This window comes from Podarcis melisellensis (assembly GCF_964234715.1).
Source record: "Podarcis melisellensis genome assembly, chromosome: 10".
Classification (NCBI taxonomy): Eukaryota; Metazoa; Chordata; class Lepidosauria; order Squamata; family Lacertidae; genus Podarcis; species Podarcis melisellensis.
In genome coordinates, this window is record NC_138542.1 from 22,947,598 (window position 1) to 23,235,955 (window position 288,358).

At 42.5% G+C, this 288,358-nt stretch overlaps 3 protein-coding genes and 2 long non-coding RNA genes across 7 annotated transcripts; 2 read left to right on the top strand and 3 right to left on the bottom strand.

Annotated features, from left to right (window-relative positions):
• Positions 1–409: 409 nt before the first annotated feature.
• Positions 410–28,545, bottom strand: TES (testin LIM domain protein). The gene is made up of 7 exons (XM_081929016.1): positions 28,388–28,545; positions 17,279–17,364; positions 12,475–12,727; positions 10,524–10,859; positions 7,947–8,162; positions 6,121–6,279; positions 410–2,057 (listed from the first exon to the last, which is right to left on the bottom strand). The coding sequence occupies exons 1-7, from the start codon at positions 28,412–28,414 to the stop codon at positions 1,866–1,868; spliced, it is 1,269 nt and encodes a 422-aa protein (XP_081785142.1). The 5' UTR covers positions 28,415–28,545; the 3' UTR covers positions 410–1,865.
• A 27,311-nt stretch (positions 28,546–55,856) lies between these two features.
• Positions 55,857–178,398, top strand: TFEC (transcription factor EC). 3 transcript variants are annotated; one of them, XM_081929022.1, is made up of 8 exons: positions 55,857–56,016; positions 145,757–146,002; positions 147,172–147,267; positions 159,675–159,789; positions 161,731–161,787; positions 163,655–163,730; positions 173,878–174,025; positions 176,260–178,398. In XM_081929022.1, the coding sequence occupies exons 1-8, from the start codon at positions 56,011–56,013 to the stop codon at positions 176,635–176,637; spliced, it is 1,122 nt and encodes a 373-aa protein (XP_081785148.1). In that variant the 5' UTR covers positions 55,857–56,010; the 3' UTR covers positions 176,638–178,398. The 3 variants fall into 3 exon arrangements, with proteins under 3 accessions (XP_081785148.1, XP_081785147.1, XP_081785146.1); XM_081929021.1 differs by lacking the exon at positions 55,857–56,016 and adding an exon at positions 144,985–145,259 and having other exon boundaries at positions 161,737–161,787; XM_081929020.1 differs by lacking the exon at positions 55,857–56,016 and adding an exon at positions 144,986–145,259.
• On the bottom strand, positions 80,133–92,358 carry LOC309379678. The gene is made up of 3 exons (XR_014172589.1): positions 92,068–92,358; positions 88,472–88,619; positions 80,133–80,781 (listed from the first exon to the last, which is right to left on the bottom strand). It is a non-coding gene; the product is annotated as an uncharacterized lncRNA (long non-coding RNA).
• A 23,437-nt stretch (positions 178,399–201,835) lies between the features above and the next one.
• LOC309378935 lies at positions 201,836–223,682 on the top strand. The gene is made up of 3 exons (XR_014172300.1): positions 201,836–201,908; positions 221,050–221,125; positions 223,577–223,682. It is a non-coding gene; the product is annotated as an uncharacterized lncRNA (long non-coding RNA).
• A 15,045-nt stretch (positions 223,683–238,727) lies between these two features.
• LOC309379660 (uncharacterized protein) lies at positions 238,728–261,191 on the bottom strand. The gene is made up of 5 exons (XM_081929055.1): positions 261,131–261,191; positions 256,598–256,761; positions 254,283–254,383; positions 251,960–252,087; positions 238,728–239,180 (listed from the first exon to the last, which is right to left on the bottom strand). Exons 2-5 carry the CDS (start codon positions 256,668–256,670, stop codon positions 238,988–238,990), a joined length of 495 nt encoding a protein of 164 aa, XP_081785181.1. The 5' UTR covers positions 256,671–256,761; positions 261,131–261,191; the 3' UTR covers positions 238,728–238,987.
• Positions 261,192–288,358: the final 27,167 nt, after the last annotated feature.

A 288,358-nucleotide genomic window follows, 5' to 3' on the forward strand; every position in this document is an offset into this window, starting at 1 on the left:
GGATGTAGGACCCTCACCTCTTGGTAGATGTGTGAAGCACCACGCCTGGTGCGAGAAGAACACGGGAAACCTACTAGGTATGCCTATTTCTGAATATATGTATTAAAACCACTGAATCATTGCCATGGGTCACATTTGCTAACACCACATACCCTCGAAGAGATTTTAATGCAAAGCTTCAAGAAACAAATTTACAGAGCTAAGAGTCTAATGCCCAGTTTTATCCAGACAGGCCATTAAGCACTTAAATCTATGGAAGAGAAAACACTGGTTTTCTTCGCAACTGTATTATCGAAAGCTTCAAATTGGTCAGAGCGCTTTTTTTTTTGTCTTTGAAACTATCACCCCCTTCTGGAATAGCCTTGCCATTACAGTTACCAAGAGGCAAACGAAAGATTTCAAGCTAGCAAACCGTTTGGTAAAAGTTTTATTTGAGAGCATGAATATAAGTTTACACATTTCTTTAGTCTTAGGAGAGTTGAATGGAAAGAGTTTGCATAGTTTACAAAGCCAAGAGCCCACATTCCTTTGCTTTGTACCTTCTTACATTCATTATAAAGAAATTTCAGCATCGCAATAACTGCACTAGTTTGCAAGCTGCCTTATACAATATCAAACCCATTAGCCTATATACTGTTTGCTCCGGGGTTGACAACCTGTGGTCTCCAGGTGTAGCTGCCCTGTATTAGAAATCTCATTCATGGGCAGAGGCACCGGCAAATTTAAATCTTTCCTATTGCCTATAATTCTGGACAATACATAAAATGAAGAGACAAAATGGACACACTTGATAACAAGCTTGATTGAAAGAGGACAGAGAAAGAGGCTCGGAAACTTCAGATTAATAGAGAGCAAGTCACATTCTAAGCACCAAAAAGTCCACAGCTGCTTTTTTAAAAAACAACAAAACAGTTTAAACCTAACAAAGAAGGGAAAGTGTTTTAATGCAAATATTAAAGGTTGGAGCCAAAGCTTTGGGGCATTTGCTTAAGATGCTCAGTGGAAGCAGGAAGGCTTAAAAATATTTATTTCTGCCTAATTATGTTTGAGGGCTGCTGTACAGAATCAGCAGGCTAACAAATATGATCTGTGGTTGGTCTTGTAATGCTTCAGGCTGAAAGTGAGGAATTCAGATGTTTGAATACTACTTTGCACATTCAAAATCTCACCTCAGATATGAAGCAAGCATGTCAGGAAAAGGATTCTAGCTTAGCATTCCCCCCCATATATTGTGGTATTTGTGAGATTTTTTGAAATGGTAGAACCCAAAATATGTGGCCTTCTATTTGTTGCTAGACTCCAACTCCCATCAGCTCCAGACAGCATAGCCAATGGTCAGGGATGAAGGGAGTTGTAGTCCAGCAACATCTGGAGTATGGTACAACATTTACAACAGTGCTTCCGAAACTTGGGTCTCCAGTTGTTTTTGGACTACAACTCCCATCATCCTTAGCTAGCAGGAACAGTAGTCAGGGATTATGGGAACTGTAGTTCAAAAACAGCTGGAGACCCCAGTTTGGGAAACACTGATTTACAACATACCAAGTCATTGTTTTATTTTTACACAGTTTGTTTAAAAATGTGTATAAAAGAAGACTTTAGAGCATCTAGTCTTTGAAATACACCAGGAATATCAGGCTCCCTATATGTGAGTAACATTTGCAACAAGTAGTAACAAAGTAGTAAGAATACAGAAGCGCTGGAAGTACTTAATCAAAAGCTATCAAGTTAGAAATGTTAAAAAAAATCTTTGGAATTTGCCATTTAGTACGTTCAATTTTGCTTAAAAAACCACCCCAATACAGTAGAAATGCAGAGGGTTCTGAAGTAAAGCGAAACTTGGCTTGATCCGGGTTCTCTTCCCATTAGGACATCATCTTTTTCTTACATTCCACCGAGCAGAAAACCATTCCTTCTACCGGCATAAACTTCTGGCCAATGAGACACTTGCTGCAACAGGAGCACAGAAAGCACTCTGTGGTGGCATGCCAGTTGAAATTGTTGTAACTCACACGTTGAACTTCAGGGTCGATAGCATTGTGGCAACCCTGGCAGACCTAGAAAGGAGATGAGAGAAATGAAAAATGTGTTTGTTTCCACCTTGATAAGACAACGAAACCCAGCATATTCAATACAGATGTTATGACTTCGGCTCAGCATTTGAAATTCGCCAGGCGCATTTTGCACCAGGCTATCGGCCACTTAAAAAGCAGAGACATCACCTTGCCAACAGAGGTCCGTATAGTTAAAGCCATGGTTTTCCCAGTAGTGATGTATGGAAGTGAGAGCTGGACCATAAAGAAGGCAGATCACCGAAGAATTGATGCTTTTGAATTATGGTGCTGGAGGAGACTCTTGAGAGTCCCATGGACTGCAAGAAGATCAAACCTCTCCATTCTGAAGGAAATCAGCCCTGAGTGCTCACTGGAAGGACAGATCGTGAAGCTGAGGCTCCAATACTTTGGCCACCTCATGAGAAGAGAAGACTACCTGGAAAAGACCCTGATGTTGGGAAAGATGGAGAAGGGGACGACAGAGGACAAGATGGTTGGACAGTGTTCTCGAAGCTACCAACATGAGTTTGACCAAATTGCAAGAGGCAGCTGAACAGAGGAGTGCTGGTCCATGGGGTCACGAAGTGTCGGACACGACTAAACAACAACAAATTGCCCACTTGTGACCAAGTAAAGATGCCCGGGTGCCAGGATGGTGCCTCCACCACCTAGAGGTACATGCCTAAGGTTCCTTCAACCTTGACTGTTTTCACAGATTGGCAACACATCCTATAGAATCCTACCTGTTATATTTTATCTGCACAATCAGAATGATTTTCAGGAACCAAAAAATTGCTTTGAAAAATATGACTTTCGAGTCGTCTTGCCCCAAAATGACTAGGGATTCTGTAACCCTGGTTTAAGGAGTCATTTGGCGCCTAGCTTATATATCCGAGTTTTTAACACTGCTTCAGTTGTAACATAATTTATCACGATGACAACATTACTCAACATCCTTGGTTTCTCCTTTGTGCCTTGAAATTGCCTGTGGAATGTAGAAAAGGTAAAGGCTGAGGACTGGATTTCCCCTCGCAGAAAGGGATCCTCTGCAGGCAGAAAAGTCAAAGCCTACTGTTTGCCCATTCTGTGGATCTGGCCTGTTCTTCCTTGAGGCAAGAGCAGCTATACTGAGTGCTTTCCACAGGCCTCCACTTGGTGGCGATATTGTGCAAACTGCGAACACTGTACTGCGGATTGATGAACCAGCCTGTCTATCCTACAGGTGAGGAGCCGTCAGATGCAAATTCCTACAGTGCTAAAATAAGCACACTGAAAACTCACAGGGATGGATGCCTCGTTGAAGGATCATGAAAGCAGAGAGAAATATATTGATAGCAAGTCTACAGACTGAGTTGAACCACCTATTCATAGAATCATAGAATTGGGAGGGACCACAAAGGCCATCTAGTCTAACCCTCTGCAACTCAGGAACCTTTTGCCCACCTTGGGTCTCAAACCCAGGATCCTGAGATTAAGAGTCTTATGCTTTACCAACTGAACCATCTCATCTCTGCTTACAGGTAAGTCTGTACATATATACTGGACGATAGCCAATGTTAGTCACGCTCAGATCTGACCCACAGAAAGCAATAGACTTAAGTAACTAGTCTAATAAATTTCAGTAGGTCTGTTTTGAGTATTACTTCATTGGATATCCCCCACCAAGTCTCAACAACCCTGCTCTTCCTTTCCAACCAGTTGTTAATCAGCATGGAATGATTTATTTTACTATACGGACCTTTGCCAACAAAGGTCCATATAGTAAAAGCTATGATTATCCCAGTAGTGATGTATGGAACTGAGAGCTGGACCATAAAGAAGGCTGATCACCAAAGAATTGATGCTTTTGAATTATGGTGCTGGAGGAGACTCTTGAGAGTCCCATGGACTGCAAGAAGATCAAACCTATCCATTCTTAAGGAAATCAGCCCTGAGTGCTCACTAGAAGGACAGATCCTGAAGCTGAGGCTCCAATATTTTGGCCACCTCATGAGAAGACTCCCTGGAAAAGACTCTGATGTTGGGAAAGATGGAGGGCACAAGGAGATGAAGACGACAGAGGACGAGATGGTTGGACAGTGTTCTCAAAGCTACCAGCATGGGTTTGACCAAACTGCGGGAGGCAGTGGAAGACAGGAGTGCCTGGCGTGCTCTGGTCCATGGGGTCACCAAGAGTCGGACATGACTAAACAACAACAAATGGAATGATTGTGCCCAAAAGAGCTCCCATCTCTCTGGCATGCTAGTTTTATACATGCAAGACTTTGCGCTTCTTGTGTTTTTGTATGGAGGGTTATTCAATTATGCAAACTCCCCCCTGCAGTGGTACACTCACTGCTTCATCTACTGTGAGAACAAGGCCACCCCTTTTGCAACTTCTTAAATTCTGCACTTCTCTATTTTAATGTGAGTCAGTGAGTGTAAGATTTTCCCCCCAAAGTTCTTGGGGGGAAAAGAAATAGATGCCGTGAAGAAACACAAAGAAGTGTTTTCCAGTCAGTTCATTTCAGATAACGGTCGGAACAAGAGAGGAGACAGAGTGTCCTGATGAATAACTGCTCTATCAGTGGGAAAGCTGAATTTAAGAACTACAGATTAAGAAGCACACACAAAAAAGCTAAGCGAAACTACAGACAGAAAACACTCATTAAGAGAAGGGAAAACCAAACAGGAACAATAATAAATAAATAAATAAAGCTACAAAAAGCCACATTGTACGTAGAACAAAGGAAACCCAGGAACCCAAATGAGGAAGTAATTAACTTTGGACTAACTGGTGCAGATGCTAAACAATGTTTTAAAAACATTTCATTCTTTGACAATGGATTTTAAAGAATAATATTTATAAGACTGCACACTGAGATACTCTCCTGGTGGTCGTGCTGTGTGGACTTCACAAGAAATACAACGGCTGTCCACGATTTTGGACAATGCAGTGAAACTGACAAAAACTTCAGTCTAGAAGATAGCAGGAGAGTCACTGCTCTATGAAAGCATTAGACAAGGACAGTTGCCCCAGGGGTTTTATACCCAAGGTACATTAGGTCTATTCAAATGAAATTAAATCCCAGCCCCCTGTTGTTTTCTGTCTGCATTTATTCAGGCACCAGAGCAAAGTTTGACATGCAGATCTCTAGTACAGTTAGAGCACTGGAAGTCAATAATGATTCCTTCGAATCGAGGGCGAGCAGGTGCAATGAAATATGAACATCATGCTCTCCCACTGGCCTAAACTAGCAATAGTACTTCTGCATTCTGCAGAAATCGCAAGTGATGGAGGAGCACCCCTGGAAGCTCATAAAAGAGCCATAAAAAACCCCACGTCTCATGGGAATGATCTGGGAAGGAGACACAGTGGCAAGGTCAACTTTGGTCAAGCAAAGGGATAGTTTACACAAACTGCTCAAAGTGGTCAAGGATGATGCACAAAATCTTTACTTGAACTTGGTTGCTCTTCAACATGCAGGACAATGACAAGAGGATAGGGTACCTTTATACAAACTTCCCTTCCTTATTAGCGTAATCTCAGTTTCCTACTCTGGAACAAAACGGGAGTAGCTGTGTGTCACCAGCACATTTCTGATATTACCAGTCTTTTTGCCTAAGCTGGCCATTCCCAAGAGTTTGTGTGTAGATGCTGAACAAAACATGTGATAAAAGAAGTGGACCTTGATGGTGAATGAATTGCTTACAGGAAACACTATCAAAGACAAAACATTGGGTGATATTAAACCAAGTTGGATTCAAGAGTATGCATCAATAAATCAACATCCTTAAACATTGACATTAACATTGCAGGGGGTCTGGGCTAGATGACCTTCAAAGTATCTTCTAACTTGACAATTATATGACTATGTTAGGTCTATTAATTTCATTAAGTCTACTCCGATTAAAACTTAGCTGACAACCACCAGGCTGGGGTGGGGCATGGATAAGCCAGTAGTTTTTTGTTATGGATAACAGTGTTTTAAGAAACCACTGTTCTAGGCAAGATATGGGAAAGCACATCTGGGCACATAACTGTACATAGTAGTTATGCGTCACAGGCAAATCATGACTCTCTTACCACGGCATGATTCTTCACGTAGCACGGTTTGCAGACAGGCTTTTCGTTTACCATGACGTAGATCTCCCCAGCCAAGACACAGTCGCAGTCAAAGCAACAGAAATGTTTCAGATGCCAGCTTTGACCTTCGGCCTGGGTGTACTCATTGCTGAATATAAGCTGAAGGGATACAAGGAAGGGAGGTACACATTCAATACAACCACCCCGGTATTTTGTTCTAGAATGCTAAGGAAACACATATTTTCGGCCATATGAAATAGCTCCACCGAGCATTTCAGCTTGTTGCTTTCATCGTTCCGTTCCCCACCCTTTTCACCAGGGCCTCTTGGAGATCTCTGTCAAAAGCAGCGAATGCAAAAAAGCAGAGATTTGACTCTCCCAGAGAAAAAAGGAATGGCTTGTTGGCTTCCCATGGGTATTCTGTGAGAACAGGATGATGGACTAGATTAAGGTTACCTGACGTCCCCATTTCCTGGGGACAGTCCCTGGATTTACAAATCAGTCCCCATACAACAGGTGGCGCTGTGGGTTAAAGCCTCAGCGCCTAGGACTTGCTGATCGAAAGGTCGGCGGTTCGAATCCCTGCTGCGGGGTGCGCTCCCGCTGCTCGGTCCCAGCGCCTGCCAACCTAGCAGTTCGAAAGCACCTCCGGGTGCAAGTAGATAAATAGGGACCGCTTACCAGCGGGAAGGTAAACGGCGTTTCCGTGTGCAGCTCTGGCTCGCCAGAGCAGCGATGTCACACTGGCCATGTGACCCGGAAGTGTCTCCGGACAGCGCTGGCCCCTGGCCTCTTAAGTGAGATGGGCGCACAACCCCAGAGTCTGGCAAGACTGGCCCGTACGGGCAGGGGTACCTTTACCTTTACCTTTACCTTTACCCCATACAAAATCTATTGAAGTTGAAAACTGTCCCTGGATTCATTGAAAAAAATCTGGTAACCTTAGACTAGATGGGCCTCTGGCCTGATGAAGAAGGGATACTACGTCCTTATGAATGCCTTCCAGGTATTGAGAAAATGAGGGTAGTGTACAAACAGTGTAAATGGGACACAAAGAAAGAGGCTCCAGGGGTTGTGGCAAACCCTCGACTGGAGGACGCACAAGCTGAGCTACAGGTAAAAGGAGTTATAGCTCCTGCACAGCTCGGGACTAAGAGATGCTGGTGAAGTGCTCCTGAGCAAAGCTCAGAAAAGAAATCTGGGGGTTCAATTCAAGCTCACCTCAAAAGGAGAAGCCAGCTTTAGAAGCTGCCAAATTTATTTCCCCCTCAGATTAAAAACCAGAGCGGGAAAAGAATGGATGACTTTCCCATCCTCTCTGCTTTGGGTAATGGAGTCATGTCCCTGATGTATACTTTTTAAGCCAGGTGCTACCTTTCACTACCATGCCCTGCTTGTTAGTGAAATCCTAATGCTGGGCTAAATGGACAGCAATGGAAGAAGCTACATACAGAATCAGGCCATGGGTATATCTAGTATAATCTATAGCAGTGTTTCTCAAACTTGGGTCGTTGGGACTACAACTCCCATGATCCCTAGCTAGCAGCGCCAGTGGTCACAGATGATGGGAGGTGTAGTCCAACAAGAGCTGGGGACCCAAGTTTGAGAAACGCTGGTTTCTACAGGATTTCAGGCAGGGATTTCTCCCAGCTCTTCCTGGAGATGACGGGGATTGAACCTAGGACTTCCCATGTGGAAAGCAGATGCTCTCCCGGTGAGCTATGGCCCTTCCCTTGGTCTGGTCAAAAGGCAGCAAATCTTTACAAGCAGGTCTTTTCTCCATGGCCACTTCCATGGATGCAGAGCAGAAGGGGGACCTTGCTTACCTCATCGCAGCCAGCGCAGCGGGGCTTCTCACTGTCACAGTAGTGTCGGCCACAGTACAGCTTCCCATTCTTCCAGAAGTAGATCATATCCACAAGGAGCTCGCCGCAGGTGCAGCAGACAAAACAAGCCGGATGCCAGAGTTTGTCATAGCCGGCCCGCTCGGCGTAGACAGCCGGGTCCCCTTCCTTCATGCTCAGTTTGCACCGGAAGCAGCACTGCGAGGAGGTCAAGGGATTTTAAAGTTTATGTAGAGAGCTTCTCCAGACTTCCACTTACCCCACTGTGCCAGAAGTGCTTTAGTTATGCTGGTTACATGATCCAGAAAGCTGTCTGCAGACAAACGCTGGCTCCCTTGGCCTGAAACTGAAGATGAGCACAGCACCCCATAGTCAATTTCGACTGGACTTAACCATCCAGGGGTCCTTTACCTTAACCTACCCCATGGGAAAAACCCAATCTTGACTGCTAAAGCGGAGCAAATGTAATTCAGATTTCTGCAGATTGATGTTTGCTCCAACTCAGTGCTAAAAAGTGGGTTTTCCCAGGGAAAGCAGTGAAGGCAAACAGATCCGTCAGACAAGCCTTTTCACAGCAAAAACTATGCCTAAGGCAGCTCACAAAAACCCGCACATTGGCACCTGCATATATAACATTTGGGGGGGATAGAGGGAACCCAAATGCACAATACAGTTTGTGTCTCATATTGATTTCACATCATTGTGAAATCACCTTTGCATTTTACACATCAGTACATTCAAACAAGGTAAAACAGTGCCTAATATAGGCTTAATGTATGGCAAGGAAAGCACTAAATGAAAACCAACTGCCCCCAGAATAAATATGTAAATATAAGGTTAGATATGCTAGTCCTGGCCTTTCGGGACCCCAAAAGATCACAGCAGCCTGGCTTAAATACAGTCCAGTGGGGGTGGAGTCTTCTCAGTAGTGTGGAGTATTCACAGCCAGCTCCTTCTAACTCAGTCTTATAAGTAATAAGTGGATCAATGCTGTTTATATGGCTTAATACTTTCTGCCAACGGTAAGTGAAGCCATGAGATGTCTGCCTTTGTATTTATTAGTTTGATTTCAAGCAGAGGCCTTTCCTCATTAAACTTAATTGGGGATGCCATCTCCCCCCCCCCCCCCGCCGCCGGCTTCCACTTAGGAGTCCCTCCCTCTTCATCTCGGGAGTTTTTTCCTTTTCTGTACGGTTCGTCAGTTTTCACCTTGAAAAGAAACCCACAACACACTGCTTCTTCCAAGAACTAATGGCTCTCGTTTAAATATAGCAAGACTCTCCGGCCATCCCAAGAGACAAAAAATATTGATCTTCATGCAGGTACTAAATATAGCATTTTAGATCTCGGTAGAAGCTGCACGACTGTCATGTAGATGATGGAGCAGGCTTGCTCCAGATTGAAGGAGAAAACACATGGGTGGAAATTAGGCAGGCTTTGCCTAAGTATTAAGAAGAAACGTCCCAAGGAGAAGAGCTGTTCAACAGAGAACCCAGCTGGTTCAGGAAACAGCGGGCCCTTCATCACAGGAGAAATTTAAGCAGATGTCGGACATTGCAGGGGGTTGGACTAGAGCACCCTTGGGAGACCCAACTCTACGATTCCATCCTTTTTGGGATGCTGTGACTGCAAGATTCCTTCACTGAGATGTGGGGCATAGTAGATCAGGCTGGCTTGTTGTGGTCCAAGGGATGAACTCGTGACCAATCCTCCGAGGGTCACATGCCCATGTTGGCTGTGGCCCAAAGTAGGCATGGTCACTACCCAGCCAGATGGGTGGGGTATAAATAATAAAATTATTACTATTATTGCACACTCTTGAATGCACACAGGCACATGCACAGTGCTCAGGTGAGCTGAGAGGTGCGTGCATGCATTACCACTCACTCCCCAGTCGCACCATGACCAACAGGGGGATGGACAGGTTTAAACTGGCTTGCCTACCCTGTGCTAAGTTCCATTTTCTTTTCTTTTTGGAGCCACTGCCAAAATCATCTGGGGTGAGGAAAAACTGCTGGGTGGAGGGGAATCATGCTTCTGAGCTGCAGTTAGCCACCCCTGGCCTAGATGGTGTCTGAGGTCTGTCCCAGCTCGGGGATGCTATGCTTCTATGTCAGTAGAGCACAAGACTCTTAATCACAGGGTTCGAGCCCCACGTTGGGCAAAAGATTCCTGCATTGCAGGGGGTTGGACTAGATGACCCTTGTAGTCCCTTCCAACGCTACAAATTTTATGATTTCCATGTTTCTTTACCCAGGAGTTACCTCCATGGCCCAGAACAGTCACCTTTTAGCACGTACTGTGTTTTCCTTAGTGGAGGACCCAGAGGCTTTTCCCTTCTGCCCCTGTTGCTCTTTGCAGGCTGAAACAGTCAATAGTTTAAAAAGACTAAAATACTTAATAAATAAACCCTGTGCAAAGGATGCCGCAGCGTGAAATACCAGGCTAAACTAATACAAAACCCCATTGTTTTGCCACCCTTTACCGACAGTTCTGCTCCTGTTTGCAGCACACAAGACACACAGAGACGAAGACAAATAGACATATATGCCCACTTACATATTGGGGTGTCTTTGGACCAGCCAGTTTGTCTTCCATGGCTCCTACGGTGGCCGGGGTGCCTCTCTCCCCATTAGTCGGCACATCCTTCCCGGCAGCTTTGCCTTCCACTTCGCTCGGCAGCTTGACATCTCCCACCCCGAGAGCCTCGTTCTTGTATTTCTTCACAAACTGCTCCATCTGCTTCACCTCGTTAGGACTCAGCTCGTGGCATTTGGACGGATCCTGATCGTGTGCGGGCAGCTGCTTGGCCAACTGCTTCTTCCTGTACTGAGCACCTTCCGAGCCAGCCACGGGTTGCTTCTCCTTGGGAAGCATCTGCATATAATGTCTTGCCTAAAGAGTCCAGAGGGATTGCAAGAATTAGTTTATCAGATGCCCTTGGGATTCCTGCTTTTATAAACGGGGAGGGCGGCAGTGGGGAGGAAGGCAACCAAGGGGAGATTAACAGGGCTTAGCAGAAGTTGTTACTCTTCGGCGCGAACAGATACCAAGAAGTGGACAGCGAAACTGAAGGGATGTAACTCGGACTGAGAGTCGGAAGCTCACTGCAGGCGCATGCTTTTCAACAAAAAAATCCAGCCATTTACTCTGCTGCAGTAACAGCTTGAACAATGTTTAGCTAACACTGAATCTTTTCAGATCCTGACATTGCAAGAGCTTTCAGACTGCTAACTGCAATCTTTCTCACAGAGGGAAACCAGCATGTGAGGGTTGGAACTGAGACCGAAGGCTTTTTAGCTGGTTTAAATAACTTAAAATGAAATAAGGTACTGCAAGATATACATGAAAAACTGAAGAAAAATTACTTCTGCAAGCTGGAGTCTCTCCCCCCCCCCTTTGAAAATCCCTAAAACCCTCTTATGATTACAAAGCTGCACACACATCTCCAGCCTTCTGTTTTAGATCAGCCAGCAAGACACTACATAAACTTGACTCAAGATTGAAACATGCGCGGGGTTGGGCTGGGTGGGGAAGCCCAACAAGGCTATCCAACTATCGCATCTCGATGAGCCATTAATAAACCAAGGGGAGCTTTTCGCTTGGATCCCAGCTCTGAATTCGTTCTGACCATATACAGTAACAGAAATGTGCAAGCTTGAGTGCTTTTCTTCAGCTTTTAAACAATGACATAAATTGTGCAGGTTTTCCAACGCTATGTCCTGTTTCTGGAAGTATTCTTGAAAGGGCTCGTCTGGGAAGTCGTAAATCATCCTAAGTGGTGGCGAACATCTCTAATGCAAAGCTTTATCCTAGCCATTAACACGACCTCTTTCCTCCACCTCACCCCTCTTGCTTCCACAACCATCCTATTTCCATTGTGTGACTATTTTATAGCAATCAGAGACTTGCAAGGGGAGTTGACCACCAGACCCAACTTCATTATGTTTACATGGCTTATAGCGGGGAAGGAGTCCAGGGGCACTGGACTACATTTCCCATCTTGGACCACTGGCAATGCTATCGAAGGCTGATTGGAACTGGAGGGGTACCAGGGTTACTGAGATAATAATCCCATTTATATTTTCCTGTTGTTTTACATCAAAATATGGCCCCAATCCTGGGTGTTCTATACACTCCAATCCACCCCTCCCTCCATTTAAAGCAGGATTTCCCAAACTTGGGTCTCCAGCTGTTTTTTGGACTACAATTCCCATCATCCCTGATCACTGGTCCTGCTAACTAGGGGTGATGGGAGCTGTAGTAAAAAAAAAACATTTGGAGACCTAGGTTTGGGAAACCCTGGTTAAAAGGATACTATCTAGCAGTGGCGTAGCATGGGGGTGCAGGGGGGGCCGGGCACAACATCTGAGGGTTAGGGTTAGGGGGCGCAAATCCACGGGTTAGGGGGTGCAAATTACTTGCCTTGCCCCGGGCGCTGACAACCCACGCTACGCCACTGCCATCTAGTTTTCATAAAAGCTACCAAGACTGTATCATGATAGCTCACCAGGGTTTGATTCTGAACAGGAGGTGCCCATTCGTAAGTCACAGTATTGATGGACACGTTCTTCTTGGCAGCCACTGGATTAGTCAGTATCATAACATTGCGCTTATACATAGGGATCCCATCCGATTTCAGCTTTGCAATGAGGGTTGTATATTTTGTATCCTCAAAGAGCTTCCCCACTTTGCGGTCATCCTCGTTACTAGTGGGAACATCATGCTCCTCCTGCCCACACTTGCAGTTTCGACATATTTTCCTAGTGATTCAAGAGAAAAAGCACTGATTAGGCCATGTTCATATAAGTAAACAGAAACTGAGTGATCTCCTGCTATAGATATCATTCAGGAGGGCATAACCATAATTCTGCGAAAGTGTAGACTCAAGGAGAGGAAACCGCAGCTGCTTTGCTTCTCTAGGCAAATGCTGAGCTGTAAACAAAGAACCGACCTTGGTTGCAGCTCACAATTGTCTGGAGCGAGACAAACCACAAGCCCAGGTTCTGATGATGTGCTGAGCCAAACCATGGCTTAGCTCACAGAAGCAGCAAGACCAGTGAGGAGGAGCAAAAGGGCTGCAATCTCTTCTCTTGGCTGAGTGCTACACGCAAACTGGGTCACTGTCTGTGCTTAGAAGTAATTGCCTCAACTGTCCCTTCCCTGCTGAAAATGGAGCTTAGTGAAGTCACATGATGAATACGACAGATTCCTTTGCTGTATCATTTCCTAGGAAATAGCCCTTTTCTCTGAGGGACGGAAGAGCATTCTGGGAAGGTGGGCAGCAGCGTCAATATTACTCTGGTAACATTGATGTGAACAAGCAGCTCAACAGTGTGCTGTCCTTTGTTTTCATGAATACATTTTCCTCTTCCCTCCTTAGTATAAATAATCTGGGAGCAAAGGGGGCAGATTAATATCCTATATTCAGAAGCAGTTCTAGTTTTAAGACTATGGACCAAATGCTCTTATGCTGCTGCCTCTTTATAGAACAATATGCACTACAGTACTTCACTTACTTACATATTTGGGAAGCCCAACCCTGCTGTGTTTGGGGCCCTGGACTTCTGCCCTGGAGATCTACCCTGATGGCCTCAACACCTTTCTTTCCTCTGACTTCCTCAGGTTGCTGCATGTGGGTCTATCTTCACCCAATTTAGCCTCTCAACCACTCAAAGACACAGAGAGACTGCCTGGGCCATGGCCACCCAGTTTACTTTGTGGTCAAGTGGCAATTCTATCCTGGCTTTCCCTGGTTCTAGTCCAGCACTTTAACCACAACATCTCTCTGGCTCTTACATTACTAGTGTGGCATGTCATAACTCAGAGACAATACTGAGCTGGATAGATCAGTGGTCTGCTGCTTCAATACAAGATGGACATATCACGTGGGAGGTTTATCCCTCAGGACTGTGCCTCTCTGGAAGAAATCTGCACGGTTGCACAACCAAGGGCCTATAAACCAAGCTTTATGAGGAATAGTTGAGGGAGTTGGGTATGTTTAGCCTGGTAAAAAGGAGACTAAGAGGAGATATGATAGCCATGTTCAAATATCTAAAGGGTTGTCACAAGGAAGATGGAACAAACTTGCTTTCTCCTGCTTCAGAGGGTAGGATCTGAACCAACTGCTTCATGTTACTGCAGAATAGGATCCGGAACCTTGCATTAGATGTGCCAAGGTCACATGCAATAAGAGACTATCATAGCCATAGTTTTTACATAGTGGCAATATGAATTTTCCGGCAGGTATGTCAAGAATGCTCCAGTGTAACAGATTTCCACTCACAGCTGGCTTTATATTCTCACAGATGTTACACTCCCATCTAGTGGAAAAGAACATAATTGTACTGCAGACCCTAAAGGCATATTTGTTTTGCAGAAAGCTTTTCAGAGGCTTTTGTGCATATATATTCACTGGGTCATCTATCTATGGGGGGGTTGCAGGGGGGAAAGTCTAGGTTGGGTCATTCTGAAATTCCTGACAAACTACCTTCACAGTTAGAGAAGCTAACAGAGAACTTCTTTTAAAAATATGTCATGTATAAATACATATACGAAGAACCATAGAATTGTAGAGTTTGAGGGTCATCTAGCTCAATGTCTGCAATGCAGGAATCCTGGCCACAGCCAGCCCTGGGTGGACTTGAACCACCAACCTTCTGGCCACAGTTTATCTTGAAATGGGAAAGGTGGCAGATTCAGCAGAGCTCAACCTGGGATGCACACCAATTCCCAGCCAATGGCTTTATTAATCTGAATGGGGAGTCTTGTGTTTATTTAGTCTGCTGGAATAATGCTGATGTTGATTCATGTATTTTAAAAAATATGTACCTTCAGTGGTGGGTTTATGACCTGTGGGGTCCTTTGTGCAGACCTTTCGGGGGCCCACACATTAGTTTACCTTAATAAATGCGACTGTCTCAAAATTAGAGGAAATGATAATTATGTTTCTGCCTTTGCAGTGTGCTCCCTGCTCCCCAGACAACTTGGGAACACTTCTTGCTGTTGCCCAGACAGGGGGAAAAGATGAGGACAGGAATGGTGAATCTGAAATGGGTGCCCCCCCCAATAAAAAAAAAACCTTGGGCACAATCAGGAAAAAGAAGATGAGGATTATGGTGATGACCTGAAAGATCATCTCACTGCTGATATTCCCAGCTGATCACTGCACTCTACAGGTGAAGGCCTCTTGCAGGTACCATCTTATCAAGAGGACCAACCACACAATATACAAATCGGGCCTTTAGCGCTCTCACACCTACCCTTAGGAACTCCCTCCCTGTCAATATTCGACAGGTCCTGCTTCTGTTCTCTTTTTGGCACCTACTGAAGACTTTCTTCTTCCAACATGCCTTCCATTAGTTCAGGCTTTTTCCGCAGCCTGCACCTGTATTGGAATTGTCTTAATTTTTTATTGCTTTGTCGGGTGTTGTTTGCCACCCTGGGCTTCTTTCTGGAGGAAGGGCAAAATATAAATTTAATATACTAATAATACCTCTGCCAAGGGGTCCCCCTGCTCAACAACTTTGGAAAAATCTGACAGTAACAACAGTGGTGGTAACCAGTGCTGTTTTTCTAGAAAAAGAGGTGCGGAAACTCACCACGAATGCCTCCCTTGTTTTCTTATAATGACAGTGGTGCCCGCCTGAGAGATGGAACTGGTGGTAATAATGACGATGCAATAACCCACAAAAAGGTATGTTATTTAGAAAGGAATCTATTTTATTTCCTTTTTTCATTATTCTCCCTTACCTCTTATCCTTAATGGTAATAAAGCTTACAATACAACTTAAAGGTAAAGGGACCCCTGACCGTTAGGTCCAGTCGCGGATGACTCTGGGGTTGCGGCACTCACCTCGCTTTACTGGCCGAGGGAGCCGGCTTACAGCTTCTGGGTCATGTGGCCAGCATGACTAAGCCGCTTCTGGTGAACCAGAGCAGCACACGGAAACGCCGTTTACCTTCCAGCTGGAGCAGTACCTATTTATCTACTTGTACTGGTGTGCTTTCGGACTGCTTGGTTGGCAGGAGCTGGGACCGAACAACGGGAGCTCACCCCATCATGGGGATTCGAACCGCCGACCTTCTGATCGGCAAGCCCTAGGCTCAGTGATTTAGATCATAGTGCCACCCGCGTCCCACAATATAGCTTACAAGCTGTAATTAACTGGAAGATGGGGTTCATACACCACAAGGATTTGGTGCCTATATAAAAGATAGTTCTTCCACACACACACTTTGGAAAGGGAGACAAGGTAGCCCAGCAGTGGTCAGGGGAGCGACACAGCATGCAGTAAGTCCCAGACTGCTCAATCCATGGCATGCAGTATCAACACATTTGGCTCCTCAGCTAAATTCTATAGCAACACCAATCACCAGTAGCATTTCTTCACGGTACAGTCAAAAGTGTAATCTCATTGGAAGCAAGCCCAATAGAAATCAGCTGACTTCTAAGTAAGCAACTGTATAAAACATTAAATTGCCTCAAGGCTGGCCCAAGACATTTTGGCATCTTAGGCAGACCTCAAAATGGCGTTCTCCCTCCCTACCTTCCTACCAGGGAGGAAGTGGGTCAGGGAAGAGCCACATCAGGAACAAGGGTGGGTGAGGGAAAGAAAGGAAGATCGACAATGGGATTAGCTGCCCTGGTAGACTCTGCCGCCTGGGGCAGTCTCAACTCTCCTCATGGGTGAACCCACATTTTATTTATATGCTCATAAGACTCTGAAAGCTCTACTGTAGGGATCAGCAAACTTTTTCAGCAGGGGGCTGGTCCACTGTCCCTCAGACCCTGTGGGGGGCCGGACTATATATATATATATATTTGGGGGGGAATGAATTCCTATGCCCCACAAATAACCCAGAGATGCATTTTAAATAAAAGCACACATTCCACTCATGTAAAAACACACTGATTCCCAGACTGTCCACGGGCCGGATTTAGAAGGCGACTGGGCCGGATTCGGCCCCCAGGCCTTAGTTTGCCTACCCATGCTCTACTGCATGGGACCAAAGGTCCACCTAGCCAAGTATTCTGTTCTCATAGTACGGTAGCTTGTGAAAAGCCCACAGGTAAGATGTATGCACGATAGTATGGTGTCTTTCTCATATCCTTGAAAATGCTAGCATAACTCACGCTTGCTGCTCTAATCAGAATCAATTCCTTCATGTGTTAATTTTCCCCAATTTTGTCCATATATGTGATGTAGTTATGTCTGAACGAGTCAGTTTGCAGCCGAATGAGACCTGTGTTGTGCAGATACGCTTATCTGCAATAGAAATGTTTCAGTAAATCATGAAACCTCTCTTCTTACCTCCAGAAATGTAGCTCAAATCCTTCACATTTGTCTTTGCACTTCAAGCAAGGGGCCCCAGATCCTTCCTCATGTCCTAAGCCCATCTAGAGAAAAAAAACCCAACAGAGTTAAAAATATATATTTCCCAAGGAACATAGTATTATTTTTAAGAGTGCTTCAACTGGCAAACTTCCAAAAATCTATCTAAGATATAGGCAGGGGGAGATATCAACTTTCAACAAGATAATTCACTTGAAGCTGCATCATGGAAGCTTCACACCTTTCTTCCTAGCCCTGTAATTTCTAAATAATAGCTGGCTCTTTAATGCATTTGGCTTTGTGATAGCGGTAGTGATAGCAGGACACTGAAATAAGAAACATATGATTGGACCAGGGCTGGGTGATATATCAATATATCATCCAAAACCAGTTTGAAGTCCATATTGTGGTATCATTGTCATAGTTCTTGAACTGGCAATATATTGCAAATCAAGATGTGGGTGCAGGTGTGGTAGGCAAATATCACAATGTGGCATAAACCGTGAAGCCAGCCAATGCCTCTACAGAGCTCCATCCTTATTTCAGACTTTGTGATATATCAGTATATTGCGATGTTTAGCTGGTGATACACCACAAAGTTGAAAATAAGGTCTATCCTTATTTCAGACATTGAGATATTTCAGTATATCACACTGTTTAGCTGGCGATATATCACAAAGTTCAAAACCAGATATCACCCAACCATACCATTCACCTCTACATAGTTCCATTCTTATTTCAGACATCGTGATATATTGGTATATCACAATGTTTAGCTGGTGATATATTGAGATGTTGAAAACCAGATATTGCCCAGCCCTACTGAACCAGCTTCCCCCCTCCAGCGGTTTAGCAAGCCACTATGTAACACCTCCTGCCTCTGTTGAACAGCTCGCCTGGGCCACCTGCCACCAGTGGTGCTTGCTTGCTTGCCTGGCACACATTTGTCCTGCTGGAGTTGATGTGGCCACCTACTGGCTACTAGGCAACAGCCTGGTGTGACAACAGCCTTATGTTTCTATCAATATAGAAAGAAAAGACCACATGAAACTTATGTTCTGCAAGAGTGCTTCAGCAAGCAGAATTGTTGAGCAGAAAAGAAATGGCCAGTTTTCATGAAAATGAGTAATGGGCTGTAATGGTTGCCATCAATTTGATTTGATTTTAATTAATTTTTATAATGAAATGTTTCTAGAATGTTGCACTATTTTATTGTTGTTAGCCGCCCTGAGCCCAGCTTCGGCTGGGGAGGGCGGGATATAAATAAATTTTTTATTATTATTATTATTATTATTATTATTATTATTATTATTATTATGCCTTTGGCTGGCTATTCATGAGGGGACACAGGCTTTTGCCCCTGCATAAGTAAAAGCAGCAAGCTTCAAGGTGAAAGGGTCTCAGACATAATATTCATAATTATCATTACCACTTACCCAAAAGTGTATGTTGCAATTGCTAAATAATGCTTTACACCTGTGTGGAATTCTGACTGAACACCAAGCTCGCCTTTCAATACTCAAAAGTATAAGAAATCTGCCTGCATGCTTTTTCTTCTTCTTTTTTTTAAAGAGGATGGAATCAATTTATCCATAAATGGAATCATGGAAGAAAGTAAGACACATAGGTCATTTGAAATGTAGCCAAGAAGAGGTTTCTGGATGTCAGTTGCTAAAAATTCTAAAAAAACATCTGGCATTTCAAATACGCCCAGTTTGATTTCAAGGCAGTCTGCGAACGAAAAGCATTACAAGTCTACTGATTGAAGTCATCTGCTTCACAATGCCTTCACGACTAAAATATTACTTCAGAGCAAAGTGTTATAAATGGTTGCAGGCCAGCCTCATGTTTGAAAAAGAAATCTTGCTTTAATCAGCTTGGAATGTTTCTAGGGACTCAAAAGCTGGCTCTTTTTTATATTAAAGAGCACTGACCAAACCTCAGCTTCCTGGCTGCTGCCAATCAAATGTCTGGGGAAACAGAAGTGCTGAATATCATCTCTCCCTCTCAAGAAGAAGAAGAAGATCTGCACCATCAAATAATGTATTCATATGCTGCATGTTCTTACTGGAGGCTAAGATTTGAAGGGGAAATTACTGGGTGGGGAGGAACAAATTCTGAGAGGAATTGTCACCTGTCACTTAATATAATGGTGGCCAACACACAGAATGCAGCCACAATGACAGTGTCACATGTCCTGCTGCAAAAGGACGTGGTGGCATCATATGCTGGCATCCTCGTGTGGCTACACAGTGCTACAGAGATGCAATGCCAATCAGGTGTGCTTCTAGACTCTTAGAGACACAACATCAGGAATATATGATCAGGTGCCCACAATTCCTCTCGCTCCTGGCAAATGTCCCTGGCCTGAGGAGGACTGCCAGTAGATCCAATCTAGTGTTGAATCTTGAACACCCACGGGCAGTGGTGAAGAGAAACCAAGGCAAAGATGCACAACCACACAGCTCACACAGATGCCTTCAGATACAAGCAAGTGGATATTCTTTGTTCTTTTGGCCCAACACCAAGATCCAGGACCGAGGGCCTTCTGGTGGTTCTCTCACTGCGAGGAGCGAAGCTACAGAGAGCCTTCTTGGTAGTGGCACCCACTCAGTGGAACGTCCTCCCATCAGATGTCAAAGAGACATGTAGCTATACAATCTTTAGAAGACATCTGAACGCCTGTATAGGGAAGCTTTTTAATGTGTGATGTTTTACTATGTTTTTATATGTGCTGGAAGCCACCCAGAGCAACTGGGGCAATCCAGTCATCTGGTACTACTATCTTACTTGGCTACGAGTGTTTACCAAGAAAGACGACGCCTACAACTAGTAATAATAATGGGGAAATATACACAAAGAGGTTCCCCTTTTCAATGCCCTGCCAAATGCACAGATGTTGGAAGGGAGTGGAGTGGAACTGACCTTCTGTAAATCACATGTACAGTGGTACCTCAGGTTACATATGCTTCAGGTTACAGACTCCGTTAACCCAGAAATAATACCTCGGGTTAAGAACTTTGCTTCAGGATGAGAACAGAAATTGTGCTCTAGTGGTGCAGCGGCAGCAGGAGGCCCCATTAGCTAAAGTGGTACCTCAGGTTAAGAACAGTTTCAGGTTAAGAACGGACCTCTGGAACGAATTAAGTACTTAACCCGAGGTACCACTGTATATTCTAACACTTAAGCGGCTGTCGGAACCAGCAGCTGTTATGCGCAGGAGATTTTCGTGCAGGTGAGCCTCAGTGTGACTGTGGCCTTAACCAAACCCTTCTAACATTTATCCGTAACAAGACCATATGCATAGCTAGCTGGCACTAGACCATACATGTACTGGCAACATGGACTGGCTGAGGGAGTCAGGGAACAGGAAGAAGCCTCAAATTCAGCAGGGAACTGCTTTTACTTAGGCTTCACTTTTTCAGCATTCTTCCAAACAAATGATATATATAAAAAAGAACGCTGTCAGGCATCTTAAGCCCAGTATCTCTGGTCCATGCTTTCTGAGTGCACACAAATCCTGGTGGGGCTTCCCATTGACTTTATTTGTGGAAATAGGTCTGCATAAGCGACAGGGATGCATGCAAATATTTGTTTCAGGCAAAGAAGCTGAATCCCATGTGCACCTCAGGCCTGGTGCACCACATTGGGAATGAGTGGGAGCTATGAATTGGGAAAACTCTGGTTCAAACCTGCGCTCAGCACTGGGAAAGCCTTGGGCAAACCACCACTTCTCAGCTTCATCTATAAAATGGGGATAACCATATTAGCTTGTTTTACAGGGCTGTTCTAAGGGCTACCGAGGGAATGTATATAAAGCCTCAATAGGTGTATTAAAATCATATATTGCAATGAAACACAGCACCAATGCAAGAGGTTAGAAATGTTTCTAACGGACAAAAGGCAACTATTAAGGCCTAGTTGGTATTAAAACGTGTTATTTAATTTTATTGCTTTACATTTTGATTTTGTGACTTTATGATTCCTACCCCCCTGCTGCCCCACACAGAAAGCTACCCAGGCCATCTTTGAGAGAATTCCCACACATATAAGGGAATTCTGGTCTATCTTGCTAATGAGCAATTTTGACAATTACAAAATATAGAATTAATTTCGCTGGTACAAAATTACCCGAATGGCTAAGAATGTTGTCCTGTTATAAAAAAAAACCCAGGACTTTTTCCATTTTGTCCCATTTTCAATTGGTCTGTTGAACTGGGAAGATTTATTGAAATGGTGACTGGATGTTGATTTTCACTTTGAACTGGTTTCCAAGGCAGCCGCCGCAAAACAACAAGGATCAAGAAATGCCCTGCAAGAAATGCCAAGTGGCATTTTGCAGTAAACAAACGGAACAGAAACTTTTACTTCTGCATATAAAGTGAGTGCTGCTTGCAATACAGGATTTTTAGCAAGTTGTCTCATTGCCTATTTTCATTGTTCAGGCACATCCCAGAATTTACCTCCTCTCAAAAAAAAAACCCTTTTAAAAAAGGCAGACACATACCATTCTTCTTTAAAGAGTCTGAATGGGAATGTTCCCCCCTTATTTTCCAAAAGGACGCAAATTTCTCTGCTTCAGTGCCAGCCTCTCCTTTCCTGAGGCAAACTATGTGATCACAGCATGCAAATGGGACCGCGAGGCAGTGACCTACTGACACGTTTTTATGGAGTTCACCAATGTCACAGACAGGGCAGAGCGAATTCTAACTCGGAACAAAGGTTTAACTAACAGGGGCTCAATAAAGCACCAACTGTATAGCTCTCGGCATCTCCATGGTGAAGTTAATGGGAAAGACAGACACTGGGGAAAATCACAACCTCCGTCAAACACATGGAATTATACGCAGAGATTCCTGCATTGCAGGGGGTTGGACTAGATGACCCTGAGGGTCCCTTCCAACTCTGCAATTCTATGATTCTATCTATAAAAAGAGATAGAATCAGGTAGCAGCTGTATATGTGGGAGAGATTAGCCTAATGTTAAAGGCACATGAATGCACTCAGTGAATTAGGCATTACGACTGTATTTTGCAATTACTCAAGCTCTAACCTCTGAGGCACTCAGGCTTTGGGAAAGAGAATTATGAGCAATTTATTCTGGGCAGGCAGAAGAAGATTTTCCCAGAGATTGTTTATTTCAAGCTCATTGTCAAGAACCAAGAACCCTTCTTTATGGGACATGAAATCTCACACAGATGCTATGTATATCATCTTACCTCCCTATCTCATCCCATTTTACCACATACCCAAAATAAATATCTTGCCATTTCTCTTCGCTGCATTATTCACCTACAGATGAAATAAAGACAACCCAAGAGGCCTGCCTTTAGTATCTAGGAGTTCACTTCTAACCTTTCTGCTTCAGGTTAACTTTTCAATGCAAGCATGGAGACATTCAAGGAAATTTGGCTGCAATCCTATTTACCTACTTACCTCAAAATAGGCTCCACTGAACTCACTGAGACTTCTGAGTAGACATGTGAAGGATTGCAATGTTAGAAAGTTCCTTTCTGGGATACAGAAGGCCTACGAATCCTCAAATCAAAGGGAGATAATGTGGTGCTGCTAGATGTTGTTAGACTCCAGCACTCATCGACCTGTCTGATGGTTAGGGATAATGGGAGTTATAGCCCAACAATATCCGAAGGGTACCACACTGGCTACCCATTCTTAATGTTTCCATTTGCATCTTGAGTTTTGTGCAGGTATTCCTTGATCCCTCCACAGGAAAGGTACCTTACAGGAATACATTGGAACAACTTTTTTAAAAAATTAAAAAGAGCCAGCAAGGAAGTGACCAAACACAAAACTTATATTTATTCATTTGTATATTCAAGGCAGCTCAGAAAATTCTTTAAAATGTGATCCCAGGAAACATGAGAAGGGAAATAATAAAGGTTGATTGCCTATATATCATATAATCTCTTTACCACTGAATCCTTCTCAATTCCAGCTTGGTGCAATGTCTTCAACAACTGTTTGAAGAGCGACAGGGAATTATGCTCCTAATTTCTCCCCTGCCGCATTACCGTCTTCCCAGCTACTTTTCTCTTGTTCTTTTTTGTGTAGAACCAGAAAGTCTTGATAAAAAATGAAGCATGCACCACATCTATAAAGAAGTAGTCACCTTTGTCTGCAATGTCATTTTTGAAAATGAACATGCTCTATGAAGCAATTAAGAGCTATAATAGGAGTACATTCTCATTCAGCTCATAGGCTGGCTTTGAATTAAGGTAAAGTATGTTCCAGTGAAAAAACCAAGTTATGGAATTTATGAAGAGAGCAAAGCGGCAGCTTTCAAAGATGGGAGAACCAGATGGATGTTTTTCAGATGTACTTTTCCACAGGTCTTCAGATTTCACACAAGATCAGGTAATGAGAAGAAGGTCTCAAGCCTGATATTTATGTTCACCATTGCATCAGGAAGCCTGAAATCACAGAGCATCAAAGCTCTCTGTTGGCCACAGTTAATGGAGTCAGTTTTCACCAGGACAAAACTACCAAAGAGCATCACTGAGATCAAAGGGGATGCACAGTTTTGCCTATTAGGATGTGCTCAGTTGCCAGGACTGGAACGGATTAATCCACCTCACATTAAATTTCTTAAAATTTAGTAAGTGGGTTGGTTCCAACTAATGGCAGGGACAACGTTTACGAAGAAGAGTTTCCTACCAACATACTACATGTTCTCTTCTATTTTTCTGGCCTCCAGATTACAGCGATACTTATACAACTACCACATAGCTTATGCCAACACTGGCATGTGTTTATCCTTACTACATTTTATCTTCTTCTGGAACGGGATCTCTTAAATCTTTCATAAACATTTATTTCCATTTATTTCTAAACAAAGAGGTTGCAGATGGCTGCGTAAGAGAGTGAATATATCATTCACAAATTTCTGTTCCTGGCCAAGGCCTGGACACAGTTTCTTGTTCTCCACAACAACAGCTATTCTTGTACAGTGGTACCTTGGTTTACGAACTTAATCCGTTCCGGAAGTCCGTTCTTAAACCAAGGCATGCTTTCCCATAGCAGCAGGGGACTCAATTTAAAAATGGAACACACTCAACAGGAAGCGAAACATATTCTTATTCCAAGGCAAAGTTCACAAACCAAAACACCTACTTCCGGGTTTGCAGCATTCTTAATCCAAGTTGTTCATAAACTAAGCCGTTCTTAAACCAAGCTACCACTGTAGCCTGTATAACACACTCCTGCAGGTAACATACCCACCTGAAAACATTTTCCAGGGTCTCAACAGATTTGTTTAAATGACAGATATGTGGTCTCTTATAATTTTCTGTAATCCCAAAACCTAACTGAAAGAGTCATACTTCCTCTAAGTGTGTGTGTGTGTGTGTGTGTGTGTGTGTGTGTGTGTGTTAACAAAAGCTGGACAACAGATTGACTACTTCAGCCCAATGCTTGCTAATTGTAACATCAAAGAAGCAAGCATACATTTATTCTTCCATGTAAAATATTCTGAAGATATATATGATGATGGAAAGAGCTATGTTGCTAAGCTATCACTTTCAGTTTTAAACTGCCCTTTAAAGTGGCCTTTTGGGCAACAATTAAATATACAGTACCTTTATGAAGTGTCACAAAAAAGTTGGCTTGTAGCCATAGACACTGGAAGTTGAATGCAACACAAAAAACATCAGCAAGTTTCCTGGAGTTCCTTTCACTTGTGTGACACTGACCAATTATCTGAGACCTCTTTCATATACTAAAGGAGAAGCAGTGACATCTGAAAAACTAATATGGAGCAGATTATTTACATTCTTGAAGAAATACATGAGTATAAAGTTGAATCCATTAACTATACTCCTTCCCTGATCATGTTTCCAGTGAATATACATTCCTTTTTGTGCAAATTTACCACCACCCTACATGAAGTTCTGGCTAACCAGGATATTAAGAAATTTCCCCTCTATTTCATTTATTGAGATAGCTCACGCAGATTCAAAGTATTTATATTGAAAGTTCAGATGTGAACTGGATGGCGTTGGTGCATATGGAGTTCTACAGGTGTGTGACACAAGAACTGTTGCATTTATAGACTGGTAGCTCAAGTTCATGCTCTGCATGGACTCATTTGGTTTCCCTGGAAAAACAGTCACAATCTGGCCTATTTCTAGTGCTACAATAAGTATCCACACAAACCCCTGTGTTGCAAAAGAGAACGTCAACAATGTTTAGAGAATTCTTTCAGACAGTAACAAGTTCAATGAATATATACTGAGCAGTGACTACAATATTACATGAGCACTGCTCCACAGCATTTTATATTTTCATTCACATATCTTCATTCGAAATAAGATGGGTTTATGAAACAATCTTATATGCTCCCACCACGCCGATGAAGATCTACAGGACAGCAGTCAATATCCGGAATCTCTGTTCATTATATTACAAAGTTGGAATTTATGTTGGACATTATATTACAAAGTTTAAAGGCTTTCAGAGACTTTGAGTCTAAGATTTCATTTTGAACTTGTTATTATTTGAAAGAATTCTATAAAGATTGTCTATTATGTATGTATATGGCCATCGTGTTGCCCAAACATTGTTGACTATTTCTAGTGCTGCCAGAGCCTGGCATTGGGACCTGAAACTCATCCTTCACCCAACCTGATGCCCTTCAGATGTTCTGGACTGCAACTCCCATCAACCTCAGTCAGCATGGCCAATGGTCAGAGATGATGGGAGTTATGGCCCAAAACATCTGAAGGGTGCTAGGCTTGGGAAGGCTGTTCATGCAGCCTGGGGCTCAAGCACTCAGGTTCCCTTCTTTCTTATATTCTCACTCTTCCAAAAGAAATAGCAAAATAAGACTGCGCAAATAGACTATTAGCGTACATCAACAGTGCACACCAACATCCAATCTATTCACCAGCTTTCACTGCTGTGGGCTACAAAAAGTGAATGGAAGAACTATTTGAGCACCAGGCCATGAACCATTGTTGTTTCGCTGCCCTGGAGCAATTGTAGGTTCTGGTAGGCTCCCCAGGTCTGGAGCTTGTAAGGTTACGTATTTCACTGGCAGACTTTGGGCTCTCAAATTTCAGTGGTGCCCTGTGCGATGCTGAAATTCGGGCCCTCCAGCACTTGCACCCCATTCTATGCGCCCCCTATGGTCGACCCATTCATGCCACCCTAAAACCGCCTCTGCTTACTTCATAGGAATGTGATATAACTCCACAGTAGGTTGACTTCAGTGTGTAGACCCTTCCTTCTTTCCTCTGATAATGTGTGCGGTTTATCAATAGGCTTTTAAACTTAACAGAGCAAAGAGTGCATGCTCAGGGTGCATAACAGCTAAGGTGTGCTCTTTTATAGAAAGGTTTGCTGCTGATGGCGATCACGTTAGCACATGTGGGGATCCACTAAGAGAAGGTCAGCAGTGCACCCAAGTGGATTGTGTAGCTGAATGAGAATTAAGTAAAAACAGAGGTACCTCGGGTTACAGACGCTTCAGGTTACAGACACTTCAGGTTACAGTTCTACGCTAACCCAGAAATAGTACCTCGGGTTAAGAACTTTGCTTCAGGATGAGAACAGAAATTGCGCAGCGGCGGCACAGCCACAGCGGCAGGCCCCATAAGCTAAAGTGGTGCTTCAGGTTAAGAACAGTTTCAGGTTAAGTACGGACCTCCGGAACAAATTAAGTACTTAACCTGAGGTCCCACTGTAGAATAAATCAACAATAATAAGAATGTTAAAGGAACATTTTAAAAAGCATTAAAATGTTTTAAATAACATTTTAAATAACATCACAGCACCGGAATGTTCATACGTTCTGGCCCTCTCTAAGGTAGAACCTATCCCAGCAAGAAGTCAGAGATGAATTCCTGTCATTAATGACTAGAGCAGAAATGTCTCTATTTCCCCATCTTCTACCTTATTTTGGCACCTATGCACACCATAAAATTGAATAAAAGCGTGCAACAAACCTACTTCAGTTGAGCACATATTTTGTTCCAGCTTTAGAAAATGCCTACTCAGTTAAGACTTGGCTTTTCTAAAACAGCCTGCCTCCTTCAACAATTCTGAGTAACCAAAGCAGAGTATTTCGTTCCAAACAGCTCAGGTGCTGCAAAGATTCAAGTTTCCGTCCTAAACTTACAGAATAAAAATGGTAAAAGAGGTGAAAGCCTTAGGGAGTTGCACTGCTTCACATAACTAGAGAACACTTAAAAGAGATCTGCTTGTCCCTACATATAGAACTGTACACACTAACGCAGAATCCATCACAGCAAGCACAGATTAACTCCTGTTTGGTAATATTTGGGCATATCTAGAGAACAAAGAATCTGAATTTTGGGGAGGGGAAAAACCACCTGGAAGGACTGGCGGAGTGGGAGATTGTGCTAGGGACAGGAACCTAACATTTTCTTCATTTTCTCTTGTCATTCAGACTTTACTGTATACTTTTGGTTTTATTTTCGGCACAGATCTCCCAGACTCATAGAATCATAGAACTGTAGAGTTGGCAGGGACCCGGGGCTCATCTAGTCCAACCTCCTGCAATGCAGGAATCTTTTACCCAACCCCTGAGCCTGAGCTTCAGAGTCTCATGCTCCACCGACTGAATGAACGCACTTTTACCTACTTACTAGGGAGTACGCCCCATTAAACACACAACGACCTAGTTTTGAGTAAACGTAGGTAGGACTTGCCCTGCCAGGATTGTGGAACCTACCGGTAACCACAGTCTCAGCCAAATCCCTCCGGGCCAATGCTTTTAAAAACAAAAACAAAAATATTCGCATAGTAGCAAAATAAATAAATAAATAAATAATAATAATAATAATAATAATAATAATAATAATATCTCTGCAGCAGCGCCCTCTCCCCTTCAATATTACGAAGGAGGCGCAATCTACTATCCAAGGATGAACTTGAGACGGAGAGGGGTGTGTGGGGGGCGGGAATAGGTTTGGGATCTTACAAACCGAGGAGGAGAACAATAGCAGGCAGCCAGCAGGAGTGTCAGGGGCGTTGGCCAGCGCGGACAGGTAACTTTAGCCGCCCTCGCTCCCTCCGCGCCCGCGCTGAAGTTGCGCGCTGCTTCCTTACCTTCTTGATCTTGCTTTCCAGATCCATGTTGGATCCGCAGCGCGCACACGCGAGATCCGGGGCGAGGGAGACACTCAGAGCACAAATGCCCTCCTCCTCCCTCCTGCTGTTGCTCCCTGACAGTCGGATGTGGTTAGAAAGGAAATGAGCGCAGGGAGGCTCACTTCGCTGGCTCGCTCGACCCGGGCAGCTCCAGCTGCAAGCGAGCGCGCTCAAACTTCCGCTCTCCTGCGGCAGCGGCGAAAGGAACAAAGGAGGCCCGGCAGCCAATGGGCGCGCAGCTGCTCGCAGGTCCGAGAGCCAATCGCGACGCCCACCAGCCCCAGACCTTTGCGCCAGAGAAGGGGCGGCTCTTGCGCGGACGCGCAGCCACCCGGGCGCAACTGGGGCTGCAGCGGCCCCTTCCTGATGCGTGTAAGCGGAACTCTTTGGCTTCGCTGCCGAGGCGTTCAATGAATGAGCTGCCTGATCAGCTCACGGCAAAGGTATTTGCTGACGCAGCCTGCCAAGGGCTTCCAAGCCTCAGCCCTCTCTGTCTCTCGTGGGGTTAAAGGGCGGGAGAGCAGTTTATTACAATTATGAGCTGGTGGCTGATAAGAAGATAATCCCCTTTTCAAAAAGTGCTCCCGGAGGCTCTGTGATTTATAGCGTCTGGGAAATGAGTATGTTTTGCTCTCACTGGAAAAAAACAAGTAAAAACGTTTTTACTTATTTTTCCTCGCTTGAAACTGTCTGCAGGAGCAGTAGGCATCTAATTTTTATCCCTGAAGCTCAGTGGTATATGTGTGTGTGTGTGTATAATATATACCATACTTTTCACTCTGTAGGACGCACTAGATGATAAGACGCACCTAGTTTTGGGGGGAGGAATACAAGAAAAAAAATATTCTGAATCCCAGAAGCCAGAACAGCAAGAGGGATCTGGTTTCTGGGATAGCCTCTTGCGGTTCTGGCTTCTGGGATAGCCGCAAGAGCTGCGCGAAGCCTCCACAGGGCAGCAGGGAGCCTTCATCCCGCTGCCCTATGGAGGCTTCAGGGGCTATCCAAAAGCCAGAATAGCTAGAGGGAGTGCAGCTAGCTTCGCACGAAGCCTCTGCAGGGCACAGGGAGCCTTCATTCCCATGCCCTCCGGAGGCTTCGCAGGCTGTCCCAGAAGCCAGAACAGGGAGAGGGAGCACTGCGCAGTGCTCCCTCTCCCTGTTCTGGCTTCTGGGACAGCCTCCGAAGCCTCCGAAGGGCAGCGGGATGAAGGCACCCCGCTGCCCTGCGGAGGCTTAGCCGTGCAGCCTGCATTCACTCCATAAGACGCACACACATTTCCCCTTCCTTTTTAGGAGGGAAAAAGTGCTTCTTATAGAGCGAAAAATACGGTATATACATACATACATACATACACACACACACACACACACATATGTTGCATGCACAAGGTCCCAGGTTCAATCACAGGCATGTTCAGAAAGGGCAAGGAGAGTAACTCTTCAAAATCCTGGATAGACACTGTCAGTCAGTGTAGACCACCAGCGGTGAATCTCCAGACCAGCACGGATCTTGCTCAGCATTTGAAATTCACCAGCTACAGTCTGCCCCTGGCTATCAGCCACTTGTGTCCAAATGAAGATGCCCAGGTGCCAGGATAGCGCCTGACGTCTCCACCATCTGAAGGATCCTTGGACCTGGACTGTTTTCACACACCAGCAACACATCCTATGGAATACCGTCGGTTATATTTTATCTGCACAATCGGAATGAATTTCAGGAGCCAAAAAGTCATATTCAAAAATATATGACTTTTGAGCAGTCTGGCCCAAAAATGACAACTAGGGATTCTGTAACCCTAGTTTAAGGCACCATTTGGCACCTAGCTTATATATCTCAGTTTCTAACATTGGACTCTTGCTGTCTGTAAGGCCATTCAACACTACCATTACCACCTGATGACATCCGATGCGGAGGAGGTTCAGACAGGGACCAGGTTATGAAAGAACAAGAAGGAGCTTAATGCGAGCTGCTGATTCTTCCTTTGCAAGTGGGGTTCCTTGTCACTACTGCAGACCTGCTAAACTAGATGGACCAATGGTCTGACTCAAGATAAAGTGGATTCCTGTGATCCTGAAGCTGCAAAGTCAGCCAGTTTAAGTTCCTATTTTCTTTCCCTGCTCTGCCTTACAACAGGATTCCATGCATGTTTTCACCAAAGTAAGCCCCGCTGGCCTCATATGTGGGTAACACTAAACCATGGTTAACATGAAACATAGTTAAATGTTAGGTGCCTGGCAGACTGTAACTCAGCCCATGGTTTACTATGTCACAGAATAGTTAAAAGCACCAATAAGAGCAGCTGAGCCTTAAAAGTGGTTTTACTTGTGGCTCTAGCATTGTGGCAGTGACAGCTCCTTAATCATAGATTAGGAGGACTGGGCTTGAATGTACTGCTAAGCTATGGTCAGTATTGACTAAGATTTATAAACCAATGATAAACCTTGGTTAGGATCATAGAATTATAGAGTTGGAAGGGACCACAAGGGCCATTTAGTCCAAGCCCCTGCAATGCAGGAATCTTTGCCCAATGTTAATAAACCACAGTTAAGCTGCTGAGTTGGGTTCACACATAATGCTAAACCATAGAATAATCAATCATTTAGCATTATGTGCAAACTAGGCAACATAATCCCAAATGAGCACACAAAAGTAGAGGCTGCAAAACAAAGCATGCTTTTTGAGGAGTAAACCCCAGTAAAACTTATTTTGGTTTGAGTTGCCTTTTGGGGCTAAAGAGCTAGACTTGTTCACTGGCAGCCTTTTCCTGAAAGATAATGGAAAGTGACTAAAAAGTGATGCTATTTACATTTTATTTCTGTTTAGAAAAGAGGTGGAAGCAAATAGCACGGCTAGGAAGTTAATCTTACAGCTGGATCGATAAAAAGCATTGTTACAAAACCAGTCTTCTGATTTATGTCCTACAAGACAAGGTAAATTCTCTGGCCTTTACATAATTTGGTATGCTAACAACCCTTCCCAGGCATAAATACTACCAAACACACAGCTGTAGGGTGTTAAAAGTATTAGGAAGGAATGTACAAATTACATCTACCAACTTTTGGGGAAAACTCCAAAACTCACAGTTGGGCCATACCTTTATTAGGCATTACCAAATTGTCAAAATAGTGGCAAGCTTTAGTGGTCTCTAGAGGTCTCCATCAGGCAAGATGCAACAAAATGTGGGGGGAGGGAAAATAAGGAAAAACCAAAATTATTTTGTTCCAATATGAAGATAGCAAGCTGAATAAATCTCTGCTAGGTGCTGCAGATATCAGGTTGCATACCTAGGATTCTGGAATAGATGAGCAATGGTCTCCTCATTTTTTTAAAAAAAAGAATAACTGTATCTGTGAAAGGGATCGCCCAATTGTGGATTTCTTTTTATTTTCTTATAGGCCAACATTTTTCTCGTGGGCCTTTGCTTTTTAAGAAACTTTTTGAAGTAAGCCCTACTACTCAAATTCTGTATTGTGCTTGTGTCACTGAAGTGTCCAACACAGAGATGATGTGATGGTTTTGGAGTACAGTACAGTGATACCTCTCGATGCAAACGGGATCCGTTCCGGAGCCCAATTCGCATCCTGAAGCGAACGCAACTCGCATCTGTGCGGGTCGCGATTTGCTGCTTCTGCACATGCTTGTGACATCATTTTGAGCGTCTGCGCATGCGGCGAAACCCGGAAGTAAAGCACTCGCTGCGGAGCGCAACCCAAAAACGCTCAGTCTGAAGCATATTCAACCCGAGGTATGACTGTATTCAGCTGCTTGAGCAGAGAGCAAGTCATCCACCTTCTGTGACGGAAGGGAAAGTTGTCAGTTTGGCTGATATTAAAACCTCACACAGGGGAGCTGAGAAGAGGTCCTGAGAGGCAAGAAGGCTCAAGAAACAATATAGACACACACACACACACGAGAGAGAGAGAGAGAGAGAGAGAGAGAGAGAGAGAGAGAGAGAGAGAGAGAGATATGAACTTGAGGAAAAGGTCAAGGGTATTACAGAACGGAGTGGGGAAGAAGCTAATGAGAGAATAGACTCTACAAGTAACACAACAGTTCATGGTGCAGAGGGAGGCTAACCAGAATGTGTGAAGGAAGTGGAGTAAAAGAGGTAGTGGTATGAAAAGCAAGAACCTGTGTAGGCAATAGCTTCCCACTATGTGGGCAGGGACTGATTCCAAGACAGCCAGCACCTCCCCCCACCCCAGCATTGCTCTAATTCTGTAGAAAGAACTGTGCAGTCAGTCCATACCCACATGGTTGGATCATTTAAACAAGAATGGGGAACCTGTGACTCGCCAGATCCTGCTGCATCACAACTCTATGGGCAGCTTGAATGTAAATCTCTGACCTTTGGTTATGCAGACTTGGGGGTGATGGGAGTCAGAGTCTGAAATATACTCGGAGTCGAGTGTGGATTTCATGCTCTTTATTCAGCTCATAGTAGTGAGGAATGAAAGTTTCCCCCAAATATCTGCTTTATATACATTATTTACACAATGGGCCGCACGTGATTGGCTAATTCTGGGATTCTCCTGTAGGCAAATCAGGTTGCGGATTCACTTCCACCTGGAGTTGGATTGGGTGGCTCCTGTGGACTAATCATACTGCTGCATTGTTCTAGGACCAATCAGACTGCTGCATTCTGAATCCTATTGTTCTAGGACCAATCAGACTGCTGCATTCTGGGGCCTATTGTTCTAGGACCAATCAGACTGCTGCATTCTGGGGCCTATTGTTCTAGGACCAATCAGACTGCTGCATTCTGGACCCTATTGTTCTAGGACCAATCAGACTGCTGCATTCTGGACTCTATTGTTCTAGGACCAATCAGACTGCTGCATTCTGGACCCTATTGTTCTAGGACCAATCAGACTGCTGCCTTTTGGATCCTATTGAACTCAGTACATAACAGAGTCCAACAGCACCCAACAGGTTCCCTCTTCTTGATTTAGATGCTAGGCCAGCTGTACAGCATCTGCTTGTGAACAAGCTGCTTTGGCGCAGTTGGGATAATAGCTAAGAGGCACCTTTGAGTGTTGAAGACGGAAGAATATGGAGTTGTGGGAAGTATGGCTGCATTCAGGCAGCACTCCCTCCCCCCATTTTCCTGACATTCCCTTACCCACAATTTCCACATTTCATGTGATCTTTTACTTGATGTAAATGCTACATCTGGAAATCTGGTTGAACTCAGGTGGGTAGACATAAGCTGAAAATTAAGGAACAGGATGCCTCTGAGCCTAGGAATTTGTGGCTGGTGCCAGAACAAAACTAACAAGTCCTTTCAAACAAAGCACATCCGCCTCCCCACATTGTCCCAGCAGCCTGATTTAATGCAGGAAAACCTTCGGTTGTTGCCATTGCTAAATAATTGGGAGTCAGAAACCCTTGCTGATCTGTGATGAATCACTCAGGTCAGCATCTAATGCAGTAGCTATTGATCTTCAGCTCTCCCCTGTTGAACAAGATTACACCCTCCATTCATTTGTTTGTCCCTCCGCTGCAAGACTCTTACAGCTTTATCTGCTGCTTGAGATCAATCCATTTCCCCACCCCTCTCCTAGTGAAACTTTGTCGTGTCAACTCCATGTCAGGAAAAGCTTTTAAGCCAGGGGTGCCTAAGCTGTGCCCCTTCCAGATGTTGAACTACAGCTGCCACCATCCTTTGCCGTTAGCCAATCTGGATGTGCCTGGTGGCAGATGTAGTTCAGCAACATCTGGAAGAGGTCCACAGGGTAACCACTCCTGCATTAGCTGTTAAATTTCTACACGCCACGCAGCCATCGGAGATCTTTCAAAAATGAGCTCACAATCCTGCTCTCTGAACAAGTAAACAGCTGGAGAATCTGAGTTCAGGCTCACCAATGCTATGGTGTTAAGGCTTGAAATATACTCAGAGTCGAGAGTGGATTTCATGCTGTTTATTCAGCTCATAGTGGTGAGGAGGAATGAAAGTCCCCTCAAAGTATCTGCTTTATATACATTATTTACACAATGGGCTGCATGTGATTGGCTAATTCCAGAATTCTCCTGTAGGCCAATCAGGTTGTGGATTCACTTCCATCTGGAGCCGGATTGGGTGGCTCCTGCAGACAGATCATACTGCTGCATTGTTCCAGGACCAATCAGACTGCTGCATTCTGAATCCTATTGTTCTAGGACCAATCAGACTGCTGCATTCTGAATCCTATTGTTCTAGGACCAATCAGACTGCTGCATTCTGAATCCTATTGTTCTAGGACCAATCAGACTGCTGCATTTTGGATCCTATTGTTCAAGGTCCAATCAGACTGCTGCATTTTGGATCCTATTCAACTCAGTACATAACAAGGCTGCAGTTGCATAAATGCACACCTAATTTGCAATAAGTCCTATTTGAATTTGGTGGGACTCATAAGTGGGAAGAAGGCTTTTGCATCCAGGCCTTTGTTTTTAGGCTTCTCACAGGCATCTGTTGGGAACCATGCAAAGAGGAACCTGACCTATTGGATTGATCCAGCAGGCTTCTTAGTTATGAGTAAAGGTGCTAGGATGAGGCCATCATACTGTTGTTCTGCTGGTGCTATTGATGTGTTAATTGTGCAACAAGTAAAAAAAGCGAGAGAGAGAGTTGGTAATAAAGTGCAAATGAAAGAAGAAGTGAAATAGAAGCAGGTAGCATTTTAACATGATAGAAACCAGAGCAGGCTGTGTTTATGAGCACCAAAGTGGGAAGATCTGTATTGCTCTGTTCAAAGAACCAGAAGAAACTCTAGAGCAACTGCAGAGCTCTCAATAATTTGACTCCATCGAACAGCAGGAAAAGAAACGGCATTCAAAAATTATCAAAGGGGAGAGAAAGTGGCCATTTTAATTCTCATGTGTGGAGTGCAGGGTGTATGAGCTTATCTTACCTTTCAAGGGGCTAAGAGGTGTTTAGCTAGTCTTTATTTATTTCTAGACATTACGGTATCTCACTACTGATCTGCACTCTTCAGAGTTTCTTAGGTGCCCATCATTCAGTTAAAGTGCACGGGAAGACACCAAGAGGTAAATATTTTCATGGGCACCCCCTAAAGGAGCATCTGCACCCCCCATTGTTCAGCCCAGAAATGGAGACCTAGAACCAAGGGCTTTCTGGTGGTTCCCTCACTGCAAGAAGTGAGGTTACAGGGAACCAGGCAGAGGACCTTCTCGGTAGTGGCACTCTCCCTGTCGAACACCCTCCCATCAGATGTCAGAGAGATGAGTAACTATATAACCTTTAGAAGACATATGAAGACTGCCCTGTATAGGGAAGCTTTTAAATGTGCAATGTTTTATTACATTTTTCTATATGTTGGAAGCCGCCCAGAATGGCTGGGGTGACCCAGTCAGATGGGTGGGTTCAAATTATTGCTATCGCGGGCCATTTTAAGATCAGGAAGCTCGGGCAGTTAGAGAGGTTGCAGAGCACTGGTGAAATATATACTGGAAAGGAAAATATACACACCATCCTCAGTCACCCCAATTATAAGTTCAGCGGCCCACAGCCACTGAAATCCTGAAGAGCCCTGGGATTGAGACAGAAGAGTGGAAGCCTCTTTCACAGGAAAAGGCAACTTTGGACAGATTGTGGTCCGGCACTGTTTGAGTCAGAGAGACACAAGACAAACTGAGGGGGAAAGGCAGAGAATGGCCTTTGAAAATGGACAATGAAAATCGTCCTTAGTGGTAGGTACTTCCCCCTAAGCCTAATGGTGACATCAGGCCACAGTTCACTTTGCAATTGCAGTAAGGAAGGGAAGAGTTAAAACTTCCTCTGTGCTGTGGTCCCAATGAAAATTCAATCTCACACTTAGTATTAAAGAAAACCCTCTCTGCGTATTGGATTTAACATCTAGTTATACTGTAAGAGTGCCCCTCCGGCAGATCTGATATGCATCAGTAGATGTGTTGTTTGCAGCAGGGCTATTACGTTATGTCTCCACCTAGGCTCAACTTGTACATTTTTAAACAAATAAGTTCAAATATTCCAACTGTGCCTTATATCTCTCATAATCCCTAAAAGAAGCCATCTCTCTGCTCAGGGAAAGGAGGACCGCCCTAACAATGTAAGCAGAATTTTTAAAATGCTAGCAATTCTGAGAACGTCATAAGCTGCCAAGTACCAAAATAAAAGTTTAATTTGATTGTTATGGTGCTTGAACTCTGACCTCGCAGTCACGACTATCCTATTAGTAAGATGATAGATAGGTGCATTAGAAGAGGGCTGGGGAACCTCAAGCTGGGGGTGGGTGGGGTAAAGGTGGCCCTCCTGGCCTTTCTGCCCGACCCTCAGTGGTTTTCCTAGGTCACACCCCTCTTTGGCTCTGCTTTGCATTCCAAGCGTTTTCCCCTGGGTGAAATGTCTCCTGACAATGTCTCTTGCTTGACCTGGATAGATGAAGCACAGGGGTCTCTGTGTGTACAGAAACTAGCCTAATATGCAAAGGTAAAATTCACATTAAATGCTCTGGCCTCCTCCCCTACTAGGATGCGGCCCCTGGAAGGTCGATCAGACTGGAATATGGCCCTCAGACTGGAAAATATCCCCCACCCTCGTCTTAGGTTAGCTAAAGATATTTGTGAATCCAACTAAAAGCGCAAGACTGGAGGAGATTGTGAGAAAGATACAAAGCTTAGCATTCCTCTCCAAGTAAGGTGACATTTATTACAAGGGTGATATTTTATTGGATACACCAAGTGCCTTGTGAATATGGAACCGAATTCCTTTGGCAATACTGTTTACTTATAATGTAAGTAAAACTATACTTATATCGTTAGTTTTAAAAGTGCAACACTGTATTTGGGTTGTTTTGTTTTTTTAAAAAAAGAAATAATCTTAAGTGTAGAATAAATACAGAAGTCTGTTATGCACCACTGCTTTAAAAGCATATTTAGGATTCAGACCCCAAAAGGATATTTTTTTTAAAAAAATAAATCTGTTCCAGTACAATATTCCTGAGAGCAGCACGAGATTCCTCAGTACTGGACAAAGATACTACTGTCACTCATTTATTTCCCCCAGACTTTCGGTTTTGACCCCAAGAGTGTGATCCACAAGTCCAGGTATTTAGAAGTATTTGGGGAAAATCAAGTTTTAGAAGCATCGTAGTTTACTTCAGATAAACACGGCAAGTTGCTTAATACCAAATAAGGCCAGATAACATTTCTTGGCTCGGCGAAGAAATTGTGCAACAAATTATCATGACATCACATTCCTCTGCACTGTCAACGGAAGCATCTGCCATAATAAATGTGAGAAATTATTCCAGTGAAAGGCAACGAGGCTCGTGTTTGTAAAAGCATCTCTTGTTGCTGCTTCTCTTGTTTCTTACACAATCCTCTTCCATTTTCCCAGTACCCGTGCCAGCGCTGCAGGTGGTGCTTAACAAACAGCTACCGTACCACTTCTGTTGCTGCTACTGCTGCTACAAGATGTTCCCGGCTTGCCTCTTCCCATTTTTTGAGTCTGTTGGGATGGATGTGGCAGCAGCAGGCAATGCATTTCTTGGAGGCCGGATCTGCCGCCCCGTGGATCTTTGCTGCCTGAGGCAGTTGCCTCGCCTTGCCTCATGGGTTGGCTGGCCCTGGGTTGAGCCTAGGTTTTGTAGTGGGAAGCCCTGCTGGGTGAGCCTGGTGGATTTGGGGCCCAACAACACCTGGAGCATAGCTGTCAACTTACAGATTTGAAAATAAGGGACCAGCAGCCAAAATAAGGAATTTTCAAAGCACAGATATGTTCAGCTTCTGAGCCCCTCCGAGCCAAAGGCAGAAAGCCCAGCCAGCAGCCAAACAAAGCCTTAAGCGGTGGTTCCCACAGCGCAGCAACCCGGCAAAGGAGATGCAGCAAGGAAAACCACCGTCACCTCTCTGCTGGGAAGCGCTGAGCAAAGACGAGTCCCCAGGCAACACGGCTGATTTGATCGGCACAAGGCATGCAAGCTCCACCCCCCAGTCGTTCTTAGACTCCTTATTGGGTGAGCAACGCAGCCAAGCAACACAGTTGGAGCCTCCCTTCTCCATGGCCGGCAGGCAGGGAGGGAGAGGAGCTGCTTCCTTTGAAACCTGGGAAATTTAAGGGACATCATCAATAAGAGACAGCAGCGGGAAACGGCGCTGGGATAAGGGACTTTCCCACCAAATAAGGGACGGTTGACAGCTATGACCTGGAGGTTCCCCAAACCTGCTTAAGGTGGGGGGGGGGGAGAGAAGCAAATGTCCTAAATTCTGCTTCTGATACAGGCCATAGAGCTGGTTTCCTTTTTCGCAGAAGCCTCCCATGGCACTTCAGAAAATGTAATTTTATTTAGTTGTGTGGTCTTCCGGAGAGTCTGTCTGGAAACTTAAAATGGCTCCCACCTGAACTCTCCTCACAGAAGAGCATGTTGCTGACTGGCCCAATAACTTCCAGTTTATGAATAGCCTGCACTCCCTGTTGGGTGCTGTAATAACCACAGCTATTTTCCTGGAGCTACTTAAAAGCAGATTTCAATAATCGCTAAAAGTGATTTACTCTGGCACAATCAGCAAGCCCTCGCTTTAAATAATGCGGGGAAGAAACAAACGGCCCCTGAGCATCATGGGAAATCTCTGAGTACTGACATAACCGAGGGGAAGGTATTTCCAACGTCTGGCACGAAGGCGCCCTGAGACGACGAAGGTTTCGCTTGCTGGACCCTGCAATAGAGACATCTCTCATGATAGGATGCTTGAAGGCAAAGGCTTTTTATTGTAGACAGTGTAAGCTCCTTTAATGCACTCTCTGGCTCAGTGAAATATTGAATTCTTAGACTTCTATTAAGCTTCTCTTGGGGCTCTGGAGAGGATACATTTCTCCACAGTGAGCTGCCTAAGCTGCTTATCAGGCTATGCCTTCGTCTATCCATGTCATTTTCGAATGATATTTCCATTTACTTTTGTGTGCAGATGAATGAATTTAAAACCTCCCCTGTGTTCTTGTAAGCAGCGCTCTTTTGAATTCCGCTCCCCCCCCCCACTTCTAAAAAGTTGGCTATTAACTGTGGCTCTCTAAGGCTGAAAACCTCCTGTGCATACCTAACTTTGCAATCGATGGGACTTGCTTCTAAGTAAAGCAGGTTAGGATCACACTTTAAAAGGGAGGGGGATATATAGCCTTTCCAAAAATAAAAAAAAGAACAAGGGCACAGTCTGGAGTGTGTATTTTTGGCTGCAGTCCTAAAAACTCAGGAGTATGTTCCGTTGAACTAAGCAGGAAATCATGTGTAAATGTGTAAAGGATGGTAATATAAAGCCCCTGTTTGGCCCCTGTGTTTCAGTGGCGTAGCGTGGGTTGTTAGCACCCGGGGCAAGGCAAGTAATTTGCGCCCCCTAACCCGTGGATTTGCGCACCCTAACCCTAACCCCCAGATGTTGCGCCCGGTGCGGCCGGCCCCCCCTGCACCCCCACGCTATGCCACTGCTGTGTCTGGAGGGTGCTTTGGTGTCATTTGATGTTCAGAGGCACCAAAGGACTAAGGAATGGTTCTTCTGTTCCTTAGATCAAGCTTCTTCCACTCCAGATGTTGGATTACAAATCCCATCACCCCTGAACTTGGGTCATGCTGGCTGGACTGATGGGAGTTGGAGTGCGCCATGTTAGGTTGAAGGACCGTCTCCACCGCCATCGTTCTGGACACTGAGGTCCAGCGCCGAGGGCCTTCTGGCGGTTCCCTCACAGCGAGAAGCCAAGTTACAGGGAACCAGGAAGAGGGCCTTCTTGGTAGTGGTGCCTGCCCTGTGGATGTCAAGGAAATAAACAAGGAAAGACTTTTAGAAGACATCTGAAGGCAGCCGTGTTTAGGGAAGTTTTTAAAGTTTGATGTTTTATTGTGCTTCTAATATTCTATTGGGAGCTGCCCAGAGATGGGCGGGGTATAAATAAAATTATTATTATTATTATTATTATTATTATTATTATTATTATTATTATTATTTCTACTACTACTACTATTAAAACTGTGTTCCTCTTTCTTTGGCAGCCAGACCATAATTGGGAATCTGGTCTCCCCTTTTGGAAAGACATTCCTAAAATAACTTGAAGTTTGTGCTGGTTATTAAGATAACAGATTGCCTCTGTTACTGTTTTGACTGTCAAAAGAACACAAATGATGTACTGCATTTTTAATTTTCTGTTTAAAAGCATGACAATATATATATATATATTTCTTTTAGGCCTTCAAGAAATTATTTTTTGTTATACAGGCAAGAAGTTTTATTTTTTACCCAGTTCTCCTGTTAGTGTTGCTTTTTTTTGGGAAAAATCCAAAGTATAGGGCATGTAAATTGTTATATTCCTTTTAAGGTTTTTGTTGTTGTTGTTTTTAACGCAATAGATAAAGTTTTTCAGCAACAGCTTATTAGTTCTGGACTATCAGGTTATGTAGTTTAACAGATGTGAGAAACTTTTTTTTAGCACTAGTGCTTTGACAAGGTTTTTTAAAAAGATGATTGTTGTATCTGTGAATTGGAGAACAGATGGTTTGTAGTGCTACTCAGCGAAGAGACGCTTACCTTAATTTATGGAGGTATTTCTGATTTATTTCTGCATTTTCCTAGCTCCCCCCCCAATAAAATAAATATTCTCTGTTCAAGTATTGTTTGTTGAAAAGGAGGAAGTGGGACAGAAGTAAGAATCCTGAACTACATAAAAACAGGAAATCAGTAGAAATCAAGGTGTCGGAAGCATCTGTACAAGAAGCCAGGAAATCATAATTTTACCCCATACAGACAGAATGCTAGTTATTCTGTGGGCCAATCCATACCGTATATTTTCTAGTTAGGAGTTTCCACATCTGTTTTTGTCCTACATGGAGAAGAAAAAAAATGTGAAAGGTCCCGGATTCAATCTCTGGCACATTTCCAGGTAGTGCTATGAAAGTCGTCTGTTTGAAAATCTTGGGGAGCATTGCTAGTCAGCGTATACCATATAGAGAGCTCAATGGACCAGTGACCAGACTTGGTCTAAATGGCATGTTTGTTTTGCTGAAAGAAAATGGGCCAGGAAGATGAACCGCAAAGGGACCATACCTGTTTAGGGAAGAGGTCATGTGTGAAGAGGTTAACATGCTTCCTGTGTTTGGTGGTCCCTGGTGGCTCAGAGTCACGACTTGCAATTGCTAAAAGCTGTGCTTTCAGTGTTAGAGGGCCAAGCCTGTGGAACTCCTTCCCACTGAGATTAGACAGGTACTCTCCTTGCTGAAATTCAGGAGCACAATTAGGAGGCAATTTAAGGTCGCATTTGGTGTTACGAATTTTTAAATTTTATTTTCTGCTCTTATTCAGTAAGGAAACAGCCTCCTTTTAAGCACCAGGAACAGAGTAGACCCATTAAAATTAATGAATCCAAGTTGGTCATGTCTGTCATTCCCAATGTGTCTACTCTGAGTTCGACTAACATTTCATACAATTCTCATTTGGGATGTGAGCACCTCTAGTCCTTTCCCCTGTGCATTCAAGCGCCATTTTAAAGAACCTTCTTTATCTCTCCCCTGCCAATACAATATAAAGGGGTGGACATGTTCTTAATAGCTGCCCAGAATGTCCAGGGACAACCCAGTCAGAAGGGTGGCATATAAATAATAAAGTTGTTGTTGTTGTTGTTAACACCTGTTTTCTTGTTGGCATTTTTCTTACATGAACAGACCGAAGAATCTTTATTTGCATCAGCCACTAGCCGTACAGGAATAGACAGCTCTGTGTTTGGCTCTGTAAATGGAAAGCCCTTGATTGTTTTAAAGTTGATGTTGAAGTTCTCTGCCTATACTGGTTGCTAACAATAAAAAGCAAATAATCACATACAGTGAAGTCCTATGTGGAAATTTGACCCACTGAGTTTGTCCCACACATCATTTTGTTACCCACAAACGACTTGATCGCTGCTTTGGCCAGAGATAAAATGCCAGAACTGTTAAAAATGTCTCTTTAGCAAGAACCTTTCTCCTCATTTATTTGCAGGTTGGAAGGGGTTGAATACCTTCTACAGAATGTTTTGAAAAAACACAGATTTCCTGAATGTCGAACAGAAAGCATATGCTGCCACCCAATGGACAATTAGGGGAACTTCTGCTTTGCACTTGAAGTTTGTCGGGGAAAGAAGGTCCCTGTCAAGTGAGGATAACGCTGAATGCGTTTGAGGAAGTGGGCTTTAGTCCAAAAAGTATATGCCATAGCAAATGTATCCTTCTTTTACAGTGCCAGAAGGCTCTTTGTTGCGTTATCGTATTTATTGCTAAAAGACCAGCTGCGAACTGCAACTAATACTAGGGAACAGAGTGATACGTTTGGCATCAGCTTCGCTGCAGGAGTTGTTGGAAGTAGGTATACAAAACGCCATCCATCTGTCCTGGAGACTCCTCTTTGCTTTAGTGTAGTGTTTACTCCTTGGTCTTTTCTTCTTCCAAATATATCCCACAAGGCAGCCGAGATTTAGGACCAGAGTTTTCCTTCTCCTAGATGGGCTACCTTCCCAGGTTGACAAGCCTCATCTCGTCAGGAAGAACTACCTGACAGTAAGAGCTGTCTGACAGTGGAATTTGCTGCCAAGGAGTGTGGTGGAGTCTCCTTCTTTGGAGGTCTTTAAGCAGAGGCTTGACAACCATATGTCAGGAGTGCTCTGATGGTGTTTCCTGCTTGGCAGAGGGTTGGACTAGATGGCCCTTGTGGTCTCTTCCAACTCTGTGATTCTATCTGTCTCTCCAAAGCACATGCAGAAACTGCCTTCTTGACCATTGGAATCACTATTGGGCTTGTCTACTCAATCTGCTGGAACAGACCAAGGCATAGCTCGGTTGGTAGAGCGTGAGGGACACGGGTGGCACTGTGGTCTAAACCACTGAGCCTCTTGCACTTGCCGATTGGAAGGTCGGCGGTTCGAATTCGTGCAACGGGGTGAGCTCCCGTTGCTCGGTCCCAGCTTCTGGCAACCTAGCCGTTTGAAAGCACACCAGTGCAAGTAAATAAATAGGTACCCTTGTGGCGGTAAGGTAAACGACATTTCCATGCACTCTGGCTTCCGTCACAGTATTCCATTGCGCCAGAAGCTGTTTACTGGTCACGTGACCCACAAAGCTGTCTGTGGACAAACACCGGCTCCCTCAGCCTGAAAGCGAGATGAACACAGCAACCCCATAGTTGGCTTTCACTGGACTTAACCGCCCAGGGGTCTTTTACCTTTTACCTTTACCTGGAATATGAGACTTTTAATCTCCAGATTGTGGGTTCGAGCATTGGGCAAACGATTTCTGCATTGCAGGGGGTTGGACTAGAGCAGGCATGGCCAACTCGGCCCTCCAGATGTCTTGGGACTACAACTCCCATCATCCCTAGCTGTGATGGGATGATGAGCTGCTTGTGCGTAAAATGCAAGTCCCTCAGAGTTTGATCAGGTTTTCAAACCTCTGCCTGTAACGGAGCCCCTCCAGCATGGCTGCGTCAATCGCTAGTAGAATCCGAAAGTGGTTGCTTTCGGAATCGTTTCCAACATAAAAGCTCTTTAACGGAAACACGTCTTCTGGACTCTCGGCGTGACAGTTTCCGGCGAGGAGTGGGTGTCCCTATAGGAGGTCCTGAGACCTCCCCACTGTTTTCGCTGGAAGCGTCTCTGAGCCATCCCTCCGACTCACTTTCCCTTGGAGTTCTTGCTCGCCCTCTACTGGTTCCCTCTTCCGCTGCTACTTCTCTCTCAACCTCAATGAGCCTTTGCACCTCCGGTTCTTTGGATGGCAGTTCCCTGACATCCACCTCCCCTCCAGGGCCCCCTTCACCCCCTCCCGTCTCCTCCCCTACGGGCGGTGAGGAGGTAAAACCCCTGAAAGAACCTCCCTCATCTTCCGAAGTCTCGAACACTTCCCTCCACTTGTTGCTGTCCCTGGTCTCTCGGTACTCTTCGTCCTCGGAGTCCACTCCCTCTTCCAACTCCGACTCCGCGAACCCTTCCAGTTCCTCTTCCTCGTCGGTGGTGCCGAAATACTCCCTCCTAAACCTTGCTACCGGCTGAGGTTTCCTCGGGAATCTTTGGTGGAACGTTTCTGTTAAAACCTCGTCATTGACTTCCTCTGCAATCACCCAGGTGTTTGCTCTTTCCGCCTGCCCGTTGGTTTCAGGGTGCCGGGCAGTTGAAAAATTGACTTCCACGTGCAGCAAGCTCATGAGCTTCCTCCAGAACCTGGAAGTAAATTGTTTGCCGCGGTCTGAGATCACCCTCAAGGGAGCCCCGTGCAACCTAAAGATGTGTTCTACAAACAACTTCGCTGTTTCTTCCGCTGTGACTGCATGTGAGCATGCTACAAAGTGGCACATCTTAGTTAACAGGTCTACTACTACCATGATGGCTGTTTTCCCCTTGGACTTCAGCAGATCCGTCATAAAATCTATTGATACCGCTTCCCAAGGCCGTTCTGGTGTGGGTAATGGTTCTAATAACCCTGCCGGCGCCCTTCTTTCCCCTTTGGCTCGCTGACATTGGTCACACCCTCTTACATACTCCCTTACATCTTCCCTCACCTTGGGCCACCAAAATTCCCTGGTAACCAACCACATGGTCTTGTGTTGCCCAAAATGTCCCGCCGTGGGGCTATCGTGCAACTGCTTGAGTACTCTCCCCCTCAATTCACCTTCGGGTATATACAGTGCCCCTTTGTAATACAATGCCCCATTTCTTTCCTCAAAACCTCCGGGGCTCTCGCCCTCCCCCCTGAGACCTCTGAGCTTATCCTGGGCATATTCATCATTTTCCGTTTCCTCTACCAGTTCTCGTTGCCCCACCAGCGCCGCCCCACACACCCAGCGGTCCTCAGGGATGACATGTCTCTCTTCGATCGCCCCCTCCCCTTCCCAATACTCTGGTTTGCGTGAGAGCGCGTCCGCCCTGACGTTTTCTGGGCCTGGCACATAACAAATTTCAAAGTGGAATTTGGAGAATTCCTGTGCCCATCTCACTTGTCGTTGGTTGAGCACTCGAGCTGTTCTCCAATACTCTAAATTCTTGTGGTCGGTGCACACTTGCACCTTGTGTTGTGCCCCAATTAATAAATGTCTCCACCTCCGGAACGCTTCGTGAATGGCAAGTAGTTCCCTGTCATACACCGTGTAGTTCCTCTCGGATTTATTCAGCTTCCGCGAGAAGAAGGCACACGGTCTCCACTCCGACGTACTCCTCCCCGGTTGAAGAAGTACCGCCCCTACCGCCCGGTCGGATGCATCGGTTTCCACTCTCATGGGTTTTCGTAAATCCACATGCAGAAGTTGTTCTTCCGAGGCGAAAGCCCTTTTCAGTTCTTCAAATGCTCGCTCCGCCTCTGCCGTCCAAACAAATTTCTTCTTGCTGCTGAGGCAGTCGGTGATGGGCGCCGTCAAGTGGGCAAAGTTCTTGATGAACTTCCGATAAAAGTTCCCAAACCCCAAGAATCTTTGCACATCCTTCTTGGTCTTCGGTGTCTTCCATTCCAGTACCGCTTGGACCTTGCCTGGATCCATGGCCAATCCCTTGTCTGACAAGCGGTACCCCAGGAATTCCACCTCCTTGGTATGAAACTGGCACTTCTCCAGTTTCACCCACAGCTGGTTGGCTTGCAGCCTGCCCAACACTTCTCGAACGTCTCTCACATGCTGCTCCTCATCTTCCGAATACACCAACACGTCGTCTAAAAAGGCCACACAATTCTTGTAGAGCAAAGGTCCCAGAACGTGGTTAATAAAAGCTTGAAAGCACGCGGAGTCTCCTTGTAGACCGAAGGGCATAACGAGGTATTCAAAGGCTCCCAAAGGGGTGAACATGGTGGTCTTCCATTCATCCCCCTTCCTTATGCGTATCAGATTGTACGCCCCCCGCAGGTCCAGCTTTGTAAAAATCTTTCCCTTCCTTACCCTGGTCAAAATGTCATCAATTCGGGGCATAGGGAAAGCCAGGGGTTCCGACACTGCATTCAGGGCCCTAAAGTCACACACAAGTCTTGGCTTATCTGTGTTTTTTTTGTCCACAAAAAACACTGGGCTGCCCCCCACCGCTCGGGACTCTCTGATGAAACCTCGCTTCAGGTTTTTGTCAATGAACTCCCTCAGCTCCTGCATCTCCCTGTCTGACATGGCGTACAGCTTGCCCACTGGGAGTTGGGCCCCAGGGAGTAGGTTGATTTGACAGTCAAAGGGTCTATGCGGTGGCAGTTTGTCTGCTTCCCTTTCGCTGAATACGTTGCTCAGATCTGCGTATTGCGGGGGCACCTTCCCTTTGTCCATTACTTCCATCCCGGCTAGGGTGACTCTGGCTCCTCCCGGAACCTTCCCCTCCTTGCAGTGTTCTAGGCAATGCGCTGACCCAAAGGAGACCACCCTCTGATGCCAGCCCACTAGCGGATCATGTAGCGCCAGCCAGCTCATCCCCAAAATGATGGGAGCTCCTCCCAAGGTGGCCACATTAAAAGCTATCCGTTCGGTGTGCCTTGCCACCCTCATTATCATCGGGACAGTCTGTTGGCTAACTTCTCCCCCCAACAGCTCTGTGCCGTCAATCGTAGTCACCTGCAAGGGGTTACTTAAAGGGATGGTCTGTATCTGGTGCTCAGCTGCAAACTCCTTACTCATGAAATTACAGGAGCTGCCTGAATCCAAAAGCGCCTTGATCTTTAGTGGGTGTCCGTTTGGCAGTTCTAGTAACACCTCTATCACTAAAGCAGGTCTGGGAGGTTCCGGCGTGGGCACTTTCACTGCTCTTTGGCCTGGCTGCTGTGCCCCGACGGTGGCAGCCAGGCGTTGGCTTTTACTTGCTCCTTGCTTTCCTCTTCCTTTTCCCCAACAGCTCCTGCCATCCCTTGCCATTCCTTTCTTTGTGGGCAGACTCTGGCAAAGTGCCCTGGCTGTTGGCAGAGATAACATCTCTTGGCGCTCTTTCCCTCCTTCTTCCGCCCTTCACTGGGATTTGAAACTGCGCGCGCCCGCGCTGTTCCAACTTCCATCGGCTCTGCTGGCGGGAAAGGTGGCTCTGGAATGTCTGGAATGCGGAGCTCCCTCCAACGGTCTCCTTTCCCTTCCCGCTTTTCCAAAGCCCTCGCCTCCTGGCGCGCTCCTATGGACAGCGCAGATTTGGTCAGCTGATCCATAGACTCCGCCCTGGGTCCCTGGGAAAGTTCATCTTTGATGGCCGAAGAAAGCCCCTCTTCGAAAAGCATCTGGATGGGTTCCGCCGATAGGTCCCACCCCAATTTATGAATCAGCATAGTAAACTCAGTCCAGTACTCACGGACAGATCGGCTTCCCTGCTGGCAAGCCATTAACTGCCTTCGCACCACCCCCTGCTCAATGTCGCTGGAAAACATCAGGTCCATGGCACGAAAAAACTTCCTCGTGTCCTTTAGGATCTCATTATTCGCTGCCATCAGGGGTCTAACCCAGTCCTTCGCCCCCGATTCGAGATGGCCAATTACAAAAGCCACTCGCGATTCCTCGTCGGGGAAGTCATCAAACTGCAGGTTGAGAGCGTATTGCATCTCTGTTCTAAAGGCATGATAGTTCCTGGGATCCCCCCCGAATTTCTGCACCAATCCTGGCACCTTTCTGGCGAGCGGGGTGGTTTTCTCCTTTCCCTTTTCTGCATCCTGAGTCCTCCTCTCCTCAAGCCTCGCCGTTTGCAGCGCCAGCTGGATCTCCAACGCCCTGTACCTTTCTTCCAGGCTTGGACCCCCTCCAGCTGCTCCTCCGGTTCCGGCTGGGTTGCTCATGATGCCTCTCCCTGCACAAGCTGACTTTCGGATTGCTGTGATGGGATGATGAGCTGCTTGTGCGTAAAATGCAAGTCCCTCAGAGTTTGATCAGGTTTTCAAACCTCTGCCTGTGACGGAGCCCCTCCAGCATGGCTGCGTCAATCGCTAGTAGAATCCGAAAGTGGTTGCTTTCGGAATCGTTTCCAACATAAAAGCTCTTTAACGGAAACACGTCTTCTGGACTCTCGGCGTGACAGTTTCCGGCGAGGAGTGGGTGTCCCTATAGGAGGTCCTGAGACCTCCCCACTGTTTTCGCTGGAAGCGTCTCTGAGCCATCCCTCCGACTCACTTTCCCTTGGAGTTCTTGCTCGCCCTCTACTGGTTCCCTCTTCCGCTGCTACTTCTCTCTCAACCTCAATGAGCCTTTGCACCTCCGGTTCTTTGGATGGCAGTTCCCTGACACTAGCTAACTGCGGTTGCAGTCCCAAAACATCTGGAGGGCCGAGTTTGGCCATGCCTGGACTAGAGGAACCTCGAGGCCCCTTCCAATTCTACAATTCCATGAAAATTCAGCCTCCTATATACAAGGGTAAAAATCTAGCTGTGCAAATTACCCTCAACAGCATCGCTGAACCATACCATCTTCTCCACCTAGGTTTGTAGCTCCCATATCCCCCTTTCAGCCTTCTATGCGCACACTGGATTTGGAACCCTTTTGGAATTGCATCTATGCTGCAATTCTATATCCATTTATCTGGGATTTGCATCTCTGCTGTTGTAGGCAGCATGCCTCTTAGTCTCAGGGTGGTGATTCGAGTCCCATGTTGGGCAAAAAGACTCCTGCATTGCAAAGAGTTAGACTCGATGTTCCTCATGATGCCTCCCAACTCTACAATTCCATGATTCTCTCATTCTATCGTGACCATACCCTGCTTGTGGACTTCTGTGAAAACAAAATGTTGGCTTAGATGGGCCTTTGGTCTGACCCAGCTGTGTTGTTCTGACAAATAAGCCTTGGGAACTCGACAGCATTTTGTTTTGAATAGATATATATAGGGTGGCATTGCCTGATGGATTTGACAGCTGAGCAATGGTGTGTGGCTCTCTTCGCTTTACCACCTCCTGCCCCAGACAAGACTATGTATGGCTCCGCTTGGCTCTGAGCGGTGAAACCATTCTTGTGTTAGATCAGGGGAAACTCCTATGGTACAAAAACACAGCACTGATCCAAGCCAATGGCAGCCACAAACAGGAGGCTGTAATTGCCTAATTGATCCCCTGGAGCCCTGTGGCATCTTTAATGCAAGTAATGCCTATAATTTGGCTATTAATGATCCCTTGCGAACGGGATAAACTGCCTCCATTAGACCAAGTGCCCTTTTTGCAATTCCCGACAGGCCCAAGCTCGTCAAAGTAAACCAAAGCAACCTGTTTCTTTTTGCCTGCTTTTGAGTTGGTGGTGGTATCCCAGAGAACTAATTTTGGGGGATCTGTACAGGTTTTAGTGCTGTTCACACTTAAGCCTCCTCTGAATGCGACTGGTTTTTAAATTTTAGCATTTTAAGATGCTTATAATATCTGGCACATTCAGGCTTGATTTACTTTGTTCTTCCATAAATGTGTGCTTGATTGTATTATATCACTGCAGAGGACCAGTGTTTGATTGAAACACACATTGTTTTCTTTATCATAGAACCACGGAGTTGGAAGGGAAGCTGAGGATCATCTAGACCAACCTGAATATAGGGATTGAACCTGAAACCTTGGCATTATCAGCACCACACTCTAACCAACTGAGCCATCCTAAGTTATACTTCATTGTTCATTTATATATCAGCATGTTTTTGTGTCTATTCCACAGGTACCAATGTATTTGTTTTATGGTTATAAAATTAGTTGTATTTGGGGAAGCACCACACCATACATTTAAAGTGCACTCAAAACACATTCAGTGCACTTGACTGCACCCAAAGAATCTTGGGAAATGTCGTTTCCCCTCTCACAGACCTGCAATTCCCAGTACCATAAAAAACTATGATTCTTAGGATTCTTTGGTAGAATTTGTGTGTTTAAATGTGCATTGGATGTATTTTAAATATATGCTTGTGGATCTGCCCTTAGTTGAGAAGTTTTGGGGTGTGTGTGTGTTTTTCTTTACATATTTTACCTCACAATTTCTTTGTTGCTTTGATTTTTGAGGTTGGTCCATATACACTCCCCTTTGTTTATTCCTGGATAATGAGGAGGTTCTGTTATGATAAATGATACACCCACCCACCCATCACATCTTACAGCTCACAGCGCTCATACCCAAATGCAGGATTTACACCAGAAATGGTCATCTTTTGACCTTCCAGATATTGTTATATTCCCATGATGGGATTGGTAGTGTAGCAACAGCTGCAGAGCCGTAGTTTTCCCATTACTGGTTGTGTAAACCACAGTATAAAATCTCAATACTGTAAAGCAGTGGTTCTCAACCTGTGGGTCCCCAGAAGTTGTTGGACTACAACTCCATAATCCCTGAGCTCTGGCCTTGCTAGCTAGGGGTGATGGGAGTTGTAGTTCATCTGGGGACCCACAGGTTGAGAAAGGCCTGGAAGAACTTCCTGACAGTAAGAGCTGTTCAACAGTGGAATTTGCTGCCAAGGAGTGTGGTGGAGTCTCCTTCTTTGGAGGTCTTTAAGCAGAGGCTTGACAACCATATGTCAGGAGTGCTCTGATGGTGTTTCCTGCTTGGCAGGGGGTTGGACTCGATGGCCCTTGAGGTCCCTTCCAACTCTATGATTCTATGCTGTAGAGGGACAATACTAGCGTAATGAGCACCGTGAGTGCTTGCAGGAGCCAGACCCTGAGCACTGTGAGAGTTTGCAAGAACCAGGCCCTTGCTGTGCTGACCTTGGGGGAAGCAGGTGCAGGCTGGCAGGCGTGGTCAGATGATGTGATGCACTGCACCTGGAGGCAAGCTATATAAGGCCTGCATTTCACCCTTGATTTCTGCATTTCACCATTTCTTTTCCACAGCAGTATAGTTTTATGCCATGCTGTGGCCTGTTCCTAGCTTCCTCTAGCCCCTGATCTCTGTTGGATCTGTTTCCATACCCTGGTCCTGGACTCTTGCTGTCCACGCCCTGGACCATGAGAACTTGTCGCTGTGATCCATGCCCTTTTGGGTGAGTAGAAAGCACTTCTGTATGCACACAATGGAGCAAGTAGTGACAATTTTTGTTGGCACCTCCATTTGCCACGTTGAACACTTCTCCAGAGGGATATCTGACCTTCCAAACAGCTTTGGGGGGTCGTTCAGAAGAAGGGAGTTGGAAGAGCCACAGCATGGGTAGGATAGCCCATATGGATCCTGGATATGGAGAATTGTTTTAGAGCAGATCTGCACTCATGGTTTATAACATTAAGGAATCGTTAAGGAATGATTTTCATAACATAGATGGATACATTACGTTTTTCTTGTACTATTAATAATGTGTTATTGGGAAGTGCTAGAGGAGGAGGTTAAATGTGTGGTGATTCAGTAGTCTAAAGACTTTGGTTACAATATTCAGATGGCATCTTGGGAAAAGCTTTGGAGACATGACTTAAAATTTACAGCTTGCTATGCTTTAAAAGAAAAATATATGAAGACTGATGGTACATTAAACCAAGCAAGCTGGCAGAAATGTATAAAACCAGCTCGAATCTTTGCTGGAGATGTAAAGAATCAGAGGAAACAATGTATCACATGTGGTGGAAATGTAAACATATTAAAAACGTTTGGGAAATTATTGATAATTAACTTTAAAAAATATTCAAATTAACTTTCATTAAAACGCCGGAAGCCTTCTTGTTAGGTATTATTGCTGCAGATATACCGAAAGAATTAAGAAAGATATTTATATATGCAACTACTGCGGTGAGAATGTTAATAGCTAAATGGTGGAAGGGAGATAAAATACCAGCTAAATTGGAATGGCAGGCGAAGTTATATGAATACAGTGGTACCTTGGGTTACAGATGCTTCAGGTTACAGACGCTTCAGGTTAGACTCCGCTAACCCAGAAATAGTACCTCGGGTTAAGAACTTTGCTTTAGGATGAGAACAGAAATCACGCAGCGGTGGCATGGCACAGCGGGAGGCTCCATTAGCTAAAGTGGTGCTTCAGGTTAAGAACAGTTTCAGGTTAAGAACGGACCTCCAGAACGAATTAAGTACTTAACCTGAGGTACCACTGTATGTAGAATTGGCAAAGATGACAGGGAAAATTAGGAACCTGCTATGGATCTGCTTGAATCATTTGCCAAGGGAACTGTTTATTTGGTTAATGTTTTGTGCACTTTAATAATTTTTGAGGGGGAAAAAACCCTTCTAAATGTTTGTAATAAACATGTCTGCTTAAGAGTGCGCTTTAATGAATCGGCTTTTTTTTTTAAGGAAAAATTTGCAATGCAAACATGTTGCAATATTTATTCCTAGACATAAGAATGTGACAAAAATGTGACCAAAAATCCCAAAAGTCCTCACTCCCCAAACACTGTGCTCGTGGGGGATGAATCCCTGCAAAATGAACAAAAATCCAAACCATTTTTAATAGTCAGATGACACTGTGACTCAGCTGCTAACAGCTGGCATTTATCACGGTCTTTGGGACTTTCTGACCAGAACTAGGGAAAAGCAAAGTGGTACCTCGGATTAAGTACTTAATTTGTTCTGGAGGTCTGTTCTTAACCTGAAACTGTTCTTAACCTGAAGCACCACTTTAGCTAATGGGGCCTCCCCCTGCCACCGTGCCACCGGAGCACAATTTCTGTTCTCGTCCTGAAGCAAAGTTCTTAACCTGAGATACTATTTCTGAGTTAGCGGAGTCTGTAACCTGAAGCGTATGTAACCTGAAGCGTATGTAACCTGAGGTACCACTGTATTAAGACAGGACTTCCTACAGTCAACATTTCACTTCTGAACTTTTATATGCATGGTGAAGGTCATCTTGGTTTATGAGGAGTCAGTAGATTAATCTGTTCTTCAGATTAACGTAGAAATCTAGTAATAAACAAATGTATGGAGACAACCAATTAACAACAATGCTTTGCAGTGTCAACATCTGGAAGGCTGCAGGTTTGCCATCCTTGGGATGGGCTGGCAATGGACTAGATAGACCTTTGAATCAGGAGGGCTTTCCTCTATGTTTTCATGACAATCTAGAAGTCAATTGTTTGGGAAAGCAGAGTGTGCAAGTATATATGAATGAAAATATCTCTGGACACTTGCATTGTAAACATCTACTGAAGAAAGGATTTCCTATTCCCTTCCTAGATATTATAGACCATCACAAAATAATTTAAATGGATTGACAGAAACAGTTTAGAATTGCCTAAAGCCGAAGTAAGAAATCTAGTTGAATTGGTACTGAACTCATCAAGAATTGGTGTGAAATTCAGAATATGTTCAGGGCAGTGTGAGGGAGATATGAGAGGTTTATGCTACAAGTCTAACCATGTCTACTCAGAAGTAACTCCAGCTGAATTCAGAGCTGCTTACTCCCAGTATGGTTAGGATTGTGCCCTTGCTCTGTGTTACAATGAAGGATAATTATGATCCCTCCAAAAGAACAAGAATTACTTCAAGAGCATTGGTTGAGATTATTTTCTCTTTTATAACTTACAACAGGACTGGGGAACCTTTGGCCTGCTAGACGCTGCTGAACTACAACTCCCATCGGCCCCAGCAAACATGACCAATGGCCTGGGATGATGGGAGTTGTAGTCTGATGGCCCAAAGGTTTTCCACAATTGACATATAATAAGAATATGAATGCTATCGGCATGGGACTATTGAGCAAGCTTTTTTGTTGAAGCAAAAGACTTGTATAGATATACCTAATATCTAAATATCCATTTGTTTTATAACAAACAGTGTAGCAAATCAATGAGTTGGCCAGATGTGGATACTCTGCCCTAAATATATTCCCTTGCTGAAATGGAGTGTCCAAACACCCCTTGGAATAGCTGTTGTTTCTTTTTCTTTTTTAAAGAATATTTATTAAAGTTTTCAATAGTAATACAATAAAAATAAAAAATAACAAAAATACAAAAATAAAAATACTTAAAAACACATAAAGTTTCCATTACTTATTTTTCATTAACTTATTTCCCAGACCTCCTCATACCTCCCTTTTTTGTATTCCAATTCAAATTGTTAGTTCAGCAAATCCTTATCAATAAATTTTAACCTATTTCTAAACCTTTTTTTCCATATTCTCAAGCATTACAGCTGGAAACCACTTAATTTCTATCCGACATCATTCTAACATTCATTAATTTTGCAATATTTCTGTAAATAGTCTTTAAATTTCTTCCAATCTTCTTCCGCCGACTCTTCTCCCTGGTCTCGGATTCTGCCAGTCATTTCTGCCAATCCCATATAGTCCATCACCTTCATCTGCCATTCTTCCAGAGTGGGTAGATCCTGTGTCTTCCAGGAATAGCTGTTGTTTCAAAGATAACATATTTTTGGTCTGTCTGAAGGTTTACAGATAGAAAGAGAAGCAGATGCGTAGAATAGGCCAATAACATGTTGAAATATCACACTGGTCTTAGCATGCTCACTCTTGTGGACAAGTGTTCGATGCAATCAACTTTCCATCTTTTCTAGAAGAAGAAAAAGTTTGGCTTGTATTAAAACACTGTCAGACTGGAAGTGTGTGCCTTTAAAATAAAAGCAGGTAGTTTTTTCTGCTGCTGTCTTTTTACAGACTTGAACCACAACTCCCGTTTGTGAGGATGTGGACTTTGCTGACGTTGAAATTCCTGCTCCCACTGGCATGGACAGCAAGGATAGGCTAAAGATGCTTTGCTGCTCGAGGCAAAGGATATTATGACACCCTCCCACTCCAAGTATAAAATCCAATTGGAATGGTAGCTGAATATTACTGCAGTACTGCGGATGGGACAGTGTCTCCTCCACCACCACCACACCTAGGGTGAGAAGGCTTGCTTAGTGGGTGCAGGGCAGGCTGGCTTGGGAGATTTGGAAGGACTAATGGGAGGCTGTTGCCCTCCACATCCCCTGCAGCATCTGCTGCAAGAGGCAGTTGCCTCCCTCTGCCTAATGTTAGGGCCGGTCCTGATGGAGAGGTATTGGAGCAAATGCAGCCATTGGTGCATGAGGGCAAGCAGACTGTTGCCATACAATCCTCCTCCTCAGTATAGATTACAGGATGGCGGCAGAAAATATTTTTTTAATTTGCCCTGTCACTAGCAAGATGGTGACTTATAAACTAGCAATCTTTGCCGTGAGTGCAGCTAAGACTTGATCACAAATACTGAAAAATGAGTTAATATACTGTAGAGCTGACAATAAGAAATGTTCAACTGCTTAGGCAGCAATCCTGCTCCCACAGACCTGGGAGTAAGCTCTATTAAACTCAAGGGGACCTACTTCTGAGTAGACATGCACAGCTTTGTGCTCTTAATGTGCGTTTGATATATAAGCTAACTATATTCTTGTTTGGGCGTCCTTGATATGTGGCAATGCAATTTCTTGCTGTGCAATGAAGAAATATTGATTGATATCCCCCCTTGATGCTCATTTCCAGAATGTCCCTTCTTCAAGGGAGCAGAGTATGGAATATAACATGGCCTCAGCGGAGATAAATGTTGATATAATCAATTAGCCCTGTGACACTGCTGGATTAGTCATTCTTTGTTGATATTTTAGTTCAACCCTGCCAGAAAAATTAGCATGACGTTGGAAAGGGGAAGTGGCACTCCGGGTGATAGAGCTTAACTTCCCTTGTCTACTTAAATCTGAGCAATGTACAATGTTCGTAAAGCAGAGAAAGTAACTTTTTCCAGTCGGATGCAGGAGACATTATTATGCAGGTAAGTTTTTATTCGAATATTTAATTGTTAACCAATTTTCTAGGGAGGTATGTTCAACTTGTATATTTGTGAATAAACCCAGATACCATGAAATGATCTCTCTTTTTCAAAGAAAGACAGACTTGGGTAAGGACTGCTTCTGGAACTTCTTATCACTTGAGGAACACATAACATTGGGAACATGACCATTTCTCTTCATCTGCTATTACATACTCCAAATCCAAATCTTATTAAATATTTTTTAAACCTATCATTGTCTGTTGACAATGTGGAACGCCCTCCCGCCAGATGTCAATGAAATAAACAACTATATGATTTTTAGAAGACATCTGAAGGCAGCCCTGTATAGGGATGTTAGATGTTTCACTGTGGTTTTATAATTTGTTGGAGGCTGACCAGAGTGACTGGGGCAACCCAGCCAGATGGGGGGGCATATAAATCACTCTTGGTCAGACCACACCTGGAATACTGTTTCGAATTCCAGGCACCACAATTTAAGAAGGATGTTGACAAGCTGGAATGTATGCAGAGGAAGGCATCCAAGATGATCAAAGGTCTGGAAGCCAAGCCTTACGAAGAGTGCTTGAAGGAGCTGGGTATGTTTAGCCTGGAAAAGAGGAGACTGAGAGGAGATATGATAGCCATCTTCAAATATCTTTAGGGCTGTCACATGGAAGAGGGAACAAGCTTGTTTTCTCCTGTTCTGGAAGGTAGGACTCAAACCAATGGCTTCTACTTACAAGAAAGGAGATTCTGGCTAAACATACAGAAAAACTTCCTGACGTTAAGGGCTGTTTGATGGTGGAACAGTCTCCCCTGGGAGGTTGTGGACTCTTCCTTTCTTGGATGTTTATAAGCAGAGGTTGGATGGTCATGCCATGGATGATTCAGCTGAAATTCCTGTATTGCAGGGGGTTGGACTAGATGACCCCAAGGATCCCTTCCAACTCTACAATTCTATGACTTGTAAAAGCATTTTCAAGAGTTGAAGGCGACAGCATTAGAGCTCGGGTATTTAAGTGACTTAAGATGTTTGTAGACTGCTGAGAGACTAGGAAGATATAGTGACTCAGTGCCAGAGCAAATGGTGGAAAAACCACACAAAATATTTTGGTGACTGACAGTTGGCCAGTTTAGGTTTCGAGACAGAGCTACTGGCTTAATTGAGGAAGTAATATTTCTGTCCAAGGCTCAGAAATTTCTGACTGATCTTAAAGTCAGCCCTTTGACTTTGGCGTCAGGGTATCCTAGTATTAAACGAGGTCATGTTTTTAAGTTTCCCACTGCTGTGTTACCCATGAAAGCACACATCCATACATCTAAGTCACAAATTGATAGTTACAGTCATAAATTGAACCTGTATGAAGCAGCCCTATAATAATCTCATAGATGCTCAGTTTAGGTGAGCTGCTTAAGACGTAAAGTGCTATTTTGCTTGACTAAGAACATTAGAGGTTTAATATAGCATTTGGATGTGCATAATGTCGTTTGAATGATTCACTGCTAGGAGCTTTGTTATCAGCAATGATTGATCTGTTATTTTAACAATGTAGCATGAGAATGTTGAAATCTGCTTCATTCCATTTCACATCTCGACATACTTCCTGGTTTTTAAATGTCACTTGGATATTTTTAGTTGTAAAAAGTTGCGAGCTCTATCTTTTTACCATACTGTTGCATGCCATCCCAACCTCCAAGCAGTGCGAAATTCCATGGGTTCCAGGCACTTTGCCAAGGGTTCGTGTTTACTTTGGAAATGGGGCACAGCGGAGACTGTGGTGTCTTTATGATATAGGGTTTATTTACACATATATACAACCTGAGCCTACGATGGAGGGGTTCAAAGCACTACACCTCAAGGGGGTTCTATTTCTTCCATGGCTGCCACCTTGGATTCAAACTGCCATCCCACATTGCTCATTCTCCAGCTTGCAAACTGCTTATAAAATGCCACTAGTTTTCCTCTTATATTAGGCAAAACCACAATCCTGAAAACTCTACTAAAAAAAAAATTATACTTTTCAGATTTATGCATTTCACTGATTTTACAACCATTTTGACTGTTCAGAACTTTACTTCCCCTACTTTCTGTGGTTCCTCAATTTTTTATATATATTTTTTCTGCATATCCAATTTAACTTAATTTGTTCATTTATTCATCTTTAAATATATACTCTTATGAAACTGCAGGTTATTACAATAATGCTGCCAATGTTTTTATCTGTTTGCAGTTTATCTCTAAATATTCAATAAACAATTTCCATTCTTTTATAAAATGTTTGTTATCTTGATTTCTTATTCTTCCAGTAAGTTTTGCCATTTCTGCATATTCTATAAGTTTCTGTATCCATTCTTCCTTTGCTGGGACTACTACTTCTTTCCATTTTTGGGCAGGTAACATACTTGCCACTGTAGTAGCACACATGAATTAGTCTCTATACATTTTAGGTAGTTCTGTCCCTATAATTCCCAAAGGGAAAAGCTTCTGGGGTTTTTTAAGAACATTATTTTAAACATCCTTTTCATTTCATTATATATCATTTCCCAGTAAGCCTTAACCTTACTACAATACCACTAAAAAGAACCTTCTTTCTCTTTACATTTCCAACACTTGTTTGATTTAGATTCATACATTTTTCCCCAGTTTACTCAGTGTTAGATACCATCGCTATCTCATTTTCATATACAGTGGTACCTCGGGTTAAGAACTTTGTTCTGGAGGTCCGTTGTTAACCTGAAACTGTTCTTAACCTGAGGTACCACTTTAGCTAATGGGGCCTCCCACTGCCGCTGCGCTGCCGCCACACGATTTCTGTTCTCAATCTGAAGCACAGTTCTTAACCCGAGGTAATATTTTTTGGTTAGCGGAGTCTGTAACCTGAAGCGCCTATAACCTGAAGCGTCTGTAACCCCAGGTACCACTGTAATTTTCGCTTAAACCATAACATGGTGTAAATTTTATATCCATATTCCACAATCATTCCCATGCTTCCATGCCTATATTATAACCAATATCTACTGCCCAATGTATCATTGAAGATTTTACTTGCCCATCCTTTCCCCCCCATTCCAATAATATTTTATACATCTTAGACAGCACTTTTACATTACATTCCAACAGGTCTCTCTCCAGTTGTGATATTTGTTCCCCAAACCCTTGTATCCTATCTTTCTTAAATACGGAAAACTCTACTATTGGCCTTTGTTCTTCTGTGTAACTCAGACAGCAGGGAAGGACTTCACCCACTTTCTGGCTGGCAGAGTCTTAGCTTTGCTGATGTCATTTTCAATGGATCATCACGCTTCCCTTTGTGCTCTTTTAAGAGTCCATCTCTCCAGGCGATGACGTCATCAGGAAGCCAGCCTAACTTACATTTCAACATGGCTTATATAATTAATATAGCTTAATTTAGGCCATATTCAGTGTATGGCACCTAGGAATTAGGAGTGGAGTCCAGGAATTAGACAATTGACCCAGATGGATGTACAAGGTTCCACATCCTGGGGATGCAATGCAGTACCAACCAGGTCACCTCTGCAGACATGGCTTCCGATGCATTGATGGGGGAAAGAGCAGGGCTGACATGACCACAGCATGCAGCTGTCTCTCCCTCTCATGTGATATCAATGACTGTGCCTTGAAACCGAATACTATTGAAATCTGCAGGACATCTGAACAAACATGGATATGACTGGGCTTTTCATGTATTTTCTCCATTTCATTCCATGCTAATTACTGAAGATGAAAGAAATCTTTGTTTGCACTCAGCTGGAGGAAAATTGGTTTCTTAAGGGGGGGAAATGGGCTGTGAGTGAGCGCTTTCCCCTGGCCAAAATGTTAATGTGTTGGCATCCAGTGAAGTATGGCTTGTATAGACTTGTGTTTGTTTCCAGTTTTTCCTATGTTTAATCCAAGCTAAGCCTGTTGGAGTGGGTGAGAAAACAGAACATCTACTTGTTTGTATTTGTTATGTTGTGAACGGGTTTTACCAAGCCTATATACTTGGGGCAGCCAATGCTGTGTCTCCAGATGTTGCTGGACAACAAGTCCCATCAATCCCAGGTGGCATAGCCAGTGGTCAGGGATGATGGGAGATGTAGTCCAACAATATCTGGAAGACACCACATTGCCTTCCCCTTCGATACAGTATATGAACCATTATACAGTACTGCATCCATACACAACATTGACGTACATACCCTCCAACATTTCTCCGTTGAAAAGAGGGGTGTCTTATTCAATGATGATGTTGGGTGGCTTCCAACATATATAAAAACATAATAAAACACAATAAATAATTTAAAAACTTCTCTATACAGGGCTGCCTATAAAGGCTGCATAGTTAGTTATCTCCTTGGCTTAGGGATCACATAACTCCATACCCTCCTATATTTCTCTGATAAAAATCAGGGCGTCCTAAGGAAAAGTGGGACATTCTGGCATCAAATCAGAAACCGGGATGGCTTCTGTAAATCTGGGACTATCCCTGTCAAATAGAGACACTTAGAGAGTCTGGATGTATGACATTCAGAGAAGGCATTCTTCCAAATTTCCAAACCTTCTCCAAATTTCTACTTGTATTTCTACACTGAATTACCTGGGCTTGTTCTGAAAGTGGAACAATGCAACAGGAATGCAGGTGGAGTGGAAAGGAACTAGAGAGCCTCTTGCGCATTGCCCAAAAAAGAGTAAGCATAACTCTCTCCAAAGAAGACACAGATTTGCATGAAACGGGCTTATGCTAATTTATATGAATGACTGCAACTTGAGAAATAGTTAGGATAATTTACATGGAAAGACAATCTCACCAGGGTGGGCGAAGGCCAAGTGAACTGTCTTGAGTCTGTTGTCCAGAGGTCAATTTTAACAGGCAACTTCAAGGCGTCTGCTTCCTTTCTGACGACTCTCTGTCTTCAAACTAGACCTAGACTGGTGGCATAGCTAGCTGCTTGGGTGCCCGGGACAGCACAAATGCCCTGCACCTGGGGCGGGGCAAGCTGGGGCAGAGCACCTGGGGCGGGGCACGGAGTCCACAAGTCCCACGTTACTGTTTTGGGCAGCGCGGAGCTTGCAGTTCCCCCAGCCACCATGTCACTCCCCAGGAGAGATGTGTGGCTCAGGCGTGCTGCAGGTCAGGCCCCGCAGTCGCCCCCCGCAGTGATAACACCCAGGGCAGCCTGCACCTACTGCACCCTCCTTCCTACACCACCCACCTAGACCAGACATCCCTTTGAACAGAGGACCATCTTCTGTAAATCTGGCCACATGTAGCCAGAGTGGGGAGGAGGAATGGAACAGGGAAAATAATCTTGTCCCCAATAGAGTCAAACTTTCCATTGTTTGTTATGTACTGAAGTTCTCACCCTGGGCCAGCAGGGGGATACTGTAGATAGTTTTCACTCAGGTCCACATATGCGAATAACGAATTGAAAGTGACGTTCAGTGATTGGATAGTTACAGAAAGTTGTTACTGTTGCGTTGTAGTGGAGCTCTATATAAGCAGGCTGGCTGAACCCTCCAGTTCAGTTCTGTTCTGGGTCTGTGAATAAACAAGAGCTGTTTGGAGAATTGCTGTGTCGTCTGATGTGTTCACCCACAACTTAACAGTTTCCTTGCCCAATAAAGAAATGAGTTTGCTGCTGGGGAGAGAGAGCGCTGGCTTCAAATTGTGTCTGAAAAAATTTGGAGTCTGTTGTGATATGTGTCACTGGTGTCAGGTATATGGGGTTGTTGGTGTTGACTGGGGTAAAACATCAGCTAGCAGTTCCAAGAGTAGCTTCACACTTTTTCTTTTTAATGTACAAGTGATACCTCGGTTTACGAACAGTCTTGTTTACGAACTATTCAGTTTACGAACTCCGCAAAACCGGAAGTAGTGCTCTGGTTTGCAAACTTTACCTCGGTCTACGAACAGAAGCTGAACGGTGGAAGGGCACTGGCAGCAGGAGGCCTCATTAGGGAAAGTGCACCTCAGTTTAATAATGGATTTGGTTTAAGAACGGACTTCAGGAACAGATTAAGTTCGTAAACCGAGGTACCACTGTACAGGTAAAATATTTTAGCTGTATTTCTAATTATGTAAAGAATAAATGCAACAAACCATGGATCATTCTAGTCCTGTATGGCTTGAAGCTGATCTTGGCTACTGCTCCCTGCCACATATAACTCTGATTGGCAACAAACTGCATTTAAGTTGTACATTGAAATAAGTCACTATGTAAAGGAGGGCTGCCAAATTTCCAGCTGGGCACTGTGGCTCTTCCTCCCATCTGCAAGTCAAAGTAGAAGGGTGTAGAGCAGTGTTTCCCAACCTTGTGCCTCCAGCTGTTTTTGAACTACAACTCCCATCATCCCTGACTAGCAAGACCAGTGGCAAGGGATGATGGGAATTGTAGTCCAAAAACAGCTGGAGGCACAAGGTTGGGAAACACTGGTGTAGAGACACTAGCACATGATGGTTAGTCATCAGAGTAGACCCATTGAAATCAATGGATTTAAATTATGTGATTCTGGGGATCTGCTCTGAGTAGGACTTAGCTGGTTATCACCCAACAGTTCTCTCCATCGCTTGTGAAAGGAGGCACACGGATCGGCCAGTCTGCCAGTATTTTCCATTTCTAATTGGAAGGGGCATTGGCTGAGAGCCAGTAAAACCGAGGCATTTTCCTCTGCAAAATGGGAGCAAAAAGTGTTACTTGAGCTGGTAAAAGCAATCCATTGCATATGTTTCCAGCTTCTAGCTACTGACTTACTAGTTGTTTGTTTGTTTGTGTGTGTGTGTGTGTGTGTGTGTGTGTGTGTAAGTGTAAGATGCTGCAGTGCTAGTTAAAATAGATAAATCACAGTGGCTTTAAAGGATGATTCCAAGCCAATTTGGAAGTTCAATCTCTTCTGAATCCTATTTAAAAAAAATAAATCTGTATTTGTTTTATTTAGGCTCGTATGCTTGTCCCTCCCACCGCAGTCTAGCTTGTCAGAGTCGAAGTTCTAGTTTTCATTCAGAAGAACAAACAGGACCTATCTCTTTGCATCAATAGGCATGCTTTGCATAAGCTGCATGGGAGATTTCCATTTTTAATGGCTTTAATTAGCATTTATGAAAAACCCTGGTTTACTATGATATAAAGTGACAGATTTAATTTGTTAAGTGGGTAGTAATAAAGTGTGAGTTGATTTGTTTCACTATAGTTTAAAAGGCCTGCTCAACAGGGCTTCCGTGTTAATTCATTAAGCATGCTTTGGACCTTATGGAGTCTTCTCTCTCTCTCTCTCTCTCTCTCTCTTTTTGTAGATTTAATTAACACAAATCTAACTCTCGGGAGATTTAGTGTCCTCTACAAATGTATGTGACAGAGACAGTCATTTAAAATCCATCTATGTCTTTATGTTCATTTACTCTAAAAGGGGATTATAAATGAAACAAAATGATTGTAATTGCCACAGTAAAGAATGAAGCCCTTAAGTGTAATGCCGCTACGATTGCAAGAAGTCAAGGAAGCAAGAATATGTATCGGAGCAGATTTTTTAAATAAAAAAAACTGTGGTGAATTTCATAGAAAGGGAGCATAAGAGGTCCTCGTTCTTGGCAGAATGCCTTATATTGATTTCTTTTTTATATATAAAAAAAGAAGTAATTGAGACTACAATTCTATACCACTTTCCTGGGAGTAAGCACCATTGAGCTCAATGGGACTTACTTCTGAATAGATGCATGAAGGATTGTAAATCGATTTAAATCACTTTTAACTGGTTGTAGGAACACGTATCCTACAACCAGTTAAAAGTGATTTAAAGAGCGCCAAAGAATAGATGCTTTTGAATTATGGTGCTGGAGGAGACTCTTGAGAAGTCCTATGGACTGCAAGAAGATACAACCTATCCATTCTTAAGGAAATAAGCCCTGAGTGCTCACTAGAAGGACAGATCCTGAAGCTTAGGCTCCAATACTCTGGCCACCTCATGAGAAGAGAAGACTCCCTGGAAAAGACCCTGATGTTGGGAAAGATGGAGGGCACAAGGAGCAGGGAATGACAGAGGACAAGATGGTTGGTCAGTGTTCTCAAAGCTACCAACATGAGACTGACCAAACTGCACGAGGCAGTGGAAGACAGGAGTGCCTGGCGTGCTCTGGTCCATGGGGTCATGAAGAACTGGACACGACTAAACAACAACAAAAGGATCATGTATCCTGGCTTGGCCTGTATAATTTGAGGGCCAGGGAGCCAAATGCAACTCGCTCGAGTGATGTGTTGTGCACTGTCTGGGACTGACAACTTCTGTTTGTTTGTTTGTTTGTTTGTTTGTTTGTAGTACTAGTCAAACAGCAAAAACTGGAGGTTTACTTAGCCACCATATGTTGTTGAAGTTCTGTATTGCGGTGGTGTCATCACAAGTTATATTGACCTAGCCTAGGCAATGTAAGACAACAAAAATTGAGTGCAGGGGTGGGGGAGCTCTGGCCCAGAAGCCAAAGAAATTTTCCTTCACGTGCTGCGGTCCAAAGGTTTTATAGCTTGAATTGGGGCCCAGAAAACTGCTGAAAACCAATGTAAGCTTGTTCAGCAAGGACCATCATAATGCATTCAGAATGGCTGATTCCTGTTAGGAATCTCACTGGGGAATTCTGGGCCACCTGAAATTTCTGGTCCATCTTCAGGCACAGTCCTGTGAACTGCTGTAACATATTGCAGTAACCTAGATGGGAGTTTACTAGAGCATAGATTTATCTTGTGAAACACCCTGAGATCTTTTGAGGAAGGGCGGTATATAAATCAAATAAATAAAATATTATAATAAAGCAGATTGTTGATGCCAGGGCCACCAGCTTATGCTGGTGAAATGTAGCACAGTGCTGCTAATTGCAGTAGCTTAAGCTGTGAATCTAATCCTTCAGAGGAAATGCAACCCCTTCCAGAACTGGTCGATACGCACATCATCTCTGTCTTGTTTGGATTAAGTCTCATCCATCCTTCACCACAGCCAGGGACCTGTCCAGTCCAGCACACCCACTGCTACACTTGATGAAGATGAAGAAGAGAAATAGTGTGCCATCTCTGTGTTGAAGACAACATGCTCCAAAACTCCAGCTCCCTCCCCCAATGGTTTCCTATTAAGAAGTGTGGGAGATAGGATCGAGCCCTGTGGAAATCCGTAATACAAGCTCCACATGGCTAAACATACACCCCTGCCCAGCACCACTTTCTGGGTCTGAGAGACCAGGTAGGAGCAAAACCATGTGCTGCCATCAGACAGCCATCCTAGAAGGACACCGTGATTGATGGCATCAAAAGTTCCTGAAAGGTAAAAAAAAATCAATGGGGTTACAGTCCCACCCCTCTCTCTCATCACAAGGATCTGTGTAGCATCCATCTCCTCCAGAGTCTTGCTCAAGAAGGGAACGTTTGCCATGGGCCTATAGCTGTTTAGATTTTCTAGGTCCTGGGAAGCCATCTTTAGAAATGGCCTTGTTTTTTCCTCCTTGAGATGGTGGGAACAACTTGCTATTAGAATGAGGCATTTATAAACTCCCTCCCCATATCCTCTCCCTGCCCCCCTGCCGCCAAGAGGGGCACATGCAGTCACACAAAGCCAATCCAAGAACTTGCCATATCCTTCAGCTACATCAACTGAAACTCCTCCATCAATATTGGATCAACAGTATTGATCCCCTTATTATTTTTTTGGTTCACTTTTTGTCTATTTGATGCTGGACTTATCTGTTGACTTCGCCTCTTCTCCCCACCCCCCCTTCACCACTATGCAATAACCCTCTATAAGAAATTTTTGTTTTTAGAAACATAGAAAGCCGAGTAGAATCATCTAGTCCATGTGTGACCTGAGGGCTGCAGATGGCTCTTAGAGGCTTGCAATATGGCCTACACAGGCATCTAAGCTGTCCCTTTCCACCAGTTCCCCTTTTTCAATTTTATCCACATGTAAACCGGTGTAGTTGTGATGAGGAGCAAGGCGTATGAGGAAAGTCATCCCTGCATGGCTACTTCCTATGTCAACATTGCTCCTTTCAGTTCTTAAGATTCTCAGACTGTACTCTATGGCTTCAGTAACTGCTGTGAGCTCTTAAGAAACATTCATGGTTTACTATATGAGCTTTCATAGGCAATAGTCCACATTATTGTCTTGTATTTCACATATTTATCTTTAACCACTAGATGTCTCTCCTATGTTATTAGAGAATTATGCCATTAGAGAATTAAGCTTGCCTTTTCGCTCCCTCCCCACAATTGTCGCTCCCCCCCCAACCATTTTAAATGTGTCCCCCAGTTAAGGAAATGGCAAAAGTAGGATATGAGGAGTTCCAACATCCTTGTCTAATGTTCAACTGAAGGAACTGTATTTCATGTAGTTTATGATTCCTGTGGCTACTTACAAGGAAGTAATTCCACTGCGATCAATGGGAGCTCCTTCCAATGGGTCTTATCTATGTTTGATTGCATTTGTTACAAGTCTTCTAACACTTGCTCTTCAGCTGCTTGACCTGTTGCTTCATTGCCCTTAGCTCCTCTGAGTAACTAGATGCTGAAATGAGTCTGAGCCAAGGACACTTGGGAGTGATATTGCTGGCTCACCCCACATTCCAGTCAGTGACCAGAACTTTAGCAGGAATGCCAGACATACCCATAGGAAATTTCTCTAGCACCCCCAGGGATCCATTGGTTGAATCAGCTGTCTATAGCTGATAATCAAAACTGGTCCTCCACCCCTACAGATATTATAGTTACAGGTCAAACCTGTCCACCACAAGCCTGTGATGATATTGTCTGCGATAATGGAGTCAATTGCAGCTCACCCATCCACTGTTTATTACCCTCTATTCCAAAACAGAAGACGATATCAAATCTGTGTCCTGCCACATGTGGTGAACCAAATATAATCTGAGATGATCCCATGGTTGTTGTGCAGGCCATGAACTCATGAACCACTCTAGGCAAGACCTCTTTGGTACATACTTTGTGGAGTCCTTGAGCTCTTCAACACCACAGCCAAGATGGCCTCTGTGAGGGCAAGCAGGGAAACAATTGGGCAGCAGGGTGGACGACCTGCAGAATCCAAATCCTGGCTGATTCCCAACCTAAAGTTCAAACACTTGACTTCATTCCAATGTTGAATAGAGTCCTTGATCAGAAGAATCTAATTCCTATAGACCTCCCTGCCCCCACAAGTTTAGGCTGGTGGTGGTAGTGACGAACCTGGAGGTTATGTATGGCTGAGGTGAATTAATATTACCACAAAGCATTCAAGATTGTGAATTCACATTGAAATGTGGGGTCAGGGGGGGGAGCTTAAAAAAATAAACATGTAGTGTATTCCTATGTATGATTACCACTTTAAAAAAAAAGCTTTTTAAAAAGGTGACGTGAGAGAAAGGGGTAACGTGAAAAAATAGACCATGTTCAAAGGCCTTCCTCACAGGTAACTGTAGAGAGCTAAGTGCCCCCTCCTCACACACATACTACAACACCAAAAGAATTCCAATTTCTAATCAAAACAGAAGTTCAAGTCTGTTGGCTTCTGTTGCAGTGTAAAAAGTAAATAAATATTCTAAACCTTCATAATATATATACATACACCACTGGTGGGGATCAATGTAAAATAACCCAGTCAACTCTGGCATGGTTAAATATTAAATATGTACCCTGTTTGCCAGCAAGCACAGTCTCTTTTGTCTGGCTTCCCCCCACATCTCCCGTTCTGCTGTTTTTGTTGGCATCGTGGTCTTTATTGTCACATTGAGTCCCGCTGGTGGCAGTGAAGTGCTATGAAGCCACCGGAGGTTGCAACCTTCCCCTTAACTGTTGGCGCTTGTTCCGGAGATGAGTGCTGGAGCTGTGGACTCTGAAGGTTATTCAAAGCATCCTCTTTGTGTTTTGTCTGTCTGCCCCTGGGAAAGGAACTGCTCATGTATGCAGTGCAAACTTTTTGCCCGCTGCTCTGAGAAATCAGACACCTGCTGCTCCAGTATGGCCAAATTGATGCTTGCTGGCGCCTTTCAGGAATCTCTCTCTCTGCATTTCCTAACTACAGGAGATTTGTAGCCCTCCGCTCTAGTTAGAATGTGTGTGGTTAAAGCTTCATTTAAAGTACCTGCAATCTTTCAAAACAGAAAAGGTATTGTCCTGGTGGATTTATCTCAGCGTGCATTAATTTCATTTATGTCTGATGCTGTATTTTTAATATTCGGTTGGAAACAACCCAGAGTGGCTGGGGAAACCCAGCCAGATGGCTGGGTATGAATAATAAATATTATTATTATTATTATTATTATTATTATTATTATTATTATTATTATTATCAGGCATGACCAAACTTGGCCCTCCAGATGTTTTGGGACTACAATTCCCATCATCCCTGAACACTGGTCCTGTTAGCTAGGGATGATGGGAGTTGTAGTCCCAAAACATCTGGAGGGCCAAGTTTGGCCATGCTTGATTTAGATGCTTTCTTCTTCTTCTTCTTCTTCTTCTTCTTCTTCTTCTTCTTCTTCTTCTTCTTCTTCTTCTTCTTCTTCTTCTTCTTCTTCTTCTTCTTCTTCTTCTTCTTCTTCTTCTTCTTCTTCTTCTTCTTCTTCTTCTTCTTCTTCTTCTTCTTCTTCTTCATGGCTTTGGTTGGGGCAGGCTTGCAAGCCTGAAATGGATACCTGTGATACTTCCCCCTTTATGATCTAGTAAAACTCAAACAAAACCCCTGCTGTTAAACTGGGATTACTGCAAATGGTCTGTATAACTATAAAATAGGATTTGAAAGCAATACAATTAGGTTGAGGGTGGGGAGGAATTCTTGGTTAGTATAATATCTATATCTATCAAATGTTTTTCCCCCTGTAAGGATTCCCCCTGGTCCAGATTGTTTGAATGCCTTGATTGCTTAAATGTTTCCAAAGAAGAAAGCATACACGACTTTAATAGCTTCCTAAATTAGGATACTCCTATATATCTTAACCAAGCCGTGGATTAAATTATTGTGCTCATTTTGTGTGCCTCTCTCTCTCAATCTTCCACATAAAATGAACTCTGTAGTGCAAGCCATCAGTCATGATCTGTTAATATCAAACACTCCAAAAAAGGTCTGTACCTTTGTGAATATTCAGTTACTGTATTTGAAGCTGATGCGTGAAACGCTAAGGACATCTAGTGGAGAAAGAGCCACAGGAGAGACATCAGTTCCTGAAAATGTCCTCCCCCCCCTTCCCCCTGCTTACATTTCCATTTTCTTTTCTGTGTACCAGTTTGCTTGGTGCCTGAAAATAAACTGTCCTGATAGAAGAGGCTATTCTTTTCCGCTAGCAAAATGATTGCCCTGACGAGGGAGAACTTCTGGCCCTCCAGATATTGTTCAGTCGTCCCTGACTGGCCATGATGTCTAGGGGGTGATGGGAGTCCAACAACATCTGGAGGGACAACCCTCTCCTGTAACCATTCTCAAAGCCACCCAAGTTTGCAAACACATAACAACTATTAACATCTGGCATTCCGGGGAGATGCCTGAGCTCCGGTTCTCTGCTGATGCCCGCTCTTAATATTTCTCTCAGAATACTCAGCCAAATTGACAGACATAATAAGACAAAACCCAAAAAGTGAAGTAAAAAAAGAATGGGAGTGCCTAAATGAATATCTCAAAGGTCAAGGTTCGAGGACAGAAATCTGGCTAAGTCTGGAATAACCTTGTGAAGTGAAAGGATATGAAAGAGGGATTTATATCTAGATGTTAGGATAGAGATGATAAAGAAAACAGGAAGACACAATGAGAGATAAAGGAGGTCCTGTGGGATTGGTGGAAGTCAATGTCTTGTTGTTGTTTTAGTGTTTATAATAACTTTTAAGATATGGATTTGGTTTTCGTTGTTTTTATTGTTGCTTTCTTTAGTTTTCGAATGTTGATTTTTGTGTGTTGTGTATTGTTATTTTTAAAGTCACAGTTGTCCTTATCACATAATTTATGTGTCAAGTTCGCCAATTCCGCATAGTCCATCAGTTTCTCTTGCCACAGTTCTTTGGTCGGGGTTCTTAATATTTCTTTTTGACCTGACCCTTTGAACAATGCCAGGCAGCTGGATCTAGCTACCCTTAACATTTCTCATAATGCCCCTGACCTAGCACGGCTGTAGAAAGTAGTATAGAATTTGAAAGGGTGTCTTGAGGCAGCACAAAGCATCGCTACCACAGCTAGGCAAAGCCCACCAGAAACCACAGGTAGGAAAGAAGAGACCAATCAGGGAACACTTTACTCAGGGCCTCCTCAAACCTGGAGCCACCCCTGAGTGTATAGAATCTCCCCCCCCATATTGTTCTTGATTATTAAGGAGGGAGAAACCTACCACACGATTCTACAGTGATACCTTGGTTTTCAAACTTCCGGAAGTCTGTTCCAAAACCAAAGCGTCCCAGAACCAAGGTGTGTTTTTCCATGGAAAGTAACGCAAAGCAGATTAATCCGTTCCAGACTTTTAAAAACAACCCCTAAAAGAGCAATTTAACATGAATTTTACTATCTGACAAAACCATTGATTCATAAAATGAAAGCAATAAACAATGTACTACAGTCACACAATCAATCAATCAATCAGTAGCTGAACTGGGTTCCACACAGTGACAAAAACAAAACAAAAAAGAGCCACAAAAACAAAAATGCAAAATAAATAGCAAAAACAGACTCAAAATGGAAGTGTGGCACTCAAAACGGAGCATGTTTGGCTTCCGAAAAAAGTTCACAAACCGGAACACTTACTTCCGGGTTTGCAGTGTTTGGGTTCCAAGTTGTTTGAGTACAAAGGCGTTTGAGAACCAAAGTACCACTGTATAGACTATTAAGGAAAACACAAGCTGGGCGCAGTAATCCATGCCTTAATTACATCCAGGTTCAGTGCTTTTTTCTAGGGGTACGCAGGGGTAGGCATACTCCTAAACATTTTGTGAATCTTTGTACTTTTGTCCATTTACTGCATTTATTTCCCCCGATTTGAACTATAAAATGGTCATTTTCTTGACTCAAAATGGGAGTACCCCTGAACATTTTTTAAAAGAAAAAAAGCACTGTGCAGGTTAGACTAATGTAATGCACTTTGTGTACAGCTGCCTCTGAAAGGTGCCTGAGAACTGCAAGTGGTGTAGAATGCAACCTCAAGGTTACTGAGTAGAGCAGGCATCCTCAAACTTGGCCCTCCAGCTGTTTTGGGACTACAACTCCCATCATCCCTAGCTAACAGGACCAGTGGTCAGGGATGATGGGAATTGTAGTTCCAAAACAGCTGGAGGGCCGAGTGTGGGGATGCCTGGACTAGAGCCTGCCACTTGTATATATTACACAAATCTTGCAATTGAATTGCCTTCTGCTTGGCTTCCAGGCTCCATTATATGCTTACGCTGACCTTTAAAGTCCTAGGGCAGGGCTTGCACAGAAATTCCACCAGAAGGGTCTGCACCTGATGTTGGATCATAGAGAACAGGGGTCCGCTTGGTGTACCATCCACATTGCTGCCCAACAGCTTCCTTGGTAGAGCTGGTTTAGGCAGGCTCAGAAGTGGTGCTGACATAGGAGCCAAATCCTAGGGACTGAGGTCCCTTCAGCCCTCCAATAAAATATTTGAGGGGGCCCAGCTCCCTAAAGTTGATGGGCATTTCCAGTCAATGTGTGTGCATGCACCGTGTCGTGTGATCAATTATATGGGGCAGAACTTACCTGCACCAGCCAATATTTTATTCCAGTAGGCACCCCTGGATGCTGATAACAATACTGAGATGCTTCAGTATCTGCAATAAGGTTTAGTTTGGGGGGCCAGTTTAGGACTTTATGGCCTTGATGATAACCAGGGATTGCATAGTCAGCATATCATTGGTTCAACACATGTTTCTGGTCACAGCTTTGACCTGGTTTTTGCTAACAAACAGGCTGGTTGGGGTTCCATGGTGGGGGTGTTATTCTTATGGGGATTCCCGAATGCTCTGGGTGATTTTCCAGTTGGTATGTCTAGTGCTCCCATTGAGGTTCTGGTCTCGCTGTGCTGTGGTGGAATGGAAAGGGCCATCAACAAGATTTCCCCTCTCAAAAATGCCGAGCCCCAAACGCACCCTGGTTTTTCAGTGAGCTTCAGATAATGAAGTGGGTTGGACAATGGATGGTATGTAAGTGGTGCAAATCTCATAGTGAAGCTGATGTAATATAAGTTATAGCAGACAGTCAAGCCTTCCATGTGGCACTGATAATGGTGATGAGAAACTGCTTCTCCATCTCCATGTTATCCACAAGATGTCCAGCAGAGCCTTTCAGAGTGGTTAAGGGACTGGTGAACTCTGGGTCACAGTCTAGAACAGTGTTTCCCAAGCTTGGGTCTCCAGATGTTTTTGACTACAACTCCCATCATCCCTAGCTAGCAGGACCAGTGGTCAGGGATGATGGGAATTGTAGTCCAAAAACAGCTCTGGCTCTGGGAAATTGGTGACCACTCTGTGAAGTTGTCCTCCCTCTGAAGGAGCAGGTACATAGTTTAGTGGTGCTGTTCAATTAATCTTTGTCATTGGTGATCTCAGTTGCAAGGCGTGGCTTTCACCAGCTCCAACTGACTCACCTGTCATTCCTTTGGTTTTTTCCCCAGAAAAAATTATTCATTTTATAACACAAATAAACAATACAAACAGAAATACAAACAATACAAACAAATTCTTGTCTTATCCCACTATTTTCTAAATGTTGTTAGGTGAGCTTCCCCAAGTCCCCCCATCTGATTTTCATTTTACCTCATCTTTAGCTGTTTCATATATCATACTTTTAAACCATTTTTTAATCACACTTTTACCATAAAAATCTTCACATTTTATCACTTACAGATAATACTATTTTAAAATACACTATCTTCTACTTCTAACCCTACAGCCTATATCCACTTCCAAAGCTATTCTAAGATTTAAATATTAACATTTTTTCAAATATTCTTTAAACTTCTTCCAGTCTTCTTCCACCGTCTCTTCTCTCTGGTCTTGGAGTCTCCCAGTCAGTTCGGCAAGTTCCATACAGTCCATCATCTTCATCTGCCATTCTTCTATAGTATTCTTCACTAATAATATTCTCACAGCTGTTGTGGCATACAGAAAAAAATAACATCCTTTTTGGGGATTTCTCCCCCCACTATACCAAGCAAAAAGGCTTCTGGTTTCTTAATAAATGTGTTTTTCCACATCTTTTTCAGTTCATTATAGATCCTTTCCCATAAGTCTTTTACCTTGAGGCACGTCCACCACATGTGGTAAAAGGTTCCATCTTTTTCCTTACATTTCGAGGCACCTGTGGTCATTCCTGGACCAGGATAGCCTAGCTGAGTGGCAGCCATAATACTTGCGTTGTGGGATCTTCACTGGCTACCTGTATGTTAGCAGGCCCAAGTTGGAATTAATGTACAAAGCCCTGAATGTATTGGAGTCTAGGTAGCTGATGGAGCATCTCTTCCCATACCAGCCGGCCTCGATTGTGAGGTCGTCAGAGGGGTCTGTTGCACTCTCACCTGATGTGGGATAGGGTCTTCTCTGTGGTTGTGTCTTGACTGTGGAACACTCTTCTCTGAGAGACATCTCTTCAATTAACACGCTTTGGCAATTTGACATTTCTTTTCACTCAGACTTGGTTAGCCTGCTCTGGATCAGTGGATTGTGATGTTTCTATAGATCTGTTCCTATTTATTGGACTTTGTTTTGTGTTCCTCAACTTCCAACACTTTTTGATGAATGGATGATTGTTTTATTGATTGATGCGTAAACTGCTTTGATCACTTTATACCCTATCGAAAGACTGGTGGGGTGGGAGAGAAGGTAAGCTTTGACCGGGCATCAAAAAGATGTCAGTGGAGGCACCCGGTGGACCTTACAGGGGAGAGCACTCCACAAGCAGGGAGCCACAACTGAAAGGGCTCTCTCTTCCAGGTCTCCCTCAAAGGAGGGACCCAGAGAATGACTTCTGATGAAGATCTAAGGTTCCAGATACATTTGTATTGGGAGAGGGGTTCCCTAAGAAACTACTATTGAAGGTCTAATTCCACAGAAATCATTTTTTTAAATTAGAAACGAGGCACAAATAAATACAGCATGTAATCGCTTTGCTCGGCATCTGTTCAATATTGATAACTTGAGATGTTACTCTCAACGTAGACTGCCTTTCCAAGCCATCTGCGCCAAAGGCCCTGACAGGACTTGTTTGCAATTTGCATAGCACTGAAAGCCTGAGATGGGAGAAGGAGATGGCTTGCATAATGAATCTATCAGAAAGAGTGAAGGAATGCAAAATAAACAAATCAACCAGATGAATGCTAATTATCTATCGGCACCATCTTGAAACATCCAGTATTCAGAACAAATCAGTCACGTCACTGGGTACCTATTCTGCTTTTTGCCCCATCAGCTTTACAGAACGGATATGCGTTCCAGAAAGGTAGCTCCTAAATAAATATTATTTTAGTTTAATTGGATTGAAATTTACTAATGCAAATTCCGATATCTCTAATTCTTTCCCTTCCCTCTTTATGGTAATAACCCTCTAATGGCTTAAGCCTATGAAGGGGGGAAAACACACACATACACACACACACAGAAGATTTTTAACTAGCGACTTTACAGGGGGCAGAAAGGAGCAAAGAAGATTTAGTGGTGAAAAGAGCAAATAAATAGGTGCTCCAAGATTAAAAAGAGGGTAGAAATTGCGTGCTGAGCTGTTGAAAGGCCTCTCTGTGTTTAAAGAAAAATATTGTTTGGTGCTTTCACCAGTGTGCATGATCAAAATAAGAGGTACAAATTAGTTCATGGCTGCTGAAGCTACAAAACATCATGCAGAGAGCTGTCTTTGGGAACGTTTTAATGAGGAGAAGAGGTCATCAGACTGTGACATTGCTTTTCAGAATTCTTCAAGAACAACACAGACTTCCTGTTCCAAATGTGGTAAAGAATAAAACAACCTTAGTAGTAATCGTACAACTTTTGAACTGTGTTCCTTGGAAATACAGTGCAGTGCTCATTTTGTAGCTTTAGTTAGCTATCTCAAAGGCTCTCTGCCATATTTTTCCATGTGCCCTTATTTCAAAAGTACAGTGGAATGACAGAGCTCCGACGAGGGCTATATTTATAAAAATAAAGTTTTATTCAGTTCTTCTCAAAGTGATTTTAATGTTTTCCATTGCTCTGGGTGAGATGGTACACTGTGGCTCTCTTCATTAACATTTTCCGTCATTGCAGAAAATAAAATAAAATAAAATAATAGATATGCAGGATTACCACATGCCATTTGAAAGGGAGGCCAAACATGACTTTGAAATTAAACTCGCCACAATTTTAGTTTTTTGGCGTTTCAAAAACATGGTATTTAAAAAATGGAGCAAGCAGCATTCTGGGTCAAATGCCCCTACCCTACTGGTCCCAACAAAAATGCCATTATTCAAATAGGGAATGCATAGAATATGCTGACGGACAGTCAAGAAATCCATTTTGTAGTAGGCAATAAGCAGAGTACTAATTAGATTACCACAGAGTATTCTAATTATAGTATTATTATTCCTGGTAAATAATAAAACATGCAGAGTACTTTGGGGGGGGGGGAATAGGATCAGTTGTGCTTGGTAGCTGCTAAAGACATTAATAAATCAAGCAAATATTTCTTACTCTTGCTTTTCGCGGCAGCACCGCTGTCTATGTGCAGTTGTTGCTGCATGAGCAAAGCCTATTCTGGCAACCTAGAGAACGGTAATAGCAATTGCTGCTGATCTGCAGGTGTCTTTGTATTGGGAACACACCTGTTTTGAAGCTTGTCTCAGAGCACTGCCAATGTAGGATGAAGTAGTATAAAATAATTCTGCAAGGAGAGGTACGTTGAAAATGCAAGAACTTCTGTCGCAAGCTGTTGCACATCTTTCTCTAGTGCCTAATGGGTCGCCTCTGGTGGGGGCAAGGTGTGCCACTTCTGGGAGATGGGGGAAAATCCTGGTGGTGGTCTAGTGGCGTTGGGCAATTGAAAGGGGTGGGTAGGCCAGGAAACTGACAACGTATAGCCCAGAAGTTCACCTGTAGTCCACACTGTGATCATTTAGGGGAGTGAGCGAAAACATTTTTACTCACCCCAAAGTCTCAATAGATGTTTGCTTCTTTTATTTGAGTAAGTTTGAATCTGTTTTAATATTTTCAGCTGCTATTTATTTGTTTTATGCTGCACACCACTTGAAATCTGAGCAGGGATGGGGAACCTGTGGCCTTCCAGAGGTTTCTGAACTCCAGCTCCCATCAGCCCCAGTCAGAAAAGCCAAAGGTGAGGAATGATGGGAATTGTAGTTCAGCAACCTATGGAGGCATGGTTTATGCCGCCAGTTGACGATCACACAATTTCCCCAAGTATTTTAAGTTTTAGATCATTTTGGGAGTTTTGCTGTATTCTGACCTACACCAGAGGTTTTTTTAAAAAAATCCTGCTCTACGTTATTGTTTTGTTGTATTTGGTTATGCTAATTTGTCGGTTTAAATTGGGTTGCAAATTAGGTGGTCCCACCTTCTGTTCTAAAAACTTTTGAAGAAGGGCACTTAATAACTTTTTTAATAATAGAAATAATATAATAAAAATGAATGATTTAAATAAGCAAACCGGGCTGTGCAAAGCAGGTTGCTTTGATCAATGGCAAGCCAACCCCTCTTCTTGACCTACAGTTTCTGGAAATTCTCGCAGCCTGTCATCCTCTCTGTTCTCTCCAGGGGCAGACACCTGTGGAGAGGGTGTTGCCTTGCTTTGCTAGTCTCTAAGATCACATGTTGAATCATTCAGCTGATTCTGACAACATGGCTTTCCTTCCCTGAGGAACCCATGAGGCAATCAAGACAAAAAGGTTGCATCATTTACAGCCTGAGGTGAAATGGGAAGGTGCCACCCCACTCCTGAAGCCTTCCTTACTTGGGTTGTGTAGTGGCACCCCTGAAGCAGCTGTGACAATGGTGGAGTCCAGTGAGATCTCGCAGAGCTGGTGATGGGGTTCCACTGCCTGAGGCACTGCCTGAGCCTGTGTCAGGGAACTGGAGCCATAGAAGGGGGAGGGAATGGGAACTTACCGGGAGAAAGTTCCTTTAATAAGCAACTACTCTTCATCGGATGAGGAAGTTGACGAAGGGCTGTCAGGAGGTAATGAATCTGAGAGGGAGGAGGCACTTCCGGGGCCAAGTACCTCTCGTCAGAGAGGAAGGAGGGGGGCTGGGCTTCGGAAGTGGTTATGCTGGCCAAAAACGAAAGGAAAGCCAGTCGGGACATCTTACCCGCCATGAATAAGTCGAACTTTTGAACTGCTCTGTAAATAGCTTCAAAGAGGCAATAAACCTTTGTAAATATGGCTGGATTCCCGGACTCTTATCTTTGCTAGCAGTCACAACTCATTGCTGACAGCCTGCCTCATAAGCAAGTAGGATCTGCTGCTGGGCCCACATCCTATTGGCAGACAGGCCCATAAGCAAAAGTGGGAGAAGCAACAAAATTTCCCTTTGTACGGTAGGGCAGTTTCTACCACCTTCTACATCCTCCATCCAGGCAGGCGTCAGAGATGAAGGACACATTCATAAGAACAGCCTGCTGGACCAGGCCAATGGCCTGTCTAGTTCAGCATCCTCTTCTCACAGTGGCCAACCAGATGCCTATCAGAAGCCCACAAGCAAGGGCAAGGGCACTCTCTCTTCCTGAAGCTTTCAGCAACTGGTATTCAGAAGCAGGCTGCCTCTGGTCACAGAGGCATGGCTTAGCCAACACAGCTGCTAGTTGCCAAACATTCAAAGAGGGCATGAAATAGGATTGAGTGGTGTGGCCTGAGAAGAGGGGCTGTATATGTGTTGGGGACTGTATTTGGCTCCTGGGCCTGAGGTTCACCCTGCATCTAGCATGTGAGTCTGAAATAGAGATAATAGTGGATGTTCCTCCATATATCCTTCTTAGAAGGAACTTTTAAATTGCATATAGATTGGGTATCCCATTTAAGTTTTTGAAAGGAAAATGGGGTATTGCTAAAGCTGTTTAAGAGCACATCAGGTGAGGAGGAAACGTATGGGTAAGTCACTCCTCCACAATTTAGGAAAGAAAAAAGGAATCTCCATCCTTTCGAGGTTTTATGAAGTTGGATGGTCACCTGTCATGGATGCTTTAGTTGCGATTCCTGCTTTGCATGCGGTGGACTAGATGATACCAGGGATCACTTCCAACTCCACAATTCTATGATTCTGTGATTCTGTGATTCACGATTCTGTGAGTATTTGTATGAAAAGTGAGCTTCACCTTCTGACAGGAGCTTTTTCCACATTCCATGCATTGATATGGTTTCTCCCCTGTATGAATTCGTTGATGGGTATGAATTCGTTGATGAATTCGTTGATGAAATAACACAAAAGACCTGGTGTGCAGAGCAATTGGACAGGACTGAAGGAAGAGATGTTTTATTTTGTTTTTGCTACAACAACTCCTGACACATTATGAAGGTGGAACCATTTTTCTAAGCAATTTCTGTGTAGGTACCTTATCCGCCTACATCAGAGGTAGAGCTTGACTTGACATTTGTTCTAACTACTCTTGAACTCAGATAGGAGGCTAAATTCCATTGTTTTCAAACTCCTGTAAATGTATGGAATATAGCTTCTTTTCCTTTGGAAGCATGGAAGTCAGGTGATCAAAGATATTTTGCAAGAGATGAGTACTCTCTCCACACTCAGTCACACAATATAAAAGATGTTAAGGCTAGACACTGTCAGGTGAAAATCTCTTTAAATGCAGAATGAAAACATGGGGTAAATATAAGGGGAAAATAAACTCTGATAGCTCACCGTTGGTCTTGATTATTAGAAAAGATACATTTGACAGAAATAAGATGGGTAGAGGATTCCAGAAATGGGAAAAGAACAATGGTTAGATTTAAGGATTTGATTGTACAATTGAGTTTGATTTCAAAATACCAACTGAGGATAAATGAACGGGATCAATATTTTCAGATCAGATGTCTTATCAGATAGGGATTTGGGAGTATGGTGACTCCCACTGCTGACCCTTCGCAAAACAATTTTGGCAATACGACCAGATGGTAAACAAATATAGGTTTGATACAAAAATGAAATATCTTTTTTAAAAAAAGGATACTGTAATAGGGTGCTTTGGGAAGGAAATCTCAGAGCTATCTCAGAAAGGCCATGGCAAAAATATACGAGACAAATAAGCATTTTTATGTTAGTGCATCATGGAAAGAAACCCAATTTAAGAAGATTGTTTAGATGGTATATGTCTCCTTGAAGAATGAATCGGGTATATGTATGGGTATTGGCAATGTGGATTTAGATATATATAACATGTTATGGAATTCCTCAAAAGTTTGAAGTTACTGGTCTCAAAGCCTCACAAATAATTAAATAGCAAAGATTATGTTAAAATTTGATGTTTGTTCATTATATAATGGATAGACAAGACTAAGGATGTGAAAATTTGATTGTTAATTTCTCTATAGTTCTTGGTCATTTATTGGCAACATTCAAAAATTGCTGCTACCAGAGAATGGTTGTTGGTAATGTATTCATGGAGAATATGGTTGACGGAAGAAATTGACAATCTTTACGAAACAAATTCTTGGTTATATGAAGCAAATGAATGTAATTATTTTATTATTTATTGGAACCATCATTTTTTGTTAAGTAGGTTAGATATTTGAAATCACTGCTCATGACTAACTGGAGTTCATTGATTTCAATGGGTCCACTCTGAGTAAAATTATTCACATACAATCAGGAAAACTGAATTGTTCACTTATGTATATATGATTTATTTTTTAAAGTATATATATATATATATATATATATATATATATATATATATTATAAAATAAGTTTGATTAGATATTCTGACTCTTGCTCTTCCAACTGCAAATATGTTATGAAGTATATTCCTTCCTAAACTGTATAAATTTCTCCCTATTTCTCCCTTAAAAGCAAAATGTTGATTGGGGTTTCCAAATCTTACCCTTTACACCTGCTTTTTCTGGTAAATTATATAATTACATGTTTGAGCTCTAACAGTGTCCTTGAATGTCCTTTGCCAGACTTTTCTTTCAGTGATAAGGGCCTGGGAGTTTGGGCTAATCTGACATTCTCCCTGTTCCTGTCTTTCCAGGGTCCAGCTTTCGCTCTGTATTCTTTTCAAGAACCACTGAAGATTAAAAATGTCTTAGGTAACCAGTTAGTTATTATGCACAGTTTTTAGCCAGAACAGTAGCAATCTTTCTTATAAGGAAACGAAAGGTGGGAGGATAGAAGAAAAGGCACATCTGTATTGTTTTCAGTTATCCAAAGCAACATCTACATGCAGACATACGAAAGTTTTCAAAAGCGACGTAAGAAGGCACATTTGATTCATTAGCTGGGATATTTGCAGAATGTAGCAGCTTTACTTGTAAGTAAGCCCTTATAAATGATAACAGTGATTTCCTGTTGAATACTTAAGTTTTTTTCTGCCCTTTGATGAATGCAATTCAAATTTTTTTATAGCTGTGATAAAAAAGGCAGCGCATTAGATCATGATGAGGTTATAACGGAGAGAATCTGTGATGACTTCACTGTAACGAAAGCATGTACAATCACAGGAAATCAGGCACAACATCAAGGCTGATTGTCACATTTTAATGAGCATGGTCGCATCCTGTGTTGCTGCAAAGCATTGTCTCTTCACTGGAATGCATTGACATTAGCTGCAACATCGTTATTTTAGACTCCCCTCATGTTATTCTGTAAAAAAAAAGAAAAAAGAAATGTAAAATACAAAGTTAAAATATGTGTCTTATGCTAGTCAGGTTTATTACGGCTGCATAAACACCAAGCTTTTGAAGCACATTTGAAACACACATCCCAAGAAATGCTGGTAACTATAGTTTAAGGGTTCTGGGAATTATAGTTCCCCGAAGGGGTAAAAGTTTCTAAGATTCTTGGGGGAGTGTGCACTTTAAATGTATGGTGTGTGAGCATTGATGATATTTAGGTTGGCCACTTGAGCATTAAGCACACTTTCCTACAACATATGCATTTTTAATGCATATTACTTGGCTAGAGAACTACATTGCAAAATTCAGGGAAGTGTGAATTTTGAAGGATATCTGGGTATCAGTTTGTGTACTGTTTAGGAAAGCGCAAATTAGGTTGGTTAGCTTTCAAGTGTGAACTGAATCAAATTCCTTCTCCATCTCTAGCCACCCCAAATTCCCCAAACACTTTCTCTATTTCCTGTAAACTCTGCTTGTCTAGCTGACACAGCCGAGGGCAGCAAACAACTATGAAAATTTCTCCCTCTGTTATGTCTGCCATGCTTCATAGTGGCAGATCAGGATGTAAGACCCTGATAGGACTGGTTTCCCAGGGACAGTCGCAGAATTACAAAAGCCATCCTGTCTTCTTATTTGATCCCAGAATGACCGCTCCCCACATTAAATGAGGAGCGCCCTTTGCGTGGCTCTCACGCAGCCCCCTGGACCCTATGCGGCACCATTAACACAGGCTTGGCTTTGCCTTCCCCCAGGTGGGATATCTGGAGGTATCCACCTACCTCAGCCAGTTGCCCAATCCCACCTGGGGAGGCGTTGCCAAGGTGATCAGGACAGGTAGGGGGAGGGACCACCCTGCTCACACAGTAGGGGGAGGATCTTACCTGGGAATCATCAGTTGGCTCCAGAGCTTCTCCCACCCTACCCACCCTCAGTTAAGACTTCTTTTGTGGGTGCTGCTACATCAAGGTTGCTGTTGAAGGGCCGGAAAGGAATTCTCCTGCAGTGGCAGGTTTGCTTTCCCCATAGCAAAACGTCACAACTTTGGCGGTATCAGGCCTTGGGCGAAATCCTTTAGTCTATCTTCCCTAAATGGGTGGGCGTGCAGCGGTGACTCACGCCCCCCTTCTCTTTGTGGCGGCAATACTGGGGTTCCCCGTTAAAGGGGTTGCTTTGAGGGGAGGCTTTGGCCATACACCGAGAGGTTGTCATTGCTCTAACCTGCAATGGTGACGTAATGGGGGCGGGCCCTCTCTGCTTGAACATATGTTCTCCAGAGCCAGCCCATCCCCCCCCACTGGATAACCCTGATGTTCCCCGGATCCCTGGTGGGGGACTGGGAGGGATAAACGCCCAATGCCTGAGCCAAGCTCTACCCACAACTGAAACATAATAAATTTGTGGCATCTCCCAAGGGCAGTACAGCTCGCAAGTGCCAGACAGGGGAGAGAAAGCAGTCTCTCCCTCTCTTGCTGTGTGGTTGCTCGCCACTGTTGGCCACACCAACAAAGTAAGCAGAGTTCATCTGCTGGAAATGTAAAGAAAAGGAAGGCATCTTTTATCATATGTGGTGGAATTGTAAAGTAATAAAGGAATTATGGGAGATGATATATAGTCAAGTCAAGTACTTTATTACGGTCATAGACCAGCATAGACAAAACATATACATAAATAGCATAACAGTATGAATCCAGACGAATAATTATTAAATAAATAGTAGCTAGAACCAAACGTAGATTTAAACATATACATAGGATACTTAATTAAGGATAGATAATGGGTGGATAAAAATTTATAAGAAAGATTAAAAGATCAATTAACACAGCTATATGGGGTGGGCTTCAGAAGTGCGGATCTAATAATATGGGCCTTCAGTTTAGGATTGAATTGTAGCATAGATCATTCTTCGTCAAATATCTATCATGGCAGCGCAATATCTGGTGACTGAATATGTGACTTCTGGGCTCTCTTCCTGTGAACTAGACTAGTTTTATTGCGGCAAAAGCCAGTGACACTGAACACCACAAGGTCAAACAAAAGGGAATCAACAGCAACATCAGAAAGAAGGAAAAAAAGATTACACAAGGGAACTTCGCAGTGTGCCATTCAACAGAAGAGATTTACGCTTCCTGATTACTAAAGTGCAAAATTTGGCCACCTCATATGATATTGAGCTTGAGGAATCTTCCAGAAGATATTTTCGTACAATTTCGGGGGAGGATTCCAAATAATGTTGTAGGGGTATAAATTTTGATAAAAGCGGCAAAATAAGATGAGCTCGTTCTTCACTATAAAATTCGCAGAATAGAAGGATGTGTGTAACAGATTCTACCTTATTAGACATACAGGGGCAGAGACGTGCATGCATTGGTACCCACGTGAATTTGCCGTACAGGACTGCTGAGGGCATTGTCTCAAAGCGGGCTCTAGAGAAAGCCCATCTATAAGCTTCGTTAGTGATGTTAGTTAAGTAGGGGGCAGCTGCAAAATTAGGCCAAGCTTTTAAACATCTATACGTCTCCGGGAGTAGGGCGTCTTCTTGTTGTAATTCGACATCGTAAAGTCTCTGAGTGATAATTGCTTTTGCCTTGTTCAGAGTTCCAAGAAGAAGATTTTCAGGGTTTAGGCCAATTTGTTTGATCTTGTTAGTTATTTGCATAAGCCAAGGAGGATAGGGGACTGCGGCCAGGAAGCAAGGTAACAGTCCCTTAGGATTGTAATGGATTTTCAACCAGAGGGATATTGCTTGCTCCCAGACTTTTAATTCCACTCTGGGCAGTCCTGCCTCTTGCCTTAAGACTGCATTAGGTGTACACTTTGGGGTAGCAAATAATGATCTTAAGAATTTTGATTGTACTGTTTCAAGGGTCTTAAGGTTGGCAGAGGGGCTAATTTGAGAGCCATACAGGAGTTGGGCTAAAGGTTTTGCCTGAAAAACTTTTAGGGCCATCGGGAGGAAGCCAGCTCCTTTCCTTCTGAATAATCTAAGGATGGCATTTGCACTTCTTCCTGCTGATATAGCTGATGTGGTCAGGTGTGCTGACAATTTGGCATTATAAGAGAAAGTAATGGCTAAGTATTGGAAGGTCTTAGTCTGTTCAATGGCGTTTCCCTTTACGCTCCAATTATCTTTCCTGAAGGAGCAGTTAAAATGTACAATTTTGGTTTTGGCAAAGTTAATTGTTAGCAGTTCAGTGTTACATTGGTCACTAAACTTTCCTAAGGCACGTTTCAGACCCACTTTGGTTTGAGAGAGAAGAACAGCGTCATCCGCATACATTAAAACTGGTACTTTTTTGCCGTTAGAGAACACAGGGGGGGGGGGTTCAATTTCACGGCAGCATGTGACCAGGGAGTTAACATAGATGTTAAATAAAAATGGGGCTAATAGGCATCCTTGTCTAACTCCTCTATGGACTGGGATTTCTCTAGAGAGTCTGCTGTCCTGTGCGAGTCTTATCTGGAGGGTATTGTTCTCATGAAGCTTAATCATCAGAAGTAATAACCTTCTGTTAATACCCATATTGGCCAATTTGGCCCAGAGCCTACCCCTGGATACAGAATCAAATGCTGCCTTTAGGTCCACAAAAGCCGCATACAATGACTTTTTCCAATGTTTCACATACTTATAGACAAAATAATCTAACACTAAGCAGTGATCAATGGTGGAACGTTCCAGATGTAAACCCTGCTTGTTCAATTTCTAGTAAATCATTATGATCTAACCATTCACATAATTTTAGGCATAGATGTTTTGTATAAAGTTTGCAGATCACATTCAGATGACTAATTGGTCTATAATTAGATGGATCAGAGGGGTTGCCCTTTTTAAATATAGGAACAATTATAGCCAGTCCCCAATCTTTAGGGATTTCTGTTGTCTTATCTATATATGAAAATAGATTTGCAAGAACCGGGGCCCACCAGTTTATTTGCGCTTTCAGAAGTTCAGCGACAATGAAATCACTTCCTGGGGCTTTGCCAGATTTCATTTGTAGAATTAACAAAGTGATTTCAGTTTCAGATGTTGGGGGCCATGATGTATCATTATCTAAGGGGATGTTAAGCAGCGCAGAAGGTCGATGTTCCCTAAACAGCACTTTATAGTGCTCTTCCCATAGGTTTGCAGGGATTATTGTGCCCTCGTTAGGAGCTTTGGTTTGACTGGAGATAATTTTCCAGAAGTTGGTATTGTCTTTTTCTATTGACGCTTTTATGAGGGCCTGCCAGATGAGAGAGTCTGCGGTTCTTTTTTTGGTTTTTAGTAACTCTTTGTAGTTCTTTTTTTTAAGTTGTAACTCTAATTTAGTGATAGGGTTAGGATTTTGCTGGAAGACCTTAAAGCATTCCCTGAGTGTAAGTTTTGCCTGGATGCATTCGCGGTCAAACCATTTTTTGTTGGTAGGGGACTCATTGTGGCTAGATCTCCTGAGTCTTGACAATAACGGTTGGAGTTTTCGGATTAATGTGTTATAATGGTCAATTGGGGAGGTCTCTTCAGTATCGTTGGAGGTCAGATCAGCCCAGAGGAGTTGACCTTCCATTGATTGTGTCCAAATGCTAAAATTGTTATTAACATAAGGGGACCATTTAATTCTGGATCTGCCTATTTGTTGTAGAACATTAGGATGACTTTGGGGGTAGGGTGGGAAATGCTGAAACGTTTGTTAAAAAACCAGAAGCCTTTTTTGTTAGGAATTGTAGGTGCAGATATACTGAAGGAATAGAAAAGACCGTTTATGTATGCAATGACAGAGTTGGAAAGACGACAAGGTCCCTACCAGAGCGGAATGGCAGAATAAGCTACAGGACTATGCAGAGTTGTCAAAAATGACCGGAAAAATCAGAATGGGGGAAATTTATATTATACTTGAGAGACGACTGTAAACATCTGAACTCTTTAGCAGGTCTTAAATAACTCTTGGCCACCTCATGAGAAGAGAAGACTCCCTGGAGAAGACCCTGATGCTAGGAAAGATGGAGAAGGGGACGACAGAGGATGAGATGGTTGGACAGTGTTCTCGAGGCTACCAGCATGAGTTTGACCAAACTGCAGGAGGAAGTGGAAGACAGGTGTGCCTGGCGTGCTCTGGCCCATGGTGTCACGAAGAGTTGGACACGACTAAACGACTAAACAACAACAACAAATGTTACATAGACTTTGGACACAACGGAGAACTGAAAAACTAGAGTGATTTATAAAATGCAGTTGAAAAAGTTAGCTAAAGAAGCCATGGAGGGGAGGAGGGGAGTCTAGAGATTTGGAAGAATCTTGTGTGATTTTTTGGGGTGTGGGTGTTGATTTTGAATGTGAACATATTTGTAAAACCAAATAAATTTTTTTAAAAAAGGAAACAGAGTTCAAATGGATGGAGAGAAGTGACTTGGGGTGATTGGATGGTCAATGGGAATGAAGGTGAGTGTGTGTGTGTGTGTGTGTGTGTGTGTGTAATTGCACTGAGGTCCAGGCATTATGAGAAGAACAAGTTTTGCAGGCATCTCTAAAATTCACATATAGATTCAAAGCAAGCAGCCAATATCTTCTGCGGCAGGTTTCTAGCACCCTCTTTGTTGACAAAACGAAATTTGCCTACTTAAAAAAAGGAATACATTTGATGATCATTTGAATAGGCCCTTATCTGGTAAGTTCACGGTCTATACTAATGCTGTCTGTATGTTTATTTTTTTTAATCCTCTCTACGGCCAAAAATATAAATAATAGAGAATGGTCAATAGCAGAAAGTGGGTCTTTAAAGGACTGCTTCTGTCCTGTTTCCACCAGTGTAAATATTAACACTGTAATATGTGGGAATTTTGGTTCTGGCTTTGTGCTGTGTGATTTATTTATTTTTAAAGAATAGATTGGATTTATTTCTTCTCTTTTGAGATGGTCTTAGAACTGAAGTGGCTTTGTTTCAATAATATTTGCAGAGACACTAGTTTGGAATATGCACCAGTAATTGCTGAACTTCTGCAGTGCCTGTGTAATTGTATTAAAAAGAAAGTAGATTCTTTCTGCAAAAATTCTTCCAGAGGCCTGAAAAACTGTTCTACTCGAATTAAAGAGCTGAGTGTGATGATCTTGCCCCCTAGTGGTTTGCAAAGATGATAATTGCTAGTACCACAGTTAATTATTGGCTCTGGAGCTTTTCGGTCAATGGGTGGGAAGTTTAAATCTCAGCAGGTACAATTGCCTCTGAAATTAAAACAACACTTTTCAAATCAAAAGGCCTGATTTATTATTGGCACATGGACACCCAAGCTAGGTTGTGGGGGAGGTGATGATGGGGAAACTTCGACAGACAATTCACAGGTTCCCTATCAAATTCATTAGCATAATTGGAAACGGAAACTTCATTCAGCGGTTTCCAACCTCTTTTAATGGATGCCAAGTATTATTTTCATTTTCAAGGCTCTGCCGGCTTGCAAAGTGAGTTAGTATGTAGACCTGGGAATCCCACTGTGACGGGCTGCACAGCGCTTTGGAAAGGCTACATTCATTCTGTTACCCAGGAACTTAAGAGTTAAGGTCATCTAGATGACATTGGCGCCATCACAGCCAGTTTAGCAGCTTGGGATTGCACTATTCAAGAGGTTCCTGCCATGCTGAAACCACCATTCCATGTCAGGCAATGATGCCAATTCCAATATGGCTGACTCCCCACTCTGACCTGAAGGTCTGCTCCATAATTTTTCGCCGGGCATTGATAACCAGCAGAAATGTGAAGCCACACTTTGAAGAGTTTGTGTAAGCTGTGACAGCCCTGTGAGGTAGCATGATATGGAAGGATTGAAAGAAGGCAGGAAAGTTAAATGGAACAGGATAGAGAGATGGAGGGCTGATTCTGCCATTAGGCAGAGTGAGGCAATTGCCTTAGGCGGCAGATGTTGTTGGGGGGCCCCAGTCAGTAGTTGCCATTGGAGGATAGACCTGTCATGGCTAGCCTACAACTAGACTGCTGTCTCAGATGTAGTGGAGAATGCCTACCACATTCACACCCTAAGCTGAAAGCACCATGGTACCATTTTAAAGAGTCATGACTTTCCCCAATGTATGGTGGGAAGAGCTGTAGCTTTTTAAGGGTGCTGAGAGGTGTCTGGAAACCCCTGTTGCCCTCATAGAGCAACAGCTCCCAGATTTCCCTGGGAAGAAGGATTGATTGTTAAATCATTCTGAGAATTGTAGCTCTGTGGGGGGAACGGGGAAGTTTTACTTACGAATAGCTGCTGGATTTCTACCTGTGAATTAGCTGGATGAGAAGTGGACTCGGTTTTACATGGCATGCTTGTTGGAAGTATGACTGAGGGAACACATGGAGGCCTGGTCCTTTCTGTAGGCCACAATTTATCACCCAGCATTGGCATGACAACCACAAAAAGGACAAACTCACACAGGCGTGATGGAACGAGGAAGGAAAGAAACACAGTATAATAAAAACTACTGATTTCAAAGTGCATTAATAAGGAGGCTAAGCATATATACCCATTTGACTACTTCGATCTGGAGAACTGGTATTTTACAAGTGCCACATAATCTCTCTTCCTCGCTTGTAAGGAGTTGATCTTTCAGTATGGCAGCACCGACGTTAAGCAATTTGTAATTAACTTCTAACGTTTATTGACAGTTTTAATGTATGTTTTACACAAATCCTCACTTCCACCTTCTCGCTTATAACCTCAACGCCGTCTCTTCCTCTTCTTGGTCATCTTCTGGATCATTCTTTGTAGCTGGATCTTCTCTTGAGGAGATCTCATGCTGATGCTGGGCTTCTCATTGCATCTGCTGCCACCTTCGTTCTTGAGGCCTGGCTCGTAAAGGGGAGAATTGGGGTTCAAAGTAGGGTTTAGTATGTGTTTGGATTGGGTTGTCAGGAGCCTCAGGTGGAAACATCCACAAGCCAAAGGCACTTCAGGTGGATTTGAGACCTTTGTGGGTTCTTCCAGGTCCTAACTGACTTGGCTTTTGTTATGTACTGAAGTTCTCACCCTGGGCCAGCAGGGGGATACTGTAGATAGTTTTCACTCAGGTCCACATATGCAAATAGGGGATTGAAAGTGACGTTCAGTGATTGGATAGCTACAGAAAATGGTTACAGTTGCGTTGTAGTGGAGCTGTATATAAGCAGGCTGGCTGAACCCTTCAGTTCTGTTCTGGCCTGTGAATAAACAAGAGCTGTTTGAAGAATCGCTGTGTCGTCTGATATGTTCACCCACAACTTAACAGCTTTCTCCGTGAGGTACCATGCCTCTTCCTCATAATACTTGTGGCACACCTATCTCTTTTTTCATGTCTGTCCATTTTCATCTATTGTGCAATTTCAATCCTTCATTCCCTTCGGCACCTGCTTTGCCCAGCATTCCCCCTCTATCTCTCTTTCCTCATCATTGTCCTCCGTGTTCAGTTTTCAATTCATTATTTCAGCCGTGCTATTTGGGAGTGCATTTATAATTATAAAAGAGCAAATTTTGTTTCATAACAGAACGGGCTACTTCTGATTTTATTATTTTTTTGGTAACTGTTCAGCCACAATCATTTTTCACCCCTTCGCTTCTAGTGACACGAAGCTCAGCTGCTCACATAGACAAAAAGTGATAAAAGTATTTGGCTTAGAACTTCATAGAATGATGAAATGTTAGAGGGGGAGAAAGACCCGGTAGGTCATTCTGTGCATCCCCTGCCAGTGTAGGATCTTGACCTACTGTATCATATCTATTCTAGTGCTCCACTAAGTCTGCTTTTAAAAGAGCAAAAAATGATGGGGCTTAACATTACTTTGTCACGCGGAACCATTCTTCAGGCTTTTGAGACTCACTGTCATGAAATTCTATCCATCATAATATATCTAAATTTAACACTTTTAACACCACAACAGTACTGCATAACCTTTATTTCTTTCCTGCTTTTATCCAGTTGGGCACCCATTTTATTAGCTTGCTATTTAATCCATTGAGCCTATCTATATAGCATATATACTTTCAGTTTTTTATATCCTCTTCCTTTCATTCCATCGGTACTCATTTCTAATGAGTGACTCCTTGCCATTTGTTTTGTATTCAGGATCAAATACACATCACATCACTTATGAGTGATACAAACGTGTATTGTTGCCAAGTCACCCCAATCTCTGAGCGGTGTGAAATTTCGGGGGTTCCAGGTGCTCTCCCAGGGTTTGTGTTTCCTTTTGTATTGTGTCATAGTGGAGGCTGTGGCCTCTTGGGCTCGCCAGTTGGAAGGTCAGCAGTTCGAATCTGCGTGATGAGGTGTGCTCCCGTTGTTCTGCCCCAGCTCCTGCCAACCTAGCAGTTTGAAAGCACACCAGTACAAGTAGATAAATAGGTATCGCTGTGGCAGGAAGGTAAACAGTGTTTCCATGCACTCTGGTTTCCGTCACAGTGTCCCGTTGCACCAGAAGTGGTTTAGTCATGCTGGCTAAGTGACCCGGAAAGCTGTATGTGTACAAATGGCGGCTCCCTTGGCCTGAAAGTGAGATGAACACTGCAACCCCACAGTTGCCTTTGACTGGACTTAACCATCCAGAGATCCTTTATCTTTATCTTTATAATATATGATTAGTTTTACGAATATACAATCTGAGCCAGTGATGGAGGGGTTCACAGCATCAACACCCCAAAAGGGTTTTGTTTGCCCCTGGAACTAAAGTCTTGGATTGAAATAGAAATAAAATATTGCTCCCAAACATCGCTTTGACTCTGCATCTTGCTTGCTTTACTTCTTGGTCACATCAGACTGCAAAACTCTACTCCAAACTTTGCCTTTGTCTGTTGAGGCAGTGACTCCTGCCTGTTTGCTTCTGACACCAGTGTAACTCATGTACAGCTTGTGGTCTGCTAGAATGTCTAGATCTTTATGACATACATTGCTATCAAGGCAGATACCCATCCATCGTATGTTTGTGCATCTAATTCTTCCCACTGTAATGCAGAACTTTGTGTTTATCTCCTGAAATTCATTTCATTGCTTTTGATCCAGGTCTCCAACCTGCCAATATGGCCTTAATTCCCATTTCTGTCTTTTATAATACTACCTAACCTAGTCAGCTTCTTGTCATCTATGAATTTGATGAGCATCTCCCCTACTCCTTCACCCCAAGTGATGTTAAGCATCACTCATATTAGGTTTAAATGTAAACTCAGCAGAGAAAGCCAAGATTTTACTGCAGCTGTGACTGGACTCTAGTGAGTCAGCTGTTGTTCCTGAAACAAAGCCCAGTCTTCCATGCAAAAAAAATTAGGCTGCAATCCTCCACACACTTATCCCAGGATTACTAGAATCATAGAATTGTAGCGTTGGAAGGGAACCTGAGGGTCATCTAGTCCAACCCCCAGCAATGCAAGAATATGCAGCTGTCCCATATGGGGATCAAACCTGCAACCTTGGCGTTATCAGCTGCATGCTCTTACCAACTCAGTGGGCCTTGTTTGGGAGACAATATATGTGATAGGGTTGTGTAGCTCTATTTGTCTAAAAAATTGAGTTCAGTCCATGTTGCAGGTTGCTGAAGTCGAGGTTTTCAACCGAAAAATTCCCCCATACGAAACATCCAGTTCGTCAAAGAGCAGTATCAAATTATTTCCTTGTACCTTTTCCCAGGTATCTAGTGCAAAAGCGCTGTGCTCCATTGACTTGCATGCGGTTGTCTGAAATGTCTAAAATAAAGCAATTAAAGTTTTTTATGTAAAATAAGAGCTGAGCAGAAACATCTGACTTTCCTGGTCTCTCTCTCACTCTCTCTCTCTCTCTTGCCACAAGAGAGGAAGACACCAGTGTACTGTCCAGTCACATCCTCCTTTTGAATAACATCTACCATCAGATCTAAAATTAGATATTGCCCGCTATCCTATTTTTCATCTTTGGGATTGCTACTGTTATACAGTGGTACCTCAGGTTACATACGCTTCAGGTTACAGACTCCGTTAATCCAGAAATAGTACCTTGGGTTAAGAACTTTGCTTCAGGATGAGAACAGAAATCGTGCTCTGGCAGTGCAGCGGCAGCAGAAAGCCCCATTAGCTAAAGTGGTGCTTCAGGTTAAGAACAGTTTCAGGTTAAGAACGGACCTCCGGAATGAATTAAGTACTTTAACCCAAGGTACCACTGTACAGTTCGCATTTAAGAATTGTGCAGCGGGCAGAAATCCAAGCATTTGCAATATCCCCACCCCAACAAAAGTGGGAACTTGTGCTGGTCATACAGCCGCACGAGAGCCCTGTTAATAGAAGAAGTTAGCAACCGTACCTATGAAATACCTTCTTCCAGCTCTCATTCTTCTTCACAGCTAGGGGAAGATCTGTCACATTTGGCAGACGGCTTCAGGGAGCGATGGCAAAACCTTTCCGTCCTTGGCTTCCTAATGTTCCTGTCAGTGCTATGAGGAAAAAGAGTTGGCAGGATATGTGAAACGAGAAAATCCCAGAGACTTGTGCTTAGCAGAGGACTGCTGCCAGCCAGGTTAGAACTGATGTGCCCTTTCTTTGCTGCTGCCGCTTTATGATTTAATTTACTCAGTTTGTCCTCACAACAAGCTTGGGAGATAGGAAAGACCAGTGCTTTTTTCTGGTGGCACTCAGCGGTATACAGTACCAGCACAATTTTTTCTAGAAATAAAGCCCCGGGAATAATATTCTGTTTTAAACTGAATATTTCTGAATTGTTACTGTTCTTGCGCATATATATACAAAACTTAGTGCTATTTAAATTAAAGAATTGCCAGCTGCACACTTGGTTTTATGGGTGGATATCTTATTGCTGTCAAAATTTGCCCCAGGCTAATCCTTGGCAGGCACAAAGTCGACACAGAGGGCAACCTAATGAAGAATTCCACTTGGCTGAATTAAGGCTGCACAAAAATAATGTTTGTGGATTGAGATGCTTCTATTAGCTGATATTGCTGAGAAATAAATAAATAGATTCTCTCTTAATAGTTATCTTTGACTGCCTTGTAGGTTGGGGAGAAGAACCGAAAAGAGGCATTTCTGTGACAGCAAGAATGGCGACTGTGTGTCCCCAGAACAATATAGCTGTTTGTATGCAGATATAATGGAGGGCGGAGGGGCAGACCTTGAAGAATCTGCTGAAGTCTCATGTTTTCTATTTGTATCTCATTTTATTCCAAGGGAGGGACCTCAGGGGTCATCTGCTCTAACTTGGGATGTTGGAGAATGTTGACAAAAATGGAAACATGTCCAGAAGAGAAATTACGTGGGGCTGCCCTTGAGACTGACCCAGTAACTCCAGTGGGTGCAGAATGCTGCAGCGAAACTCCTTACAGGGTCCTCGCCACAGGATCACATTCACCCAGTGCTATACCAGCTGCACTGGCTCCCGGTAGAGTACAAGATCAGGTTTAAGGTGCTGGTTTTAACCTTTATACGGCCTAGGACCCTCATACCTATAGGACCGCCTTTCCTGGTATGTCCCACAGAGGAATTTACGGTCTTCAAATAAAAACATCTTAGAGATACCAGGCCACAAGGAGGTTAGGCTGGCCTCGACCAGAGCCAGGGCTTTTTCAGCTGTGGCCCCAATCTGGTGGAACACTCTGTCACAAGAGACTAGGGCCCTGCGGGACTTGACATCTTTCCGCAGGGCCTGCAAGACAGAGCTGTTCCACCAGGCCTTTGGCCAAGGCACAGTCTGACCCCATCTCTCCTTCTGTAATCCTCATAGAACTCTAGCCCAATGGCTGCCATTAATTTGATTCTGAATTGATTCTAGAATGTATTTTAATTAATTGACTGTGTGATTTTATGTACACTGTGCTTTTTTACTTGTTGCTAGCCGCTCTGAGCCCGGCTTTGGCCGGGGAGGGCGGGATATAAATAAAAAATTATTATTATTAATATTAATCCAGCAAATAAAATCAGTATCCACTGTTGTTGCTGCTTTCAGTCCGCAAGTGATATGGTTGGGCTGGCCCTGTTAATTACAGGAGGCAAAGTGAGGGGACCGCCTCGGGTGGCAGGGTCCACAGGGGCAGCAGATCACAATGTGGATCTTTCTTCCTCCATTGTTCCTGATGTACATCTTCACTTACACCTTCCCTAACTGAGAGGGATAGGCGCCATTTTGTTGATTCACCTCAGGAGCCAAAATGCCCTGATAACTGATGACATTTCATTCCATTTTCATTGTGTTTCCTTGGCACTGAAATGAATGGAGTGGAATAATTAACTACATAAATACTTACTTACTTACTTACTTACTTACTTACTTACTTTGCCAAACCTTTATTAGGCATTACAAATTACATAAATATCGTAAGTTAAGATAGTGAGGCCAACAACATTGAAACAGAAGACTAACTGCAGCAGAACGGAAGCGGTGCTGCATGTGATGAAAGGAGGGCGGAACAGAAAGCGATGCTGTCTTAGCTCCCTAACTTCAATCCCCTTCTCAGTTCAGGAGTCTTGCATCTACAGTGGTCAACCAGATCTCTAAATGCAACAACACTCTCCCTACTTGTGATTCACAGCAACTGGTATTAAGAGACATATTGCATCTGGCAGTGTAGGTGGAACTTACTCATCTATAGCTTTCAAGGATTTGTCTGTTCTTTTTCAAGCGCAGCTCTACTATCCTAATCCACCTTCCATTTTTCAATATATATTATTTGAAAAGCTCTCTCAGTTGCCATTTCGACCAAACTCAAGCCAAATTCCCCTCCCAGTTCCAGATGTCTTATCTTAAGGGCAATCCTTCCTCTCTTATTTGGCCCTTCTTGTCTCTAATTCATAGCACTCCCACCTTAGCACACAAACCCTGGGAGCTGTAGTTCACTCACCACAGTAACAAACTAGCAAACTACAGTTCCCAGAATTCTTTGTGGGAAGTCATGTGCTTTAAATGTATGGTGTGCTTATGGCCTAATAATCACGTAATTTAAATCTGTGTCCTCTGTTGCCGTCCATTATGCATTATTAGCTACCCTGCTCGGCTTGTTCCTTTGTTGAAAAGAAACTCTTTAAAGCAGACTACAGAAATCTGTCTCCATCAACTAGAGATGTTACACATCAGAGTTCTGAATAGGAGATTGCTTTGATAGGTGAACTCGGGACCTTGTATATAAAAATGGAAACCATTTTCTTATTGATGGCTCTCCAGTGAAGTCAGTAACGTTCGGAACCTCACAAAACCTCAATTGCCATTTCAAGGCCCTAGCCCAGAAATTTGTAACCAGAATTTAGAGTGATTTTGTGCACAAGAAACATCACACAACTATTTTTTCATTGCATTATTAGTATTGCTCAATAGCCTGGCTTTTGTTGGTTGTATTTTTTTTTTAACTAATGGGAAATACTTTGACAAAGCTGTCTTAGAAATAACTGAGAGTGGGTTAGTAACCTCACCTATCCTAAGTCTCAAATAATAATCTTCATCAGCATAATGTCTGAATAAAGTGTTTTTAAATGTGCCTTGATAAGTATTGACAAACTCACTCATAACAGCTACTTAAAAGCCATTATTGTCTAACAGCCTCATAAAATGCATTCTTCAAAGGGTCTTAGTTATGTATTTGCATAATGGGGAAAGGGGTTATGATCTTATGGAAAGACAGAAGAAACTAAAGAAAAGCTCTAGCATTGTAGAATATAAAATCCTCATTAGATTCTTGAGTAATGCGTGTTGCACACATCTAAACTTGTATTTATTGTTGGAGTATTATATTTTTTATTTAAAGATCTAATCTTGGATATTCTCAACTATTATTTTTATTAATATTTTTATTCCTTCAAATGCATTTATTCATAGATTCAAATAAAGTCTTCATTGTTGTGGTCAATGACCATCATAAGGAATTTATTTGTGGGTTACTGTTGTTCTAATATTCAAAGCTAATTAGTAGGATAATCCATCCATTTTGCTCTGCTATTCACTTATTGGGAAACCTAGACTGGGAGAATAGGTAAGGTTATCATATATGTTGCTTGCTAGACCCAACAAAAGAGGAGACTATCCAATTCAATTTGAGTTCAGAGACAATGGTTGGATTCTGAGATCCTGTGAATGGAATTATTCTCCTGGGATGCTCCCACTTATTGAAAGGGGAGGGAGCAATTTTCACTAACTTTTCCTTACCTGCTTGCAACCCTTTTTTGCTCTTCAGATGAGATCCACATGTTCATAATAGAATCCAGTAGCTTTCAACTTCCAGCAAAGTCCAAATGCAACACAGTGTGAACATGTCAGCGTATTTTATTTATTTATTTGAGTATGTATGATATGTACGTTCATAAAATATATCAAGGTGGCTTACAACAACAAAATAAATCACTATATCTAGAAAACATAATTTAAAACATTAATGAAACAGCTGGTTAAAAAGGAAAAAAAACCATATAGTGAGGGGGTATCTAAATATAAGGTGTGACTGGAAAGTTTGGTGAATGGTCACAGAAATTGGACAGCGATAAATATTCAAACATACAACCTTACAGGCCTTCAAAGTAGGCCCCCTCGGATACAATGCACCATTGACAACGTTCATAGAACTGTTGGAAACCTCTGGAGAAGGTACTGCTTTCAGATCCCCTGTCACAGCAGCTTAGATGTGTGAAAAGTTGGAAAATCTGTACCCTTTCAGTGCAGATTTCAGTTTTGGGAAAAGAAATAAATCTGGTGGGGCAAGATTGGGAGAATATGGAGGGTGGGACAACTCAGTAACCTCAGCAACAATTTCACATGGAATATGCAATTCTTCTACCATCATTCAGATGGACAAATGCTGATCCTGCATCAATAACTCACGAACTCCGTTGACATTTGCTGCTGTTTTGCTCGACCGCCTGCCACTCATACACTGTCTTTCAAATTATGGCTTCATCTCTGTACCCAGCTGTGAGCATTTCATGAATTTCCGATGCCAATTGTATGCTTGAATATTTATCGCTGTTCGATTTCTGTGACCATTCACCAAACTTTCCAGTCACATCTTGTAGTACAGTTTTCAAGGGACGTCTGAAAGGAGGCAGTGATGCTTCCTGGTGGACCTTTTCAGGTAGGGAGTTTCACTGGGCAGGGCCTGCCACACCAAAGACTTGGTCCTCAACCAAATCTCAGGGGCATGGGAACCTACCAGAAAGGCCCCATCAGAGGATCTCAGTGACTGAGGTGGAGTATAAAGGAACATGAAGTATGAAGGTACATTGGGCCCAAGTTGTGTTTGGCTTAGTGAATCAATAATTCTGAACCTGGCCTGGTAGCAAATCATCAGCCAACTATGATATTATGTTAATGTTTCATGTGAATCATGAAACCCATAATTCTAAGCCTTACTTGCTTGGGATAGTCCTGTTACTCAATGGGAATGTTGTGTCTTTAAGGCTGGAGTGCTATGCACACTTGGGATGGAAGACCCACCAAACACAGCAGGATTTCCTCCTTCTGAGTATATATGTATGAACTCTGGCTCCCATCAACCCTAGGAACCGTGGCCAGTGGTCAGGGTGATGGAAGTTGTAGTCCAGCCCTTTCTCCATTCCCAATGTAGAGGCTGACTGAGGACCTCTGCTCCTTCCAGAAGCCGTCTTGTGCAAAGAAGCTCACAGTACGAATTGCTTCTGTCCATACAACTTGAGAGATGGACACAAAGCATGCTGCCGTACATGTTACAACCACCATGTGTACTGGACTCTGTATGTGGTATGTACGAGGTAGATCAGCCCTTAATTAAGATGATGTTTCATGCCAAACTCAAACTTCTGTGTGTCTTAATAGACTCCATAGCAAGCGGATTGTTAACAAGAAACGGAGGCACTTTCCCCCTATTATGGGACAACAATGCACTTGCAATTCTTGATGGCTAACAGCAACAAAACTGCTTTAGCAAATGGCTAGAGACAGCTTTGCCTTCATTATGCTTTCAAGAGGTTCCTCACATTTGGAGTCAGCTGCAGTGATGATAGGCAACAGGGACGGGGAAATGTAGGCTTTTGATATCCAGTGTAGTATATTATTTTTTGCACCTGGCAGTTGTTCCTATGTTGAACGTTTGTTTCTACTTTAATGAGGAGATCAACTTTCATCCGATGAGATGTGCAGGTCACTTTGTAAATGTGTGTGTGTGCGCGCGCGCGCGAGCACACACACACACACGCTTTCTCTAAAGCGATGCACCAGCTGGAAATTTTGACTTTTAGCTGAATTATTTCTCCACAGCAAATGGTTTTCCTTTTGACGTATTTTAATGTACCTGCACACTGTGAGGAAGAGTGGGTGAACAGAAAACAGGCTGTTTTATTAACCCAGCAGTCACCTTTGAGTTTCAGAAATGTCCACTTTTTTCCCTGCCTTTGTACATAATCCCAAGAGACTTGTACCTGGCTTCCCTTGGAATAACAAAGTCCGCCACAAGCCTCCAAACATGATTGTTAACTGAATGCCAACTGTTTCTTCTCATCTTTTTTATTTTATTTTTAGTGGCACATTAGGGATTGTGTGGCCTTGTGGGTGCACTGTTGCGACCATAACGTTAATTTAGCTTTCTATTTATGGAAACCGTTCTCTCACTGTAACAGACTGACACTGTAGAAATTAAATTAGTTGTGTCTGCATTATTTGTGTGTGTGTCTGTGTCTGTGTGTCTTTTTACAATGATTTTTTTTTAAGTTCCCCAACTGTGCTCAGAGTGGAACAGGGGAAAAAAATAGAACTACAGTATGTTAAATGTTCTAACAGTACTACCTCTTCAGCTGAGAGGAATTTCTCTGAAACAGAAAGATAACGAACCCCCAAGAAGAGGCTGTTTGGCCCTAGTCAATGCCCTCATGCCTCACTTTTTTTAAAACAGTGGCCAGATCTTTTTCTGCTGATACATTTGAGTCCTTCCTTACAAAATATAGGTCACATCTAAAAATAAGTTTGCTTATGCCCTGCTCTGTTGTTTACTCCAAAGCAGTGTACAAAAATAACACACAAACAGTATTCAGCTAACTTTTACTCAGGGTATACCTGAATATAAATATAAAATTCAATGAGGTTAGAAAAAGCAATGGGCTTCTTTTCCTTTTTGGTTGGTGTTTTAAGACTCTATTTAGTAGCAGGAAGGAGAAGAAGCAGAGAGTTGTTTAGGATCTGAAAATATGAATAAAGTTATCAATATATTGGAAGTATTGTTGACTGCTAATGAGCGTCCTCGACCTGGCTTGCTGCTTCCTTTTTTCTGATTTGGCACCTTCTGTGTGCCATTTGTTTCACTTTCCTCCACTCTAGCCTGGGGAAATGAAGAATTTTTATCTCCCCACCTCCACCGTCCGCCAAACAGAGTTTTTATTTATTCCTCATCGTGTTTCAAGGCCCTGTGGGCATTTGTCTCCTATCTGAGTTAATGTGCCGTAATGATCTGCTCCTGCCACACATTCCTCTTCCTATCAATCAACAGGAAGAAATGCTGATTGAGATGGCTCCTAATAAGACCTAAGAGTAGGCCAGTTCACATTAGTACAGTGTGCCAGCTTTCTTTGTTTTCATGCAATCCGCCTTTAATTGGGAGCAATACCTGGGACCTGCCTCAGTGTTGTCCCATCAGGTCCTGCCAATCTCCCTCCCCGGGAAGGAAAACCAACAGCTTCATCCGCACAATGACTTCTTCTTTGGCAATCACTCGGAGCTGAGTAAGATTGTCTTCCATAAACACAGTTTTAACAATGAGTCCGTAAGTGACTGTGGAGGCCAATTCTGAACCCACACATCCTTCCACAGTGGGGACATTGGTTTCCGGGTGGGAGTTGATCACGGTGTGGATTTGCCAAGCGTGCCTTCCTCTTAGCATGTTTCTCCCTTGCGTCCCAAGTTTGAGTGTCTTCAAAGTCCATGACACCTTTGGTAAAGGCTGTTCTCCAACTGGAGTGCTCACAGGCCAGTGTTTCCCAGTTGTCAGAGTTTATACTACATTTTTAAAGATTTGCCTTGACACAGTCTTTAAACCTCTTTTGTTGACCACCAGCATTATGCTTTCCGTTTTTAAGTTTGGAATAGAGTAGTTGCTTTGGAAGATGATCCTCAGCCACATCTCACCTTGCTACACCTCTGTGGCAATCCGAGCCAGGTGTACTCAATGCAGTGTGACTTCATGTACACAAAAATAAGACCCTGTAGAAATATCGCCGTCCATCCCTTTTGGGGGACCATAAAGAAGGAAAGAAATCCACAAGAGAAATGGACAAATGAGTGGATTCTGCTGAGACTTCCACCCATGCCTTCATCCATGAAACTCCACTATCCAGTTTCCACACTCCAATGCCTGGTCAACCTGGCACCTGAAGGTTCATAAGACCACCAGCCACATTCCTGCTTCTGTTGAATTACATGCTGTGCTGTGGTTGTTGGTTAGATGGTTACTATATTTTAAATATGATTAATGTTTTAGCCTGCATGATGGCTCCTGCAATCAAGGATCAGAAGGGGCCTTTTCCTTGCTTCTGAGACTCCAGGGACACCTGGGCAGCAGATGATGGAAGGTCTCTTTGGTTTGGCCCTGCAGGGAGTTTCTTAGGTTTTTTAAGGGTCATCGCCTACTTCTTTTTGAAGGAGCTGTCCAATCAGCTACCTTAGCAAAGAACGCATTTTCACATGCATTATAATACTGTGACACCAGATGGCACTGTGGAGTCCTGCCTTCTGCCCATGTGATCCCCTGCTATGAGGTTTAAAACGCCTTTTTCTGAAATGCCTTTTTGATGTGTCTAGATCTAGCTTGTGTTCCATTTAAGGATTTTTTTTAACACCATAAGGAAGGGAGAACAATGGTTTTAAAGTTGACTGAGCAGGCACACTGGTGCTGTGGCCTTACTCCATCACATGATGGTGTGTTGCATTGTATTTTTATAGTATTCCCCTTCCCTAAATTTGCATTTGTACAGTTGAATGAGCATGTGCTAATTTTAGTTCTCTTCTGGTGATACATAAATGGCCATCCAACTTTTTTTTTTTTAAAAAAAGTTTTATTTTAATATGACAACATAAAGAAACATACAACCCTTTAACCCTCCCGTGAGAGAAATATCTATTATTATTATTATTATTATTATTATTATTATTATTATTATTATCTGAAGAAGTGTGCATGCCCATGAAAGCTCATACCAATATCAAACTTTGTTGGTCTCTAAGGTGCTACTGGAAGGATTTTTTTTATTTTGTTTCGACTACGGCAGACCAACACAGCTGCCTACCTATATCTAATACCTACCTATATCTAACAACAACAACAACAACAACATGTTATTTATACCCCACCCATCTGGCCGGGTTTCCCCAGCCACTCTGGGAAGCTTCCAGCAGAATATTAAAATACAGTGGTCTGTTAAACATTAAAAGCTTCCCTAAACAGGGCTGCCTTCAGATTATACAATACTAGCAGCCCCCCCCCCCTCCACAAAAGGTGCAGTTTTGAAAGGGCCATTCCCTCATCTTGATTTCAAATGTCCAACGGTATCCAAACATAGAGCTCCTTGATCTCATGAACCATCATGCAGAATTTGGTTACAACATCTTAGGAGGTGCCCAAATGCATAGGGATCAGATAAACTGCTTTCCAAAATATATAGCAGAGATAATCCTGCACCCCACTACATATAACCAGATGGCAAAACATGAACAGTTCAGGCCCAGGGTGGGGAGAAAAAACTGGAGGGGTGAGTGTAAGGACTGTCGGTGTGGTGATGGATGGAGATCAAAGCTTATGTTTTTAAGGTTAATTTTAGGTGGCTTTGGACATGATAGGAGTGGAAATGTGAAAGGTGTGTTTTCTTTCGTAGTACTCTTGTGTCTCACTCAAAGATAGAGATACATTCAGAGACACATATAGCTCCATCTTTTCTACAAGACGTTGAAGTAAAGTGAGAGGATTCATGGATTCCATGCATGTCCATGACATGAAGCTCTTGAAGGAGCAGAACGCTTGCCTGTGGCAGGGTGAGGAGATAGCAACTCTCTCCTCTTGCGCTCTGGAAAACCCAAATGGATTTCCTTGTCTTGTTCCCGTTGCCTCCTCTCTTCTCCCTTTCAGAAACTCTGCCCCAAATATGGGGAACCTGTGGCAGATGTTGCTAGACTACAGTGTCCATCATCCCTGATTTTGGCTGGTGCTGATGGGAGCCCAACAACACCGGAAGATTCCCCATCCCTATTCTATGCTATTAAAAGCTGAATGGCAGATATGAAAACTACTCAACAGGTGTGGTGTTTGCTATTGCTGTATCTCCAGGCTGGGGAAAGTTTCAACAGTGGAATTTCTGCCTTACATGCAAGTCGGCAATAGGAGCCCAGCCAGGATGGCGGAGGATGGAGGGGGAAAGGTGTGAATCCTCTTATTGACAAGCCAAAGGAGTGTCACCCTCTGACTAACTATTTCATTGTGTGAACTCTAATGGAGATGTGTCAAGCAGCCTTACACCTGAGCTATGTGCCAGTTCTAAAACACAGTCGAGTAGAAACAGCCCGAGAAGGAGATCCGCTTGTGAAGTGGCAGGGCTGCAACTTTATGGAAGAGGGTGTGATAATTGAATTTTGAAAAGAGCTGACATCTGAAACGAACAGCATTAGTAATTACGTGACATCCTGAAGGATGATATTAATGATTCTTATGCAAGTGTTTGTTAAACCTGTAATTCAGATTTAATGACTATCCAAAAGCCTTTATTATAAGAAAAAGAAACTCTCACTTTGTTCCCGAGTTTAATCTCCTTTGAAGCAAAATTCCTCTCTCTCTCTCTCTCTCTCTCTCTCTCTCTCTCTCTCTCTCAGGAGATGTTCAGCTTCAATTAGCATCTGCCGAAGTGAGTGGGAGAGTCCCCCACTTCCCATTTATTAAGGACGGAAAGGAATAAAAGGCTTTGCCACAATGATACCGTTTCATTGTGATTTGACCCTTTTGGATGTTAGAATTGTCCTTGATTGTGTGTGTGTGTGTGTGTGTGCGTGTGTAATATCTCCTCTCTCTGAATTTGGGGAAATAAATTCTTTATTATTAGAATCCTGTGAATAATTATTTCTATTTTTTGAATCTGTGATAGAGTTCTGTATGCTGATGCAAGGGGGAAGGTGATTTCACAAGATGGACCCGGGCATAATAGAGGAGAAAGCAATCACACAGACAGTGGTTGGTCCTCCTGTTGCTGACTTCAAACCAAGTCTGATTTGCAAAAAGCATTAAAATGTCTCTGTGCCGAGGGCAGCCCTCCTGGAATGCTTCTGGTCGCGCCCCCCCCCCAACTTTTGCTATTCTACTTTATTTTTTAAAAAAAATCTTATTTAAATAATAATAAAAAAGCACACCTATCAGCATATATATTTCTATGATCTTCAGTTCTGCAGTGTTCCACCAGGTTGACTCGTAACACTTTCCTGCTTTTCTACAACTGCCAAGCAACCTGTTTGGTGGTAATACTAATTAAACCCTGTCCCAAGGATGCAGAACTTGCAAGAATGTGAACCCCTTTAGCGGGCTGGGTGCAAACATGAATTTGAGCTCTTCGCGGTCTTGTCAGCCTGTAAATATATATAAAAGAACCCTCTAAATTAATCCTGTGTGCCATTTTCTAATTAGACTTAAAATGCAGCTGCTTTGAAAGGCCCCCAGAAATGATGCAAGGTGCCAAATTAGTGTTGCTTTTGCTGAGAAGGTGTTCTTCTCAGGTCAGGGAGCAGATAACAAATGAAGCAGTGTTCGGAGGCATGCATTGGGCTGCTTGTATAAGAGCTGGCTTTCGGATTAATAGAGGAATGCAGTTTTTAAGAACCGCAAGTCCCCTAAGCTTCGTAAAGAATGGCAACAATTCCTCTGTTGCGTTCCTGTTTGGGTCGATCGACCACAAAAAGTGCCACATATCAACTTGTGCGCCCCGCTGTTCGCATTTGCTGCGTCTGATCCACAGTGATGGTTCTCATTGGTGATTCCTGCTCTGCTGCTTGAAAAGGACAAGCAGGAAGTGAATTTTCTATTGCTAGGACTCTCGGTCAGGATTCCTCTGATTTTAATATGGCTTTAGGCAAATCACTGAGACTTGGGCTTGCTTCATTTATTAACCAGCTGTCAGGGTGAAGATAAAAACCCTTTTAAGGGTGGATGGAGCTGCCATCGCTCTTGTTACTTTCTTCGCTTCCAGAAACGTGGCTGATTCCAGAGGGGTGTCTCCTTGTTAGGGATGTAGGAATTATAGAATTGTATTGGCACTGTGGGTTAAACCACAGAGCCTAGGAGGTCAGAAGGTTGCGGTTCGAATTCCTGTAACGGGGTGAGCTTCCATTGTTCTGTCACTGCTCCTGCCAACCGAGCAGTTCGAAAGCATGTCAAAGTGCAAGTAGATAAATAGGTACCGCTCCGGCGAGAAGGTAAATGGCGTTTCCGTGTGCTGCTCTGGTTCACCAGAAGCGGCTTAGTCATGCTGGCCACATGACCCGGAAGCTGTATGCCGGCTCCCTCGGCCAATAAAGCGAGAAAAGCCCCACAATCCCAGAGTCAGTCATGACTGGACTTAATGGTCAGGGGTCCCTTTACCTTTAATCTAGTCCATGGAGAAGGAACTGGCAACCCACTCCAGTATTTTGCCATGAACACTACATGGACCAAAGGAGAAGCTTTGAGAAAAAATGCTCTGGTTCATGGGGTCACGGAGAGTCAAGCATGACTAAGACTACTGAAAGATGAAAAATCTAGTCCAATCATTTGCCCATTGTGGGCCTCGAACCCATGAACCTGAGATTAAGAGTCTCATTCTCTACTAACTGAGCTATCCCAACAGTTGGCACTGTCTTCCATTCTACCTTGTATGTGTCCTATGCAGCACTGCTTCTGTTTCACTGCAGTTCATCTTCCACCAAGCAATGGTCAAGCTATGTAACTTATGTAATTTACTTAATTAATCAACGTAATCAATTATATAAATTAATTATGATATATTTAGTTACCATGTCACTAAGTTATTCCTCCTCATCCATTTCAGTGCTAAGGAAACAAGGGGTGGGCGACATAATCAGTTCATGGACTGAAAGGGGGGAGGAACAGCGATGGTGATCACAGTTGCTGAGCTGATATTTGTTCTGGACATGGGAGGAATAAACAAACATTTGCAATTTCCTCTCCTGTTTCCACCAGAATTTTTCAACTTCTCTACTCCACATCCTACTCAGTCCTTGTTCTTCTGTTGTAATTTACATGCAGCATTGTTTCACTATTGAGAGTATTGCACTTTTTCCGTATGTACATCTCACTATGTTTTGTCCACATCTCTGACAGAACATACCTATTCTGAGTGGAGTCACCTGTAGCTTAGCACACATTATAACTATAACTATTGTGGGTACTATACTATGACTCCATTTTCAATCAGTCTTTTAATTATTGCTAAAACACATTTCCTCCTTTTCTTTTGCATTGAAAAAGAAGTATACTGCTATCACACAGTCTGCAATAATGCTATTACACCATGGTACTGTAACATTATCTCTTTCATTTCTAAAAATCCTAGCAATACAATAATGAAAGATTGATTAAAAAACAAAACAAAAACGAGGTTATAAAATGGAGCCCACTGCAAACTTTATAGTAACACAAAAATTGTTTGTGAAAAATTCTTAGCTCTTCTAACCCCCCCCCCCAGTATGTTCAAGAATTGAAATTGCATCTTACAGATTAGAAAATAAACATTTTATTTAAGTGGCCTACCAATTAAACCAATGGGTGTTTGGAACTCTGGTTTGCATATAGAATTATGGAGCGGAGCTTTATCTAGCCCCTGTGCAAGTAATTTTTCCCTATCTCACTAACAATGCAAAACAGTGCATAACTTCTCAGAAATTGGTCCAAAAAAGTTCAACTTGCTCCCAACCTAATTATCTTAATTATGCAATAAGTAGGTAGTGATTTTACAGGTTTAGGAAATAATTCAGAGAGGTTTACTTGTACAAGGTACTAGTAAATTGAGCTTTCATTGCGTTTTCTTTTATTTTGAACTAAATTTGAAAATTCAGGCCACTACATGTGCATAATGAATGCTTTAATGCAAGAAGTGGCATGTCAACCATGGAGACGAACAATATTTACATTAAATGTATTCTTCCCACACAATTAATTAGCATGTTAGCCTTTATCTACCCACTGCATTTTCAATTTAGTAACAGAAAAGGTTTCTTAGGCTCACTATCTTAGCAAAGTGACAGAGGGCAATAATTACACCACCTATCTCAGCCTGTTGTCAAATATCAAGCTTGTTTCTAGAAATTGAGCATCAATACCAATTAATCTTAGACCTTTGTTTTGTAAGTTCCCTTCAAGGAGACTCTGTTGTTCAGTAGTAATGGTACATATTTTTTTTTAAAAAAAGAACCCAAAATATCTACCTAGCCTTGCAAAAATATTGAGTTATTAACACAAGCTTATCAATAGCAGGCATCATGGTATCTCTAGCAATGTTCTCACTTGAATCAGAATCAAGCCAAGTTAAAAACATTCACACACAAAAATGCTGAATGAAGCATATTGAGCTTCGCCTACTTAGAATAATAATAGAAGAACAGAATCTTAGAGTTGGAAGGGACCCAAGGGCCATCTAGTCTAACCCCTTGCAATGCAGGAATCTCAGCTAAAGCGTCCATGATAGATGGCCATCTAACCTCTGCTTAAAAACCTCCAAGGAAGTACAGTCCACCACCTCTTGTGGGAGTCTGTTCTACTGCCAAACAGCTCTGACTGTCAAAAAGTTTTTCCGAATGTTTAGTTAGAATCTACTTTCTTGTAACTTGAAGCCACTGCCTTGAGTCTACCCTTAAGAGCAGGAGAAAACAAGCATGCTCCGTCTTCCATGTGACAGCCCTTAAGATATTTGAAGATGGCTATCATATCTCCTCTCAGTCTCCTCTTCTCCAGGCTAAACATACCCAGCTCCTTCAAGCGCTCCTCATAAGGCTTCATTTCCAGACCCTTGATCATCTTGGTTGCCCTTCTTGTCCATTCCAACCTGTCAATATCCTTCTTAAAATGTAATGCCCAGAACTGGACACAGTATTCCAGGTGTGGTCTGACTAAGGCAGAATAGAGTGGTACTATTACTTCCCTCTATTGCAGAATTACAGAATAGAGTGGTACTATTAAAGCCATGGTTTTCCCAGTAGTGATGTATGGAAGTGAGAGCTGGACCATAAAGAAGGCTGATCGCCGAAGAATTGATGCTTTTGAATTGTGGTGCTGGAGGAGACTCTTGAGAGTCCCATGGACTGCAAGAAGATCAAACCTATCCATTCTTAAGGAAATTAGCCCTGAGTGCTCACTGGAAGGACAGATCGTGAAGCTGAGGCTCCAATACTTTGGCCACCTCATGAGAAGAGAAGACTCCCTGGAAAAGACCCTGATGTTGGGAAAGATTGAGGGCACAAGGAGAAGGGGACGACAGAGGACGAGATGGTTGGACAGTGTTCTCGAAGCTACCAGCATGAGTTTGACCAAACTGCGGGAGGCAGTGGAAGACAAGAGTGCCTGGCGTGCTCTGGTCCATGGGGTCACGAAGAGTCGGTCACGACTAAACGACTAAACAACAACAATTACTTCCCCTGATCTGGACACTACACTATATCTGGAATAGTGTTAGCTTTACTTTTGCTGCTGCATCATACTGTTGACTCATGTTACTTCTTCAATTTAGTTGACCACAAAAATTTCCAGCGGATTTCAACCTTTAAAGAGTGGATTTTTGGAGTCTGGAAGTTTAAAAAACTAAGCAGTGAGAGTTTCAGGGATGCCAACACATACCTTGGGTTGGGTTTCCCTGGAAGGAAAGTAGTAAAAAAATGGTGGTGTCTTCATGATACCAGGTATGCCAATGATTGAATTTGGGACCTTCTGCTTGCAAAGGAGATGATCTACTGCCAAATGTGTGGAACCTTTGGTGCTCCACATGTTGCTACAACCTCCTTCATCCATGGCCATTGGTCATCCTTGCTTGGGCTGATGGGAGTTGTAGTTCAGCAACATCTAGAAGGCTAAAGGTTTGCCACACCTGTTCTTTCTAAAACTGCAGTGCCTAAGTGGTGAGTGGGGTGGTTTCTTAAAAGCCCAGGACCATGTGAGAAGGCTGAATCAGACAAGTTGGTTCTGCCCAATAACAACAAATGTATTTTCAGGGAAGGAGACCCTGTGGCTGTCTAGATGTTCAACTCCAGTTGCCCTCAGCCCTGCCAAGCATGGGAAGGTTGGACTTGACAGTATCTGAGAAGCCACAGGTTCACCTTTGTCGTGGTAAATGGAGGGAGGGGGAAAGTATCACATTTTCCCAGGTTCAAAATATTGTGCTTAGAGAGCTCAGAAAATAGTGTATTTCCATGACAGCAGTGCAATCTTGAAGGAAAATGTGAGGAATGTACACAAGTACACAAAGAAAAGAATTGCATGTTTACTGTGCAGTGATCTGATTGTGTGGGTCATATCATGACAAAAGAAGTAAGGTAAGATCCATCACTTAGGCTAATCTGACATCTTCTGCCAAACATACTTTGCTCCCTTAAAACCGCACGGATGTCAGTGCAATAAGTATCCATATTTAGAACTATGGGGTACCCAGAAGAAAATACAACGAAGCATTCCTTCAGAGGGAAGCCTGTTGTGAATGACTGCTCATATTAAGGAGAGTGCTATAGTCAAAGGGAAAAGAACTGATATTCTGGGTCAGTCACAATTCATAAAGCAAAAATCTCAAGAAAGTCAAAAACTAGAAAGTGTGTGTGTGTGTGTGTGTGTGTGTTGGGAAAGAAGTGGGGATGAAGAGAGAGAGAGAGAGCTAAAATTCCACATTCCACTTATTTTATCCAAGACTGCATATTTATTTTGAGATTAATTTGGCATATGCAGTGTATATTTGCCAAGATTTTTTCCCCTATTTAAATCTTCAGTTCCAAAGCTATGTTTTTAATCCTATTACTGCTAATTGAGTGAAGTCTGCAGTCTTTTTCAGTTAGGTGAAGTTCAAATTGTAATTGGTTAAAAAAAGAGCACAACATAGGAATGAAATATTAATATTTAACTCCTGAATTTTCATTATTTCCACTTTAAAATCAAGACAGTGGTGAAAACACAGGTGCACACACAAACACACACAGAGAGCAATTTTTTTGGGGGGGGGAGATACTGATTTGGAGATCGTGGGAAAATTGATTCATGGAGCAGACCAATTAGCAAAGAAACAGATACAATTGTCAAGACTGTACATTAAAGTTAAGTATTATGCTAACTCTTCAGTGGCATTCACAACGGTCAAGATCAATCAGCATTTCCCAGTGAATGTTTTCATTTTTTAAGAAGCACAGTGGGTGACATCCATTGATACCTGTCTGCTTGCAGATTTCAGTGCTTTGGCTGGCCTGTATTAAGTGTCCCATCAAGTTTTTAAACCATACAATCAATATTGCTGCTGTAAATAGGGCTCAGTAGCAAATTAGTGCCAGTACAACTCATGGCAAATAGGTGTGATATGACACTGACTTCATGTGCTGCTCAGAAACCCAACAGGAGCATTGTGTACCAAGTGCAGCTTCTAAACAGTCTACAAGGGTAGCCCAGCCTAGATTGCATTACAGTAATCTAGAGGTGAGGTTACCATGGCAGAAAGAAGATCCCAAAGCAACTCCCAGCTTAGCAATAGGTCAAGTCAAAATATCCATTAAGCAACTCTCTTATGAAGGCTCATAGAGCTGGAGAATAGGGCAAGGTAGATGGAACCAGTCATCTCTGATGGTCAGCACTTCCCAGTTCTTCTGACAGCAGCTCCCCCTATGAAGGTCTCTTGGGCTGAAGGGTGGGGCAAGGCAAATGGAAAAGCCATCCCCTTAATATGTATTAATGCAACACATTTTTGTATGTTATTCTCACTTATCATTATGCATATCTCCCCTAACGCATGCATTTTTGTAAACCTTGGCTGCTTGGAGAATCACAGTGCAAAATTCAGATAAGTGCAAATTTCAAACAATGGCTGCATTTCCGTTTTCATAGTGTTTTGGACAGTGTGAATCTGATAGATTTGGCTTTAAATGGGATCTGAATCAATTTTCTCCCCCACCAGGAAGACTGTATGGAGGGTGGGTTGCCCCCAAAGTCTTACCTTTCCTGCTCCACATAATGCATTATCTTCTGTTTCGTGTATAAAAAATGGCTGTAGTATCATCGAATAATTCCTTGAATAATGCACATGCCCATATAAAAAAAGCAGATGTGTCAGACATCATTCTCATCCTTTCAGGTGGGTAGCAGTTAAGCCGTAGAAAGGGCAAGATGTAGAAATGTTTGTTAATCCCGTCAACTGTTTGTTGCCCTATTAGGTTTGATGACATTGCAATTTCTGTAACTGACTTTGGAATGGGATATTTTGTTAGTTTGAGAGCTTACAGATTTTGTATTAGCCTAGCCAACAGGTCAATCTAAAATGCAACAGCTTGCTCACACTTCCACCTGAAGATGGAGCCTGAGTGGTACTGGATGTATGTGTGAAATAACACAAGTCCATCAAAACTTTTACTAACAACCTTCTATGATGGAGTATGTTCATGCTGGGAGAAAGTATGGTCCCAGGCTTATTTAGATTCTCATGGCAAAATAAAAATAAAAATGTATAAACAAACATTTGACAACTCCCTTATGTTCTTTGGTGTTCTACAGATTATGAAAGACTCCTATAATTATTGAATTGTTCTTTTGAACCAATTTCTGGGTATTGGATTTTGCATACTAAGAGCAACAGGCAATAAGCTGGTCGTTGGCCTCAGAGACCACCACTCTACATTGATTGTGTAATAGTTTGAATGTCATAAAATATTATTTCTGCGAGAACCTCCATTGAGAAAAACCATACTTCCTTCCCCTTCCGTCGCCTTTTTTTATCACCTGTATATTTATTTATTGTATAGTACAAGAATGCATGTTATAGATTAGTGAGGACTGCAGTGGGAAGTCTATGGCTGGCGAATGTGGGAAAATATGACTCAGTCAACAAATTCCAGAGCAGTAGGTTGGTTGTTGTAGCAAAAAAGAGAGAACTAGGTAGCTCCTTCAAGTCTTGATTATCTAGTCAGTTCTTCAAGCAGCTTTGCCTTCTGACTGGGGAGTCAGAAAACATTTTAGGCATAACTTTAAAAAGAGCCTGGAAGGTTGTACAAAAATGCCAAGAATTGGATTAATTGGCATAATACAAGGTGGTTGGGCACAGTTGGGAAAAGTGTCAGCGTAGGGAGAATCCCCACCAAGAAAGACTGTCTGCGCAATTAGCTATCTGAACTCTAACCCTTCCAGAATAATTAATGAATAACAGAGAGGATCAAGACAAAGACACAAAGTGATTTGGTGTGTGCTAGCAAGTAATACATCAAAGAATGCTGGTAATTGGCCCTGTGGCTTTCATTCTTTGCCCTATTTCTTTCAATTCATTGACTCAAAATAATGGGTTCAGGTTCATTATCAACAGGTTTTAGCTGCAAGAGTACAACACTTCAACAAAGCTGGGATTGTAGCAGTACTGGTGGCTCGGTGAAAAAAAAAGAAAGTTAAAAAAAAGTTGTGGACTGGCGCACACTCGCTTGAAAGGGAAAGGAGCGGTGCAAGGCATTAGCTTTGCACTTAATGAAACAGTGGGTATTCACAAACTTTTCCGAGTTTTCTAAGGTTTGGCTTTCCCTACAAGTCACAATGCTGGAATACAGTTGGTATGGGCAGGTATGTATAGCTCCAATTAAAGCTGTCTTATTATAGCAGCAGGGATGGAGAGGGAGAGATAGAAAGTGCGCCTTCCAATATAATGAATGAGGCTGAATGCTTGACGCCATGTGTCACAGGTGCAAGTCACTATTTATTTGCCAATAATGGCCGTTTATTGTTGGAAGCACTTATCGGTCCCTAAAAGGGCTGATTTGCTCCATAAATGTGATTACAGGTGGTTTCATTTCCCCCCGCTGGATTTTGTTTGGTTTTGGGGGGTTTTCTGCCCAACTAGAAATAGAAAATGCTTAAATATTTGCAGGAAAAGAAAATCTTTTCTGGCTTCGGAAGGTACTGCTATGGCCACCATATACCACCATGGCTAATGATGTGGGATAACTTTGGATGAAGAAAAGGCAAGGGAGAGTGAAAAGCTAGGGCAGACCTCTTAGTATTCGTTATGGATGAGTATATAATGTGTACTGTTAACTTTATAAAGCTCTGTGAATGTCATTCAAAAGGTTATTGTGTTCCAGTTTCTTGGCTAAATATTGATCAATTTTGATCAGTTACGGAATAGCTTGGGGAGCTGGGGAAAACCAACATCTGTGTGACGTTATATTTCGGTTTCCCTAGTTTATGAGGCATGCCATCATTATCAGGACTGTACTGTAAACTGGACTTTTTAAAGAAGAAACATATGATTGTTTATCATGCATGCACAGCAAAACATTGTTCGTTCAAGAGCAGGCTTAGGAAATTTTCATATGTGATGCTAAAATGCATTTGCTTGTCTGACGTGTATAAATGCTATTATTACAGAGTAGAAAATGGAAGGGATCTATTCATAAATATACATTCTAATCAAAGTAGCCTTTTCATTGGATATACAGAAGCGGGAAGTATAAAACTCGATGTATCGCATGTGAAGCAGTCGCAGAATATATATTGTGAAATGTTTAAGAATCATCCTTAGTTCAATGATTGGATGACGTAATTCAAAGATCTTGGGAATCAGGTCAATGAAACTTCAGCCGATTGCAATAAACTTTGGATAAGACTTTCTGTGAAATAGCTACCAGCACAGCTTTTGTCTGTGGACAGTAGTACCATGTGAATGATGTAAAATGATGTGGAATAAGCTACAAAGTACTATTTTTTTTTAAAAAAGCATCTTTTACATTACTTTCCTGCTGTGTTATGTTACACACTACAATGTATAATTTTGCATAGATCTGGAAACATTAATAATCTTTATCTAGGAGCTTGCCGTTACTACATTTAATTATATTCATTGAATGAAAAAATACACAATTTCCTTTATCTGATCTGTTTATGTATAATATTACCTTCACTCTCTAAATGGTTTACACAACATGCAGTCATAACATCCCTTTCCTGATCTAAACACCCGGTCTTATATCACTGTAAGTTTCTGCAACTTATGGCTAGTTGTCACATGCAAGCTTATCAATTGATGACTGCAACATGATGATGACTTATACATATAATGTGATAGAACTTCCCCATCGCTGCATATATTATCTCAAGCACAATAATTTTCTAGTTCACACATTTCAGCTGCCAGTCATCATGAAATCGAATAAAATGTGCATATGTGTGAATCAGCCATTAACACACTTTTCTTTCTCTTTTGCTAGTTTCTGGCAACTCAAATATTTTGGTTGATCTCCCCCTTTGTTTGGATAAATCAAATTATAGCGAATGATCATATGCATAAATGTTTTTTCTTCTTTGAAAATTGCTGCTGCTCCTTGTCTGAAATTTATTGTTTGGAATGAAAAGAATCTCAAAACCTGCACCAGAAAAACTGGCATGGAAAGCTCATTTTCAGAGGGAAGCATTGAAACTTTCCCATGTAATGCAGTCCCACTGAACTCAATGAGACTCATGAGTAATGAGCTGACATTCATAGGATTGCACTATTAATATGACATTAATAACTTACTTCTGATGCATGAAAGTAATCAAATCTTTGAAGAATGTGCAATGGTCACATTCAAAGACGAGGGTGGCCAGAAGCTAGAACAGCTGGGCTTCTTAAATTTCCAGTTGCAGCATTCAACAGTTGATTTCAACATTGTCATTTATGAGCTGTGAATTAAGCTATAAATATTGCAATACATAACAGCGATTTCCCCATTTGAGAAGCACTGTACTTCAAAGGAGCTGTGATATGGCATGCCACCTATGGGCAGGTATCATGCATTTTTATAAAAAAATTACCCCCATCTTTTCTCCTTCTCCAAATATGTGGCTTTTAATGGGAAGGGCTGTTGAACAGTTTGAAATGCCTTTTTGTTTACTCTAAATCCCTTCCATTGCACGATTCTTTCTGAAATTCATCCTCAATTTTTAGTTGAATGATTTTGCATTCATATGTTACGGTGTGCATAACAAAAAGACTGAAGACTTATATCTTTGTTAGAAGGGGAAAATAATTGACAGCAGCTGAAGCTGGCATCTTGCAAATGGTTCCTCTGACTTTACGACTAGACTTCTTTGTTACTCACCTGGAGTTTTTTTTACTTTCTTCCTTTGTTATACTACATTCCACATTAATTCTTAGCTTGGGAGTTACTTTACAGCCAAACTAGATGCGATGCTAAACACCTCATTAGGAAACCCATCAATGGGACTTATTTCCATCAATATTGTATTGTATGGAAGGAGGAGGCTTAAACCTTCCCCCTACATTACTCAAATGACAATTTCTCCCTCACAAAGAAGGGCTAACAGCAGGAAGGGGTGGATTTTCATTGGGATCATGGTGAGCAGGGAAAGGGTTAAACCTCCCTTTCCTTCATGCTATGATCCTGATTAAAATTGGGGCCCTTGCAATGGCTATATATCTCTATCATCTATCTATCATCTATCTATCTATCTATCATCTATCATCTATCATCTATCATCTATCTATCATCTATCTATCTATCTATCATCTATCTATCATCTATCTATCTATCTATCTATCTATCTATCTATCTATCTATATCATCTATCATCTATCTATCATCTATCTATCTATCTATCTATCTATCTATCTATCTATCTATCATCTATCTATCTATCTATCTATATCTATCTATCTATATCTATCTATCATCTATCTATCTATCTATCATCTACTATCTATCATCTATCATCTATCTAATCTATCTATCTATCATCTATCTATCTATCATCTATCTATCTATCTATCATCTATCTATCATCTATATCTATCATCTATTTATATCTATCTAACCACTATCTAATGTCTTAACAACACATTTAGCATCGTGTTGGGCTCTTAGTTTTTTATAACTACTGAGTGTTGCAGGAGTGGCCCTGCATCTCATCCTAACGCTTGAAATCTTATTCAGATATAAATGATGAAGAGTACTGCTCTCTCCAAAAAAGACTCTGGCTTCTCAGCATTCTCCTTGAAGGCAGATCCAAGTTGGGCATATTTTTGCGTGCAGGAGGGGCTCAATGAGCACGTAGACATTACAGGATACTGACAGTTCTCTGCTATGGGATACCTGCCTGCGCTTTCTGTATGTAATACCACCCATGCTTCTCCTCTACATGGCTGTGCATACAAGTTTCTCATGTTCCAGACACTGAAATATCCACTCAGGAATCCTTTCTGCATGCTCAACAGATTGCAAGGAGAGGACTGGAATATCATACGCTCCAAAATTTCTCCAATGAAAATAGGGATGCCCTAAATACTCATAATAATAATAATAATAATAATAATAATAATAATAATAATAATAATAATTTTATTATTTATACCCCACCCTTCTCATTGGGTTGCCCCAGCCACTCTGAACAGTTTCCAACATATATAAAAATGTAATAAAGCATTAATTTTTTAAAAAAAATCGTATACCAGTGTGCTTTCAGATGTCTTCAGAGGGGTGTATAGTTACTTCTCTCGTTGGCTCAAGGGTGGCATAACACCATACCCTCCAACATTTCTCCACTGAAATTAGGGACAAACTAAGGAAAAGCGGGACATTCCGGGATCAAATCAGAAACTGGGACGGCTTCTGTAAATCTGGGACTGCCCCTGAAAAATAGGGACACTTGGAGGGTCTGGAATATGCCCCATATGTGTTAAGAGGATTTTAGACATGCTATAATGCAGAGGTACGTTCATGTCTTCTAAATTAATGTAGGGAGTTTATCTTGCAGTGCGGGATGGTATATGTCTTTGATTATGAAAATTATTCCGAATTCCAAGGACATCATTGCATTTTAAGGGTTGCTGCGTACTCAGACAGCACGTCTTAATCTCAGTCTAAGATAAACATTTCTGCATCACCATGTACCAGACTGGCTTGCCCTTTTAAATGCACAAAACCTTGATCCATATTCAGGACAGTGGTTTTTCCCCCCTTTGAGTTTTCCTGCTGTGATGAAAGAGTCATCTCATCCTGTATTAATTTTGTCGGGTATCTTGAATATTATTATGCTATTACTTTTGGAGGCAGCCTGCCAGTACGTATCTGAGCATTTTTCACATCTAAAGTAATAACACTGATAAATATCCCAACCCTTTTTAAAAAAAAATATGAATTGAATAAAGTTATTTCATCATTATCATCACCGTTTAAAAACAAACCAAACAACACACAACTTTTTTTAGGTTGGCATGCCTTCAGAATATGTTGTATTTAATATTTAAGTCCCTAGATTTCAGCATTGCAATCCTATGTAAGTTTACACAGAAGGGATTTTACTTCCTTGAAAGGGAGTTTAGGATGGCAGGCTTCAGTAACTAACAGTGGTAGTTTTAAGATAAAATGAAACAACTTTATTTGATACTTTTTAAAAAAAGTGCTCACCACTTATGTCTACTGACCTCTTGTTAAGATGCCAAGGCCTCTTTTAAAACACACTTTAGTTATACTTCAATTGAGCGCCAGAAAAGAAGGGGAATGAAGGGACAGATCTCTTTTTATTCCTTCCCCACACACTGAATCTCTCTCTCTCTCTCTCTCTCTCTCTCTCTCTCTCTCTCTCTCTCTCTCTCTCTCTCTCGTGTGCGTGTGCACGCATGTGTAGAATTAACCTCCGAGAAAGCTTCCTTTGAGGTTAATTCCCCCTCTCCTCACTCTGGAAGTGCAGGGTGGAATCAACATTCCTTATCTCCCAGCATAAAATGGTAGAATTGGGAGGAACCACAAGGGTCATCGAGTCCAACCCCCTGCAATGCAGCAATATTTTGCCCAACATGGGACTCAAACCCACAACCCTGAGATGTTCTACCAACTGAACCAGCTTGGCTATGATAGTTGCTACCCTGTCCCAACTGGTCAGCTTGAGGGCAGCATGCATGAGTGACTCTTGCCCACCTTTTTCCAGGATTTGGCCAAGGAGACATGATTGTTCTGAACCCCCCCCCCACACACACACACCCAATGATTTTTCTGCAAGGTCAGGGAGTCCCTTTCTTACCTCACCCGCTCTCCTGTTCAGTGTCTGCATGCAGAACTTAGCCTGATCTTTTATTCCCCTTCCTTCCCTCCCCCTCCCCTTTTTATGAAGATTACCCGCTCTGGGATCCCACAGCTAATTCTCCCCTGCTCTCCTCGCTGGCCCAAATAGGACTCATTTAGCCAGCTAGCCCTGGTGATCATCTAATGTTTACTGGATGGATTTCCCCCCTAAATTGAATTCTGAATTTATTGTAATTCATGTTTTATACTGTATTTATGCTGTTTTTGTTGCATCAATTAAGTGTTTTAAATTTGCTGTTAGCCACCCTGAGCCCGGTTTTCTGAACCGGGAAGGGCGGGGTATAAATAAAAAAATATTATTATAATAATAATTTATTACTTAGATATGGTGGGGGAATTCAGGGTTGTGTTGTATTGTGGGCAAACTTCCAAGGTGGGGCCAGAGGCAATTGAGGAAGGACAACTGAGATGACTCTTGCCTTCTCTTCCTCTGGTAACTAAGGGGCATGATTGCAGTTCATGGGCATGTTTCAGCCAAGCAAACGCACTCAGGGAGGCCTTGAGAGAGTCTCAAGAGTCCGACTGGATGGCCAAATTCAGTCCATGGGCTGGAGGTTCCCCTCTCCACTTTATGGGATGCTATTTATTCCTGGGGGGTGGGGGTGAAAGTTATTATTTCCAGATGGATATTTATTTATGTGCTACCATTATTCCAAGGCATTCAAGGTGGCATGTATGGTTCTCCTTCTGCCCATTTTATCCTCACAAGAAGACTGCGAGCACCATCATCTCCCAGGCTCCCACTTTTTTGTTGTTGTCAGTGCCTGTGGGTACCCGGTCTCCCCCACCACACTGATACTGCCCACCGCCTCTGCATGCCACATGCCTTGCGTCGCTGCTGCCTGCCACCTCTATGGCCACTGCCACCTGCCACACACCACAGCCACTGTCTTACCTCTTGCGTTCCGTTGCTGTGGCAGTGACTGGACCGGGGCCTGCACCTCTACCTCAAGCCCCTGCAGCAGAGGTGCAGGCCCTGGTCTAGTCACCGCCACAGTGCTGGAGCGTGCATGCTGCACTGTCACAAGTGATGTCATCATGTCACGATGTGATCATCTGTGATGTCATCATGTCACGATGTGATCATCTGTGATGTCATCACATCACAACACAGCGTATGTGTGCGCACTGGGCCCCTGCCTGTGTGGTAGGTTAAACTGGGAGAGATTTGCTTTATGCATTATTCATTTTAACTTTTAACATTTTTCACCAGACACAAATCATAAGCGTTTTACAACTAGGATTCCCAGAATCCTCTTCCGTAGTTTCCCCAAATATTCTTTTCAAACTGCATCGTATCATATTTCCCATATTTTCTTAAACCTCAATTTTTAACATAATTTTTGCTTCAATGCAAGTGTTTTTAAAATCCTGCCAGTGTTTTCAATTGTTTACAGTGTTTTTTGAGGTAACTTAAAAAAATTCCCCATTCTTTATTAAACTTCTTTAGCTCTGATTTCCCCGATCATTTTCACCAATTTGACATAGTCAAACATCTTTAGCAGCCATTATTCTGCTTTATGCATTATTCAGCGAAAGGGAAACTTCCCAAATATGTTTGGTGTGTGTGTGTGTGTGTGTGTGTGTGTGTGTGTGTGTGTGTATCTGTAGTATATCTGTACTATACTATCTGTATAGTATATCTGTATTTCTTTGAGACTTTCTTGTGATGGTTTCACTTGAGGAAGATGACAATGGGTTCACCTGTGCTGTTGTTGGACCTGAAATACAATGACCTCTCCAAAATTCACTGCCCTAAGCAGATGGGAACTGCTTTGTCCAATATTTTTCAGGGGGAAGAGAAATTCACCAATGGTTTCTTAGGGGTGGGCTTACAGGTAGCAGTGGCAGCAGAATAGCCCTCTCTTTCCCCCTTTCTGTGTTGTCAGCCTGGCCACCATTTTGCATCCCCTACAATTCATTGTTGTGGGGGTGAGGGAAATGGTGTTTGCCACGAAGAATGGTGGAGAATGTTTGGGAAATGCCCCTCTTTTTCTTGGGGAAGGGGGAACGTTGTGAGGGGGGAACTTTCTCATGATTTTGTTGAGAGTATTCACATTGGCAGTCTTTAATGGGCTTTTGCAGTGCTTTTTTCTAGGGGGATTCAAAAGTACGCATACCCTTAAACATTTTGTGAATCTAACAGAAGAAGAAACTAAAACTAAAAAATGAAAAATCGTTTCTTCTCTAGCAAGGTGAATCGTCAGTTCCGTTGCTACACCTGATGGCGGCCTCATTTCCTGTCACTGTGTTTCCTGAGTCTCAGACAGAATGAGAGTACCCCTAAACATTTTTTTTAAAAGAAAAAAGCAATGGACTTTTGATGCTGCATGCACACTTCATGTTAGAATTCCTGCTCCGTGATTGCAGTCATGGGATTTTTGTCTTTCACATGACGTGGTATGTTTTGACTCCACAGAGTGGGAAGTGATAGAGACAGGATGTTTGTGTTGCTGTGTTCCGTGAAGTGGGACTATTGTCCTTTGTTCTTTTTCTCTTTGCTGTCTGATGCTAGAGAGAGAGGGAGCCATGTTGCAGTTCTCCGTGTGTGTTTATATGTAAATAAAGCAGATTAGCCAAAATGCTGAGTTGCTGAGGTCTGTTACACAACTGCAAAGACTCTGCTGATTCCTAAGTGTGCTGCTGTCTCTTGGCATCGGTCACTGTGATTTTCGGGCTGAAGAAAGCTTTTGAAGCTCCCGAACGATCGACCAGGAGGGAGAGAACATGCCAGTCAGGCATGTGTCTCTGCCAGGGTCATACTCGAGTGTAGACTGAGCTCCTGACACTTCACACACATACTTTTACTACTGGCAGTGAGTTTTTGAGACCAGGGTTGCGGAGCCTGCAGCCTTCCATATTTTGCCGGACATCCATCACTCAGCTCCAGTCAGGATGGCCAGCTATCAGAATGGTGGGAATTATATCTGCTCTAGCCCTCTGCTCCACTTCTCCCCCAACCCTGCTTTATAATTTCCATATAGGAAAAATGGCACTCCATCATATATGAACTCAGTGGAAATGTGTGCTTCTGCTGTGAATACATGGGTTGAGCATTTGAAACCAGTGCTCAGCACCAGTCGGAAATAGTGTGGTTACTGATAAACTCAAGAGTAGCTGTACTAAGGTGGAGCTCCTCAGCTCACAATCTTGTAACATAGAATAAATGCTGGTGCTGGGATTAGGAAGTCTCTAATTGAATCTCTAATTAAGAAAGCAGTAATTAATTTACATGCACATGCTCAAGCCATAATGAAATGTACAGCATTTGCTTTGATACAGGGGCTGATTGGTTAACATGCTATTTTCAGTGCCAGCTGCCCAGAGATCTCAAATCACAATTAAACCATTGTAAATCCATCGCTACTGCAATGCACCCTAACTAATCAGGGTTAAGCAAGTCATGGAGATTTTTTTATATTTTCTAAAATTAAATTTGTTTTTAATTAAGCATAAAAATAGTGACCCTCCCTTCTCGCTTACTCCAGCTTGTTAAAGTATCCTGAGGACACCACTGACATTTTAACATTACTGGATCTTGCACCACATACGCAACATTTCCCTCCCTCTCGTCTCTTTTACCTCTGATGTGACAATATTTAAGACATTTTAATTACGGAAACTGTGATAGCGTGTGAAAAGGAAAAGTCAACATTGCACATTTGCCTTTCGGTGTTGAAACAGTGCTTGTCACTAAAGATACCAAGCTGAAATTTGCAATGGCTCTCAGTGTCTAATCAAAGAATTGTAGAGTTGGGGAAAAAACCAAGGGCCATCTAGTTCAACCTCTGCTTAAAAACCTTCAAGGAAGGAGAGTCCACAACCCCCAGAAGGAGACCGCCCCACCATTGAACAGCTCTTACTGTCAGAAAGTTTTTCCTGGTGTTTATTTGGAATCTCTTGTCTACTGCAACTGGATTATTCTGCTCAAGTCTGTCTTCTGTTTTTATCAGATATGGGTTGTTGTCCCCTCTCCCCCATATATGTCAGGGACCGTGCTGAGGAGGGCTGCGCTGAGGAGGAATTGTGGGAGCCTCCCCCTCCCCTTGATCCTGATCAGGATCCTGAATCTTCCCAGAAGCAGCATAGATTTGGAACAGTGGTTTACAGAGGGACATAGTTCAGAAGGCAGAAGCTGGGAAATACTGGCTGGAGAACACCTAGGAGAAGAAGCACTGGCAGAGAGAGAGTTAACAGTTTCACTGTCTCTGGAAAGCATTCCAGTAGTGACATGGGTGAACAGGGAGGAAGTGGGTGGAGCCCTTAATTGGGAGCACCGCCATTCCTAGGAAATGGATTCTTTGTTCTCTGGCTGTGATCATTAAAGTTTCTAACTGGTAAGAAGACTCATTTTCCTTTGTTCTGTTTATCTCCTGCCAAGGGCGTGGGGGGGGGGAGCCGATTCCCTGAAGCCTGACAATATATCACAGTTCATGCTAGACTTGTCTATCACTGCCATCAACAGATATTTGCCACCAACAAATCAGTTGCCTTTCTTATGTGTCCCCTTTCAAAGGGGCAGGAACACTACACCGGTTTCCTGGCAGTTGGATCACTATTGAATCTGACAGTACATTTGCACCATGTCTCCCCTCCCCTTCTTCATCTTGGTAAACAAAAGTGGCCCACCTGCTCAGAACCTAGCGCATAGTGGGTCTGCCTCGCCCATCATATTCCAATATGGAAGCCTTTTCTCAATTCCTAAAATAACGTCCTGTTTCTGTGACCTCTCTTTAGAAAAACAATCAGGTCTCCATGTTCATTCCCACAAGTCCAAGTGTTTGGGCCAAATGAGGCATTTGGTCCAGTCATGTATATAGAATGTATATAATTCATTGAGGAAAAATACAAAGATTAGGAAGACCGGGATCCAAGAATCCTAAAAGAGCATAAGAGAATAAACTATCTTTACATGCACATCATGTAACTTGGACATTGTCAGATTTGGAGAAATAATTTAGAGATAGAAATCAGAATAAAATCATTCACCAGATTGCAATCCACTGTCAGGTTGTAATGTTAATTTGGGGAAATCTGAAGTGCTACCACTTAACTCAGATAAAAGGATAATAAATAGAACTTCTGGTTTCTCGATTTAGATGGTTAAGATTCACTCTCCCTCTTTTCCTTTGTTCTGTACAAATTACACTACAGCCATCCTCTTAATTATTTTCATTCTATAATCTTTGGGCTGGAACTCTATTTAAAGCAAGTTCTAAATATAGCGTAGTGAAATTTTATGTCCCTGAGCAATTATGGTATAGAGCTCAACATATTTATTTCTGGACCAAAGCTGATCTTTGTTAAAGCATAAGATTTATTTTCACTTCGAATTAGTAATTTCAGAGTATACATTTCGCAAAGCTTTCTTAACTACATGTAACAGTTAATCCATTTTCTTTAGATGACTGTTACATTTGTCCTGCATAAGATGGTATATGGCCGAGATGTTTAAAAGATTAATGGCTAGGCGGAGAGAATCATTTTGTGAAACAATGTGGTTTACTACACCAGCTTCTACATAGATCATGAAAAGCAAGTGTATATATGCATACAGTGTGTGATATTAGAAGACCAGTTGAAGCTCTGTGACACAAAATGACTGGTTATTTTATTATTTGGAGGGTTGCTATTATTATTTTTTTGTAACACATTGGCTATCACACTCAGGTATACTGGATCACACTGAGCCAGCCACTGTATAGAACTGTATAGGGATGCGGGTGACGCTGTAGTCTAAACCACTGAGCCTCTTGGTCTTACCGACCAGAAGGTTAGCGGTTCGAATCCCCGTGACGGGTTGAGCTCCCATTGCTGTGTCCCAGCTCCTGCCAACCTAGCAGTTCGAAAGCACGCCAGTGCAAGTAAACAAATAAGTACTGCTGTGGCAGGAAGGTAAACAGCATTTCTGTGTGCTCTGGTTTCCATCATGGTGTTCTGTTGCACTGGAAGCGGTTTAGTCATGCTGGCCACATGACCCAGAAAGCTGTCTGTGGACAAACGCCAGCTCTGAAAGAGTGATGAGTGCCGCAACCCCATAGTCACTTTTGACTGGACTTAACCGTCCATGGGTCCTTTACCTTTACCTTTTTACCTTAGAACCAGCATGGTGGCTAGAGATATAGGACTCCCAAAGTATTACAGCTTATGGCCTGAAAAATAGAGGGGGGCAGGTTCCACACCATCCCAGGTGATAACACTGTATAAATCCTGTATAAGGCTATGGCATGTGAAGAACTGCTACCCCACAAACAGGGTAGCAGACACAATAGTTTCTTGCAGGCATTTACTCTGTATACCTTCTGTAACTGTTATTGCTAGCTCTTCTACAGAGTGATCTCTGCAGTGTCATGAAGCAGTGGCCAAAGATGACATTTAGTAAAGGGTGTGTTCCCAGGAGGAATGTGTCATGGCTAAAAATTGGCCGCTGTTTCTTTAATGCTAAAAGAACTAAGTCAGCATGAGTCAGCGGCCTACAATGACTCACGCAACCCTTCACCAAATTGTACCTGTATATATAGAGTGGTCAATGTTAATGTTTGCTGTGGGTTGGTGGGATGGTGGGATGGTAGAAAGCTGGTTGCGTTTGGTGTGTGTAAAAGCTGTTGGTCATGGTTGGAGAAAAAGTCTTTTTAAGAATAAAAGCAGCAATACTCTGCAAGAATACTTTTTCTCAAAGACTCTTCTGTGCCAACTAAGGTCCAAGGACTAGGCAAAGGAGTAAAAAGGAGGTCAGAAACTTTTTCCTTTTCAAACACTGACAGAATGGCCCATGACAGCACAAGTGGAAGCTGCGGTCTGATCTTATACAGAGTTGAGCATGCTGAAGCCTACTGATCGACTTGAGTGCACAACCTCATAAAAAAGCCCTCTGTTTCTTGACTTGCAACCCAACTAAGGCATATTATGAATAGACCTACTGAAATAACTTTGGTTCATCATTTTCAGTTATTTCAGTGGGTCTACCTGGAGTAAGTCGGATACAATATCCTACCCCACAAATGTCCTGAGGGGACAAAAGGCCCATTCCATTTTGGGGGGCACCCTGCCCCAGAGAAACACTTTTTCAGAGGGAAATTGTCGTGCAAAATCACATGAGATCACAGTGGCCAAAATGGCTGCTATTTTGAAGAAAAAGTGGAAAACTGGCGTCTGGGAAGATGGGGTCCCAGTTGTTCCCTAAAAGGTGTTGGAGGGTATACATTATACATGCTTTACATTATAATAGAGATGTTTTTTTGGGGGGGCAGGTATTGTTACATTCATTGGTTGGTGGATTATTAGTCTGAGCTTCTGTGATGTGTTCATTGATAACTTGTCCATCCCTAGTTTCAACAGTCTTGATAAGACAATAAGTCTTGAAAAGAAAATAAATACCCATGGGCTCCAATGTATAGTGGGACCAGACTGGACAGTGCTACTCTAAATGTGGGTGGCATCGTGACAATAGGGGTGAAAACATCAGACAAAGCAAACTATGTCATGCATCCTTCTGCAAGTTGCATTTAGCAGGTACCACAGGACAGCAGAGAGATGAGGACCAAAAGGTTCACAATGGAGTGAAAATTGGTGAGGCAACCTTATCTCCCATTCAACCTAGGATGAGTTTCACATTTGAATGTCAGGTTTTCGAAAGATGCTTTGCTTTCCCAGCATCTCATGTAGGGAGTTACAGCCTAAATGTCTTCATTTCCCCTGGGATAAACTACTCTGGGCCCCACTGGTCTAGGAATATAGAGTTCCTAACTCACATGCTCTCAGATACCCCTTAGCCGATTCAGAAGCTTCTTGCATTTTCATGCCAGATACTCCCTGAAATAATTTGCAACCAAATTATGAACAACAACAGAAATCCTGCTTTATCTTCATATTTAATAATGGGATACTAGGTTGCTATATTCCTACCCGCTACCCAAGTCGAATTAATAAAACTTATCTGTCTATTTGATTTCCACAATGCTTATTTGTGATGTAGTCTGCAAAAATGCTCAAAGGGTTAAATTAAACATGAAATAGCAAGCAAGAACATTTGGAGGAGCCAAAAAGAGTCATATTTAAGTTCTTCTTAAAAAGCCTTTCTGTGGGATAATTCCAAACTGCAGAGTTCCTGTTTTATTTAATAATGCTAATTTCATTCTTCATGATAAAACTTAATTCTTTTAAATTTAATTCTTAGAATTAACAGAAGAGATGCCCTGCCATCTGTCTCAAAGAGGACTCAGAACAATTCCTTTACTGCATGCCTGAATATTGTTTCAACTCTTCCCTTTACATGAGAGCCTTATCACTGGGCTTTAAGTCTTGGAGAGCATCTTTAACGCTAATACCATTGATTTCATAATGTGAAACATTGCATATATTTTTTTAAAAAAATCATGTCGCTGTAATTGGATTTGAAACATCAATGGACATGATTCTAAAAGACATGTTTCCAAGTGACCACACAAGCAAGTACACTTCTCCGCTTCAAGTTTATCAAATATAAAATAGCACAGACCTAAAGTTATAGAACAAAATCTGTTCAAATAACTGTGAAAAAGATGTGCCGGGTAGGAAGGTTAGGAGGTCAACGCCCCTCTTCATTTGCTGCTTGTAACATGAAAACAATGGCGGTATTCAGTAAAATTAAAATGCGATGCTTGAAAAACTTGAATGAACATAGAATGCTGTCACAAGATGTGGCTAGAAGCAGTACACAAAATATTGTGTGCTTATGGCATATAGATAACTCCCCTAGCCTGGTATACCCTGCAGAAGTTTTGGGATTAAAACTCTTGGCAGTCCCAGCTAGGAGAGCTGTGCTAACAGCAGCTCATGAAAGTTGTAGTCAAAAATGTCTGAAAGCCACCAGGTTGGTGTATAGGTCCTACCCAAACAGCTATTTAGAATATATGGGAAAACATTTCTGAACCTAATCTGCTGTTCAGGCGCCAAGAATCATAGAACTGGGTAGCGGATCAGGACCATAGCTATGCATGGACTTGTTGGACCTCTGCACTTCCAGGATCTTCCTGGTCCTTGCCTTCAATGTTCTTCTTTCTTTTCTTTTCTTTTCTTTAGAAAATAATTCAGTATCTCCAGTGATCAAAGGCGCCATGTCTCTCAATACCAGTAGTGAAGAACGACAACAGGAGAGTCCAGCTGCTGTCATGTCCAATTTTCAGGGCTTCTCATTGGCATCAGATTGGACACTGTGGGATACAGGATGTTGGGTTAGATATTGTTTCCAGCAGGATGCTTTTTCATGTTATGTTCCAATTCTTATTTCTAATGCATGAAACAAAGGGAAATGAGCAGGTAGCATTTTCCCCCAACTGCCCAGGGCAGAGTAAATCTGTTCCTGCTTTCCATTATTTGAGGTTAATGAGTGGTAGGCAGAGGCATTATTGGCTAGCCAGGACACAGCAGTGTCTTGCACTGTTCACCTCCATTGCATGTACTGACCGATGAAGGGAGAAGGGGACAGGATTTCTGCACTTCTTCACAGCAATCATTTTGCTCCAGCAGGAGCTTGGAGGAGGTGGGTGGAATCACAGTTCTCCCCCCACTTTTCTACCCACACCCAGAAACTGCACCAGCGATTTTGGCTTAAGATCCATTTTTTTTATGGGCTAGAAACATATTACAGTAGTTGTCTTACTAATGTTCTGCTCTTTGGATGGTCTTGCTGCCTGCTGGTGAGCCATGCCATCATGTAAAACAGGAATAGCCAATGAGGTGTCCTCCAGCTGCAGATGCGGGTGGCGCTGTGGTCTAAACCACTGAGTCTCTTGGGCTTCCTGATCAGAAGGTTGGGGTTCGGATCTCTGTGACGGAGTGAGCTCCCGTTGCTCTGTTCTGGCTTCTGCCAACCTAACAGTTCAAAAGCATGCCAGTGCAAGTAGATAAATAGGTACCACTGTGGCGGGAAGGTAAACGGTGTTTCTGCACATTCTGTCATGGTGTTCTGTTGCACCAGAAGCTGTTTAGTCATGCTGGCCACATGATCCGGAAAGCTATCTGTGGACAAACGCCGGCTCCCTCGGCCTGAAAGCGAGATGAGCGCCGCAACCCCATAGCTGCCTTTAACTGGACTTAACCACCCAGGGGTCCTTTACCTTTACCTTTTTACATTACCTCCAGCTGTTGTTGGACTCCATTTCCCATCAGACCCAGCCAGCAGATCAGGGATGATGGGGGTTGGAGTCTAACTACAACTGGAAGGCAATGTATTGACTACTAATGAGAAGAACCAATCATTTTAGGCAGTGCTTCTAGGAAAAGAGGTGTTGGAACTCACCTTGGACCCTTGTTCTCTTAGAATGGCAATGGCATCCCCCTGAGAGGTGCCGGAATTGAGTTACAGCTGAAAAGAAGCCCTGCTTTTCGGGATGTTGGCAAAGGATTTCTTCTGCTACCTTATACTTATTTACCTGGGAGCAAGTCCCTCAGGCCTCCACACACTTCAGAATGTTACTGTTTTGTGTTCTTCTATCCCACCCCTGAACCCTGCCCCCTGAAGATGAGAATCATGGAATTAAACCCAGTGCTAATGTTATCTTTTGCTGTTCCTTTGGCCTTAAAATATATGGCTGGAAAGGTTAGGAGTACAGTTGCTGAAGGAAATGGCAATTCGCCTTTTATCACATAATATGACTCGGAATGAATTGCATATAGCTGCATGGAGTAGGTGGGTTTGGGTAAGGTTGGCATTGCAGTGCTGTTGGTCAAAAGTCAGGAAGGCAGGCCTCCTGGAACCCCAAAAGACTTGTTCACACATTGCACCGAACACAGGTTCAAGCTGTCTCTACACAGGTACAAGTGTTTGTGTGAAAGTATGCACACTTGTAATAGCAACGATGCTTTCTGTTGCTTTTATAGTTTTGTTGTTTGGTGGAATTAATATGAATTGGTTATTTATTTTAAATATTTATTTCTACATAACCTCCCCCCTGGGGGAAAATGCAGACTTTTTTTTCTATATTTTGTATTCTCCGAATTTAAATAACGTATAGTGTAATGAAAGGGGGAGCTTGTTGATTTGTGCAGCTCAACCATTCTGTACATGAAGTGTCCCATGTGAAAAACTATGCAAGTGTAAAGTGCATTTATTTGTACTGGAGAATTGCATTGCAAAATTCAGAAAAGTGCGGATTTTGAAGGATGGCCCTTTTTTATTCATTTGTTGCTTTCAGAGAGCGTGAATTAGATAGGTTCACCTTTAAATGGGAATTTCTATACTGTCCCTATTCACAGAGTCAGGTCTATCAAACTGAGTGAGGCTGAATCCCAGGTAAATAGGGTAAGCCTTTATCCTCAACTGATGTTTAGGCTTTCTGAATGGCAGATGTTAGCTCCAACAGTTGAACTACTGTGGTCCTGATGGCAAAGACAGAGATAATATAGATGGGTTAATTCACTGCATTGCCTTATGATGATATCGTTCTTTCCATCATAATGGCTAAGGTAGCCTGTATACATTTTTTTTTTTTAAAGTAAGTCTAAATTATTGGTGCCAGTGTATACCATGGCTGATGGTTTTTTTTGCTTTCATCTTTTAAAAAGATTGTTGACTGATCAATACAAATGGTGACATTATTCCATAAGTGGTAGTAAGATGTGAATGCATACGTCTGTTGAAAAGGCTGTCATGGTCTCTGCTGGGTCTCTGCACAAATGTGTTTAAAAATAGGACTTCCTGTCAGTACTTCAAGTGTGTGTAGCAGGAGATAATTAATGAGTCAAACCTTTTCTCTGTTTGTTGCTATCTTTCTTAACACACTGTGATCTGGCGTATATTTTGTCCTTTTTTGAAAGATGGCCACTTGTGAGATAGCAGCTGAGCTATTTGTGAAGCTCCCTGAGTTCTTAAATATACAAAATAATAATAATAAAAGAGTGAGGAAGCACCTTACACAATTTTTGTCGTTTTTATTCGGAAACAATCCTTCTGCGGTAGCTCACAATGTTAATTGTGCTGGTGACCATGAGTGGCGAGAAAACAACAGAAGAAACTGTGGCAGGGCAGTCATGCACGCTTCCAATCGGAAGGCACAATGGATTGATAGTAAAAGGCGCATGTCTCTTGCATTCCCTCAAGCGACACTGCCAGTGCGCCTCCCATGCACCTGGGGCTATTACCCCGGAAGCCCTCCACCCCTACTATGCCCCTGCCTCTGAGTGCTCTCTTTCCTGGTTTTAAATGACAGACATGTGCTCACCATTCTTGGGGCTTGGGAATCCTTTACATTCACTAGTTCCCAAAAATGTGATGAAAAGCCATCAGCCATTTTAGAAATATGACCTGCCCTTCGCTGGAAGCCCCTACCACATTATCGATAGACTAGGTCCTCTTTAAAAAACAACAACCCCAAAACCAAACTGGGGAGAGTAGAAACCATGCTCATCTCACAGGGTCTTGCATATCAAATTAGGTATTGCTTTAGAAAAAAAGTTGGTGCTTATCTACGCATGCTCTTAGGAACGCGAGTGGCACTGTGGGTTAAACCACAGAGCCTAGGACTTGCCGATCAGAAGGCTGGTGGTTCGAATCCCCGTGACGAGGTGAGCTCCCGTTGCTCGTTCCCTGCTCCTGCCAACCTAGCAGTTTGAAGCACGTCAAAGTGCAAGTAGATAAATAGATACCGCTCCAGCGGGAAGGTAAACGGTGTTTCCGTGCACTGCTCTGGTTCGCCAGAAGCGGCTTAGTCATGCTGGCCACATGACCTGGAAGCTGTACGCCAGCTCCCTCGGCCAATAAAGCGAGATGAGCGCCGCAACCCCAGAGTCGGCCACGACTGGATCAGGGGTCCCTTTACCTTTACCTTTACGCATACTCTTGCACAATGTCCTGAATACAAATCTATTTTAAAGGCTGCATTTAAACTTCAAACAGAGCTTGTGTTTGGAAAATGAAAGCCGTGAGGGGCTTGTTGTAATACATTCTCTCTGTCTGACTGCTGTAAAATTGTAGAAAACGAAGTATATTGGCTGAAAACTTTATCTTTCAAACTTTTTGCCAGTTTTCTCCACCCTCAGTTGTAAGCCGACAGCTGGAGCCTGGCTCACAAAGCACGCATGTTAATCCTGTACCCAGCTATGTTCATCAAACATATGGCTGAGTTGGTAGTCCTGTCACATGTAAGCTACATATATTGTTGCTTTAATGTATTCCCTCACTACTTTGATAAAAGCCTTAAGATGTTGTGACAGGCCCTTTGATATTTTCTTCTGATGTTACTGTGTTCGTTTCTTCTCCTACTACTTCTTCTTCCTCCTCCTCCTCCAAAATTTCCTATTTTGCATAAACATGAGCAGGTGAGACAGCTCTAGCTATGGGTAAAATCATCATGTTTTATCAGTAAAAAGGCAAAGGGCAAGGGCTATGCTCTCCTCTCTCTTTTACCTAAACCCATAGAAACTCAGCAAAATGTCTCCTGCAACTGTTTACATGTGTCATCCACATCAGATGTCATCCTTTACATATGATGATGATGGAACCACACAGAACAACCACAGGACTGTCAAAATTGTTAGGGTACTCCCATAACAAATAGAAATCTGAACTTTTGTGCAAATATAATCCCTAACAACCTAAAAGTCTGAGCATTAAACAGGTTAATCTCTACATTTTTTTAAATCACGGGGGCATGAAGTCTATTGTATACGAGAGACAGGGTAGTTACTGGCCTCCAAATGTTGGACGCTGTTATGTGTGCTGGCGTGGTTGCTCAAGAGCGAACAGGCAAGACTCCCACTGGTCTTTTCAAGGATTTATTATCTGTCCAAAACATTCACTGTGCAGAGTGTCTCAATTCTATGTCTGCTCAGTCGCTAGTAGAATCTGGGAGTGGGTGGTCCTTAAACTTTCCCCAGCAGAGCAGTCTTTTGACCCCCATCCTACACCTCCCCTCTCTGCGTGTAAACCGACTGCACAGAGAGGGCGTGGGCAAAGGGGGACCTGCCTCCCCCTCGTTCTGCTCAGGCTCTGTGTTGCGGCTCTCTTTAGCATCCTCCGAGGCCTGCATCCCTTCCCCACTGGAGGCGTGGCTTCCCTCCTCACTTGCGGAAGAGCTGCTTCGCACAATCTTTGGAGGCTCCCTGTAACACAACTGCTCTTCACCTCTCACCTCTGAGCTGATGGCAGTTCCCAGCAGGTGCTGACCTTTAAAGCACTAAACGGCCTCGGTCCTGTATACCTGAAGGAGCGTCTCCTCCCCCATCGTTCAGCCTGGACAACACCGAAGTCCAGCTCCAAAGGCCTTCTGCTGGTTACCTCATTGCAAGAAGTGAGGTTAAAGGGAACCAGATAGAGGGCCTTCTCGGTAGTGGCACCCACCCTGTGGAACACCCTCCCTTCAGATGTGAAGGAAATAAGCAGCTATCCTATCTTTAAAAGACATCTGAAGGCAGCCCTGTTCAGGGAAGTTTTTAATATTTAATGCTGTACTGTTTTTAACACTTGATGGGGAGCAGCCCAGAGTGGCTGGGGAAACTCAGCCAGATGGGCAGGGTATAAATAATAAATTATTATTATTATTATTATTATTATTATTATTATTATTATTATTATTATTACTATTCCCTGACAGACTCCAACTCCCATCCCCACCAACCAGCATTGCTAATGATCAGAGATGATGGGAGTTGCAGTCCAAACCACACCTGGAGGACTACAGGTGCTCAATCCCTGCTATACACAGTGATGCGAGGGAAGATATGTATGCTTGTCTTTAATAAAAGGAGCTCTCAGGCACAAAAATAAAACCAGAAGAATGGGAAACTGCAAATGAGGATATGGCACTGTTTTGTTGAGAGAGGTACCTTCAAACACGTGAACCATCTCACAAATGGGAGGGATTTCTGGTGGCATACAGAAATGTCAACGGAATGGCGGAGTATAGGATTTGCCGTATCAACCAGGAACTATCAGTGCTTGCGAATATGCTATATTTCTGATACCATTATAATGATCTCTTTTATGATGAATGGACATCAATTTTTTTGAATGCTGCCAATTCGCATGATTTACGTAGTTGACGTGGCAGTTACATGTGTCCACTCTCTCTTTCCTAAATTCTGCTCATGAACTCTGCTTTGATTATTTTCTTACACATTCAGTCTGTCATTTAAGCTACCTGCACTACCAGGTATGACCTGAACACAAGATATTAATGTAATTGACTTACTTTTTACAAGAGATTAATAGATTTTCCACTTACATTACACTGTTGTTTTGTAAGTTGACTTGGTCCATATTCTAAGATGCCTTTCTTCCGATTTAAAATGCAGAACTTTGAAATTTTTAGGTCCTCCATTCATTCACATCTATTTCCTCCTTCAAAATTACCTTTGTGCTGAAGTGTTTCCTCACACTGGTGAAACTCTTCCCAAAATAAACCTCTTGATGCAACCATGCGCATCACTGGATGAAGTTTGTGTTTTCCTTGAAGGGTTTTATCAATGCACAAATGTACATCTGCACACTGGACAAAATTAAAAGATGCAACTGAACAGGAGGAACTGAAAGCAGTGAGAAACTGCATGTGCACAAAGCCTGAAAATAAAAAGCGGATTATATTATTGGATTTTTAATCCTTTGGCACAGTTCAATAAATAACACCTGTAATTTAAAATCCCAAAATCTCAGGATAAATTCAAATGGAGGAATTTCTGAGGAATCTCTAGTTTATCTGTCGATATGCATTTTTGTCTTTTGCAGCGCATTCAACAGCAAGTCACAGTTTTGCATGCTTAGAAATCAATGAAACATAACAACTGTGAAGAATGGTAACTTTCTATTCCCCCCTTGCTACTTCCTTTTCAAAATGGGGATCAGGAAAGATTTTCTAGGAGATATGATCAGGCCAGTTACAAATCTAAAGTGGCTCAGCCATTTTCCATTTATACTATTCTTTTTGTTTGAGGTTATGAAGGCTTTCTTCAGGCAAAAGGCGAAGTGTTTGGGTGTGAGAGTTCATCTCAATCTATTCGCTCTCTTGTCAAACACAAATGTCAAATCAACAGCACTAAAATGGTTTTTTGTGAAGGGGAAGAAAAATAATGTCTACAGCAATGTGAGCAGAACCTTTGGAAGTGAAAATGAAACTTCAGTCGTTAACATGAAAGTCGTGCTGCAGGAATTGAAAATGTAAGTTAAGTTTAGGTAGCCTGGAGACTGAAATGTTAATTTGTCACATGTGAAATTTCAGTTTCTAACACAGGAGAGGCAGAACTTCAAGTAACAATGGAAATGTTGAAGTTCATAGTAGTGAAATTTCTTTTATCTTTTGGGACATATCACTTTGTACCATATTTTAAGCTCTTGTGATCAGAACAGAGTACTATGCATTACTCATCTATCTATATTTGTATCTCAGACTTATTCCAAGGACCGCAGGGTGGTATAAGGATGATCTTATTTTATCCTCAGTTAGTATAAAAGAGACCTGATGACTTGAGTACAGTGAACTGGTAAATTTTGTGCCAGAGCGAGAACTTGAACCCACATCTCTTTGAACCTAGGTCAGCATTGTATCTGGGAACCTTCTTCCCTGTTAAATCTTGCTTTCATCTGGTAGGGAGTTATTTTCCCCAGTGAGGGCAGTTAAAATACAATTTCTTACATCCTTTTAGGCCCCTCCTAAAATCGATGAGGATTGCCATTCAATTGGTGTGCATGTGCACTACGTCTTGTGATCAATTATGTGGAATGTGGCTTACCAGCCCTCCCCAATATTTTATTCAAGTTGGCAGGCCTACTGCTCATAGACAGAGGTAAAATCCTTGGTGGCAGATGCAGTGTGTTTGGTCTGTCTCTTTAACAAACATGCCTAGTCTTTAGACGAAACTCCCCTCCGCTCTCTGGATGTGGTTCCTTCCAGAGCTGAGTAGGAACTAGTTGGAACCTTAGTCATGCCTATGTAGCATGTCCTAGCTGATGAAAACCCTAGCTGGAGAAAACCCGATTGCCATTTGCCATGTGTTCCAATCCAGCGCTAAACTGCAGGTTCTCCCAGGGGAAAATGTGTACATGAGCCCTAACTGAATTGTGCTGGTAATATGCAATAGATCTATTTTTTCGTTCTTATACACAAGAAGCTAATTCAGCAATGTTGTTGTTTGTTTAGTCATTTAGTCGTGTCCGACTCTTCGTGACCCCATGGACCAGAGCACGCCAGGCACTCCTGTCTTCCACTGCCTCCCGCAGTTTGGTCAAACTCATGCTGGTAGCTTCGAGAACACTGTCCAACCATCTCATCCTCTGTCGTCCCCTTCTCCTTGTGCCCTCCATCTTTCCCAACATCAGGGTCTTTTCCAGGGAGTCTTCTCTTCTCATGAGGTGGCCAAAGTATTGGAGTCTCAGCTTCAGGATCTGTCCTTCCAGTGAGCACTCAGGGCTGATTTCCTTCAGAATGGATAGGTTTGATCTTCTTGCAGTCCATGGGACTCTCAAGAGTCTCCCCCAGCAACATAATTCAAAAGCATAATTCAGCATAAAAAAGGTAAAGGGACCCCAAACATTAGGTCCAGTCGTGACCGACTCTGGGGTTGCGACGCTCATCTCGCTTTATTGGCCGAAGGAGCCGGCGTACAGCTTCTGGGTCATGTTGCCAGCATGACCAAGCCACTTCTGGTGAACCAGAGCAGCACACGGAAACGCCGTTTTCCTTCCCGCTGGAGCGGTACCTATTTATCTACTTGCACTTTGACGTGCTTTCGAACTGCTAAGTTGGCAGGAGCAGGGACCAAGCAACAGGAGCTCATCCCGTCACGGGGATTCAAACCGCCAACCTTCTGATTGGCAAGTCCTAGGCTCTGTGGTTTAACCCACACTGCCACCCGCGTCCCTCTATAATTCAGCATAGATCAGATTAAAAGTTTTGGTCCTTTCTTCTACAATGTACTGTTACCAAACAAATAATGTAACTGGGCGATTAAAAAATGCCTTTGTGTGGGCATGTGCTGGGCTGTGGTTGCATATGAATGGATGGGATAAAGGGGGAAAGTGGAAGAAAGGGATTGCGAAGGATTTGCAAATCAAATGCTGCAGTTGTGTGAAAATAAATCAATACACAGTGAACGGACAAATAAATAAAAGCAATAACATGTGCATTCATGCCTTTACATTTGGGGTTAATTCACCATCCTTTCTTCTGTTGGTAACTGGAGAAGTTTCCTCCCCTTGAAAGTGCTGTGTCACTTCTTCTTCTTTATCCAAAATTCCAGCCAGAGTTCAGGAAGTTACCTCCGTCTGCTACTTCTCCTTTTCTTCTCTCTCCAGATTTACACAAACTAATTAGCCATACATTATTCATTGTCAAATATTTAATGCCCTGTTCCTTGCTCACTTGTCATTAGCAAGCTGCTTTCATTCTGGCAACAGGAGTCTGCGAGGTGGTGCTGTTTTACAGGGGCGATTATTTAAATTGCTCAAATCCAATAAATGCGGGTAGGTAACCAAGTTGCTGAGGTATCGTGGCTTCTGGCTGTCAGTTAAGTGGCATGAACAAAATCAGTTTATGCAAGTCCACTTTAAGAAATACAAAAAACCTTGGCATTCTGTTGCCTCTTTTTTGAGAAATGATGTAGTAAAATCTTTGAGTGCCGCTGCTGCTCTTGGGATTGGTGAGAGTTGTAGTCCAAAACAGTTGGAGGGCACCACGTTGGCAAAGGATGTGTATATATCTTTAATGATTACTCATAAACGTGTGTATTTTTCATGAAGGCTGGTTTCGTATAAGGTTGGTAAATTCTGTGGAATTTATACTCAGCTTATTTTAGGATCTATGTTTTTTTAATTTGCGTTGCTATTTCTGGCATTTTTGTTTATAATAAGGGTTTCCTCTTCCTATGCACAGTGTAGTCCTGTAAAGATCTCCTCAGAGTAAATTCAATTAAGTTCGGTGGGGCTTACTCCCAGGTCACTCTGCATAGGATTGAACCTTCACTTTTCTAGCGTATGGTGAACTATGGACATAGATCAAAATTTATATCCAAATAGTTTTTTCGATAAATGTAGTTTTCTGTTTTTGCTTGGGCATTTATTCCATGATATAATGCTAGTTTCGTGATATTTTGTTAACCTACAAAGGTAGATGTTCTAAGAATACTAATTTTCTCCCTCCCCCCCCCCATTTTAAGAAGTGCATAAATGCATTTGCCCTATGTTTCAAGCTTTAATCTGAGATAGAGAATTGATCTTGACATTGCATGCAAGTTCTCGTGCATCCCCTCACGCAATGTTCAGGTGAAAAACTCTCTTCATGCTAATTGACCAAAGATTTGAAGAACAGCTGGGGACATTGGGGGTGGGACTTGCATATGAGCTCTTGCCCTATCCACACTTTAATCTTTTGGATGTTCAGGCAAAGGCAACTAGCACAAACCTTCCCATTGCGGCTAGCTTACCAGACAAGGAATCTTTAGCACCTGTGGTATAGAAAGTAAAAAATCCAAATGGAAAGAAGTGTTAGAACATTTATGACATGTCAGTGGTACTGTACAGTGGTACCTCAGGTTAAGAACTTAATTCGTTCTGGAGGTTCGTTCTTAACCTGAAACTGTTCTTAACCTGAAGCACCACATTAGTTAATGGAGCCTCACACCGCCGCCACACCGCCGCTGTGTGATTTCTGTTCTCATCCTGAAGCAAAGTTCTTAACCTGAGGTACTATTTCTGGGTTAGCGGAGTCTGTAACCTGAAGCATCTGTAACCTGAAGCATCTGTAACCTGAAGCATCTGTAACCTGATGTACCACTGTAGTTACATATATCCATGCTCTGGCTCAGCAAAAGGATAAAGGCATGGAACAAGGCTTCCACATTCAGGCTCTCTCACCACCTGTGCAACGGGCAGCTGTGTGGCTAAGTGAGCTGAGGGTGTAGGAAATACTGATGATCAGCATCCATTTCAGTCTCACTTCAGGTCTGGGTTTGGTACCCAAATTGCCTTGGAGAACCTGGTGGATAATCTACCATGGGACAAGGAGAGGCATAATGTGGCCCTGCAGATTCTCTGGGATGTTTTGGTAGCTTCTGATACTATTAACCAAGGTATCATATGGGATGGAGAACTTTTCTACTCCTTTCTGCATGGCCTTTCTAGAAAGTTGACTTGGAGGGCTATTGTTCTGCCCCATGGTAGTTGTGCTATTGTGTGCCATAGGAATATTGTCCTCTCTGCTGTCTATAAAATCTTCCAGGCCAAAGTACTTCAGATGGAAGTATGAGATATAAAGTGATTGTAATGTAAACAAGTGGGACCTGAAACAAAATGTTGCAGGACTGATTTCTCATGTTCAGCCAGCTATGTCTTCTTTCAAGGTAAAGGTAAAGGTACCCCTGCCCGTACGAGCCAGTCTTGCCAGACTCTGGGGTTGTGCGCCCATCTCACTCAAGAGGCCAGGGGCCAGCGCTGTCCGAAGACACTTCCGGGTCACGTGGCCAGCGTGACATCGCTGCTCTGGCGAGCCAGAGCTGCACACGGAAACGCCGTTTACCTTCCCGCTAGAAAGCGGTCCCTATTTATCTACTTGCACCCGAGGGTGCTTTCGAACTGCTAGGTTGGCAGGCGCTGGGACCGAGCAGCGGGAGCGCACCCCGCCGCGGGGATTCGAACCGCCGACCTTTCGATCGGCAAGCCCTAGGCGCTGAGGCTTTAACCCACAGTGCCACCCGCGTCCCACTCTTTCGAGGTAATTCATTCTATTTATGGCTCCTACCCCAATACTGTAGTCAACCCATATTCCATGCCCACTAAGCATGGTTGGTTGTCAATGGATTATACAATACATACTCCTGCAAACCTTAAAGAAGAAAATATCTAGATTAGGACTCCTGCTTCAAAGGAAGATAAATAAAGAATACTTGCTTTTATATCTGCAAAAGGAGGAATATCCCAAGCTGTAGACTTTCAAGTTTGATATCATCCACTCTTCACAGTGGACCCCTTGGAATTGTAGTTTGGGGACTTTGAACAGAATAGTTGTAGCAGTGTCACCAGGCTACAATTTCAAAGATTATTTGGAGGAAGCTGTGGCAATTAAAACTGCTACAAATTTGTCGAGTAGTGTAGGCATCTACTAAATATAGGGCTGTAATCCACAAACCTTCATCCCCAAAGAGGCCTAATGGTATTATGGACATTGATCTTTGTGAAGTTAGTGTGCTTGAGGTTTTTATTGTTTTTCACGTTGCTTTGAGTCACTTCAGATAAAAGCTCTGCTTTCAAATTGCTCTTTTGTTGCTGCTTTATAGAATGAAGTGATTTGAAGCAGAAATGAAACTTTAGAATTTTTTTTTTAAAAAAAACATGCCTGAAAATAAACCAACTGATTCTTTTCATTTTTTCAGTTAGCTGGCTTGTAGTTTAGTGGGATTTGTGGGAAGCCGCAATTTCAAATATGTATTTTTAACATCAAGATCCCTTTCTTAGTGTTTTGCTGTGTGTTAATTTTGTGGGGGGTTTTCCAGCCGAAGGGAAACAACTGCTGTGTCATTCAACCCATCTCTTTACCATAAATCCGATCTCCTCGTTGCCTCATTATAATGTAGTTAGTATAAGGCACACAATCTTATTGCTTGCTTTATGATGGCATTTCCATCTTTTGTGTAGTCCCATTCAAGTTATCACAGTAATGATATTTATCTCTATCAGGGAGGCCTACATGGAAATTACAAACTATCAGATTGTTTATACCAGTGAGTACATATTTAAGAACAGCTTTCTGGTAATGGTTGTTTATTACATTTTCATCCTGCACTTCCTTCAGGGAAGTGCAGGATAACAATTCATGGTTCTCCTCCTCCCATTTTATTTGCATATCAACCCTATGAGCTAGATTAGTTTGAGAGATTGTGGTTGGTGGGACTGTGGGTTAAACCACAGAGCCTAGGACTTGCTGATCAGAAGGTTGGTGGTTCGAATCCCCGCGACGGGGTGAGCTCCCATTGCTTGGTTCCTGCTCCTGCCAACCTAGCAGTTCGAAAGCACATCAACCGTCCCGGCGGGAAGGTAAACGGCGTTTCCGTGCGCTGCTCTGGTTTGCTAGAAGTGGCTTAGTCATGCTGGCCACATGACCCGGAAGCTGTATGCCGGCTCCCTCGGCCAATAAAGCGAGATGAGCGCCACAACCCCAGAGTCGGCCACGACTGGACCTAATGATCAGGGGTCCCTTTACCTTTACCTTTTACCAAGTGAGGAGGCTGAATGGGGGTAACTGAACTTGGATCTCCTCAGTCGTGGCCCTTCACTGGCTCTCAAATCTTCCATTAGTCTCCTATAAATTGTCTTCTATCCAATTAGTCATCTAATATGTATCTTACAGTATGCCTTACCCATTACTCCTAAATGTATCGAGTCGGTGTATACATTGCCATCACCATATAGATCAGCATCTACATGACCCGTTTCTTGCCTTCTGGCTATACACTTTGGTACAACTCATCAGGTGTGCTAGGAATATGTGTAAGATGGGCAGGTAGAAAGTCAGGATACAATGGAATGGCCTTGACTTTCAAGGGATTATTGTGCCTTGTAGAGGCGAGTTCATCTGAACAAGATAGGGGATCGTTACTTTAGCAATTCCTTTTAATGCATAAGCTAGCAGTTACAGTTAGCAAGTTCTCAGGTATGTTTAAAATTCACTAAAGGCTTAGAATACCAGTTTGTCTAGGGTTATCATATTGAGGGTTTGGAACCAGCTATGGCTAAACAAGAGGCCATATTTTGATCTAATAGCAGATATCTCAAAAAAACAACCATTGGAGCTTCCTGTACAGTGGTACCTCTGGTTAAGTACTTAATTCTTAGCCTGAAGCTGTTCTTAACCTGAAGCACCACTTAGCTAATGGGGCCTCCCGCTGCCGCTGCGCGATTTCATCCTGAAGCAAAGTTCTTAACCCGAGGTACTATTTCTGGGTTAGCGAAGTCTGTAACCTGAAGCGTATGTAACCTGAAGCGTATGTAACCCGAGGTACCACTGTATATCTTTTCATTTTCTCAGACTTTTAGGATACCGCTGTAATGTTCTTGACTGTTTTGTGCTGCCTTTGTGACCTTGTCAGCATGCAGTTTAATTATGTGCTGATGCATTAAGTGTGGCATTCAGCTAGGTTTTACTCAGAGTAAATGTGACTAAGTTTGGTCCCTTAATTTCAATGGGTCTACTCTGAGTAAATCATAGCTGAATGCTCCTTTATTTTGTTTTCTCCTTTCTGGGGTATGATTGAAGGCCAGTGCAATGCAAAAATGAATGGGTTAGGCTTAGAAACAGTAGCTGGCCCAAGGCCATCTAGTAAACCCAAGCAGAATTTGAACCCAGGTTGCCCTGTCCAAGTCCAACGCTTTATCTATTTCATCATTACCCTGGCTTTTTGTGCTGGCTTATTGGTCTTACAGCAGCACTGTACGGATTTTGACATCTAAAGATAGCTCTCCTTGCTTGAGCTATAATAGACGAAGGTTTAATGATGCCTGACAGCTATGATAGATAAAGAATCTCTCTCTTTCTGTGTGTGTCTCTCCTCTTGCACATACACACACATTTACAGATGCAGACTATTTTTAGGATGTTGGTATTAAAATAGACAGCTCAATAATACATTTTGAGTGGCCTATGTAGTAAAAAGGGGTGGCATGTGGGGGAAACCATGAAAATAGTTATTGCTTGAATCTGCTTCCCTTTGTTCAAAATTTGTTGAAGAGTATGATGTCAAAAGGTTAAATTGAATGTAAAAGACTATATTTAATGTCACATGAGTGTTTTGTTTTAACTTCAAAGCTTCTTCACATAGTAACTTTTCTTCAGGACAAGATGTGTTCTTCGGTAATTGCTCTTCATTGAGATGAATATAAAGGAAGTTCTATCTTCAGAGTAAAGATTTGAGAAAAGAAAGTATTACGGGTTTTTTATATATAAAAAATCAGCTATAAAATTTATAGTCAGATCACGTGAGTTGACATGGTGCTGTAAGCAGCATTTTCTAACATTTAGTATAAGTTCCTCAGAATAGCAGATCCTCCAAGTGTCTCTATTTTCCAGGGACGTCCCAGATTTAGAGAAGCCATCCCAGTTTCTGATTTGATCCTGGAATGTCCCACTTTTCCTTAGGATGTCCCTATTTTTGTTGGAGAAATGTTGGCGTTATCTGACCCCCAAGCTGTCTGAAGGCAATGCTGTGTAGGGATGTTTTGTTTTTTTAATGTTTTATTATGTTTTTATATAAGTTGGAAGCTGCCCAGAGTGGCTGGGGCAACCTAGTAAGATGTGCGAAATTAGTAGTATAATTATCATTATGGAAACGTCCCTGTTTTCATTGGAGAAATATTGGAGGGTATGCAAGAGAGAACTATCTATTCTCTTTAGGTTGAGAAGGTTTTATTACCACCTCCTTTAGGTTTTACTTATTTAACATATTTTCATACAATGAAAGGTGTACAATGCAAATTCCTGCATTGCACTAGATGACCCTCAGGGTCCCTTCCAACTCTATAATAATAATAATAATAATAATAATAATAATAATAATAATAATAATTTATTATTTGTACCCCGCCCATCTGGCTGGGTTTCCCCAGCCACTCTGGGCGGCTTCCATAGAAACAAAAAATACACTAAAATATAACAGATTAAAAACTTCCCTGAACAGGGCTGCCTTAAGATGTCTTCTGAATGTCAGGTAGTTATTTATCTCTTTGACATCTGATGGGAGGGCGTTCCACAGGGCAGGCGCCACTACCTAGAAGGCCCTCTGCCTGGTACCCTGTAGCTTTGCTTCTTGCAATGAGGGAACCGCCAGAAGGCCCTCGGCGCTGGACCTCAGTGTCCGGGCTGAACGATGGGGGTGGAGACGCTCCTTCAGGTATACTGGGCCGATGCCGTTTAGGGCTTTAAAGGTCAGCACCAGCACTTTGAATTGTGCTCGGAAACGTACTGGGAGCCAATGTAGGTCTTTCAAGACCGGTGTTATGTGGTCTCGGCGGCCGCCCCCAGTCACCAGTCTAGCTGCCGCATTCTGGATTAGTTGTAGTTTCCGAGTCACCTTCAAAGGTAGCCCCACGTAGAGCGCATACAATTGTGTGATTCTATGATTCTACAGAGTTGGCATTAAAAACACAACAATAAAACCACATACACATAAACAGAATACAGTGGTACCTTGGTTTTCGAACACCTCTGTAGTCGAACATTTCAGAACTTGAACGCCAAAAACCCGGAAGTAAATGCCTTGGTTTTCGAATGCACCTCAGAAGTCAAACAGGAAAAGCAGCTTCCGTTTTGAGTTTTCTGTATTGAGGCTTCCATTATGAGGCTTCCACTTTCAGTTTTCGGTCTTTGAACGTTTTAGAACTCAAATGGACTTCCCAAACAGATTACGTTCAAAAACTGAGGTACCATTGTAGTAATTTAAACCAATAGATACTAAAAGTCAGAAAAGGCCCAGCAGTGCCAGTGCCTGCCTCCATTCAGAGTGAATTTGGTTCTGAATTGGTCACCTAGCAATTCCCCACATCACCAGCATTATGCAAGAATAGCTACTTAGTCATAAGTTAGCTAAGCCATCTAGTGATGGTCATGAATTTGGATGGCATTAAAAGAGGATGAGGCAAAATATTGGAGGATAAGTCTATCAGTGTCTCCTAACCACATGTATTACTTTTGTGGCTGCAGGCAGTAGGCCTCTGAATACCAGCTGCTGGGAATCTCAAGGGAGGAAAGTGTTGTTGTGTATATGTCTCACAGGGCCCCCAGAGGCATCTGGTTGGCCAGGATGATAGACTGGGTGGTGCTTTAGCTTGTTCCTGCATGACTTTCATTATGTAAGTGCCTGGAAGATCCTTAAGGTCCACATTCAGAATTTGTGCTTCCCACAAGCGGCAAAGTCTGTACAGTTCTCACAGTTCCTTGCACACCTACTTGGAATGAAAAAGTCAAACTCCAGCCTGGTCCTGCACAAGCCTCAAAGTCACATATTGTGGGAAATCAAATGTTGCTGTTGAATGCAATTACAGTGGTACCTCGGGTTAAGAACTTAATTCGTTCTGGAGGTCTGTTCTTAACCTGAAACTGTTCTTAACCTGAGGTACCACTTTAGCTAATGGGGTTTCCTGCTGCCGCCAGGCGATTCTTGCTCTCATCCTGAAACAAAGTTCTTAACCTGAGGTACTATTTCTGGGTTAGCGGAGTCTGTAACCTGAAGCGTCTGTAACCCAAGGTACCACTGTAGTTTATCATTGTACCACACAGATGGGCAACATGTGGCTTTCCAGATTTTGATGGACTCTTCCATTAGCCCCAGGCAGTACGAACAATGGCCAAGGATGATGGTACACAAGTTTCTCATCCTTTTCGCAAAGCATACATAGCTCTAGTTCTGGTGAGCCAGATGACGTCAAAAACTTCCCATATTTTATATTTAGTTGCTGTGCTGCTTGTAACAAGCAGGAACTTAACAGATCAACCAAATGTTTTGAAGAGGTTAGCTGCTTGTCAGATGTGTGCTGCTTTCCCTTAGTTTGAAATGGGAAGTCTTCATTGTACAAATTGCCAGCTTTTTGGCAAAGATTCTGATTCTTATGTATATTAACACATTTGTAGTTCTTTTTGGTTATATAAAGGAGGAAAAGTCCTAACAGTGCAAGAGACTTACAGAAAATTTGAAACTGAAAACATGCAGGCAGGAGATGTTGCAAAAGTTTAACAGTAATTTACGTCTGTTACGTCAAGACAAATATAGTACCCAAAAGGCAAAGATTAAAGCTGCACACTGACTAGGGAAGGAGCCTCCATTTGAGACAGTGAATGTGCAAACATGCAGAGGATTGGTTGCACATGTTTCTGACATTTAGCTGTGATCTCTGAACCGCATGTGGTGGCTCTGAAAAATAAAGAGATCATAATGGTCTGGATCTGAGTTTCACTGTAGAATGTTACACCCACCCACACACCCACACACCCCATCACATGTGAGTGTTTTCTTCAGTTTTGATAAATGCATACAGTTTTGGTTTCATTGATTTGAGGTAGTTCAGATGGATAGATAAACTGTTGTGCTTGAGAACTAAAGGCTTGGATTCAAATTATGACCCAGTTTCAGTAATGACATGGCCATGCAAAGTTAAGTACTTAATTGAGTTCAAATGCCAACTTAGCTGTCCTACTAAAAGAAAAGGGAAGTCAAGGCTGCAGTCCTATATACACTTTCCTGGAAGTAAATCCCTCCGAATTCAGTGGGGCTTACTTATGGGTATACATGTATAGGACTGGTTGGGTTGAAACCAGTGTCAATTTTGGTTTGATTGAGAAACAGTGTAATCTTAGATAAGGCTTGCAAACTTGTTTTCTATGCCATAAGTGGACATACTTTTATTTTTGCTGTGGAGGATTCATGGAATAAAGATTAGGGGATAATGGACTTGGGAAGACTCACTAAAGGCATTTCAGACAAGATTAGGTTAACCTTGTTTATAAATTATAATGTTTGGTAATGACTGAAAGTAAGAATAGCAAGATGGACAAGGTACATAAATAATGTACTGTGGTGACAGCAGTGGGTGCCTGAGACTGATCCTTTGAATCAAATTTCCTTGAAAATTAATTTGGTTGAAATAACTTTTGGCTAATTTAGAATGGAAGTAGAATTGTACGCTACAATTAATTCCAAAACATTATGATGTGTATAAAAATGTATACTCTTATGCAACTCTTTTAAGATCGTATAAATCTTTTGCCTTTTACAAAATTTGTGGAATATAAGCACAACTGTTTTGAACTGTGATAGTTTAAGTGGAAAGAAAACAAAACGAGAGCTGTAACACTGTTTTTTAAGTCTTAAGGGTCATTTGAAGAAAACCTATTAGATGAAATTTGTCATTAGTCATACTATAATATTGCAAGAAAGCCAGAGGGTGAATGTGACAGTACATATTTGTGTACTCAGTATCCCTGTAGTGGGTAAATTGTAGGAATGTGGCAAGGATCTGAGATGGGAGTTGTTTGAAGTAGTGGCTGTCAATCAGGACAATCAAAGGATGGCCTGCTCTGACACAATTAGCTGATTTCGGCATGACCACTTAATTTATAAGGTCTCTCTGGCTGCTTGAAAGCTTTATCAGTCCTTAACAGGAGCATCGAGAATACCACATTGAGGTTGGTCAGGGATAATCTACTGCACTGTTTTTGGATTATTTGATAGTGCCGAACTTAAAAATGCCTCATCTGACAGATTGCTCTTACTATCAGGTGAGCTATTGAAAATAAGTGCTAGTTTGGGTGCTGTTTCTCATTTTACTAATGAAGAGCAATGATGTAGTTTGTATCTAATGGAAGTCTCTATTGGCAGATTATGCAGTGATCTTTGTACACATTAGGCAGGGGTTTCAACTCAAACTTGGTGTAAAAACAATGTTCAAAGGTACGCTGAGGTTACTCTGCGTTCTTGAAATTGCATTCTTTCCTGAGATGATTGTTTCTGTGGCTGGAGAATTAACTGTATAATTAATTTGGGGAGCAGAGAAGATTGAATGGATTTCTTGAAGGCTGGGGTTCTCTGTTTGCTTATGGAAGTAGCATTGTCCAGTTAAACTACCGTGTTTCTGTATAACTTAGCAGACATAGATCTTGTATAGCTTGTAGGTCACAGTGTCAGCCAGTTTCCAATTTAGTTGCTCACAACTATTAAAGGTCCTCGAGCCTAATCTAAGAGAAATTGTACTTCATTGTTTTCTTTTCTTCCATAGGTCCAGACCCACTTGGACAATCCATCTAGGTATCACGTTCAGCAATCTCAGAGGCATCAAGTGAAGCAGTACCTAACGCTGGATGCAAAGCTGTCTGGCCAAAGCCTGTCATCTCATTCCCATTCAATCCATTCTTCAGCAGCTATGCCCATATTAAGGAGTGGGCATATGCCTCCGACCAACATCAGCACTCCTGGGAGTCCAGTGACCAAGTTATTAAGTCTTGGAGGAGAACAAGAAAATGCGGTATGTCATAGAGCTGTGAAACAGTCTAAGGCCTCTTGAATGTTGGTTTGCCAAATTAGATGGAGCTTACAAGATGGGGGAAAGGTCTCCCATTTGTTCAGCATTGCTACACCTAAATATGTCTGAGTTAAACTACATTTGTTGAGTGAGATCTGGAATTCCATGTCATCACTGTGCATTTGCACCATTGTCAACAGTCCTTTTATAATCAATCACAAAGCATTGCTTAAAGAGATGTTTGCTCTCTGATGTGTTAAGGGGTGATTAATTCAACATCAAGTCTCGGGACTAAAGAAAACCTCCCAAATTTGCACAGGTTGGAGCCAGATTTAGTCAGGCTTAGAGGAGACCTGAAGGAATGGGTTTCCCAAACTCAAAACTGACTGTGCAGTTTGAATAGCCTCCAATAAGGCTACAGACCCACTTTTATGACAAACTAAGAGCTAAATTTGGATTCAAACCTACCATTGTTAATTACAAACTATAGGATTTTATAGCAGCCCCTTGTTCCAGTAAATAAGGACTGCAGAGTTTTTACATGATATATGCATATAAATAGCAAATAGAGCTCATATTCTGCATGCATAGCTACATTCTGGGCTGCTACTAGAAACCACCCCTTGGAATCTTTTCAGACTGTGAATTTAAAGTCCTATGTATATGTTGCCTTCCTCTTTTATGTGACTTGCATTGCCATTGAAAATTTACCTTCCCCCAGTATGAGTTTGCTTCAGTTGTAGGGCTCTCATTGGGGGGGGGGATTGGTCCCAAAGTATTAATATTAGAAGGATATAAATATTTCCAAAATGCTTTGAATGTGAGGATACTTTTATTCACAGTTATCCTTTCCCCTGCATGCTCATCTTCAGCACTATTTTGTTCCTTATTTGCTGTTGTTCCCCCACTGAATTAGTCACAAACAGGTGATCCTAGCTTAATCATAGGTCAATTTATAAATGAGATGCTGTTATGATGCTATTCAGCCAAACAGTATTGGCTATCATCATCATTTCATTTGTATGCCTCTTCTGAAAGTGATTCTGATCACAAAGAGAATTCTTTTATCAAAGGATTAGTGTTTGTTCTTTTTTTTAAAAAAAGTGAATATTTGTAGAATAAGTTCCTCTGTTCACCATCCTCTTGCATTCATTGACAACTTCTTTTATTAGATGGAGGACGTTATCGATGACATAATCAACATGGAATCTAGTTTTAAGGATGAAGGGATAGGTTGCTCGGAAACACCGCTTCTCTTGCAAAGCACTGTAAGTAATTGACCCTTCCCTTTCAAAAAAAATTAATGAAGAATACAACTGAGAACTGTATTTCATTGTTGCACAAAGGTGATATTTGTTCTCTGGCTTCCTCTCTTGCATAAAACTATCTGAGAAAATTATCCTTTCCACTGACAAATTTCAGGATGGTGGAATGAGCAATAGAATGCTATCTTGTTACAAAGGTGTATATATATATCTGTGTTATAGGCTATCTCTGCTGATAGGAACTCAGGTTTCCCTTCTTACAATGCACTGATTATATATCTTGATTTCCTTGACAATTTATAATCAAATGTTTTAACACTCAGTAAGCTCAGATGCTTTTTAAGAACATACCAGAAGTAATAAATGCCTAACAAACCTGATATTCAGCAACTGAATATAAAAAATATGCTGTGTTTCTCTACTTAATTAATAGTTCCAAACATTCAAAAAATGTTGAACCTATTGTCACTGAGCATCAAAAAGAATGGAACAGATCCCTTTGTATACCTTTAAGTTAACCATTTTATTTATTGTGTTATTATTAAAATTTATAGGCTGCCTTTCAACCCCAACCCCACCATCTCCACTTTCCCAAGCTGATTCACAAAAACATATGAAATGTGCTCAAGAAACCAGCTGATCAAATTATAAAATTCATGCCATCAATTGCATGCAAATTATTGAAATTCATAAACAATGAAACTGATACCGCAATTTCCTCCCCCCCCCCGGCTGCCCCCACATGCATAGAGACCCTGCAGTTCTGATCTCCCAGACTCAGGTTTCTAATTGCACCCTAGTTAGTGCTATTTGTATGAGCAGTTTCTCGTCAGTGATTACCACGATCTTCAAAGCTGAGTACATCTTTGCTGGGAAAAGACCAGACTAAATATTAACAGCGCCTTATCTTGGGTAACTGGAAAAGGCTGTACAAGACAACAGCAAGGCAAAAGTCTTTGTTGGCACATTTTACACTAGATGTACTTAAAAGTCCAAGGAAGACTCAAAGGTCACCTTGATATTTGAGGCTCAGCATTGCATTTCCAGGTTCCGCTCACGAGATTTGCACAAAGAGAAATGGCCGCGACAAGCAAGCAACGTACTACTGTGAAAACGGGTAGCCATCAATATTCCTTCCTACTGTGCAGATCAAAATAAATATGAGACGTTTCCCTTCAGCTTAGAAACTCTGCCTAAAGAACAAAGGGGGTAAGGCTTGGCTGGCAAACCCTGCCAAAAGGAGCTTGTGAAATTCGGACAGAGGAGCAGGGAAGGACTGACTATGGAACAGAATCAGATGTGCCTCTCCATAGCTCAGGAGACTCTTGCAAGGAGGGCTGCATACATACTGGACCGATCACTGCTAAGGAACTATTTTGCACTTCGGACTTCATTTGTGGCAGTCCCAACTCCCCTCTCATGAATTGCTACGAACATGGTTGCAATTAATATAAGATACTGTATTGGAGATGGCATTTAAAGTCATGCCAGTTTCCAAAGCAAGTTTCACAATGTTCTGAGCATTTAGTGGACCCAATTGCGCAGAGACAGGACAGAATGGAGCAGCTCATAGAGACACAGTGCACCACGCACTTTACGATGATGTGCTGGTTGTTTCGTAATCTGCCAGCACTGCAGAGCAACATTTTCACCTCATGGCTTTTTGTGTTGTTGGGATGCTTCTATTTTGATTGGTTGGTTGGTTGGTTGGTTGGTTGGTTGAATTTACATCAACAATCTTTATTATGGTCCAGAGACCCAACAAATTGATTGAATTTATATACTGCCCTATACCTGGGGGTCTCAGGGCGGTTCACAGAATAAAATCAAGATATAAAACCACAAAATAATCAAAATAAAAACAACAACCCAATAGCCTCTCCCCCCCAAAAAACACCCACATTTTAAAAGGGCATAAGGTGTCAATTTAATCAACCAAAGGCCTGGTTAAAAAGGAACGTTTTTACCTGGCGCCTAGTATAATGAAGGCGCCAGGCGAACTTCCCTGGAGAGAGCATTCCGCAGACGGGGAGCCATTGCAGAGAAGACCCCTTCTCACGTTGCCACCCTCCGGACCTCTCAAGGAGGAGACACATGAAGGAGGGCCTCAGAAGGTGATATCAGGGTCCTGGTAGGTTCATATGGGAAGAGGCAGTCCTTGAGGTATTGCTAGTTTTAATGTATGCACGTGTTTGCTTAAAGTATTGTAAGTTGCTTTGAGTTGCGGTGGCAAAAAAGCAACTAATAAATTCAAATGATAATAATATTGTGGGGCATATGTCATGGAGCTGTACCTCCTGGCGCCACCCTCAATATCATGTGCCACTATAGTGTCCATGGAAAGTCTGCAAAGGGGGCTCCTAAACATCAGGAAGTATACTTCATTGTAGGCACTCCATGTGTGCTTGCAGTGCCAGCATTCAAACAACCGCTGATACCCTGGGGCCATTTTGCTGGGTCTGGACAAACCACTACACCACCCTCTGTGAGTTATCCCTACACATGGAGGGAATGTATGTATATGGCTAATGTCTATACCATAAACCAGCTTTGAAAACATTCGTATGGGTCCAGGTACTAACCAACCACTTGTGTGTACATTTAGGCGCACACAGTGTCTGCAACTATTTTTGTGTTCCAAAACTAGACCTACTCTCAGATTTCATAAAACCCAGATCTATGTCCGCCAAGCGACAAGATGCCCTGCTCTGTGGTATTTACCGGTGTGAGGGGCTTCATATGGTCTACTGTCGGTGAAGAGAGTTTTGTTAATTCTGTGTGTGAGTGGTGCATATTGTTCCCAGCCCTTGCAAACGCCACTGAAGACTGTGTGTTACACATTTGTCCTTGGATCGGCCCATTTCCTTATCTCCTCTATAAATGCCATCTGAAGAGGCTGGTGAATATATGCCGTTGAAGTGTATTCCATGGTAATTTAGTAGGAACGAAAGGAAGGCTGTTCCCTTCCTTCCTGTTGAGCGTTCAGCCTTTGAAAGGTAGGTGAAAGCTGTAAAGGGAAGCATTCCTTGCTCAAGTGCTCAGATTTTATTCTAGAGCTGCCAGTCACTTATAAATAGAAATGTGATGGGCCTAACCAATTCACACTGTACTTTAAAAGAAAGGCGACAAAGAAGAGAGGAAAGGGGATTTGTTAATCTTTTAAAAGAGAAGAAGACGTTTCTCACAACATGTGCCACACGTTCAGTGTGCACTGTGATCTGAAATGGCATGTTATGCCATATGTCGGGTGGGTATTTCTTTTGCTGCCCCCAAAGAGATGGGTACCAATTTGAGTGCTGAACCATCTCCTTTAAAAAGTTGTTTTCATTAATGAAATTGGGAAGAAGACACTTCCTAAATGGGGGACCATTGTAGTGGAATACCTCCACTTATTTTCTCTTGGGAGAAGAAATCCATTCCATAAGGAAAGGGGCAGTGTTAGGTTTCCTTGTATTGTTTGATGGGAAGGGGCTCTTGATCTCCTACTTTGGAAACAGCAAAAAATCTGACACAAAGTGCAACTGCTTGAAGAGAGACTTTGAAAAAATGGCTGATGGGAAGTTGTTGCCATCCTATAAGGAAAAGGTCACTCCTGCTTTCAAGAAAGCTGTCTTCTGCTGGAAATGAGATTGGTATACAGTTGTCATTGATAGCTTAGCACTGAGATGCCATGTCATCATTATATACTCCAGTCTGGTTCCAATGGGGAGAAATGAACCACATGGTGGTCACTAAGCAGCTCCTGACGTAGTCTATTATGGGCTTTTCCAGATCATGAAAACATGGCAGTGGTGTTAGCCCATCTAGTTTGTTCAGTGTCCTCCTGAGTCCTCTTCAGGATTCCCCATCATGTGCAAGGGGGACAGTGTGAAGAATGGGCCCTGGCTACACACCCTTCAACAAGTCACTGGTCTGGTTCGCACAACATGGTAAACCAAACTATGGCTTAGCCAGGCCCACATGAATGTGCAGGCTCTGGGGATAAAGCTTGCAGTCACTTTGCTCCTGATCCTTTTTGATTTTGCACATGCTGAGCTAAACCAAGGTTTGGCTTAATGTTTCACTGACTAGCTTAACCACAAACCTAGATTCAGACGATACATTAAGCCAAATATGGCTTCGCTCAGGATGGTACTAAAAAGGGCCACGGTGGAGCAAAGTGACTGCAGACTCTTCTCTAGGATCCCAGACATTTCTGCAGTCTTGGGGTTTGGCTTACTGTGTCATGCTAACCAAGTCATGGTTATCAATCCTGCAGCCATTTATGTTTTGAGGTCTAAACTTCAACAGCAGATAGCCTTTTCTACAAAGTTAGGCTCTCCATAAGGTTTAGAAATCGGATCTTCCAGGGTCCTAAAATGAATGGGGAGCCTACAAGAGTAGAAAAGGTTCCCTACTTCAGAAATTCAGCCCTCATTGTGTGGAGGGCTCTGGAGTGGTGACACTGATGTGGATGATGCCTCACAGGATGATAATTGAGTGGATGAAACTATAGGGAAGGGGGTAAATTCAATTCAGTATGGACCTAAAGGCAGACCTACTTATTTTATTCTGATGAAGGCAAACTGAAATTTCCACTTCTCCGGATTTTGCAATACAGTGCAAAATTAAGCCAAGCAGTTTGTACAAAGATGCACTTACTTGGGTTAATGAATGCCTAGAAATACATATATCAGGGAAAATAAGATATGAACATGCTTTACATTATGGAAAATTGTTTTGCAGAGATATTGATAAAATTGCGTACAAAAATGAAAATTGCACTAAAATGGTGCTGAATTTTCATAATGACTTAAAAACTCCCTCAAATTTTAGAAAAATGGGAAACTGAGAGAAACTGCCCATCCCTAGAGGAAGAACACTTGAATAGGGCTCTGGTCGCCAGATACTATCTGTCTCACTCATCTGTTTACTGCATCATCAAGTTCAGCAGTTTACAAAGGCAAGTGTAGGTAAAATACGTCTCAGATGGGCAGTTAAGCCACAGAGAATTAAGAGTTCAGAATTAGGTATCCTCGGGGTCCTTTGTGATGCTTGAAGCTAACCATTACATATGGTCTTTCAGCCCTTCTATTTGTGAGCAGTTTTGAAATGCTAGACCAAATGGCAAGGTAGAAACAGCTCTGCTTCCCCTTTGAGTTTGAAGAGGAAATATCTTTTGATAGCTTTGATATTATTGTGTGAGTAGCGGCAGCAGTAGCAAAAGATGAGTGTGCATTAACAGGACAAAAAGCAATGCATATTTTCTAGTTCATCTGCCAACTTCAAAGATTAAACCAATCCGTGTTGGCTACTTATACTGAATAAACCCAAAAAGCAAATGATAAGAAAATGAAACAAACATTGAACAAATTGTATTTTAGTTAATTTAGGAAATGAATGAGAACATGCTTCTAATTTCAGCTATCCACTTGACAGATGAAAATAGTGCAGCTCCTAAACTTTATTAACTCAGTGGTGGCTATGTTTAAAATGAATCAATATGGTTGATGTTTAAATTGAAGATTTTTAATACATTCTACTTTTGGGCAATTGTTACCTAACCAAGTCAGTCAAGGAGCATACTTTCTGCTCACTTAAATAATTGATTGAGCATTGGGCTCTGAGAATTCTTGTACTAAGAGGATCTGTGTTCGATTTTGACCATAGTGAACCATATTAACTGGAAGGAGAGAAGAGTGCTCATAACATTGCATTGTTTGTTTGTTTGTTTGTTTGTTTAACCGAAAACAATTTCCTAACCAAAGGCAGACTTTTTTGGGGGTGTATTTAGGGCCCATTTAGAATAATAGGATCATAGAGCTGGGAGGGACCACAAGGGTCATCTAGTCCAACTCCCTGCAATGCAGGAATCTTTCACCCAACTTGGGGATCAAACCCACAACCTTGGGATGAAGAGTCTCGTGCTCACCTGAGTGAGCTATCCAGGCTCACATCCTTTCCGAGAGGATATAGGGATGAGGCCAAATGTATATTTCAGAAGAGGGAATTCCTTAGGCATCGAGTCACCACCAAATAGGCCCTGTCTCATGTTCCAACCAACCTAATCATGCTCACTGCTGCGTCTGTGAGCTGTGCCTCTGTGGCTAATCTCAAAGCCTGGGCAGGTTGCTTTGGCTGGAGCCACCAAGTAGCATTTCCAGGTTTTAAAAAGTCAAAACCAGCACTTAACTAGGAAGTGCATAGGCAACCATTGTAACTGATACAATATTGGAGTAACACAGTCTGGGTGTCTTGCCCCCACAAGCATCCAGGCATCAACTGAAGCTTCAGAATCACCTTTAAAGGCAGCCCAATACTGCAGTCTGGGTATAACCAGGGCATATCTGAGGCAAGATCTACCATCCCTAGATGTGTTAACTACTATCCTAGTGGAGATGCAGAAACTCATTGTCCCGCATTAGATGAGTTAGAATAAATACATAAGTAAACCAAATAGATAGATGCAGAAACTTGCACAACACCTCGAGCTTTGGATAAAAAGAAGATCATTGTTAACAACGTTCTTATCATAATCTCCAGCTACTTTGGCTTAATCGACATAATTAAAGTTTAGAGAAGCTCCATATTTCATTCAAATGAAATGTTAAGACACTATTATGTGATGATTAAGGTTTTGTAGTAATCTTTTCACAGAGCCTACCCTGGGTAAATGCATTTTGTTTCCCTTATTGGCGCTTCAGTTATACTTCAGTGCAGTTGTACCATCTAACAAGGACTAGTTAACCATTTGCTGCGTTAATCATTTAGTGCAGTTCTCATCACTGAGTGAAATGATTTACAATTTGGTTGCATGAAGACAGAGACAGATGCATATTGGCCTATAGTGACTGAGACAGTGAAGAGCGCAAAATGCATTGAATTGAAAGGTACTGTTTATCTAAATGTATTTGTTGGCATGTGCATGCTGTATAAATATATTCTGGCCTTCAGCAGTTCAGAGTACTTGACTATCATGTTGTGGAGCATATTTTTGTTATCTGTCATGCTGGTTTTGGCTGGACGGAGGTTTGCTTGACTCAGTTTGTGCCCTGATCTGCCTTTGGCGAATTAGAAGATGGTGACATTCTTGAGTTTATATTAGCTTTGATCCTTAAAGTAAGAGAGGTGGAATTTTGATTGCATAATAAGAATCCTTGATCTGTTTGTCTTTTTCCTTATTTTAATCTGCCTTTTGAATGGCACGGGGAACTCATACTCTAGCAGTAGTTCAGGAATAATACCGCATCAAGAAAAGTAGCTACACTTTTATGTCTAAGATCTGGAACTCAGATATGGTTGTTGTTGTTAATAATAGCAGATATTTTTACCAATCCTGCATCATGCGGTTGCAGCCGTTTAAAAATACATTAAAATTGGTTTTAAAAATCACAGTCAATGAAGATGGGCAAGTCTTCTGAAATAGTCTTCAGGTGTCAAAGGCCAGGGTCAAGTGGTGCATCTTCATCATACAACAAAAACGACAGGAGATATCAAACACACCTCTGTAGGGAGGAAATTTCCCAGCTTAGGGGCTACTGCAGAGAATGCACTCCCTGTGCCAACGCCCCACCTGACTTTCTGAGGGTGGTGAAACTACCAACAGGTAGTTTCCTGTAAAAGATTCCTGTCTGGTACTACTACCAGTCAATGTTGACAATACTACGAGATGGACCAGTGGTCTGATGCATCCCATGTTCTGTGTTCTAAGTTCATATATCTTTTTCAGTTGCTGCCCCTTTGCTTGCATATCATCTTTTTCACAGATGTCGGTCCTTTCTGATGCAAACCAGGAAGCTGGTTTTCCTTATTATTATTATTATTATTTTTTGCACTTTAAAAACAGACAATATGTATGTGTTGCTTTTTTGGTTTTAAAGGCCTAAAATAAATAGGATGTGGGCCTGCCACAGTGACTGCCTGATTAGAACTGACACAAAGAATTTTCTAAAGCTGGGCTTGGTTTGAGATGGTGATCACCGGAGCTCAGCCCCAGAACCCTTTCATATGCCGAAGGATGAGATCATCTTTGGAATATGAGAAGAAAGACTGCAGAAGATTGTGCATCTGCAAGTTATGTGCTGATGCAAATTGACTCCCCATCAAGTAGTTGTATAAGAAGTAGGATCTGTCAGTTTTGGACCTCTCAGTTTCTCATGTTTCCAATCTTAACATCAGTTCTCCACATTCTGCAGCAATTTGCAGTTCAAAAATCCTCATGAAATCCACCAGCATTTTAGTGTGAATTTCTCCCAACAAGCACATTTTTATACGCTGTTCGCATTTTTGTAAACAAATCTACCTAATACATTGCTTTTTTTGTGCCATTTTCATTGCCATTTTCATTTTTATGCTCACCCCCCCTTTTTTGGAAAACAGTTGGAGAACTGCATTGCAAAATTCAGATAAATGCAAATTTGAAAGGATAGCTGTGTTTCAGTTTGCACATTGTTTCAGAAGTGCAAATTTTATAGATTCTGCTTTAAATTGCTCCTCCGTCCCTAATAAGAAGGCATGTGTTTTGAAAATTGAGATTCCTAGGTCTGGAAGACCTGGCCAATCCCTTTGGCAGATGTGAAAACAGTGACGGTTTGGAAGCTCCCTTCAAGTCCCACGAGGGAAAAAAAGAGATGCACTTTTACTATGCTAGGAGATTCCATGGTTAGAGGAAGAGATTAACTAAACTGAAACTTGACACACAGTGGCTTGACTAAGAGCTCATTATGTCTACTCATTCCTCTGCACTTACGTAGCCAAAGAGTAAATGTAATTGAATCTGCCAGCTCCACTCTGCCTGGTGGCATCTCAAAAAGGAGCTCAACTGCATATAGGTGTTCACATAGAGTCCTCTTTCAGATGTGCTGTGACCACATGGACGTTAGGGCTGATGCATACAGTCCTGCTCCTCATTCTGCATGCTCACTATGCATGTGGAAAGGGGATTAAGGATTTGAGCTGCTTAAATGTTTTGGGTATATTCTTTATTCATTCACAAAAAAACCCAAATTTTATTAATATCTGTAATTCCCTATTCTCACCCCCCAACAAAACCTGGTAGGATTCGCTTGTATAAAGACTTGTAGGTGATGCTTATTCATCTCAGAGGACATTGAGGAAGCAATGTAAATAACTATGAAGATCATCTATTTTGTTAAGATCTTCAATTAAGGATCCTGTAGATACATCAGTTTCAAGCAAATAGCAAGCCAGTGTGGTCTACAATGTGCATGTCAATTTAATTGTCACCATTCAGTTAAAGGATGATCGGAAAGGCGACAGAACTAGAATATATATATATATATATATATATATATATATATATATATATATATATATGAAAATTATGATGAGAAGAATACATTTTGTCTTACTACTCAGGAATAAAATAAAGGTGCTTAAGCTGGAAATGTGCTTAGCTTTCAAATCCTACATATTAAACACAGCTTGCTCTTGAATAAGAATTCTGAACATTCTTTAAAACCTATCTCTATGAAGACATAAAAAGATATGAGAATTTTCTGGAAGTGACAGGATAAAGACACACAAGGCTTCCAATTGGCACTTGCTGGTTACAGTTTAAGCAGTGGTAGTTGCTTCAGTTCGGCGATAGCTGAAGACTTTTATTCTACATCCCATTAGTAAGAATAGTTGGGAAGAACTGCCAGTTGCCCATATCTTTGTGTTTATATGGAGCAAGCAACTGACAGAAAAAGAGGATAGAGTTACAGTACTGTGATACTGTTACATACAGGTGATGTGCAACAGTTGTGTATCTCATGCAAGGTTATTATAATAATTAACATTTATACACTTCTTAATGCTAAAATAGGCTTCTCAGCAGATTACTGTTAGAATTTCTGCTCCGTGATTGCAGTCATGGGATTGTTGTCTATCACATGACAGTGTATGTTTTGACCCCACAGAGTGGGATGTGACAGAGACAGGATGTTTGTGTTACTGTGTTCCATGAAATGGAGCTATTGTCCTTGTTCTTTCTCTCTGCTATCTGATGCTAGAGAGAGGGAGGGAGCCATGTTGCAGTGCTCCGTGTGTGTTTATATGTAAATAAAGTTGATTAGACAAAATGCTGAGTTGCTGAGGTCTGTTATGTAAGCTGCGAAGACTCTGTGGATCCGTAAGTGTGCTGGTGTCTGTTGGCATCAGTCGGTGTGATGTTCGGGCTGAAGAAAGCTTTTGAAGCTCCCGAACGATAGACCAGGAGGGAGAGAACATGCTAGTCGGGCATGTGTCTCTGCCAGGGTCCTACTCGAGTGTAGGACAAGCTCCTGACATAAAAACCAATTACAGGAGAATTAAAATATACATGTACATAATTGAAATGTGCATTAAAACAACACAACAATTAAAGCAGGGTAGTCAGGTTGAAAAGATGTGGGAGCAAGTGCCTCTTCAAGGGAACCAGTGGTATGCCAGTACAGATGAGACCGCTCATATTTCAGCAAAGAGTACTTTCTATAACACTAATGCCACCAGTGAAAATGAAGGCTTCCACATCATAAGTCAATAATCGTTAGGCCACAGCAAGTCTAACGGGGTTTCATTTGTTCTTGATGCTCTTATCGGGTCATGGAGAAGCCCACCAGTATAGAAATAAAATAAACTTTCGAATATAAAGTGGAAATACTAAAAAAGATCTTGAAAGGAAAGAGAAATCGTCTGTTTGACTGGAGCCAGGATGAAGCATAAGAATAATTACACTGCTCAAATACGTTTGGGTTCTTAAAGACCACTTCAATAGAGTTCCACTATTTCCTCTCCTGAAGGAAGTTGTTCTTGCTATATTCTTCTCCCACCCCTGCTTTTTTCCTTTCCATTTGGGCCACGTCTGTGAGATCTGCCTCCTTGTTTCTGTGCTCATTATCGCAAAATGGAGAAAAGTTATGGCCAAAGCACATCCAGTTTTGATAGGAGAAGATATTAGCACAATGAAAGTTCTTCACATCTTCAGTTACCGTTGGATATGTAGCCAAGGAAATGTCTGGTTCTAGATGTTTGGTTATCTAGGGTTATTGGCTTGTTTTTGTTCTTGGTCTTGCATCTGTTACATATTTTGTGCTCACATTTTGTATTTTTATGAGGCTCCTCACGGGGTCTCTGCCATGGGAGCATATTCACCCAGTGCTTTTCCAGCTGCACTGGCTCCCGGTGGAGTACAGGGTCAGATTTAAGGTGCTGGTTTTGACCTTTAAAGCCCTTCACGGCCTAGGATCCTCGTACCTACGGGACCGCCCTCCTGGTATGCCCCACGGAGGACCTTAAGGTCCATAAATAGCAACACCCTAGAGGTCCCGGGCCCTAAGGAAGTCAGATTAGCCTCAACCAGAGCCAGGGCCTTTTCAACTCTGGCTCCAGCCTGGTGGAACGCTCTGTCTCACGAGACCAGGGCACTGCAGGATCTGATTTCTTTCCGCAGGGCCTGTTGTTCTACCTGGCTGATTCCCTTCCCCTCTTCTTTTTTTCCTTTCTCCTCCTGTGATGGAACTCCTGTTTGGGGACTTCCCTGGCTTTTTCTGGCCCATGTAGGACCAGTCTGGAAAGTTAGCCTTTCCCCTATCCCCCAAAAAGTTTTTGATTTGAGTTTCCATTGAAATGAGGCTGTATTTTAATGTTTTAATGTTGTGTTTTAATCTTGTTTGTAAGTTGTATTTCAATCAATTTGTTTTTATATCAGGTGTTAGCCGCCCTGAACCCGGTCTTGGCTGGGGAGGGCGGGGTATAAATAAAATTTATTATTATAAAGCAAATTCACTTTTTTTTGCATATTTCTTGTTACACATAAGAAATTAATGAACCACAGTGCTAACATCTAGGCATATATGGCAGGTGCAGAATGATTTTTCTCATCTGGCACAGTACCATTTTAAGGCAGTTGTCCACAACATGGCGTTTTGTACCACAGTGCCTCTTCCTTTCCGCAAAGTATCAACAAACTGAGAAATGAATTTTGAGTTCAGGGAGATAGTTACAAATCCGCTCAGGTCTCAGGTAAGACCAGCAAGGTTATTCTCCCTTTCAACTTAACTCATATTCGAAGTGTAGTTGCAGTAATCCTGTTATTGGAAAATATGCTATGGCATTAATTCAAAATCGGACATCAGGGGCCATAACCAGGCATCATTCTGCATATGAAACGCACATCAGCCTCACTCAAGTTTCTGAATATGGAACAATGGCAGTCTTTGACCCTTAACATTTAATTTTGTTTTATACAAGATAAGGGCAAAGTCTGCCTTTAGATGCATATTTTCTACCTCCCGTTGCGATTAAGACATGAATACGCATCTGAAAAGGAATTTTGTTCTTAAGTGTCTGCATATGCCTTTCACCTTACAAATCATGAATTTATTCTGATTCACTCACCCCTAACTTTTCTGACTCTCTCTCTCCCTATCCCTCTATTTCCCCCACAGCTTTCAAGTAGCATTTTGGATATATACAACAGTGACCAAGGAATGCCAGCTGCTAATATGGGCCTCACGAATGCATCCTGCCCATCTAATTTGCCTGTTAAAAGGGAAATCACAGGTAATATAACGCTGAGATGTTGGCACAGGCTTATCATTTTGAAAATAACAGTACCAGCCTTTCTCCCACCCCACAGAAGTCCATTCTGCATGATCCTAGCCAGTGCTTTTGTTCAAGAGAAACAGGTGTCAGAACTCACCATGAAGTTGTTCTAGTAAGTCATCAGGTGACTCGGGGCAGCCCTGAACAGATGCTGGTTTGACAACAGCTGTGTTCACCGCCCGCGGAAGTGCTGAAACCTATGGCAAGCTGTCTCCCTAGCTAGTTTGGGGGTTGCCCCTGGTTCTGATGCAGGTCAAATAAACGTGCCCCCCCCTCCCCTGTTATCTTAGATTCAGGTGTTTAGCTAGGGCAGCTTGGAAGGGATCTCGTGCAAACTGAAATTTAAATACTTTATTGTCACTTGTACAACTTGTATACAGTGAGATTACACGAGCAACCCTCACTCAGCTCTCTTAGTCTTAATTCCCCTCATGTACTGACGCACACCCACCAAACCCGAAAGTCAGTTGCCCTGTTGTTATCTTTTCATTCAGCAGCCTAACAGCCCATGGATAGAAGCTGTTCTTTACCCTGTTGGTGTGACTAATCATGCTTCTATATCTTCTGCCTGAGGGCAGGAGATTTCCTTGACATCTATTGGGAGGGTGTTCCACAGGGCGGGCACCACTACCGAGAAGGTCCTCTGCCTGGTTCAGGCAGCAATAGTTTAAAACTGACTCTTCTCTTTATCCCCACTTTGGTCTCCATCATCAGTTGAAGATACAATGTGATTGGCCTTGCTCACTTGGTTTTTACTAAGTAGGAACCACGTGGGGGTAGCTGGATTGAATGTGATGGGGATGTGGTTTTAAACTCCCTGTCTACTCACACTAAGTTCCTGATTTGGATCTGCCCCTCCTGTGGCTGCTATCCAGCATACAAAGACCAAGCATAATCATTCGTACCTATAATCACACCTACGTTTGTCCTTTTATCTTCAGAGACAGAACTACACCAGATGTCCTTTTATTGCCTTCTGAGCCCTTTGAAATGCATGTTTTGAGGGATAAAGCAGGAGCAAAACAAGTTAATACTTTAATTTTGTTTTTCAAAACTGCCCTGAACTTTACATTTCCTCATTGATTTTGCAAGGCCGTGGTCAGGCCTTGCAAAGGTCTTGTCCTGCTTCATCAGGACAGAATGTTCCCAAAGATGAGTTATTTCTTAGTTCTGTCTAGTTGGGTAAGCTTCAAAGCAGTGATCTTTCGGGATATAACGCTGCTAATAAACCTAATTACTGTAGGAAACATAGCAGATTCGGGCACATTTGGGCTTCTGATCGATGGTATAAATAAGTTACCGTCCATTAAAATTTGTTCCAAGTTGCCACAAATGACTCTCTTAAAGGTTCACAATACATCTATTCATGGAAAATCCGTATTAATGGATTAACAACTTTAAAAGTTACATTCATTTAATCCAAAGAATGCTAACAACTGTGTACAGTGTTATCAGTGCAATGCAAAAGGAACAAAGAGGGGGGTTTCCTTCTCTCCCTTCCCCAATATGACTATTTAAGAAATCTGATTATTTCTTGCATGATGGGAAGGGAAACTCAAATTCACTCTGGGTGCTTACCCTCCCCATGGTAAAGTACAGAAAATTAGTAAATTGCTAAATGCCATGATCTTCTTTTTCAGTTTCTAAAAATTAAAAATGCATGATGGCTATATATATAAAAAAAATCCCTGGCACACATAGAATGGCAACGCATGCTGTAAACAGCAACTGACAAACTGCAGGAAGTGGTACAATCATCTTCGGTAAATCTGGGAGTACATAAAATTGCTTGAAGGCTTGCCTGAAAAAGTTGTGCAATTAAAAGGTCCTGTTGTTACACAGAGCAATTTCTGGAACTGTGACCCAATGATTGTTTAAACAGTTTTTGCTTTCTGTCAGAAACAGATACTCGAGCAATGGCAAAGGAGAGGCAAAAAAAGGATAACCATAATCTCAGTGAGTATATTTACATGAACTGTTGTCTGTAGGTTGTACAGGGTGGGGAATTACCTGCTAATGCTGAAGGATATACAGTGGTACCTTGGGTTACATACGCTTCAGGTTACATACACTTCAGGTTACAGACTCTGCTAACCCAGAAATATTACTTCAGGTTAAGAACTTTGCTTCAGGATGAGAACAGAAATCGTGCGCAGGTGGCCCCATTAGCTAAAGTGGTGCTTCAGGTTAAGAACAGTTTCAGGTTAAGTACGGACCTCCGGAATCAATTAAGTACTTAACCTGAGGTACCACTGTACTTGGGTTCCTTTATGTGCGAAGCAGACACAGTACAAAAATGCACATGCGTAAAGGGAGATCAGCCTCATTCCTGACACCCAGAATGTTGTCTTACATATATAATGTTTTGCCTGCACTGAAATAGCATGTTTACCTATGGGAGAAACCATAGCCTTGCCTACTGAAGGGTGGTGGTAGCTATGCATTGCATGCAAAATGTCCAAAGTTCAATCACTTGCATTTCCAGCTGCAAGGTTCTCAACTGGCAGGACTGAGAGAGGCCTCTTGAGCCCAGGGATGTTGATGAAGCTGGCCCAAGCCAGGCATGCAGATTAACTGGCTTTGATCTTGATCAAAGCCAGAAGGGAACGCCATCTGCCATTCCTGGATTTTCTCTCCCGCCCTGTCTGTTTGTTAGAAAGCAAAAGAACCTTGCACTTAAAAGCAGAGCTATATGACTAATGCCATATTATTATTATTATTATTATTGTTGTTGTTATTATTATTCGTTCATTTCTACCCCACTTTTATGCCCAAATGACACATGTAATTTGACTCTCAGTTAGCAAAACCAGGGCAGATGCAACTGCAGACTATAGCTGGGTAGGGCAGTTGTTCTTGAGTATAGATATAAGATATAGATATGTGCTTGGCCACTGGTCACATTGGCTTTTCACCTATTGTGTCCTTCTTTCCTTCTTTGCAACTGTCTGGGTCAGAGAGTTACTTCAATCTCCTTTTCATTGATTTGGTTGAGTTCGTCATAACTCAACAGGAATGGTTCAGTTTCTGAGAACAGTGCCCCTCAACCTGAGGGAACCTTTGCGGGATGAATATATAGCGTTAATAATAATAATTTCTGCAGTTGTGTTGGCCAGGAGGGGAAATCCTTTGGGCCTGTCTTGCCAGAGATGGATGCTTGGGAAACCAAGCCAAGGCCTCCCACTTTTTGAGGGCGTGGTCTAGGAAGAGGAGTCAAAATATCTAACTTGCTGTCTTAATTAGTAATTAGATCTAGGCTGGGTGGCGCTGTGGGTTAAACCACAGAGCCTAGGACTTGCCGATCAGAAGGTCGGCGGTTGGAATCCCTACAACAGGGTAAGCTCCCATTGCTCAGTCCCTGCTCCTGCCAACCTAGCAGTTCGAAAGCAAGTCAAAGGTAAACAGCGTTTCTGTGCGCTGCTCTGATTCGCCAGAAGCGGCTTAGTCATGCTGGCCACATGACCCGGCTGCCTCGGTCAGTAAAGTGAGATGAGCGCCGCAACCCCAGAGTCGGCCACGACTGGACCTAATGGTCAGGGGTCCCTTTACCTTTACCTAGGCAGAGAGTGCCTAGATGTGGAGGCTGGGTGTATGGGTGACATTAGATGCCACAATTGTAGTCTGAGAGCAAGCAGTAACCTCTTGACTGAACCTCCTGGCTCCAGTGTGGTTGAACTAGCACCTCACGGATTGAGTATTTTCAGGTGTTACAAAGAGGGTGGCGTTGTGATGTTTCGAAAGAGGCACAGCATTTCACTGCCTGCTGATGAATTACATCCGTTCTGTTACATGCTGCTATTATTACAATCTCTTGTTTTCATAGTTGAAAGAAGAAGACGGTACAACATTAATTACCGGATCAAGGAGCTTGGTACACTTATCCCAAAGTCTAATGATCCGTGAGTTCGGCTGTCATTTCTGTCATTGTTTCTACTGCTTAAATATAATGAAAGGGGCTGAAGATGAAATAGATTTGCTAGATGTCAAGGTTAACTTGGACAGTTTGGTTTCACATCATTGTTCTCCTAGCAGACGTCTGCGGAATTGTTGATATTTGATTAATTCAGATCCACCTCCCCTTTCCCTACATAATTCTTCAGGTTCACATGCAATACTTAGAGCATTTTGGGCAGAATCCCCAGGATCAGACATGTATATGCTATGCAGGGCTGTGTGTTTATATATATATACCTACATTATATATATATATATATATATATTTGCTTTCGTAGATTTTCACGGGTACAGGAATGCAGGTTTTGGTGTCCTCGGGTGTCTTCCCGTGTAAAAGTTGGGGTGTCTAGGCGACGTTTCGACGAGGTCTCACTCGTCATCTTCAGGCTGGTGCTTTCGGCTTCTTGTTACTGGAACAGAGCAGGATCTCAGTGTTTGAGTTCCTATAAATACTGTTGAGGGGGTGTGGTGTATAGCCTCCAATGTTCTGGGCAGAGAGGAAGTTCCCAGGCTAGTGTGCCTTTTCTTCTTTTGTTCCTTAATTACTTGAGGGATATCTTGAGTGATTTCTTGAGTGATATCCTGAGTACCACTTAGGTGGGTCATTAGGTGTGGATTAGTTGCTAAAGTCTTTGTGTCTTGACCTCTTGAACTTTGTGAAGAGTTTTTCTGAGAAGATGGCTGTACTGCACTTAGTTGTGCTCTGGCTTGGCTTCGTGTATAGGGGCGAGCTGTGGTTTTGTGGCCTGTGTCAGCCAGATCTGTGTAGGGATTGCAGGGGGGTGCAGCATCCGGAGGTGCCACCATGGTTTGGCTACTGGATGGTGTCTGTAATTTATCTGTGGAGAGGGTCTGGGTTTGGGTCTGGTGTGGTTGATTGGTGATAGCGTTCTGTGTGCCTCTGGATCTGGTGTCAGTTTTTGTGGGGAGGGCTAATTTCCAGATGTCTGGCAAGCGGGATGTGTCGTCACGCTTGTTCATGTTGTGAGGGTGTTTCTCTATCTCGATGGCTTCCATGATTATTCTCTTGTGGTGATGTTCCATGTTAAAGAGCAATTTGGAATCTGCAAAATTAATTTCGTGTCCTGTTTCTTTCATGTGTTGGAAAAGAGAGGAAGTTTTTTCTTCTTTTTTGACGGCATTCTTGTGTTCTGCGATACGTGCATTTATTCGTCTGTTTGTTTGTCCAATGTACGTGGCTGGGCAGACTTTGCAGGGTATTTCATAGACCCCTTGGTTTTCCAACTGGATTTTATCCTTGGGGTTTCTGAGGATATTGGCTATTTTTTGGTTGGTGCAAAAGGCTGTTTTGATATTGTGTTTATGGAGGATTTTGCTAATTTTATCTGTAGTGCCCTTGATATAAGGAAGGAGGGCCATGCCATTGTTTTCTTCTGTGTCTTGGTTTTTGGGGGGTGTTTCTTTTTGGATTAGCTTCGTAACCCTGTTTTGCTGGTATCCATTGGCAATTAACACATTTGAGAGATTCTGTAACTCAGTTGTCAAGTGGTCTTTGTCAGCCAGGCGTTTGGTTCTGGAGATGAGAGTCTTGGCTACGGAGTTTATTTGTGCAGGGTGGTGGTGTGATTGTGCATGTAAGTAGCGGTTGGTGTGTGTTTTTTTCCGGTAGATAGTGTGTCCTAGGGAGCCATCAGGTTTTTTGTAGATTAGGACGTCAAGGAAGGGAAGTTGGTTGTTGGCTTCTATTTCCATAGTGAATTGTATTTTGGGGTGTAGGCTGTTGAGATGTGTGAGGAAGCTATCCAGTTTTTCCTTCCCGTGTGGCCAAATTACAAAGGTGTCGTCAACATATCTGAGCCAAAGTTTGGGTTTGTGTTCTGACTTGTCTAAAGCATTGGTTTCAAAGTGTTCCATGTACAGGTTTGCGATGACCGGTGAGAGGGGTGATCCCATAGGTGCTCCTTCTATCTGTTTGTATCTTTGTCCATTGTGGATGAAGTACGTGTTGGTTAGGCAGTGGTTGGTCAGGTCCAAGATGTATTCGGGGGGATTGTATTTGTTTTGAATGGCTGTCAAGGCTTCATTAATGGGCACTTGTGTGAAGAGAGATACAACATCGAAGCTCACAAGTAGGTCATTAGGATGTAGGTTTTGCTTCTTTATTGTTTCTATGAACTGGAAGGAGTTTGGAACGTGTGAAGAGATGGATTCTGCATAGGGCTGAAGTTGCTTGGCGAGAAATTTAGCGAGATTTTGTAGAGGTGAGCCTATGGAGCTGACTATTGGTCTGAGTGGTGTTCCTTCTTTGTGTATCTTGGGGAGGCCGTAGAGTTTGGGGCATCTGGATGATTTTTCTCTGGGGATGATTCTTAGCTGGATTTCTTCACTGATAGGAGAGGCTTTTATTTTGGATTTGGTGGTTTTTTCCAGATAGGTGGTGGGATCTGTTTTTATAGGTTGGTAGGTAGGATCTTGGAGTAGGTTTGATAGTTTTGCTTGGTAGTCCGATGTGTTCATCACAACAGTGGCATTACCTTTGTCTGCTGGGAGAATGATTTTGTTGTTGTCTTTCCTCAGGTTGGTGAGTGCTTTCTGTTCTTCTTTGTGTAAATTGCTTCTGGGTGGTTTGCTGGAGCAGAGGATGTTGGTGACTTCAAGTCTGATTTTATTGGCTTCATCTGGGTTGATTTTGGTTAGGCTAGCTTCGACTCCGCATATGATGTTTTCCGTGGGGATGCGTCTCGGGGCGACTGCAAAGTTGAAACCTTTGGAGAGTACTTTGGTTTCAGTTGTGGTGAGGATCCTGTCTGATATGTTATGTACTGTTTGTTTCATGGGTTGTTGTGGAGGGTGGCTGGGCTTCTGGCGTTTCTCTAGTTTGTGGAGTTTGTTGGTGTGTGTGTCTGTCTTATGTGAGGTCTCCGTTTCAGCTCTCCAGACGGCTAGTTGTTTGCATTTGTCCCAGAGTGCAGGGTGGATTTTGTTACAGAGTTTGAGGTGAAGAGTGAGCAGATCTTTGTTGGTTTGGTTTAGTAGGTATCTTTTCTTGTGTAGTTCGTTTCTGATTAGGGATAGTTCAGTTCGTTTCAGGATCCTTTCGGTAGCTGGGGTTTTAGAATGGAATTTAAGTTGGAAGCATGTGGGAATTAAGTTGTTGTCTCGGCAGTTGCGTAGGAACAAGAGATCACATAAGATGGTGGCTCTTCGGACTTCTAGTTTCTCGTAGGTTCTTGTCAGCTGGAAGGTTTCCTCCCCGTAGAGGTGAGATATTTGCTTTCGTAGATTTTCACGGGTACAGGAATGCAGGTTTTGGTGTCCTCGGGTGTCTTCCCGTGTAAAAGAAACACCCCCCAAAAACCAAGACACAGAAGAAAACAATGGCATGGCCCTCCTTCCTTATATCAAGGGCACTACAGATAAAATTAGCAAAATCCTCCATAAACACAATATCAAAACAGCCTTTTGCACCAACCAAAAAATAGCCAATATCCTCAGAAACCCCAAGGATAAAATCCAGTTGGAAAACCAAGGGGTCTATGAAATACCCTGCAAAGTCTGCCCAGCCACGTACATTGGACAAACAAACAGACGAATAAATGCACGTATCGCAGAACACAAGAATGCCGTCAAAAAAGAAGAAAAAACTTCCTCTCTTTTCCAACACATGAAAGAAACAGGACACGAAATTAATTTTGCAGATTCCAAATTGCTCTTTAACATGGAACATCACCACAAGAGAATAATCATGGAAGCCATCGAGATAGAGAAACACCCTCACAACATGAACAAGCGTGACGACACATCCCGCTTGCCAGACATCTGGAAATTAGCCCTCCCCACAAAAACTGACACCAGATCCAGAGGCACACAGAACGCTATCACCAATCAACCACACCAGACCCAAACCCAGACCCTCTCCACAGATAAATTACAGACACCATCCAGTAGCCAAACCATGGTGGCACCTCCGGATGCTGCACCCCCCTGCAATCCCTACACAGATCTGGCTGACACAGGCCACAAAACCACAGCTCGCCCCTATACACGAAGCCAAGCCAGAGCACAACTAAGTGCAGTACAGCCATCTTCTCAGAAAAACTCTTCACAAAGTTCAAGAGGTCAAGACACAAAGACTTTAGCAACTAATCCACACCTAATGACCCACCTAAGTGGTACTCAGGATATCACTCAAGAAATCACTCAAGATATCCCTCAAGTAATTAAGGAACAAAAGAAGAAAAGGCACACTAGCCTGGGAACTTCCTCTCTGCCCAGAACATTGGAGGCTATACACCACACCCCCTCAACAGTATTTATAGGAACTCAAACACTGAGATCCTGCTCTGTTCCAGTAACAAGAAGCCGAAAGCACCAGCCTGAAGATGACGAGTGAGACCTCGTCGAAACGTCGCCTAGACACCCCAACTTTTACACGGGAAGACACCCGAGGACACCAAAACCTGCATATATATATATATATATATATATGCGCCCTGGCTCTATGATGTCTGGTACTGTCTTGACAAGTCAAAAGAACGTGCAGTACAATGGAACAGAGAGCTTTTGCAAATATTTTTATTTATTTACTAAATTTGTATCTCTCCCTTCCTTCCAATGCAATTAAAAATAGAAGAAAAACTTTTTTAAAAACAATTCAAAACCTGCTCCTCCAAAAACACGTAAAACAGTCACATATTCTCACAGCTGATAAGTGCAAAGTTTCCAGGGACATTATTTTTCAGCCATCAATTGACTGAGTGAACAGGAATGTTTTTAAATCCCTCCTGAAAGTTAATAATGAGGATCTTATCAGGGAAGGCACTCCACAAAGCGTGTTCTCCCTAACAGAGAGCACGTGTTGCGGTTGGGGGAACAGGCCACCTTGCCATGACTAGGCAGATTTGGAGAAACCCAAGCCTCTTAAAGGGTTAAGATTGGGTTGCTGGGGAGTTTTGATTGTAGCCAATTTGGAGGAGGGGTCAGAGTATATAAATACAGAGGCCAGACGTTGGCCTTCCTCTTGGCCGTTTTACATCGGATCACCCGCCCTCCCTCCCTTTAATAGGGTGGTTTCTTGATCATTTGACCTTGCTATGCCTGTCATGGGGTCGTCCGCCTTGGTGCGGGGGCCTGGTAGGAATTTTGCCATTTGGCTGATTGGCTGGTGCCATTTGGTTTTTGCCTACTGCGTAGCAAATTGTCACAACTTGTAAGGTTGGCGGTTAGGCATTGGTTAAAGTGGTGCTTGGAGGGGTAAGTGCCTACCCCTCCAAATGATGCGGAGGGAATTCCGTTAAAGGAATCCAGGGGCTTGCCATTCTTTTGTCCTTGTTCATGGCGTTGGACTTGGGCCGTGCAAGCCCCACAGGAACATGAGGGTGAGAAGTGTTAGACTGTTGCCCGGCTTCATTTTCTCACCCAATACTTGTTTCCCCACACTGGCTTCCGTTGGTGTCCGGTATGCCAGCTCTGTCCTTGAGGGCATGGACAGATAGTCATAACCAATGCCTACGCAACCACTCACATTTTTGTACTTGAATAAAGCTGTGGCCAAAATTATGCCAAAAACCCAAACAAAAATTGATGTGTGAAGTGTGAATTTTTTTGGGGGGTGGCATTGTGGGACTCAACACGCAACTGGAGAATTGCCACTGAGAAGGCATTGTTACTGTTCAGTGGCAACTGGGCAAGCATGTAACTGTGGTACCACAAAGATGGCACACGTACTTATAGGATCCACAGTGGCTCATAAAAATCTCTGCATAATTGTTGGGTTTTAAGAGCTTACACGGGATGGCCTACACGTAGGAATTATGAACAAAGAATTGTTATAACTGAGATGTTAATACAGAAATAAGAATGTAAGAACAGCGCTGACAGGTCTGTCCAAAGGCCCATGCAGTTCAGCATCCTGTTCTTGCACATACCCACAAGATGCTACCAGGGGCCTATTGGCAGCCGACAAGCAAGACCTGATAAGTGTACTAAAGTGTCAGCAATTTTTTTTTCTTTAAAGAAAAGCAGCTTCTAAAGATGACTTTGAGGGAAGAAAAGTTGGGGGTTGGGAAGGGGTTCTACTTAACCTTTTATATGCTGGCCACTTTCCCCACACTAAATCAATACTCCATTCCAACTAGATTTGCTGTTTGGCTGAAGTGAAATTAATAATAATAATAATAATAATAATAATAATAATAATAATAATAATTCATTTATACCCCACCCATCTGGCTGGGTTTTCCCAGCCACTCTGGGTGGCTTACAACAGAATATTAAAAACACAATAAAAGAGCACACATTAAAAACTTCCCAAAACAGAGTTTAAGTCAGATAGTTGTTTATTTCCTTGACATCTGATGGGAGGGCGTTCCACTACCGAGAAAGCCCTCTGCCTGGTTCCCCTGTAACCTCACTTCTCGCAGTGAGGGAACCGCCAGAAGGCCCTCGGAGCTGAACCTCAGTGTCTGGGCTGAAAGATGGAGGTGGAGATGCTCCTTCAGGTATACTGAGCCGAGGCCATTTAGGGCTTTAAAGGACAGCACCAACACTTTGAATTGTGCTTGGAAACGTACTGGGAGCCAATGTAGGTCTTTCAAGATTGGTGTTATGTGGTCTCGGCCACTCCCAGTCACCAGTCTAGCTGCCGTATTCTGTATTAGTTGTAGTTTCCGGGTCACTTTCAAAGGCAGCCCCACATAGAGCGCATTGCAGTGAAAAACCTGTGCTGCTCCTCTCTGCTTGGAAATAACAAAAATGCTTTATGGTTTCATGGGCTTCACACACCTCCCTTCAAAAAGCTGAGAAATCTTCTTAAAATTATTGTGGTAAATAGGATTACAAAAGGACCTGTTTTTAACTTGGGGGGGGGGGGGACTTTATTGGATGGTTGCCCCATTTCTTTTATTTGAATTTGAACATGTTGGCAGAAAGAGTTGAAGTTAAAATGACGAAAATAACTAGACAAGGAGAAACAGGAAGAGTAGGAATAAATAGACAGCAGACAAATGGAAGAACTGGGGGCGTGGGTGGCACTGTGGTCTAAACCACTGAGCCTCTTGGACTTGCCGATCAGAAGGTCAGCAGTTCGAATCCCTGTGATGGGGTGAGCTCCCGTTGCTCTGTCCCAGCTCCTGCCAACCTAGCAGTTCAAAAGCACACCAGTGCAAGTAGATAAATAGGTACCACTGTGTCAGGAAGGTAAACAGCGTTCCCGTGTGCTCTGGCTTCCGTCACAGTGTTCCGTTGCGCCAGAAGCGGTTTAGTCATGCTGTCCACATGACCTGAAAAGCTGTCTGTGGACAAATGGCGGCTCCCTCGGCCTGAAAGTGAAATGAGCGCTGCAACCCCATAGTTGCCTTTGGCTGGACTTAACCATCCAGGGGTCCTTTACCCTTTTACCTTTACAGAGTGATCTGTATTGGGATGGGTGATGGTTTAGTAATTCATAAATGATTTGGAGTGAGCCATCAGGTGCGTGTTGACACCAAATTATTCAGAGTGGTAAAAACAAAAGGGGAATATAAAGAGTTCCACAAGGATCTCTCCAAACTGGATGAATCAGCAATAAATGCCAACTGCAGTTCATTTTAAGTTAAGTATAAAGTGAGCTGTGTGTCATTCTTCCGCCACCCCTTAACCTTGCATGGTGATGGCTTCTGAACCAGTGGTGATTGACAAGGAAGGAGAACTTGGGGTCATGGTGGATAATCCAGTGAAAGCATTGGCCCAATTTGTGGCAGCTATGATAAAGAAGTGTTCTACATTAGGGAAAATTTAGAAAATTCTTAGAAAATTTAGAAAACACTTAGAATACTGAGTGCAGTTCTGGTTGTCATATCACAGAAAGGACATCGTAGAACTGGAAAAAGTGTCCAAAAGTACAACCAAAATTCTCTGGGGCTTTTTAGTTCAGAAAAAAAAGATAAGGGAAACCCTGATTGAAGCCCACCTCCCCATTGCAAATGCCTTCCTGTGCACTTCACAACTGGTACCGAGTGAGCTGTAAACCTCTGCTTCCTACAACAGGGGGGTTTGGCAAAACACTGCTGTAAATAGCATGATTTTAAAAGCCTAAAGCGGCATTAGAATTAACTGCTCAGTTTATTATTTACTGCCTATGCTTTCATCTTTGGAGTTCTAATGCCACTAAGCCTAAATGGTATGCGGTATTATGATTGTGATGCAATCATGTAGCTGCTTATTTATACAAACATTATGCCTTTTCATTTTCTCGCGCATACAGCTCCACATGATCTTGGGGCGGAATATCTCTCTGACACATTTCCCCCTTCCAAGAGCTAAGAAATATTTGATTAAATTAAGGATTTTTATAACAATACAAAGCTATGTGAGACTAACATATGTATACGGTTGATGTGACAAGCTGCATTGAATGAACTCACTAGCAATAAACTTAGTGCAGTCATAGGCCATGTGTGTGTGTGTGTGTGTGTGTGTGTGTGTATATATATATGTGTGTGTATATATATATATACACATATATATATATATATATATATTTACAGTGCACCGACCTTGCCTCTCTCTATCCTTGTTTGCAGCGGCAACTCAGCCAAAGGGAGGACAGGCAAGTAAGGCAATCCCACTGTGCTGTTAACTACCGCTGTTCATATAAATCCCAGAAAAGATTCCCTGAATAGTTATGCAACATAGTGTACAACATAGCGTATAAATTACAATGGGTGATAGCCAACTAAATGATATGCAGAGTAAACCAACTATTAATAGAATAGTTAAGAAGCCCTTATATAGTAAAAATTAATTCCAGAATGAAAATAAGTGTCAAAAGAAAGTAATAAAGTGACTTTTTGTGTGTGGAAGAGCTAAATGCAATGTCATTTACAGACCTATGTAAATTAAGCACCTTTATCTTAGTGGTTTTATTCTATGTATGACTTAGTTGGATATCACCTGGTTTGCTTCTCTTTGTTGCAATCCAGACCTAACTAAACTTGATGTTGGTTCTGTTTGGATCACTGAGATTGGGAGAGGAGGGGATGGACTAATAAAAACATGAAACTTCCAGAAAGACAGAAGTTCCAGGTCGCTAGGGTATAGATCACAGCTTAAGCCAGGACCAGTATACCCAGTTTGGCTTCACTGGCCCTCATATGAAAATCCCTATACTTGTTGATTCAACCCAGATGTTTTGAGGGAATGACCACACCGTTTATTTGCATTGTTTTGCCAAACCAACTTGTAAGAAGAAGCAGCTCATTACTCAGGACCAATTATATTGGCACCTTGGTCCTAAAGATCTGTACAGTTGTGAAAGTGTATAAGCTGGCAGAAACTAACATAGCTTCTGTGACACCCTATGAGACGTGATCTGGGCAAGGTGCCCTCTCAACTCTACCAAGTGTCTGTCTTTCCTTATGTCACCACTTCAAATATACAGCTTGATGCATGCAACTCTGTGTGATTGCAATTGTACAATTTCAGTTGTTGGTAACTCCTCTTAAACTGCTTCAGCATGAATGTGCAATGCAATACAAGGCAACAGGTGTTCATACAGTATATTGAGAAGTTTGTTTTAGTTTGCATTAATCACACAGGTTTTGTAATATGACATAATAGTTGCTAAACTATGGTTTCTGTGTATCATCAGCAGTAGGGATCAAAACTGAGCCTTTTTTATTATTATTCCAATAAGCATAAAAGCATCCTCATTAGAAAGTCAGGAAAAAAGAGAAGTATATTTGAAATGATCTTTAAAAATTTAGGCTTAAACTCTCAGTAATGTATGTTTCCTAGTTCATTAATGTAGAAATACTGCACATAGATTTTAATCTTGGAGTTAATAATAAAAGCAATTTTCACTAAAAATATAAAAACTGTAATGGTAGAATCATGATATTGCATTTAGCTCTTCCACACACAAAAAGTCACTTTATTACTTTCTTTTGACACTTATTTTCATTCTGGGATTAATTTTACTATATAAGGGCTTCTTAACTATTCTATTAAAATTTCCATTCAGAAGCAATAATATCTAAGAGTGAATAATGGTCATGTAAATCATTATTTCATATTAATGTAAAAGATTTTGTACGTTCTTATGAATTTTGCTGACATGCACAATTGTGAAAAGGTTATCTCCACTTTCTGCAGTGATATGCGCTGGAACAAAGGAACTATTTTAAAAGCATCGGTGGAGTATATCAAGTGGTTACAAAAAGAACAACAAAGAGGCAGAGAATTAGAGCATAGACAGAAGAAATTAGAACAGGCCAATAGGAGGCTTTTGCTTCGAATTCAGGTTTGTATCGGGATGGACCCGTTAGGGGTCGAGTTTCCTCTCTTCCCACCCCCCCCTCCTGCTTCTCCATCATCAAATTGTGTCTTGCAGTATCTTTCCAATCATCCATAGTACTTTAACAGAACAATGCTGAAAAATCTTACTGATTGCAGTATTTAATTTGTGCAGCAGTACTTGTAGGGCTAGCCGCACAACGGTGTATATATATGCGGTGGTTTAGAGGGGAATACTGTAAGGACATTCTGCCCTTTGTGTATATCGGACCTAGGTAAAATCCACAGTATTGAGGGTGGGGAGGGGGGAAAAACCACTCCTTATTTCATTTGTTTGTTGAAAATAGTATTTGAACACTCAAGACTCCAGGATACCGCATACCACTTTGAAAAATGCCCGTGACATTGTGTTACCTTGGGGTATGTTGTGCCACGTTAAATTAAGGCACACATCATCTTTCCGCGGCTTTCTGTAGCAGAGCGCACATGATTTATAACATATTTAATTGGGTAAGGTATCTGGTGTGCTTCTAGATAGCATTCCTGAATTTTGGTAGATAATTAGCAAGTAGAAACGCTGGCAGGATTTTCTCATCACTTCTAAGTACTTAATGCAGGGCACAATCCATCGAAAATTAAGCTGCTGATTTCAGTGGGGGAGATTAAGCATATGCTTAACTCTCCCATTAAAATCAAGGCGACTCCAAAGGGCTTAGGTTTGGTTGGATCATGCATCCAACCGTTGATCCAGTCACAATTAGTCATTCTTAGGAGCCATTGATTTAAATGAGAAATTAAAGGTTACAATCTTGTACTCACACCTTGGAGTAAGCTCACGGAACTCTATGGGACTTACCTCTGAGTAGACATATTAGTAAGCCCTGCTGAGTTTAACAGGTCATAGTAGATGGTTAAATATCTATGATTACATTGTAATTTTCTCACTGAAATAATGGAATTTAAAATGCTTAACTTTGGGTGGATTGAGCCACAATGTAAATAGATGTCCATTGTGCATAGCTGTGCTACTCCTTTCAACAACTTGGTATATTGAAAAAATTATTTAAACACTGAAGTCTCCAATATACTCTTTTAGGCTTTGAAACTGCCCATGATATTGCCAGTTTTCAAACATATCAATAAACTCTGACTCGTCATAATGAGAATGAGTCTTAGGATTCTGCACCCACTGTTTCCCTTTTCTCCTCTGCCACGACTGTGAGGAGAAGATCAGAATATTTTACTTCCATTTCCAATTAATTATATGTTAGCTTTATGTCTGAACTGTAGTTAAACTAAATATGGTTTATTGAAATGCATTAACTAATAAGCCATGGTTTGTAGTAGGTTAATTTCTGTAAGCTACAGTTAACACTAACCACAGTTTGTTGAAATTTGGACATAACACTAAACAGTGGTTAGCAAAAAAAAACCCGAGGTTTTCCAGTATCCTCCTCCTAGTTCTCCTAGGCTCATTACCATCATGACAAACCATAGTTAATCATAATGTCCACATGCCTCTATCATGCTAACCATAGTTCAGTGTAACATTTACAAGCCTGAACAGCCTTGTGTGTTCCCCTGACCTCAAAGAAGGGTGGAAGAAGGATTTTGTCAGTGTGTAGTTTCACTTCCATGGTATCTTGGATTGCCATTATGCAAGAAGCAGAGTTTGTGGTTTTAAGCAAACTCTTGCTCATTAAACAAGCCAGCTTCACAACCTACTGTGTTCTAGTGCAGTTTTGCCCTACCTGCCACATGTTGTAGGACTCAAGCTTCTATCAGCCCCAGCAAACATGTCCAGTGGTCAAGGATGATGGTGGGTTTAGTTCAAAACACCTATAGGGCATCAGGTTGTGGAAGTCTGGTTTAGTATGACGTGTGAACATCACTGTTATGCTACTAAAAAACAACATGCTGTACAATGTTTGTCAGCAGTATGAATATTGCACATTTTAAGCATACTGTCAAAATAGATTTCAGAATTATTTCAGATGTAGTTTTTAATTTCCTCATCACATCATCTCAGATTACAACAGGGAAGGGAACCTCTGTGACATTTCAAATATTGTTGGAGTACACTTCTAATTATCCCTGACCATTGGCCACGTTGACTGGGGCTGATGGGAGTTTGAGTCCAACGACATCTGGTAGGCCACAGTTTCCCCATTCTGGTTTATGGAAACAAAATCAACTCACCTTTTACAGTGATGTTCTAAATATTATTGTCTTAAACCACAGGAACTAGAAATACAAGCACGAGCTCATGGCCTGCCAATCATGCCTACAATCAGCACGGTGGACTTAGCATCCCATGTCATGAAACAGCAGGTCTATCAAGAAGAGAATTCAGTAGACTATTCTCAACATCTTGCTGTGGTCCACGAGCAACACTCTGACCTGGGCGATGCCTCTGCAGCCTTTTCGGATCCACTCTCGCACTTTACAGATTTGTCTTTTAGTGCCGCTTTGAAAGAGCAGAGGTTGGATGACATATTACTGGACGATACAATATCACCATTTGGGACAGATCCACTGTTATCCTCTGTGTCTCCTGCTGTGTCCAAAGGAAGCAGCAGAAGAAGTAGCTTCAGTTCAGATGATGGAGATGATGTATAGCACAGAAAAGACTGCATAGTTAGGGTGCTGCTGTTTTGTTTTGTTTCGGCTTCGTTGGTGCTAAGAAAATTATGAAACGTATTTATGTTGTTGCTCAGCTTAACTGGAAAAAGAGAGGAGTCAGCTGTTGTTGAGAGAACCTGCCTGGGAATATATAGTTTAGGTCTCTCTCTCTGTGTGTGTGCATACAACACAGATGAGCAATAGAGTGAAAAGCAGTGCTATTTTTATAGAAAAAGAGGTTCCGGAAATCACCTCCCTTGTTCTCTTAGAATGGCACCTGAGACATGCCAGAACCCACCTGAGAGGTGCGAGAACTGAGTTCCTGTGAGTTCCCCCTGAAAAGAAGCTCTGGTGAAAAGCATATCTTTGGTTGGAAGTGATCACAGTAACACTGATATTTCACAGCTAACATTTTGCAATGGATAAGATCTAGACTTGGTCATGCCACTGAAATTTGTAGGACTCCATTAAGTTAAGACTAACTTCAGTTTTATTGATTTCAATGGATCTGCTCTCAGTCTGACCCAGTCTGGATCCAATCCACTGATTCATATTTATTTACTAATAATGCTGCAGATGTGTTTCCTTGCAATTATACACCAATATTGTACCCAGTGCTTTTTTCTAGACAAATAGGTGCCGGTATTCACCAGGAAGTTGTTACAGTAAGTGCCACACATTTTAACAACAACAAAAAAGAGGTCCGGTTCTGCAAACTCTTGAATACCCCTGGGGGAAAAGCACTGGTTGTATCCCCCAAAAACCAGTGGACTACTGTCGGGGCTGTGTTGGGCCCAAGGGCAGCCATACATGACTCAAGATTTGGAGATGGGTATACCAATTTGGGAGCCTGAAGTAAGAGATGGTGAAGCCACAACCTGAAGTACAGCAAGCAGATGGTACTGTTCTGTTGACCAATCAAAGGCAAAAAGCTAGGCTGCTACTGTTTATAACAGAATCTGTCACCCCAAAGGAGCTGAGAATGGCCGCTTACCCAGTTCAAGGGTGGATGGTGGTTGGATCCTGTTGCAGTGACTCTGGGACTGACCAGAGCACCGCCACCTTCCTGTTAGCTCTATTCCTGGCTGCTGTGGAGCAACACTGGTCCCTGTCAGACCTGGTTTGAATTTCAGCCAATCCATGGTGGCTTGGGGGCGGGCATTCAGGAGCCGACCTTGGAGCAGTAGTTTTCAGTCCGGTCTGCTCCTGGACCATATAAACTGGCCAGCACTGCTCTCCCAAAGGAGCTGAGAATACTCGGTCTACAGTAGCTAACAAAGCTAGGCCTGAAACTGAGAGGCACTTGGTTTAAGCACTTGGTCTCTGTCACTGCTAAGGGAAATACATCCTAGGGCTGTGCTAAATAACCGTTATCACCCACCTTTCCCAAAGTGAATGAGACACATTAGATGATGTGTTTATCAGGGCTGAATTGAGATGGTTGCCAATTTCGCAGGCTGGGGAGATGGACTTTTCAACTGTTTTGGGGAGATGAGGATGAGAGCCAATGTGGTGTGGTGGTTAAGAGCGGTGGACTCATAATCTGGTGAACCGGGTTTGCTTCCCCGCTCCTCCACATGCAGCTGTTGGGTGACCTTGGGCTAGTCACAGTTCTCTGAAGTCCCTCAGCCTCACTTTCACTCTCAGCCCCAATTCCTCATGAAACAATTCTTTGTGAAAAGGTAGCATTGTTCTAGGAGCATTGTGAGAGTAAATTGGCCGCTAGCATCCTGGGAGGACCCACTGCCATGAAGCCGAAAGTAGCCCCTAAATCTTCCCCATTCCCACAATTTGAGGAAAAGCTCTTTATGGGCTCAGTCCTAATGTTTGGTGATTTTTAAACGACATATTGATACTGGTTCTAAAACTCTGCAGAATGGGAATATTATCCAACTGGAGAGTTAGTTAATACAAGTTAGATAGACTTTCTATCTCTCTATCTGGGATGTTGTTTGTCCCTTAATGCAGCAGGAATGTTGAAGATTTTTTTTAAAAAAATGAAATGGCAATGCTTAATACATTGTTTTGCAGTTTATGGAAATCTGTTACCTGAAAAATTCAAGTATTTTCACATTATTGATCAGAGAAAGGAATCGATAAAGTATGTCGGTCAAATAGACTAGAAAAGATGCATAACTCCTGCAATTATGATGCTACATTTCATACACAATTAAGGCTGCAATTCTATGAACAGTTACCTGGGGGAAATCTTACTGAATTCATTGTCCTGCTTCTGGGTAGACATGAATAGGGTTGAACTGTAAACAATGCAAAAAAGCAAGCTTAGTGCACAACTTTATACTCAGTAATCATTAGATTATAATATTATTTTCAACCATAATAATTGCAGCTAAGTAATATTTAAGAAGTGTAGCTTGTTTACTTTGCTGTACTATGGTATATCTTGTTCCCCTTGCCAACGTTTTATGCTAAAACTACAGTACAGACAGATGTGGGGTTTAACTTTCTGGTGATATTTTATCAGTCTAGATTTACTATCCAAAAGGTGACCTTGGAACCACAGCAGATTATTAGGGTAACCATATGTGTTAAGGTGGTAATACATTTGTAATGGTACATATAGATTAATGAAATAATAGAGGTTTAGCAGTAAGAGGGCATGGGTTACTCACATCACTTTCATATCTAGAGAGATCATGGAGAATAGTGTGGGTTGTTGAACTGAATAAATAGAATAATTCTAAATCAAATACTAATAATCAGGAAATAAGCTGGCACTCATCCGCCCCCAACTTTGCACTTAGAAAAGTTAAGTGATGTTTCAGAAGTGGAAAGTGAGAGAGTATTTCAGATTGGCCTTTCATAGAAATCACATTATTTTAAAGACATCGGTGGACAAGTCCTTAATGGAGATAAAGAAATTAAATATGAATGTTCTACATGGTTTTCTCATTCAACTTCTATGGGCGTGCTTGGTCGTTCCTTTGAACTCTGGATTTTAGGAGATACTGAATCTCCTTACTTCTCTGAAAAAGACATTGCAGTACCCATGCATAAGTGTTTCAAATGTTCGTTTTGAATTTTTATTTATTTTTTTAAAAAAGCAATTCCATTATATAACACGAGCAGACAAATCTCCCAACTGTCGGATTATATGCCTGCCATTTGAATGGACAGCAACCCAGCGCAGGTTGAAATCTCTAGTATGCTTGGTCACACTCAGGTTTTGCACCAATCTCAAAAATAATTGCTGTGCAAATTGTGTTAAGTATCTGCATAGTGCCTTTGGCTACAGGCCTTTGTTATTTTACTGACACTCAGCACCTGGCAAGATCAAACCCTGGGAGATCTCATATAGAGCTCTTTATAGAAAGGAGATGGAACTTCCTGTCTTAGTTCACGCAACATTCCCCGGAATGGGAAAGGAAAGCAGACCAGATTAATATTTGAGTGTATGCTACAAGTGTAGTTTATGAGAAATATGTCCGAGAGGCTTCCAATACAGCTTTAATCAAGTCTTAGTAATAGGTATGTACTGTTCATATGGTGCAGGCCTTAGGAACTGAAATATTCATTGGAGCAGAAGGGCTGGTTAGCTCCCCACCCCACAAGCTAATAACAGACATTCGAGAATTATCTTGTTCTTCCAGAATACATGGACCAGTAAACTCATCATTATGCAAAATGAGGAACTGAAATATTGCTGCCTTGTCTAATTTGTGAAATGGACACAGGTCCTCATTGAACAACAACAACAAAAATCCCGAACTCTAGAGTGTTTTATCGCCGACATTGTAGATATCAAATGCTAAAAGTGAAACCATTTTTTTTAAGAGCTAGAAATGCTGTTGCTTTATACTATAAAGGGCTGAGAATAATTCAGCCACTTAATCTTAATAAGAACATTGTTATTATAATACATTTGACTGTAATAGGGTTGTATATAAAAACGGAGAATGTAAAATTATTGTAATTTAAAATTATGTTAAGTCTTTTAGATCAGTTAAGACATTTACATTGCTATTATGAGACTGTAGAGTCATTTTTATAGTAATTGCTATTTTCTCCTGTTAATACAAATCTCTTGTTTTCTAAGTATGCGACAGAAGGTGCTTTATTTCGTACCTTTATGCAATCTTTATTAAAACTACTTTTAATATGGGCTGGTATTTATATTTATTATAGGTATACAATTCTCAAGCAAAAGTAAAATAGGTCTTTGTAGAGCCCACATGAAGTTGTTTTGTTCAGACTGACAATAAGCATCACATCCAGCGAGACAATATAATAACACCAGCTAAGCACATCTGAGAGGGTACCCAGCAGAGGCAAAGTCGAACAACAGCTAAACACTGCATCCATTATAAGACATCATGATCCAGTAGCTTCCCATTATACATTTAATACAATCTCCTCCTTTCTGTTTATTCCTGCTGCTAAGGCTTTGATTCATGGGAAACATTTTTAAAATGTTGCGGAATTGCTAGCAGGCAAGATGATATCAGTTAATTCACGAAGAAGTACTGGAAACGCTTTTTGATATACTAGATGTTCCCCAGACAATCTAGGATAAACAATATGGTACTTTAGGATGTAAAACATTTCAGAAAGCCGATAATTAGACAACATTTTGGCACTTGGAAGATACCCATGTTTAATGAACTTTAGTAAGGATTTGCTTGTTAACGTTTAAAACTCCCGGTACTAAGAGTACTCCCATTCTTGGAATGCATGTGCTAGCTTATGTATATCATAGAATGACACACTGTGATTAAATATGAATACAATTTAACAAAGTTTTGTAGTCTTGGTGGTGCACATTTTAAAACACAGTGTTTTTTATTATTATTTTAGAGACCATTAGTCATACATCAGATTTATTTGCTTTGGAATTGTTTAATTATAACTCTTTTAATTATTGTGTTGCAAACAGTGGAGGCTAATTAGCACTCTTGCAGTTAATTTTGAATTTGATGAACTAGAAAAGGAAATGTGACTCTCGTGTGTGGTAACACACTAGGGATCTGAATCTGCAAAGGGCTTAGTGCATTTTAATCCAAAGAATGCTCAGCACCTGGTAGAAGGGAGCCGTTAAAGGTTATATACGGCATGGAGAAATTGAATCACAATATTCAAATTAAGAAAACATTGCATGCTGCCTACCTGATTAGAGACAGTGATATTACAAAAGCGCTTACAATCAAATTTGATGTCAGCATCTTGTGTATTGACAGACAATGCCGATTAGAGACACACCTGTGAAGTTTTGATACTAATCAGTGTCAGGACCACAAATTTAATCAGGGATGCTCTGGTAGTTAAGTGCCAAGTGGTCTCGGTTAAATCACTGATACCCATCAACTTAAATATATATCACTTTCATTAATTGGCAACTACAAGACAAGTGTAGAATGCTCAGGATGGCAATGATTCTGATATAATCCACCACATTGTGGTTAAGTATATGATTCATGTAATAAAAAAATGGTGCCTGCAGGCTATTGTTCCTAGCATGGATTAAAATTTGCATATTGCTTCTCCTTATGTCAAAACATCTGGTGTCTGCAAATGCTAACATTTCGTTAAAAAGTTTCATGAGCCAGGAAAAGTGGACTGGAAATATTGCATGTGACTCATTCGAGCATTATAATTGAATAAGAGGCTAGGTTAGAGTGAGAGAAAGTGCTGAAAAACAATTGTATGGTGAGCATTATAGATTCATGGGGAGGGCATATACTGTAGGAGATAGGAACATTTCTCATATTGTACAAGAACTAGCTTTTTCTTCCAGATTTCATTAAAAATGACAATTGTTCTTATTGAGGTCATATGTGACACTGGTGTGTCATTATTAAGATAATATGAAGATATTAATTTATGTCTGAAATTTAAGGGGAATATTTTACTCAGCTGACATTATTAATTCAAATGCAGAATGTCCTGCGATGTTATTCTTGGCACCCACTGCAAACCTTTATAAACATACAGCACACCTGTCCAGAACAAGGGATAAAAAGAACAAGGACCGGGGGGCAGGATAATAGCAACATCTGCTTCCCTCCTTTCAGTTTATGTAGCCTGGGGACAGGGGTTAGAAGCTTCAGAAACCCAAGAAATTGGACCCAGTGAGAGTAGGGTGACAGACTCTATATAGGGTAGCACAGTCACCCATTCTATAAATTTTACATTGCAACACACATAAATACTTATGCCTCAGCAGGGACCTCTCTCAGGGCCTTAGGTCATTGCTAATCTAGCGTCTGTGCTGATAAGATTTTTGAAATATTAAGTGGTATAGGCATGTTTTTAAATAAACAAACACATTTTCTCAGGGGGAAGTCATTCCAAGGGTGAAGACAGAAGAATAGGCATGTGTGACACTGTGGAGCAATCAACAAGTGGCCAAGGGACTGAGGTTGTGTCCCTTGTTTTCATGAACCCCATGGCGAAAGAGTTATTTGTGTACACACTGTAGGTGCTTAGGCTTGGTTTGTGCAAAAAATGCTGTCCCTGATCATGCAGAAAGAGTCTATACACATTCCATTTGTGAGTGTGGAGGTCCTTTCACAAGTTGGTCTGAGAGTGTGAATGGGGAAGCAGAGCTTGTGATCACAATCTCACAGGCAGCCTCTGTGAACTTCTCCAAACCTTCCTCCCCACATCCCAAGGATCCTTGGAACGCCAAGAAGTCCTTTACCTTCATTGACTCCTGGTAGGCCTAGCACTCAGACTGACATTAGAGCGCTTATCATCATGGGATCCCTTCTATGACACAGCTTTATGGTAAATACCCAACACTGCACATAGATCTGTGTGCTGTGACCCTGGTGAAACCAGCTTTCCTGCTCAGGTAGTTTCTCTCACCCCTCAGTCCTTCCTTTCTCACCTTTTATGGCTCCTTTGGGGAAGTGCTTGCTCATTCCCCTTGGCCTTGCCCCCCTGTCCAACCCTTCCATCTTTTGTCTTCGCTATCCACCATATTTATGCTTGCCCACCTGAGAACGTCTACCTCACTGGCATCTCTTCCACATCTCTGCTCCTTTTATTCTAAGCGCCTCCTACCTGGGATTGGTCTCAGAAATGGTAGCTGTTAGCATGTCTATCTTGCTAGCGATTGTGCATCTCCCTTTTCTCCAGAGTGTGGCCTTGCCACACTTCCAGGGACATCTCACTCTCTCTTGGAGCAGAATGAGAAGCTCTTCAGATTGTCTGGTATGCCACTGCCCTTGCATCTCCTCACACCATTATTCTTGTTGTACACCATTGGAATGTACGTACAGTCCCAGGACCAAAGAAGATGTGATGCTAAGTGAGTTACTTGAAATACAATAATTGTCGCCCCCCCCCCAGTATTAATAACTTCAGTGGAGGGTGTCATCTGAGTCCACAGCGTGTTGGAACCACAGCGCATGGGAAGGACAGCTATAGTTCCAATAAAAATTGTGCACACGTATGGACCCATGGGAGCTATCAGTTCTAGAAGGCACTTTCCCATAAGTGTCTTTGCTCTCTGGAGGCAATAGCCACCAGATGAGGAGAATATTTTTCATCAGAACCAGAGCAGGAGCGGAAACGGTGAATGCCTTCTGGGGCCCTTTGCTCCTGGTTGGAATCTCCTGCCCCACAGCTGCTGTTAACACTTGAGATGACACGTGTGACCCCCTCAGCATTCATTCTAAGTGAAATCAGTGGACGTGGAGCAAACACATTCATTGCATTTCCAGGCATTTGTTTTTCAGAAAATGAAACGTGTGTTCTTGCAACTTCATATGTCTATTTGTCTCTTGCCATGGTCCTAAATGTGTCAGCACTGAAACGGGCCATATGGAACAATGTCTACTGAATCATAGTCTCAAAAATGCCATTTGTAAAAGTTCCTGGAAGACTTAGCATCCCTCCCCTGTTTTCCGATATATCTGTCATTAACATATATTTCCACATTTGGAAGGCTTTTGCTGACCATCAGAACAAAGCTCTAAAATACTATATTACTATATTCATATAATCTAAGAATACCAGTTTAACACTTACAGCATCAGAATCTTAGGAGCTTGGTATCCTCTTCATGCCCTTGCTAGATACCATGTCCATAAATTGGCATTCGAAATGGTTCAGCCTTGGATATATACCAGGTACAGTGGTACCTCTGGTTACGAACTTAATTCATTCTGGAGGTCTGTTCTTAACCTGAAACCATTCTTAACCTAAGGTACCACTTGAACTAATGTGGCCTCCCACTGCCGCCACATGATTTCTGTTCTCATCCTGAGGTAAAGTTCTTAACCTGAGGTACTACTTCTGGGTTAGCGGAGTCTGTAACCCAAAGTGTTTGTAACCCGTGTTGTTTGTAACCCAAGGTACCACTGTATTTTGATGCCAGGCATACTGAGTACCATTATACCTATTAACTGACACCTACCATTCAATCCCATGCATGTTTCCTCAGAGGTAAACCCCACTCTGCTGCATATATACAACTACAGTCTCTCAATGATTACAAACGTTTGCTAGAGAACTGCAGTTATATAATTTGCTTCACTTTAAAAATGTGATGTGCAGAGTGGCTAAGTCCCTGGGCCATTTTGATTTATTTTTTTAAATATGGCACCACAAAATTATGATTCAGTAGGGTAGCAGAAATCCACATGCTGGATTGTATCATAAAGTGATAATGGACGATCATTTTAAAGCTAGAAGCCATTGTTAAGCCTCACCCAGGGTTGGCGAGGAACAGAAAGTCCTGTTCTGCTCTGCCGCACAGCCCATACCACTGCCTCCACCTCTGAAGCACCTATCCCTGTGGCACCATCGCTGCATCACTTCCTTCTGCCTGCACCCAAGACTGCACACCCTCTGCAGCTCTGGTTTCTGGTGAGATCTCTAAAAATCCCTCATGCTCCATGGTGTCCTTGATTTAGGCACATGAGGCTCCCTTTAAAAATAGACAAAAATTGAACATAATATTTAGGGAAATTAGCAGTCTCTGCCTAAAAATCTTTATAGTTGGCATGCACAAACCAATGGGGATCTGCTGGTAGAAGCAGACTTCCATATGTGAAACACCCATCTAGATGTGTTTTGTGCAATGCCAGTTCAGAGCTCCATTGCAAACCATGGCTTATCACGACAGGGAAGAAACCCTAAGCCAGTGTGGTGTAGTGGTTAAGAGCGGTAGTCTCGTAATCTGTGGAACCGGGTTCGCTTCCTCCACATGCAGCTGCTGGTGATCTTGGGCCAGTCACACTTCTTTGAAGTCTCTCAGCCCCACTCACCTCATAGAGTGTTTGTTGTGGGGGAGGAAGGGAAAGGAGAATGTTAGCCGCTTTGAGACTCCTTCGGGTAGTGATAAAGCGGGATATCAAATCCAAACTCCTCCTCTTCTTCTTCTTCTTCTTCTTCTTCTTCTTCTTCTTCTTCTTCTTCTTCTTCTTCTTCTTCTTAGCTATGTTGGGCTCATGTGCTCCCTCATCTTCCTCCAGTGTGGCTAATTGGAGAAGATCAGATGCACATGATTTCATTTTTGCCACATCATCTGAACGTATCCAACGGTGCTTAACTATGGTTTGCTTGAAACGAGCCAACTTCAATGATGAATGAGGAGGAGACACTGGAAAAGTGGGGTTTTGAGTGAAAAAATGGTATTTCAGAAATTTGGGTTATTTAATTTGAGCAAGTAAAATGGTTTGCTGGATCAGGCCAAAAGCCTATCTACCCCATGATCCAGTTTGCCACAGCGGTCAAGTGGATGCCTTTGGGAATCTATCCCTGGCTGTTGTTTACTTTGTTGTTGTTGTTTAGTTGTTTAGTCGTGTCCGACTCTTCGTGACCCCATGGACCAGAGCACGCCAGGCACTTCTGTCTTCCACTGCCTCCCGCAGTTTAGTCAAACTCATGCTGGTAGCTTCAAGAACACTGTCCAACCATCTTGTCCTGTCATCCCCTTCTCCGTGTGCCCTCCATCTTTCCCAACATCAGGGTCTTTTCCAGGGAGTCCTCTCTTCTCATGAGGTGGCCAAAATATTGGAGCCTCAGCTTCCGGATCTGTCCTTCCAGTGAGCACTCAGGGCTGATTTCATTCAGAATGGATAGGTTTGACCTTCTTGCAGTCCATGGGACTCTCAAGAGTCTCCTCCAGCACCATAATTCAAAAGCATCAATTCTTCAGCGATCAGCCTTTTTTATGGTCCAGCTCTCATTTCCATACATCACTACTGGGAAAACCATAGCTTTAACTATACGGACCTATGTTGACAAGGTGATATCTCTGTTGTTCACTAGCAAGTGGTATACATTTATATGATATGTCTCGGGTGCAGGATCATGTGAGTGCCATTGATTTCTCAGTATTGATCCAGAGCAGATTCCAATGTATAGTTAGCAGAGTAAAAATGTAAGCACGTTGCAGGATTCCCAAAAAATAGACCAGAGGTGATTGTATTTCACCCAGCAGAGCTTTACTGTTACTGAAGGCAAATGAGCATAATGGTCACAAATCCAATACATTCAGGATTGGCACTGGCACTGTCCATGAGAAATCCAGTTGCAGCAGACTTAAACTTTCAATAACTCATAATAACACTATGTACAGAACACTACACTAGAAGAAAAAGAGATAGAGAAAGTGGCCCCACTTTTATAGTCAGCATGACCTTGACCGAAAGACATAACAGAACCAGTTTAAGTCAGCTGTACTCAGCTTCTCTGAAGGAATAACCCAAACATCATGAACCTTCTGCTTGTTTCTTTCACACAGAGAAGCTTCCAGAACCCTCCTGTATCAACCAGAACAGGAAAGATATCTTCACATCAGATCAATACTTTATGCACTAAGAAATGCAAACTGACAGAGAGCAGATATAAGTTTTGGAAGTTGAGGGGGGGCGTTGTCCCTTTAGCTTGGTCTCATTGTGGTTTGTAACCTGATTTACAGAGACGTGGGTGGCGCTGTGGTCTAAACCACAGAGCCTAGGGCTTATTGATCAGAAGGTCGACGGTTCGAATCCCCACGATGGGGTAAGCTTCCGTTGCTCGGTCCCTGCTCCTGCCAACCTAGCAGTTCGAAAGCACGTCAAAGTGCAAGTAGATAAATAGGTACCGCTCTGGCAGGAAGGTAAACAGCATTTCCGTGTGCTGCTCTGGTTCACCAGAAGCGGCTTAGTCATGCTGGCCACATGACCCGGATGCTGTACTCCCTCGGCCAGTAAAGCGAGATGAGCGCCGCAACCCTGGAGTCGTCCACAACTGGACCCAACAGTCAGGGATCCCTTTACCTTTACCTTTACCCTGGTTTACAGGCTGCTGTCTCATTGCATGTATGTGCAGCGACATATTATCAATGCATTAATAGGGCATTTGAAGTGGATTTATTCTGGATCATCCACATGTCAGCTCACTTGACCTGTTGCTTTGAGTTGCTTCCCCGGGGTTTCTTTTTCCACATACAAAAACCCATAGGAATGCCAATACCTGGCACCAACAGGAAGTATGTGGGAGCAGCTATGCCACAAGCGTTTTAACACATTACCAAGGTGCTCTTCCACAATAGTGCCTTAAAACCAGGAGGAAAAAGAGAAGGGAAAGAATGGGAATGTTTTGAAAAGTTACAATGTTTTAGCAGTAAACTGCTGGACATGAACCAATTGCAGCTAAAGCACTAGAACTGCCTCAAAATGATTGCAGGCACAAATGGTATTGAAAGGTCACGTATAAATAACCTGATTGCATCATAAGCACAAATCATGATGAATGGACAATAAAAAAAAGTCTAGAGGGGCCCTTACTCTAAAAGCTAAACTGCGGCAAACTGGGAAAATAGCAGAACAGAACTTGACTAATATCACTGAGGAGACATCATACAGTTCCAAATCTCTTTCTGTCTATATATCTGCTTTTAAAAGAATTTACTCAAAACGCAGCAAAACTAGAATGCTCCTGCGCTTTTCATCACTGCCTATCTAATTGTGAGTGAACTATTTAGGTAACTTTTTAAAAAACGACTGCTTTTATAATATTATCTGTATATCGATGGGGGATTATTCTTTTCTACCTTTTTTTAAAAAAAATTCCAAGGTTTAATTCTTAGCGACCCCAAGTTTTCCTTCAAGAAAAGAGATGAAATATATACAGAAGGAAGCAAATAATTAAATGTGGTTAATGACACAAAGCAACGCGTTGGCTTTTTAGCCCTTCTGCATTTCGTATTTACCTATGGGCATGTCTGAAATGCTTGTGTTAAAATGGCAGCTACTTATAATTTACAGAACAACGCTAATACGGGCAGTCCATCCTAAACTGACAAAACCCAGATATTCGCTTAATTTTACTCCAAGGAATTTTAAACTGACTCTGTTAAAGCCAAGGTTATTTGCCGTGGGGATGCCTAATGGAAGGATTATTATAGCAGTGTCCACAAATAGGTATCTTGAGAGATCCGGGGCCATAGTACTTCATTGACAGTTAATAGATTGCGCTATTGCTGTATCACAGTGATCTTTGAGGGCAGGGGTCATACCTCTCCCTTAATATTTAAATAAAGATACTTGACTAGAGCAGAAAACAGCTTATTGCCAGTTATAGCTGCTGCTCAATTTACAAGAACCTTTACAAAGTCATGCTAATTCCCGGCCTCCTTAGAATGCACAGTAACCTTTCATAAATCCATCTTTTCCAGATGTCCTTGGAAATGACAGTTATAAAACTACAAATGATTTGTAATGCAAAAATGGGACTGGCAGACTTGAAGATTACTTCTCAATGTACTAAAATGACTGAAGACTATAGCTAACAAAAGGTTTAAAATGCATCGATAAGTATCTGCCAAAACAGTTCATGAGTATCTTAAATATGTTTAATAACCTCTTTAGTGGTGGTGGTGGGGAGACAATGGGGGAAGATCTGGTGTATTTTTGTACAATAGTGCAAGCATGATCAATATCCTAGAGCAAAATTCCTAGTAACGTTGATAACATTTCTACACAACAAATAGTGTTATCTTACTGTAAAGACTTTAATACAACTTACATCTTTAGACCTTCCAGTGCTGTGTATAGTTTTTTTTTCTGTAGAAAAAATGACCTGTTTTTGTATTCTTAGGTGCTACTATTGTCTTCAAGTGGGCTAGATGATTAGTATTATTTTTCACAAAAACTGGCCACAGAAACTGGTCCTCTTACAAGTGATATGGGCAGAGCTGTAGCCCAATATTAGGGCCTTGTGTACTTGTGAGGAGTCAGTCTGCTAATGTGCACCTAGAATTGATTCCACCACAGCCATTGTGTGAGCACAGCAACTTCTGCTCGTACAATACAACTTTGCCTCCCTCTGCTTCCGCATGTGCCCTCCTAAATCTGCTTTGGATGACTGGGGGAAACCCCCATAGCAGATTGTGGAGGTGATGCAATTGCATGGGAGGGAGGAGGAGCAGAAGAAATTCCATTGCATGTCAAGATTTCAGTCTGGAAGTCCCTTTCCTCTCACTGGGAATCTCTCAGTCCATAATCTTCCCCAGGCTGTTCCACACTTCAGTCTAGTCCTGTGGATCAGACATTCACTAGACAGCTCTACACTCATCTTTTTGAAGATGCTCCAACCTTGTTGATCTCCATGGGAGCTGGACACCTCCAACTTTAGCTAGACTCCCATCCTTGCTTCCTTCCCCAATTGCCCTGTCTCTAAATTATATTTATCGTACTCCCAGGCTAGTCATAACTTTTGCAGGAAGCACAAGCCAACGTTACCAAAAGGCAACTCATTTCTATTATGGGGGAACCTAGAAACTCAAGGGAATCAGTCCTGCCTCAGGAGCTCTCTGTGAAAGCTTTGCTTACCTTAAATGAAAACTTGAGTGGAGGATGGTCCATGAGGATGAATGGGGAACTCACTCACCAACCTCAGTCTGCCATCAGTCAGTCCCTGCCTGCCTGCCGCCTTACTTAAAACCAATAAGGAGTTGGTTCTTTCACTGGCTCTCGAGTCACTGACTGCCTTCAACCCTAATAGTCCCAGTGGGCACCAGCCATCACTGGACCCAGGGAACAAGATTTTTCAGTGCTCAAAAGATTCCTCTCACAGATTGTCCCAACTCTATCTAATTGTAAGGGAGTCCCCATCACCCCATGAAACAACTAGCCTTCACAAACAGCCCCCCAACCCCTCTGTGTCCAACTGTGCACCTTTAGGTCATCACCACACCCTGGAATCATTAAAGGAATTTCTCCTTCCTCATCACATTATTGTGCCTTATGTCTCTCACTTCCTTCTCCTGTTCATTCTGTTCAGAACATCCTTACCTACAGCCACTTCATCCTGTGCTGTTCCTTGTAGTGAACTGAACACCTCCATTTTGTAACACTGCCATAAAGCCATTTTAGTTTAATTTATGATAATAAATTTTGCCATTCTTTCTAATTAGCCTAAGCAAGCAAGATAATCGGCATGTTCAAGCATTCACCGGCTACCAGAAAGTCATCTCCATCTCTTGCCATCATTTGAAGATGTTTCAATCCTGACAATCTGGCCTTCGTTCATTTGGAGGTTCTGCCTCCCTCCATTTTTCCAGGCAATTGTTTTTTATTTGAACATGTTTTCATTCTTTTGTAAGCTTCTGTGGGAACATGGTGAAGGTTGGGGTAAAAATGGGTTGTATTTTTTACCAGGAATTAGTAGACTTACCACCTTGAGCCATTTGCTGTGTAGACTTCTTTAAATTGTTCCATAAAGCAGCTATAACCTTTTAAAATAAAAATATTTATTCATGTCATTTCACTTTTGAACCACTCCCATGAAACATCATTAAAGGGATTAACAATATAACATATATAAAATTCCATTTCCAATACAGGTATGGAGTTGGGTAAGCATCTCTGCCTAAATAAAATAATGGGAGGAAATGCCACCACACCAAAGACCTGCTTCTTACATCATATAAAATGAACCTCCTGATGAAGAATATTTGTGACTGAGCAGTCATTGTCACAAACTAAGGAGTCGAAAGTTGGCTTTTCAAGAGTGATTGAACCACTGCCTCTTTTAAGAGGCAACTTTTTAAAAGCTCATTGTGTGCACCAACTCAGCGTATGGATTGGGTTATTGTCACCATTCCATCACCAGGGTTTTTTATCTGGCAGATTCACCTCCTCTTTGGGAGGTGAAAATCTGCAGAGCCATTTTGGTGATCCATTTTACTGAACATGAACAGTACATCGTGTGAAAATGATGCGCTGGAATAATAAAATAAAGAGGCTTTCATAATGTTGGTTGCAATGCGTATGAACCTATCTGAAACTGTTCAGGTGCAATAGCTTTTTTTTCTAAAATAAGAAATCTGCAGAGCCGAATTTTGCTCTGCCTCTGCATATACCGAGGCCAAAATAGCTCCAGTAAATTGTAAGATCTATACAATAATGGAGAAAAATGTTCCTCTGTTGGAAAAAGTGGTTGAAATGGATACAATTATTTTTTGCGAAATGAAAATGCACAAATAAATGGGCCAGTTGTTGGATATGTTGAAGAGAATAGCACAAGTTAATATGTGCTTTAAAAAATACTCAAACTTTCAACTTTTAAGGAGCTTTACTTATAGTTTTAAAAACTAAAAAGTAATTAAAAATAACCTGACTGTGTAATAAATAGATTTCCCACTTACTGTCCAAACATATGAGAAGGTCAATTCAAGTGAAAGGCACTAACAACGAATTGTGGATGTTCAATTTTCTGTCACTTAAAATGTAATGATTATTAATAACCCCCAAAAGTCAGAAAATAGCATCCTCAGAAACTCATTCTGGATTAGCTTGCCTCATAAACCTTTAAGATGACAGCATTAGCTGATAGAATTCACGGGACCTGCTGTGGTGAGAGATTTTTCTTTTGCAGCCAACACTTATCACACCTTTGTTTCCCTCAGCATTCCATAGTTTCTCTTCTCTCATCTAAACATACATCCCATGTTTTAATTGGCAGCTTTTTCTGTTACTGAAATATAATGTCATTAAGAACTAGGCCAAGGCAAAAATGCTTGCCATTTTTTTGGGAACTCCCTCACCCCCCAGTTCCACCAACTTCCCCCCTCCCTCCACCTTTGGGATGATTTTGTGAGAGTTGTTTCACAAGTGTTTGGTCTCGTCAGGATGAAATGAGCATTTTATTGTTTTGTTTATAGCATTCAGATTTATTTATTTTTATAAACTTCCTTTCCAAAAATAAAGGCCCTCTTTCTGAATTGACTTTGTTCTCAGAGATGTCAGCATATAGCCAATACAGATGTTGGCATTATCAGGAGGCACTGGGTGAAGTGTGCTTGATGGAGCCGCAAAATGGCCGCTCACCCAGTGGTCTCAGGCTTCTCAGACGGCAGGCAGAGAGAGCTGACGCAGGGACAGCAGTGCTGAAAGAAGCACTGGGTCCACATAGATGGACTTAGTGAACTATTCACAAATTAGCAGAAACAACAGTAACAAAACGGATTGGAGAAAAGAGGAATAATTAAACCATTTTCGTGAGCAATTTCTATCCACTCCCAAACCAACAGCAAATTTCTGACTGAAAATAAAAACAGGGTTTATTTAGTTATGGCATTTACAGGTCACCTCAAAATGTGAGGTTTTTTGGGCAGCTTGCAACACATGAGTATAAAAACAAAATAAGCACATTTTAAAAAAATCATTATACACCTTTAGGCACCAGGCAAAAACGTTCCTTTGTGACCAGGCCTTTGGTTGATCTGATTGACATCCTATGCTCTTTTAAAATGTAACAATTGGGGGGGGGTGTTATTAGGTTGTTGTTTTTATTTTGATTATATATATTGTGGTTTTTATGTTGATCTTTTTGCCCTGAGACCTCCGGGTATAGGGCAATATATAAATTCAATAAATAATAATAAAACAGGAACACCAAACTTGTTGAGACCCTAAAGTTGTTGTTAATTTCATTTATTAGTAATTTTTTTTTACTAAAAAAAGTCTCCCTGGGGACAGCATTCCACAGAGAGAGGCTGCCACTGAAAATGCCTGTTCCTGTATGGTAATGCTTTGCAATTCTCATCTCCCTGAAATTTTATTTTTATGTACTGAGATTTTGTATTTAAGGATTTTTAATGTAGCCACCTTTCTTTTACATAACTCTGCAACCCCCCCCCCCAATCCAGTTTTAAAGAAAGTCGCTAGACAGACTGAGGTCAATAAACAGCTACATCATCGTAATAGGTTAAGATCGACTTCCACATCAGCAGGTAAATCTTTTGAAAAAATAAGACTTTTCTTGCAGGGTTAAGTCAGTGACTTCCTTTTGAATGAGTCTTTTTTCATTTATGCCTTTTGTGATGTTCCTTTTATGTTTTTCATTCTTTGTATGCTGTTTGGTAGTTTATTGCTTTTGAATAGACAGATTATTATTTCTGAAAGCATGTGTGGATTTCTACTCAGCTCTCTCTTGCTCAGCTCCATCTGGGACTGTTTCTGAAGGATGTGTATTTCCTCTCTGCCTTAAGTAATAAAAGCTCCATGCCTTGCCTGGTTAGCCATCCATTGGTGCAGTCCAAAAGGCTGTTGTCTTTGGACAGAGCCTGTGGTGACGAAGATCTGCAGGCCCAAGAAGGGAGAAAGAATCCATCTTTTTTAATATAAAAATAAATTTAAAAAATGATATAGTTACAGAAGAGTCATCACTATAGTTGTGTCTAACAGTGCAATCCCATTCATGTTTACTCACCTGTTAGCTGACTTCAATGGGACTTACTCCCATGTAAGTATGCATCCTAAATCCCACTCAAGAACTAATAGAACAAGTTATCTCAGCTAACGTGAATCCCAGTACTTTTGACAGGATGTAGCCACAATTAATGGATCAGTACCAGCACGGGTGGCGCTGTGGGTTAAACCACAGAGCCTAGGACTTGCCGATAAGAAGGTTGGCGGTTCGAATCCCTGCAATGGGGTGAGCTCCTATTGCTCGGTCCCTGCTCCTACCAACCTAGCAGTTCGAAAGCACATAAAAGTGAAAGTAGATAAATAGGCGGGAAGGTACACGGCGTTTCCATGCGCTGCTCTGGTTCGCCAGAAGCGGCTTAGTCATGCTGGCCACATGACCCGGAAGCTGTAGGCTGGCTCCCTTGGCCAATAAAGGGAGATGAGCGTCGCAACCCCAGAGTCGGTCACGACTGGACCTAATGGTCAGGGGTCCCTTTACCTTTACCTTACCAGGAAGTGTAATAAGCAATTTATTGTCATTCCAGTAGATATATGTGATCCTGTTCAGAACAATGCAGCAGGTAAGTTTTGCCTCTGTTTTGTTTTCCTGAAGCACAGCCAGTGTGCAAATACAATATTGTGGGTTTGTAGTGACAACACCATAAGAAAGGGATTATGACCAGATGAGAAAATGCTCAATTATGGGGCCAATTTCAGTATCGGAAGAAATAGGAGCCTCTTGAACCACATTGAACTAGAGAGGAGAAGCCAACTAACTGATACGACTGGCAGCCAGGAGAAGCAATATATTTTTTGCTGAAGGATCTACTTCAGAATAAACATATTTCAGGATCTTGACAGCTGTTGTTGTTTAGTCATTTAGTCGTGTCCGACTCTTCGTGACCCCCTGGACCAGAGCACGCCTGGCACTCCTGTCTTCCGCTGCTTCCCGCAGTTTGGTCAAACTCATGTTGGTAGCTTCAAGAACACTGTCCAACCATCTCGTCCTCTGTCGTTCCCTTCTCCTTGTGCCCTCCATCTTTCCCAACATCAGGGTCTTTTCCAGGGAGTCTTCTCTTCTCATGAGGTGGCCAAAGTATTAGAGCCTCGATCTGTCCTTCCAGTGAGCACTCAAGGCTGATTTCCTTCAGAATGGATAGGTTTGATCTTCTTGCAGTCCATGTGACTCTCAAGAGCCTCCTCCACCACCACACTTCAAAAGCATCAATTCTTCGTCGATCAGCCTTCTTTATGGTCCAGCTCTCACTTCCATATATCACTACTGGGAAAACCATAGCTTTAACTATATGGACCTTTGGCAAGGTGATGTCTCTACTTTTTAAGATGCTGTCGAAGTTTGTCATCGCTTTTCTCCCAAGAAGCAGGCGTCTTTAAATTTTGTGACTGCTGTCACCATCTGCAGTGATCATGGAGCCCAAGAAAGTAAAATCTCTCACTGCCTCCATTTCTTCCCCTTCTATTTGCCAGGAGGTGATGGGACCAGTGGCCAGTGGCGTAGCGTGGGTTGTCAGCACCCAGGGCAAGGCAAGTAATTTGTGCCCCTAACCCGTGGATTTGCGCCCCCTAACCCCTATATGTTGCGCCCGGTGCGGCCGGAGGCCCCCCCTGCACCCCCACGCTATGCCACTGCCAGTGGCCATGATCTTAGTTTTTTTTTTATGTTGACCTTCAGACCATATTTTGCGCTCTCCTCTGGACACAGATTTTGTTGTATAGATCTGGGGAAACAGGGTTGTGCGGAACGACTATTTTAATTGTGCTTCTCTCTGATTGCAGAACATCCGTGCCTCATCAGCACCACAGTGCTCCAGTGTCAAAGTGACCTTAGTCTGACTTTCTGGGCATTTCCCCCTTTTTTCCAACATAAACGCACCCAGAGGTGTTGGTTTGGCGCATACCGATGACAGTCCAAAACCACTAGAAGTAAAGAAAAATATCAGGAACGGAAAGATTCCTTTTTCGGAATCCAGCTTCTCAGTTTCTTAGTTCCCCCTGCCATAAAACACACCTGATTTCATATGCAGAAAATCTCTTTTCCTGTTCTTTATGATTTATATCCTGCTTCTTCAGCTCAAGAGGTTCCCAGAGCAGCTCACAAGTTAAAACAAACATTAAAGGCTGAAAAATCAACACAGTAACGCAGTAAAAACACAGCAGGGCAGCAGCTGAAACAACACTATTCCCTCAATTTCCAATGTCCAGGGTGTGACTGCTGTCGCTTCTGTAACCAAAATGGTGCCATCCATGCATAAGGAGCTGGGGGAAGTTCCGAGATGTACAAAAGTACAAATCTTACCTGACACCAGGTAGGTCCATGAGGACAAAATGTGCTCAGGGCCACGGAAGAAAACAGAAAATGGAATGGGAGGGCAAGGCATGAAGTGGCTGGAATCCTAAAAAACACCCCTTCCTGCCGCACCATTTTGTTGCAGGTCTTACTCAAAGCAGGAAGCTCTAAAATGACTGGGTTGAGGAAACACCTGGTACTGAAAATACCTCAAACCTGGTGCCAGGTGAGCCTCCTTGGGAAACGTATTCCAAAGGCAGGATGCCACAATATCCTCAATTTCGTCAGTTACCCCCTCCACCCAACCTGCGCTCTAAAGTCAAAGAAATATTAGCGTGCATGTTTGAGTGGTACCTAAAAAGAGGGGTTTTTTAAACAAATTATTTGCTTGTACAAAGCTCACGTGAAAGTTAGATTATAACCAGCCTCCGAGGCACCAGGTTGCTCCCAAGATTGAGGTGTCTTGGCATGTGTTGCGTGTGTGTGATGTCACACATGCACCGCGTGATGTCACACACATCTCCCATCACCGCACAGGCCGGTGCAGCCTTCTCCCGATATTGAGGGGTCTGGACCCCATTCAAACAAATATTGAGGGGATTGGAGACACCTCAGTCCCCTAAAGTTGGGGTGTCTGAGCCTTTACTGAGCGCTCATCCATCCTTATCTGCTTGTGAGGTATTTATTAGGGCTGTGCACAGACACCCACCCCCCCAAATCTGCCTTGTGGTCTTGATCTGTGGGCCCCGCATATCGTGGCAATTCACCCTATGCAATTCATCCCTGAAACATTTTGGGCCAGAACAAAGGTTTTTTTTAAAGGCTTCAACAAGCCTTTAAAACCCCTTTGAAAGTTTGGGGGTGCTCAGCACTGCACAGGATCAGATCCTCCTACTTAAGACTTATCAAGTGGCAGGATCTGACCCTGTGCAGTACTGGCTGCTCCTCCTTCTCGAATGGCTTCCTTGCACACGAGTGACGCGCTTCATGAAGGAGAACCCACCAGCACCATGCAGGATCAGATCCTTTCACTTCTTAGGCAGAAGAATCTGATCATGCACAGGTTCTGCTTCACACATAAAATTTTATGACGTATAGATCTAAATAAAGGAAACAAAAACTCACTGTGACCCTGCAGTTCTTATTTATTCATTTCAGTTCATTTATCAGTCATTTTTTTACAGCAAAATTCTCAAAGGAACTTGACCAAAATAAAGCAATTTAGAACCATAAAAAAAATAAAGCAATTAACCATGCAAACTACATAAAATGGCTTCAAGTTACAAGAAATGAGATTCTGACTAACGGGAAAAACTTTCTGACAGTAAGAGCTGTTTGGCAGTGGAACAGACTCCCAGAAGAGGTGGTGGACTCTCCTTCCTTGGAGGTTTTTAAGCAGAGGTTGGGTGGCCATCTGTCATGGACGCTTTAGCTGAGATTCCTGCATTGCAGAGGGTAGGGCAAGATGACACCTTCCAACTCTATGATTCTATGATCCAGCAGCATGATAATAAGGACCAAGTCCTTCCCCCCCCCCACTAAAAGATGGGCACCACCATAGGAGACAACAGTACTTAAACAAAGGTCTTAACTTGACACCTAAAAGCTGACAGAGATGGGAAGAGCCTTCTGCAGATGGGGGCCACCACTGATAAAGTACGTTCTTGTGTGGACACCCTCCATACCTTCCTTGGGCCACAGATAAAGGCCTCTGATGAAGACCACAGGCCCAGGCTGGTTCAAACACACAGTTACAACTAAGATTTAAAAAACTTAGAGGAGCAGAGTACAATGAGTTATCTCAAAGTTCTTGGTGAATAGAAAGGCCTTCCTCCTTCTTCCAAAGAAAAACCAAACCAGTGGCTTCAACGTTAAGAAAATAATAGGAGAGCTTTGGCAAATGCTACAACGCTCCTTCCCTCCTCCTCTCTCAGAGCTGGTAGAAGCTTCTGCTAGTAGTCCTAACTCAGTATCTTGGAGCCTTCTAGAGGACAAATGATGTCCAAGTTATCCTCACAGCTAATGAGAACATAGTTCAGAGGCCAAAGCTTTTGGGCCAGTGGGCAGATTTGGAACTTTGATAAAGTGCTGTGAGTGCCTGACATAAAATGGCTGCTGGGGCATGGGCGTGGCAGAAGACAAAATGGCTCCAACATCTAAAAGAACAGAAAGAGAGATATGATCCAACAGGCATGTTACCCTGGTATCAGCTTACCTGTTAATGAAAAAAGTCAGCTACAGAAGCTGCTGCCGTAATCTTATAAGGCAGCATAGGTGGCCAGTCCTGGCATCCAATGAAATGTGGACTTGTTTAAGGAGCACAGCTCAATAAAGAAGAGGTGAAGTCAGTGTAAACAGGAACTAAGCAGGAATTCTCTCAAAAATTATGAAATTTGTGAGGGGATGTTTACTGAGAACTTGAGTGAGTGTCGTAGGGAGTTGTTGGCATCTATCTGTCTTGGGAAGCAATGGAGAAATGTGCCTTTGAGGGGGAAGCCAAACTGTTGGAAGGCTGCAGCACCTGCTGTGGATGCAGAGACTGGTAGGGGAGAGACATGTTTTGTTGTAGCTGGGGCAGATGAAGGCGTCCAGTTGTGCTACTGCAGATGCATCATGGCGTTTCTTCTCTCTACGCTCCTCCCAGTGGTCATTCCTTCTCTAGTCACTGCTATGAATGCACAACCTGTCTGTCTCCAGGCACATCCATAGGGAGTATTGGTGGGGATACTGGGGCCAAAAGGTATCACTTTTGATGACCCCAATATAGTTTGTATTCTTCATTTTATGTGTGTTATTTGTAGTGTTCAGCTCAGTATATGGACAGGTTAAAGTGGATACAGGTGTTCAGGGATCCATTTCCCAAGCCTTCCTCTAAGCTGAATATTTTCTTTCATAGCCAGCCTATCCTTTCCTTCTGGTCCTTTGATCCATGTACATCCAGTGCCATCTAGATGGTGAAATTTATTTATTTTTAAAGCACCAGTTATTGTTGCTTCCCATTATTTCCACCCTATGCATTTTTGTACACAGCCTGTGCAAAATTCAAATTAGGTTGACTTTTATTTAAATGTGAATTGAATAGAACTTCTGCTTCATCCCTAGCCAGCCCTACCAATAGACAGAATGAGATGGTGGCTTCAGGTGGCAGATAGGAACACAGCAAGCTGCCTTATACAGAGCAGGGCCGGCCCACCCATGAGGCAAGGTGAGGTGACTGCCTCAGGTAGCAAGATTCACAGGAGCAGCAGATCCGGATGCAGATCATTATCCCCCCCCCCCCATTTACTCCTGATGTAGTTCTCCGCTTACTCCTTCTTCCCTGATGGGGAGGGCGTCACCATTTTGTGGTTCGCCTCAGGTGCCAAAATGCTTTGGGCCAGCCCTGAGTTAGAGTCAGACAATTCATCTACCTAGTTCAGTTTTCCTACACTGACTGGCAATGGCTCTCCGGATTTTCAGATGGGCCAGTCTCTGCCCTACCTCAAGATGGCAGGGCTTGAACCTGCCACCTTCTACATGCAATTGATGTATGGACATTCTGTTAATGGTGTGGGTAAGTAACAGAGAGGTGTTGGAGCATTAATCTGTCAGGCCGAGGGACCTTCTTGGTAGTGGCACCCACCCCATGGAACACCTGACCATCAGATATAAAGGAGATGAACTGTATAACTCTAATAAGACAACTGAAGGCAGCCCTGTATTGGGAAGTTTTTAATGTTTGATATTTTATTATGCTTTTATATTTGTTGGAAGCCTCCCAGAGTGGCTGGGGCAACCCAGTTAGATGGGTGGGGTACTACTACTACTACTACTACTACTACTACTAATAATAATAATAATAATGTCTTGCCATACATCCTGTAAGCTTGCCAAGGCCAAACTGAATTAACTCTGTATACTTTGGTACATTGGAATACTGCATATCTCTGGCCTTTAAGTATAATGCTGAATTTTCAGAATTGTGTAAGTTTGACAGAATGCATATTTTCTTTTCTTTTAGAGACTCCTTGCAACATGCCCTCTTCTTCTACTTAATCATAGCTTACTGAATACTTGATAAATGTAGGATTGGGATAATGCAATGAAATATTTTTTACTATAGCATTGATCATTGATTTGGCTATTTACAAAGTTTAATACCTGCATTACTTTAGTGTCCGCACTGAAAAGGCAAGGAGAACAACACACTCATCCTCTGATAACAAAAGTTTCAACTGTGGAAGTGGAGGATCAACAGTGAGGGGGGGGATTTCACCCTTTTAGTCACACACAACTTTTGCCACTAGAGGTCTCTCTCGTAACAGCTTTCTTTTGGCCACGCTCCTTTAATTATTTTACTCAAAGGAACAATTTTAGCTTTTAGATTGGAATTCCTCACCTTAGCTGTTATGCTAGAGAAAGATATAATGCCTTCTTAGCCCGTTCTCCTGCTGATGAGTAGATGTTGGGTTGACTGAATGAATCATCTTGGATATTTTAATACACAATGGGTAGACTTTGACATAGAAGTTTGAGCTTTCACCCTGGCTTTCCAAAGAGTGAACGTTTTGACCAGACAAAAACAATACAGTAAAAATACCTTGCTGTTGGGAGGTAAGGCAGTGTGACACTCCTCAGAAGACACCAAGGATCCAACATAGACTTAGATCCCATAATTGCAAGAGTGAACCGTTTCTGACTTCTTTTGGAAGAAAAGGTTTAGTGTATTATTAGGATTTCCCTTTACTCCCCCCCTCTTTTGGGGGGGAACAGGAAATGGAAAGAGTATATTGAAGGGTTTCATTTAAATTTGACTCCAAGTAGTCTTATAAGGCTTCTTCAAGTGGCTCTTTCCTGAGCACAAGAATATACAGCAACTAAAACCACGAGAAGGGCCCAGAGGTGTTGATGTTGCCTGCTTGTGTGCTAGGTTTTGTGAATCAAAAATGCCCACTCAACCTATGCATTTCAAAAATAAATTATTACTTTAATTATGCCACAGATCTCCAGTGCTCAGCTGTTATGCCCAAATTCTGTTGCAGGTAAAATAAAATAAAAGTTTATGGTGTGACCTATTTACATTATAAAAGTTGGGCAGAACTGAGCACTTTCTCTTGTGTTGCACAATCGTTCTGCAGTGTTTGCATCCGGCCTACTTTGTTCTGATTTTCCTAGTCATACGGGAAGTGGCAAGGGATCGAAACCCTCAAACTTTGATTCAGCCATCCTCTCTGGCTTCTGTGATTTCCGTCAGTTTTTCAAGCACATCTTCACAGCCACAAGGACTAGAAACCCACATGGTAACAAACTGAACGTTCATATTGTCAGCTGAGGTAAGGAATGTGATGTTTTGAATATTGCTGTGGGGAGAAAAACCCGTTGAAAGATTCGTGAAGTCGGCTGCCTGAATGACAGTTGTCATTTATTTATTTATATTGAAAAATATGCATGTGATGGTTTTCCAGGCAAAGCCTATCCATAGCTGCTTTTAAGACAGAGGCATTGGGCTGATCTATGTACTGCTAGGCCCTAGCACCCCATTGGTCCACCTTGCTCAGTATGGTGCGCCCTGACTTGCCAATGGCTCTCCAGCCCTAGCTGGAGATGCGAGAGAATGAATCTGGGGCATGTGCTCTGCCACTGAGCTATGGCCCTTTTGAGTTTTTCTTATCTTTTCTTTTTGCATGTCCATTTCAGAAAAGGCTAGCATTCTAGGATGCTAGAGAACACCTCTAAAACTCTATTGCAACATTAAGAAGCGGATGGCACATCATTGACTTTTTCTGCGTTCTGGTGGAACCCATACCAGTCCTAAGTAGGTTGTCCCTCTGAGTTCGGTGGGAGCTGCTGTGCAATACGGATGTTTAGGGTTGCACCAATTACACTGAAATGAGTAAGAGAGACTGGCTCAGATGCGAGCGCAGAATGGAGAGGGGGAAGGAGGGGCACCAAGCACAGTCTCCAGGCACTACTTCTCCCCCCCCGCCCCCGCTCCCTATTAACATTGAAATATTGTCTTGTGACATGTGCCAGCAGATATTTAGGAACAATATTTGCATCACGAGAGCCTCGTTGAACAGAACAACGCTGCAAAAAGGAAAGGGGGGGGAGCTGTGAAAGTGCTGGCAGCCAGCACAGTTATTTAGCCTCTGGATGGGCTGCTATCATTGTGGCAGAAAAGTACTGGAAACACAGATTTGTCCTCCAAGGCGATGCACTCTGTAATAAGCACCCCTTTGCACAATGTCTGGCAGTCGATAACAACCAAACAAGAAAGCCAATTGTACTGAAACAAATATATCTCAATGTACAAACGGGGTGTAAAATCCCATAATAAAAATGATTTTAATAAATAATAATTCGAAACTGGGAAACTGTTCCAAGAACAAGGCTTTGAAAATATGAGAGCAGCTGGAAAACTGAAGGTGCCATTCAATCGAGTTTTCTCTCGCTCCGCTCAACATCCACAGTTGCCCTGGTTTCAAGTTTCAATCTCACCACATTTCTTTAAATATAATATCTCGGACCAGGGACTTAAGCAGTCAAAAGCAGCCCAAACGCCAGTTTGGAAAGACCCCTGGTTTCTACTTGATTTTATCTCATGACCGTTGGTTTTATAATATTGGCCTATTTACGTGGTTTCCAAAGTCATCTAGGTTTATGTTCCCACCGAGCTTCTCAAATGGCTTTCCCGGTAGCGATATGATAACATAAGCTCAATTGCTTTGTTTACAGAGAAATCTTGGCATAAATACATAGGAATATTGAACGAGAACAATTGCCTTTAGCAGCCAACCCTGCAAGTCATCTGCAAGCTGTCATCGGGAACTGAAATGCGTCTGCATATTTGGTACCATGTTTGGCTCTCTAATCAAAACAATATGTAAACTGTTGGCAAGCAGGAGGGCTTACCAAGCCAAAATTATTTACAAGTTACATCTGTGCTTCTGGAGGTTTTCAGAGGAGGAAAAGTAAAAAGGGCAAACAGTTTAACAGCAAAGCAATGCCTAAGCCTTAGTTTTCCACATTCACAAGTGACTCATACATCTTTCTTTTCTTTGTCCTTCTTCTTCTCCTCCTCCTGCTGCTGCTATTTCTTGGAAAGAGAAGAAACTATGGCCTAGTTCAAATATCTTCTTGTGGTCAAGGAGCAGATATATAGCTCTTCCGTCCAATGGCGTAGCACAGAGGGGGGCAGATTTTTTTGCTTTAAAAACTTTTAACAGTGTAATCTTATAAAGGTATAGTCAGAAATCAGCGCCACTAAATGCACTGGTGCTTACTTCCACAGAAGCAGTTACAGGATTACAGGTAGAATCTTTGCTCTGAAGAAAAGAACATAAAACCTTCTTTAAAAAAAAACCTTTAAAAATTAAAACTCTTCACTTTTGACTGGAAGATGAGAGCTTGCAACTACGAAATAGGGCAAAAGTAAAGTGCCAGCTCCCCTTTTAGTCTCCAGCTATTTGTTTTTACAATGGTTGCAAGTTTCCATTATAACACTTGCCTGCCTGAAAAACTCTGGCAAGACTTTGGTTTCCATGGTGACACTTCTTTTTCATACATATTTATCATTTAAAAGCAGAAAACCCAGCCTTCTTCTCCCCCCCTATCAGTGAATGCTACTTTTAGCACTTAATAACTGAAGTCAAAGCTGATTTATTTTTTATGTCAGTGTGTCTTAAACATACCCCTCCTATCGCTAAAAACTCGTGGAATGGTACAGTCATTTTCTTGTAAGTAGTTTATTTAAGACATGACTTCTGAAAACATTCCCTCTCTCTCATTTCCAAACAAGAGAGTAGTTTCCTTCTTGAAATAGTTTTCAATTAACAGTGTGGGCATAACTGGCCGAGTTCCCAAATATACCATCCTGAACATGCAGGATGTAATCATCATCACATAACCTGGCTCAGGCTTTCACTGAGACTTTTTGAATGACTGTTGTTTTTTGGGTGTTTGGGGGTGTTTTTATATATAAAAAAGGAAGTTGGGTTGAAAAGAAAGAAAGAAAGAAAGAAAGAAAGAAAGAAAGAAAGAAAGAAAGAAAGAGAACAAGAATCCTTCACGTTGAAGATTTGGCAGTAAATCTAATGACATATGACTACATGAAAATTTTGGAATTCACTTCCCTAGCTGGCATCCTTTTGAAGTTACACTATAATTGTCTATTCCACAATGTGGGGAAGAATGAATAGCATTTTTCTTTCTTTTCCTGTTCCTGTACAGGTTTTTAACTCTGACAGGGGTGGGACACTAGCAGTGGCAGATACTGGGGTCTCAAATTTCAGCAGCGCCTTGTGGGATGCTAAAAGTTGGCACTAACCCACCGCTTGCCTTCCATTCTACATCATAGGGGTGGTGTCCCCTGTGGCCCTGCTGAGGCTCTGCACCCAGTGTGGCTGAAACCGTTCACACTCCCCTAAATCTCCCTCTGGAGACTAATGGCCCTTGGGATGTTGTTGGACTCCAACTCTAATTACCCCAGACAGCATGGCCAGTGATCAGGGGGTGATAGGAATGGTAGAAGGCCACAGTGGAAGGCCACAGTTTTCCTCCCTCTGGTCTATCTGCTATTGGTTTCAGGATTTGGAGAACAGAAGCACAACGAAGGAGATCCATGCAGCAAGCTGTAGTGTTCAAGTGCTTCTCAAGGACATGTTAAAAATCCAGAAGTCATAGTGTTGAAATACATTCGCACAAACATAACATCATCGGATTGGATCTAAAGAGCCCTTTCCTCTGGTGGAAGGAATATTCTTCAAATGCAGGGGTGGGGAACCTGTGGCCCCCATATATTCATGGCTACAGCTCCCACCATCGCTGACCACTGGCCATGCCACCAGGGCCTGGTGAGAGTAGGAACCCAATGACAACTGGAAATGACTTGTTTTCCCACCCCAGTTCAATGGGAGGAAGAGGTTTTGTGTCCTCATTTCCCTCCATATTGTTACCAATCTGTGGATGAACCACAAACAATTACCTTCGACCAGGGGCTCCAAAACCTTCACTCAGTTGTCCTTGATGACCTCTGAGTGTCAGGATTGTTGACTGGGAGATAGGGCATGGGGGCCTTCCATAGACACAGACAGGGCTTCCTGGTAGTCTGTAGCAATTCAACCTACATGAACAAACTTCTCAGGTGCAGGAGCCAGACATCAGGCATTGTGTTGTGGGAAATCTAAGATGGTGCCCGGTCCCAATAGGCAGTGAACATTCCATGAGCACTTTCAGACCTCATTAGGCTAGGGTTTTTTAGGGGGAGGGCTTAGGGCTTTCTCCTAAATCTGTTTTTTGCACACTTCAAACCTCAGGGTTCTCCCAAAGCCCACTTGTGCATGTGTGATCTGGTCCATATTGGCTTCATAAGTAATAACATAGGCTGAATATTGGAAATTGAAGGGTTGATAACCCCCCCCCCAAAAAAAAATCACGTTACAACAAATGGGCATTCGTTTTATTCACAGAGAAGTTGAAGAGATTTTAACACCTGAAAATTTATTGTACTTCACGTTTCACTAAAATTCAATTGGAAGAACCATCTCTCAACCTACTCTGGCATGATCCACCCCTTTCTTTGTTTTCTCCACTTTCCTCCACCACAAGAATTTGCTTTTCCTTTCGTCACAATTTGGTTGATCGCACCATATGCAACTCATTCGGTCTGGAGCTTGATAAGATCTCCTGGATTTATTTATCTTCTATTGTACAGCTGAGGTGGTCTTCATATGTGCACTAATAATGTTTACATTTGCAAAATGGAGCACAGACATTCTGCTGGGGTGAAAGATCACGAGGTCAACAAAACACAGAGATTAGATCGTCTACCTAAGCAGACTGCAATGCAGTCAAACGTCAGTGATCTCGATGTGTATCTTTGTATTTTACTATCTGAAGCCAAGATGTTACTTCGATGAGCAAGTTTCTTAATTGTCTAAGTTTTCACTTCTGTGTCACTTCCACCATCAATATGTAATGGCAAAAAAATAAAAATAAAAAGTGAGGGGAGCTTATCTCTTAGTTAAGATGCCGTGACAGCAGCTGTTCTCTGTTTGGTGTCATCGGCATTGGCTGGGTCTGATGGAAGTTGGCACCCAGTTGAGAAAGGCAGCAATTGAGCAACGATCCTCACAAGCCAGTTTCATCACTTGTTATGATTGTTTAAGCCTTGAACCACCACCAACCTTAAGGCAATGGTTCTCAAATTTTGTACCTCCAAGGAACGCTGTCCACATCAACCCACCCAAAGTAATGACAGAGAATTCTGAGGATGCTGTAGGCCACGTTCAGTCTCCATCATATCTCACAATTGGCTAAGCTCAGTGCTGTTTTTTCTAGAAAAGAGGTGGTGTAACTCACCATGAACCTTGTTCTCTTAGAATGGCAATGGCACTCACCTGAGAGGTGCTGGAACTGTGTTCCAGCTGGAAAGAAAGTCTTGGCTAAGCTGCTTGGGGTAAATGGGAGTTCTAGTCCAACAGCACAACTGGTGACTCAGGGTTAGATACAACTTCTAGACCAGGCTTCCTCAACCATGGCCCTCCAGATGTTTTGAGACTACAATTCCCATCATCCCTGAACACTGGTCCTGCTAGCTAGGGATCATGGGAGTTGTAGGCCAAAAACATCTGGAGGGCTGAGGTTGAGCAAGCCTGTTTTAGACCATATATTCAGTTCATATAGTGTTGTTGTCAAGTCTGTTGGGTCTTGACATGGCCTTGCTTAAACTGAGAGTATAGTTTACATGTACACCCAAAGTCCAGCAACTGTACTCAGCAAGGGAAGATTGATACTGGTGGCTGGGCAAGCCAGCATTCAGGAGACTTCCCCAGCATGATCAATTTTCTTTCACAGCCCTGGATCACATCCTCACATTTGCGGAAAGAGACCACGTATTCCAAAGAGGAGATGGAGTAGGAGACCAGCACATGAAGAAGCCATCCTCTCACCACCTCCTTAACCTGAGGACATTGTTCTTATCATCATCCTCGGACTCTAAGCACTGAAATACAGAAACCAAAACAGAGTTATAGCCCCACGCCCTCAATGCTGTTGGAACGAAAAGCTGCTAAATCAAATAAGGGCCCTTTAACTAGAGGCTTCTTGCAGTGAGGGGTGGAGCTAGTCACTCAAATTGCACTGCTTTAAACCTCAGACTAGAGTTACCTTTTGTTGAAGGAACATTTGTGTCTGCAGCCTGAGTTCCAGCTGGAGCTGTCTAGGGTTGAAATGGAACTCCGGCTGCCTGAGAGAACCAGTGTGGTGTAATGGTTAGAGCATCCAAATACGATCTGGGAGACCAGGGTTTAAATCCCCACTCATTTGTTAAGCTCACTGTGTAATCTTGGGCCAGTCACTGCCTCTCCGTCTGATTTACCTGACAGGCTGTTGTGGAAATTAAATGAGGCGAGGAAGAACAATGCACATGAGTGTTTCTCAAAACTGTCTGAGGTGATGGACTGGCAGTTCCCCTGTGCCTCATGGGCCAGGAACTGGGGCCATATTTGGTTCCTGAAGCATCCTAACCCAACCTGAGCTGTGATGGAGTTGCCGCAGACCAGGAGCCTATGAATAATGAACTGGCACCTGTCTATGGACCACAACTTTGAGTAGCACTGATATACACCACCTTGAACTCTTTTGGGGAAAGGTGGCATAAAATCACAATAATAGATAAACAATATTTAAAGGTAAAAACGGTAAGGTAAAGGACCCCTGGACCGTTAAGTCCAGTCAAAGGCCACCATGGGGTGTGGCAGTCATCTCGCTTTTCAGGCTGAGGGGGCCGGCGTTTGTCCACAGACAGCTTTCTGGGTCATGTGACCAGCATGACTAAACCGCTTCTGTGGCAACAGAACAACATGATGAGTGCCAGAGTGCACAGAAATGCCATTTACCTTCCCACCACAGTGGTACCTATTTATTTATTTGCACTGGCATGCTTTCAAACTGCTAGGTTGGCAGGAGCTGGGACAGAACAACGGGAGCTCACCCCATCGTGGGTATTCAAACCACCAACCTTCCGATTGGCAAGCCCAAGAGGCTCAGTGGTTTAGACCACAGCGCCACCCATGTTCCTCTCTAAATAATATTTAGAGAACCCCAACTCGCCTATTATCTCCAAACCTCCCCTATAATTCCCAGAGGTCCAGGGGAAGCGGGAATCACTCACACATCAGTTTAAGGCTGTTGTGCAGATACGCCCAGCAAAGTTGACTCATGAGCTCAGAATACATCTGCGAGTGCATTTATCTTGTTCAGAATAAATATTTTGCTAAGGTAAATGGTACAGTTTTGGATGAGGGTGGATAACGTGAGCCCTTGATAAAAACGAGCCATGTGTTTTCTTAGGGCAAAGTTATCTCATTTCACAGGGTGCAGGCTCAATCAAATCCATATGTACTCATATTTTTAGGTTTTTGCATTGCGTATGATGAGCTGAATCCCACAAGGCGCTGACATAAGGTCTCACCAATTCATTTCCCATTCCTGAAGCCAAATCTGGTAGTTGAACAACCAGATGTTGATGAGCCTAATTCTTCATGTCTGTTATAATTAACTTTCTTTACACATGGGCAGACTTCAGCGTTGCAGTTCTTAATTCCTATCTTTACATACTTCCTTCACTACTTCCTTTCTTTCTTCCACCTCTTGTGTTCTTGCAGCCTGTGCCCAGTGTCTCCTCCTCTGTCCCACACCCAACTATTATTTTACAGATAACTTCTTAACACTGTAGTCCTCTTCTTGCCTCCTCGGAAGTAAGTCCTACAGGGTTCACTCCCACGTCAGTGGGTAAAGGACTGCAACTTAAAATGAATTTTACCAATAATAAATGAATAGCTAACATTCCTTTGCATTGACCCAACATTGCTGACAAAGGGCAGAAAGCCTGGAAAACACACCCCTTGGTTTTTATCTTGATGCATTAGTTTTATCTTGACACACTGACATTTCTTACTGAGACTGGATGTACTCTAAAGAGGGGGTAAAAAGTAGATTGGGGCTTTTGGATGATTTACAAGAGAGGAGCAGTTGAACAGTAGGAAAGCAATTGTTTAACACTAGTAATAGCAAGACAGCTAACTCTTTTTTATTTAAGAAAAAGCAAATGAGGAAAGGGAGGTGATAGAGATGTATAATATCATACATGGCATGGGTAAAATTGGACAGATCTCTCTCTCCCCTAATACCTGAACTCATAGTCATCCAAAGAAACTGAATGTTGGGAGATTTGGGACAGACAAAAGGATGTATTTCTTCAAACAGCACATAGCTAAACTTTGGAATTAGTTCCACAAGATGTAAGATGACCACCAACTTAGGAAGCTTTCAAAGTGGGTTGGACAAACTAATGGTGGATCAGGCTATGAATGGCTATGTTTTGCCTCCACTGTCAGAGACAGCTTGTGTTGTTGCTGTTGTTTTGAATCTGTCCATCTTGAAAGACAATGGAGTGTGCCTCTGAGGATGAATTCCAACCACTACATTAGCAGCAGCAAAGTGACCTCCCTGGGGTGCAAGCCTGGGGAATGTGTATGGAGGTCCTGGGCTGCCCAGACAGCAAGACCCCCCTTGTGGCCTCGCTGATGTGGTCCAAAGGAAAGCAGAGCAATACATTTGGAACCAGCTTGACCGCAGGAGTTGCTGGAAGGAGGCATACAGGGCACCATCCAATCAGCGGTGGAGGAAGCCTCTCGGGCACCTGGGGCGCAGTGCCCAGGGGCAGGGTGAACTACACATAGGGACGAGATGTGGTGCCCATAGGGACAAGGTGTGCAGCGGGGCCTCAGCTGCCCTACAGCTGGGGGGAGGCAGTGGGCAGACAGCGTGAAGCCTGCGGGCACCTAGGCGCGTGGCTTGTGCGCACTGCAGGCCCCAGGGTGACGAGTGCTGCCTGCCATTTTGTCACCCCCGTCAGGGTGGCACCCGGGGCAGACCACACCCCCCCCTTAGTACTCCCCTGCATCCAACTATCTTAGGGATTCCACTCTGGATTTGTGCAGGGTTCACTCCTTAGCACAGGGGTCAGCAAATGTTTTCAGTGGGGGGGCGGTCCACTTTCCCTCAGACCTTGTGGGGGACTGGACTATATTGGGAGGGGGTGAACGAATTCCTATGCTCCACAAATAACCCAGAGATGCATTTTAAATAAAAGGGCACATTCTACTCATGTAAAAACACACTGATTCCTGGACCGTCCGTGGGCCAGATTTAGAAGGCGATTGGGCCAGATCCGGCCCCGGGGCCTTAGTTTGCCTACCCATGCCTTAGCATTTTCTTTTCCTGACGATATCCCACAAAGCAGTGGAGGTTTAGGATCAGAGTTTTCTTTCTCTAAGATGGGCTACATTCCTAGGCCAATGAGCCCCATCTGTCCCTGGCTTCCCTTTACAGCATGTGGAGATACTGCCTTCTTGACTATTGGACCCACTGTTGGTTTTGTTGGCCTAATCTTGCTGGAGCCTGTCTTCACACGCAGGGGAAGTCCCTAACTCATTGAGGGTTTGAGACCCATCAGCTACCCTCACCTGGTTTAGCCAGCCAGTCAAAGCCATTCTTGGGGTGTGGCTGCCATTGCATGCTAATAGCTTCCAGAAGCCACTGGTGGGGGCAGGGTGGGGACCAAAGGTGTACAAACTACCCCAATATATGCCTCTGGACTAAAATTACAAGTTGGGAGAGTGCTGTCAGGTCCTACTTGCAGCATTTCTCTGAGCATGTTGCTGGCTATGGTGAGAACAGGATGTGGGGCTAGATGGACCTTTGACATGATCCAGTGAGGCTCTTAAGCTCTTACCCCCATTCCAAATGAGAATCCCAGATTTGTAGTAATTCACATGTATTCTTCAAGCAGGTCATCCCAGTGTATGGATCCTCGGGTGCAATAGATAATGGACTCCGCAAGCTGAGACACTTGTTTGTATCTGGCTCCACCTCCAGCCAGTTGCTTGCATCTGGTTTCGGGTTATTAGAACTTAAGTGTTCTAGCATCAATCAAATTAGGTCCCACAAACCTATTGTCTCCCTATTCTTGCTCTCCAAAAACAGCATATGCTTGTGGTTAGATGTATATGCTCAGAAAGGAGGTGGAAAACTATTTCTTAGGCTGTCTCCACTGCTGAAGCTTCCTAGATTTTGTCAGTTAAGTGGAAGCATATAAGCAGAAGTTCAAGAAAAGCAGCAACGTGGGGTCAGACCAGGACCATCCAGGGGATCTGATATGGAGAATTGTTGCATCCTGTTGTGGCTTTGCCTTTCTTGATGAGAACTTAAGTTCTTTCTGAAAAGAACTTAAGCTCATGCAAGTTGGGGCACTCAGTTTTCACTGATTACCCCGTCATCCCTCCCAAACTGCTCCTAAGTGTTAGGGGTCCATCTAGGTAATTTAGTCGGTAGGTGGGATTGATGAGTATTGGGTAGCTTGACTCAAATGACCAGAAGAAACACTTCCTCTTAAAACAGAGATACTCATTGCAGTCCTAAGAGTAGAATAAATATGAATTACAGCAGCATCCTGAACTGTCAAGCAATGAATGAGTTACAGTGGTACCTCAGGTTAAGTACTTAATTCATTCAGGAGGTCTGTTCTTAATCTGAAACTGTTCTTAACCTGAAGCACCACTTTAGCTAATGGGGCCTCCTCCTGCTGCTGCGCCGCCGTTGCACGATTTCTGTTCTCATCCTGAAGCAAAGTTCTTAACCTGAGGTACTATTTCTGGGTTAGTGGAGTCTGTAACCTGAAGTGTATGTAACCTAAAGCGTATGTAACCCAAGGTACCACTGTATTAGCTAAACCGTTGCACTATCAAAATAATTCTTTTTTAGTTAGCCAGCTCTTTAGCAGCAAACCTAGTGCTCCATCCGTTCAATAGTATTGTTTTTCCATTTAGAACCAATGCACCAAACAACAGATTAGCAGAGCTGGGCAGGTAACATGAGTGGGATTGGACCTTCTTTTTTAATATCTATGGAAAGTTAGCAAAATTAGATATTGCTATAGCTCACTATGATACAATCTAGACAATATTAAGAATGGCATTGAGCCTGTTCGTTTAAAGCACTTTAAAGGAACCTTCAAGGGAGTGTCAAGAACAAACTCCAACCAAAAATAATATTGCTATATAAGATGGGTGAAAAAAAGATTGCAGGTTTCTCCTTTTATGTCCTGTTGAAATTCACATACTTGGGCAGCATGAATATCAACATAGGATTCAATCATATTATCTTGGAGTAAAGTAAACTATTAGAAACGTATGTTTTACTGTGAGGATCACGTTAACCAGTGTAGGAAATATTAAGGCACAGCGCAGCAACATATAAATTAGATTATTTTTAATTAAATAACAGCTGCAGTTGTCAGGCATACATACTATGGTTCTGAAGCTCCTCTGTTTGCTATGTGTAGACCACAGCATAAATGCCTGCATGTGGCAGAGAAAGCAGCCATATTGGTAAAGCTTCTTTGAGGGAGAAATAGAAGTTCATAAATACCATCTCTGCCAACTGTTTCACCTCTCCTTTAACACCATTATGCAAAGCATAACTAGGATGCACAGGATACTGACCACACAACCGTGTCCTTGCAGGTCTGCCTTAAACCATTGAATCTGCTTTAAATAGCCATAATTGGTGATTTGTTAGACCAAGGGTCTTCTTCAGATCAATGAGAGCAGCTTGAGTATATCGATTGCTCTCCATGCCTATGAAAATACGATTTATTACCACGGGAACAATAGTAGACTGGACAGAAATGCTGCGCTTCATCCCACCCAAAGGCCACCGCATTAATAGGTGAGCCAACCCCAACTTAACCCAAACATGGCAGGGAGAAAGTTGGGAGAAGTACCACTGTTCCATTAAAAATAAATAATAGTAGTAGTAAATTTATAATAGGTTAAATGTGATGCATACAGATATTTTTTTTAAAAAATAATATTATTACAAGAAACCTGTTACCTTAGAGTGTGCACACAGACACACACACACACACACAATCCCAACACAGAGAGAAAAGAAGCAATATATTCCATGGCAGTCATTTAATGTGCTTGTTTTCGAGATAGAAATCATATGTAAGTGTTCTTTATCCTGTTCACTTTTCAACAAGTGAAGTGAAGCGTCGACTGTTCCAACATTTCAAGTTGTATTATACCATTTTAGCAGTCACGGCTACCACCAAAGAATGCTGGGATATGTAGTTTGTTAAGGATGCAGAAAGTTGTTAGGAGACCCCCAATTCCCTTCGCTACAGTTCGCTGAGCGGTTATCAGTCAATCCTTCTTTCCACAGAACCCTGGGAATTGTCTCTCCATGATGGGAATAGGCATCTTCCAGGTGTGACTCTTCAAACCAAGATTTATTCTGTTTGCTGCTGCTGTCACCCATTTGACTTAGAATAGTAGACAGAAACAAAGCATTTTGGGTATTTTACAGGTTTCATAATTAAAACCAATTCACCAATTGCACTGCACAGAACAAATAAAGGTTGTCTCGGAAAATTAATGGCCTCATTGTGCAATTTCGGTTTTAAATCAAAGTTGACAAATAAGGCTGGGACATGACTGTATGTGAACCATAGGGCACTTTTTGCATATATAAACACAAATTAGCATTTCATGGCAATTTGTTAATTTAATTAGGTGTTTTAGGCTTTTATTTTCAGTATTACTTAAGCAGAACGCCCCTATTTAGAGCGTTTAGATGAAGGTCACATGAGTGAATCTTGTTTTGCCAGGTGGACTGTCTAGCATGGACAGGATCTTGATAAAAAACAGCTGCAAGTGCCTGATACAGGCTATGGCTGAACTGTGCAAACAAATATATCTTGGCCCCAGATACTTGCCACATCTGCCAACAATTAGTTATCTATCAGAACTGGGAAGGGGCACAGAATAAGCACGATCTGATTTCAGAATAAGCAAACAAACAAGGGACCCAGCATCATTATTCATCAAGGATGTGGAGTTACCTAACTTGTAGACTCAGGCTCAAACCTGTCAATCGGTAAAGTTTAACGTGAAGTATTAGATAACAAAAGATCTTACTCTCTGAATGCTTTGCAGATGTCCTGGGATTTTAGTAACCAACCTGCCTGACAATGATTTCTGCCTGGTAGTCAGCTGGGTTGCCCAGTATTGGTGGTCACTTACTTCCTTTCACATTAGAAGGTAAAGGTAAAGGGACGCCTGACCATTAGGTCCAGTCATGGCCGACTCTGGGGTTGTGGCACTCATCTCGCTTTATTGGCCGAGGGAGCCGGCATACAGCTTCCGGGTCATGTGGCCAGCATGACTAAGCCGCTTCTGGCGAACCAGAGAAGCGCACGGAAACGCCGTTTACCTTCCCACCGGAGTGGTACCTATTTATCTACTTGCACTTTGATGTGCTTTTGAACTGCTAGGTGGGCAGGAGCAGGGACCGAGCAACGGGAGCTCGCCACATCATGGGGATTTGAACCGCCAACTTTCTGATCGGCAAGTCATAGGCTCTGTGGTTTAACCCACAGTACCACCCGCGTCCCTCCTTTCACGTTAGTCCTTACTTAATTGTGTCTCTTCATCTCTGTTTGAGTCTCTCACCTCTGCTCATAACAGAACTTGTGTTGCCTTCACAAATAAGGCATGTTCAGATTAGCAGGGTTACCTCCCTCACTTCGGTTCTGCCAATGCTGTCTTCAGTTGTTCTATAACTCCATTAGGAACATGGAGAGCAGTGTTATCCAGCATAGGGATGTTAGAGAAAACCACATGAACGGAAATGGAAGTGGAAATTGCTGCAGTTTTTGTTGCCATCTTGGCTGCCTCTTAGCACAGACCCAGGTCATTAAGGCTGAGCTTCCACAGCTGCCAGCTGCCATGCACCAACACTGGCAGGATTGGCAGCAACAGCAGAAGATCTGTTCTATGCTTATGATAATATTTTATTCTTTTGTTAATTATGCTGTTTTAAATGCGCATTTTATATGTGACTTCCTTTAGTAATGTTTTCTTTTGAAATGTTATTTTTAAAAATAAAATGTTAACTTTTCTGTGTTAAATGTGCATTCTGTAGTTGACCTGCTTTGCAATGTTTCATTTTGAGCGCTTGAAGATAATATTTTAGTTTCCGGTTAATTATGTTGCTTTGAATGTATACTTTATAGTTGGCTTTCTTCTGGATTGTTTTATCTGATGTTTTAATGTGTTGTAAACTGCTTTGGAATTATTATTTTTTCTTAAAAATTTAAATGCCAGGCCTGAGGAATTCTCTCCCACCCCTGATGGCACCAAGAACAGGCGTAGGCAAACTTGGCCCTCCAGATGTTTTGGGACTACAACTCCCATCATCCCTAGCTAACAGGACCAATGGTCAGGGGTGATGGGAACTGTAGTCTCAAAACATCTGGAGGGCTGAGTTTGCCTATGCCTGACAAGAAGCAGGGAGGAAACAAGAAAGTGCTTACTTATTATTTTATTCAGTCAACATGGTGAAAGGCAAGAAATCCAGTCATTCCTCCATGATGGCGTTGCTCGCACTGAGCTCCTCCCCTTTCCCTTCTAGCAACAACACCTGCCTCTACGGCATTCACCTGTGGACAATTGTCTTTGTGCGCTTTGTTCTTGCACCCTTAACGAATGCCACGTATTGGGAGAAGGTGGGTCAATTATGCTGTCCAGTGACATGTCAGCTAGCTGCTCTGCCTCCGCTCCTCCTTCTCCTAACACCTCATAACTCTGCTGTTCGCCTGTCTCTGAGCTGTTATCTTCCTCAAAGCCCTGCTATAATTTGAGACTGCCTTCTTCCTCTCTCGAAGCTACAGGTGATCCCCACCATTCTTCTTCCTCTTCATTCCAGTAGTATAGAAATGAAACACAAAATTCTAATACTAATAATAATATTCCTAGCTCTACCAGGAGATGTCTGAGGATGAACTTAGCTACCATTGAGTCAAAATATCCTTCCTCAGATTGGGTGCCCTAAAGATGTTTTTTAGAGACATCACCTTGCCAACAAAGGTCCGTATAGTAAAAGCTATGGTTTTCCCAGTAGTGATGTATGGAAGTGAGAGCTGGACCATAAAAAAGGCTGATCGCCAAAGAATTGATGCTTTTGAATTATGGTGCTGGAGGAGACTCTTGAGAGTCCCATAGACTGCAAGAAGAACAAACCTATCCATTCTTAAGGAAATCAGCCCTGAGTGCTCACTGGAAGGACAGATCGTGAAGCTGAAGCTCCAATACTTTGGCCACCTCATGAGAAGAGAAGACTCCCTGGAAAAGACCCTGATGTTGGGAAAGATGGAGGGCATAAGGAGAAGGGGACGACAGAGGACGAGATGGCTGAACAGTGTTCTCGAAGCTACCAACATGAGTTTGACCAAACTGCGGGAGGCAGTGGAAGACAGGAGTGCCTGGCGTGCTCTAGTCCATGGGGTCACAAAGAGTTGGACACGACTAAATGACTAAACAACAACAACAAAGATGTTTTGGGACTATAGTTCCCACTATCCCTAATGGTTGGTCTATCTGGCTGGGGCTGGTGGAAGTTTGAATCTTGATATCTGGAGGGCGCCAGGTTGGGTAAAGCAGGGCCATACTAACAATGGCAACACTATACTCCCACATTATGAAGTTCTTCTTTCACATTATGAAATTCTTCTGTTGCCCTTCCACTGACAAGCAATCTTCCCAACATCTCTGAATTGAGTCTGAAACCTCTCTGTGTATGCACATGTTTGTTTGTGCATGTGTGTGTAACAATCAGAAAGTTGCTCCAGATATCTGTGGTTATAGTAAACAGAGAGTAAAATGGTTATTGACCCTGGTTATTGTACTGGCTCTAAGAAATCAGAGAGGAGCAAAGAGGCCACAAACTCTGCAATATAGCAGGCACATTGAAATTTACAGAATTTGTTTGGAATAAGGAGGTTGTGGATTGCACGGTGTCATGACCATTAATTCAGTACATGATGACATTTGGTCTTCGGGATCACTTAGCCTTATCACTAATCTCCAACAGTGCTCTCATTTACAGTCAGTTTTGTGATCTGTGACCTGCCTTATGTGCTAACTACCATCCACTATTAGGGAGTATGTAGAGATTCTTGTTCATTATATTCACCTGAAGCAGTTTCATGAAAGCCAGAGAACATTCATTATACAAAAAAAGTAAATAAATGATAGATAAATAAATAATTGTAGCTCATTTATGCACACAAAGCAGGATATTTACAGAGATTTGATCCCTTTTTAAACAGTTGCATTTCATGTTCTCTTTTTCTATGGGAAGATTGTAGTTATGAACTAATACTTCTCACACACACACACACACACACAAACAAACACACACACACACACACACACACACACACTTCAACATTCTCCCTTGATATATTCACACTGATTTGGGGGTGTGTGTGGATTTTTTCCCCTAATGTGTGTTCAGAAACAACTTTTGATACAATCAAAGACATTGCAGTACCTGCCTTGCTCTTCTCCTGGTCCCTGTGAATGACACAATAACAAGACTCCACGCAACAATCTCCCTTATTTTGCTGTGTTTTCCATGGAGGATTTTTGTGTGACACCCAATGCTTATAATAGGGAAATTACAGTGCCTGTCAAATTGATGCTCAACTCAACTGTGCTTTTGTGGGATAGTTTCCCTGTTCTTTGAAAAATTATATTTCCCAAAATGCCAACTTATTTGTATCAAGTTGAGTTAAAGACATTCATTATCACCAAGTCTTGTTTAAAACAGTCAAAATAAAAGCAAGTCATTTACTGGCTGATTCTTTTGCAATCATTTCAGAGGTCTCAAAGTCAACTTTAGTTGTTTCTCTCCCCCAGCCCTCTTTCATTTTAATCCATCACTTAAGCCTTTCATAACACTCTCGAGCTGTCAAGAGTTGTATACACCACCAACGTAAATATACAGTATTAGATGTAATAAATAACAAAAGGGCAAAATTATCCTCCTAGATCAACCTGCTGGTGCTTAGCTTTCATACGTCAGCTCTCGCTCCATGTTCCAATCACTCCTCCTCCCCAATGCTAAATACACGCATGCCAGGATGCTTGAAAAATATTGCAAACTTTGTAGACAGGTGTTTTGACACATTTCGAAAATTGTAAGCACGTCGCTCCCGATATTGCAATTGCTACTGAAGGATGCTTTCTGCTAAAAGGAAGGACTTGGCTTAGATTGTATGGGTTATTGGATACATTGGTAGTCATGTGGCTTTCTTGGTGGCCATTTTCAGAGGCAAGCAGGTGATGTGGGCAGCCAGGCAGGTCAGCAGGGATAGCATTCTGAAAGCAGTGTAGTTTTTACCTCAACAGGAGACATCTCGTACTAAGGTGCCAGGCCCAGTGTTGTAAAGCACACTTCCTCCCCAAAACATCCATTCTCTTCCCATGCAACCTAAAAATGTCCATGCAGGAGGACTCTTAGCTAAAGGATCTACGCTGGCTCCCAATACGTTTCCAAGCACAATTCAAAGTTTTGATGCTGACCTTTAAAGTCCTAAACAGCCTTGGTCTTGTATACCTGAAGGAGCATTTCCATCCCCATGGTTCAGCCCAGAGACTGAGGTCTAGATCCAAGGGCCTTCTGGTGGTTCCCTCATTGCAAGAAGTGATATTACAGAGGGCCTTCTCAGTAGTTACACTGGCCCAGTGGAACGCCCTCCCATCAGTTGTCAAAGAGATAAAGAACTACACAACTTTTGGAAGACACCCTTTTTGGGACATTTTTAATGTTTGATATTTTATTATGTTTCTATATGTGTGGAAGGGACGCGGGTGGCGCTGTGGGTAAAACCACAGAGCCTAGGACTTGCCAATCAGAAGGTCGGCGGTTCGAATCTCTGCGACAGGGTGAGCTCCGTTTCTCGGTCTCTGCTCCTGCCAACCTAGAGCAGTTTGAAAGCATGTCAAAGTGCAAGTAGATAAATAGGTACCACTCCGGCAGGAAGGTAAACGGCGTTTCCGTGCACTGCTCTGGTTCGCCAGAAGCGGCATAGTCATGCTGGCCACATGACCCGGAAGCTGTACGCCGGCTCCCTCGGCCAATAAAGTGAGATGACCGCCGCAACCCCAGAGTCGGTCACGACTGGACCTAATGCTCAGGGGTTCCTTTACCTTTACCTTTATATGTGTGGAAGCCACCCAGAGTGGCTGGGGAGACCCAGCCAGATGGGCGGGGTCAAAATCATCATAATCTTTCTCTCACACAGTGGAGGCTGCTGCATTAGGGTGAATGGGGAGCTGCCCCACAAAGCTCAGTCTGCCCTCATCCAGCCCCCCACCTGTTTACTTTCCTACTTGCAACCAATCCAAGGGTTGGCACTGCCTGTCAGCTTTTTCGTCCTTAGTCTCAGACTAGATGGGCCTTTTACTTGATCCAGCATGGCTGATGAACTTCAGATGTCTTCTAAAAGTCAGATAGTTCTTTATTTCCTTGATATCTGATGGGAGAGCATTCCACAGGGTGGGTGCTACTGCCGAGAAACACTGGATTGGCTCTGCTGGTGCACTTGGGCCACACCAAAAACATCAGTCTGTAACAGTGCAACCAGTATATATAATCAGGCTTTGGTAGTGCACATAGTAGCATGGATTTATTAGTAGGAAGAATACACACACACACACAAAGAGAGAGAAACAGAGAAGGAGAGGTGGGGGGAAAGCGCCATCAGGTTGATTTCAGCTAGTTTTGATAGCAGGTAGGGTGTTTTACCATTTTAGACTTGTTGAATGAGCCCATTCAATATGATTCGCAGAGAAGCTGAAATCAGGTCAGCAAGAGAAAATGTCAAGATGTTTCAAATGCAAGGCTCAATGAAAGTGGTGTTCTAAAAGAGGTCACTGACCTATCCGTGGTATCTGATTCTGAACCATTTTAGGCAGCCTCTCTGAAAGTATATGATAAGCTTGTATATTCCATTGACTTCAGGAGCTGATGAAGATTCACGGGAGTCTGAAACATTGTTATGTGTGATCTCTGTCTTGCCTGCCCTGCAGCTGTAAAACCAGGGTGGTTTGTTGGTTTGCTTTTTTGCCAAATGTATGTGGCGAAGCCGTGTGTGTATGTGGAAAAAAAGAGAGCGCATTTCTGTAATTAGTGTGGGGAAAGATCAGAAAGCAAGATTGTTATGCTTCTTGCAACAATAAAAGGACATATTCCTAACATCCCACACCATTCTTTCAACATACCCTCCTGTGCAAGGGGCTTTAAACTTCCTACTTCCAGGGTCTACTTGAGAAACTCCAGGGCCTATCTGCATGTTCTAGTGTAGGTTTGCTCAAAAAATCTACCCCCATGGCTTACCCAATAGACCCTCAAGGCCCACTACCATGCTCTAGTGTAGGGTGCTTCAAACTCCGTTTTCCAAGGGCCCACCAGGGAATTACTCATGTCCACCAGCAAAGATACAATCATAGTAAACTGTTATTCAGCATCATGAAATCCTGATACTGGTGGCATATCTTGCAGGAGGAGCAGTCGAGCAGCAGCAGCCAAGGACATGGTGAAGGGGACAGTGAAGAGGAGGTGATGAGGGAAAATCCAGGTGAGGCCCCCAGGTACGGGTTGTTTAAATGGCCTGGTAGCAGAACTGAGGGAAGCTCTGTCAGTACCACCCCCAAGCTGTGATCCAAGCCTGTTCGCAATTGGAAAATTTGTAGACAGGCTTGGATTCAACACCTGATAGGCAGTGGGGGCATTGCGCCCACCCACACAGGTAGGGAACCACCTCAAGTCTCCCCTGTGGGTTTTTTTGGGAGCAGCTGCCCGGCCTGCCATGCTGCCGCACTTCGAAGGTGAGCGGGCCTGTGGCACTCCATGCTGGCTGAGTCTTCCTTCCACTTGGGCCAGCAGGTGGCTAAGGCTTTTGGGCATTGTGTCATAACATTCTTCATCTTTTCTGCTCCCTCTACCACTTCTTTTGGGCTTCTCCTTCCCTTCTGATGCAGCTGCAACAGCAAGATGAGAAAAGAGAAAGCCAGCTAGCATGTGGTGACATGTTCAGCGTTCCATGAGGGAAGGCAAGCAAGGGGTATGTGCTTTCAGCCTTGCTGTGATCCACAGTTTGAGCACACAAGAAGAGGGACCATAACAGGCCCCTGTGCACACAGAAAGGGGTCTGGGATCATGGGATGGGGGAGTATGTTGGATGCGGGTGGCACTATGGTCTAAACCACTGAGCCTCTTGGGCTTGCTTATCAGAAGGTCAGCAGTTCCAGTCCCCATGACAGAGTGAGCTCCTGTTGCTCTGTCCCAGCTCCCACACCAGTGCAAGTAGATAAATAGGTACCACTGTGGTGGAAAGGCAAATGGCATTTCCATGCACTTTGGCTTCCATCATGGTGTTCTGTTGCACCTGAAGCAGTTTAGTCATGCTGGCCGCATGACCCAGAAAGCTGTCTGTGGACAAACACTGGCTTCCCTGGCCTGAAAGCGAGATGAGCACCACAACCCCAAATCACCTTTGACTGGACTTAACCACTCAGGGGTCCTTTATCTCTACCTTTCTTTATGGGGGAGTGTGTAGTGGAGGAAAGCATCATGTCCAGCACATAGCCCTCTGCATAAAAAACTGCACCTGCATAGACTTGCACACGTACAAAGAGGCTGTGCTTTTTACAGGGTCTCAAACCACGCAGATGCCTTTAAGCACATTGCAGACGTGCATCACACATACACATAGGAGATAACTTGGCAAAGGACTCTAGATTCAGGTAGGTAGCCATGTTGGTCTGACGCATTCGAAATAAATTAAAAAATTGTCCAGTAGCACCTTAGAGACCAACTAAGTTTGTTCTGGGTATAAGCTTTCGTGTGCATGCACACTTCTTCAGATGCAATCCTTCTCCCCGCTACATGAATTTATTGCACAGATTTATTGACTGTAGGATCATGTCAACAGTGCAAAAGTCGAGACTGTAACTCAGCTGCAGCTATTCATACCGCCTCTTCCCCTCCCCAATAAACTTGATGGCCTTTTAGTTAGTTTTAGATAGCCATTTCTTGACCTAGCCTAGTTATAATGATAAAGAGGAAGAAGTTATGGAGTTCCCTCAATCCCTTTGGAAGAAAAACTGAAGCAAAGTACAGTGATACGTTGGTTTAAGAACAGCTTAGTTTATGAAAAAACTTGGATTAAGAACGCTGCAAACCTGGAAGTAGGTGTTTTGGTTTGTGAACTTTGCCTTGGAATAAGAACATGTTTTGCTTCCTGTTGAGTGTGTTCCATTTGTAAAGTGAGTCCCCTGCTGCTGTGGGAAAGCACGCCTTGGTTTAAGAATGCTTTGGTTTAAGAAAGGACTTCCAGAACAGATTAAGTTTCGTAAACCAAAGTACCACTGTAGATGCTTGCTGGACATTATTGAACTCCATCTCCCATCAGACTCAGCCAGCACAGACATGTTCATGGGATGTTGGAGTCCAAAAGCATCTGAAGTGCATCATGTTGGCTAAAGGTAAAGGTAAAGGTACCCCTGCCCGTACGGGCCAGTCTTGACAGACTCTGGGGTTGTGCGCCCATCTCACTTAAGAGGCCAGGGGCCAGTGCTGTCCGGAGACACTTCCGGGTCACGTGGCCAGCGTGACATCACTGCTCTGGCGAGCCAGAGCCGCACACGGAAACACCGTTTACCTTCCCGCTGGTAAGCGGTCCCTATTTATCTACTTGCACCCGGAGGTGCTTTCGAACTGCTAGGTTGGCAGGCACTGGGACCGAGCAGCGGGAGCGCACCCCGCCGCAGGGATTCGAACCACCGACCTTTCGATCAGCAAGTCCTAGGCGCTGAGGCTTTAACCCACAGCGCCACCTGCGTCCCTCATCATGTTGGCTACCGCTGAACAAATAGATAAATAAAATCCAAGTCTGTCGGTGTGAACAGCATACGGTCAGTTCCTTCACATATTCTGTACTTTAAACCAAGGGCAAAAGATTCTTCTGTGTGCATATCAATATACTGGTGGTCTACTTATGTCTTCAACCTTTTCTTTTGTGTTGCAGATATAGGCAGTGCTATTTTTCTAGAAAAAGAGGTGCCAGAACTTCTCCTTTGTTCTCCTGGAATGGCAATGGTGCCTACCTGAGAGGTGCTGGAACTGAGCTCTGGTGAGTTCCAGCTGGGGGCAGGGGGAAGCCCTGAGTATAGGGCAAGCTTTGAGGTTTGGCTGCAATTTTGGAGTGGTTCTGAGTTCTAGCCCATTACCAGAAAGCTTCTGGAAGCAAAACTTCATCCCCCCAGTTTGACAATGCCTGCTACCACATGCCTTCCCCCCCTTTCCCTGCTGAAAAATCAAAGAAATGGTTAGAAAGGATGAAGTAGGTAAAATGTAAATTAAGCAGTGACAGTTCATTTACACTGCTTTTATTCGTATTCATCACTATGCGTTCAACTCCTGTCACAGCTGCTTTGTGAGTCATGGATCCTATGAATTTACATGGTGCCTGACCTCTGCCACCCGGGCATTTATCTGGTTATATGAGCAGGGAGCATGATAGTTTTAGAGTCAGCATTTAGTTCTGATGTGTGATTTTGGTGATGCATCTAAAATTGCAGGCAAGATTAAAGCGTTTGAACTCTCGTGAAATGACCAGTCAGAGCTCCTTCAGTTTAGCTCAATCTCGCCAGTCTCCCAGGAGAGATAAATATTGGGCCCCAAAGACACCAGTCCTATATCCCCTCTGTCCAGAATGGTGGGAAACAAAACAGCAATACTGCACAGCAGGGGCTTAAAGATAACATAGGCAGCCTTCCAAAATGAAAACAATAACAAGAAAGTGTTCCTCTGATCTCGGAGGTGGCATGCTTTTGAATACCAGTTGATCAGAACCTGCAGAGTGGACAGTGCTATGAGGTTCCTCAGGTTTCTCAAAGGTATTTGGTTGTCACTGTGAGAACAAGGTGCTGAACTAGATGAGCCACCGCACTCATCCAGCAGGCTCTTCTCATGATGTAGTACTTAGAGTGTTGGATTAGGACTGGGGAGATCTGGGTTCAAATCCCCACTCCACCATGGAACTCATTGGGTGATTGTGGGTCAAATACCATATATTATCTTGAATGAGCAATTCAACTGCAGGGTGGGTTTTTAGACCACTGGTGGGGTGTGTGTGTCAGACAGACAGACAGAGGATGAAATGGAAGTTTTAGATTTTAGACTGTGAGATTTTTGCCTGCTTGAACGGTTTTATCCCTCTTTATTCTGTTATATCATCTGTGTGTTATATACTATGATGCTTTTGTCATTGTAGATTGCCTGAAATCTATTTTTGAGTAAGGGCTCTTCACCTCTCTCTCTCTCTCTCTCTCTCTCTCTCTCTCTCTCATCTGCCTCTCACCTATCTGTCTATCTATCTATCATCTATCTATATCTATCTATCATCTATCTATCTATCATCTATCTATCTATCTATCTATCTATCTATCTATCTATCATCTATCTATCTATCTATATCTATCTATCATCTATCTATCATCTATCTATCTATCTATCTATCTATCATCTATCTATCTATCTATCTATCTATCTATCTATCTATCTATCATCTATCTATCATCTATCTATCTATCTATCTATCTATCTATCTATCTATCTATATCTATCTATCATCTATCTATCTATCTATCTATCTATCTATCTATCTATCATCTATCTATCTATCTATCATCTATCTATCTATCTATCTATCTATCTATCATCTATCTATCTATCTATCATCTATCTATCTATAATCTATCTATCATCTATCAATAAATATGATGAGAGATAAAGGTGAAACTTAAATCTGGCAATAGTGCAACTTTTCACCAATTGAGCTAGTGAATAACAATGTAAATGCTTCTTGCAACAAAAGATTTGCCCCTTTGCGTTTTTCACTACCTTCCTTCGCCTAAGGATTTGGAATAGTCTTGTTCTTTTATGCAATGGTGTGAGAAATCTGTGAAAAATAAATGTAAATGGTTAATGAAGAAGGAGTTAGAGTTCTAAGCAAGTGTAATCTGATACAGAAGAAAGAAGAGTTATTTCCCTTGTCTCCTGTTCTGATTCACCCACTGCTTTCGCCCCGGCTGTAAAACCAGAGGCTCTGAGAGAATAGTGGACTTAATTTTAACTTGTGACAAGGCTTTCTGCAAAAAGAATAGTCCCTGTTTCAGATAGCTGGATTAATTTATGGTCAAATCCTGCTGAAGTTGTCATCATACTAAATTGGAAGCGGTTCTGAGCATCTTTGTGTGACTTTTTTTGAAATGTGATCAGAACACCTGTCAAGATTTTTAGTATCTGTCCTTCTGCCACTAATGTAGAATTGCAGCTTGACCCTCAAAGGAAAGTACAGCAGAGATTTCAACAGACTGACACTTATTTTTAGCATTTGCATAGCACTTTCAAGTGGTCAAAAAAAAATCAGGTGCATTATCTAGCTTTCAACCTTATGCTAAACCTGTAAAAGACAGGTTTCCCTAGCCTGGTACCCCTCTAAATAGTGCTGGACTCCAGCTCCCACCATCCCCAGCCAATATGATCAGGGATAATGGAGCTGTAGTCCAGAAAAAATTGGAGGGCACCAAGTTGGAGAAGAGTGTTGTAAGTCCGTATTATTTCTCCTTATATTGTAAAGGTTGTTATCAGGGCCAGGCTGGATGGGAAGTGGTGGGAGCCACCGGCTCAAGAACAACCCAGGGAAAGCTCAGACTGGCTGGATGAAGAAGACTGGTGGAGGCCTGTCTCCCAAGAGCCCCCCAGGGACAAATCCAAAGATGACACCTTAGAGCCTGGAACCTGGTGGTGGGACATTGAGGAGCAGTCAGCAGAAGGAACGAGCTGGGAGATGATAGAGACAGGAGACTTGAGTGACCAAGGGGGGTGGTCAGGAGGGCCCTCCAGGACAGGATTAGATTAGATCTGGTTGGCTATTGTGGGAACAGAATGCTGGACTGGATGGGCTCTTGGCCTGATATATCAGGGCTCTTCTTATTATGCATTTTGTGGAGCAATGGGTCTGTGTCTGGCTGTTGACCACAAGATTGCTGGTTCAAGCCCACCCAGGGACAGCTGTGGGCAGCATTCCTGCATTGCAAGGGGTTGGACTAGATTAACCTCAAGGTCCCTTCCAACTCTACAATTCTCTGATTCTATGGAAATGTCAGGGACTGGACTAAGGAGGTATGGTGGAGACCATCCCTCCTCCTCCTTCGCTTTCCAGAGAAGAGGTGGACAGTTTAGATTTAGAACAGTGGTTTGCAGAAGGTCACAGTTCAGAGACTGCAGAGGGGAGAAGCTGGGAGATATTGGGAGAGGAGCAGGAAGAAGAAGAAGCACCACCAGGGGAGAAACAGCTGACAGACTCATTGTCTTTAGAAAGCATCCCAGACCCCCACCCCCCATCCCAGAACTCAGCAGGCAATGAAAGTAGGAGAACTGAAAGCTCAGAGGCCAAAAGCACAGATTAGCCAACAAAGGGATGACGTATAATAGGAGAGACAGAGGGGATGGGGCTTTACTCGGAGCAACACAATTACCAAAGAGGCTGCATTTAGACACCTCTCTCTGTGAATATTGACTAAAAGACTTGGTAAGAACTCTTCTTGTTTATCTAATTCTTGGCTGCCCACCGTGGGCAGGATTGGATTTCCCTGAAGCCTGACAGGAAGAGGCATTCTCCACTGTATCTAAACAACACTTGACCAACAAATACCACTTGGCAAAGAGGTGGACAACAAGTAAAGATTTATTATGTTTTCAGAATGTATTGGGAAAATTATATAGAAAGGTTTATTGTTTTGTGTACATTCGATTGTAAGATAAAATATATGCAAAGGAAGTCAAAGTTGAAGAAAAGATTTTGGAAGATAAAAGGGGGAAAATATTTACTTTCATTATTATCATTTTGGGTGTGGATGTGGGTGTGTGGGTGTCTGCACATATGTGTGTTTTTGTATGGAATGTTTGGGAGGAAATAAGACGGTAAATAACAAATAACAAACTAAATATTGATGTATGTAATTTTTATTTCTTAATTATATTTAGTGGTAGTATGGTTGTATTGTTTTTTGTAACGTAAAATCATTCAATAAAAATTATTTAAAAACAAAAACCCCCAAATACTACTTGGCGAAAGGGCTTTATTTGAAGATCTTACTGTACACTCAGCATGGCATGAAAAGTCATTGGTTTTTCTCATAGCATAATACTAAATCAGAACTGAAAGCAATGGGGACATCACAAAAGAGTCAGGTATCTGCTAGTTTACACTGCAGTGTTTTTGAGTGTGCAACCAGTGATCTTGCAACATCAGCAGTGACCCACACAGGGATCGTCACAGTCACTTATGAAGCAATGTGTCTGCCTGTTTTCAAACAAAACCGAGAGCCTCCATCTTGAAGCAGTCTTCCAAAGACCCAGACTTTTCTATCTTTGGTCGGACTGCTTTGCATTATCATGCACCTGAGCAGAAAGATGGGCAAATGGAATGTTTGATTAACACTGCAAAGCACAAAGTCTATATACAGGTAACGCGACTGCTCATTTGCTTGCAGGTCATTTCTGAAGGATAGAAAGGCACTCTAATGAGAAAGACATGAAATAGGATGATTATCTTATTGAACAGATAAAATTTATTACATGGCGGTGTTCCCTCTTTATTTAACAGCAAACGTTTCAAACAATATCTAAGGTGAAAAGCTAATCACATCCAGAGGTCTTACTGGTGAGTGACCGGCTGTTGGCAAAAAAAGAAAGAAAGAAGAAGGGGAAACCAATCCTGTTTTAAAATGGTAATTGCAGTTTTCACCTGGGTGGAGAGGGAGACTTCTGTTCCTGTAATGGACAATTACTGATAAGTTAGGTGATATGTAAAAACTAGCTACAAGTCTTTGGAGGGGACTAATGTGAGAAATTTCATACATTCCTTCTAATTCTTTATTACAATTGTCACTTTAATTTATATTGCAATTGGGCTGGATGGATAAAGATTTGAATTGGATTTTTTTATTTGAAAAATGGAATGGAATTTACAATGTATTTTTATTTTGGCAATTGACAATTATCTAGGACCAAGATTCACTGAACTGAATAGCATGCATGCTCTTCCATTGGAGCCATTAAGAAATTATCCTTCTTAAATGAAAAAAGATACTTGCAGTGTGGATAATTTGGGAAACTAGAACTAAGAGAGGGAGGAGAATTTTGTCTGGCCCTCAATTTTAAGCCCAACTTAACCAATTTCACACTTCCCAGACTGATGTGCATACTTTGGGTTCTGCACATCTCCAAACCCTGTGATACAGTTATAAAGTCAAAATACATTCCATGCATTTAAAAAATGCCTGTTTTAAGATAAATACTGCATACACTGAGATAGCAATACACATTTAAGTACATATTTGCGATAAAATACATTTTTGATTGACACATTTCTGTATGGGCTTTTCCTTGTAAATCCCTCAAAAAGCAGTCCAAGATACATTGCAAATCCCATCTCAATCTTAAACATACTCCAGGACCCAAGCGCATGCCTCTCCAATCTTCCATTATACATCCCTGGACTCTTTTCTCAGGTTGTTCAGTTCGTCACTATTAAAACAAAACTACCTGGAGGTAAAGGGACCTTCTTCCTCTTCTTCCCTTGAGTTTCTGGCTGCCTCCACACACTTCACAGAGGAGTGCTAAAGATTAATGCAGGCAGGGTTCTGAAAGCAGTATAAAAATGCTGAACCTCACATGAACATTTCCGCCTGCGACAGCCGTGTTATGTTCAGGGACAGCAAACGAACCCTGTGGTGTCTCCAGTAACAGACTTTAGGCTTTCAAATTTCAGTGGCACCCTGTGCATTGCCAAAAGTTGGTGCATCCTGTCTCTTGCATTCTATTCTAAGTCATTGTTGTGGTGCCCTCTCAGCTTGGCACCGTGTGCAGGTGAACTGTTCACACTAAATCTGTGTCAGGTGTCTCCTTGAAGACTCTAGTCCTCCCTCCACAAATTACTGGCTGGAGTATAACTCCCACTGTCCCTGACCATTGGCTATGCTGACTGGACTTGACGGGTTAGGGAGCTCAACAGCTTCTGGAAAACCACAGTTCCCCCAGTCTTGGACTAGGGGAATCCCTGCTACAGGCCTAAGCTAGAATTATATATTGCCTTGTAAACGAATCGGTGAGGTTGCCAACTCCTCTGTGGAGTCAAAGACAACACAACAGTGACTACAATATGCTCTGGAGCTGTATGAAATCACTTGTCTGCTAATGCTAAGAAGTCAGTGTCTGGGGTAGAAATAGAAATGGAAAGAAGAAGTTTTAGAAGAAGAAGAAGTTTTAGAGTGGACTCTAAAACTATTGGACTATGTGGACATGGTGAAATTGACTGCAAAAAATAAAGAGACCAAACAGATGAAATGCTTGTGGAAGAGTGGAAACTATTTTCGGACTGTCTGAGAAAATACTATAGTCAAATGAAATTGCAGGCAGGATTTGAAATACAAGCAAAGGAATGAGAATGATAAAGGAATGCAATGTAGGATATGTTTTACGGGGGGGGGGAAGTATTGTATTCAAGGCAGTAGATAAAGGATTTGAACAGAAACATCATGGAAGTAATGATAGGATGTCAAAACGCTAAGGAAATACTGTATTGAAATTAAATTGAATTTGTTAAACTTATGAAAATCGATTAAAAAATTATGGGGGGAAGAAAAGAAATCAGCTGGAAATCATGTTGGATTCTACGTTGGGAAAATGTGGTACATAACTATTTCCTTGCTTCCAGCACAAGCAGCAACTGCTACCCTAAGAGATGGCTATAGTTCTAGGTGTCTAGCGTGGCCTGTATGTCTAGCTACAACTGCAATCCCCTACAAAGCTATTTCAAATAAAGCCCATGTAACTCAATGGAATTTACTTCTGAGTAAACATTCAGAGAATTGCACTGCACTCCTTTGGGCAATGCAACACACATGCATTCCTATAAACTGCAGAAAGCTTCCTTCATTATCTTTTTTTCATTTTCTTCATATTTTCCTCTTAGGGTTTCGTTTTCTTCCCTTTTAGTTTTAATTAGAGATTTGAGAGAATCCTGACAGCATTATAATACAAGAGTTTATTTTTCTTATCAGTTTCTCTCTAAAGTGTATCTGTCAAAGGACTATGACAAAAAAGAAAAGGAAAAGAAATGCTGGAAATAAAGCTGGCTTTGCATTTGTTTGACTTCTTTTTGTTATCTTGATCTCCATTTCTTAGAGTGATTTGTTTGTTTTCTACATATCAAAACATTTAGGCGTCCGACAGATTAGAAGTCTCTATGTCCGACAGATTAGAAGTCTCTATAGTGACGGTACACAATGGATTTTGACCTCTCAAATATTCTCTGTGTTTGATTGGATTGGCAGTCCCCCTTTGCATGAAAGGTTACAACGGCTGTCAACCAAGAGTTGGACCGGAATTGCCAGCCAATCAAATTATAGAATACTTAGAAGGTCAAAGTAGTAAGGCACACTAACATAATTCACAGGCTATATGAGGCATTAAAATCCTAATACCTCATTCTCGTAACAAAGGTTGTAATGAGAATGAGAAATGGCAAAACACGAATTCATTCCCGCGATGATTCTAGCAAGAATGTAAAAAAGCTGTAAACTTAACCCGTTCCCTGCTTTTAAGACTGTATCTTTACATATGCATCTCTATCAAAGTGCCTCGATGAGCAAGGAATTAACTATAATGCTGGATATGATTTTATATTTGCAACGTACACCAAGTTAATTAACAGTCCCTGCATAATTTTTTCACATTATTTTGTTATGTCATATAACACCATTTCAAATCTGGACTGGACAGTGGCATACACAAGATTCCTTTGCATAGGAAATTTTGTTTATTGTACTGTGGTGAAATGTTACATCTGCTTCCATTTTCCACAGGAATTTCTGCTCAAGTATTGTCTAACCATTAGCTTCTCTCAAACTCGAATGTGCAGATGGCACTCAAAAGTGCAGACATAATAATTTTTTTTTTGAGCGCAGTTTGTTCCTCAGAAATCAGGTTTGCTTTTTATAGGAGTATAGTCCCTGCATCATTCCACTTATTGCAGCATTTTAAGTAATCAGGCTTTTCTGAGGAAATATTCCTCTGTAGCTCATATGTTTTGTCAACATAAACAGGGATAATGCTGACAAATAATTAAATAAAAAAAACCAACACAAACCAGCAGTATTATGGTAAAAGGGGGTGGTGTTGAGGTTTTTAATCGCTTTATTTCATCAATCCTTTACTTGGTGAAATGCTCACGAAATAAAACCAAGGAGAGACAAAATAAGGACTGATATAACCTGGAGACATTTGGTTAACTTCTTCCAGAATGAAATATAAAATGTTAACTCGTTGCACTGAAATTAGAGAGGGGGCAAAACATTCTCTGCATATTCCCTCATTGAGAATCTCTCATATCTAAAAAGCAGAGGCTGCATATAAAAGACAATCCGGAGACATCTTTGAAGGTTCTCTTTCAAAGCATCTCGACTTCCCTGAGCGTCTGGGGATTTCTGTTATTAATTGAAGTTAATTTTCTAGGATATCAGTTTGCCATGCACGTGGGAAAGATTGATAGCCTCTTCAATTCTCAAGAGTGTTGAAAATGACACTGTTCCATCACCGGGTGCCTTCACTTTTATCATCACAAATCAAATTATAAACATCGGGGCAACCTTGCTGAAATCTGGCTTCGGGAGATTTCCATAAGATTAATTAGGCGGCCCAAGCAAAGATGGTAACATATAAGGGGGCGAAGGGAGGGTGGGCAGAGGAGGAGGGGAGGGAGGGAGGGGAGGGAGGGCAAGAAGAGCCATTCATTTCTCACAGAATGGGGAAGTCGATTCAACAATGGGTAATTAGCGCGGGCCATGGATTCTCAAAGGCACTGAGGACACTGGACTCTTTCTCTCACTCTGATGTTTAGTGCTGTATTGTGGACCCCTCATTTAATTAGGGCACTTTGATACCCAGAGGAGAGCTCCCAGCTCCGGGGCATGCTAAACACAGACAGACACCACCAAGATTCTGCCTCCTTCCACTCTAATTAGAGACACAATGAGCTGCAAAGACAATGTTTTACTCCAAGATTTCTTCGGCAGATACCTCTGGCAGGAAACAATCGTTTATTTTGTGTCTATATTGGTATTCAGATTAAATTGTTAGCATGCAAAAGATGAGCTGAGGGCACATATCTATTAAAAATGCTTGGCAGAGTTCAGAAATGATGGAAGTAATTCGTGTGTGTGTGTGTATTTCTCTTTTTTATTTTTTTTAAAGAAGTATGCTCCTTTTGGAGCATTTATCTTATTGCTCTGTTTTCTAGGCGGCAAGTGACTGGACTTAGAACAAAGGAGAAGAATATATGTATAATACGATGCAATGGCATCACCTTTCCACTCCCCAGATTTTAACCATTTCTGTTTCTCATGACATCGACTTTTTTGTTTTGTTTTTCACTTTGTTTAACTTGGCTGTTTTCAGAAAAAGGAAAACTAGGCAGGAGGAGCAAAGAGGAAGTGCTAAATGGCTCTGCCTTTTGGAAGGGCCTTAGCTCAGAGGTAGGGCATTTTCTTGGCTTGCAGAAGGTCCTGGGTTCAGTTCCAGGCATCGCCTGGTAGCGTAGGTCCCTCCTGGCTGAGAGCCACTACCAGTCTGTGTAAACTAAGCTGATGTCCTGAATATGCCCATACCAATGAGGATGAGCGGCTGGATTTTTAGTTCTTTATTAGCAAAGCACTCAGCTACACCAGCTCCTAACATGCAAGTGAAAATAACAGGACTCCACGCTAACTAGCTGCAGGCTTGTGTTCCCTGTCAGACAGTTGAAGCAACAGCCTGGCCCCACCCTCTCCTGCCTTCTTAAACTCCCTTGCCTAATGCAGTGTGCTCAAGCACTCAATGGCTCCTCCTCAATGGCAACTCTAGCTCTTCCTGGCCTTTAAGCCCCTCCTTGAGCTCAGAGACAATGGGGCCGGGGGGCCGGACACATAGGGATTTCCAAAGCCATGCCTCTTCTCCAGTCTCCTTATCCCATTTCTGGATGTCCAATCTTCTCCTCCTGGGTCCCCTCTTCCACCGCCGGTACCTTCCTCATGGGGGGCACATCTCCCCACAAGTCCTTGGCTCCTCATGAATCTTCCTCTTCAACTGCCTCTTCTGCCCACACATTCCCTCCCCCCTCTTTGGGCACCTGCCCATAAGGCAGTTTCCTATGTCCCTGTCCCTATATTGCCCTTATCTCTTAAATGTCTATTTCTATTTTGGCTCCATCTGAATATCTTCCTGGAGAGTCATTTTAACCCACCCACCCGTGGGACGCCTTTTAAGTAGATTTTTTTTATCCCAGCCTTTAATTGTATTTTCAGGTTTCAGATGGGATATGTATATATAGGATATATTTCTTAGGATATTTTGTGAGAAGCGATGCGTAAATGAAATTAGTCAAATAAAAAAATAAGGGTGTTTGGCTATTTTTGGATACCTCGCCTCCCACAGACCTCAGTCTACCTGATTCCAGTGGAGTGGAGTGGTTTATTGTAAGCCCCCAACCCACATAGTAGAAACACACAGCCACAGGGAGGTGCCACCCTCACATGTTAACTCAGGGGGAGCCTGATCCCATTTAGTATGAGACAAGCCTGCTGGTTGGCCCTTGAGCCCAACTGATGTTTGCTTCCCACTCAGAAGACCAGCCCTACCACTGGGCAAAATGATGTGGTTCCCTCAGGCCATGAATAATTGTGGGTGGAAGAATAGCAGTGTTGTAGGACAGAGTTATGTGACCATGTAGCCTCTCCCCACAGAAGCCAGCCTGCTGCCCTTGGGTGTGATTTGATGGATGAAGTAAGATTTAGCAGCCCATCTAGTCAGCTCTTTCTTGCGGAATTGTGAGGTGGGGTGGGGAAGAGGACACCATCTTGTCTTTTCTCTCAGTGCTGTTCCCACTAGAAGCCTCATGAGCCATTGCTCATGTTCCTATGGACTTGCCCTATTGCCACCCTTGCCACCAATGAAATAACTTCATTTTGTGCCCACAACAGACACAAGGGAATATGATTTCAACAGACCCATGAATTTTTAAGCCTTCACTATTAATGTTGCTTAGCCACTGGGGCCAACAAACCCTCTTCTTCAAATTATAATGAACTGCCAAGCTAGAAATACAGGTCATTTGTGCTGAAGGATATGGTTCGTCTTACTACATATCTTTTTTTAAAGGGGAAAAAAATACTCCTCCAGATCTCAAACTTTCCAGCAGCAAGTTAAAATGTACATATTTACATTGTTACTTTTGATGGACAGTTCTGCGCTGATTGGAAGAATATAAATATCCCTAGAGAACCTGCATATTGGAAATTAATCTCTGCATACACAAAATACTTGTGTATGCTGCCTCACCATAATTTTGAAGAACAATTGGCACTAATAATAAAAAGGGAGTGGTATTTTTAACTGTGCTGCTGCTCTATATTTAGAGTTAGCTGTGTGTTGTTTATTGTTTATTGAGGGGGGGTTTATTAAAAAAAAAATAGTTGGAACCAAACTAATATGAATAAGTTGGAAAGTAAATGAGGATTCACCAGCAACTGCAGAAAATTAACTGGTGCAAGCACAGTGCATGGCATTTTAAAGAAAAATTAAGGTCAACACTTTAATATAGTCCATCAAATACAATTACTGAAAATCTATGTAAAAGGGAAACTAGGACTAGACTTGTATCAATTTTCTGTTAGCCGGTTTTGTGCCAAACTGCCTGGGTGTTCCCAAGGAACACTCTACATTTGGCAAAGCCCTGGTGAATAGGCTGGTGGTAGTAGAGGCAAATTAACATTATATAACATCTGTGGTAGAAAGCACCTTCCATCAAATTAGATTGGTGCAGCGTACGCATCCAAACTTTGCTACAGGGTGACCACAGATGCATCATCTTCATCATCATCAAAAAAGGAAATACATCACCCAAAAAGAGATCAGAGGAGCAGCCAGGTGTCCTGAAAATATGCATATGCTAAATTTATATGTATAGGTACAACTTTAGAAATAATTGCTAAAATTTAAGTAGAAATACATCTGTATTAGGGACGCGGGTGGTGCTGTGAGTAAAACCTCAGTGCCTAGGACTTGCCGATCGTCAGGTCGGCGGTTCGAATCCCCGCGGCAGGATGCGCTCCCGTTGCTCGGTCCCAGCGCTTGCCAACCTAACTGTTTGAAAGCACCCCCGGGTGCAAGTAGATAAATAGGGACCGCTTACTAGCGGGAAGGTAAACAGCGTTTCTGTGTGCTACGCTGGCTCGCCAGATGCAGCTTGTCACGCTGGCCACGTGGCCCGGAAGTGTCTGCGGACAGCGCTGGCCCCCGGCCTCTTAAGCGAGATGGGCGCGCAACCCCAGAGTCGGACACGACTGGCCCATACGGGCAGGGGTATCTTTACCTTACATCTGTATTGGAAGGCTTTGACCAGCTGATCTCTGTTCCTGCTCAAATTGCTCTCTGGGTGTTAACAGTGATGGGCAAGCAAGACTCCACCACCATTTGGTTCTTGAGCTTTAAACCAGACCTGGACCAGGCAGCCCTTCAAAGAGAGGGATGTCCTTTGTAAATTAGGACACGTGGTCAGCTTGTGCTAGTTACATCCTGTTTGGGCTACTGCAATGTATTGTACATGGGCTGCCTCTGAAGCTGTAGTTAGTTAAAAATGCAGCAACCAGATTGCTGAAACTATGTGTGTGAATGATATATTGCCAGCTATGGAATGCCTACACTGGCTCCTGGTCCAATTCTTAGTGCATTTAGAAAGCATTTGCCTTAATCTTTAAAACTCCTAATAGTTTGGGACCCTGGTGCCTCAAGTACCATCCCTACCTTCATGAACTTGCGTAGGTGTTACAGACATGCTCAGAGGCCTTCCTCTAGGTGTCCCCAGTGGAACTCCTGCCTCCCTCCCTCTGGAGTGAGTGGTTTTTATGATCTCCTATCTTTGGCCAATCCTACCTCCACACATCAGTAATGACTCAGTTTATAGCTCAGAGGCTGCTTCCTGGTTGCTACCTCTCAACTCTTCCACACCTCCTGTGCAACATACCTGGATACTTGGAACAGCAGGTGAGGAAATGATGCAAACGATGGACAGGCAGTGGAGGGGGGATAGGCAAGAGGAATTGCAGCTGCCTTATCTCCTGCTGCACATCACATCTAATGTCTGGATTGTGAATCTAAGAAGCCACTCGAAGCAGATTAACCAGATGAGCAAGCACCACAGAGGTGATTCCAATGTTTGTGATTCTAAGGCCTGGTCTTAAAATACAGAGGGCGTCAACAACCAGGGAGCCACAGCAGAAAGCAGAGCATATGAAAGGCTTCATGTATTCATACTCCCTGCCTCCTTTATTTCCATTTGCCTACCTCCCACCATCTCATTCTCTATGCTCCCTTTGTTTAGCAATTCCCTCGATTCCCTCTTGCATTCAGTGATGCGCCTTGCTTCAGGGGCCCTTTATAGTAATTTATTCCATATGCTCCTAACCCCTTTTTGTGTAAAATAGTTTTGACTTCGTTCCCCTCACCCCTTGTTCCCACCTTTCCATTTTTTAGATCATATCTTTTCAACTCTCTGGTCTTGCAAGTGTAAGGAGCTTGCTTGGATCAATTTTATCAATCCCCTTCATAATTTTTAAAACTTCAGTTGGGTTACACGAAGTCTCTTCCATTCCACTGAGAATACAATCAACTTCCCCAGTCTTTCCTCATAACTTAAATCGTTGAGCTATGGTATCATTTGTATAATTGCTCTACAGTTCTCCCCTGAAGAGCAATTAAACCTTTTCAAGGATATGGTGGCCAGTACAGTAAAAAAAAATTACTCAAGGTAAGAATCTCTTTTTTAATAATAATAAAAAATACCTCAAATAGAAATAACTCAATTTCCTTGATTTGTACAGAAGTTTCCCTAGTATTATTAATTTTCAGTTTTAGTTAAAAATGGAACTGAAATAGCCAATGCATTAAAAATAAAATTCATGTGTATAAATAGATAAAATTAAGGCCAGATACATTCTGGTCACGTGATGTGACAGCTTAGAGAAAAGGCCAGATTGTGGGTGGAAGGAAGAGGGTTGGCTGCTTAAATGGCAAGTTAAGCATGGCATATTAAGGCCTAACAGGCCACCTTTGGCCTTCTCAAGGTTCATGGCAATTCTGAAATGAAGACATGAGATCAATTGGCCCTTAATTTCAAAAATACAGAGGAAATGCTGGCTATTTTCAGAGTTCCTTCTACGATCGTCCAATATATTCAATTCTATAGTGTTCAGGGCAAAATGAACATTATGCTTTTTGGAAGTGGGCAGCCATTTGCTTCAGGTCACTGATTGGTAATTAAACCATAAATGTGCAGTGGTCATATTTACCCCGGAACAACACATGAAAGAATAATGGAGCAACTTTTACAGTCAAATCCATTCACCTTTGATAACAGTGGCATCATCTTCCCATCAATTTCCCCTTCTTGTACTTGTGTATCAGTTCGTACTTTTCCATGATGTAGTACAGCCATATGTAACATAAACGCTGGTCAGTTCCAGTAGTGTTCTGAACACTTCCTTGTTACTCCAATTGAACCCCCAAACACTTTTCTGTTCATTGACATATACACCAGCACTTCCATAATCTGCTTTAAGGCAGTAACTCGTACCTTGCCTTGCTGCAGGTCAAGGACTCCAGTTCCCATCAGCCCCAGCCAGTGCAGTCAGTCCAACATCATCCAAGGCACCAGAGATTCACCAACCCTGCTGTAGATTCAGCTCTATATTCTCATAAAAACAGCAACATTACTTCACATGCTCATGAGGTGGGCCTGAAGATTAGAGGAAGTATGATAGTTACATTGGAAAGTAAAGCCCAATATATTTTGGTGCCTGAGGCAGAAAGTCCCAATGATACGCCTGTGGCGGTAAAAAATACAATAAGCTAAAGAACTGTCAAATTATTATTCATTAATTGTACTCCAAAATCTGCTGTGTGAGAAGAGAAGTCTCACCCCACCTTACAGTAATGCCATCTTGTATTTTATTTATGAAATAAATAGTGGTATGATACTGTGTGGATGCATTTATAGACTGCTTGCTAGACTGTGGTTGAGGTGAGAGAAACCTCTCCTTCTCCACCTTACCAAACTGCACTCCATTGCTTCAAGTGTTTTTATCCAGTCTGGCACATTCTAGCACGAGTGATGGGGGTCCAGGAGAAAATTGGCTGAAGCAATGAAGCACAATGAGGTGAGGTAGGAGAGGATTCACCCCATCCATTTCATTTTAGAAAAGGAGACAGTCTCCACCTGTTTTACATATGAAGGTTTAGGATACAAGAATAAATACACCTGGCTTTCATGTCACACCTAGTTTGGCCTACAGGGAATGGTGTAAAAATAATAATAGTGAAATGTGAAATATAAAATGAATCCCTGTTTCCACAAGACCAGTGGCATAGCGTGGGTTGCCAGTGGCATAGCGTGGGAGGGAGCGAAATGGATGGAGTACATATGTGCATTCAACTGTCTAATGGTGTCCACGTCACCCAGGAGATCGCATCTGCAGAGATAAGAAAAGAAGAGTCAACATCAAGTCTCAATGACCAAGTGAGATTATATCCTCTTCATTCCCAACTATCAGAGAATGGCCAATTCTATTTTCCATCCAATTCCTCTCCTCTTAAGCAGATCTGAATCATGTGTCAGGGTGAAACATTGTGCCATATGTGAAGTGGTACGTTGAAACGTGTTAATTTTAGTATCTTGGACACCGTATGAGTGAGCGGAACTGACAAAAATCACACAGAACAGCCTTTGAGTTTTCCAACTCAAATGGGCATGGTGTGAATTTCTCCTTAGTTTGAGAGAGGCTCAAACTCACAGCTTCCAGGAAAAGAGCTACTAAGCCACTACTGTATGTTCTCCGTTGCCTACGTCTTGCAAAGCACATTGTCGGTTTCCTCATCCAGTAGGCAACTATGACTCAAAACTCTTTCTAGCAAGCAGCAAGATCACTGGTGGGAGGGTTAAGTTAACTCTGCTTTGATATCAAGGAAGCGCTTAAATAATTACCACCTTCATCTTCCCATTCAGCAGTTGTCTGCTCTGCTGCATTCTTTTAAGAGACAACCTGTCTCCTCCCCTAGTTTCAAATCACTCTTGCTTATCCGCAGGTTGCACATATCCATCCTATCTACATTTAGAAAACCATTAATTTACTCCCTAATCATCATCAGAAAGTCATCTCTTAAGTAGCAGTGCAAACATGAAAGCACCCTTTAACATATGATTTCCCCCCCACCCCTTCAAGTAAGATGTCTTGGTTTTATCTTGCAAACATGTTCCCCCTCTCCCACTTTAATGTCATTTATACCCAGCACTCCAAATGAAGCAATCTTATGGCATATATATATATATAGTCTGTTCCCTCTCAGTGTTGCCTTTAACATTACTCCTGGCAGACAAATCACTGTCTTTGGTGAAACAAATTATTCCTGTAACGTATTCAGTTGAGTCTTTGAGTGCCAGCATGTTCTTCCTCATTGTGAATCCCATTGTCTTTTCACTATGTTTATCCTTTGATGTGCTCCGTCACCAAAGGTATAGTCAGTGCATATTCTACGATCTTGGCTCCTGCTGTGTATCTTTCTGTCATAATACACTTTTCGTTCTCTCCCCTTATATCTTGCTTATTCCCATCTTTCTCTTCTCCAATGATTATTTAGTACCCAAGGGTACTGAAGGGGCTTGTGCGTGTAATCTCAGAGCCGCTGTCTATAACCCTTAAGAATTCTTGAGGGAGAGGTGAGGTTCCTGCAGACTAGAGGTGGGCAAATGTTGTCCCCATCTTCAACAGGGGGTAAAAAGAAAGACCCGTGTAACTACTGACTGGTCAGGAAAGCTCCTAGAACAGATAATTAAATGGTTGATCTGTGAGCACTTAGAAAAGGATGTTGTGGTTCCAAAGACCCAACATGGGTTTCTCAATAACAAGTCACACCAGACAAATCACATTTCTTTTTTCCACAGAGTTACAAGCTTGGTGGATCATGGGAATGCTGTGGATGTAGTGTATCTTGATTTCAGTGAGGGTTTTGACAAAGTTCTCCATTATATTCTTGTGGAGAAGCTGATAAAATGTGGGCTGGATGAGGTAACTGTTAGTTGAATTTGTAGCTGGCTGACTGACCGAAGCCAAAGAGTGCTCACTAATGGTTCCTCATAATTTTGGGGGAAAGTGACAAGTGGGATGCCACAGGGTTCTGTGCAGGGCCTGTTGTTGTTCAACATCTTTGTAAATGACTTGGATGAAGAAATTGAGGGGATGCTCATCAGATTTGCAGATGACACCAAACTGGTAGGGAAATCTAATGCTGCTGAAGACATATGCAAAAGGCCTCCAAGGAAATTTGTTAGATAAATTCATATTGTGCCTTTCACCAAATGATGCTCAATGCAGATAACGGCAATAATGTAAATACAATTTTTAAAAAAGCAGTAGCATACTAAATATGTCAAATAGAAAAACAAAGCAGGTAAAACATCTATAAAACAAGCAGTTTAAACCAACTAAAATACATATTTGCAAGTGAGTTTCTTCAAAGGCCTGTCTAAAATTGCACTCTCGTTTCGCATAGTAACCAAAATGGAAAACATATAAAGAAACTCATTTGGTAGCACCATTTCCTTGGGTTCTGGTGACAGATGGGATTGGATTCAGCCCTAGAAGGTGGATTCATTCAGGAACTGTGTCTCCATACCTTTGCCAATCCAATGAGATTTATATTCAAGAAGGGAGCTTCATTTGAAACCTAGGCATTGCGTTAGCTTGTACAGCATCTGCTTTCAACATCTGCAAAAAGATGGAAGATTTTTCAACATCTGCTCCACACACCTACCTGACAATTAAGAAGATTAGCTCATATATTTGCCCCTGAAGACCTTAATTTATCACTAAATTGGATTTTATGTTTCCAAATGTAGCTCCCTTATTGAATATAAATCTTGTTGGATTGGCAGCCGTATGCAGAGATGATTCCTGGCTGAATGAAGGTTCTAGGACTGAATCCAACTCCATCTCCTGCCTCCCTTTAAAACAGCAACCCAGCAATGACCCCAAGTGACTGGTGCTGCCAGAATCTGACTTCTTAATTGTCAGGAAGGAATGCAATGCAGTATGTTCATATACGTAGAGTAGGGCCAAGATGTGTTACGTACATGCACCTAAAAGGAATGTACATCCCTGTGCACTGTGATTTGAAAGAAACATGGCAGGTGTTGAAGAGGAGCCTTTTATGTAATGCATTTTCTTCAACAACAATCCCAAGTGAATACAACTTTTAAAAGAAGCTTCCCTGTATAGTGGCCTCAATCCAGCTAATGTTTGCCACCACTAAGTCCCACTGAAAACAGCAGGGAGTGACATTCATATTTACTGATTTGTTCCAGTAGGGTTAAATGAGAGTTATGACTCACTAGTAGAGATGGGAGAATTTGTCAATTTCTGTTTCTTTCGGTTGCTGTTTTTTCCAGTCTGAAGTTCAGTTCTCCATATATCCACAGCAGTTTCCAATTTTTGAGCAAGTCCTCATGAAAATTACTTAGCATTTTTATGCAAACATCTCCCAATATACACATTTTGATATGCAATTTTGCCTAACGTATCCCTTCTGGCAAAGCAATTTTCTGCAATAAAATGCATTGTTTTCAGGCATATATGCATTTTATGCACCTTACCCTAGGATATGCATTTTTGTACATGTTGCTTGGCTAGAAAACTGCACTGCAAAATTCAGAGACATGTTAATTAGGTAGGTTTACCTATAAATGTGAATTGAATTCCCCCCCCCCCATTCCTACTTACTAGTTATGCTTGACCTTAGCTGGATCAGGGCCTACAGCTTTCTATGATGAGGTGGGTTGTTATTTAATCTACCATTTACTCCTTATGGCAATCTTTCTCTGATCCCACCAAAGGACCACTGCTTGTCCGTCCATTGGATTACTTGACAGCTTCTTAACATACAACTTGAGAAGTGCAGGCACTGATAAAACCATTTGGAGCACAATTTGGCATGAATTCCTCCTATGCACACCCCACTGAAATGAATACTCGTACAAAGTTCCCATTCATTTCAATGGAGCTTTCAGGGGAGAACTTTCTGGTGGATTATACCCTTAGCTTTTATTACAACTTTTCCTTTCCAATTTTCTATTTGTAATGAGTGCATAAAAGATCCCCTTTTCACCCTATTGTTTTTGCTCTAAAAGCCACTTTATTCTTAATAAAAGGAATAATAAGTGCCAGTTGTAAAATAATTTGTCAATCACTTCCAGCACTTGCAATTGTAAAACACCTTTCTTTGGACCTCTCGGAGTGCTTTAGAAAAGATAAAAACAAATAAAATAAAATTACAATTACACTTAAATGGCAGAATTAAAATGATCAGTTTTAGATCACCTGAATTTTGTTGCTACCATTTGACAAGGGGAAATTGTTCGACTGAACTCCCTGGAAGGAGCTGAAATGCACAACAGTCTGGCCTATTCTGATCTTTGAATGAGCTTTTCCACAGGACCCTCATTAGGGACAAAGTTGAAGCTGAGCTGAAAAGTGCCTTATGCCCCTACAATTGAGGGCATTCAGTTGATTTCAAATTTAACTTCCCTGCTATTCTGTTGAGGTTCTTTTTCCTTTAAAGGAGTCTAATTGAAAAGAAGGGCAGAGTGAATAATTTCTAGGATTAGACGAGATAAACGAACTGGAGGATAGAATGGGTGCTGTGGGGCGATGAGATTTTAAATTCCATGTTCACACACACAAAAATGTGTTTGTAGTCCATTGGGTCCTGAAGCTCGCAATGCCCGACACATGGCTCTCCCTTGTTGGCATGAAGGGATAGTGAGCACTTCCAGACAACCTGTTTATTGGGCAGACATCCTGATTTGTTTGCTGAGAGATTAGACAATGTTGGCTATTCGATGAGCATTCATTTTGGTTTCTTTGTGGGCAGGTTAGATGGCATTACCTCAAAGCAAGTGTTATCCCACACTTCCCACTGCATCCCCCTGTCATTTCCCTTGTCACAAAAAGTTCACTTTTTTGGGGGGGGGGGATTTGTTGCACAACAGCTCAAAGTAAACTATAATCAGGAAATGGATGAAATTTGCTGGCCTAGCTGTACCTCCAGAGCAGTTTTAGCCTGCCAAATTGTAGGCCGATACTTCCAGAGGTTATCATGAAGGGCACTGTTAAAGTTTGATTTTAAAAAAAACAAAGCAGAAGTCTCAAACAGGCACATTGTCTTCCAAGATAATGAAACTTGTAGTCGAAAACGTCTTGAGGAAAGCTGCTTAAGATTATTCCAGCTATTTGCTGGCCACAAATATGAACTTTCTGCCCTGCAACTCCAGATACTTTGGACTGCTAACAATTTTATGGGTACATTTCAGGCACAGATTGTTATGTAACATAGGTCTGGAGGCAGAATACACAAGCTCAAAGTTGAAAATTTTCCTCAATTACCTGTGGGGTAAACCATATTTTACCACCACTAATAATACTAATCATATGAAAAAGAAGACACATAACAGCAACAAGGCAAGGCAGAGATCAGTGTGAATTTCTTGCAGCCAGTTGAGACAATGGCATTTTTATGATTAATGAGAATATTTTAAAGGCTGGTTCTTTATTTACAGGAGCAGCCAAATAATCACAAACATAAAAATGTAAAGATTACTAATTCTACAGCTGTACGGCACTGAAAACATTTCTTTAAAAAAATCAAGCATGCTCGTTCTATTAATAGTTCTTTTTAAACATGTTTATGTCAATTACTAAAACAAGATTGAACAATGTCAAAAAACATTACCGTTTAAAAACTGTCGTCTTTTCTGTGTTTTCATCTGCAAAGCATTAGGGTTTGTAAAATAGTTTTGACTGGGAATATGTATGCGTCGCCATGAAGACTTCCATATGTGCACAATGCTATTTGTGTATTGGATTGTGTGGTGCAAAAGTAAGACAGCTGAGGATTTTCAAAAGGAATCTACAATTTGGGAGACAAGCATCTCCACAGTGCAGGGCACCAGCAGGATAAAACTGAGCAACTGCTAATCAGAAGCATATTGTGAGGGGCTTGTCGAGGGCGCTGTGTGGAATCATGAGTTGCCTCGATTTGCTTGCAAATTGAAAATTGACCGTGTAACACGCTTTCCCACCCTGTGTAACATATTTCCTTGCTCTTCCATTGGGCGGCTTCACACATGCCTATTCATCACTTCCTTGCTCAACATTTTTACAGCTACTCAGAAGTAATCCCTATTTATTTCGCTGGCACTTACTCTCCCATAAGTGTGTTTAGGATTTATGACAGCCTCTGAGACTCGGAGCTTATGTGTAACTAGACTCCATTGAAAACTGTTGGGTTTGAGGTGAGGTGATATGAAAGGTCTCTCTAAGGCAATAGGCAATGGAAAGTCATCCTTGCCGCCACAGTTATCAAGTGTGAACCAGGCCATTGACTAGTCATTTGTCACCAGCATAGTGGAGTGAAAGTCTTGGCAGCAAGCATTCTAGTTTCCCTTGTTGCTCAACCTCAAGAACCCAGAGCAGGGGCCAAGAGTTAGTCATATCAATGACCCAGTGATGTAGCTTAGATTTACTTCATGGCAGAGTAGAGGTCTCAACCTGAGCTCACTCTGGACAATAGGGATGGGGGACACATGGCCTTCCAGATATTGCTGGATGACGACTCCCATCATCCTTGAGCACTGGCCATGCTAGCTGGGGCAGATGGAAGCTGGAGTTTAACATCTGGAGGGACAAGAGGGACTGATTATCTCTTACTGTGCTGTACCAGTGGAATTCTTGAGCATTGTTGAGATGTTATATTGACTACCAGCTATTCCTGTTCTTTTACATGAATGAAAAGACATGGATGGGTAGACAGACAGACAGACAGACAGACAGTAATTGAACAGAAACTTAGGTAAGCTTGTTCTGGATCTTGGTAGGATAATGTTAATCACTAACTGTCTGTGCACATGTATGTGTATAATGTATGGAATGAAATTTTAAGAAGAAACAGAAAAGAATAAAATTGGTACATTGGCTTCTGAATAGCCAGGTGCCATGAGGTTGACAACTAAAGTTATGACTGTAGCTGTGTTCTCTCCCTAGAATAATTGAAAGTGAATTCAAGATTTATAAGCTCCAGAAATCCTGGCTAGAGCAAAGCTCAGGTGCGTAATCCACTGCTCAGTATTCAGGAAGAAAAACAACAACAACAGCAACAGATCTATGACCCAAATGTCCTGGCAAATAAACCTTGAGGCAGAGTGAAGACTGGTAGCACGGATGGTTTTCACTGTTTCACTTCAAAGGTTGTATAATATTTGAGCAGATTATATACTCTTTTAAGCAGCTAAGAAGGTTAGGTGATTTGGTGCGTGTAGTTTTATACCCATCGTTAACTCCAAGTTTAAAACTTTAAAATAGCACATGCCAGCTGACCTGTGCCTCCATACCTTCATATGGCCAGTGGGGGGTAGAGTGGGGAGATGCACTACTGCCCATCTTGACCTCCATCAGCCCCACCATCCCAACACAGCAACCCTAACCCTAACCATTCCTAAATACGTGCTGAAAAAATATCCTGACAGCAGTGCTGTTAGGTAATTTCAGGCTATGAACTATGAACTTAGAGGGATTGATCCTCTCTTGTTTGTAACGCACATTGCTTTGCTTACTTCAAAATGTGGTAAGTCAGCCTTGCTACATTGGGGGGTGGGTGGGTCATGGGCTTCTGCCTGAAAGTTTGACCCTGTAAATCGTCAAACCATCAATTCTATCATGCGGGAGGCCACCTAAATTGTATACCGTAATTTGGCGTATCAATTATTGGTATTATTAATTGTATTATAATTTGGCATTGTTATAATGTGGCTATTATTGTATTATTGTAATTGAAAACTAATAAAAATTATTATATAAAAGTTTGACCCTGATAGCACCACAGTCTTCTGTCTGCATTATGCAGCAATCTGACACCCACTTTACAGCACAGCCAGCTAAAATGGGCATTCAATTCCCTGCACAGTTAAGGACAATTTTCAGTCCCGTGAATCATCCTTTAGTTGTTACTCCTTGAGCAGTATTGTTCAGAATTTCTTGGCTATTATTAGACCATTTATTTATTTATTGAGTATTCATTTGGATCCTTTATCTATATAATCACACTTCTTTCCCCTGAGTGATAAAATCCATTGAAAACAGCACTCAGAGATTTGAGCAAGGTATAGTTTTGTGTTGATAAATTCTACCTATGGCTGTATCTTTTCAAATACTAGTTTGAAATTCCTGCAGTTGTAATGACAAAAGACAGCACCATTTTAAAAAATGAAGGTTTTTTTTTAAGCTCAAATGACAGTTATAAAGAGGAAGTGATTATACATTTTAATATATTTTTTTCTAAGAGGGAAAGACAGGAAATTAGACACCATATTAGTATAAAGACACTGTTATCACATCAAATGGTTCTTTTAAACTTCCTGATGTCCTCATTTAGTCTTACTGGTGTACCCAGGAAGTTAAGGAATGTGTTATTATATGTTGTTATATTTGTATTCTACAGAGAAGGCTTAGATGCAATTGACTTACAGAAATAAGTCATTATTTTCCGTGGTTTCTATATAGTTGGCACTGACAATGATGTCTATCCCACCTAATAGGAACCCCAAACCAAATATAATGGTGTTTAAAGGAAAGAACTGGAAAATGGACCATTTTTATTCTTCTACTGAATCTAGACACACAAAGGCAAGATTCTCACCATGCTCAGTCATTTCCCCAGAGATTCATAAATCCCTCCCCTTTTCTGGTTGCACACTGGTCTTGGTATGGAAATCTTAGCTTGCATTAAGCCAACATTCACCCATAAACATCTGAAGCAGAAAATTCTGGCTTAATGACAGTTAACAAACCAGGTTAATAAGCCAGGATCTGATCTGACTTGGCCTCAGGCACAGAAGTTCCATTTCCAAGGTTCCTCAGGGAGGATGATTAAACCATTTTAAGTCTCTATCATTGTAGTATGGATCACATAGGCAACACCTATTCCTCACTTTAACAAAGGGGGCACGGAAGAAGCCACTTCTTAAATGAAATAAAAATCTCTCCCCACCTGTTATGATTGGGTCCAACATTTTATGTCAGACTCCCAAATTGTTGCTTGTTTAAAGTGTACATTTACTAAATGCAAATATTTGGAAAGGAATCAGCATATAATAAAACCTGTACTTTGACTTTGGGAAATTCATCACGATAAAAACTGGAATAAAGAAAGGAAATAATAATTGAGGAAAATAATAACTGGAGCCATGACACACTGAGTCTCTTGTGTGGATTCCAGTTCTTGAATAGGTCCATTAAGGTGGGTGGCATCTATAGCTAGCAATTCATCCATTGGGAGATTGGGAATTCGGCCTTGCTGCTCTTAAGACATGGGCACAAAGCGGCCTTAACACCTCTTGCCCAATTTTTATCAGTTTGCGCCCCCATTGGACCACCCCTGTCATACACCTTACAAGCAAGAAAATGATTTCACATTTAACACTCGTGAAATCTTCCTGTACTTTCATTTTAAAAAATATAGATGACCCTGTATATTAATATTTACATTTTCTTCTGCTTCATACTAAAGTATCATGGTGGACAGAATGGAAAAGTCAACATTGTCAGGCTGATCTAAAACATTACACTTACTCCAGTTGTGAATATACTGCATTTTTGCCATCTGTTTCTTTCCATAATTAAAATCATTGTTGATTTTATTCTCCATCAGGCTCAGTATTAGGGAAATGTCATTTCCCTGCAACAGATGCTTTGAACATGTGGCTATTTACAACAACTGTGTCTTTTATTATTGCACAGTAAAACAATCATCTGGATGCAAATTCCAAAGGGGTGGCTATTCTAAGTCTGCTGCTGCAAACACAAAGAAGAGTTGTGTGGTACCTTGCAAGACCAATAGTACGTTGGCAGTGCAATTCAATGCATATTTGCTCAAAAGTTAGCCCCATCATGTCCAGTGGGATTTACTGTCAGGTATGTAGATACATCGACTTCAGTTCTCTATACATTTACCTGGGAATAGGCCATAGTGATACTTGCTTCAGAGTAAGCACGGTTAGAATTGGCACAAATGTCTACATTCTACAGCACATATTTGTATAACAATAAATCTGTTTGATATTAATCTGTTTAAGGTGCCACAAAATTCATTTTGTTATCTTCTCCTCACTTACCTGGGATTAAGCCCCACCAAACCCAGTTGGATTTACTTCTAAGTAGGGATTGTGTTATTCTGTCAATTTTGGTTTCTCATATTTCTAATTCATATTTCCATATCAGTTTTTTTTTTTTGCCCTCTTGAAATTTCATCATCATTTTAGGGCGAATTTCTCCAAATATTCACATTTTTGTATGCCATTTGTAAACATTTTTGCAAAGCAATTTCCCCCAATGTAATGAATTTTTGTGTGTAAATTTCACTGATCTGAGCATTTTAATGCACACTCTACCCTAGACTACACATTTTTGTAAACACTGGCTGGCTGGAGAAACGCATTGCAAAATTCGGATTTTGAACAATGTCTGTGTTTCAGTTTATGTATTTGTTCAGCAAGTGCAACTTGGGAAGGTCTGTCTTTATGTGCGATCCGAATTCTAATTTCTCCTTCATCTTTGCTTCTGAGTAGCCATGTATAAGATTGTGCTGTTAGATTGGTATCTGCTCCCATTTATCAGCTTCTCGGCTTCCAGCCCTGCCACTGCAATAACTAGGGCGTTACCTTCATCTCCCAGGCACTAAGAGGTTTAGAATGTGCCTGGAGAGAGTTTAGGGTCTGGCAGAGTAGCTCATATCTGTTCATCTCCACAAACAATCCCTGTAAATTTAAAGCAGAAAAAAGGGGGGGACCTGCTGCTGCCATTCAGCAAGGAGTCTATTATGAATCCCTAGGTGGCATGCAAAGCATTTAGACTCATTTCATTCATATGTCAGGTAAAGACTTTCATTTAGAAGTGAGATGAATACTGAATAATGGATCTTTTGAATAATGTAATTAAGAATTCATTAAAGCAGCCTTTTAAAACCCTGCAAAATGCAGTGCATGTACAGTATACCTCCCAGCCCTAAAACCAGGAAAATGCAGTATGGAATTAAAATGAATTAACAGGAGGGGGGAAAAAACAATGTAGAAAATGCTGTTTAGAAAATCCACCTTTTGAAGCTAAATGAACAATCGGTAAAACGACGCAGGCTGCTTTCTTTCCCCCTCCCACAGCTTGTGAGCTGTCAGGAAAGAGCTTGGTATTTAAGATGAGCTTATTCCGTGTTGGGACAGAAGGAACCAATATAGTCGAGGTGGAAAGAAGCATCCTAATCCTAAATTACGGCGCTGCCTAAGCATCTGCGGTGTCAGTGCCCTCGCAATAATCCCCTAGGAGATTTTGGGCCCTGGGTAAGGCCATGCGCTTGAGACTTGGGTGAAAAGGAGGCCTGGTCCCTTGGCTTCTCAGAAGAGTGGGTGTACGCATCTCCGACCTCTTGGCATCACAGACTCCATCAGTGATGAACCTCTGCTGACAGCCTCTTTGGCAGGCTAACCTTCTGCCTTCCTGCATCCCCTCTGACCAAAAACACTACCTTGCTCTGCTCTATTTGGCATGACCAACGGACAGTGCAGAGGAATATCTACCAGAGGGGTTGATGCAAGGCTGAAGGTCAGGAATTCTGTTCTGCTGGTGAGGAGGGGGGCTTTTATCTAGCCTCCTCAAGCAGACTAGCCCATCACAGTCACAGAAGCAGGGGCTTAACAAGTGGGCTTTGTTACCTCTTCTTCCCAGAGTGAGACTAGGGTGGTCTTCCGTCCATCCTTTGGTGAAATAGTAAGGATGTGGATGGGGGAAGAGAGACTTAGAAACATTTGGTGTGTTTAGTCAGGTGAGTTGGCCATTTATGTACCTGGTGGAGCAACAGAAGGGTGGGTCAGGGCAGTGGTGTGTCAAAGGAAGTAACTGGTTTTGGTAGAGTGTACGGGAGTTATTTAGTTATTTCCATTTATGAATTAGTAAAGGTAAATTACTACTACTACTAGTAGTAGTAGTAGTAGTAGTCTACAAAGGGTTCAAGGCCATCTCTATCCCAAAACTGTGACAGACTGATATGGATCCAGGTGATCAATTTCATCCAAAAGTGCCTGGCTATCACTCAGAAATGGCAAATTAGAGACTGGCCTTTAGTTGCCAGTTTCAGCAGAGTCCAATGATGGTCTTTTAAGCAACGGATTGACCACTGTCTCTTTCAAGGCAGCTCGAAGACGCCTCTCTATCAATGAGGCCCTAGCCACCATATTGACTTGGCTAGAAAAAAGTTGGCTGATATCAGCTATGAAGTGCAATGGTTACTCCCTCATGGTACATATCAGACAGGCCCTGCTTCTTTTGTCCAAGACCTTGCTTTTTCAACAAGCCTTTTAAGCAGAGACCTTTATTCCAGTCTGTATTGGGCCTCCAATCGTTTTCACATCATTGTGTGTGTGTGTGTGTGTGTGTGTGTGTATGAGAAACTGTATAATTGTTTTTATAGCTGATGCTTTTATTGTGAAACCACTTTTGAGATATTTGATGGGAAGCAATTAAACCACAGAGCCTAGGACTTGCTGATCAGAAGGTCGGCAGTTCGAATCCCCGCGACAGGGTGAGCTCCCGTTGCTCGGTCCCAGCTCCTGCCCACCTAGCAGTTCAAAAGCACATCAACTGAAAGATAAATAGGTACCGCTGCGGCAGGAAGGTAAACGGCATTTCCGTGCGCTGCTCTGGTTCGCCAGAAGCGGCTTAATCATGCTGGCCACATGACCCAGAAGCTGTACGCAGGCTCCCTCAGCCAATAAAGCTAGATGAGCGCCACAACCCCAGAGTCGGTCACGACTGGACCTAATGGTCAGGAGTCCCTTCACCTTTACCTTACTACTACAACTAATAATAGTAATTTATTATTTATACCCCGCCCATCTGGCTGGGTTTCCCCAGCCACTCTGGGCGGCTTCCAACAGATTATTAAAACACAATGATTTTACATTAACTTACATTAAAGGAAGGAGAGGAGGAACAAGTCCTTACTGAGTGTCCTAGACTTCTCTGAGTACCTGAATAAATGATTTGACAATTAACAGATGTGCATGGATTAGCCACATTACTGCATAAACTCTACACACTTCTGCCCATGTAATAGGTTGCCACAATCTATACTGGGGGGGGGGACCCAAGAAAAGTACCTTGACATGAGGATGCTAGTAGAGTGGCCTTCCAACCCTTTGTGTATTCCCTTTATCTTAAAAAGGGCATCCATTCCGACACCAGTTTCGACACCGAAGTAGATCCGGAACTCCATTTGAGCATTTGACTATCGGAAGTTAAGAGAAAAGATAATTAACGAACAGGCAAATGTAGCTGAAATTCTCTGATAGCGCATGTAGTTAATCAATTGCCATATGTGCCACTCAGACGAGGCTGAGCTGCAGGCAATTCTTTCTTCTTATGGTTAAGAGACTGGAGTATGCCTTATGCAGCTGAGAAGCCAACCGGGCCCAGAAAGGTTCCACAAGCCAGCAGTCATAGAAGCAATGTTGTAAAGAATAAAGCCCAGAGCTAGAAATTAGTCAAAGGGGGGTGGGAAGCTATGATATGTTCTACATTACAGTTTTTATTCTGTTTGGGAATCCACTTCTGAATATTTCAGGCAGGCAGCATCTCACAGCTCATCTACATATCCACTGAGAAGCGCTGAGCGGAAAAAAATTACTCTTTGTTCTCAAGTACAGAGCTAAATTGGCTCACAACTCAGCACTATATTTTGGCTCCTAAAAAAACAGCATGAACTTCATGATGATTTTAGAAAAGCCTCTAATCTTTGCTCTTGTTAAACTAAACTGAAGGAATTATCATATGGAATCTATTCAAATGTCGGCATTAATAACACATGGCAAATTGATATTTTATTCCATCCAACAGTGATGCTCTATTTTATGTTATTTTATGGCCCTTTATTTATTTAGCAGTTGTCTCCTGTAATTTTAAGGGCAACTGTTTCAGATTATGCACAGCCTGGCTCTGGGAAATAACTGGAAATCAGACTTTAGTCTGTGCAATCAGTATCCTGTTTTCTCTTTTCATCTTGTCCACCTCTGTATATATCTGTCTCCTTGTCGATCCATCTCGACATTTTAAAATATGCTGCTCTGCCTTGGTATTAGCAGATAATGCCAATTAAATCAGGGAATGGATCCCGCACTGAAACTGCATTTATGACAGTGGGATTGTGAGACTGTAAAAATATCAGCTATCAGTTTCAGTTAAAAGTTTCAATATTTAGCAGTGTTTCCCTCCCCTCTCTTACATATTTAATAGCAGTTCATTGCATCTTAGGCCATGAACTAAAATGCTCCATTACATGGGATATAAACAAATATCCCATAGTTCAGTTTATTTGAACCTAAATAGAAGGGGGAAATAATGAATTTTGTGAACGAAACATTACATTTGATTGCTTGAATTTAAGAGAAAGGCAGTGCATTTTTAAAAAATAAATGGGAATGGCCAGCTGGAGCAACTTTTGTCAGGAAAATATTGCCCTAGAAATGGATGGTTCTTGCAAGGCCTGCTCTGAGCTCTCTTTGTGGCCCATTTCATACCCTCCAAATGTTCCTATTTTCCAGGGACGTCCCTGATTTAGAGAAGCCATTCCAGTTTCTGTTTTGATCATGGAATGTCCCGCTTTTCCTTAGGATGTCCCTATTTTCACTGGAGAAATGTGGAGGGTATGGAATTATCCAACTCCTGAACTATCTGTGTAAATGGCCTTTGTGGGTAAGCCTGAGCAGTCTTGGATAGGGAAGGGGAGAGAAATTTAACTCTGTCTCCCTTTCATAGCCTTGACAAAAATCACCTCTTCCAAGCTACTGTTTATATTTCAAGGGAACCTCCCATTGACCCGATCAGGCTTTGCCAGTGGTTTTTGTTTTCATAACAGAAAAAAAATGTCTTGCATTCTCACAATTAACATCGCATCTAGTTTGGCTTTCAGGGTATTGATGCAGCTGAAAAGCATCAAGAGCACATTGTCAAGGGCAATGGGCAGGCAGACTTGGAAGCAGCCAGGTGGTGGCTTTGGAGAATGACTTCAAGAAACCAGTCACATAGTAGGGCAACTCTCTTCAATTTTGTCTTTCGGTTTCTTCTCATTTTAGCTGCTTGAGAATGCTGATAAATGAAACATCCATGAAAGACAGAGTCAGTAGGAGGCGAGAGGCTCCCTTGTCAATGGGGCATTCTGTCATGCCCTCTGGAAATTAAATTAGCTGCCCAATACATTTGGATTTGATCAGCTATGAGATCTCATGTGAACAGGTTCGTGCCTTTCCACCCACCCTTCAAAATAGTTTGTTAATGCTGGATAAGGCAATTGGGCTCTGGGCTTTCACAATCTTAAAGCTCTTTCAAACAGCAGCTTCAATGCCCTGGCAGCAGTTCATCATCAGAAAGTAATCTTAAGGTTGTGACATGAACTAACAAAAGGCAGGCAGGTAGCGTTTCGCTCACCTTGTTGTGCTGAGCTAGAACTGTGGTCCTCTGATCTATGCACAACTCTGTGTTCTTCAATGACTGAGCACGAGGGGATGACTTGAAAGTACAATAGTTCCCTTTAATTTGAAGAAATTTACAGGTGTTCAGTTATTCCTCTAACTCTTAAACTACTAAACTGTTTTCTGTCACTTTATTTTAACAAATATAAGTTGGTGCTTTGATTATTCATTTTTCTCCTTGGTGTTACACACCTTCCTCACCCATGGCATTTGTAGTGAGTTGTCACATGATACATGTGAACACCAGTAAGTGTCACTGCAAAAATAAAGAGAGCACTTGAATTTCAAGGTTACCAAACCTGATGCATCCTGGATTGACAGATTGTCACAGGAAATTGCCTCATACTGAGACAGACCATTGGTCCATCTAGTTCAGTACTGGCTATGCTGATTGGTAGTGGCTCTCCAGGATCTCAGAAAGGGGTCTCTCTCAGCCCTACCTGGAGAAGATGGGGGTTGAACCTGCAACCTGCTACATGCTCTACCACTGAGCTCTAAACCTTTCCCAAGGATAATCTCCGGTGGGGACATGATGTTGTCCTAAACAAATGCCATTACTTGTTTGTGTGTCATTGTTTGTTTCTTTTTTTAACACACGTGTCAGGGAACTGCCATCAGCTCAGAGGCGAGAGGTGGAAGGGCAGTTGGGTTACAGGGAGCCTCTGAAGATCGTGTGAAGCAGCTCTTCTTCTGGCGAGGAGGGAGGCCCCACCTCCAGTGGGGAAGGGATGCAGGCCTCGGAGGATGCTAAAGAGAGCCGCAACACAGAGCCTGAGCAGAACGAGGGGGAGGCAGGTCCCCCTTTGCCCATGCCCTCTCTGCGCAGTCAGTTTACGCGCAGAGAGGGAAGGCATAGGATGGGGGTCAAAAGACTGCTCTGTGGGGAAGGTTTAAGGACCGCCCACTCCCAGATTCTGCTAGCGATTGAGCAGACATGGACTTGAGACGCTCTGCTCTGTAAAGGTTTTGTACAGATAATAAAGCCTGGAAAAGACCGGTGGGAGTCTTGCCTGTTCGCTCTGGAGCAACCACCTGACAACACGTATTGTGATATGTTTGTACTTTCTTTTCTATTGTATCCAATTAGACACACACACACACGTGTAGTATTTTGCTAGAAAAAGAGGTGCAGGAACTCACCATGAATGCCTCCCTTGATCTCTTATAATGGCAATGGCACCCACCTGAGAGGTGCTGGAACTGAGTTCTGGCAAGTTCCAGTGGGGAAAAAAGCTGTGTGTGTGTGTGTGTGTGTGTGTGTGTACGCCATTCAGACAGCCTAAAAATACATATAAAGAAATTTGTCGATCTGTGATACTGTTACACACATGTTGCTCACAGCTAAAGAGATATTGATGCTGCCATCTTTGATCCAATTGTTTGACAGACATAGGCAGAGGGGAGCCCCATAGGTAGGGCTCTCCCTCTCCAATTATTTTGGGGTCTGCATGTGGAAAGGAGAATAACCTGAGGCAACTGTTTGCATATAGAATGACCCAACCCTGAGATCTATTATCGGAGGTCTACTTCAGTGTGCAGATTGCTCTTGCTGGATCTGGGTGAAAGATGCAATTAGATAATTTTAGTCTCCAGGCTTAACGGTCTTGTGGGAAGGGAATATTATCTAGATGGCAACATGCATAGCCCCATGTTCTTCTGAATGTGTTAAGCCAGCCCAGCTGCATTTGGACCTCCTATAGTTTCTGCTGTCTGGGGTGCTGGATATTTACCAGCTAGGCTAAGGTACATCTTCTGCCTGAATACCCACACTGTAAATAGGTTCACTCATTAATTTCAAGGCACAGTTAATCCTGATCTGGTATTTCTTATGTTTGACTTTCAGCCACAGGAATATAAAAGTAAGAATAGTTAAAGGAGAGGGTTCATTTTCTGATAGTATGCAACACAGTGAAAACCACATTGCCTCTTGGTAGTTAGCAGTTCCGAGTGTCTGTAACAAGAGAACTCATAAGTTTCTCTGCAAAGCCCAAGAAAAACTGGCTCCTCTCAAACATAATACGTTCAATATTTTTACATTCTCCAGTTCGTTGAAACCCAAGTATTTACTGTTCTTTGCTTCTTACAGTCATGATGTTAGTATAAAAGGTTGTGCCTCCAGATCTTCAGCATTACATTGTTTTATGTAATTATGTAAACATAGCCCATCAAGGAGTTTCTTGAAAGGTTTCGAGCTGATGTGGCCATTTTGAAAGGAGACTTGTGGACACATAACATTTCCTGGGCCAAACCGTAACAGAGAAACATACTCACTTCGAGCCTTTGGGGGCATCAGCAGCCAATAGCAGCACAGTGTTATTTCATGATCTCCTGCATACTGGCTCATTAGTAACACGAAGACTTTGCTCTGGGAAAGTAAAATTTAAGCAATACATTTCATAGCACACTTCTTATTTCTTAACCGGGGTTTCTTTTTCCTAAAGAAAAACAGTAATCTTTTGTTACCACAAATATAGTTTGACGGTCACTGTGAAGGCGAACCAATAAGCCCACTCATCTCAGTTCTCTTCTAGAGAGACATTGTAGTCCAAGCTTGTACATTTGCCAGAGAACATGGCAAAGGTTATGCATGGGCTCGTTTCAGTATATCACTCTATCTGTGATTTTTAAGCATGTTGCTAAATGTGCTTTTGAGGATTGGCATAGTGTTGCCAGAGTTGATCCACCCAGTAGGCAAACTTCAGTGAAGGCCCCAGGAAGTGGAGGGTCAGGGGCAGTAAATGTATATGACTCAGGACCCCACTGGCATCTCCCACTGCTGCTGCTGCCCCCCCTCTTCCCCCTTACCCCCCTTTGATCTGTTGGAGCATCAAGGTGATTGGTGGGCCCTTCTTGCTCTGGGAAGCGAATGAGATGATTAAAGGGCTTTGGGGGTTGACTGTTGTTTGTGCAGATTAGCATGTGGAATGCCCTCCCATCAGATGTCAAGGAGATAAGCAACCTTTAGAAGATACTCTATAGGGAAGTTTTGAATGTCCAATGTTTTATTAACTTTTTGTATATGTTGGAAGCCACCCAGAGTGGCTGGGGCAACCCAGTCAGATGGGTGGTGTACGATGTTGGTGGTGGTGATTGTTGTTGTTGTTAAAGTAATATTTTATTAATTTCTGCTGACCTCATACGATTGGCATTATGTATTGTTGCTCCTTGGGTGAGAAATATATATAAATAATCACAGCTCTGTACATTTTGGACTCTTCTTAGAGGTGTGACTATGGACTCTTCCAAGTTGGACGTGACTGTGGGTGTTGTCACGATGAGCTTCCACACAGCAGAATTTATCACTACACAGGTGTATATTACTAAGAAAGCCATGCATAGGTTTGCACCATATTTCTTTTGTGCCAATTGAATAAGCAGTGGAGTCTAACTGGTCCAGATCATTTCTGCCTGATGTCAATGGGCATTAATCCATCACTGCCTAGCACATAACTCCAGTTCTCAAAAGCTCACACCAGCTACCCATATGATATCATGCCTAGTTCAATGTTCTTGTTTTATTTTACAAGGCTTTTAACAACAAGGACAACCTGCTGGACTTTAATTTCTCATAATATGTTTCATTTATATGATAAATTGGTCTATAGAATTATATAATCCTTATATCCCTGCTCAGTCACTGAGATTTTGGGGGGAGTCGCACTTAGTGGCCCACCATAGGTCAGATATGTGGCTCATATCCACTAAGACCCATGCATTCAGTATTGTGAGTCAAATTCTATAGAACTCCTCATGGCTGAGATTAGACAAACCCCTTGAACTTTTGGCGCCTACTGAAGACCTTTTTTGTTGTTGTTATTCCAGCAGGCATTTTAATTGAAATATGTTTGGTGTTTTGTTTTTCCCCCATTTTATCCAATTCTTATCATTTCTCTATTTTATTTCTTATACACTGTTCAAAGACTATTGTAGTTAAGTGGTATATAAATTGTTTAAACAAATAAAAAAAATAGAGCGCCATCTTATTAGAGAGCTAGAATCTGATGGCACGTACTTATATGCCAGTATATTAGCTCATGTGTTGAGTCACAACAATCTCTCAATTTAGGCCTCGAGAGAAAAATTCTCCACAGCCAGGTTCTTGTGGTGGAGGGAAAATGAGTGTTACAGGGACATCTCCTATGTTCCCCATTGCTATGGTTTGTATTACAGCAAATTTATCTGAGGAGCACAGGACATAAACCAAAACATCTCTAATTGTTTAGTAATGGCAGTCGATTCTGTGACAGAATCACCTCATCTTTTCTATTAAGAGGCATTATAGTGTGCAGATAATCTCAGTGGAATAATGCAGTGGTGCAGAGGGGCAATAAATCAAATGATAAATTGAGTGTAACGTCGATTATGCTAGCTATGCATAGAAATATATACATTTGATGGTCATTATGACACATGAAATGTTCAAGACCAAGAGTGAAAAATACATTTCAAATTCTCTATATGGGAAAACCTGACAATGATCTGCAGTTTGTGTCTAGCATTAAATTCTATAAATCTGTCAGTGTTTTCCGCGCTGAAAGCCTGATTCTAAACGGAAAGGTCATTATCATTATTAAGTTTTATAAGAAAATCAGTACGTGTACTGGTATCTATTTAATAACTGAGACATCATGAATGTCAGACTTAACACACTTTGCTGGGTGCTAATAACTCTTAAAGTGTACCCTTGACTCGAGTCGAAGGCAGTATTGGAAATTTTATATTATCTGAACTGCCTGGTAGCATTTAAACGTACTTCCTTAATAGCTACGTAAAAATATAGTGACTTCACACAACTTTGGCTGCTTTGAGGCTAGCACCAAAAGGTTATACTAAACATTTTACCTCTTCCCCTCTCTCACCTCCAGTTTCCAAAGACAGTAATACTTGGGCACAGCCATTTATTGTATTTAATGGTTATTTAAATTTCACCTAGGTGAATTGTGCTTGCTACAAAATGCCTGCACCTACGACGGCAATAAAATGAAGGCTTTTATAATCAAAATAAGTGCCCAGCACAGCAACGATATTTTCATCATTGAACAAATATAACTTTTTGACATTTCCATGGTGGAATTGGTGTGGTGTACCCTTAAAATATGTATTTATTCAAGGTTCCCCCCCTTAAAACTTTTGTAATTTTTGCATTATATGATTTTCTAATTCCAATCCAGCGATAACCAGTGATAACTTGTTTCTTTTTCTATTATATATTTAAATTAAAAATAAGGAGATGTAGTTTCTATTAATGAGTTTTGTAGGGGTCTTTTAGTATTATGTCCCTAGGCGACTTCCTTACTCAGCATGAAGTCCTCATAAGAGGTGCTTGTGCACCTGATTAATTCATAAATGGTGTTGAGGGCTGCATATTTCCACAATCCTTGTTAAATCATGGAACTCTGCTATTTCTCTGTAGGATGCATTGCAAATTGTGATGCCCACATTATGCACCTAATCATACCATTCTGTGTCAGCACCAAATTTCCCAAGCATTCTCATTTATATGACATCCATCTCAGGAGCTGGAAAGTCAAGGTCCATCAGTAACATTTATATCAATTGTGAAGAGACAATACATTGCTGAAGTGAAAAGCAGACAGTTTAATATATCACTGATAAAGCAAGAGGAGCACGGTATTTAATGAGTGACCAAAACTAGGATGGTGTTATGTGTATGTGATATATATATATATATATATATATATATATATATATATATATATATATCAATCACACACGAGTGCTGACATGCAGAATAAATTTGGCACGACCCCCATAAAGATACACAAAAGTAACAGCAACCTTGTGCGGTTTTGTCCCCTTCTGAAATGGACAGTTTATTTACATGATACTGCCATTAGCTGCCTTGTCTTTCACTTTATCTCGGTTCTCTTTCATTATGCCCTGAAATCGGGGTGATAAGAAGGCTGCCACCTGCTAAATAAAGACGTGGGGTGATAACCAATATTTTTGGCACCCCACGTATGCAAATAGGGCTTCCTCTCCTCGCCTGCAGCCCCCTGCTGAAATCTCCTAGGGCCTTCTGGCAGTTCCCTCACTGCAAGAAGTGAATTACAGGGAGTCAGGCAGAGGGCCTTCTCGGTAGTGGCGCCCTCCCTATGGAACACCCTCCCATCAGATATCAAGGAAATAAACAACTATCTGACTTTTAGAAGACATCTGTTTAGGGAAGTTTTTGATGTTTGATCTTTTATCGCATTTTTAATATTCTGTTGGGAGCCGCCCAGAGTGGCTGGGGAAACACTGCCAGATTGGCGGGGTATAAATAAATTATTATTATTATTATTATTATTATTACCTCTGCAGAGTTGGGGGACCCTCTGAAGCAGATTGGGGGCACAAGGGCTGCAGGGGAGTCCCATTGCATCCCCTGGGATGAATGAAAGATATCACAGCATAAGTTTAACATGCTGCTTTATTGATGATTTGTGAATTAGAAGGCATTCATAAGTCAGAATCCACCTAAATTATTTTTAAAAATATCTCGTTTTCAAACATTGTATTTCAGAAGGTACGATCCATAGTCAGCCAACTGGTTTCTCTTCATCATTCCATGCCTGTGTCAAGAATGAACAGTGACTTGAGAGGACATGCAAAGACCGTCCCTTAGTCGTCACTCCTCAACTCTGACTTTTCAATGGATTGGATCCAGAATGTTCATTAAACTTGATCCCCATTGACAAGTTAGTCACAACATAAGTCTCGCAGCATTTGCCTGCTGCCCTGTACAACAAAATTCATTGGGCAGCTTACATCTGCTTTCAGTTGGAACTAAGCCCAACTTACCAAGTCTAGATCCAAGCCTACACATTTGGGAAGATTCAGGCAATCATCTTGACATCATAATGCATTGCGGTGAAGAATGCAGAGACTTAGCTCTTGACCATATATGACCATTGGACTGAAACCAGGAACATTGTCAGCAGATTATCATAACCTCCAGTGGTTTTCAGAACAAGAGAAGTGTGGTTACACATCAACTGCACACACTAAGCGCATCATTCTTTCTTTCCTGGCAGTGGCAGGCAGCTAGTACATGTCCCTCCAGTTTTTTCTATTACAGTCACCACTTGGGTGAGGTCCAGGAACAACACGCTGCTCCTTAGATTCGTTCTGAGCATCAACAGTAAGACTTAAATATCTACTGGGGTCCCACCAGATTAGACGTAATTTTGTAATAATTTATTTATTTATTTTGCATGTTCATTTTGCAATATGTCATTGACAAAGTAATGTTATGTTACTGGTGGATATATATTGGGCTGTTCACACACCATTCTGCTCTATAAGTTGTTTCATGACGCTTCCCCAATGATATTGTGTTGTTGCTGACTGGAGGGTCTCTCTTGCAACGTAGTGCAAGAAAAATGGGCCAAAACCAAACCCTGGAATGTCTGTGATAGAAAGTTACAGGATTGCTGCAGGAAACTATGGGATATGTACCAACCGGAAGCAGAGCGGCGTATAGGTCCTCGAAACTTTTGCAGGCACAGTTTTGAAAGCAGGATTGCAGATAACTGCCTCAACACCATCACGAGCACTAATCACCATAAATGGACAATAAAAAGCAATGTCCACAGGTGTCCTGAAATATTATAACACAGATTTTATACTGTAAGTTACAGGGAAGTTTTGTGGGCAGAGGAAAGCATTCTAAACAAGCTCTTGCAATCTTTGGATACGAACGTGGAAGTAACCCATGTCCCATTTCTTCCAGAAATCTTCCCCCACATGTCCCTTCCACAAAGCATTGTCTTACTGCCACTCCTGTTTATGTTTACTTTGAGCAATGCACATTAGACTCCCATGCCTACTATCTGGAGTCATGGCAGAAAAGATAAAAAACCTTCGGAAATACTTTTATATCCAAACCCCCTTTGCAAATGACAAAGTTGGGAAGCTCTATGTGAATGGTTTATCCTAAATGAAGGCCAACCAGGGCTTAGGGCTCAGGAGTTGTTTTCAGTTAATACGGACTGTGAATATAGAATTGTGCTTTTGTATGTTTGTGTCTTTTCCTATCTCTGCCTTTTCCTATCTGCTCAGCAACCAGCCTCTACTTACCTGGAATTAGAATAGGAAACAACAGGGCTCCACAGTCGGAGAGCTTATTCTTAGAACATTCCTTTTTATAGATAAAGCCTGAAATCAACTACAGCAGAACCTTTAAAAATGGGAATATTTTGGGAACAGAAGAACACAGTAATTCCGTAATGTCTGCAATTTGGAACCTCAAGTCAGCTCTCTTCAGAAATCTGAGAAATGTCTTATCTAAATCGCACTTCTTTTTACCTTTGTTTTTCATGAGATAACTTTAGCATAACTATCTAACATTTAGAAGACATCTGAAGGCAGCCCTGTTTAGGGAAGTTTTTAATGACCGATGTTTTAATGTATTTTTAATCATTTGTTGGAAGCCGCCTAGAGTGGCTGGGGAAACCCAGCCAGATGGGCAAGGTATAAATTATTATTATTCTTATTCTTATTATTATTCTTATTATTATTATTATTATTATTATACAATTGCATAGTGTACTTTGCAAGAATGCACCTTTGTGTGGCAAGTCCCATTATTTAACATGTCTGGGAAAACTCTTTATTTTTCAGCTAGCCTCCTACTTTCATGTCAGAAGCATAGTTATTTAGATCCTTGGAAATAAAGATTCAAAATAAAGATTCACTATGTGAAAATGGTCCAGTAAATGTCAGTAAAAATAAGATAATGGGATGAGGGAATGGGAACACAGGAAAATGACCTATTGTTAGCTTTAGTATGGAAGCCAGACTTAATAACGTATGTCGTTCAAACATCTCTCTGTAAATTACATAAATTACAGAATTTTGCCACAGCCAGGGCTTTTTTCATCCAGAACTCAACGGAACTGAGTTCTGACACCTCTGAGGTGGGCACCATTGCCATTGCAAGAGAGCAAGGCAGGGGTTCATGGTGAGTTCCTCTATTTTTTTCTAGAAAAATAGAGCTGGGCACCACAGACAGACAAGTAGATGAACTACGTTGGAATAAAAGCAGTGCTGCATATGAGGAATCCAGAGCAGAACAGAAAATGATTCCTTCTTACATCCCTAGCTGTGAGTTAGAGAAGGGATGGTCAAGTGAAGAGGATAACATTCTAGTCCACTGTTGTGGAAGGTTTTTAGGGACTACTGTGAGGTATAAGGAAAGTTCTACCTATCTTGGATAATTCTGGCAGCAACCTTAATGAGTGAGAAATGAAATAATATTTGGTCTGCTGGTCATTGTGTACCAGTCAGTTGACCTGTAGCAGAATTTTGAGTCTCGGCTGTAAGGTTGCAATCCTTTGCACCTTAGCTAAGGGGTAAACTAGTAGGATCCCTGAGGGACTTGTGTCTAAATAGCCCTGGACATGCCTGAAAAACACAATAATAGGTACAAAGTGTTGTGAATGGAATCACTTTTCTCTTAAAGCATTTCCTCTCTTCAAATCTAAGTTACCTGCCTCGTGTCATGCAATAAAGTGTGAAAACAGAATATGCTGCCGTTGTTAACACAATCAATAAACGTGGAGGAGAGGAGATGAAAACATAAACCAGACTGAGACCTTTTTTCCATGCCAAGATTTTTCGGTCTTCTGTATTTTGTCATTTGTTAAACCATAAATAGTTACAAACAGAGCTGCAGTTCAGAGAGACGTTGTTTCTAACATAAACAAGGCACGGGGCATAGCTTTGAATGCCGGCCAAAGAGGACTGTAAGTTACAAAATGATATATATGTATAAAAGGCGCGTCAGACTCTAATTGAGAAACTGTAGTTGGTCACAGACAAATATAGGAAATTGTCCGAGCTCTGGAGAGCCGTTTGTATTTAGCAGAAAAACGACCTAGACTAAACCTTGAGAGGTGCTGTCCTGTATTTATGAAATTAATTTAATTCCTCATATAAAACTGCAGAAAAGGAGCAAGTTTAGTTTATATCATTGGGTGTATCATTATCCTTTGAGGAGCTTGTCTGTCCTAGTTGAGAAAGGTTAGACTCATAAAATCGACACTGAACAAATGAACTTTTAATTTAACTACAGCTGGTCGCAGGCTGCAGTACAGTAATAACTGGGATTAAATATACAGATTATTTTAAAGGAGGTTAGCTGTGGTCCACTCATTTATGAGAATAACATTTTTCATCTGAAACTGCTATGTATCTTAGTGCACAAATTAATAATTAGGTGAGATTTCCAAAAAGATAAAGGGGAAAATCCAAAAGTGGGGAAAGTACTCACATTTAAACTACAGAGGGAATTTTCTCTTTCCCCACCTGATTTTAAGAGGTTTTATTGGAGGAGTTCAGTGTGCTCAGAACTTTCTCTTTCTTCTGATTAGCTTTGAAATCATTATCCCCAAGCTATTTTATATGGGCTACTAGCACCAGAAATTATAAAAAGAAACCAAAGTGCCTGGAAAACTTTCAGACAGAAAGTGTTAGACATTGTGCATTGTACCCTGAGTGAGAGATGCATGGGAACAATAAACAAGGCTCCAAATTTTCATATCCTGAAGAGGTCAGTATAGCAACATCAACAAGGAATTATATAGGCACAATATATTACCGGCAGCCCTGAACACTTATTTTAAAACTACAGATTCTAACATTTATTACGCTGGCCACTCAAAGGATCGCACACTGTTGCAATATGTTTGCTGCAGTTCCGTAAAGCCCACATCTATCATACATGTTATGCATCACACATGTTAAATGTTTTAAAGAGGCACCTCTCCCTTTCGTCTTGAAATCCTTTTTAATATACTCAGAGAAAAGGATGCAGACATCCGCAGAGCTTTAATTATTTAGCAATAATTATTAGTTGCAAACCACTCAGACATGAGCACTTATAGACATCAGTGGGTGTGTTAAGAGCTTAGCTCTCTCCCATTGAAATCAATGGGTGTCAAAATTGCTTAACTTTGACTAGATGGTGTCCTATTTTTTTTTCATGGCTGTCGTAATTTAATTATCAGTGCCGAATTTTTGCATACAATCAGCACACATACCATCTGCGGCCCTGTACACATGGCAGAGAGTTTTAATTCAATAGATGCTCTGTGTAATAATTGCATGTGGCTGTATGCCAATAGATATACTGCATTTTTTTGTCGGTATATATAACAGATATTCACATATGAAGATGGTCATATGTGTTGATACATCTGTAGCTATAAAGCTCAATGGTGCATCTAATATTCTATTTTCATCTTGTTTCAAGATCCAAGATGAACAGTGTGCAAAACTTACCCCAGCTCTCCTGGCTGCTGTCCTTTCTTGACCTGCCAGTGACCTGTATTTTTAAAAAAGTGACATTGAAGGACTACCCTTATGCAGGAGTGAGAAGTAATTTGCTTCCAAAGCTCCTCTGCCCCAGACATGTCTAAAACACAGACTATAAACATATACTCTTGGTTTATTTTGGCTGTGGCTCCAAGTGACACCATTAAAATCATTTAGATCTTTTGAAAGTTGTCCATGCCAGCGAAGTCTGGACATCAGTAACTCAGGCACAAGAGCAAATGACAGTATTTTCCTGTTGGAAATCTGTAAATGTTTGATTGCTTGAGAAACTTGATTTTTTATAATACCCAAAGCAGTTGTTTTCCAATAAGTTCTGTGTGTGAAAAACCTAGACAGAGACCATCCATGACTCTCTTGTTCTGCATTCTTAAAAGCTTCTTCTTTCAGGCTGGCTCCATTCAATAGCAGGGACATCTTTGCACATACAAAGGGGCATGTGTGAAGAGCTTTTCCAGCCACCGTCGTGTAGTCTTGGAAATGAGGTACATATGCCTCGTAGACAGGGTGGAAAGAACTGGTGGTGGCTGCATTCAAAATGGTGCATTATTCCAGTCTCCTGACATTTCCATAACAGATAATTTCTGCATTACATTTCAGCTTGATGTCAAAGACACTTCCGGAAATCTAGGGGAATATAGTGCAAGGTTGGTGCTCATTTCCATGTTAATTACTTCCAGAGAAAATCTTTTTTGAAGTCTAGAAACCTAGGAAATCACAGAAGTTTTGTGTGATAAGTTATGTAACTCTGAAGCAGTCTGTGGCCGGAGTGCCCTTCAACAGGTACGGTATTTCTTCTCTGGTTTGGTCCTGCAGCCTTCCCACCGCCGCACCCCAATATGGGACAAGTTTTTCCTTCACCTTGTGGGCTGTTGTATGGCTGTTGCCACCAGAGGTCACAGCTGAGGGTTTGCTGACCATCATTCCAGGCCAGCCAAGGGTGCTGAGGTGTGTGTGCAGCACATGTCATGGTGAGGGTTGGCAAACCCTCACCATGACCAACTTCTGTCTGGAAACCTATGTCTCCACTGTGGAAGGATGTGTGGATCCAGAATTGGCCTCCACAGTCACTTATGGACTCACTGTTAAGACCATGTTTATGGAAGACAATCTTACTTGGCTACAAGTGATCGCCGTAGCAGCAGCAGCAGCACATGTGCTTGACAAGAAGGCATGGTGGACCTGGGCAGCTGAGGAGAAACCAGCGAAGGTGAATCATTGTACTAGCAAGAGAGCCACCACCACTTTCTGCCACTGGTGAGGTGAAAGGGAAAAGGTAAGGCAAATGAGATTTTTCTTTAAGAGTGGGGAAGCAAGCAGCGAAATGTGGGAAGTAGCTGAGAGGGAGAGAGATCCAGGCAGTGGGAAAACACAATGAGAGCAGGAAAGCATTTGGAGAGGGGTAGTTGAGGGGAAGAGAACAAGGAAAGAGGAAAGAAGAACGAGGCAGCTGGAAATTGTAAGAGGAGGAAAACAAACTAAGGAAAAAACTGAAGAAAAGAGACAAACAGGAACTCAAAAGCCCTGTGACTGTGGTGCAAATGATATTTAGCATGTCATGGCGGTATAGTGGGGGGGGGGGCAGATAATGCTGTGTGAAAGTTACATAAGAAATTGAAAAAGAAGCAGAAGTGCTTTTTTTCAGCTGGAATTTGCCGGAACTGACTTCTGGCACCTCGGAGGTGGGCACTGACATTATAAGAGAACAAGGTTCCTAGTGAGTTCTGGCACCTCTTTTTATTAAAAAAATAGCCCTGGCTATCATCACAGGGTGAGTTCCCGTTGCTCGGTCCCAGCTCCTGCTAACCTAGCACTTTGAAAACACGCCAGTGCAAGTAGATAAATAGGTACCACTCCAGCAGGAAGGTAAATGGTGTTTCCATGCGCTGCTCTGGTTTCGGTGTTCCATTGCCCGAGAAGCGGCTTAGTCATGCTGGCCACATGACCCAGAAAAACTGTCTGCAGACAAATTCCTGCTCCCTCAGCCTGTAAAGCAAGATGAGCGCCGCAAACTCAGAGTCGTCTGCGACTGGACTTAATTGTCAGGGGTCCTTTACCTTTACCTTTACCATTATAATAAGTAAAACTAATGCAATAAACCCCACACGTGAATAAACCCCTTCAAGGTTCCTTCATCTGTAGGGACAGATTTGAGAACATATCATCCAATGGGCTATTCTAAACAATGGCTGTATTCCAACATGGGATTTATTGTGCTAGGTTGTAATGTTAGCTATTCCTGTCCTGATTTCTAACATTCCTTGCACTAACTTTTAAATGGCAGGGAAGGACTGCATGCTGGGATACCGCCCCAATTTTTGCCACATGAGTGGTGGGGAACTTAAAACTGAAAATTCTTGTGATTTTTCGAGTTAAGCAAATCTTTTTTTCTGGAAACAATTAACCTGGAAATTAGTGGTAACCTTCTGCTAGATTGCACTAGATTTCCAATAGAAAGATCACATAAAATCTGAAAATTAAGAGGTATGAAAATGTCAGGAAAACGGAATAAAGTACCAGTGGAATGTAGCCAATGTGTGTTCATGTTGGAGTGAGCATGAATTGATCAGGCTGACATACAATGACTCCTGAGTGTCATTAGGAGACCAGGATCTTGTGTCTATAGAGCAGCACTTAGTACTCCCCTAGGAACACTGAGCCACAGAGCTTTGAAAACAATGCGGGGTTGTACTGCTTTCTGAGGTTGAGAGCAAGAAATCACCCTCCTTTTCATTGAGCCTTGGGAAAGTTCAGAAAGACACATGACTGCTCACTGCTTTCAAAGCTCTGTGGATTTACACTATTAGGAACTGACCATCTTACATTTTTACAATTCCCATGATAGAAATAAAATACAAATAAACAGTACTCTGAATCGGAGCAAACTCTGTGACTACAATCAGGCACCAGAACGAACGAGTTTAAGCACACGTAACTTGAAATTGGACTGTAGCCAATGCTGAAGACAAGAAAATTGGTGAAGGCCATTAGTTTAAACACAAACTCAAAGAAACAACAGAATAAAATCATAATATTGGCAAGTGTGTCTTCTTCGAACCAATGTTTTCATGTTGTCCTTGGGATTCATCTCTGTCATTTGTGGGGTGAATAATACTTCTCTCAATATGAACTCTGACTTCCCAGGCTCTCTTTCAAATGGAACTTGTGTAGCTCCTTTGAAAGATGTTCCTGGGAACTAAAATGCATGGCGGTGCTGGATGCCAAAATCAATGATTGGAATAGAGACTTTGGCTTCTTATTGACAGTAATCTGTGATCCCCTGCTGGTTAAGCTACTGTCAACAAATGTTTGATGTGTTAAGGGCTTGTTATTGGGACACAAGCCTCCTGAAGTGATTTAAGTCACTAACCTTATTCAGTACTGACTCTTTTCTCCTCCCCCCATTCCTTCTGATGAAGAACTCTGGGAAATTTCACTGAAACGAGGTCCTGTAGCATCTAACTTACTGTGAATTCTGCCAAAATTCTAGCAGTCCAGTTACATATCCCAAGTATTCTGTGATAGATCACATTTTGGATCATCCCAGATATACCATCTATAGTGCTATAGCTGCTTTTTCTGGAGTGAAATTGCAGTGGACCACCCACTCCATCTGCCATGTACAGGAGTTCCCCTCTCCCTTCCTGTGGCTCACTGATAAGAATTAATGAGCATTTGGTAGCTTTATAGTCTTTTTATTACAGCATTCTGTTACAAGCACAAACAGGCAACTCTCCGGAAGGATATCAGTTGCCTATTATGACTCCTCCCCACTTCCGCAGCAAGAAGCGTGCCAATGGGGAGTCCATCCCCCCGCGTCTCCTTTGTTCTTTGACATGCTCAGACCTCCTAGTTCGGGGGGAGGGAGGTGGTTCCCCCCCACACACACTCTCAACTGACGTATCACCCAGTTGCTTCCTCCCTTCTGGTTGCTTAGCTACTATCTCAAAGCTAGCTAGGTCCTCTCTCAACTGTGCAGATTCTGTGTCTGCCTGTCTCCCTGCTTCTGGAAACGTAGGAAGCAAAGGGGGGAGGTGTGAATATTCCCCCTCCTCTTCTGTTAGGATCTGATCTTCCTGCGATTGCATTCCCCAATCTTCCGATCCAGACCAGCCCCTGAGACCATCAGTTGCACATCACTGTTTTTGAGAAGGTGATGGTGTGTTTCCCATGGACAGGACCCATGACACAATGCTGTATGACCATAACTAACTTTGCATGAGCAAGGTCATCTGTGGCCTCTGCATGGAATTCCACCCATGCGGTATGGACTGGATACTTCCAAAGAGTTCGTGGATGACTATTTAGTCATGGCAAAACCCAATCCATGGCACGCAGCCAAAGCCTGTGAAGAGACAACTAGGTGCACATACAAAGGCCACACTGGACCCTATTTCTGACCCTATTTATTTCACTTATTGGTTTGAAATATATATAGCACTTTCCATAATTAAGACCTAAGTCCCATCATCCCTGACCATTGGCCATGCAGGCTGAAGTTGATGGAAGTTGGTCCAGCAACATCTAGAGGGCACCATGTTGGCTACCCCAATCTGGAGGCTTCCATGCAGTGGGCAGGGGGCACCACCATGGGGATTAATAATCACAAGGGAGGAGGGTCATGCTTGTGAGTAGCTTCTAAAGGTCTCTGTGTAGAAACAGAACCCTGTTTCTACACAGAAACAGTGATGATTCCAAAGTGATGATGAAAGATGAACTGCATGAGTTCATCATGACATTACTCCATAGCCACAACCCAAGGACAGAATTCTGTCCCTGGATCCCTTTACCAGGTTATGCTGAGTTTTTATCCTCGATCCTGGGCTGGGGCACCCACCCCATCCTCAGCTTTTTGACAAAGGATCCAACCCAATGCCTTTTTCCACCCAGGTTGTGACAGTTGCTATGAGGAAGGCAAAAACCCCAGATAGGCTCAATTCATCTGCAGGCAAATTCCTCCCTGGCCCTGAATACAGCAACTGAGTAATTCAACAGCAAGGCCACCCGCATGCACTGCCTGCTTACCTTTGGGAATAACCACAACATACAGGGTGGGCGAGACGTCCAATTCCTGGCTGTACTGGCTATTCACAGCCCAGTCAGCTTGTATGCCCCAGAAGTGGACCTGACTGAAGACTGGCTCTATCAGGTCCATTGCTGAAGCACCCACCAGCCCTCTAGGGCCATGACTGTCCTTTTCATATTTAATTTTTTGGCAGGCAATCCTGTCAGCCCCTGCAGCTGAGTGAGGCTGTGCAGGCAGGTCCTGCTAACCACGGCAGCTCTCCTGCAGCCACACCAAATGCTGTTGCCTGGAAAATGGGTAAGCGGTCTTTTTGTCACAAACGATAGGAAAAGTGGAAAGCCCCATTATCCCCTCATTCACTTGCTGGAGCAAGGGGGCTCCATCAATAACCTGCCTGGCTGTCAGGCTTCAAGGAATTGGCTCTCCCCCCCCCCCCAGCAGTAGATAAGCAGAACAAAGTGAACCAGTTGGAATTCTTTAATAATCACAGCAAGGGATAATGAACGTCTCCCTTTAAGAATGGCGGTGCTTCCAATTAAGGCTACACCCATTCCTCTCTCAATCCACACCACCTTCACGCCGCTTTGCTTTCTATTCAGTAACCTTTTCAGCTCTCCTAGAACATGGGGAGGGGGGAAGGGGGATGCTGTCCAACGACTGTGAATCTGTTAACCCTCTCTCTTCCAGTGTGTTTCTTCTCCTAGCTGCTCTTCATCTAGCTGTATTTCCCAGCTTTTCCCTTCTGATCTATGCCCCTCTGGAAACCACTGTTCTAAATCTATACTGCCCTCCTGCTCCTGGTGAGATTCAGGGTCGGGGGAGGAGGCAGCACCCACCATAGCTCCTCATTGTAGCCCTCCTCAGCACAGTCCCTGACACTGGCACTCTGGCAGATGATATCATTGTTCCTGCTCTGAAAAAAGTTATGGAGCTAAGCTCCTCCCCGTTACTCCTCCAATCCATCTCTGACAACCTGTCCTTCACTCTCCTGGCCCCAGCACAGCTTGTCACAAGAGATTTTCCATGGAAATCTACTCAAAACCAGCTTTGTGAGACTGTATAAGTAATCCCTTTAGGGAGGACACTCCTCCCCACAACATGCTTCAATAAACAGCCAGGCCGCTTTTAATTCAACTGTGCCTTGGGTGTATAACTGGTCATTGAATAGCTCCCTGCACCTTGGACGACAGCAGTCCTATAGAAGACAATTCTGTCTCGCAAATGCAGTAATCAAATCTCCATAGAAAACAAAAGCATGTTCCCCGATGCCTCCTTGCTAACAAAGTTTTGCCATTAAAGGGGGGGGGATAAAGCCCCCCACAAAGTAGCTCATTAGTTGCAAAATAAGGCATCAGGTTTAGAAGGTTCCACAGAAGGTGAAGACACCCAGGTCCTTGTGATAGCTTGGTGACAATTTCTATTTTAAGTGTCAAAAACAACTCGGCTATCTGAAGCAAGTCGTGTAGTATTCTCTCCTTTTAATATTCTAATCGTGAGGTGCAAAGTGAAATGGTTGCACAGTGTAATGGTGGCAAAGGAGTCTTGTGTCAATGAGACGGGAAAGGTGACAGACACAGAATGAGTCCCTAAGGTGCTCTCCAAGTGCATTGGTTAAAGATTCCCGTGGGATTTTTTTTCTCATTAGCTCTCAGACACAGTTCAGTAATTCAATAGCACCGGGTTACCGTTAGTCACAAGACCCAAATACGCTTCCTTGCATGCTTTAGCTCTCTTATTTGTATATGCGGCTTATGATTAAAAAATTACGAGGCTATCACTTCGATCTAAGTCGGTAAAATTGTTTACATACTGGGATGTGATGCACATGGCAGGAAGACGGTGGCAGGGACGGTGCTGTGACAAAAATGAAATGCAAATGAAAGAGGGGGGAAACAGATAAGATATTATCATCTGACGTAGCTTCTCTAATATGCACAAACAAAGGAGAATCTTACGCGGCCGATTTCATAAATTAGCACTACAAAACTGATAGACAAAACATATACACTGATTGACACCAACAAAATGACAAGAGTGTGGGTTTTCTTGACTCGGCTTGTTTAAAATCCCATTAAAACGGAAACATCTACATATTGAGCTAACGTGATGTGCATGCGGCGTGGGGGTGGGGAGGAACGGAGAACTTTGATAGTTAGCTAATTTTATGTGTAATTACTCCGTAAAAATGTTAAACGGAATAGGTTATTCTCATTTTTTTCCCTTGCAATTAAAAATGTACTTAGTTCTATGCTATCAAAGTTAACTGCACTCCCACTCAGCGCACGAAGGGATAATGGCTTGGGGTGTTGTCTATCTCATTACCCACCAGGTCAGGAAAGAAAGGAGTATCCAGCCCCAGTGGTCATTTAAATTCTCATTGTTACATTAAAGAAACAGTGAAGAAATCGAGGGAAACAGGAAAATTAGGCACACAAAGCTAACAGGTTATTATGCACTTTATCAGCGCAGGCACATAGAAAATGTGCTGCTGAGTACCTCCAGGATTTGGAGGGTGTGGGGGGGAGAGAGAACTTTCCAACCCATTTTCCATTTCCATTTCTTGTTTCTGTAATATGTGGAGCTGCGGACTAGTGTTTAAATGCACATCTGCACGACGGCTTCCCATGCTCGCAGCTTTGTGCTGATCTGTGCATTAATTCAGCACCCCTGGGACTTTGCCACTTCCGACTGCAGGGTGTGTGGGTGTGATTGTATGTTTGAATGCTTCCTTTGTATATCAAAAGCCCCCTGCACATGGAGAGTTAGCACGTCGCGGGGATTTTGTCTCATCCTTTCCCTGACATGCTGTCTTTCCACATAGAGGGAGCTTTAGATGTCAGGTAGAGATAGGGTAGAAATTCCATTCAGACTGCAGCTCACCCACCTAATCCTCACTTTCTGAAACAATGCGCAAACTGAAACACAACGAGCCTTCAAAATTCGCACTCCTCCGAATTTTGCAATGCATTTCTCCAGCCCGGTAATGTGTGCAAAAATGCATATGTTGTGGTAAAGTGTTCAAAACAACAACAGCACCCCACAACCATGTATTGGGGGAAATTGCTCACAGAAAGGTGTATGTTAGGCAAAATGGCAGAGAAAAAAATGTATATATTAGGAGAAATGTAGAAGGTACATTTTACCATATGTGGTGGGATTGCAAGATTATTTTTAAAAAGGGGAGGATGATATACAATGAATTGAACAAAATGTTTAAAATAACATTTGGTAAAAAACCAGAAGCTTTTTTGTTGGGTATTATAGGACAAGAGCTGCTGAAAGAAAAATGGACATTGTTTATGTATGCTACAACAGCATAAACAAGAATTTTAATAGCACAAAATTGGAAGACTGGAGAAGTACCATCCAAAGAACAATGGCAAGAAAAGTTGATGAATTATGCAGAGTTAGCAAAATTAACAGACAAGCTGCGTGAAAAGGACAATAGTGACTTTGAAAAAGAGTGTGAACCTTTTATAACATATTTGCAGAAACAAAAAAAAATGAACTCATTGGCAGGATTTAAGTAAACATTTACAACTTTATTTAAAGAGAACAAGAAGAATAACAATGGGACAGCGTAGTGTTAAATACAAACAGCAGATTGTACCATTTGATGTAACAAAACAGAAATGGAAGCTGAGGGAAGTCAGCAGGGAGGGGGGAAATTGGAAAATGAATGTTTAGTAATGATGATGGATATTTGTTGTAAGAAAGAATATCAATAAAAAATATTTTTAAAATAAAAATAAAAAAGGAGAAATGCACACCAAAGTTCAGACTGGTAGATTCTCATGATAACTTCTTTTAGAAGAAGAAGAAGAAGAAGAAGAAGAAGAAGAAGAAGAAGAAGAAGAAGAAGAAGAAGAAGAAGAAGAAGAATTACCAACTGATGTGGAAATGTGGGGAATGCAACTTAAATAAAAAACTGAAAGAAACTAAAATTGACAGATTTGCCTATCCCTAGAGGAAGAATTCAAGCAAGTAACAAGCCCTCACCTTTGCCCTGCAACATACACCTGCAAGCTGAAATGGTATAGGGTTTTTATTTTATTTTTTGTAAAATAATCTTCTTCTCCTTCCTTCTTTTTCTTACCTCCAAAGTCCAGGTGCTCATTAAACACCTTTAGAGTTACTTTTGTAACAATCGACATGAGAATGGCAATGCCAACGAGCTGGCCACTCCAACCCCTTTCAAAATGACACAACAGGCTTAATCCATTTTCATAATTATCAGCTTTCAATTTACATCTCTTAGGCTGCATTCCTATACATACTTACTTGACAGCATGTCCCACTGAACTTCTAAGAAGACACTGCACTGTTAAAATAGTTCTCCGGGGCTATTTTCTCTCAGTGCTTGTTGAATAATCTTTCAACTTTAATGCTTTAATGCTTTCATTGGAATGTTGTTCTCTACTCAGGTAAAATAAATGGTTAAGAATTGAATATGGTGATATTGCACCAGTTATGGAAAATGATTGTTTTGAGACTATTGTTTTGTTGTTTCTGATTAAGTATTGGGGGTTTTGTAATGCCCTTGAGTGTTAGTCAATGTGGTTGGGAGTGAAACTGTTGCCAATGTATGTGTCATTGATTATAAACCACTTTGTGTGTGGCATGTGCTGAAAAGAGGTTTTTTTTAAAAAAAAAATTAAGCCTGATTTTACTTTTTCATGGGTTTGGTCTTCCATCCAAGTGACTGGCAAAATCCACTCCTGATTACCTTTACCAGTTCTGTAAGTCCCAGGTCCCAAATAGATTTTTTATAAAGCATGAAGAACACCTGGGGAAAGTAGCTCCCATCCCATTGAAGACTGCTGTGCTTAATGCAAGAAGCCAGTCCTGTAACACACTGGGGATAGTGAACTTGTGGACCTCCAGAACTTCAACATGTGTCATCTCCAGCCAGCATGCCCAAGGGTCAGGGATGCTGGGCACTGCAGTTTAGCAACAACTGGAGCACCACCTGTTCCCACTGCTGCTGTAGCCCGGTCTCACCTTCTAATCATTCTTGTAAGCCTTGTGGGGGGATTAGCATGGACTGAAGAACACTTGGTCCCATATATTTTAGATACTGGTGCTGGAGACACTGTTAGAAGAGTAGCCAACGTGGTGCCATTCGAAACGTTTGCCATGTTGGTTATGTTTAATGGGAGCTAGAGTTCAACAACATCTGCAGGGCAGCACATTTGCTACCCCTGCATAAAGACTTGCCCATAGACAGAATCAAGTCTCCTTAAAAAAAAAACCCAGCAAAAGTACAACAATTTCTCAAGTTCCCCATCCCCCCAAGCTTTAGAATTAGGAGTACAGTGGAATTCTTGGTTTCGGAAGCCGAACGATTCAGAATCTGAACTCCAAAAACCTGGAAGTGAATGCTTCTGTTTTCGAACGGGCCTCGGAAGTAAAATGTCTTCAGAGGCGCTTTCCTCCATTTTCTCAATGGAATTTGCTGACAGCCCATTGAGCCTTGGTTGCTGAATGCTTTGGAAGTCTAATGGTCTTCCAGAACGGATTATGTTTGACAACTGAGGTTCCCCTGTATAACTGTGATCCCTATGCTTTGTATTGTTCATTTATTATAGACAGAACCTTCATACAATTTGGTGGTGTTTGTGGAACATGAAGCACAAATCCTAATATCCACTGTCATCTGCTGGAATCAAAATTTCTCATGTGGGAGGAAAAGGAAAGAAAAAAATTATTTAGCACAGAGCATGCAAGACAGACCTAGAAAAAAGTCACCCCCAGACTTTAATATTGGGGACAGGAAGAGTTGCTCCCAAATAAACATTGGCGCAACTTGGTATCGTTTCGGGGTTCTGCACAGATTCATCAATGACTTCTGGGTTGTAAATATTTATAAGTGGTTCACATTAAAGTAGTTGTCAGTTGCAGCTACAGCACATCACCTTCTGTCACTCCCAAATATCAGGGGGCCTGATTCAATCACACTCTTGTCAGGCTACCTTTCTTCTCCTGAATACCCAAGTCCCTAAACACAACAAAATATAAATGAATGAAAAGTGCTAATGATGCATCATTACCAAGAGGTATCCAGTTTTTTAAGGTCCTTTGCTGACTAAATTTTAAATTAGCACAATTATTCAGTGCATTCCCGGAGGCATCGTTGATTATGCTTAGCTGCTGTACAGAGAGACACCGAGCAAAGAAAATATATAGTGCAAGTCGGGTGTCCTACAGTAACAACACAATGCAGATGCTTTCACAACCTTCAGCTGGAAAATTCATCCTATAAAAAGAACATAAAGAAGCAAATTAATAATGGCAGCAAAAGGTCTTTAAAAAAAAAGAAAAAGAAAACCTAGCTTCTAAAGTCTGATATCTGAAGCAATACTAGTAGCATAACCTTGAAGTTCTCGGGTTGATTTCTACTTTTTATTACATAGGCTGAATTTCATCCTGACTTTATTTTCTGCTGGAGATGTGAAATTTGGTCCTCAAAAAATCCTCTAAGGAAGAGGAGACTTTGCAGAGAGCATTTGGCCGCATGGATTGTACTGATTTTGCAACAACCATTGTGGGGCACCTTTTCTTAGATCCGTGAAATGCTATTTTGAGCTTGGTGGTGGGTGGAAAGGGGACATCAGGCATATGGTGCTTTTCATGAGCAAACTAGCTTATAGCTAGGCACACAGTGAAGGCTGCTTAAGCCGACAGAACTCACAATGGGCATATTTGCAAGCCTCCCTCATGATATTGTGACAAATCCAATTTTGCCAATGGAAAACTGTGACTTGAGAGAGACTTGGCTAAGATCATGCAAAAAACAAAACAAAAAAGCCTACAGCTAACATAGAGTTGGCTTGCCTGCGTTCCAAGAGACGCTCACAATTTTGTCAATGGGACCATAATCAAGTTTTTTTTTTAAAAAAAGGTCAGTAAGGACCCAGTTGGGATGCAAATGGCGCTGTGGGTTAAACCACAGACCCCAGGACTTGCGGATCAGAAGGTCAGCGGATCGAATCCCCGTGACGGGGTGAGCTCCCATTCCTCGGTCCCTGCTCCTGCCAACCTAGCAGTTTGAAAGCATGTCAAAGTGCAAGTAGATAAATAGATACCACTCCGGTGGGAAGGTAAACGGTGTTTCCATGCACTGCTTTGGTTTGCCAGGAGCAGCTTAGTCATGCTGGCCACATGACCCAGAAGCTGTACACCAGCTCCCTCAGCCAATAAAGCGAGATGAACGCCGAAACCCCAGAGTCAACCACGACTGGACCTAATGGTCAGGAGTCCCTTTACCTTTTTAAGGACCCAGTCATCTCCAAGGCCAGCTTTATGCCAATAGGGGCCTCAGGCAAGGTACCATCCTCCATTTGAGCAGCTTTTAAATTCCTTGTTTGCTGTGTTTTATTGTGTAACACTCTTCCAGGAGATAACACCTACACTGTTTGCTTGTAGATGTTAAGCAGGTTATTCAAAAATGCTTTTAACTCATTACTTCCCTTTCCTTTTGCTGCTCTATAGTGCAAGAACACCCCTCTTGCAATGCGGTGACACTTAAAAACCAGAACAGAGCATCTAATAAAGCAGAATGATGTACGGAAGGCAGACTATAGATCACCTCTAATGCACTATTATTGTATCAGAGACATGTTGCAGAATATACATGCAAAAAAGCTACCAATCTGGAGAGGCCCATTCTGACATAGCATGGGGAAGGAAAAGTTTCTGCCTTCACTTTCAGGATCATCTTAGTCTTGCCCTGGGCAATCTAATTTGGGAGGAAAGGAAAGTTGTTCCCAAGCTACTTGCATCACTCATTCCCCCAGCTCCTTGAATCTAGCTGTGCTGTTGCAAGAAAGCTCAAGAGTCAAAAGGTGAAGGCACTTTTATCTATCAGCAGTTCTGGTATCAAGAGTCTCCCTATATTGATCAAGGTTATGATTCTGGATAAATATGGTGGTAGAAGAGATTTTGTGTGCACCGTGAACATTCTGATCACATGGGCATTGTACAGCTGTCATCATGAAATCCTATAGCAGGCGTAGCCAATGTGGTTGTTGGACTGTCACCCCATCATCCCTGACCATTGGCCATGATGGCTGGGGTTGATGCAACATCTGGAGTCCAGCAACATCTGGAGGACACCACACCCCTGACCTATATGTTTTGGTAATATCTAATACCAAAACAGACCATTGAAAAATCAGATTGCAAAATCGAACCTTTTGGAGAGCGTAGGCAGAGAAGAAGCATTTTATTATCATACAAAATGTTGAGAATATTCTTAGAAGCATAGAATTGTAGAGTTGGAAGGAACTCTGAGGATCGTCTGACTGCAACACCCTGGATGGCTGATTTGTGTGTGTGTGTGTGTGTGTTTGTGCATAATAGCCCAATGACATCAGCATCAAGCCCCAATGCACAGCTGAGCTTTCATGTGCAGAGGCCTCACTTCCACTAAAAACTCTTAAAAGCTTGACTTTCAAGCGGCTTTAAAATTCAAATCAGTTCTGGCCATATTTAATCTTAGACATGTTAGTTTAACACCAAGCCAAGCCAGACCTTTTAATGTTCAGTAGCCATGATATAAAATTCTTCGCCAGGTTGCACCAATAAATTCAGAGCAGTGTGATTCTCGGCAGTCGCAGTGAAGGTTGTGAAATTAAGAAACAGTTAGTAGAGTATAGTTTCTCCAAACACTAATGTCCTTCTTCTCTCTCTCCTCACTCCCCATTTCACTGGGAGTTGGCCATGATCTGAGACACTCTATAGAGTCCCAACAGGGATCTATACAACTAGGGAATCACTATTTGGATGTTCTTAATGCAGAAGCATACACATTAAGAATACAGAGGCAACTCAAGCACCTGACAGCATGGACATTTTAAAACAAGCATAGCGTACTCAATGTAGGCCAGATTTTCTCCACAAGAAGGCTGGCAAATCAGTGGTTCTTTTTTATTCAATAATTTATCAACCACACTTTCATAAACAATATCACAAGGTGATACATTGACTAAAAACAAAGTATTACGATAAAACATAAAACACATTGCCTGTCAGAGACGGGACTGAGGAGGGATGGTGGAGACCGCCGCCCCCTCCTCCTGCACTTCCCAGAGAAGATGGAGACAATATAGATTTAGAACAGTGGTTTGCAGAAGGTCACCGTTCAGAGGCTGCAGAGCGGAGAAGCTGGGAAATATTGGGAGAGGAGCAGGAGGAAGAAGAAGCACCAGGGGAGACAGCTGACAGACTCAGTGTCTTTGGAAAGCATTCCTGACCTGCCTCCCAGCTTTGAGAGTAGGAGAACAGAAAGCTCAGAGGCAGAAAGCACAGATTAGCCAACATAGGAATGATGTATAATAGGATAGACGGAGGGGGTGGGACTTTATTCGGAGCAATGCCATTATCCGAGAAGGGACATCCTACGTCTCTCTCTGTGAATATTGAGTAAAATACCTTGGTAAGAATGTCTTGTTTTCCCATTTCTGGCAGCACAGCCTCCACTAAAGCCACTGCCACAGGTATGGCCTTCTCCTCCACTGGTCCCACAGCTATACTTTCTGAAGCCAGCTTCTGGAAGTGCCATGACAGAAGGAAGAAGAAGGGTGGAGTCATGTGGGGGCAATGTAAGTTTTCTTCCTTTTTTCTGGTCCCGTGCTCTGGTGTCTTTTGGCCCCACACTCTGGTGCGTTCAGAGCACAATGGGCCAAACAGGACATCTGGGATTAGGATCAGAAGCTTCTGTCAATCTGATGTCCCACTTAAAACAGGACAGTTGTGCAGTATGCATTGATGAGAGCTGGTTGGCCAAGAATCTGAGATTTATTTGCCAGTGTCTAAAACCAAGCAGGAATGGCTCCTGCTGAACCTATGACAGCAAGGAGTTCCACAGAGCAGGGCCTGAAACACTAAAGGCATGATGGCTGGTAAAGGCCAGCTGAACTTCAGGGGTGTGGAGAACCACAATAAGTGTCCCATCAAGAGGTTCTAGGAGCAGTCTGACTGCTGCATTCTGCACTCACTGCAGCTTCTGGACCAGATACAAGGGTAGCCACACATAAAACGCATGTGATGCAGAAAGAACAAGAAGCTTGAGTTTCCTTGTACTTCCTGTTCTTTAGCACTTCTTCTCATCTAAACTAGAATGTTTAGGTGTGCATAATAATAATAATAATAATAATAATAATAATAATAATAATAATTTATTTATTTATACCCCACCCATCTGGCTGGGTCCCCTCAGCCACTCTGGGCGGCTTCCAACAAAACACTAAAATACAACAACCTATTAAACATTAAAAGCTTCCCTAAACAGGGCTACCTTTAGATGTCTTCTAAAAGTTTGGTAGTTATTTTTCTCTTTGACATCTGGTGGGAGGGCGTTCCACAGGGCAGGCGCGACTACCGAGAAGGCCCTCTGCCTGGTTCCTTGTAACTTGGCTTCTCGCAGCGAGGGAACCGCCAGAAGGCCCTCGGCGCTGGACCTCAGTGTCCGGGCAGAATGATGGGGGTGGAGATGCTCCTTCAGGTATACTGGACCGAGGCCATATCACAAACTTGTGATATGTACCCATATCACAAACTTGCTGATATGCTGGTGCAACTCCCCCCCCCCCAACAACCCTATTTTGAGTATGTCGGTAGGTTGGTCATCTGTATCATCCAACCAAGTGGTAGAGATAATTTCACTACCCCTATTATAGTGAAATTGGTCCTGCTGGGGAGGCTGAATAGTGAGACATTTCCTGTACCTGCCGTGTTTGTACCACATCTGAAAGGACTCCAAGTCACTCTTAAAAAGAATAAACTATTTGCTCTTTGCTGGAATGAAGGGCACGTTTTTGCCTCCCAGGTTCTGAACATGCTGGTTTCAGGTAAACAACGCTATGGAGAAGGTGCTTACCCCTACAAGAACGCCGGTGATCGCACTATTATTTTGACAGGGGAAAGCAGATGTGTGGGTTAAGTATGGGAGCAATTCAAATGTCCATAGTAAACTGCAGGGGGGTGGGGGCAGAGGGAGCTCGGAGAGCAGCAGCTTTAAAGTAATTGACTAATACAGTAAGGATATTAAAGTCATTTAGTGCCAAAAGGGAACACACTGATCCTTGACCCTTAGCCACTTTGGAGTAATCTAGTATTCAATCCAGCGTGTAATGACTGCCAGGCCTGTCAATCCTCCGGGCTCTCCAGTCAAATGCCTGTGGCTACTATTGGCTTATGGTAAAAGGACAGAAATGCAAGGAAATGGCTCTCAATCAGCCTATGATGTGATAATGTTATTGCTCCAATGTATTCTGTATTGTCCCTGCATAGTTTAGTCTGTTGAGACCCATGTCAAAAATTGCCCTCGCTTCCCAGAGGTCTTTCCCCCCCAACCTTTAGTAATACAAGAGGATTTGAATGGAAAGGGGTAACCTGCTCGACGAATTGCTTCCTCTCTCTCTCTCTCTCTCTCTCTGTGTGTGTGTGTGTGTGTGTGTGCGTGTGTGATGATGGCGAATTCTGAAGAAAACAGAAATGGTAGCAAAATTGCTAATGTTTGCTTATTTGTCCCATGTCTAGAACAGAAGCCCATCGAGTGAAAGCAATTAGCATTTATTTATTTTGTTTTATTTAACAAAATGTGCATACCACCTGATTTTAAGAAAACTTCTATGCAGCCTACAAATGATATAAAATAAAACATTATCGTTAAGGGATAAAACAGTTTAAAAGAAGGATTTAAAAATGTTCAAAAGATGGTTAAAGTCCATAGTAACTAAAAATAAATAAAACATGCAGCTTCTATGTGTTTGGATAGACTTGCCTAAACAAAAAAAATTTTTAAGCTGGCACCAAAAAGCATATAGTGGTGTTTGCTGTTGTTGTGTCTTTCAGTCCACAAATGATACAAAAGTGATTATGCCCCCCACAAAATTTGTACTGCATCTCCTTTGCAAAGATGCAAATGGAGTGAAATAACCTAATGATAATATTCACTTATGCAATTATGTAATTCTGCAACAGGAGAAAACAAAGAGCAGTGGAATGGAAACAGTACTGCTTGCGACGAAAACGGAGCAGAATGGAAAATGATGCCTTCTTACATTCCTAATACACACAGAGACACATTTCAATAATAACCTGAAGGCAATGGGAGAAAGATTTGCATTGGAACAGGTGAGCTACTTTTCTGATCAGTGAATGCTTGCTTCTTATTTGCCCACCTGGCACAATATTATGTCATGAAATTGGCACAGAAGTGTGTGGCTCGCAAGTATACAAGCTGTAAGGTTTGGTAGCCAGATAGCCAGAGAAACTTGATTTACAAGAGGCACAGTTACATTTATTTTTACTTTTACATCTGGTCCATAAGAAAGGTATGTGGAAGTCAGGGTCAAATTAGACATGACAGCCACGTGTTTCGCTCCACGGCCCCTGCCCCATGTCATTGACTCTCTGGCGCCACCTACTGTTGGCCTGCCAGCCTTCTGCCCTACCAGCCCCAAAGAGCAACCAGCCCTCATTGGTCATAACTTGGTTGGTTCTACAAGAAACTGTGTATGTCATTAGGTAACATCCTCCGCTCTGTCCTTTCACTATTGCAGACACCTAGTGAGTCAAATGAAAGCTTGAGTGTCCTCGTTTTTGTTAGAGAACAGGGAGGTTATATAAGAGGCCCCTTTGCTTAATTCTGTTCTTTATGACCCTCCCTGTCTCACCGCAGAGAAGGTGCAGAACAAAAATAAAGGAACATCTCTGGAGAAACAGTTTGCTGATAACTTCAAAAGAACTTCAGTGTTAAAAACAAGTCACCTTTGGAAAAGAAGAAGGGGGAGAAGTCCTCTCTGTCCTCTCGCAGTTCAGTGCCCCAAAGTCATTATTCAAGTAATCTATTTATAAAACCATTTTTTTCCACGACAATAATATCCCTTACCCTTGAAAAACTATATATTTGTGGACAGTTTGAAGGGCTGAATCACATAGAGAGGGGATTGGTTTTTCCTTTTTGATATCTTTTGAATTGATGGAGCTCCTCAACCACATTGAGCTGGTTGATGAGATGACTTTTCAAAATTAGTTTCCACGTGGTTAATAGTTGTCTTCTGGAAGCACATGGGCGATGTAAATGAGTGGAATGGCCACACCCTAAAAATGCTAGGTTGCTATTGTCATGCACACTGATCTATGAGCTTTTCAGTGTGGCTTCTTCCAATCTAGTTGTGGGAAAGATGCTACCTCCATCACCTTAGTGCAGTGATAGAGAACTTATGGCCTACCAGATGCTGTTAGGCTAAAACTCTCATCACCTTTGACCATTGACCATTGACCATGCTGTTCGAGGCTGATGGGAATTGGAGTCCAACATCATTAGGAAGGCCATAGGTTCCCCTTCCCTATTCTAGTGGATGATCAATGCTTGAAAATAGACATGATGCAGGCAACCCAACATTCATGTGGTGGTTATGTTCTGAGGGACACGGGTGGCGCTGTGGGTTAAACCACAGAGCCTAGGACTTGCCGATCAGAAGGTCGGCGGTTCGAATCCCCGTGATGGGGTGAGCTCCCGTTGCTCGCTCCCTGCTCCTGCCAACTTAGCAGTTCGAAAGCACATCAAAGTGCAAGTAGATAAATAGGTACCACTCCAACGGGAAGGTAAATGGTGTTTCCGTGCACTGCTCTGATTCGCCAGAAGCGGCTTAGTCATGCTGGTCACATGACCCGGAAGCTGTACGCCGGCTCCCTCGGCCAATAAAGCGAGATGAGCGCCGCAACCCCAGAGTCGGCCACGACTGGACCTAATGGTCAAGGGTCCCTTTACCTATGTTCTGAGGCACTGCACACTGCACAGTGAAATTGTGAATACTTGAAACACCATTGGAAAAGCCTGCAAACTGCCTGTTCCACTTCTACCCTACTCCTGCCCCCGCCATGCCCCATTCTGCTGCTTTTGATGATTTTTTTGGATCACTTCCAGGTTCGGCGCAATGTGCGTATGTGTGGTTGCACACATATTGAACATGCATAAATGGGGGGGTCACCTGTATGGGTGTTTTGACCTCTCTGTGGCTTTTGATACCATCAACCAGAGTTAGCCAATGTGGTGCGTGCCCCAGAAGTTGTTGGACTAAAACTTCCATAATCCTTGACCAATCACCATGCTAGTTAGGGCTGATGGGAGTTGTACTCCAGTGGCATCTGAAGGGCACCACGCTTCCCCCTGCCATTGTATCCTTTTGATAAGGTCAACCATGGTTGCCTTTCTGTTTTACAGTGGCTCTGGTCCTTTCTGAAGGATGGATTTCAGACGGTAGTGCTAAAAGACTACTGGTCTACCCCATGGTCTTTGATTTGCAAGGTCCCACAGAAGCCTATCTCGTCCCATGCTATATAACATGCATGTGAAATCAGCCAGATATCGGCAGTGTGCTGTCACCTTTATGCTGATGACAGGCAACTCTTCCTTTCCACCGACCATGAAATTTGCTGGGTGACCTTGGGCCAGTCACCATCTCTCAGCCTATCCTTCTACACAGGATTGTTGTGAGGATAAAATGTACAAGGGCAGAATGAGCTCCTTGGATGAAAAGTGGAGTATAAATTTAATAATACATAAAACGTGAACGCCTTGCCAATTCCTGGATTGAAAGGAAGGGAGTCAGGTGGGAAATAAATGTAAGAATAAAATAAAATGTGAGTAAAACAAGAAGGCAAAGATAAAAGACTCCTGGAAGGTTAAGTCCAGTCAAAGGTGACTATGGGGTTGTGGATCCCTTCCAGTCGGGATTCAGGCCTCATCATGGGACTGAAACTGCCTTGGTCGCACTGGTTGATGATCTCCGGCGGGCTAGGAACAAAGGTGAGAGCTGTTTCCTAGTTCTGCTGGATCTCTCAGCGGCGTTTGATACCATCGACCATAACATCCTTCTGGACCGTCTTGAGGGGCTGGGAGCTGGGGGCACTGTCATACAGTGGTTCCGCTCCTTCCTCCTGGGCTGTGTTCAGAAAGTGGTGGTGGGGGATGAGTGTTCAGACCCCTGGGCTCTCACTTGTGGGGTGCCTCAGGGTTCTGTCCTCTCCCCCATGCTTTTCAACATTTACATGCAGCCGCTGGGAGAGATCATTAGGAGGTTTGGGCTGGGTGTTCATCAGTATGCAGATGATACCCAGCTCTACCTCTCTTTTAAATCAGAACCAGTGAAGGCGGTGAAGGTCATGTGTGAGTGTCTGGAGGCAGTTGGAGGAAGGATGGTGGCTAACAGATTGAGGTTGAATCCTGACAAGACAGAAGTACTGTTTTCGGGGGACAGGAGGCGGGCAGGAGTGGAGGATTCCCTGGTCCTGAATGGGGTAACTGTGCCCCTGAAGGACCAGGTGCGCATCCTGGGAGTCATTTTGGACTCACAGATGTCCATGGAGGCACAGGTCAAATCTGTGTCCAGGGCAGCTGTTTACCAGCTCCATCTGGTACGTAGGCTGAGACCCTATCTGCCTGCGGACTGTCTCGCCAGAGTGGTGCATGCTATGATTCTCTCCCGCTTGGACTACTGCAATGCACTCTACGTGGGGCTGCCTTTGCAGGTGACTCGGAAACTACAACTAATCCAGAATGCGGCAGCTAGACTGGTGACTGGGGGCAGCCGCCGAGACCATATAACACCAGTCTTGAAAGACCTACATTGGCTCCCAGTACGTTTCCGAGCACAATTCAAAGTGTTGGTGCTGACCTTTAAAGCCCTAAACGGCCTCGGTCCAGTATACCTGAAGGAACGTCTCCAGCCCCATCGTTCTGCCCGGACGCTGAGGTCCAGCTCCGAGGGCCTTCTGGCGGTTCCCTCATTGCGAGAAGCAAAGCTACAGGGAACCAGGCAGAGGGCCTTCTCGGTAATGGCGCCCGCCCTGTGGAACGCCCTCCCACGAGATGTCAAAGCGATAAACAACTACCTGACATTCAGAAGACATCTTAAGGCAGCCCTGTTCAGGGAAGTTTTGAATGTGTGATATTTTAGTGTATTTTTGGTTTCTATGGAAGCTGCCCAGAGTGGCTGGGGAGGCCCAGCCAGATGGGCGGGGTATAAATAAATTATTATTATTATTATTATTATTATTATTAAATTATTATCTAGCTTTTTGAGGTTGAGGGAGCCGGCGTTTGTCCAAAGACAGCTTTCAGGGTCATGTGGCTAGCATGACTAAACCGCATCTGGCGCAACAGAACACCATGACAGAAGTCGGAGTGCATGGGAACGCCGTTTATCTTCCTGCAGCAGCAGTACCTATTTATCTACTTGCACTGGTGTGCTTTCAAACTGCTAGGTTGGCAGGAGCAGGGACCGAGCAACGGGAGCTCACCCTGTTGCGGGGATTCGAACCGCCGACCTTCCAATCAGCAAGCCCAAGAGGCTCAGTGGTTTAGACCACAGCACCACCCTCTCTCTATTTTTTACCCTTTAAAACATGAGCACCTTGAAGTGCAAGAGAATAAAGGTTTAAATATATAAATGGGAACGTTCAATCTAGATGTATGGGAGTACTTTCGAAAGGCTGTTTAACTGCACAAATATTGGTGATGTCTCCACTTCATAATGGACATTTAAAAGGGCCCCAGAGGTTCATTCAAGGCTTTTCTTCTAGGCTTGCAGATTGGTCTTAGAGAGGAAGATTTCAGAGCTTCTCCTTCATCACTGAATAATCACAACTGAGCCATACCCTCTCAGCTCCTAGGACAAAGTAGAGGCAGGGCTTCCAGATCGGGGGCAGAATGAACAGGTCGGGACACTGATTCCAGATTCTCTCATTTTACAAATTAAGCACAGGTGTGTGCACCTTTTTGACTGGTTCTGTGATGTATTAAATCAGAACTTCTGCATCTTGATGTTTCTCATTCCTCACTCTTTTCAACTCCCCCTACCCCTTCCATGTTCCTTGTCTCTCCCCCCCCCCCTTCTGTCTCTCTCTCTCTCTCTCTCTCTCTCTCTCTCTCTCTCCTGACACACAGGCACCTTCAGCCTTCACAATGAATGAGTCCTGATAAATGTCTTTCTGTCTACACCAAGAAGCTTTGGGGGAAATAGATATTAATTTAATTCTTGTGCCCTTAGCCTCCCATCCCCAACAGGAGTCAATTAAATGGATGCAATGTTTCAAAAAGAGCTTCCAAAGGATGCAGTTGATCACATTAAGGGCATCATTGCTTCCACATTTGCCAGATAAATCGAGACCCAAGATCCTGTTGCCCCTGGTCCTCAGTAGGTCATCTCTGTGACATATTCCTCAGCGAGGACAGCAGCCTGACTTTCTTCCTTGAAGTACCTATTACTAAAATGTGGGGTGGGGAGAGTGCGCTGGAGAGACTTTGGGTAGCCTTTACATTAACGGTATGGGGGGGAAAGGTCTTTTTACAGATGCAGGGCTTTCTTATTTAAACGACGTTATGGAGCCACAAAATGCCGTAGAGGAAATAGGTCAGGCATAGCTTAGATGCCCACAAGCACTTGTAGCATGAAGCACTCTCAAGCTACATCTGTCTGTCTGTTCCAATAATAAAGATCTTTTAAAAATTTGAGTTAATAAATCTATAAAATAACTCAAGGGGTACCTATGAACCTGAAGTTCTTCTCTCTTTTTGTTAAGCCTTTGGATAAATCACTAACCTCCAAACACTCCGAAACTAGATAAAATTACTTATTCATATAAGTGTTTATATATAC

Bases quoted from the DNA above. Each gene is read 5' to 3' on its own strand.
- TES (XM_081929016.1), bottom strand. From the start codon at position 28,414: ATGGATCTGGAAAGCAAGATCAAGAAG. The intron at 17,365-28,387 runs GTAAGGAAGCAG...TTTTTTCTCTAG, and splicing joins TGGAAAGCAAGATCAAGAAG to ATGGGCTTAGGACATGAGGA. The intron at 6,280-7,946 runs GTAAGCAAGGTC...GTATCCCTTCAG, and splicing joins GCTGCGCTGGCTGCGATGAG to CTTATATTCAGCAATGAGTA.
- TFEC (XM_081929020.1), top strand. From the start codon at position 145,227: ATGCCTCATCTGACAGATTGCTCTTACTATCAG. The intron at 159,790-161,730 runs GTAATATAACGC...GCTTTCTGTCAG, and splicing joins TGTTAAAAGGGAAATCACAG to AAACAGATACTCGAGCAATG. The intron at 161,788-163,654 runs GTGAGTATATTT...TTGTTTTCATAG, and splicing joins AAAGGATAACCATAATCTCA to TTGAAAGAAGAAGACGGTAC.
- LOC309379660 (XM_081929055.1), bottom strand. From the start codon at position 256,670: ATGAGCCAGTATGCAGGAGATCATGAAATAACACTGTGCTGCTATTGG. The intron at 254,384-256,597 runs GTGAGTATGTTT...TTCAAATTAAAG, and splicing joins GATGCCCCCAAAGGCTCGAA to GGAACTATTGTACTTTCAAG. The intron at 239,181-251,959 runs GTACTTTTCTTG...TTATCTCTGCAG, and splicing joins ACTAGCATCCTCATGTCAAG to ATGCGATCTCCTGGGTGACG.